Source organism: Periplaneta americana, chromosome 8 (genome assembly GCF_040183065.1).
Source record: "Periplaneta americana isolate PAMFEO1 chromosome 8, P.americana_PAMFEO1_priV1, whole genome shotgun sequence".
NCBI classification, from domain to species: domain Eukaryota; kingdom Metazoa; phylum Arthropoda; class Insecta; order Blattodea; family Blattidae; genus Periplaneta; species Periplaneta americana.
Window position 1 is genome coordinate 151,549,753 of NC_091124.1, and position 261,698 is coordinate 151,811,450.

The 261,698-nt window shown below is 35.5% G+C and overlaps 1 protein-coding gene across 1 annotated transcript; it reads left to right on the forward strand.

The window, feature by feature from the left end:
- Nucleotides 1–101,093: 101,093 nt before the first annotated feature.
- Nucleotides 101,094–217,904, forward strand: LOC138704254 (neuropeptides capa receptor-like). Its single transcript, XM_069832128.1, has 5 exons — nucleotides 101,094–101,227; nucleotides 146,773–146,972; nucleotides 159,454–159,684; nucleotides 206,606–206,915; nucleotides 212,947–217,904. Exons 1-5 carry the CDS (start codon nucleotides 101,094–101,096, stop codon nucleotides 213,281–213,283), a joined length of 1,212 nt encoding a protein of 403 aa, XP_069688229.1. The 3' UTR covers nucleotides 213,284–217,904.
- Nucleotides 217,905–261,698: the final 43,794 nt, after the last annotated feature.

The following is a 261,698-nucleotide window of genomic DNA, read 5'->3' on the forward strand; positions in this document are numbered from 1 at the left end:
AGAGAGGTTTAAATTAAATTAACTCTTCGGGGAGACATTCGGTCAAGTGATTACGGGTAAAATAACCATGAAAGAAGTGAAATTGAGAATATTATTATAATAATTATTATAATTAACATAATCATCATCACCGTCAGTCATCCTGGTTGGCGAAGTTGGTATAGCGCTGGCCTTCTATACCCGAGATTGCGGGTTCGATCCCGGGTCAGATCGATGGCATTTAAGTGTGCTTAAATACAACAGGCTTATGGCAATAGATTTACTGGCATGTAAAAGAACTCCTGCGGGACAAAATTCCGGACACAGGCGACGCTGATATAACCTCAGCAGTTGCGAGTGTCGTTAAATAAAACATAACATTAACATCATCACCGTTAGCGCTGCTCATCGGAGTGACTATTACCGCGGAAGAATCGGAGATTACAAATAAAGCTCTCCACCGGTGATCTCCGATACTATCGTAGGTGGAACAGGGGACACACGGAGGGATGCGGTGGTTCGGAGCGAAGCGAAGTTGGAGTACGTAGAGCTCAAGGACGACCGGCGCGTACGGACTGAAGATAGTTGTGAGTGGAATAAAATGGCATCAAATCGTATATCCGTCGCATGGAAATTCTTTAATTTAGTTAAAAATAATAATAAAGTCGCACGCTGTAAACTTTGTGGGCGAATTTACTCTAAGGGTGGTGGTACTTCGAATTTGTTAGACCATTTGAAGCGATCGCACAATCGCGAACTGTTCAAAACACTTTTGAACTCTTTTAAAAAGCGTGTTTACTTTGATTTATATATAAAAGTTCTAATAAATAATTTCGTGGTCTTGTGTGCAGACAGAGTAACATTGCGAATGAAAAACTGAAAAGCAAAAGAATTTCAGCAAAAAAGGATCCTCTAATAGATCCAGCATATTGTTACGAGATGAAACTCCAAACTTCAGTGATGAGCCGCTTACTTGAAAGGAAATATGAGTCGGTGATTGTGTATCCAGAAAAGCCAAACGCTCCTAAGACGCTAACAGGTCCGAATTTGGAAATCTCTATGGCGTGGACCAGGTTAGATAGATTCTCTGAGTAGGTCTAAATTTTAAAATGTAGATATGTAAGTGTTTAGGCTAACATTAAGAGCCGCGGTTATAGTACTCGTACTTGCTATCAAAAATAAATTATTACCATTCAGATACACATTGACGGTTGATTAGTGATATCATCGTTTTCGTAGTTTTAAATTACGCACAACATTTGATATGATTTTTTTAAACTGCTTTAGTGCTATTGTTCCAAAGGTCCACAGTCTAGAAAAAAAAGTCTTGAAATTTCTATAAAACGTAACTTTCGAGGCAATAAAAATCATACATAACTTATATGGAGTATTTAAAAGGCAACTTGAGTTATCAGATTAAAATATTGAGTTTCATTCTGAAACTAAAGAAACGTGTGGTAATAATATAATTACAATTATCTTTAAGTTGATATCCGCTTATATTTTTTTTATTACAGAGGAAGAGTGACGCGTTTTAGAAGAGACAGTTCAAATACTGACACCCTTTAACACAATGATCACAATCCTATCTGGTGAAGAATCTTAATAAATTATTTTGGACAGTAAACTTTAACCCATTGATACCACAAGTTTCTTTTGTTCCATTTTGAAACTCCCTTAATATATTTTACGTTAAACTAAACCGATTAGAATAATAACTGACAAAAACTGTTTGTGAATAAACAAGTGTTTCCAGGAAAATTATAAATGTTTACAATAGCTACTGAAAAGCTTTACTTCTGCGTTAGTTTTCAGTTAATTTTAATGTTATTAATTTGATCAATGACATAAAACTAATACGCCTTTCCACATATAATATGAATTTCAAAACTAAAAAAAAAAAAAAAAAAAAACCTGTCAGCTAACATAGTACTTCAAGCAAAACAAGAAAAAAAGAAGAGCCGAAGAAAGAGAGAGAGGGAGAGAGGGAGGGGTAAATAAAAAGAGAAAATAAACAACAAAAAATCACACGCTTATTTTAAAAGATACGCGGGACGTCAGCGGATTCCAATCACTACCTGATCCGATTAAAGGAAAGCTCAGCGGAAAATGTATGTCTGCGCCGCAGCACATATACAACCTGCGCGGCATCAATCAGAGGTAACCGGAGGTCTCCGATTGAAAGCGCACAAACAACCGCTCCGGAGAAAAACCTAATCATAAGCAGCACTAATCACCGTCATCCTGACCTCTCAGCGATATTTTAAACATTGTACATCTTGCCTTTTAGATATACATCGAGCCAGCTTATCAGCTCAGTTTTCGAGTTTGTTTACATTTAGTAACAAACGCTTATGATGTCTGCTGAAGAATGTTGCTCTAACCTAATTATAAATGTACGTATTAGTATGTTGCCACCATATCACATAGGACTGTGAGACGCAGAACTATGTTTTACCCTAGATCATATATGTAACAGATAGGTCATCGCCATGTTAAAGTCGTTTGCACTTTGAAGAGAACAACCGCCAGGAACGCCACCCGTCCGCCGTAAACGAACACGAGATGGCAGTACCTACAGTCGCTAATGCAATTCAAATGAGAATTATGACGTGACTCCTTATGTAACAACTATATGGCAGCGTAGTAAACCTGACAAAAGTTGTTAACGTCAAAGCCTATAAGGCCGACCTATTTGGGATATATATGATCTAGGGTTTTATTAAAGAAATGTAAAAGATAATTCATGAGCAGATATATTTTTGAAATTATTGCAGTATTACTTTTTATTAAGAAAACGCGTCATAGTCACATTAAATTTGTAAGCTAGAGATAATATTGTAGTTTTTGTTATATCACTCCTTGAACTCTAAAATACTCCGTGTCATCTACAATACACGCCACTGATGAGGCAAGCTTGCATCAGAGAGCGGGACTGTGGACTCACCTTGCAACCGTGGCAAGAACACACTCGTACGGGTAAAGCATGTTACGGTTCTGCACAGATCATGCATTATGTAACTGTACTCTATTTTAAAACACAAACATATGCAAATAATTATATTACATTAATAATTTTTCTACGTCTATATCAGGGTTGGCCAACTTAATACCTCTCGGGGACCAGATTTAATTTAGGAAACTTCATCAGGGGCCAGATCACGTCTCATATTTAGATTCATCCATGCGGAATGAAAAATAGAAGTTATAATGCATTTAGTTTAATAACCAAAGATCAGATGATTGGAAATTTGGCATTATTTAACACAAAATGGTCATAAGCTGTTTAATGATAACAACGTACACAAGTTGTTTAATGATAAAAATGTAGACAAGCTGTTTAATGATAACAATGTACACAAGCTGTTTAATCATAACAATGTACACAAGCTGTTTAATCATCACAATGTACACAAGCTGTTTAATAATAACAATGTACACAAGCTGTTTAATGATAACAATGTACACAAGCTGTTTAATAATAACAATGCACACAAGCTGTTTAATAATAATATACTCGAGCTGTTTTTTGATAACAATGTACACAAGCTGTTTAATGATAACAATATACACAAGCTGCTTAATAATAACAATGTGCACAAGCTGTTTAATAATAACAGTGCACACAAGCTGCTTAATAATAACAATGTACGCAGGCTGTTTAATAATAACAATGTACACAAGCTGTTTAATAATAACAATTTACACAAGCTGTTTATTAATAACAATGTACTCAAGCTGTTTAATAATATCTATGTACACAAGCTGTTTAATAATAACAATGTACACAAGCTGTTTAATAATAACAATGTACACAAGCTGTTTAATAATAACAATGTATTATTAATAACAATGTACACAAGCTGCTTAATAATAAAAATGTACACAAGCTGTTTAATAATAACAATGTACACAAGCTGCTTAATAATAACAATGTACACAAGCTGTTTAATAATAGCAATGTACGCAAGCTGTTAATAGTAACAATGTACACAAGCTGTTTAATAGTAACAATGTACACAAGCTGTTTAATAATAACAATGTATTATTAATAACAATGTACAGAAGCTGCTTAATAATAACAGTGTACACAAGCTGTTTAATAATAACAATGTACACAAGCTGTTTAATAATAACAATGTACACAAGCTGTTTAATAATAACAATGTACACAAGCTGTTTAATAATAACAATGTACGCAAGCTGTTTAATAATAACAATGTACACAAGCTGCTTAATAATAACAATGTACACAAGCTGTTTAATAATAACAATGTACACAAGCTGTTTAATAGTAACAATGTACACAAGCTGTTTAATGATAACAATGTACACAAGCTGTTTAATAATAACAATGCACACAAGCTGTTTAATAATAATATACTCGAGCTGTTTTTTGATAACAATGTACACAAGCTGTTTAATGATAACAATATACACAAGCTGCTTAATAATAACAATGTACACAAGCTGTTTAATAATAACAATGCACACAAGCTGCTTAATAATAACAATGTACGCAGGCTGTTTAATAATAACAATGTACACAAGCTGTTTAATAATAACAATGCACACAAGCTGCTTAATAATAACAATGTACGCAGGCTGTTTAATAATAACAATGTACACAAGCTGTTTAATAATAACAATTTACACAATCTGTTTATTAATAACAATGTACTCAAGCTGTTTAATAATAACTATGTACACAAGCTGTTTAATAATAACAATGTACACAAGCTGTTTAATAATAACAATGTACACAAGCTGTTTAATAATAACAATGTATTATTAATAACAATGTACACAAGCTGCTTAATAATAACAATGTACACAAGCTGTTTAATAATAACAATGCACACAAGCTGCTTAATAATAACAATGTACACAAGCTGTTTAATAATAACAATGTACACAAGCTGTTTAATAATAACAATGAACACAAGCTGCTTAATAATAACAATGTACACAAGCTGTTTAATAATAACAATGTACACAAGCTGCTTAATAATAACAATGTACACAAGCTGTTTAATAATAACAATGTACACAAGCTGTTTAATAATAACAATGTACACAAGCTGTTTAATAATAACAATGTACACAAGCTGTTTAATAATAACAATGCACACAAGCTGTTTAATAATAACAATGTATTATTAATAACAATGTACACAAGCTGCTTAATAATAACAATGTACACAAGCTGTTTAATAATAACAATGTACACAAGCTGCTTAATAATAACAATGTACGCAGGCTGTTTAATAATAACAATGTACACAAGCTGTTTAATAATAACAATGTACACAGGCTGTTTATTAATAACAATGTACTCAAGCAGTTTAATAATAACTATGTACACAAGCTGTTTAATAATAACAATGTACACAAGCTGTTTAATAATAACAATGTACACAAGCTGTTTAATAATAACAATGTAATATTAATAACAATGTACACAAGCTGCTTAATAATAACAATGTACACAAGCTGTTTAATAGTAACAATGTACACAAGCTGTTTAATAATAACAATGTATTATTAATAACAATGTACACAAGCTGCTTAATAATAACAATGTACACAAGCTGTTTAATAATAACAATGTACACAAGCTGTTTAATAATAGCAATGTACACAAGCTGTTTAATAATAACAATGTACACAAGCTGTTTAATAATAACAATGTACACAAGCTGTTTAATAATAACAATGTACACAAGCTGCTTAATAATAACAATGTACACAAGCTGTTTAATAATAACAATGTACACAAGCTGTTTAATAGTAACAATGTACACAAGCTGTTTAATAGTAACAATGTACACAAGCTGTTTAAAAATAACAATGTACACAAGCTGTTTAATAATAACAATGTACACAAGCTGCTTAATAATTACAATGTACACAAGCTGTTTAATAATAACAATGTACACAAGCTGCTTAATAAGAACAATGTACACAAGCTGTTTAATTATGACAATGTACACAAGCTGTTTAATAATAATGTACACAAGCTGTTTAATAATAACAATGTACACAAGCTGTTTAATAGTAACAATGTACACAAGCTGTTTAATAGTAACAATGTACACAAGCTGTTTAATAGTAACAATGTACACAAGCTGTTTAATAATAACAATGTATTATTAATAACAATGTACATAAGCTGCTTAATAATAACAATGTACACAAGCTGTTTAATAGTAACAATGTACACAAGCTGTTTAATAATAACAATGTACACAAGCTGTTTAATAATAACAATGTACACAAGCTGCTTAATAATAACAATGTACACAAGCTGTTTAATAATAACAATGTACACAAGCTGCTTAATAATAACAATGTACGCAGGCTGTTTAATAATAACAATGTACACAAGCTGTTTAATAATAACAATGTACACAACTGTTTATTAATAACAATGTACTCAAGCAGTTTAATAATAACTATGTACACAAGCTGTTTAATAATAACAATGTACACAAGCTGTTTAATAATAACAATGTACACAAGCTGTTTAATAATAACAATGTAATATTAATAACAATGTACACAAGCTGCTTAATAATAACAATGTACACAAGCTGTTTAATAATAACAATGTACACAAGCTGCTTAATAATAACAATGTACACAAGCTGTTTAATAATAACAATGTACACAAGCTGTTTAATAATAACAATGTACACAAGCTGTTTAATAATAACAATGTAATATTAATAACAATGTACACAAACTGCTTAATAATAACAATGTACACAAGCTGTTTTATAGTAACAATGTACACAAGCTGTTTAATAATAACAATGTATTATTAATAACAATGTACACAAGCTGCTTAATAATAACAATGTACACAAGCTGTTTAATAATAACAATGTACACAAGCTGTTTAATAATAGCAATGTACACAAGCTGTTTAATAATAACAATGTACACAAGCTGTTTAATAATAACAATGTACACAAGCTGTTTAATAATAACAATGTACACAAGCTGCTTAATAATAACAATGTACACAAGCTGTTTAATAATAACAATGTACACAAGCTGTTTAATAGTAACAATGTACACAAGCTGTTTAAAAATAACAATGTACACAAGCTGTTTAATAATAACAATGTACACAAGCTGCTTAATAATTACAATGTACACAAGCTGTTTAATAATAACAATGTACACAAGCTGCTTAATAAAAACAATGTACACAAGCTGTTTAATAATGACAATGTACACAAGCTGTTTAATAATAATGTACACAAGCTGTTTAATAATAACAATGTACACAAGCTGTTTAATAGTAACATTGTACACAAGCTGTTTAATAGTAACAATGTACACAAGCTGTTTAATAGTAACAATGTACACAAGCTGTTTAATAATAACAATGTATTATTAATAACAATGTACATAAGCTGCTTAATAATAACAATGTACACAAGCTGTTTAATAGTAACAATGTACACAAGCTGTTTAATAATAACAATGTACACAAGCTGTTGAATAATAACAATGTACACAAGCTGCTTAATAATAACAATGTACACAAGCTGTTTAATAATAACAATGTACACAAGCTGTTTAATAATAACAATGTACACAAGCTGTTTAATAATAACAATGTACACAAGCTGTTTAATAATAACAATGTACACAAGCTGTTTAATAATAACAATGTATTATTAATAACAATGTACACAAGCTGTTTAATAATAACAATGTACACAAGCTGTTTAATAATAACAATGTACACAAGCTGCTTAATAATAACAATGTACACAAGCTGTTTAATAATAGCAATGTACGCAAGCTGTTTAATAGTAACAATGTACACAAGCTGTTTAATAGTAACAATGTACACAAGCTTTTTAATAATAACAATGTATTATTAATAACAATGTACACAAGCTGCTTAATAATAACAATGTACACAAGCTGTTTAATAATAACAATGTACACAAGCTGTTTAATAATAACAATGTATTATTAATAACAATGTACACAAGCTGTTTAATAATAACAATGTACACAAGCTGCTTAATAATAACAATGTACACAAGCTGTTTAATAATAACAATGTACACAAGCTGTTTAATAATAACAATGTACACAAGCTGTTTAATAATAACAATGTATTATTAATAACAATGTACACAAGCTGCTTAATAATAACAATGTACACAAGCTGTTTAATAATAAGAATGTACACAAGCTGTTTAATAATAACAATGTATTATTAATAACAATGTACTCAAGCTGTTTAATAATAGCAATGTACGCAAGCTGTTTAATAGTAACAATGTACACAATCTGTTTAATAGTAACAATGTACACAAGCTGTATAATAATAGCAATGTACACAAGCTGTTTAATAATAACAATGTGGTTTCTGAATATATGGGAAACCAATTATTTAAAATCCACTTGTAATTGTGAGGATGCCACTCGAAGGAATGTCAGGTAATCTATGGCGAATCCTGGGCCTCATCTCGCAAAATAAAATTTCGCTGTCACCGATTCCATCGAGGCTAAATAACATTAGTATTAGATACAACGTCGTTCAATAGCCAATTAAAAATAAACAGTACTTGTAGACATACTAAGCACTATAATTTGTGGTCTTTATTCAATGTAAAAAAAAAATCCTTTACAAAAGCCAAGATGTTAAAATTAAGAAACAGTAAATACACCATCACCTGTGAGCCAACTTTCATGGAGCGATCACTATTATTTTGATGGTGTTATAAATTCTTCCTTCTTAACCATGTCGGTCTTATGTTTCAGTTTAATCAGTTCATTGCTCTTAGAATAGAGTTGTAGTGAGCTTATATTGGTCTTTGTGGAACTTAAAGCAACTCCCCGGGGCGGGAATAAATCACGTCGCGGTCCGGATGAGGCCCGCGGGCCGCCAGTTGGTCATCACTGGTCTATATCATTGTAACTTGCTATTTTTATTTAGAAAAGCCCCAAGGCTGCTTGCATTTTCATTCAACATGGTAGTAAGTTTCTTTAAGTATTAACACAAAGGCTACGTGACTGACTTGGATTTTATAAAAAAAAAAAAAAATTAATACTTGAAATATTTGAGGATAAACCTATTTCTTTAATTTTATGATAAAAAAAAGTCAGGTGCATGTACTAAACACTGTCGGTATGTCCTTGATGTCCGTCTGTTAACAGGTCCTGAGCGGCAGGCATAGCCACACTCCCGAGAATATGGTCCGCAGCGCAGCAATCAAAGTCAAGTTGAATTTTTAGTCATAATTTAATCCATTTTCAGAAGTCACGAAACTGCGCTTTCGTTCAACTTCGTGTTCTTGTATCGTATATTAACAGGTTACTACTTTATTTTACGAGCCTTAAGTTGCTTAAGTGTTTAGAGCCAATTTTCTTTAATGATACAACTAATTATGAAAACTAGAGACAACAAAAACTGAATCCCTTTTTCTCATACTCCATTGATTATAGACGTCGACAATGTGCTGCTTTCCAATAATATTCAACCACTGTTCCGTACTTTCAATAAATGAAATGAGAACGATGCATGAAGATAGGATTATTAGTGTCCGATTATGGCCAGATTTGACTCTCTCAGTCAGATTCTAATTTATAGGATAATCTAAAAAAATAAGATTTAATCTCCACACGTTGGAGGAACCTGAGAATATAAAGACAGGAAGGAGAAATCCATGCAAATATTCTTGAAATCGGTGCGATGGATATGACGAGAAACTACACCTTCTACGCCCCATAATCCTCCACGAAATACCGTCAATCGCCAATTATGCAATTGCTACTATCGGTTTCGGCACTGATTACAAGGGTTTCGGTCACACGTAAACGGTTTAGAATGGATGTGGCGGTAACAGGAGTATTAGCAGATTATTACTGTATATCATTGTACACTTCACTATATGTTTGTTAGAAGTAATGTGATTGTGACATGGACTGAACACTTCATTTCCACATTTTTCTTTTATCAAGAAGGATGTTGGCACTCCTTCATATGTTAAACCATAGGGTGACATATCAACGAACATATCCTACAGTTGAGCCGAACAGAATATTAGCTTATTTATAAAAAAAAATAACACCTGCTGAACTTGACTACACTTTTGAAATATTCACAGCAACACGAAACAATTAGTAATCGTAATAATATGAACAAAACAGCTGATAAACACACCGGAAAAAGAGATGAACTATGGGTAATTTCAGAGTACTGTATATTGGAGAGTACCGCATTCTTATGATCCGATAAATGCGGACGCGGCGGCCATATTTACTCCTTCAGAGACTCAATACACCGCAAGACTTGTGTAGGAACACAGGTTTCTAGGTGATATTCCATCGTTATCTTGAAGAATGCCATGTTGTTGTGCAGTTAATATGTAATCAATTGCCGCTGTACAAAATTAGCATTAACTCACAAACAAGAGGAGGAATATACTTCAATGATTAATTTTCTCAACGACAATATTTTCATTGCGGGATAAAGACAGGAGATGCACTATTACCTTTACTTATTAACTTTGCTCTAGAACATCCCATTAGGAAAATTCAGGATAACAGAGAGGGTTTGGAATTGAACGGATTACAGCTTATATCTATGCGAGTGACATGAATATATTAGGAGAAAATACACAAACTATTAGGGAAAACACGGGAACTTTACTTGAAGGAAGTAAAGCGATAGGTTTGGAAGTAAATCCCGAAAATGCAAAGTATAAGATTATGTCTCGTGACCAGAATATTATATGAAATGGAAATATAAAAATTAGAAATTTATGCTTCAAAGAGGTAGAAAAATTAATATAGGCCTAACTTGGAGGAACAGTAACAAATATAAATGACACTCGGGAGGAAATTAAACGCAGAAATAATATGGAAATGCTTGTTATTATTCGGTTGAGAAGATTTTGTCATCTGGTCTATAAAAAAATTTGAAAATTAGAATTTATAAAACAGTTATATTACCGGTTGTTCTGTATGGTTGTGAAACTTGGACTCTCACTTTGAGAGGGGAACAGAGGTTAAGAGTGTTTGGGAATAAGGTAATTAGGAAAATATTTGGGGCTAAGAGGGATGAAGTTACAGGAGAATGGAGAAAGTTACACAACGCAGAACTGCACGCATTATATTCTTCACCTGACATAATTAGGAATATTAAATCCAGACGTTTGAGATGGGCAGGGCATGTAGCACGTATGGGCGAATCTACAAATGCATATAGAATGTTGTTGGGAAGCCGGAGGGAAAAAGACCTTTTGGGAAGGCCGAGACGTAGATGGGAGAATAATATTAAAATGGATTTGAGGTAGGTCGAATATAATGGTAGTGACTGGATTAATCTTGCTGAAGATAGGGAACGATGGCGAGCTTATGTGAGGGCGTTAATGAAACTGCGGGTTCCTTAAAAGCTTTAAGTAAGTATAATTATATAATATTTACGAGTATAATTGAAAATATCAAGGTGGGCAAAAGCGGACGTTGGAAACTATTCCAAACTGGTAATACTGGTAATAAAAACAGTTCTTGATTTTCAAGAAAGTTGTCTTAATAAAGGGAACTTCAAATATCTTATGCTAGATAGATGCACTCAGGATGTGTTATAAAATTTATTTTCTACTGTCCGTTCCTTAAATTCAATCCCAGATGCAATAGAATTCAAACACTGCATTACGATTTATCAGTTTTCTTAAAAAAAAAAAAAAGCATGGAAATTATACAGTTTGCGATTCTGAACAATTAGTTCAGTTTCTAGATACAGATGTAAGTAAACCCGGAACAGAAAGGTCTAGTGAAGATGAATGTGAGCAAAAGAAATTTATATAGGCTAAATTGTAATTTAATTGAAACTAGAGATACAGACTTCAGTGAACAACAAGATCTTTACTATTTGTTGGGATCAGTTTTGTTCAAAATAAAACAAAATAAGTTATATAGTATTTTTGAAACTGTTTTTCATCTCTAATAACTGATAACAGGGATGAATCTATAAATTTTATTAGCACATTAGTGACTCTCAAGTCGTACAAGGAAATGTTACTTGTCTAACCCTTGTAAATTCGTGTTTGGTATAATTCTAAATGCAGGAAAATGTGAAACGTTGGTAGAAAATGAGTTGACAGTAAAGGATTTGAAGTCTTTATTCATTAACACTTCAACTCATACGTTCCCAAATTGTTATATTATTTTTGAAAAAGTCTTATCTCTATATTTTAGGACTAGAATGTATTTGTTAAGAAAATTGTCTGTTATAGCAAATGCACTACAACAATCTGCTAAATGTAGTAGTCGAAGTGTTGGTATGAGAATTGCAGTAGAAAATTGCTAATGTTATCCCTATTGAAATTGACATAACAATAAAATAGTAAAGTGTTATCTCTCATGAGTCATTTCACTATGACAATAATGTTTATTAATTCATGTCTCCTGTGTTCAATAAACCACAACAACATGTATGATATCGCCTTTAATCACCAATGTTCTAGCATTACTGCTTACGCTTCTGTGCCGAGCAAGGAGTAAATATGGCCGCCGCCGTCGAGAATGCGTTACTCTCTAATATACACTGCTCTGGGTAATTTTACGGCATACTAGTACATCTTTTTGGTTCCACAACCCGTTTCAAGCTTATGCTTCCTCCTTTCTTTCTATTCTCGAAGGGAGGAACTCACAAACAATATTCGAAGGGAGATAACATCCATATTAAACGATGAACCTACGATGTAGTAGTGTCAACAATACGTATTTACGTAGGTGTTACGACTATACACATTCAAATGAGGACATAAAGGAAATCATATTGTTGAGCGGTTGTTTGCTTTTAGAATTACACTTTCAAAGCAGTTAACGAATGATTTTCGTTGCATTATTGCGTTTCATTCTATAATAAATTAATCATTATTATCAATGGCTATGCATTCATCATAGGCGGAGTTATGGGGGGCATGGAGGGGCACTGCCCCCAAACTTGTCTGAACTCTTTTTTTTTTTTCTATTAACGTTAGAAAATGTTGACTTCAAAAGATCTCTTTTGATTTTGTTTATTATTAAGTTTTTGTGCTTAAATTGACGAATTAATGTCTTCAGATCATATATCTGGACTACAATATTTATTTTAAATTTCTGAATGTATCACAGTTTTTATACCTCATTTTGAGGAATGGAAGCACTGTAATGTTTCTTTTGTAACAGCCTGTACTCATGTGTTAGACGTCTGCAGGTGTTCAGGCCGCCACTTGGAGAAATATGAATAACATACTGCACAACAATGCAGAAAGAAAGAAAAGTGATCCCAGTATAGGCTAATGTGCACACTTAAAGACGAGATTAAATAAAACAGAGTTTGCATTTCATATGATATCTTCAGGAAGGTAAACTTTATATTATAAAAAAATTTCTGTTAGCACTGTTACGTAGTTTTATTGATGTATGCATGTATTTCTGTACGAGAGAGAAAAAGAGGGATATTGTTTTAAGTTATGCCCTATTATAATTTGTAGTAGACCTACAATTCAAGCCCTATACAACTCGGTCCAAAACATCGCGTATGTGGATGTAACACTGTAAGAAACATGCCCTCGAAAATACCTTTATTAAATAATCATATTCAGATATACTGTACCACGGTCAAGCTATAACGGGGGGAGGAGGTAAATGATGTCCCCCATAACCCCGTCATATAGGTTTTGCTTTGTCCCCCCCCTCCCCCTAAGGAAACGGTTCTCTCTCATATGGTATTCATTAATGTTACGTTGCAGGCATGCAGGAGTCCATGAATTCATTGCGCGACTACTTTCATCTGCTTGTTCTTTGCTTTACTTACCTGTTCTACCCTCGTGTAGCAGTCGGCGTTTTTAATGTGAACATACAGTGGTGTATTCTTAACACTATCACTCTGTGATTTAATTAATTTATGTTTTTTTATGTTAGTAGTTTATAATATAAAGCGAATATAACAGTACCACCAGTTACATAATTTCTCTCAAATTAATACAGTTATGGAAGTAAAAATTTTACGTTCACTCTCATTACTATAACATTTATACATAAATTTATTCAGAATTATTTCATAATTAATACTTATATATATATATATATATATATATATATATATATATATATAGCATGGATAAAGAAATCGATAGACGAATAGCATCAGCGTGGAAAAAGTTTTGGAGTCTGTCCTTCATACTAATGGACAAGAGCCAGAAATTGCAGAACAAGAGCCAGATCTTCAACAGCTGCATTGCACCTGCATTTCTATATGGGGCGCAATCCTGGTCACTCACCAAGAAACAGGCATTAAATTAGGAAGATATCAAAGAAGAATGGGAAGGAAAATACTCGGAATAATCCTGAAGGACAGAGTCAGAAACGAAGAAGTAGGGCGAAGAAGCGGCATAGAGGATGTGGTCACACTAGCTAATAGGATGAAATGGCGCTGTGGAGCACACGTGGTGCGAATGCATCCTACCAGATGGGCATACGCGGCGACATTGTGGAATCCAAGAATTGGCGGGAGAAAACCGTGGACGACCGAGAACCAGATGGGGGGACGAGTTCAAGTTGCAGCTAGAAGGACTGTGGACCAGAATAGGACGCCAAAGAACACGGTGGAGGGGCGCAGTCAACCACTTTGAGAGGCAGCAATAACCAATGCTAGTGAAATTGTGGGGGGGGGGGAACTAGGAATGTAAATAGACCATCAGGTCGGCTCTTCTGATGGTCAAGACTCGAGCCACCCCTGCCAAAGCAGGAGGCCTTACTGCAAATTGTTAAATTGTAAAACAAAACAACTATTTCTCAGTGTGATAAACCTAATTCTTGTTTTACTGCAGAATACCACTTGCACTGTGGCATTCTTTTCAAGCAATCTTGTGCAACTCAGGCTCCATCTTCGAACACGCAGTAAATAAACCAAGCATTTATAAGTAAATTTACTTCCTATAGCCTATAGTTTTCTGATAGCTTACTCTGTTCATAAGTTTAAGTAGAAACAAAAATGCAACAATGCGACTACGGCAACAGCGAAGTTATGGCACGGTAGAGATGTATTATTTTGGAGGTCACTTACCTCATACATACATGCATACATATGCGCATACACACATACATGATCATATACACAGAGACGCGCATACACATGCATATGCAAATACATATATGCATACGAGCATATCTGCATGCATACGCTCATACACACAAGCATAGGTGCATACACACATTCATACGCGCATACACACAGACATGCATATGCACATGGATATGCGTACACATACAGACGAGATACACACATGTATAGACGCATATACAGAGTGAAAGTGAAATAGTCTTGCAGATTTTCAGAGCGAATAGCTCATGTTGTAGCCTATGTAAAAAAAAAAAAACTATAAGCTTAATATCATATTGGTGGAAAGTTAATAGTTGTCATAATTTTTTTTTCTCAAATGTTTAACAACCTCTTATTCGATACCTATTGAGAATAGGATCGTGATTTCTGTCCCTATCGATAGGAAAATTGATAAAGAATAATTTACCCCTCTGGCGTATTTCAGTATTGTGAATGGTTTTTGTGAAAATTATGGTAACCACTTCATTAAGTAAATGCTTGTTTTTTGGTCTGATGAAACAAATTGTAAAAGGGCTAGATGTAGGTTCTGGCTCTTCTGTTCCTGCTGTTGTTGATCTTTCTGAAGATCTTCCCAACGTAAGGAGACAACAAAGTGTTAAAAAATAATTTTATATGCTGGTATTTAATTTTTAACAATTATTTCCTCATAAGAATTTAAAAAAATCGTTCCAATAAAACATTGTGGAGGGAGTTTAGATAAAATAATCAAAATAGGCTTATTTTATATATGGTGTACGATCCTCCAATCAAAAGTACGATAACTTGGAACCAATTGTGCGACCCAGTCAAGCGTCAGGGTTGGCAACGCTATTCCGAAAACTTCCTTTCCGCATAGTCACAGAACAGGTGGCAGCTACTGATTCCATCAATATTTGCTGTTGAGTGTAGTCTCTATATCGGAGCGCAGTCGAGTTGGTTTATAAACATGTCGCCGATAAAGATAGCTGTCCCGAGTAGTAATTTTGTATGTTGTCCAGTATGCGGGGAACTGTATGCTCATGCCACACGCGAAGCGAAAGTACATCCAATGCGCGCAAGCGGAAAAGCAGTAGAATGCAAACAACTGGTAGGTTGGTGTCAGTGCAGTGCTGAACAGTGCAGTGGTCTACGGTGGGCTTCGAAGCCCAGTGCGATGGGCTAGGAAGCTGTCTCGTCAGGCAATGTTGGTCTTGGGTGGGTTGGGCTGCTGACGCGTGCGGACTGACAGTGCTAAGCTCTGGGCTAGTGTGCATTACTCTCGCATACACACGCGCATAGACACACGTGATACGATACATGATACATACATGCATAATAGTCGGCCTGGTTAGCGCAGTTGGTATAGTGCTGCCCTTCTATGCCCGAGGTTGCGGATTCGATCCCGGACCAGGTCGATGGAATTTAACTGTGCTTAAATGCGACAGGCTCATGTCAGTAGATTTACTGACATGTAAAAGAACTCCTGCGGGACAAAATTCCGGCACACCGGCGACACTGATATAACCTCTGCAGCTGCGAGCGTCGTTAAATAAAACATAGGCCTATATGCATAATATGCACATTAGCGTCGTGTATTACAGGCGCTATGTTGGGTTCAAGTTTGTCGAGTTTGGCGAAGTTCGATATTCGCCGATGTTCGCTTTGTAGAAGGAGGCCTGTCGTGTTTGTTCTACTATCTTATAAAAATATTCGCTGCCCTTCACTCATGTTTTAACCGCATAAGAATTTTAGCACATACCTTGCGATTAGTTTTTCATATGAAATAAGGTGAAGTTTTTGATGTCTTGATTGCCTGTCTCATGTTCGAACATTGCAGAACACTAATAAGCATATACTTATGCACATAAAAATATACGCCATGCGAACATGCATACGCGAATACATAGATGCATGCATGCAGGCATAAATACACACGCGCAGAATCACAGACACGGATAGACATATGTATACGCACAGATACGCGCATACTGTACACATGAATAAGCACAAACTTCACACTTCCATATACGCATACACATTGACACGCATACATAAATTCGTACGCACAAACACACATACACATTTGCATTCACACAGACGCCCACACACGCATTCATTCAGCATGCACACAGACGCGTATAAAAGCATTCATACGCGCATATGTAGATACGATAAAAGAACTTAAATGGGAAACTTTGGAAAACAGACGTAGGAAAACTAGAATAACATCACTGTATAGAGCACATCTAGGTCAGAAAGCATGGGTAGACATAACGGCTCGGTTAGAAAAGCCAACGTACTATGGTAGGAACGATCATGATTTTAAAATCAAATGTAGGAAACAGAAAACGGATGTAGGTAAATTCTCATTTTTAAACAGAACTATAAATGATAGGAATGACCTACCTGCAGCGGTCTTTGAGGGCTGTCCTTCATTAAGGAGATTCAAGAATAATTTAAAGAGTTGTGTATAAAGTGAAAATTAAAATTAAGGTGACATTCAACATTTAATTTTTTAAGGTGACATGTATTTATCTAGCCTGACGAGTTTACTTCCTTGGTTTGAATTGTAAATTATTTAAAAATAGCGTGTAAGAGGGCCTCAGACTAGAAATGTTTAGTTTAAATGTAGTTCTGTTTATAAGTATGCATAAGAATGCAATTATTTGACTTATTTGAACTGTTGTATCAGTGAAGCGAGGTGAGTCAGTGAAGTTATGGTCTTACAGTACAGTGAACAGTTCCGATCAGTGATAATTTATAGCGTCAATGAAATGTGTTCTATAGTGTCAGTGAAATGTGTTACAGAGTGTCAGTGAAATGTATGCTAAAGTGTCAGTGAAATGCGTCATAGTGCCACTACAGGGAATGAGATGAGAGTAAAGTGAAAGACTATTGAAACTTATGTAGGACCTATACATAATTATGTGGGTTGTGTTGTAAAAGTAAGTGTTTTATTTTATGTTTTATTATTGTGTTAAATTGTATTGTGTATTCTTATTGTATTGTGTATAAAATTGTATATGTGTTGTAAATTGTATTATGTATTGTAAATTTTATTGTGTATTGCTTATCATTTTAACTGTGTATTGTTAACTTTTAACTGTGTATTGTTAATATTGTATATACCACTGTCACCGGGTGCTCTTGCCCACTTGCAGTGTAAATAAATACATACAATACGCGCAGACTCCTATACACGCATGCATTTGCGCATACCTACAATCATATAGGCACACATACACAGACCACACATACAAAGTGGAATTTAATTTTTGTAAACAAACTCGTTATTAAACTTTGATCGATTTCGTGAGCTCATTTTGTGAACTACGCCACTGACTATTCTGTTATTGCTTTCAGTCACTCTGATAGTCTTCCCCTTTCTCTGGTCGCTACGTACTGCGTGTACTCGTACCTATACTCGAAGCGTGCCTCGTGTTGTTTTTCTGCATTCTTGTTATATTGCTTCGCTGTTCCTTCTACACTTTCCTTTCTCCATGCACAGTCTTAAAATACATAGCGCCTGCTTTTATGTTTACTACTCTGTCTTCGATATTTGATGTAAACTGTGATTTATCCATAAAGATATAGGCCTACTCGTATTTACTTCAATTTGAAATCAGTATGTTTTATTGTTTTTCTTCATAAAGGTTTGCAATGTACAACATTCCACTCTTTTTGTATCCAAATTGTGATTTTTCTTTCATTATCTTCATCGTCATCAAAGTAATTCCTTGTATAATGGTTAGTGACTTACACCATACGTGTCCATTTTAATCAAGTGCTGACATTCTGGAAGTCAATTCAGGAAGGTTCTGTTTGATGACTGGTTACAAATGTATATTTTTTTTTTCCTCGCACCTGTTTGGAAACTAATTTCAAACAGTTCATGAAACTGTTGAATTCGATTAAATTAATGGGTACGGAAATGTTTTATTTCTAATTTTCCTAGGTCTATTATCTTGACTTTTACCCAATTATCTTATCCAATTCCATTAGCTAATTTCATTAACATAAATTTGCTTTATATTTATTCTAACTGGTAATGTTGTATTACCGGTAATTATAGTTATCTATTTATCTCTTTATTATACAGGATGGATCTGGCGCGAATTATTCATTTTTTTATTTCTCTTTTTCAGTTCATCTCATTGTATCAGTATCATTTTGAATTTTTTATTTGTCATTATCTTCTTCTGCTAGCTCACATTAATGGAGAAGGTAAAGGTAAAGAAAAGATATGCCTTATATACCACATGGAGGCTGTTTGGAGCAGGGAGGTAGACCTCTATGCTTTGTTGACTTCGGCAATAGAATTAGGTCGTATTTATGGTATAGAATATATTTCACGTATTTTTATTATTACTGTTATTACTAGGCCTCGAATTTTAATGACATCATCGTATTGCTGCATCATAGACAGTGTTGCTTGTACAGCGTCTTTCACGTACGAGTTGGCCGGTCGGTCGATCGACGTCCCGCGGCAGAGGGATGATCCGACTTGCCAGTCCGCGAACTTGACTTACTTTAGTTCGTTCCTCAGCAGTGTTGCCAACCGTACGATTTGGATTGTACAAATTCTATAATTTGGTGTCATGTACGATCCTATGATCCAACCCGCAGGTGTACGAATCTATCGACAAAGAAGGTAAAACTTGTCAAAAAAAGAGAGAAGATTTATACATTTATTACAATTTACGACATTTGAAATTTTATATATACATTCCTGCAGTAATATGGGTATATTTCACTTATACATTTAAAGTAGTTTCTGCACGTAGCACTTCTGTGTTACAAGTACTGTATAGTCAACTGTTGCTAAACATATATCTATAACATTGCTCGCCTGTGTCTCCAGAACCAGGCGACATGACAGCTTAATTTTGGTAAACATTATTATAGCGACAAGGAATCACGTAGTGTCCATTACTTGTGGCTATTAAAAAATGATGTTGACAATTTTCCTTTGCTTATTTCCAAATATCTCAGACAAATGGTCTCTCCAATCCTCTCAATACTCTAAATATAATTACTGTTCCCACATAAGCGTGAGAACCACACAACAGAAAAAGGAAATAAACATATTCAAAATATGGGTTTATTTTATACATGTTTCGTGGTAATGCCAGTGGCAGTAATAAAATCAGTTGTCATTGTGATAAGTTCTGACGTTGAAATAGTGGCAATGGAATCTAAAGAAAGTTATAGCGGTCCTAGTAGGTCCTACTCCAAAAAATCTACATCCGGTGTTTTTAAATATAAAGGACGGAAATAAAATTGTAGCAAATTATGGTTAAACAATTCCTAAATTTAAAGCTTGGTTTTTCTCTGATGAAACAAACTGTAAAAGGACTAGATGTAGGTTCTGGCTCTTCTGTTCCTTTAAAAGCCATATTGGAAATCCGATAAGCTGCTTTATTAAGTTAAACACAAGGTTCCCTCTCCTACCTTCTGCTGTCACTTAAAATCTGTAAAAGAGGCGCTCCAACTGTTGCCGTCTATCCAACGAAGATGTCGGAATCATCGCCATGACGTTCATTTTGTAAGTTTAATTTTACATTTCTGATACATCATTGAACCATCTTACATGTCTAATTCAGTTCGCACTTATATTAGTTTCATTCATACATATTTCAGATTCAAGACAGTAACTATTTCGTGTGCCCACGTCCACACTTCGCTTTGCGAAGACTTGTACCCAGATTTGTACTTCAGCCCACGTAACCATCATACTGTAATTATACACCACTTAATATTTTCCATATATTTCTGCTTAAAACATAATACATTGTACCATTGTATCTTGTAACTTCTAAATTTGTGCATTTTGACTTGATCTTATAAGATCGAAATCTTGAACTCTTCTATTCCTTCGTACCTGTCGTCTCGCTTCACTTACCTTTCTTCCCACCACAATCTGAACACACGCTCTCGCCATGAAACAATACTAACAATACCATCCCATCGCACCTCCTCATGCTCATCCTCTTTCACAATAGCCCTCTGGAATTCGTTACCTGCTAGTATCACGGACTGTCGAAATAAAATTGAATTCAAACGCAAACTTACTAGGCACTTGGTCAGTAATTGAGACTCGTTCAGACATGATTTCTTGTAAATGGTTCTCTTAATCTATCACAAAATATCTCAATATATGGTAATGCCATCACTATAGAAATTTGTTATTCTAGGTTTAATTTGTAATTCAGTAAATACAAAAATATTCTTTTTTCTTAACTTCTATGATAAATTGTCTAGTTTTCATTAATGAAATAATCTTGTCGTACTTTAATTTTTATTGTAATTGTAATTGTAAATTTAATATTAATTGTAATTTTATTCTTCATATTATAGTTGTAATCCCCTGGTAGAGGGGCAGAGAAGGCCTGAAGGCCTTATCTCTACCAGATTAACTAAAAAAAAATTGTTTATCCACATGACAACTGCATACATTTCTCATACAGTGTTTTTTATTGGAATTGTGTTCAATCTTCGTACAAGCAGCTATACTGGAATCTATGAATTTCCACGCTCTGTCACAGACTGTGCAACATATCGCAGTTTGTATTTCATTTTAATATTTTACTTACATAACAGCTTATACATGCATAATATTTTATCGATGTTTTTAAATTTTATATTTTAAAATTTAAATTTGTATTGACTCACAACAGATGCTTGCACTTTGTTTAATTTTATTATTGTTTGACATTGCATTGGATCACACACATGCACATTATATTTAAACAGATGTACTTATGTATTCATTGGTACAATTTCTGAAGATGACTCGGTTGAGTGGAAAACGTTAAATATTCATTAAACAAAATGTGTACAAATAACTTTTAGTTAATTGTTCCAAACAGATAACTTAATCTTCTGTTCCTGCTATTGTTGATCCCTCTGAGAATCCTCCCAAGGTAAGGAGACAACAAAATGTTTAAAAATCATTTTATGCGCTGATATTTAATTTTTAACAATTATTATTTTCTTCCAAGAATTAAAAAAAAATCGTTTAAATAAAACACTGTGGAGGGAGTTTAGGTAAAATAATCAAAATAGGCCTATTTTTTATTATGTGTACGATCTTTCTATCATAAGTACGATAATTTGGAACAAAATGTGCGATTCAGTCAAGCCTCTGCTTGGTTGCAGGTGAAAGATGCAGCTACTAGTGCAGGAACAACGGTACAGTTAAAATTCTTATTCCAGTCTGGTTGTAAGTGCTTCTTTGCGGATATATAAATGTATAACATTCATTTAGAGCATGTTTAGTATGCCAAAGATAGTCATCTAGAGGTACTCATTTGAGATAAACTGTTTCTGAATTCGGCGAGGATATTTTTTTCTACAGATGGGTGAAATTATTTCTGCAAAATACCCTATGAGGAATGAAAGTGCTAGGAGAGACAAAAAATGTATTGTTCGACAACATGCTGGTCGCGAATAATATCTACATGGTGTCCATAATATCAGTAAAAAGGAAACTTCCTAATTATATTCCTCTTTGGAAATTAGGTTTAAATTAAGAGATTTTTCCTGGAATATCATACCGGCTATTTTATTCCGCACGAGTGTACACTGAGAAAGAACTACTTTTTTTTTTTTTTTTTTTTTTTAGATATTTTGGACTTAAGGTTTGCATAACCGAATTCGGAATTCTTTCCCACCAGAGATCAGAGACTGTCGGACCCTAATGTCGTTTCAGAATAAGCCTAGGTATGGTCTGGCCAAAACTACTTCCGACCTACAAATGGCGCCTTTAGCATGTTACCATGGTAACCATTCAAATCAACCAACCACGAGAGACGCGTAACCATGGTAACGGGACGGTGTTGCAGTGTCTATGTATACAAGTTGCATGTGAATATCACGGCCTAGTGGTAAATACTAATGCCCGGAATGACCTTGAGTTGGCTGGTTAGCGCGTGCTTTGTGTGAGTTAAAAATATTATTTAGTTGTATTATTGTTTTAGTGCATTGATAATTATTGTGTTTAAATTATATTAGACGTATTATCTTCGTTGTTATTGGTGGACTGTGTGACTAGTGTGCGCTTTCTAGTTTCTGCGAAATGTTCTAAACAGGTGACTTGTGCAATGTCGAAAGGCAGGCGGTGAACAAAGAATATTGGACAAGGTGCCCCGTTAAACAGTCAAGCGCGAGAGATGGTGTGTAACGTAATTATTTTGGGAGGGAAAAAGATAATGGCGGGCCTCTTTTACCTGTGGCGCAAGTCGTAATGAGAATTGTTACTTGTGTTAAAATTAATAAGGCACTGTTATCGATATTGGGAAAAAAAAAAGGCCGTGCAGATTTTTAATCATAAATATTTTTACAGTTTACAACTTTTTCAGTGTCTTTCTAACAATATTACATTACTCATAAAAGTAAAGGCTTCCTATTAAATTTAAACCTGTTTTTACAGTTTATAATCCTTTCGACGCTTTTCTAACGGTATTACATTGAAGAATACCGGTACTACTACTTACTTATTATAGACTAATAAAAATAATAATGTAGGCTATACATATTTTAATGCCTAGTGTTCAACAAATTGGTTAGAAATGTAGGTATGCGTTCATGTCAGCCGTTCATTACTGCACTCTATCGGAGCTCGCTCGCTTACACGAAAAATGGCCAACATGACAACACTGCTCCCCCTTCTCTGTAAGCTGTCAAATCGGAAGTAGTTTTGGTCAAGGTAATAGTTATTAGATAGGAGATAAACATGTCTATTATACTTATGCCTGTGTGTAAGCTAGTGTTCCATATTAATTTAGTGTTTGTATTGTAAAGGTTTAGCTTAATATTTATTCTTATTTGTAATATTGTTTCAATAACTCTCTGTGCGATATTTTCCTGTATTACTGTATATTCTACATTACCAGTAGTGTTTGTTATCAACTTGTAAACTATGTTATATTATTAACATTTTTGGCATGTATCATTAGCTAATCCCATTTAATGTAATAATTTATTATAGGTATTATAGAAATTACTGTACTTTGTACCTCAGATTAATTTATGGCAAAGTGGAAAAGAAGGCCTGATGGCCTCAACTTCAACCTAATAAATAATTCTAATGCTGACCTTCTAATGACACCAGGCAGATATTCAGATACTTTGATTTTATGAATTGCAAATGTAAATTGTTTTCACATCATTATATATTAGAGATTACGTGGACAACGCACATTTTTACTGTTTAAACCAGTAAACATATTTCAGTTTCTTGGATAATTTCTTTAGTTTTCTGATCATTTTGTTGGGTTTTCCCTGTCATTTTATAAGCCAGTTTTAGGTCATACAAATCCTAACTCTGATTATTATTATTACCATTATCATCGTTATGAGATCTGCTGCTACAATCAATTGCAGTTCCACAAATTTCTCTGTTTTTTCCGCGTCATTCGTGAGTGCAGAAGATGCCACGAGCCTCGCAGTGTTTTATTTCAATGCTTTGCAAATAGAAATACGATCAGAGATTTGAAACTTTTCTCGTTCTCAACTTCACCGCGAGAGTGGTTCTGACGACGTACTAACGCGCCTGCATGTGCTGCTCTGCAAATATTTTACCATTATGAAGACAAACTGCTAGCTTAATGGGACGGATCCGTCTCTTTATTACATCTTGGTCTTTCCTACCTCTTAGTTTTACGCCTCGCCTTCAGGGCTTACCTTTAGTTTTTTTTTGTCCTTAGCCCTCATTCTTTCTCTTGCGTTGATGCATCTTCCTTCTTTTCCTCCTATTCCATGTACGCAGTTTAAATTTTGTCCTGCTACTTCTTTTCTTCATATTTAACGCTTTCTTTCACAATTCTCCTCTCCTCTCCTCTCCTTTCCTCTCCTCTCCTCTCCTCTCCTCTCCTCTCCTCTCCTCTCCTCTCCTCTCCTCTCCTCTCCTCTCCTCTCCTCTCATCTCCTCTTTCATTATGCTACATTTTTATCCTTGATAATTGTTTTCCCTGGAGCTTGATATAGGTGTTTCAAAACTTACTGTTACCGTATCCGAATCCATATCATAATAAATAAATGAGAATATTTCAGAACTGTAAGGGGTTTGGAGACCATTCAGTTATTGAAGTATCTTCTTCAGATTTCCAAAAATGTATACCTAATGGGGTTAACTATTTCATTACCAGGAGTTGTTGGACCGTTCTTCTTGAATGACACAATTTTATTACTATACAGCGCTAAATGCAGCATCTTAAAGACTTATTCCAGTCCTTTGTGCTATGGGAATAAACATGGAAGAAATATCAGATAATTGTAATATTTGGTATGTCGCTAAAATGCGTAAATAATAATAATAATAATAATAATAATAATAATAATAATAATAATAATAATAATGAACCCGAAACATAGAAAGATCATTTCGCCAGTGGAGAGAATTTTTGTAGTCGCAATATTATTATTATTATTATTATTATTATTATTATTATTATTATTACTACTACTACTATACTTCCTGATCGTGAAACGAGCGGGTCCGGGTTCACATCCTAGTTGGGACAAGTGACCTGATTGGGGTTTTCTCCGAGGTTTTCCCTCAACCACTCGAAGGAGAATTCTTGCGTAACTTTCGGCATGGATCTTCAGATTTCAGTTCGGCTGACTTTTGGTTGTGGCATTATCTTAAGGAACGAGTTTTCCTGTCACATCCAACAACCCTACTGCAACTGAAAGATGCCAATTCACAAGAAATTGCCAATATTCCATTATCTGCAAAATGCTGTACATAGTGTCGCAGACAGAATGCTGTATGTTGAACAAGAGAACGGCGAACATCTTCCCAATGTTTTGTAAACTCCGTTGTTTGCCCAACACTGTCATGTTTTCGTTCTTTCCCTATCTCAAATATTATAATAATTATATCGTTTTAATGTTTGAACTGACTTTTCAAATACCCTATATAATTATGATTTATGATTATTTATAAATTAACAATACTTCACTTCTTCTAAGGGAAAACAGTATTTACTGTACTTGAATTATATTGTGTCACGAAGCATTGAAAGGAAGAAACACATGAAATGAAATGAAATAGCCTTTGGATTTCCCGTGAAGGGCTATGGCCCCCTAAAAAGGGGAGCTCTTTAGAGATCATGCGGTGAGCTAATCCGCATGACGGTAGGTTCAGTTCTATATAAGTTTTGTTCATCGTTCGTGTGTGTACACTTGCACTCTCATTCGATACTTGCAAACTGTAGCGATCTCCATTCTTCTCGGTTCTTGGCTGTTCTGGACCACAGGGGTCCAGCTAGGCTCTTGCAGAAGTCCGCCCATCTGGTCCCAGGTCTTCCTCGGTTTCGCCTCCCGATGCGTGGGTCCCACGTGGTGGAAATATGCGCCCATCTGCAGCCTTGAAGTCTCGACACGTGGCCTCCCCATTTCCATTTCAGGCGCTCCCCTTGGAAATCTTGTCTCTGAGGGAGAGTCCTAGGATTTTCCTCTCCATTTTGCGCTGGCAGATCTGAATCTGCGTCTTCTGGTTCACGGTCAGTTTCCAGGTCTGACAGCCGTATAGTAAGGTTGGGAGGATACAGGATTGCAGCACCTCCAGCTTTAGTTTGCGGTTCAGTTTCTTGTCAAGGAGTACGAATTGCAGTGACCAGAAAGCTCTCCATGCTGATGCAATTCTTCTTTTTAGTTCTCTCGTCATGCAGCTTTTGAATCCGACCAATTGGCCCAGATAGATGTATTCCTCCACGTACTGTAATCTGGTTGCGTTGACTTGGATTGGTTGTGGTTGGCTACTGGTACTTAAATACATATACAAACTGAAAAATAAAAGGTACCGGTAGTTACTTTCTAAACTTTTATTTAATTGTTGATTTGTTGCAATTGCAATGTGAACTTACAATGTCGAAACAGATTTTTTTAAAATTACAAGTGTTTATTTTTCTCACTTGAAAGACTGATGCAGAAGTTTGAAGTTTATTTTTGGATATAACATTCTCTATATAAGGTAATATTACGTTAGCAGTTGCAATCCTTAAAACTGAACAAAAATTATTATCTGTCAGTCGACTCTTTAGTCTATATTTGTTAAGTTTTATGGAAGAAAAAAACTGCTTACATCTACACATACTGTTGAACATTGATATTATTTCTCAGATTTTTTTATTTCATTTTTTAAAATACAAAGTAAAAACTGAAGTAACTGAGGATATTGTGACGACTTCAATTGCTCTTTACTCTTTAACATGAGGTCGAGAGATACACTGCATTAAATTTGTACTCCTCTATGACATCTAGCGTAAGACTGCAGGTAGGAGAGAAGTGTCAGGGGAAGCAAGTTTGAACGCGTGCTGTCGCTGGAACGTAATTGAAGAACAACACGTAATAGAACGGGATGACATCGCTGCATTACAAGATTGAATTTAAATTTTTTTCCACGGTTAATATATTATTATGCATTCATTTTATCACATAATATAAAACAATACTAAAGATGCTAATGGCAATGTTAGTTTTCTCATTTTCCGTCAAAGCAATTGAAGAGTCCACTGCAAGGATGATGCATGTCACTTTCTTGTCGAAAATGAACCAAGACTATCAATGCATAGCTTAAGACATATAGAATGTACATACAGAGTTATATGGCATTAACACTGATAGTCATTATCCAGTAATGATCGGAAAATCACAGTTAAGCTTTGAGCGCTAAGCATTTCAAACTTTCAATTACTTCTCTTGCAAAATGTATTGCAAATGACATCCATCATTCTTGCAGTGGACTCTTCAATTATATTGAATCCACGAGACTGATTGGTAACATGAGTAAGCTGCAGACAGACTTCATTGATGAACACGCTTTGCGGAAGCTGCGTGACAACATATCGGTTTATCTCACGGAGTACATTTTTAATGCATTACTCTTCCAGGTTTTCCCTTCGTAAGTCTTATATGTTAATGACACATGGGTGCATATCCACTATCATCATCATCATCATCATCATCATCACCATCATCCTCATCGTCGTTGTCAAGGATTATAAATTTTGGTCTATTCCGTGTCAAGACTATTCATGCCACCTTTTCAAGGATCTGTCTGTGTTTCTTTTTCCTTCAGAACTGTAATGAAAGGCTGCCTTTTAGAAGAAAGTACGAGGAAAAGGAAGAAAGAAGCGACGAAGAAGAATGATGTGAAACTGGAGAAAAAAGGAAAAGCAAAAGAGTGGGATAGAAAAGGAGAACGAAAAAATGGAGAAAGAAAAGAAGATCTTTAATATAGTTTGTTGTGTAGACCAGTATTTCTCAATCTCGCTTTACTTCAGTGTGATCCTCTGACCTAACGTTTGGAATATAGAATAGAGTCGTGCATAATCGGTTACAAAAGATAGAAAAGACATGTTGCTACTGAACGCTGAACGCCGAACGCCTGGCGCTATAGACAGTATGTGAAGCTCTTGCGTCTCGCGGATTGGTCCAATGTTCGGTTTAACGACTGTCCGAGTCTCACTCGGGTGGACGGCTCTGGATCATGAAAGACGATAATATTGAGCCGTCCAGGAGTTCCAAGAATCGTTGAAAGGGTATGATTATTATCGTGTACCTTTCAATTAATATTTCCTCCCCTCTCCTCATTGGTTGAAGCACGCATCATGAAGCTGCAATCATTAGATTTAAGAGTGATTTTATTTTTGTTAATAACTTTTTATCTCCCTAAAAACGATTTATTAGAGAAATAATAATACATCCACTTAAAATAATTAAAATACATAGGCTGTATTAACAACTACTCTTTCAGAGGTAGCCTATGTATTTTGAGTTTAAAGTATGAACGTTACAATAATAAGTGTGTACATATTTGCTCTTCTATTTTGTAAGTAATTGTAATTTATTTTATTCTTGTATTTGTTTACATGTCAGATTTCATCTATGCATTACGCTTATTTCCTGTGTTGTTATCGGTGTCCCTTAGTTGATTTATATATTAGTTATGAAGATAAATGTACCAAAGTGTCCAATCAGTTATAATCCTATTTCAAGCTAACTTACTTCTTACTTATGGCTTTTAAGGAACTTTCAGGTTCATTGCCACCCCCACATAAGCCCGCCATCGGTCCCTACCTATGCAAGATTAATCCAGTCTCATCATATCCCACTTCCCTCAAATCCATTTTAATATTATCCTCCCATCTACGTCTTGGCCTCCTGAAAGGTCTTTTTCCATCCGGCCTTCCAACTAACACTCGATATGCATTTCAGGATTCGCCCATACGTGCTACATGACCTGCTCATCTCAAACGTCTGGATTTAATGTTCCTAATTATGCCAGGTGAAGAATAAAATGCGTGCAGTTCTCCATTCTCCTGTAACTTCATCCCTCTTAACCCCAAATATTTTCCTAAGAATTTCAAGCTAATACTTTTTGTAATTAGGAAAAGTACATTTCCTTCGATTGTTACTCCATTTGTGTAGTTACAAAATATCATCAGAGTTCCTTTATGATGAAATACGATTGGTATTCTGTCCTATATATCTGTGGTTCTGTCTAGCCAGGCGCAAACGCTTCACGGCCGGATATTCGAACGAATGTCCAACCTCGCCGGTTGATCTGCGACCGGTCGAATATAAACCGGTTCGAATATAAACCTGCTCTGCACTGTTCTCTGATATAGAACACAGTCATATGAAATTTGCTTTATTTTAAGAAATATTACGATAGTCAAGATGAATTAGGATCAGGTGATTAGTTTGTTGCTGTAAGTCTGTAGTAATTTCCAATGCATTTTAAATTGTTAATCATGCAAATAACAACTATATTTATTATTATTATTATTATTATTATTATTATTATTATCATCATCATCATCATCACCACCATCACCATCATCATTTTGTTCGCTGGCCCTTATTAGCAGGTCTTTGCCTCCACCCCCCTCCCCAGTTGATTTGGCGTTGTTGTGTTTACAGAAGTGACATGAAAAAGTAGTAATTCGTGGCTGCGGGACGAAGATGTGGATTTGTTTGTTAAGTATGTGACAATGGCAGAGAATTTTACAGTGTTCTGCTCAAAACACCTGGCATCCATGGAAATGAAATAGCTGATAAATTAGCTAAGCAAGCAACAGAAGAAGATCACATACCAGTAATCTACAATAAAATACCTAAGAGTACAATAATAGACGCAGAGAAAAAGAAAAGCACTGAAAAATGGCAAAGGATGTGGTCAAACACAACAAAAGGAGCACTAACGAAGAGATTTTTTCCTTCAGTGACGGATAGGATGAAAATCAACATACCAGCTACACCAAACCTTGCATCAATACTAACTGGTCACGGGAAACTCAGATCTTATTACTATAGATTCAGAATTTCGGAAAACCCAGGATGTCCTTGCGGAGCAGCTGACCAAACAGTCGATCATCTTCTGTGGGATTGCCAAATCTTGAACCAACAGCGCACTGTCTTCAAGGAAGCAACAAGGAGTGGAAGAAATTGGCCAATAAATTATAGGGACATCATAAAACAGCATTTGAGGTCATTTGTGCACTATATTAAAGCTATAAACTTTGAACAATTGTAAATATATGTCTCAGTTTCGTAACATGCGTAAACACACTCAATTAGCAATATATTATAAACACTATAGTTATAATTACTTAAAGTGTACATATGTAAATAGTGTAAATAGAATTAGTTTCAATAAGTGAAAGAAATGATAGTGAAGATATTAGTTTCATTAAGTGAAAGAGAGTGATAGTGAAGATCCAATTACCAAAAGTGTATATATATAAACAGCGTAAATAGAACAAGTATAATTAACTCAAAAATAGTGATAGTGATAGAAAACATTCAACAGTGAATAACATAAAATAATACAACACAATAATGAATATCAACAAAACCACGAAACAGTTAAGCAAAAGACAATGGGAAACCTATGAACACAAAATTGATAAACAAGTTTCAATAAACCATGTAATATGACTACGCGTCATGGGGCATGGTGATAATTAAACCGGAAAGAAAAAAAAAACCCTCCTCACTGATGTAGACAAATGTTTTGACATTACTACTTAAAGAAACGAACTGAACGCCTAACATGACGTACTAAAATGTTATCAAAGAGTTCTCACATATGTGAGGCTGGCACTTCATAGATAGAGCTGAAAGTTTCACACAGTGTCGACGCATTTTAACCAGACTTACAAGAGCTCTCAAGCTGTCGGTGTTGACCGAGATCCGGAACGTAAAGCGAATAACAAGTTGTAATGAATTGCCCTGAAAGTCTCCTCTCACTCGGTCGTCCGGGGGGGCTTATCACGGCCTGATTTATGTCCGTCTCGTCCGAAAAGACTTAAGACTCACGATCCTGCAGGGATTTCAAGTGACTCGACCGACAGAGAGAGGAAACAAGGCACTCTGCAACGTCGAAAGTAAGTATGGCTGACTGACCCATGCACTGTAGCAGCCATCGGCAAATTTGTACTCATGATCACATCGCTGGACGCAAGCCGCAATACATATGAGTTAATATCAATCGAGGAGCATAGAGCGCTCCGTCTGGATCCTAGAGTGGCTGATTCTCAACACAAGCATCTGACGTAGATTACACAATAATGGTTTATAGATGGACAATTATTATACTTTAGTTAGCTTTAATTTTTACTGTGCCACAACAAGCTAGGAAAATACGCCACAATTTGCCATTCTTAATACAACTTCTAAATTTTCGTGTGTTAGTCACGATCTTTGTTCAGATTTTATAAGTTTTCATTCAGAAAACAATTATTGTTCACAAATATCTTGTGCAGCAAATGCTGCAAACTAAATTCATTAGAAGTTCAAATAACAATTTTTCAGATTTATTTGAATGAAGAATACCAGTTATTTGCTTCCATATTAAAGAAACATACTCCTTCTGAATGGTGTTTTTTATGCGAAATACTTTTCCTTGAACCTATCAATCTTCAGTTCTTGAGTTTCAATGCGAAAATGCAAGTAACAATGTCAGGACGATCAGTGTATTTCTCACGTGAGAGTAACGCAGTAGCTATAAGTCATTGCGGATTGTAGGTGAGAGTTACGAAAATATCAGGTTTGCCATGCTTTCCAACAATAGACATAGAATCTTAGTATACCTCCTGCATGTTTCGTGAACTACCTTGAAATGTAGGGGACACCCGGGCAAAGAGAATAATGCCTATTTCTTAGAAACGCCAACAGGTAGCGCTTTCTGCTATGTTGGGGAAGAATCCCAACCAGATTTTGCTGTTGGAACTGCTAGTGAGAGAAAAAGTAAGCGTGTGTTTGAAGAAAAGTGACTGTTTTCTTAAAATATTTCAAGGTAAGAGAAACAAATGTACAACACACAATACTACAGAAACTTTTTGTTATGTGATAGTAATATATAGGCGATACGATTACTTCTAAAGTGCCGTACTTACGAAGAAGATTATTGATGCTTATGTTTGTATAACCTTAAATGAAAAGTGAAATGGCGTCTAAGGGCAAAGTGAATAGGGCAAAGTGGATAACTTATCCGCTTTGCCCTTTATTTGATTATATAAGTGTTAGCTGTATTTTTGTATGTATTTGTCTATTGTAATAAAGCGTGTTAGCCTGTGGCATTGCTTATTCTTAGCTTATCCGCTTTGTCCGGGTTTTCCCTAGAGGACAGAATGACTTTTTCATGCTAACAGATCTTGCTGAGATGATCGGGAGATTACAAAATCCTATACGCTTCTTATTTTGTCAGTAAGCAATATCTTTAGATCTTCCTTAAGAATTGTCATTTTTATGCTTCCTCCAAACAATATTGGTCTACCAAATATTGCTGGATTAACTTGTGTGACTAATGAATGTATGTTAGCATATTTTGAATCAATGACGTATAATTGGCCATAAGTTCGTAATAATTATTAATGGCGGGAAATCAGAGACATAAGTTATTTATGTATTATTCCATATATTTTCAGCAGTATAGGCTCTTGTGAGAAATCTAATGCTGAGATGCGGAAAATGAGGCAAATGCTATTTCAGAGTTGTAGAATCTTATATGAGCCCTAAATAAAATTGTTCATCGTAAATCATTAACAGTTTCAGTGTTTCATTCGTTGCTGGTTGCGGGAAATAAACTTACTCATCACGGCAGCAAGAAGTGAAATGACTTGCTATTCTCCCTACAACAAAATGATATACTTGACAGCGATCACAAATCTAACCGATTAAACAGAAAGAATATGAAATTAATTTTGATGTAGTTTAAAGTCGCAGCTAAAATAAGAAGCATAACTCAAATACTAATGACTCTCCACTACTACCTAGGAATATTAGAGAATCACGCATATAATTATCTACACCACACTGCCATTAAATATATCAAAAATAACCATATCACATGATTAATAATTATAAAAATATTTTAATAACAATATTATCTTACGTAAGATTTGAGTAACATACACTAGTATATAGCCATTACGCAGTAAATTATAGAAATGTAGGTCAAATTTAAGATGTTCTCTACGTCTACTTATACAGTATAATGCTAAAATGTTTCACTTTCATATCATCAATATAGCATTAATGTGTATAATTAGTAACAAATACTCACATTATGACATTAACTATAATAATATTTCATTTTAATGATAATAATGTCAACAAATATTCTTAAGTTTTGTAGTTTTTAATATCCAATACACAGCTGTACTCACGAAGTAGACCTGTAAATTCTTTTAATAAGTCTTGGAGTTTTTAATAATCAATATAGAAGAAAAAATTACACAATTGAAGGTCGACATATTGGCATTATGATGTCAGAGAATCTGAGCTCTAAATACAGTATGTTACCAAGCCTGCAGGTCACGGTCTTCGTGTGATATTGTTTTGTTTTGTTATGGAAAGCCATTATTTCTCAAAACCGACGACAGGTGGATTTTTGAAAATAGGAAAGTTATGTAGGAAAATTGTCATTTCACTGAAAACTACTATTTTTCCGCATATCTTTGGATTCCAAGCTTCAGAATGAGGAGTCATTCATTAAAATCCGTTCAGCCGTTTCCCCGTAATTTCCATTAGTCTACCAGTTCAAATTATATATATGTATATACACACATATAACCAAACATGGCAGCTATGTAGGGTAGCGGAAGGCGACCTAAGATAGACTATGTATTTTTTTCCATTGAGAACGTTTTAAATAAATCCAAGCTAGTCTGGTTACAATGGCAACAATTTATGTGACTTTACATTGAGATTGTCCTATTTGCACAAACTTCCTCTCATGAAAGTCATTACGAGGTTATAAGTGTTAAAATCTGTAAAACACATTAAAACATACAAATGAAAATCTATTACATCACTGGATAGTATATCTAAAGCATTCACTAAAAAAGTAGTAGAATAGGGTAATATTATTGCGCCCCGAATATATTATAAGAATGTTATGGCATATCATTGTCATGTGTGTTGTATAAATACGTTATGTTTTCAAATATTAGGCATTGTGATTAAACGTTACACCAATAAATTATAACTTCAAATCTACTTAAATAAAAACTGTTACAACAGTATGTCTTGGTAACATCAAAGCGTATTGTGCAGAATGAAGTTAAGTACATTGAAATGGCCTGTAGCCTACTGTCAGATGTGATATAAATTTGTGGAAGTTGAATTCTTATTTACAAGAATCTGAAAAATTGCCCGATCGTTCCATGTACTTGGGCTTAGAATCTGATGTATTATGTCGTGTACTGTAGTGCATCTGCTCAGTGAACGATCAGGTAATTCTTCAGATCCTTGTAAATAAGGATTCAACCTCCGCAAACTTATGTCACACCTAACAGTACATGTACTTCATTCTGCACAATACGCTCTGATGTACGAAGACATACTGCTTATAACAGTTTTTATTTAGATAGCTTTTAAGTTATAATTTATTTATTTATTTAAACCAATGGCGGTTACATTGAATAACAAAATCATCGTCCAACAAGGCTCATCATTTTAACTCGAGCTTCCCAATATCTCCTCTCTTCTGTAGGGCTGCGCAAGGCTCGGCTTGTCTGAAGGTGGTGTCTATCCATGTCCCGGGAATTGCACGATGGCACTGTTCCAAAGCGGTAGAGGTGTTTCCCAAGGCAGTCATGCCCGGTGCTGAGGCAGAATGTTGATACTGCTGTTTTCCTGGACCTATCTGTAATGTTATTGACGACGGTTTTTCCAGTGTTTCTGCTTATTTCTGTTTTCCAGTTCCTGTTTTGTATTAGGTCTGATTGTGTGTTTGACTAACAAATTTCGAGAGTTGTAATTTATTGATGTAACGTTTAATCATATTGCCTAATATTCTCGTAAATAAAATCTCGTGACTTCTACATTAGATCACAGATTTTATTTATTGGTTTACCAAATAATAATTGCTGGATCTGTCGACCATTCTCTCTACTTAACATTTCAGAACTTTTCAGTAAAGAAAATGTAGACGTATATTAATAAAATTATGAAAATGCTACAATGAACTAATTCAAGTTTAAAAATCAAGACATGATGATGATATAATATTGACAATCTTTCGTATTGTACTGTAATAATTCTTGAATATTTAATGTGATTAAATATGAATTCATTCACATATGTAATGTTTCAAATAAGTTAAAAACTCACGTATTACTCATATGTACGTGTGGGATGAGTGCAGCATTCATTCATATTGATACACTTTAAGGTACAGTGGAACTCCAAAAATAGACACAGCAATGGTCCGTGTGCGAGACGAGGTACGAACGCTGTCTTTCTAAGGAGTACTGCGGACATTGGTAAACATAGCCTAAGGGCTGTACAATGTTTTTTTATGGCTTGCGGACCGAAACATAATTAACGTATATAATTTTAAATATTATATATTGTAGTATATGCAAAATATATAACAAAACAAATCCGTGATTAAGTATAATACATACGTGATACATCTGAAACATAAAACAAACTTTTGGAGGGAAAACTCTCTAAATATATCTACCTACGGGGCTTTCATTTAAAAAATTCCCACTCTAAATAACTAGTTAATTAAATTGAATTCAATTTAAACCAAAAAACACGTAAATTTAGATATCAAGGGGGAAGTATTAAACAAGGCTTATTTACACTTTAGATTTAACCTCCCACCCCCAGCCACTCCCACTTTGAAATTTCAAATGGCAACCCTATATTTTTATACTTAAATATGAAAGAGCATTCAATTGTTTATACACCACATTCATTTGTTTTCGCATCTTTTCTTTTGTATCGTCGCCTGGCAACCTGCATTTTTGTTATTGTTGTTTAGAGCCGAAGAGAATAAAGCTGCAAAAACTTATTGAGCATTTCATGTAATAGTTGTGTTTGTGTACTAAATTATTTTAAAATGGTGTATACCCTTCAAGAGAGAACATAAATCATCCCTATTGATTAAATTTAGGAAATACACAAAATAAGCTTTGTTTTCATCCTACAATCAACTGATAATCAAAGCTCGGAACTTGGGGACTTGTGTCTTTGCACGTGACTAAGCGACAGGACTTCAATGTCAACAAACTCCCACTTCCAGCACGGAGGTACTGTCAGGTCTGCTACAAAACTGGTTTCTGGCTGCAACAACATATTGATAATATTATGGTAGGTTGAAACACGTAATTTCATAGCATATATATAATAAAAATAAACACGAGAAATATACCAAATTTACTGTTCTGCTGTGTACATTTTATTACAGTGTATGACTATCTACATTCGAAGATTTTTTCGGTAGCAGACTTAAAATACTGAATGTTTTCACTGTTACTGTTTTCTGTTCGATTTTCAGCAGTTGCTAGCTGATCTCGTATCTGAGAAAGATAAGTATATCCTAAATTTTTCTCGAAAATAGTTTTCAATCAGTGTGTCACTACTAGGGCAAGCCCCTCTACGTCTCAATCCATGGCTATGGACAGACTTTTCTACAGTTTGAGCGACTACAATGCCTTTCAATGAATTTCGTTTCCAGCCTCTAGTTTGTGTGTGGCACAACTTACAAAATATAAACTCTCCAATCCAAAAAAAATAATGTATCTCCTCCGAATTCTCCACGAAATTCTGTATCTTAAATTTAAAACAAAATGTATTTTCAAACTTCTATAATACCAATTCGAAATAACACGTATTTTCTATTTCCTCAAACAGACCGTTTACCTTTAATTCTCTGAATGTCATTGGCTTCGACATAACAGTTTCTTCGTCCGTCTTCCTGTCATTAGTTGTGGCCAATTTCTTAGTACACACGACTGTCCCTCAGCACTTTCAGCGTGAGCTTTGTGTAAGTTGTACCTGTAACCTTACTCATGCACACGACACAAGTCCCCCAGTTCAGAGCTTTGCTGATAATAACAACGCTTCTTATAATCACTACAGAATGCCTCGTAATTAGATGAATTTTGTTTTATCCTATGCACTGTTCTGATCGAAATGTCAAATTCTTGAGTGATGGCTCTGATTGATTCACCTTTTTTAACCGTTACAATATTTGTAACTTCTGCTTCAACATAAGTACACATTTTTTGTTCCCTGCCTTGCTGCCAACGTGTACGAGTATCTGCACACTACTGCACTAGTTCATCTGGTTAGCCCTGTGCAGTGCGGGACAGGATGCGTTGACTTACCTTGTATCGCGAAGTACAGTATACGAGAGTGAGCGTCTATTTGTGGAGTTCCACTGTATATCAATTTTGATGTTGGTCGTTTTGGATTCGTAATCACTGGAACGTACATATTAAAGGCATAATTGAACCAAAAGAATTGAATGTTCAAGGATATATTATGAATACAGAAGAATTAAGGTGAAAGTTCATTATATTTGATTTGAAAGGGGAAAATTTAAGGTGTATATTTACAATTCTGAATTTGGGTTAAAGTTGAAAACTTACATGTGTACATACGATGAACTTGTGTGAAGGTCGACTAATGTTAGTATCTGGAGAGATGAAAATCACTAAATTTATTCGAATACATGTATGTTACAGAAATCAAAAATCGCCTGATAAACAATCATATAGAAGATTTCGACAAAACAAATTGTATTGCATGTGAGACATACATTATTACAACATTTTAAATTTTAATTACAACATCAGTAATATTTGCATAATATCACGTTCGAATCTGTGTCACATAGGCGTAAAACAAACATTTTACTTTTTTTTATCAATTTTTAACACAGCACAAAATATGTAACATGAGTTCTATGTATTTTACATTTCTATTTTATATTTTTACTTTTTCGGCAAGTCGGCGAAACTATATACAAATCAGTCAAATTAAACACATTCTCACAACGATATCAGATTTGTATTACATATAACTCTTGATTAATTATTTAAATCATTGTTATGTTTATCACTGTGAATACCCTATTGCACTTACGTTTTAGATATCGTTATAACATTCGAATATCTGATGATGCCGTATAGGCGAAAATGTTCATATATTTGCTTCAGTAAGGTGTATTAGCAAATAATAATTTGCAACAAATGATAAATCATAAGATTGAGATACTTTAAATAAATGTATAATCTAATACCATGAACTAATTCAACACGAAATCAAATATAGGTCTATCAAACAAACCTCACTCCAAATGTTATTGTATGCAGATTATTTGGTTATTTTCTCTACATCAGATGATCTACAGAAAGGCGCATTTCAATTAAACAATTTCACCAAGAACAGCAGTAACGAAATTTGTGTTGAAAAAACTGAAGGTATGAGAATGTATGGAAAAAGTTAAGATGAGTCAAAGCAAAAGTGAACGGAAATACGAGAATTTATTTACCTTGGCCACCTATCTCCGACATAAAAATGATATACATTTAACATTATGTAATACAACAAAATAAATGGAATTATTAAGCGGCATTTTGAAAACATGTTCATATGAACAAAAATACGATTATATAACATGACAGAAAAATTCTCTTTGAAACACAGCAGTGGAAATTGGATCTTGAATTAAAATATATAAAGTCAAACTACAAGTAGCCCAAATGAAATTTTACGGCCACATTTCTGTTTAAGCAAAGGTGGACAGAAAAACGGAGAGAAATAAATAGGCTACATACATTCGGGAGAAAGTAAAAGTTCCTATTATGATAGATAGTATCTAGATATCAGTATAATTGGTTAAATCACCTACAGATAATTGAATCAACTCATTTACTGCAGAAAATTTTCCAATGCCAACCTAAAGGGCACCGAGACGGACGAAGACTTAAACAACGATGATAAAATCAAGAGCATCTTGTATCATTGTAAATGAATGAAAGTGTTTTTGGCTGTTCATTACGAAGCCAGGTACGAAATACTCTTACAACTCGACAAACATTTGAAAAACACAATGAAAAAATATCTGTATAATATTATAGATTCGCCCAATGAAGGAAATAGGATTTCAAAGAATTTCGTAGAAACGATAATGTGAGATGTGGGAAGTTCATTAACCAACAGCGTGCGGGTATGATTTCAACTCTAGGGGGAAAATCCTGTCAGCGCAAAATAAATTTATGATTGATGAATGTAATATGAGTACAGTGAGGGGAAAAATTCAAGCATTTTATACAGAGTGATTAACGAAGATTTACCGCCACTTATGGAGCTTATTTCCGAAGACATTCTGGGCAATAAATGTCATATAAACATGTGTCCGAATCTCAATATTTTCAGAGTTACATTAATTTGAAGTTGTTAGTAAAATACCTTTTCTCTTTAGCTTTAATGGTAAAAGAATATTACAAATAGATAATGAACTTTTCAGAAGTATAATTTCTTTGATTAGCTAGTATTCTGAAGCTAAAAATGTATTGTTAATTGCTTGTACAGATTTTGTTTTTCAATTTTTAAGTAAAAATTACATAATTCTTACGCAATTATCACAAAAACTGTTATAAATCATACGACTTTAGGAACTTAATTCTTTGCTGTTTAATTCTGCATCCTAAAGTCTTAAAGAATTTACAAGAGTGGCGTGATTTGTAACAATTGTTGTCATAAATACATAAGAAAAATATAAATTTGTAGTTAAAAATCGAAAAAAAAATCTGTACGAAGCAATTATGGAATTCACAACATATTTTTAGCTTCAGAATACTAGCTAATTAAAGAAATGATACTCCTGAATAGTTCATTCTTTACCATAATATTATTCTAAGTTACTCTTAAAACTAAAGAATAATGTTATTTTACAAGCAACTTCAAATTAATTTAACTCTGAAAATTTTTACTTCAGGACACATGTTTATATGACATTTTTTGTTCAAAATGTCTTCGGAAATAAACTCCGTGACGGTAAATCCTCGTGAATCGCCCTGTATAATAAAATCTGTTCCCAGAACCGGAACGTTTGAAGCGGATTTACAAGAAAGTGAAATTTCAGATTGTGGAAAACGTTCCTGAAGGTCTAATCAGAAAGTTTTAAGAGAAATATAAACGCGTCTAAAATATAGATTCTGAACTAGACAGAGAAATCATAGTCTAGTGTGCAAATATTTTGGTACTGTACGTTCCATCAGCGAAGGAGAATGAGGTGAACTATAATGTACCCCAATAAAAAATACATGTATTTCTACCTTGCGGTCATTGTCCAGCGAGGAGGATGGTAGCATTTACAATTATCCCTTTCATATCATCTTGAAACATTTATCCATACAATTTTAAACTGTAGTAGATTGACAGTACTGCTTGTCATATATGCGGAAAAAGCCACCTCAGAGAAAAATACTTTTGGCACGTGAATTGTTGTATTAGTTGAGCAGAAGTAACCCCATGGAAGAAACGCAAGCAACGAAAGGAGAAGAAAAAGAAGATTAAAAGGGAGGCATATTTCAGCCACAACAGAATATTTTTTCTTAAAACAACTATTGTCCACAGTTACCTGCGTTTACACATGTATTTCTATGAGGCTACTGTAAGTTGGCCTAGCAAGATCATTAACTGGATGCCCCCTGAAAAGCCGAGAAGAGGAAGACCATTGAAATAATGGAAAAAGAGCTTCAGGATGATAAGGTCACCAGGGTTTACAGATGGGTGACTGGTACAACCGGAAGTTGACAAGCGGGAGACGGCGACAGCCGTAAAATTACTCGCACTACTACTACTACTACTACTACTACTACTACTACTACTACTATTACTACTACTGCTATTACTACCACTATCACTACTACTACTGCTACTACTACTACTACTATTATTACTACCACTACCACTACTATTACTGCTGCTACTACTACTACTGCTGCTACTACTACTACTATTACTGCTGCTACTACTACTACTGCTATTACTACCACCACCACTACTATTACTGCTGCTAATACTACTACTGCTGCTGCTACTATTACTGTTGCTACTACTACTACTGCTATTACTACCACTACTACTACTACTGCTACTACTACTACTACTGCTACTGCTATTACTACTACTGCTACTACTACTACTGCTATTACCACCACTACCACTACTACTACTGCTACTACTACCGCTGCTACTACTACTACTACTGCTATTACTACCAATACCACTACTACTATTGCTATTACTACCACTACTACTACTGCTGCTGCTACTACTACTACCGCTACTACTACTACTACTGCTATTACTACTACTGTTATTATTAGCACTACCACTACTACTACTGCTATTACTACCACTACTACTACTACTACTACTACTACTACTGCTGCTGCTACTACTACTACCGCTACTACTACTACTACTGTTATTATTAGCACTACCACTACTACTACTGCTATTACTACCACTACTACTACTACTGCTATTACTACTACTGTTATTATTAGCACTACCACTACTACTACTGCTATTACTACCACTACTACTACTACCGCTACTACTACTACTACTACTGCTGCTACTACTGCTGCTGCTACTACTACTGCTGCTGCTACTACTACTACCGCTACTACTACTACTACTGCTATTACTACTACTGTTATTATTAGCATTACCACTACTACTACTGCTATTACTACCACTACTACTACTACCGCTACTACTACTACTACTACTACTACTGCTATTACTACTACTGCTACTACTACTACTGCTATTACCACCACTACCGCTGCTACTGCTACTACTACTACTACTACCGCTGCTGCTGCTACTACTACTACTACCAATACCACTACTACTATTGCTATTACTACCACTACTACTACTACTGCTGCTGCTACTACTACTGCTGCTGCTACTACTACTACCGCTACTACTACTACTACCGCTACTACTACTACTACTGCTATTACTACTACTGTTATTATTAGCACTACCACTACTACTACTGCTATTACTACCACTACTACTACTACCGCTACTACTACTACTACTACTGCTGCTACTACTGCTGCTGCTACTACTACTGCTGCTGCTACTACTACTACCGCTACTACTACTACTACTGCTATTACTACTACTGTTATTATTAGCATTACCACTACTACTACTGCTATTACTACCACTACTACTACTACCGCTACTACTACTACTACTACTACTACTGCTATTACTACTACTGCTACTACTACTACTGCTATTACCACCACTACCGCTGCTACTGCTACTACTACTACTACTACCGCTGCTGCTGCTACTACTACTACTACCAATACCACTACTACTATTGCTATTACTACCACTACTACTACTACTGCTGCTGCTACTACTACTGCTGCTGCTACTACTACTACCGCTACTACTACTACTACCGCTACTACTACTACTACTGCTATTACTACTACTGTTATTATTAGCACTACCACTACTACTACTGCTATTACTACCACTACTACTACTACTACTACTACTGCTGCTCCTGCTACTGCTGCTACTACTACTGCTGCTGCTACTACTACTACCGCTACTACTACTACTACTGCTATTACTACTACTGTTATTATTAGCACTACCACTACTACTACTGCTATTACTACCACTACTACTACTACTACTACTACTGCTGCTGCTGCTACTGCTGCTACTACTACTGCTGCTGCTACTACTACTACCGCTACTACTACTACTACTGCTATTACTACTACTGTTATTATTAGCACTACCACTACTACTACTGCTATTACTACCACTACTACTACTACTACTACTGCTGCTGCTACTGCTGCTACTACTACTGCTGCTGCTACTACTACTACCGCTACTACTACTACTACTGCTATTACTACTACTGTTATTATTAGCACTACCACTACTACTACTGCTATTACTACCACTACTACTACTACCGCTACTACTACTACTACTACTACTACTGCTATTACTACTACTGCTACTACTACTACTGCTATTACCACCACTACCACTACTACTGCTACTACTACTACTACCGCTGCTGCTGCTACTACTACTACTACTACTACCAATACCACTACTACTATTGCTATTACTACCACTACTACTACTACTGCTGCTGCTACTACTACTGCTGCTGCTACTACTACTACCGCTACTACTACTACTACTGCTATTACTACTACTGTTATTATTAGCACTACCACTACTACTACTGCTATTACTACCACTACTACTACTACTACTACTACTACTGCTGCTCCTGCTACTGCTGCTACTACTACTGCTGCTGCTACTACTACTACCGCTACTACTACTACTACTGCTATTACTACTACTGTTATTATTAGCACTACCACTACTACTACTGCTATTACTACCACTACTACTACTACTACTACTACTACTGCTGCTGCTGCTACTGCTGCTACTACTACTGCTGCTGCTACTACTACTACCGCTACTACTACTACTACTGCTATTACTACTACTGTTATTATTAGCACTACCACTACTACTACTGCTATTACTACCACTACTACTACTACTACTACTACTGCTGCTGCTGCTACTGCTGCTACTACTACTGCTGCTGCTACTACTACTACCGCTACTACTACTACTACTGCTATTACTACTACTGTTATTATTAGCACTACCACTACTACTACTGCTATTACTACCACTACTACTACTACCGCTACTACTACTACTACTACTGCTATTACTACTACTGCTACTACTACTACTGCTATTACCACCACTACCACTACTACTGCTACTACTACTACTACCGCTGCTGCTGCTACTACTACTACTACTACTACTACTACCAATACCACTACTACTATTGCTATTACTACCACTACTACTACTACTGCTGCTGCTACTACTACTGCTGCTGCTACTACTACTACCACCGCTACTACTACTACTACTGCTATTACTGCTACTGTTATTATTAGCACTACCACTACTACTACTGCTATTACTACCACTACTACTACTACTACTACTACTGCTGCTGCTGCTACTGCTGCTACTACTGCTGCTGCTACTACTACTACCGCTACTACTACTACTACTACTACTACTACTGCCATTACTACTACTGTTATTATTAGCACTACCACTACTACTACTGCTGCCGCTACTACTACTACTACTACTACTGCTGCTGCTGCTGCTGCTGCTGCTACTACTACTATTACGTACTACTGCTAGGCAATTTAAGTTATAAATGTACTTCAGTTTTTTCCAAGTTACTAGAACACCTTAAGAAATGGCATGATGAATTTCATAATTTAAGTGTCAACAACACCCATGTCAGATAGTTTTTTGTTTCTCTTGAAAATTTATATTCTTGGACTATGGTTTTATTCTTTTTTTTATTTTTAGCCTTCAATTAGAGGTTCTAGGGTTGCATGAATTGCCTCACAGTATCTCTCCCATATTGACTTCTTGGTGAGGGCTGTACAGGTTCGCAGGTGGATGGTGTCCATAGCAGATGGTTGATTGCAGAGTCTGCAATTCAGACTGTCCACCATACCATCGACGGGGAACAGCCTTTCTTAGAGAGCTTAGCCTCTCTCACTGAAATAAAATCTTGAAATTAACTAAAACACACATTCAAAAATACATAAATGAATACTTATAGACACTAATTGAATTAAGTTGTAATTATTTGTATTTTCTAAGTTAATGTAACTTTTGTGCAGATACAAAAATAAACTTTGGAGCTCCCTTACTATACACATTTCGTTTATAATACACTGCGCATGGGTAGTAAACAAGAGCCCCTATACATATATTACTTGTGGACAGGCGTGCGAAATTAGTGCTTACATACAGGTGGACTCCCATCAAGACTCGCTCCAAATTTTAATTCCTTATCTGTACAATTGAATGAAAGGAAACTCCTATTTTGAAAAATTTTTTGAACTATTTCCTTTCACTATAAGAAACGTTTCACTAGCTGTCGTATGCTATAGTACACAAGTTTATTTCGAAGATTTTGAGGAAGTTAGTACATGACAAAATATTGGAACTAAGTATTTTTTTTCGAAACAAATGCACAGCAATGAAAGAACTTGATATGTTGTTAATAGCAGGAAAATAAGTGTAAGTTCGCCAGGGTAAGGTAGGGTTTGGTTGCGGGTAAGCAATAAAATTATGTGGAGCTAGGCGGTCGGGTGTTTTCTCTGCTCAGGCGGCCGCTTTGATTGACCCACAGCGGAAATGAAGCTGCGACTTCAATTAGACGCGTCGCAATTAAACGCGTGCATTGTCCTCTGCAACAACTCCCCGGGGGAGTCTTTTATTGCATCGCGTCGGCTCCAAAATGTGTAAATAATCTTTAAAATTAATTAAAAATATTTAACTTCGATACTCACAACAACCTTCAAGTTTTAATTTGACGAATTCCCTCCCGGCTGATAATTACTTCCAATTCACGTCATCAGAGAGGCATTGAGAAGTCAAGCCGAGACAGAGAGGGAAATGGTGTAAGACAGGATCACTAAGAATTGCAAGGGGATATCGGTAGGTATGTGGGACTCATTTACGAACTGGTACGTTGAAAGAGAAGGGGAAATACAGATGATAATGTGAATAGAAGAGTGATATAAAAAGGAGAATAGAGAAATGAAGAAGCAAAGGAAACAAATAAGAGAAATACTATAGAAGACACTTGAAGCAGAAAAAAAGAAAGTCTATGTACAAATAAATAAGTAGATTGACTATAAAAATATATACAAAAAGAGAAAGAGTGAGAGAGAGAGAGAAAGAAGCAAAGAAAAAGAAAGAGAGAGACAAAGAAAAAAAGAAAGGAAGAGAAAGGCAGACGGTCAGACAGACTGCCAGACGGGCAGGCAGACAGATTATCTTATTTAACAATATTATGAGTTATTACATTTTAGTTATTTATTATTATATTTGCAAAATGGCCCAAGAAATACCAGTCAAGGTTTTTATTTATCCTAGGCTAAGTAAATACATATTTGTATTCGTGTCTGTTTATGTATTTATATATGCGTATGCATGTATGCGTGTATATATATATATATATATATATATGCATGGAAGTATGCTTGTAGGGAATTCAAGGCAACCGCTTATAAAGTGGAGAAGCCTTTAAAAAAAGTATGCGTGTATGCATGTGTGTACGCACGTATGCATTTATATGCATGCATGTGTGTATCTCGTTTGAGTGTATGGTTATATGAATATGTGTATGCGTGGCTGTGTATGTGGGAGTATGCATCTGTGTATGCGCATATGCATGTGTGTAACGCGTCTGTGGGTATGTGCGCTTATGCATGTATGTCTGCATGCATGTGTGTATGCGCGTATGAATGTGTGTATGCGCATATGCGTGTATGTATGTATGTATGCATATGTATGTATGTATGCAAGTGTATGCGTATATGTATATGTCTGTCCCTACCCTGTATGTATGGCTGTATGCATGTATGCCTTTGCACGTATTAATGCATGTCTGTGTTTATGCGCGTAGGGATGTGTGTATGCACTGATTCTTGAAGTGAGGTTATTAGTCGTGTGTCATGCTATATAAAATAGTTCACTTCGTTGCCAGATCATAATAATTCCACAGTTGTCATAAAGTGTCCTTCTCTTTCTGGAATCTCTGCTCTCTGTATTTAAGAGATAACGGCAGAAATTTTCGGGCCTCGACTAAGAGCCCGGACATAATTTTGTTGAGTTGAGGAAGGACGCATGCGAAATCAGTTAAATCTTTACTGGGTACACATCGGAGTGATTTTGTCTGGACATTTATATTATTGGTAATTTGATGTACGTTTACATTATATTAAAAACTTCAGGTGAAATTTGTTCAGTATTTCTTGACTTGAATTTAAACAACATTGCCGGACCAATTCAAACTACTAAGACGTGTTCTAATGTCTCATTATTACGTTTTATTATCATGTTGGTCATCGTGCAACATTTCAATGCAAAATGATGTAATACGAATTATGCAATTAGATAAAATTAAAATAAAAAAGTGAAAGGGAATTTATGAAATCCCTTTGATTGCGTCAAACGTCTTTTTTTTTTCTGTATAGTTTGGGTAAGGATGGGTTTAAGAATTAAATAAATACCGCCAAAGGTAGGATAAGTACACCCTATGTAATAATTAACGGAATTTCCCGATTCGCTCCTAAATGCGTAGCTGCATTCCCTCCAAAAAGAAGGTACAGCTTTTTTCGCTCCCATCAGAAATCAAATTAACGGAGGTCATGGACCAGTTTGCTCCGAATTTAAATTGTAGATACAGGTAATCCGCGCAATGGAAATATAACTTTCCGTTCCACTTATCTACTAGGAACTGATGTAAGTTCAAATTAATGTTACTTGTAGCAGGACGAATATTCTATTCGTCCTGCTTGTAGTAACTTACACCTACGGTATGGATTTATTTCGTTATATATAATCCATGGGCTTTCTTAAAATGTCTTCAACCGTTTTGTGTTTAGTAGTGTTTGTAATTATATCTCGGCTCAAATTATCGGAAAGTATGCATTCGTGATTGTGCTCAATATTTTGTATCACCAGTATTTTAGTATTAGAATCAGTTACAAGTTCTCTGGTATACATATCTAACTTTGCATACCTCCCTTCTTTTGAAAATTGTATTTAAAGCCTGTTTAACTTATATAAAATTAAATAATTGCTCCTCTCACTTAAAACTTTTACTAGTTCTTTGCAATAAATGATTTGTTGCCTATGTCGAATTGAAACTGTGTAGGTTACACGATATCGATTATACTACATTCTTGTGGCTGTCCATTATTATTGAGGCTGTATAGTTTACAATTATACCACAGTCTAGAGTCACGAGGCTCAATACGTAGTAAATATGCATCCATATATATTTGCTAACCACTAGGATCGCTACTATGCCTCATTACTGACAACGAGAAATAGTACCTGCACAGTCTATTGTTTCTAGTGCCTCATAACCTCAAACTCCGTGACTGTATAATATACTAGACTGTGATTATACCATCTCGAAGGGCAACAATAACAATACATGTGCTACGTATGAAACTGCTTTCTTACTTTTAGTGGATGATTTCCAAATTTAAGTTAAACTTTAATCCGTATGAAATTGTTGTGAGCTTTGAAATTCCTAACTGCAGGACAGCAGCGATAAAGTTGTGCTTCAACCGTATGAATATACATAACGTCTCAGCTTAAACGATGATAAATATGGATGATCCTAAAAAGCGGAAAGGTAACGCAAACTGCTGTGTTCTTGGGTGTCAGTAATGCTTATAGGAACACACCAACCGATATTGTTGTTATTCATTCCCAAAACAGAAAACTGAACCGAAACGACGCTAATTGTGGATGCAAGCAGTACGTAGACGAAAGTAAGCGCTACGCTGCGTGTAATAATAATATTATTATATAGTAATATAAAAAATAGAATGTATATATTATATTATGTTTATAAATAACCATTAAGTTATCAACGATAGGAATTTATAATTTAAATTTCAATGTTGTATGTGCTATTATATTTAAAAGTAAAAACATAGCACATAATTGTTGAGTTCTTTACATATATAGTATGTAGAATATTAATAACAATATATAATAATAATATATTTATTTTTAAATGTATTCATATCGATATTTAATTCTTGATTTCAAGTGCTGATATGGTTCACCATGGGAACCAACACTCGCAACAAGAACTTGCAGTATTCATTTTATTGGAAAACGAGATCAGAACGCCCCCAAAACCAGCATACCGTTCCCAGTATTTTTCTAAATGGTTAAGCTTACAAGAAAAAGGCTGTCTTATCTGAACTAGCTCCGGAAAGGTACAAAAGAGGCGCAAAAGAAGAATAAAAAAATGAAAATTTAAGTATTACGGAAGGTGAATACTCTACAAGTGTTATTTCGAAAAATGAAGTAGCCATACAGGCAGAAGTAAATGAAACCATTCTTAGTGATTTTGTTTTTTCTTTCACAATTGAATTGTGTGAATTGTCTACTCAAGTGTCTATTCCATTACATGCCGAACTGAAGTCACATAAGAAATGTTATGACAGGAGTTCAGGAACAAATTATATGTTTAATGAAATGCAAGGTTTCCGAGGTTATTTTTCAATAAAAGGTGAAACAGAACTACCAGACGTAATGGGAGTGACATTTGTGATTTTGAATAGGCTATAATATTAAAATTGCTGCCAATTGAAACATAATCATATAGTGAGATTATTAAAGAAAATCGTCTACTCATATTTTCAAATTAAAATGAAAACTGGATAGTCATATTCTGCTATGAGGGTGATGTTCAGAGTTCATCGTACAACTATAATAATAATAATAATAATAATAATAATAATAATAATAATAATAATAATGTATTTTACCCACCACTTTAATGTTGTTGACATCCATAATGGTTACTGTAATTTTGGGTTTTGGCCTAGGAGAGAAAGTTTTCAGGAAACAATGCCCGCAATATTGAAAAGAAAGTAGACTACCCAAAATGCAGAATGACAATTAATATTGTACAGAAGTTAAAGTGGAAAAGCCACTCAACGTGGATCAAATGGTGGCCTTCAAATCTAAATGCTACGGTGACAGATCGAGTGACACATGCATAACAAATGATTGCGGATTACTGTCTTTATTAGAAGATGGTGATGAAATCAGATTTTCCCGGAATAAAAACAAACCTCTCCGATAAAGGGATCATTGTTGTTACTCCACAGTATCTGCATGATGGTAAATTAACAGCTGAAGAAGTCGAAACTACTTACAGCGTTGCCAATGTTCGAATTCATGTCGCAAGATGCATTCCGTGAATTAAAATATAAATAACATTTTACACAAACTATCAATTGAACTGCTTCCGTATGTTGTTGTTGTTTAGTCAACTGTCCGAAGACAAGTCTGAAACTCACAAGTGATACCACAAGGCACCATTTATGAGGCAACTAAGCCAGGAGATCATGGGGTAGAGTGGCCAGTTCCTTTTCCCCTCCAATGCATACATCGCCGACTAGCTACATATTATAGCTACTAGTCAGACTTCAGATGCATACAAACAATATTGTTCTTCCTCTGACACATATCGTCAAGTGAGATGTACAGCCTGATAAATAATAGATGTACATATCAGTCAGAACCTCAATCAGAGGTAGTATGTTGATGATATTGTTCATATGAGTTGTGTTATAGCGAATTTGCAGTCGCCCATTATTCAGGAAGTGTAATTGATTACTCTTAGGATTAAATCACATTAAAATACGTAATATTTATAGCGACATTATACACATATAAATTATGACATCAAATATAAGTATATCAATGTTTTCGTAATATGACTGTTCTCCCTCATTCAATGGACTGAAATCTGATTTAAATATCAAACAACTGCACTGATATTACAGGAAATCTGTAGTTACATTTTTACACCCTTCTAGCAGTACTGAACTTTCCACTGCGTCTATTAAATAACTAAATAAATAAAGACTGGAGATTGCTGGATTTGCAGTGAAAGAACACTATGAATGAATGAACCCATTCTCACTAATATTACAACTTTTTATTTGCAGAAAGCCGCATGTAATTTCTATATCACACATGACTAGTGAATGACTGCGAGCCTGTAGTTAATTAGGAATTGAGACACTGCGCGGCGCCACCAGTACGATTTTCAGACCCATGCACGGTACCTATACACAGTGCAATAGCCTACAATCAATATTTCTGTATACTAATATATCTTCATGATTACTGGAATTGACCGGAAGAAAATACGGCTTTCGAATGGGAGAGAAGAGAGTTGTTTATATTTCTAAGTAAAATGTGACTGGGAGGGAATTAGGTTGGTATTATCTTTGGACCTTATTCGACAGGTAGGGAATGAGCCTATGAAAACTGACCCACATTCAATAATTAGATAATGGAACGAGATCGACAATGTCGAGTGACGAAATAAAACAAGGGCAAATGGGAGGAGAAATGAATGAAAGGTACGCCATCGCGCGTTTATTTGTATAAGTGGATTAGGGGTTGTAGGGAATAAACTATGCGAGCTCCAAGCATGTTGGTTACTTATCTCACTCCATTTTGCGTCTTTCAATTAAAGGAACTTAAGAGGAATTTGAAGAGGAAAAGTAACCTACCACGGGGAGAAACGTGTGAAAAATTTTGAAACGAAACGAAAATAACTAGAGGAGAAGCCTGGATGAAGGGTGATGGCCGGCAGAGTATTGTCCGTATATTTTCATGTAATGTGGAATCAGTACACTCACTTTTAAGAATTAAGCTTACTACTACTACATTACAATATGTAAGATAACAGAAATCACTCTTATGTTATACACCTCTAAAATCTTGAAATTTAAGTACAACACACAGTTAAATTTTCGGAAGGAAAATCTCCTCGCTTCCATTAATTCTGTCTAATAATTGAGTACCTCCGTGGAATAAGATTGCATGTCACATTTGAACATTTACATCCAAACTTTTTGCACGGAGGTACTCAATTGTGTGGCAGATTGATTATTTCCTATCGCCTATATCAATGCTATTAGCACTGATATTGAACAGTTTCTTGATCCATTGCCAGTTTTACACCTAATCACTTCATTGAAAATTCCCCCCCCCCCAGCACATTATTGACATTCGAATTCTTCGTTGAGATCTCACTTCTTCGGGCAATGACTTCGCCGTAGATCTTAACCACAATAAACCGGGATTGAAAACGAGAACGGAAATATTGTTAAAATAAATGTATTTAAATGTGAGCATTCACAATTAACGAGAAGCTTGCCGGAGCCCGGGAACAGGAACGTGAAAGTTATTTGTGAATGCTCACATTTAAATACATTTATTTTAACAATATTTTCGTTCTTGTTCTCGTTGTCGTTTTCGTTCCCGGTTTATTGTGGACCAGACTTTGATCTTGATGGCTTCCGAGCGGTCAACCCTCTCCAGGTTCGTACGAATATTCACAATGTAAACAAATTTTACTCAAAATTATAAACTCACAATGACCTTATTGCAGTAATAGACTACATGGATAATAGCAGTCTGCTCAGCACATGCTTTCTTTGATTAGTTACATCCCAGTTATAAAAATGTCTCTGTTTACATTAAAAAGTTAATAATTAACGCATAGGGAAATTAAATAAACTGCAAAACTCAGGGCTCTCTGCTTCAACACTGGGTACCTGGTTTTGACGAGTGCACTGATTCAAAATTGAGATGGAGGCATGAGATAATATCCAACTTGTCATCACATTTCACTCTGGTTCATCAGTATTTCATTAATTGATTTGATTTTATTGAGTGATTGGTTGCCTTGACTTGATTGACTGTTTGATTGGTTGATTGATTGATTGATTGATTATTTTATTCATTCATTGACTGACTGCACTGATTGGACTAATTGTCTGACTTACTGACTGCGCTGATTGCACTGATTGACTTACTGACTGATTGGACTGGTTAACTTACTAATTGAACGGAATTATTGATTGAACTGACTGACTTACTGATTGGACTGGTTAAATTAGTAAATTGAACTGACTTACTGATTGAACTGACTTACTTACTGATTGGACTGACTGACTGACTTACTGATTGGATTAATAGACTTACTGACTGAACTGACTGACTTACTGATTGAACTGACTGACTTACTGATTGGACTGACTGACTTACTGATTGGACTGACTGACTTACTGATTGAACTGACTGGCTGATTTACTGATTGGACTGACTGGCTGACTTACTGATTGGACTGACTGACTTACTGATTGGATTAATAGACTTACTGACTGAACTAACTGACTTACTGATTGAACTGACTGACTTACTGACTGGACTGACTGACTTACTGATTGGACTGATTGACGTACTGATTGGATTAATAGACTTACTGACTGAACAAACTGACTTACTGATTGAACTGACTGACTTACTGACTGGACTGACTGACTTACTGATTGGACTGACTGACTGATTTACTGATTGGACTGACTGACTTACTGATTGGACTGACTGACTGACTTACTGATTGAACTGACTGACTTCCTGATTGGACTGAATGACTTACTGATTGGACTGACTGACTTACTGATTGGACTGACTGGCTGACTTACTGATTGGACTGACTGACTTACTGATTGGATTAATAGACTTACTGACTAAACTAACTGACTTACTGATTGAACTGACTGACTTACTGATTGGACTGACTGACTTACTGATTGGGTTAATAGACTTACTGATTGAACTAACTGACTTACTGATTGAACTGACTGACTTACTGAATGGACTGACTGACTTACTGATTGGGTTAATAGACTTACTGATTGAACTATCTGACTTACTGATTGAACTGACTGACTTACTGATTTGACTGACTGACTGACTTACTGATTGGACTGACTGACTAACTTACTGATTGGACTGACTGACTAACTTACTGATTGGACTGACTGACTTACTGATTGGACTGACTTACTGATTGGAATGACTGACTGACTTACTGATTGGAATGACTGACTGACTTACTGATTGGACTGACTAACTGATTTGATTGGACTGATTGACTTACTGATTGGACTGACTGACTTACTAATTCGACTGATTGACTTACTGATTGGACTGATAGATTTACTGACTGAACTGACTGATTGGAATAATTTACTTAGTGACTAAACTGACTGACTGACTTACTAATTGAACTGATTGAGTTACTGATTGAACTGATTGACTTACTGATTGGAGTGACTGATTAATTGAATTGATAGACTTACTAACTGTACTCACTGACTGGAATGACTGACTTTACTGACTTCACTGATTGACTGACTCAATTGACTGACTGACTCGATTGACTGACTTGACTGGCTGACTTGACTGACTTACTGATGACTTGACTGACTGGACTGATTGACTTTACTGACTGACTCGATTGATTTGGCTAACTGATTGACTTTACTGACTCAACTTACTTACTTACTTGACTGACTCACTTGACCGGCGTGACTGAGTGATTGACTGACTTGACCGACTTCAGTGACTTTACTGGCTGATTCGATTGATTAATTGATTTCTTGGTTGATCGGTAGGTCGGTCGGTCGGTCGGTCTTCGACCGTTCTGGAGGTTTTAGTAACGAAGAACATTCTGTCACCATCTGGGATTAAACGTAGTACCTTCCAGTTCATAGCTAGTTGCTGTACCTGTATCTCAGTTATAGCTACCCGGCTGCTTGTATGAAACTACTTTCCTGCTAATGTGTAAATAATGTATTTATGTGGCATTAGGCCTATGTAATTTAATTCTAACAGTTACTACGAATTTTTATTTCATAATTTCTGTACAATGCACGTTTCACCAAAGTGCACCTATAGATATTCAAATTGCATGTTCCACAGTGTATAGCCTACAGTATATTACAGCCGAGTTGCTATGGGATTGCCGAGGGCAAGATTTAAAACTAATTCAGCTGGAAGGGACGGTGGTATGACTGTTGTTTTTTCTTTTGCCTCTAGTACCATTTGCATACCCCAAGGTTAATGAAAATATAATGCTAGCGTTGTCATCTCTATCAGCACTTCTAACACAATCGGGCTGTAACTTGGATTCTCACCGGAAGACTGCACACTTAGTGCTAGCAGCTCAAGCTAACCTGATTATTCACGTCTACTGCGCGATTAGATTTTATACCATGCCGGTCTTTGGATAAGGAATATGCCATGTATTTTGTAACAAATTTTATGAAGTCACCAGTTCTTTATATTTAACAATTTTTTCTATAAGCAATTCATTGTCAGTAAGAGAGTAGTCATTGATAAAGTCTAATTGAAGAGGTGAATTCCAAACTGGCCCAAGTCCAAATGACAAGTTACGAGAAAAATGACAAAAACTGATAAAATAAATTTGATGCTCTTAGTTTCTGCATGGTTTTTTCAAACGGATCTGAGACAAGACTTAGGAAAATCTGTTAAATAAACTTACAAGTTATATATATATATATATATATATATATATATATATATATATATATATATATATATATACTTGAAAAGTATAAATTAAAACGTGAATAACACAAGTTAACATTTAAGACACTTTGAAATCCATCTCTTCAATTATGTAACAGATATAGCCACAAAAATCAGAAATCTTTCTCCACAACAGCAATGTTCACTGTTCACTGTGGAGCTGGCGAATACAGAACCAAGACCCTCATTGTTAGGTGTCTGGCAACCACGGCTTCAGTTACATTATGCATATTACGTTTGTGTGAATCTATACAAATGAAACATTTGTTCCTGTAAGAAATTTAATCTTGTAGGGAACAAGGAATATTAATTACCAGCCTACAAGTCCGTTCCTGTACCATACCCACAGCTACATCATGCTCCAGACATCAGAAAGCAAAGCTCTGAATTATTCATAAAGTCGATGATAATTATTATTTGCGAAACAAAAGAATTGAATATGCATGGAGTTAGTCTGACTTCACCAGGCGAACATCCTGATTGTAGTGAATTACAATTTAATGGCATTGGAAACGTCATTACAGACAGGCATTTCAACTTCGGGGCTACTCAGATGAGCTCTTACTGTGACGCAGTTTTCGACTTCTTGTAAATGTTATTAAAGTATTGTCAGTAGTGAAAGGCTCGTATTGAAATGTAGTCGAATCTGAATATAATTTTTGGGTTATTTATTAAAAACACTCTTCTCTCTTTTTATTTATTAATTTGGTTTGTATTTAATTTTGTGATGGGTTAGGCCTATAGTCATTTGTTTAATGATAACGCATGTTTTCTTTTTATCCAATTATTTACGTACTTACATATTTCTTTAATTAATTAATTAGGTATCTAACATATGTGACCTATTATAATTTATTTTAAGTTGCTAGTTCTTTTACTTTTTTTTGTGGTTTATGTAGTTATTTGATTGATTTCGTACTTATACATTTATTTCATAATTATTTACTAACGTAATCAATTACATATTCATAAAATGATAAGTAATAATCTAGATTGTTTATTTACGAGGCTGGAGCATAGTCGTGGAAGTTATTTTTTTTTTTTAGTGTAGTTCTATGTGAATGCGGGCGCATTGCGAATACAAAGGGCGAATTCAACAAATACAAGTTATTTTTTTAACTTGGTTATTTAACGATGCAGTATCGACTACTATAGATTAACAACTGGCATAACTCCGCTGAAGGAGCTTACAACCTCACCGCTGCGCTGGAGAAGGAGTCTTCCTCCATTAATCTGAACCATTGTCGCTACTGATTCACAAATCATCTGATGCATCACTGCTATCACTAAAACTTCAAACGAAATTATTCTATCAGTTTCACTGTCTAATACATTAGCACTACAAAAATATTGTTCTTAGTTATTTTTAACCTAATCAACACATTTCTTCCACTTGTCTTTTCCATATTCTACGAAAAGGCGGTGACACAATCGTTCCTTTACGTTAAGTGGGAACTTACAAAAGTCCAATTGAAAAGTCTGAAGGCAACTGACTATACAGTTAAGTAAATGAAACCAATCAAAACAATAAATGCTTATTTTTTAAAGCACTGTTGGGTTTTGAAGATAATGTTTATGTACGCGCGGGCTACGTGACGGACCGCGAGCAGTCAGACATCTTGTAGACTCATTCTATTAACAAGGAGGTTTTTTCAACATAAAGTATAATATATTTAGACGATTTCATACACTGCAACTACACACTTATCTTTTCCATAAAAAAAGTTTATCGCTGATTGATTTTTCTGCTTCAAAAACATATTTTCCCACACTAAAATAGTATAAAACAAACTACAATTAAGAAGTCTTACATTTGTTATATTACGGTGACTCAGTCATCTTAAAAATCTGCAAACAATAGGCTACATTTCAACATGCTTTTTTCCTTATTAGAATCTGGCTACTGCTTTTTCAGTTATTATTAAATACCGGTATATGAAATATGAAAATATTCTGCTTCATTGAAAGTTTATGTAAGTAACGCCTTCTGTTATTATTGGCTGACAGGAAGGGGGAGTTGAATAATTTATTGTGTCACTCATTAAGATTGAAACATGCGCAGACCACGGAGTTTACTAAGTTGTTCCCCTATAGGTTATTTTGCGTCGATGGTATTTGTGATAGGTAGATGGCATTTGGCGAGATGAGGCCGAGGATTCACCATAGATAAGCCGACATTCGCCTTACGGTTGGAGAAAACTCGGAAGAAGCCAACCAGGTAATCACTCCAAGCGGGGATCGAACCCTCATCCTAGCGCAACTCTGGATCGGCAGGCAAGCGCCTTTAACCGACTGGACTACGCCGGTGGCATATTGCACATTTGAGGATAATACTTTCAAAATTATTTCATTCTGGCGAATTCAACAAAAGAAAGGACTTACACAGATTATGTACTTTTTCTTATAAAATAGGATTGATTAAAACAAAAATGCAACTGAATCATGTTTTGCTTTTTGTATTCCACATTCGTTAATATTTTCAAGGAATGAATGTTTTTAATGAACAAATTATGGAGCTACAACATTTTTCTCCCTCCAAAAATTATCTTCCATTACAAAAAATAAAATTGTGTTATTTATTCGTAGTCAGTGATGTCGTCACTGTCGTTATTCTCTTGTTTTCTTTTCTGCGTTCCGTGAGTCTGGTCGATGATGATGGCAACAAAAAATCTGCTGCATGATAAAGAAACATATGGCAATAATAGATGTAAGTCCTTTAGGTTTGCTTAAGTCAAGGAGATTGGACACTTTTTGCACATTTTCCTTAGCAAGAAAGAATTTTATAGGACTGTTATTTCTGACCATTCCTTATTTGAAGTTTAACTGGTGATTTTAATTCTACATTATATTCTTCGTTTATGTAGAATCCTTGTTTGTAATCCTGTGTGAAATAGGTTATTCCATCTTTAAATTTCGCTCCCGTGAAGTGAGCTATGGTGACTTGTTTTTGAAGGGCATGCTCAAATCCTTTGAGAAGCGGACGAGGCGAAAATATGTTTTAGTGCGACATTTTTCAATGGAGCTCGAAACATCACAAATGTTTACTTAAACGATAAGTCATCCTTCATACTCGCAGCCACGTCGCTCAAAATCTTTGCTCGGTTTTTTTAAATTCATATTAGCGAAAGGAAAAAAGTGTGAAATCAATGAACTTGTCTCACATTATTGTTCTCCATGGCTCATAATTCACGAAAATAAATAAGAATATTCGTCCGATGCTGAGCTGGCTCTTTATCTTCGCAATGCCTCATATGAAAATGAAAGGACATGATATGTGTAGGCTACTATAGGGTAGGGATCGAACATCCATTAACGACAAGGTGTCATGTTACTTCAAAGGGCAGGGTATGTGTATGTGCTACTTGAAAGGACAGTTACATGTACTAGGGGCAAGGTAGCGATCAGACATCCATAAACGGCATAGCATCATACTATTCATGTTTATTATTTGGTAGTTGGAATAACATATCACACATACCCTCTCTAAAAAAACCCATCGGGTGCCACTAGGGGCAAGGTAACGATCAGACATCCATAAACGGCATATCATTATACTGTTCATGCTTATTATTTGGTAGTTGGAATAACATAATATCACACATTCCCTCTCTAAAAAACCATCGGGTGCCACTCATTATGCACGGCGGTCGGCTCACAACTGAATTACGCATTACGTGTAACAATGCTGTCTGTGCAATAACCATATCACACTGTCATCCCAATAGTGATACTTGCACCATGGATGCACTCTACGGCGGTCAACTCACAACTGAATTCATATTGTTCTTTGAGCGATTACCATTTATCATCTAGTTACGCGACCACAAACAGTGGATGCCATACAACATACGACACCTCGTAATACCATCGCTTAACTTTGAAAAAAAATGTTATCATTGCTTATGTCTCAACATTCGTATATGGATGTAACTTTTATTCACATTTATTCATATATCATACTTACTGGCTATGGTTCGCCACCATATTGCTGTATATACGGCCTACACATAACCTTCTATTTTCAGTATTTACTGTGTTTTCTTATCTCAGACGTGTGCTTTCCCTATGTTTTCTTAATGCTATTTATAATATTATAATCATAATCTACAAAGGATTACACACTCTTCTGTCATATTCATACATTCAAGCTAACCTAATTTTAACAAAATTGTCCCTTCACTTCAGCACCTTCAACATTCACTTTAAAATCATCTATATAATTTTAAGCCATTCTTGCACTAATAGACATTACCTGCCCTCAACATTCATTCATTCATTCATTCATTCATTCATTCATTCATTCATTCATTCATTCATTCAGTTTTCTGCCCAAAGGCAGGTCTTCACTGCAAGCCCAGCATTCTCCAATCTTTCTTATTTACTGTCTTTCTCTTTTTCTCCTCATATGATCCATATATCTTAATGTCGTCTATCATCTGATACCTTCTTCTGCCACGAACTCTTCTCCCGTTCACCATTCCTTCCAGTGCATCCTTCAGTAAGCAGTTTTTTCTCAACCAATGACCCAACCAATTCCTTTTCCGCTTCCTGATCAGTTTCAGCATCATTCTTTCTTCACCCAGTATTTCCAACACAGCCTCATTTCTTATTCTGTCTGTCTACTTCACAGGTTTCATTCTTCTCAGTATCCACATTTCAAATTCTTCTATTCCCTTCTCTTCAGTTCGCCGTAATGTCCATGTTTCTGCCCCATACAATGTCACACTCCGCACAAAACACTTCACTAGTCTCTTCCTTGGTTCTTTTTCTAGAGGTCTGCACAAGATGCTCCTTTTTCTATTAAAAGCTTTCTTGGTCATTACTATCCTCCTTTTGACATTCTGGCAGCAACTCACGTTACTGCTTATAGTACACCCCAAGTATTTGAAGCTGTCCATTTGCTCTACTGCTTTAGAATTCGCAAGTTTACCTTCTTTATTCTTCTTCCTATGATCATGTCTTCGTCTTATTTACATTTATCTTCATTCCATACTGTTTACAGTTGTCATTTAGCTCCAGTAGCATATCGTTTAGTAGCATCTCCTCTTCTGCTAACAGCGCCATATCATCAGCATATCTTATGCATTTTTTCTTCTTTCTCCTACTATCACTCCTCCCGTGTTCTGAAAACAATTCTTCACTAAGTCCTTCAAGTAGATGTTGAACAATGTAGATGATAAAGAGCATTCTTGACGTACTCCTTTTTCAATTTCTCTTCCTTCTGACATTTGCTGTCCTATCCTGACTTTGACTCTTTGTTTCATATAGAGATTACTGAGCAGCCTTCTTTCTTTCCAATGCACACCTATTTCCTTTAGGGTCAGTTTATTCCAATTCACTCTGTCAAAAGCCTTTTCTAGGTCCACACACACACACACACACATACACACACACTAAGACATTCGATAAGTAATAGGCAGTGCTGTAAATCAGTGATCCTAACGGTGACCATTGAAATCTTGTACTATGTCATAGAGCAGATCTTGTTTCATAAATTTGCAATATTGAAAATCTCGAAGTAGGCGTATTTTGCGAATACAGTGGCTGTTTCGGATATGTAGTAAACAATAAAGCCCTAAAGGTATGAACAAAGGTGTTTCAAAAAATCCAAGTTGGAAGAGGAAAACTTAGCGCGTCTAGCCGCGAAACCAGGTGGCCCGGGTTCGATTCCCGGTCGGGGCAAGTTACCTGGTTGTGGTTTTTTCCGGGGTTTTCCCTCAACCCAACATGAGCAAATGCTGGGTAACTTTCGGTGTTGGACCTCGGACTCATTTCACCGGCATTATCACCTTCATCTCATTCAGACGCTAAATAACCTTAGATGTTGATAAAGCGTCGTAAAATAACCTACTAAAAAAAAAGAGGAAAACAGTGCTTTAGGGCATTACAAGAAGCCTGTAGGAGAGAAGTCCTACCATACTGAACTATTGCAAGTTGGGTGGAAGCGAGGCATTCGCTTTCAATCAAGAGTTGACATCCGAAGAGCTTTAGATTGATCAGTGCTAGAGACATCCAGAAATGCTGCTGCAGATGGAGTCCGCCGTCTTCCAAGAATTTGACAACGTATTGTTGACATGCCAGGAGATTATATTTGAATAATATAATGTCAAAAGTAATCTAAATAAATTTAGTGTGAAGCAGTAACTATGTTGTCATTACTTTTCGATGTCCTAGTAGATATATAGGAGGGAGAGTCGGGTAGTATCGGACATCGGGTAGTATCGAACAGTGCGTTTCTTTCATCTACCACCATATGGTAGTACCTGAATGACATGGTTAAGTTTCTCTATGCGACATCACAGAAACGTAACCATGCCAATCAGGTACTATCATCGTGTGGTAGATGAAAGAAACTCACTGTCCGATATTACCCGATGTCCGATACTACCCGACTCTCCCCTATATATATATATATATATATATATATATATATGGTATCGTTTTTAATGTATGTATTTTCGTTTATAATTTGAGAAGCACGGTATCGTATCTGGTTGAATGTGCCCTCTGTGAAGAAGAAAAAGCAATAGTGGCAACTTCTGAAAAACGTAAACGCTTAACATCAAACTTTAAATTGTATTTCATAATTTATTTCAGTATCTTATTTATTTTATTCTCACGTGTACTTATTCAATCCATTTATTTACAAATCTATTTCTTAACATACCTATTTACACATTCATTCATTTATCTAATTATTTATTTATATAATTATCAACTTAACCACCTATAGCCTATATTTATTCACAACATTTTTCCTTTCGATGTTAATTACCGCTGAAAATGGAAGTAGGTTTAGGAAATACTAATTTGGATCATATTATGAGAATATTTAATAATGTCTTTTCATTGCTCACACAATTCTCAAAAATTCAAATTGCCTTTGTTATCACGTTTCATTTTTCCATCACACGACCAGTTCGCACTCCCTAACTCCGCCCCCGCTAAACTGGTTCGTATTTCACGGGAATTCTCGCTAACGAGATATAGAGCAGTTTGGGAATTGAAGTGTTCGCAGGCCCGTCAAAACAGATTACATTCAAAGCGTATTGATCCGTTATTTGTAAATACGTAACCGATGCGGCGACACATGCTGATTGCATTGGCCATAGTGAGAGGAGATTAACGGACAAATTAGTATAATGAATTTTAAGGTATCAGCTCGGAATTTTATAATGTAAATGAGAATTCAAAAATCGCACAATCGTTATCAGATTTAAATTTAATCACTCTCTACAGTCGTTATCAGATTTACTTATTAATTATTCTCTCTGACACATCCGTCAGTGTATGCGAGCGAAGTTTCATCCCATTTGATTTCAGTAGTCAGATTTTATTTTTGTCAGGACTCTTTACTTATCTGTTTAAATGTTAAATATTTGTCCACTTATTCAGTTAGATATATTATATTTATTGTTCGGAAGTGAATGAAATATCATTTTTCTGAGATATCACAGACAATGCACGATGCAATATAAACTCGTTTTACTTCAACACTAACCAACCATTATAATCTACTTTTATTTTGCATTTATTTTTGCATTTCCGGTCTTGTTAACTATTGGTCATTTTTTAAGAAAATGTTCTATTTTTTTATACACTTTTTGCCCTTCGCAGCTTTTGAATGGAATATTTATCACGGTGTATTCGTAGTTTATATTCTAGAACTTACTTCAGATTGCTTACGCAATTCGAATGCGTCATACAGGAATTTTCCTTATGGTTTGCATCAGTCTTGACTCCTGATCACGTATGTTACCTGTTTTTTTAAGTTAGTCATTTTACGGCGCTTTATCAACTGATGTGGTTATCTAGCGTCTGATTGAGATGAAGGTGATAATGCTAGCGAGATGAGTCCAGGATCCATCGCCGAAAGTTACCCAGTATTTACTCTAAATGGGTTGAGTGAAAACTCAGGAAAAAACCCTCTACTAGGTAACTTGTTCCAACCAGTATTTGAATCCAGTCCCGCTAGTTCCCCGTAACTCTACAGTGGTGGACGTTACGTGCTTCCCCAATTTAACGCAACAGAACAAATACTGCAGTCAGTCGCAGTGCCTGTAGTCGGCATATTGTATCTCACAAGTGAAGACATAAAAATGTCTGTAGTAAAGCTACAGGGGATCCTTCAAACCCAAGACCCTAAGAATGACAATGGCTCTTTACTGCAATGCTGAATAAGAGTGTCTGGGAATTTCAGTTCCTCCTAATATTTAAATGTGCATTGGCGTGATTTCGAAGATATTTATCATTATTATTATTATTATTATTATTATTATTATTATTATTATTATTGTTACTATTATTATTGTTACTATTATTATAAACATTTTGTCTTTTTTTAAATTTTGGTGTCATATTTCCAGAAATTTAAAATTACGAAATCCATACAAAGTATCTTTAATTTCGTTCAGAAAACTTCACAGATATTTGTTGTTGTTATTTAGTCAACTGTCCGAAATCAGGTCTCAACCTCACAAGTGATAACAACAAGTCAACCAGGTCAGGAGATAATAGGGTAGGGAGTGGTCAGTTCCTTTTCCCCTCCATTGCATACATCGCCGACTAGCTACATATTACACTAATCAGACTTCAGATGTATACAAACAGTTTCTTCTTCCTCTGACACATATCGTCAAGTGAGATGTACTGCCTGATAATAGATGTACAGCTGTCAAATAAAAAAAAGTGGCCTCACTCGTGAACAGCGAATATTTTCAAAGTCCACTTCGGGTCGCGGCGATGTTACACGATGCATGTGCTTGTACAAGCAGTTCCCGAACTATGAAAGTGTTCCATGTCTGCGCCTCGTAGGCCAGCGGTAGAGTGCTTGTTTAATGATTCAAAGGTTGTGGGTTCGGGCCTTCTTCAAGTTTTCATTTTATTTTTTAATCGTTCTTTAGCGATGTAAATGCTATTCAAATTATCATTTATATTCAGTTATCGTTCTTTATGGATATCACGTTATTTATATTTTGTTATCGTTCTTTAGAGATATGAATAAAATTCAAGTCATCATTTGGATTCTGTTATCGTTTTATAACGATATGAATAACAATTATTAATATTGTATCTCCAATGGTGGTTAGCCCTATTTTACATATGTATGTTAGGGCTATAGTTTTATACACAAAAAAAAAAGCATAAAGAGAAATAGAAAAGAAAATTAAATTAGCTTACGCGATGTAAACAAAACACAAACAATCTGTAAATTAGGCACTGCGATTGCAAAATAAATATTAGTTATCAATTTGAAACATACAAAAACATTAACAACACACATACTTAACACTTCTATAACACAAATACGCAGCTTTCGTACCATACATCATAAATTAATACACAATAGTCACACAAACACAATCAAACTATAATTACGACATTACGACGACATCAAGCATCACATAACTGACTCACATACATAACAAATCAAGCATCCGTTACAACACATACACTTCAACATAGTAACCACACTTTTAAAAGTTACAAATTTGACTCCAAGATGAATAAATAGGACACTGTTACTAATTACTATTCTTCTACAATTTCTTAAATGCATCTGTAATAAATCTGTGAAATTCCGATATGAATAATATTCACGTTTATTATATTGTTATCGTTCTTTAGCGATTTAAACAATATTCAAGTTATCATTTATATTATGTTTTCCATCATTAGCATTATAAAACAATATTCAAGTTATTTATATTGTTATTGTTCTTTCGTAATATGAATAATCTGTATTTTATGTAGGTAATTATTATAACACAAATAACCATCTTTCTTTGTAAAATAGGTTATTTTTTTTTAGATAATTAAATAAGTGTTATATAATATCTGATATTAATTAAACAAACCGATGTTTATCATTTATATTCTGTTATTGTTCTTTAGTGATACCGTATAAATAACATTCAAGTTATTTATCTTGTAATCATTCTTTAGCGATATAAATAACATAAATTTAATATTAGGTTTGGAAAAATCCAGTTGCATAATACTGGTATTAGTTTTTCTTTTTGTATTATTACATTATACTATCTTGAACCACAATAAAATGAAAAGGAGTAACGAGGAATTGAACCTGAGACGTTGACATCTAAATTTCGACGTTCGTCCGCTGAGCTACGAGGGCAAAAGTGTGGAAACATTTTCGGAAAAATTGGCCCAATCACACTCTAAGATTTTCTGATGATTCGTAGAAGCTAGTCCAGGATGCGGGGGGCAAAGGCTAATTGAGATTTCCCGGTCTCTGATCGGGTCAAACATCCTGATAGAATTAATATTTAACCCTTACCGTGACTTTCGGTGAAGTCCGGAGGGCCCAATTAGTCAAATCCACTCTCCTCATCTCCACGCTTGGGTCCCCTGGAATTTAATAAGATGCGAAAGAGATAGTGGTGTGCGGAAAGCAACGGGATGTTACCGCATTTAGGCCTATCCTTCCCAAGAAGAACTGCAAACATGAACAAAGGAAGCTTTTAATAGAAGAAGAAGGAATATTCTGCGGACCTCTGGAAAAAGAACTAAGGAAGAGACTAGTGAAGTGCTTTGTGTGGAGTGTGGCATTGTATGGGGAAGGAACATGGACATTACGACGAAATGAAGAGAAACGAATTGAAGCATTTGAAATGTGGATGTGGTGAAGAACGGTGCGCGTGAAGTGGACAGACAAAATAAGAAATAAAATTGTGTTTGAAAAAGTGAGTGAAGAAAGAATGATGCTGAAACTGATTAGAAAGAGAAAAAGGAATTTGTTGGGTCTCTGGTTGAAAAGAATAATAGACGACATTAGGATATGTGGATCATATGCGGAGACTAAGAGGAAGGCAGAAAATAGGAAAGATTGGAGATTGCTGGGTTTGCAATGAAAGACCTGCCCATGGACAGAACACTTATGTATGTGGGTATGTTCAGAATGCCTGGAATATCGTGTCTAAATACAGTCGTTATTTGCAAAGACTAGTCAATTCCATGCCCACTCGACTGCAAGATGATCGAGATAAGAGGAAGATAGACTAAATATTGAATTGTGGCTTTTTGTTTTGTTTTTTGAACGCTTAATTGTTTGAATGTTTTAAGGCCGACGCCAGTAAATTTGTTCTGTTTATGCGAAGAAAGATATTTTTATTGAGAATAAAATCTTTTTTCTTTCCATTTGCAGCCACAATATCATAATGATAAAGTCATGGCATAATATATTAATGAATCTGATGTTAATTACTAAAATAATCGTAAAAGAGAAAGGAGCCATTATGTCTAGTTTGTCTCTCTCAAAAACAGAACAAAAAAGAACATAAAAAGCACGAGGTTGTAGTCGAACGCAGGACCTCATGAATAAGAGGCCTGAACGCTACCATTACGCTATCGAATCACAGAGAGAATACTTCAATTATAACTGTAGATATCAGGCAACGTGGTCCAACAACATGTAACATCGCCTGTCTCCGAATTATAGCGAAGATACCCGAAGGGACCTTTGTTTCAGGAGAGCGGCCACTTTTTCTTTTGACCGCTGTACAGCTGTCAAAAAAAAAAGTGGCCGCACTCGTGAACAGCGAATATTTTCAAAGTCCACTTCGGGTCGCGGCTATGTTACACGATGCATGTGCTTGTACAAGCAGTTCTGGAACTATGAAAGTGTTCCATATCTACTCCTCGCAGACCAGCGGTAGTGTGCTTGTTTAATGATTCAAAGGTTCTGGGTTCACGCCTTCTTCAAGTTTTCATTTTATTTTTTAATTGTTCTTTAGCGATGTAAATGATATTCAAATTATCATTTATATCCAGTTATCGTTCTTGATGGATATCACGTTATTTATATTTTGTTATCGTTCTTTAGAGATATGAATAAAATTCAAGTCATCATTTGGATTCTGTTATCGTTTTATAACGATATGAATAATAATTATTACTATTGTAGCTACAGTATCTCCAATGGGGGTTAGCCCAATTTTACATATGTATGTTAGGGCTGTAGTTTTATACACAAAAAGATAAGCATAAAGAGAAATGGAAAAGAAAATTAAATTAGCTTACGCGATGTAAACAAAACATAAACAATCTGTAAATTAGGCATTGCGATTGCAAAACAAATATCAGTTATCAATTTGAAACATACAAAAACATTAACAACACACATACGTAACACTTCTGTAACACAAGTATGCAGCTTCCCGTACCATACATAATAAATTAATACACAATAGTCACACAAACACAATCAAACTATAATTACGACATTGCGACGACATTAAGCATCCCGTAACTGACTCACATACATAACAAATCAAGCATCCGTTGCAACACATACACTTCAACATAGTAACCACACTTTTAAAAGTTACAAATTTGGCTCCAAGAAGAATAAATAGGACACTGTTACTAATTACTATTCTTCTACAATTTCTTAAATACATCTGTAATAAATCTGTGAAAATCCGATAGGAATAATATTCACGTTTTTTTATATTGTTATCGTTCTTTAGCGATATACATAATATTCAAGTTATCATTTATATTGTTTTCCTTCATTAGCATTATAAAATAATATTCAAGTTATTTATATTGTTATTGTTCTTTCGCAATATAAATAATCTGTATTTTATGTAGGTAATTATTATAACACAAATAACCATCTTTCTTTGTAAAATTGGTTATTTTATTTAGATAATTAAATAAGTGTTATATAATATCTTATATTAATTAAACAAACCGAAATTTATCATTTATATTGTGTTATCGTTCTTTAGTGATACTGTATAAATAATATTCTAGTTATTTATATTGTAATCGTTCTTTAGCGATATAAATAACATAAATTTAATATTAGGTTTGGAAAAATCCAGCTGCATAATACTGCTATTAATTTTTCTTTTTGTATTATTACATTATACTATCTTGAACCACAATAAAATGAAAAGGAGTAACGAGGAATTGAACCTGAGACGTTGACATCTAAATTCCGACGTTCGTCCGCTGAGCTACGAGGGCAAAAGTGTGGAAACATTTTCGGAAAAATTGGCCCAATCACACTCTAAGATTTTCTGATGATTCATAGAAGATAGTCCAGGATGCGGGAGGCAAAGGCTAATTGTGATTTCCCGATCTCTGATAGGGTCAAACATCCTGATATAATTAATATTTAGCCCTTGCCGTGACTTTCGGTGAAGTCCAGAGGGCCCAATTGGTCAAATCCACTCTCCTCATCTCCACGCTTGGGCCCCCTGGAATTTAATAAGATGCGAAAGAGATAGTGGTGTGCGGAAAGCAACGGCGTGTTACCGCATTTAGGCCTATCCTTCCCAAGAAAAACTGCAAACATGAACAAAGGAAGCTTTAAATAGAAGAAGAAGAAATATTCTGCGGACCTCTGGAAAAAGAACTAAGGAAGAGACTAGTGAAGTGCTTTGTGTGGAGTGTGGCATTGCATGGGGAAGGAACATGGACATTACGACGAATTGAAGAGAAACGAATTGAAGCATTTGAAATGTGGATGTGGAGAATAACGGTGCGCGTGAAGTGGACAGACAAAATAAGAAATAAAATTGTGTTTGAAAAAATGAGTGAAGAAAGAATGATGCTGAAACTGATTAGAAAGATAAAAAGTAACTGGTTGGGTCTCTGGTTGAAAAGAATAATAGACGACATTAGGTTATGTGGATCATATGCGGAGACTAAGAGGAAGGCAGAAAATAGGAAAGATTGGAGATTGCTGGGTTTGCAATGAAAGACCTGCCCATGGACAGAACACTTATGTATGTGGGTATGTTCAGAATGCCTGGAATATCGTGTCTAAACACAGTCGCTATTTGCAAAGACTAGTCAATTCCATGCCCACTCGACTGCAAGATGATCGAGATAAGAGGAAGATAGACTAAATATTGAATTGTGGCTTTTTGTTTTGTTTTTTGAACGCTTAATTGTTTGAATGTTTTAAGGCCGACGCCAGTAAATTTGTTCTGTTTATGCGAAGAAAGATATTTTTATTGAGAATAAAATCTTTTTTCTTTCCATTTGCAGCCACAATATCATAATGATAAAGTCATGGCATAATATATTAATGAATCTGATGTTAATTACTAAAATAATCGTAAAAGAGAAAGGAGCCATTATGTATAGTTTGTCTCTCTCAAAAACAGAACAAAAAAGAACATAAAAAGCACGAGGTTGTAGTCGAACGCAGGACCTCATGAATAAGAGGCCTGAACGCTACCATTACGCTATAGAATCACAGAGAGAATACTTCAATTATAACTGTAGATATCAGGCAACGTGGTCCAACAACATGTAACATCGCCTGTCTCCGAATTATAGCGAAGATACCCGAAGGGAACTTTGTTTCAGGAGAGCGGCCACTTTTTCTTTTGACAGCTGTACATCTCAGTCAGAACCTCAATCAGAAGCACACGGATATTTTCCAAATAGAAAAACCAAAAGACGATATTTGCCCCCTTCACGGCTGACGGACTTTTTTTTTTCCCCCTCCGTAATGCAATACTTAACGTTACGAAATCTCTGTTGTGTTTGTGGTGACAGAATAATTTACCACTGAAATGCCAAAAAATATCTGAAACCGTAACACTATTTCCTTTTTCACTACTAGAATTCTACAGGAAGTAATAACGCAGCTATCTCTCATAGGTAGGTACTATAATCGTCTGCAGAAACGTAATGTAATAAGTCAGAGATAAGTTACGTGGTGACAACTTGGCCATCTTACAGTTTCATGTTTATTGAAATAGCAGTTCTTGTGGAAATCATTTTCTGGCAACCTTCCTGTACATATATGATTTATTTGTTGTTTTAGCGAACACGTACGGAATTCCAGGCAAGGAAAATGGAAAGCCGTCTCAAGCGGCATACTTAACCCTTACTCACAGCGTAACTAAGCACAGTAGTTTCCTGCTGAATATCTGGTATTTATGCTTTATTACGTTTAATATCGTTACTAAACGATGTAAAAGCATTGGTACACTATCATTATTTTTATTTTACTAATATATTCATTTTATAACTTACAGCTGCTACTCATCTCAAACTTTTTCCTACAAATTTCAACCTCAGTGCATTAGTGTATAAACTAGCAATGTTATGTTTACACACTAACGCACTGATAGTGCGAAATGTTTCACTTTGAGTTGATAAGAAATGGCCGATTTGTTCATGCTGTATCTGTTGTTGGTGTTGTTTTGAAATACATTTCAAGAAGAATTTAACGTCACACATATTATGTATATTATACATATTATCGGTTGGCACTAGAAACCTACGACGACATAATCGCAATTCTGAGTTTATCTTGGAAAGAAAAGAAAATTTCAAAATAAGTAGCTGAATAAATGGGTGAAATGGAAGTTGGAGTGACCAGTAATAGTACAGTATCAAACTGGTTTAAGTGATTTAACGATAGAGGCGTTAGTTTTGAATATAAACTTTGCTCAGAAAGACCACTTATGTTAGAAAAGGGAGATATATCTACCCAAATGAAATAGCAGCCACTCGGTAGTTGCAGTGGATTGTCAGCAAGTCTTCGCGTTTCTAAGGGCACAGTTTATCGCCATTTTCAACAAATTGGTGGGATTGTATCTAAACGGCGAAGATTGGTTCCGAATGAACTGACAGAAGCATAATTATTGTAGGAAAAAACTTTCGACACGACCTAATATTTTATTATCGGAATTCAGATAGAAAGTGAAGCTTGTGCATTATTTCAGTTAATATGATAATACAGAAATGGTTACATGAGGCAAGGGAGAAGGCAAAAATCAAACCACTTACATTCCCTCTCGTGTTGTTTTATTAAAAGAATAAGTAATCTCTACTGAGCACAATGCAGTAATCGTTGTCGTTTCCGCCTTGTGTTAGGAACATTCGGAGTTAGATACCAGGGGCTCAGCTATATTGACTTGCAGAAGTCTTAATTTACGTCATGAACACGAAAAGTAATGTATATTTTTAAACTTTCTTTACATTAAAAGCAAATGGCATCCAATTTTTCGTTGAAATATTTGGTAGGCCTACAGACTGAAACTTTTTTTACTTTTTATTTTTATACAGAGTTGTTTCCGATCTCTGATAAGGAATTTGAATGACGTCATGTGCGTCAGGAATCACACCGACAGCTGAATTGCGGCGAGAGGTGACAGACCAGTAGTGAGTGATTTCATAATCAAAGTGCACGATGTATTACAGTATCAATGCCCAAGAAAATCGAGCCTTTTTGGGAGAAGTACATAACAACTCTTTCGGATGCTAAGTACAGCTACGTGGTTACAGCGCTTGCGTTCACAGTGACTCTCAGTCAGCAGTAATATCAATTAATGATAAATATAACACATTATAGCCTCAGAGATAAGAACTTTAGTAATGCAAAGTGCTGTCCATATTTGATAATTTGGGTCAGAGGGCATACTGGGATAGTTGGAAATGAGAGAGCCGATGAATTGGCAAAGACGACAGCCAACTTATGTCCGATATCATATATCAAAAAAGCAGCCAAAGAACATTATATGCAAGAGTGGAACGAAAGATGGGTCAATAGTGATAAGGGAATTCTTACAAAAGAGCTGTATTTTCCAGCGGTCTATGATCGAAATAAATGTAAAGTAATAACGCCAAATTTCATACTGACACAATTTTTGACTGGGTATGGAAAATTCGGGGAATACTTAAATAGATTCCATATTAAAGATTATGCAACTTGCATTTCTGGGGAGGAATCTCAAGATGTCAAACCATGTATTATATGATTGTCCAGTGTTTTGCCGTGAAAGATACGAGTTTGAGTTGTTACTGAACACTTTAAATTATACATTTACAAAACCGTTAACCAATATACTTACCAACTCTAAATCATATAAGTATTTCATGTCCTTCTTGAATAGAATATTCGTGAAACTGTAAAATGTTAAATTATTCCGGGAAAAAAATCGTATTAGTTCTAATCAACTATAATGAAACTGTAAGTCATCAATTCCGCATACTATAATATTGTACTATTGGTTTTAATTTTTATTTTAATTAGGTATTTGATTTCTAATTTTGAGCCATTTCTTGTAATACCTTCTTATTGCCAATTTTTGTTACTAAATAATGTAATTTTAAGCCATCTCGTAGTATAGTTATTTATTGCTTTTAAAATAATTCGTTTAATAGCTATTTTATTTTATTTATATATATTTCTTCCTATAACCATTACAGGTTGTCATTGACAAAGAGTACCATGATACAATAAATATGAAAAATGCCTTGAGGCTTTATGAAACATATTTTTGTTGTTACAGTGGAAAATAACAAATTGAAATAGATTGAAACACAAAATAATATACGAAGTAACGTCAAGAAGATGTAAATTAAAGACATGGTCCATGTATATAATGTCTGAAAATAGCTATTGATCCTATGCGTGTTTGTTTTTAAAATAATGTGTTTAATCAGTATATATTATATATCTTTGTTGTTACCTATTGCTTTAAAAAGAATGTGTTTAACTTGTAATTTTAAGCCAATTTTTCTACTATTCCTTTACTGTTTACATTTGTTTTTAAATCTTTCGTATTGCCCCTACTATTATATATTGCCCTTCAAGAATTTCGTTATTCGTTAGTTATAAGTCATTACTTGTGTTATTATTTTAATCATTGTACTTGTTCCTGAATCACGTATTTAACTTGTAACCGTAAATAATTGCTTGTAATATCCTTTTATTACTCTTAACTGTTCCATTGTTCATAAATTAAGTATTAATTTGAAAGTGAAAGTCGAACTTTGTTATATTAATGTATTATTGATTATATTTTTAAGGTCGTGTATTTACTCTGAAACGGTTAGACATTCTTGTATATCTTTTGCATTGATTATTCCTCGAACATCTCATTAATCTTTAACAGGATCCATTCTTTCATTAAGGTGCATTCTTCTAGATAATTCATGTGAATTGTAACTGTGACCACAATTTTATATTATAATTTTACTATAGTTTTTTGGTTATAAAATATGTATTTTGATACCAACTATAACCCTAATATACCTCAGGGTGAAATAGGGTTTATTAAATTGGATAATAAAAAAAAAGTACAGCTACGTGAAAATCATAGGAGTCTGAAAAACATGTGGTTTCGTTATTTCCAAGAAAGGCATCTTGTGTGTACCTAATAAGACTGGCAAAGTTCGGATGGGATTAATTCCAGAGTGGAAAAAGGAAGCACATCCACCCCTGCCATAAGTCGCCGCACCCCACGAGATGATACAAATTAATTCCATTCGAGCTTTACCCATCTTATTAAGTACACAGAAGATGCCTTTCTTGGAAATAACGAAACCTCGTTTATTGCAAGCTTCTTTTATTTTCACTCAACTTTATTGGAAAGGGTCGTAATGTACTCCTCCCAAAAATTTCTGTGGGGGAATTTCTGCTGTGAGTCGCCGTGCACTCTGACTATGAAATCACTCACTACAGGTCTGTCACCTCGCTTCACAGTTCAGCTGTAGTGTGACTCCTGACGCACATGATGTCATTCAAATTCGTTATCAGAGATTGGAAACAACACTGTACACGTTGAGACTGACTAAAAATACTTTTTCCTATCAGTTATAATTTTACTACTCCTTGGAAACATTACTTTCGGCCTCTATGAACATAAAAGCGGGATTTTAACGTACTTCAACGAGTATTTTTACCGCAAAAGAGGGAATTTAACTGTGTCAAACTCCAGGCAATGAATATTCGCAAGCCATTTTTATTCTACAGTACTTGGTAGGTTTAACAGTTGATTACCAAAGTGAAGTGATATTGTGAAGATGGGGTGAAAAACAGAAATAAGTGCGTCTTCTGGTATGGTGGAGTACCATAGTCATGGGTTTTATTTAAGTGATAATGATAATTATTGTTACAGGAAAAATATCTTCAATAAAATCGGAAAATATTGAAACTTGTATGTTGCAATTTGTCCATTTACTCATTTGGGGTTAACAGTGAGTTGAAGTAGACCTAATAGTTGTGTTAAAATTAATTTCATTACATCTTACATCAATAAAGTCCTTCAAGTACATAATATATATCGTATTATAATCATCTTACGTTAAATCCGCTGGGCAATAATAATAATAATAATAATAATAATAATAATAATAATATTAATACTAATAATATTATTAATAATAATAATAATAATAATAATAATAATGTTATACAAATATATAATTGGTAAATTATATAGTTATGTAACCGTTTAAATTGATTTTCGCTTTTAAGCAAATTTTAGTAGAGGAGATGTGGTAGGTTATTATACGATGACAGACTATTATTTTACTGCAACATTATCGCGAAAATGTTATACTTTATTGAACACCAAAAAAAAAACGAAATTTTAGAAATATCACACGAAATTTTAAGAAAATTACCACCATAAAAATACGGCTTTGGCTGTCTGACACATTATTTGCTTCTTGTTAGGCATATAGGTATCTTTAGCAAGAGTAGCCTAATGCATCCAGAGAAGACGATGCAAACCATTCTTTTGAGTTTGTATCTGAAGGAATCCGGAAAGATGAAATTTAAGTTCACTTATAATCTTAAAATTTTGATGACGATTATACCATTAGGTGTGCTGCTTGAATCTATAAATATCGATCAGGCTTTATTTCCGGAAGCTCGGAAGTACACCTTCATGAATGTATATAGTTCATGCATTTTGTCAAGACGCGATGTGCATTACGGGAACAACGTTTCTGTGGAGGGGGGATAGGAGTAGAAGGGAAGATCGGGCGTGTGTCTGCCGAGTTCAAGGCAAAGAATAACCCATTCCCCTATAGTTCGTTAAGTAGACTCATCCGATCTCGTGCGCAGCTTTATAGGAAGAGTGAGGAAGTGTCTTGACAAAATGCATGAGTTGTACGTATTTGTGTCTCTACTGTACTTACATACTTACATAAATACCATTCTCTTATTTAAATTCTTCCTGTTTCTTATATAGTTATTGAAACATGGTGGTATTAAACATAGTTGAAAAGTACCTATTGGACAATCGATCAATTATTTAGATGAAGTGTACAGCTGGCACATGTTTGTATTTGAAGTACTCATAAATCCTGTTACAGAAATAAACGCCATTCGGCCTAAACAAACAATATCACAGTTGAATTAAAATTTGAAAATACAGAGAGATATTTATGATGTAATGCAAATGGAATCAGTAATGAAGCATTCATCCTGAATCATAATGATTTCACACCGATGTCACACTAATATTATTACGCCAAAGATAGTGTAGGGAGTTTTGCGTCTGCGCACGGAGTGGACTCAAAAATATGAAGTTTTTAAAAATATCATCAATTTGCGGGAGTACGTCCTGGAACCGAAAGCTTTCGGATATTGATATTCATTAAATTCTCACACGTCGATAACTGAACAGTCTCTCCTTGCCACATTGATACTCAGCACTTTAAATATGGATGATGACCGTCCCATTTTTGTATGAACAGCCTCTTTTCTCGCACATCATTGCTGTGAATATATGGACATAACCTGACCTTTCGTTATTTGCGTACGCACTGATATTGACAACGAATGACGCTTAAAAAATCGTATTTTTAATATAATTTAGTTGAGACCTTATCTCGCTTTCTATAGGATAGCTACAAAATACAGCTGTTAATCAGATCTTTCCAAACATTCTATGCAAAATTTAATTTCAATGATCATTTTATCTGACGAATGATAGAGCACTTTCTTTCTACTACTGTTTAGCCCAATTCAACTGCAAAGGAACATACATACATACATACATACATACATACATACATACATACATACATACATACATACTTAAGTGTTCTGCCCATGGGCAGGTGTTTCACTGCAAACTCAACATTCTCCAATCTTTCATAATTTCTACCGTCCTCTTAGTCTCCGCATATCATCCATATATCATAATGTCGTCTATCGTCTGATTTCTTCTGCCACGAACTCTTCACCCGTTCACCATTCCTTTCAGTACATCCTTCAGTAGGTAGTTTCTTCTCATCCAGTGACCCAATCAATTCCTTTTTCTCTTTCTGACCAGTTTCAGCACCATTCTTTCTTCACCCACTCTTTCCAACACAACTTTATTTCACATTCAGTCTGTCCATTTCACACTCTCAATTCTTCTCCATAGCCACATTTCGAATGCTTCTATTAGCTTCTTTTCACCTCGTCGTAATGTCCATGTTTCTGCCCCATATAGTGTCACACTCCACACAAAGCACTTCATTAGTCTCTTCCTTAGTCATTTTTCCAGACTTCCGCAAGAGATGCTCCTTTTTCTATTAAAAGTTTCCTTTGCCATTGTTATTCTCCTTCATTACTTCCTGGCTGCAGTTCATGTTATTATTTATAGTACATCCCAAGTATTTGAAGCTGTTCACTTGCTCTACTGCCTCATGTAGAATTCGCAAGTTTACTTTTCTTATTTTTCTTGCGATAACCATGGTCTTTGTTTTTTTTGCATCTATCTTCATCCCATACTGGTCACAGCTGTCATTTAGCTCCAGTAGCATATCACTTAGTATCGTCTCCTCTTCTGCTAACAACGACATGTCAGCAAATCTTGTGCACTTTATTCTTCTTCCTCCTACTTTTACCCCTGTGATGTAGTTTATGCTGTGGGCAATTTTATTGTTTATGGTGGCTCTACTGTTTGGTTTATTTTTCCTGAACGCACCCTGATCTTCTCCGCTCATTGGAGGAATGACACGCATCGCCGGCCTCGGCTGGCAGACCGGGCTAACGTTCAGTTGGTGAGAGAACTCGACGCAGTTACGACCTCAAGAGAGAAACGGGCAGTCTCCCGTCTCGGCTGAGATAGTCGTCAACTCATCGTATTACGTGCTTGCGGGGGTCGGGTGACCCCGTTGATTTGGATAGCTAGGACTTTCGTCTGTGTGGTATAATTCATTGGTGGAACATCGTTTGGATATCATCGCTTTACAGACTAAGGGATGGCTTGTTTCATTGTTAACGACGGGCTGGCCAGCATTCCTAATTTTCATATTCTACACTACGAGGGATTATTTACGTCCATAAAACCACAGGAAAGTTTTCTGACGTCGCTACGCCATTTATGTACATAGCGGCTCACTTTGTTATGGTGTGCTTCCCAAGGATATGAATTTTAATTCAGCTGAAGGTTGGAGACTACAACTTTATATGACTTATTAGAGCCCGAGTCTATCCGGACTGTATTTTCCGTGAGTGTTTAATTTACTCTGTGATACATCGCCATTCTTACATTCATTTTGATGGTAGACATTAACTTTCTTTCTTTCATTATCTCACTGCTTTATATTGTTATTAGATTTATAATTCTTTGCTTTTGTATTCTTACATTAATTTATCTCTCTCAGTTTGTCAATATTACATTGTTACAATTATCATGGATTTTACTTTATACTATTTGTGAAAGGCAGCCAAAAATACATAAAGTTACGATCCTTTTTCCTTTCCTGGGTTTTACTCAGACACGCTGATACAACACCCCTCCCATGTTCTGAAAACAAATCTTCACAAAATCCTCCAAGTAGATGTTGAACAGGGCATCCTTGTCGTATTTCTCTCCCTACTTCATTTCCTTCAGACGTTTCTTCTTCTATCCTGACTTTGACTCGTATCATATATAGGTTACTGAGCAGCCTCCTGTCTTTTCAATCCACACTTATTTTCTTCAGGATGTCCATCAGTTTGTTCCAATCTATTCTGTCAAACTCCTTTTCTAGGTCCACAAATACTACATACACTCTTTCTTCTTCTCTAGGTATCTTTCGCCGATTGTTCGTAGCAGTCCCATTGCATCCCTTGTACTGTTTCCTTTTCTGAAGCCAAACTGCTCTTCTTCCAACTGTCCTTCCATCTTAGAATATAAATGTCGATTCAGTATTCACAGAAGAATCTTCGCGAGTGCGATATCAGGCTGAGAGTCCTGAACTCCTTACATTTTTTTGGCATTATTTTTCGTCGGTATTGGCGCAACGCCGTCTCCATAAAATCTGCATAGGAAAAGCAATGAAATTAGGTTAAGGCTTTTGTATATACAAAGTTTGTAATTATAAAATCATTTCTGAATGAGGGGAATCTAGGTATAATTTACTTGTCATTTCTTGCATATGCATACTAGTTAACAATCTTATCTATGATTCTATTATTTTAGTAATTAATTCTTTCTTAGAGATGTCCCGAGTAATTATCTACGTGTGATTCGGACACTTTAAATACGCGTTTTTTATATCTTTACTGTTACTACTGGACAAGTAGATTATTCGCTTGGCTTATACGAAACGAAACTTGACTGCAGATGCGCTCCAACGCGCCGGATACTAAGAGAAAGTATTATCGGTGCTTTGGTAGGCTAATTCTAAAAAAAAATAATTATATATTATTAATTATAAACAAATTATAAACAATTAAAAAGTCATCTACTTACTCACGAAAATGTATTCTGAAATTATATGTTCATTTAATCTAGAGGCGCCCAAACTTTTTTCTATAGCCAATAGCTACAAGGCTGTTCGGTCGAGGATCAGATTAACACTAAGGAAAATTCTTCGAAATAAAAATTATACATACAATAGTTTTCAGTCAATATTTCGCTGGGAAGAGCTATTATCGTGCATTTAATTGTATTTCTGATACTTGTTAAATTTGCAAATTTCGTATAATAGTACATGCATAATTACCTAACGAGAGTGTGGAACTAGCTTTTTCGAGGTATTGGATTGTTGATGTCTGATTTCTGTTCAGTGGTGCTGGTAGTAGCAAGTAGTCTTAAAAAGGTGTTTGTCAGTCAATGTCCATCTCAATTTTTTATTTTTAAGGGAAGACTCCACTGAAAATCATGAAAATTTTTCCAAATTTTTTTTAGCTATTTCACTTATTCAGAACTTATATTTTCTTACCCCAAATGAATTCAGCTCAATTCTGATTACAAATACTCTTATGTTTACACTTTTTAAATTAAGGCTGGAAGGGGGCGTGGAATTTAAAGAGCTGTCAAAATTGTTTTTCATCGAAGAATTCTTTTTTAAAATTTCTGATTACAAATCTAGTAACTTTTTGTTTGCTCCCTGAAGTTACTAGATGAATGTAGCGGAGGAGAATATTAATTTACATAAATATTCATTTTATTTTCAAATTTATTTTTCTGTGTTCATTTTTGTTGATTCAACACCAACTTTCTTATGCCAAATATTAATCAATCTGGATGAAATTTTTACTGTAAGTATTTATGAGGTAGCTGCATGTTTCTATGCATTTATTTTGTGAGAAATGCTGCTAGTTTATTTTATTAATATATTTCTTAAGCAGCATTAAGAAAAATATTAATAAAATAAACTAGCAGCATTAAGAAAAACATTAATAAAATAAACTAGCAGCATTTCTCACAAAATAAATGCATAGAAACATGCAGCTACCTCATAAATACTTACAGTAAAAATTTCATCCAGATTGATTAATATTTGGCATAAGAAAGTTGGTGTTGAATCAACAAAAATGAACACAAAAAAATAGATTTGAAAATAAAATGAATATTTATGTAAATTAATATTCTCCTCCGCTACATTCATCTAGTAACTTCAGGGAGCCAACAAAAAGTTACTAGATTTGTAATCAGAAATTTTAAAAAAGAATTCTTCGATGAAAAACAATTTTGACAGCTCTTTAAATTCCACGCCCCCTTCCAGCCTTAATTTAAAAAGTGTAAACATACGAGTATTTGTAATCAGAATTGAACTGAATCCATTTGGGGTATGAAAATATAAATTCTGAATAAGTGAAATAGCTAAAAAAATTTGGAAAAATGTTCATGGTTTTCAGTGGAGTCTTCCCTTAAATTCTTCTTCTCGAAAATTTTTGTTCAACATATATATGTCGATGAAAACATGAGCTTAATTCTTCAAAGCTGGATACATTTAATCTAGTATTATTTTATAGAATGTTATCAGATTTTTAAGATTGAAGAGAGCCCTTTCACTGCATAATCATCATCACAATAATAATCATCATCATCATCAACAACAGGGCATGGGCCTATCGACCCGTTCCGTCCCCAATTAGAACTGTTGCCTCCATCGAAGTCTCGGACGACCTACATCTCTTCTTCCTTTTGAACAATACTGGAAAGCTAGCTTCGGGAAGCGCTCTTCCACCATTCTATCTAGGTGATGCATCCATTTACTTTGATAATCCTTAACTAGTTGATTTAATTCTTCTATCTGGAGTTCATTTCTTATACTGTACCTGTGGTCTGCTAGTCTTAGTTTTGGCGGTCCTGAATTTTAATTTGAACGACCAAGCGTTGATTGGCATTGGCAATTAGTGGGTGGGATGGGATTATACCTAATCATGAAGCCCAATTAGGTTTTTTGTGCATCATATCATCACATTTCAAATCTAGTTGTTCTTATTGCAGTTGTACCAGTGCACTGTCAAAATCACAGAAAAATAGAAACGGATACAAAGAAATTTCATAATTCATTTTCATAAAATCTACAAATATCTTAACAAATTGTTATTCAATACGTCCAATGACATTCACAAAATAATTGTTCTGAAATATGTTTCGAGATATGGTTTTAAGATCACTGGCTACTGGAAATTGTTCCCAATTTTTTACAGAAATTTGTCGTTTGAATAATTTTAACTGAATGATTTCACTGTATTTTATGCACCATTGATTAGTTTATGTTCGCCTTCAGTACGGTGTTCAAATTATTGAAATATTTTGTTACATAAACAAAAAATTCTGAGTGGCATAACCAACCGGGATAATTTAAAAACTGAAATGGGAGAGTTTTTCCTTCAATAAATTTGCGAAAAACACCTTGCCAATGTATGTCCGTGTCTCAGTCGCCTTACTTTTACGTCCAGGTTTCGTTGTCGATGCGTGCTCAAGCATTCGCATTGAGAAAATATAACTTTAAAATCGCTAATAATTTAAAATACGTCTTTTAAAGTTTTTGCAAGAACAAAGACGGGTCACATAAAAAGCCATGCTGGCCGGATGTGGCCTGCGGGCCTTAGTTTGGCGGCCCCGAATTTTAATCTGAGCGACCTATTGGCATTGACATTGGCAATTAGTGGATGCGATGGGATTATCCCTGAGCATTGAAGCCCAATTAGATTTTTTGTGTAAGCGTTATGTACTATGTTTCCTGCCGATTGTTGTGTTTGGCTAAAGCTGATTGTCGATGTCCAGCGAAGAGGAATACAAATTCAAGTGACTCCATGAAGTCGACCACACTTGACTTCTGACTTCAAAGAATAAATCATAGTAGTACGTACCTCTATTCAAGATTGCCCACAGAGTAAGTTTGAAAGTGAAAGATTGACTTATTTTATGGTCTATTTCAATTTAAAGAGTTTCACAAACGTTTTCACTGCTGATACATAAACAGAGTTGAAAGGTCAGGTTCGAATATTTTCAGATACAAGATGATTCATGAATAAGTTAAAAAATTGTATGGGTGTAATTTAGAAGCAAAAAAGTACCAAAACGCCCCATTATATGTTTAAGGGGAATTTGAATAGCCTATCCTGCTAATGTTATATTTGTTAACTTCGTGACTCATTTAATAATAATAATAATAATAATAATAATAATAATAATAATAATAATAATGATTTATTTTAGCTGGCAGAGTTAAGGCCGTAAGGCCTTCTCTTCCACTCAACCAGCAAAAAGTATACATCCATATGTATCAACTTACAAAGAATTCAACAGAATTCATTTACTCAAGAACTAATACGTGAAAATTAATGAAACTTTTTCAGCTCATTTATAACATAATTCTTATTCTATACCTCTAGCATGGTACAGATAGCTTATGTATTTGAAGTTGAATGCACAAAAAAATTGAAAAAAAAAATGTAAAAAAATATATATATACACTGTATATACCACTGAAAAAAATTCTATCCTAACTCTCAGCATATGCAGTTCAATAAAGTGGAGGAGTAAGTTCATAAAGCATATATAAGTTACCTGCAAAAGTTTCATTAAGTTATATAGATTTGTTTTTGAGTTCGAAGTTAGCAAATTTAACATTAGTGGTATATATCATTCATTTTCCACAGTGCTATTTCAAATGTATGCCAAAATGAACGTTTATAATGTATTACATAATGTATCCAAAATGAACGTTTATAATGTATTACATAATGTATCTCCTTGTTAGGCATAAATAACGTGAGGCTAGGTATAATTCACGAGAAGTGTCGTGTCCTTCGATGCATAAAATACGTGTTATTTCCAAGCCTCAAAATTTAGTCAACAATATCTTTTTAAATGTGCTAAGTGCCAATTCTTTAAATTTCACATTACTCAATCTAAGGGAGAAACATCCATATGGGAATTTTATCTGTATGAAAACAGCTATATTTTTGGAAAGGTGCTGCACCTTAAAATCTTTTCCCTTGTAATGACTTTTGAATGAACGCAGTATATTTTTCAACAAGCCTAAAGAACTTAGAAGATGAGTGGCAACCTAAAATATTATGGGTACAATATTAAAGTAGTAACAGCAAAAATCTGCCGGCCTAGAAAATTTTATATATTTTTAGATTTTATATAATAATAACATATACATAAAAACGTTACATTAAAATACCCCGAAAGAGCAAAGCTCGTGTTCGGGGACAGTTCCGTTTCATAGATATACATACTTTGTAGGCAAAATACTTAAGAAAAAAGCTCACATAAAGATGATAATAAAATTAGTAAATAATAATGATAGTAATAACTGAATGAAAAAAGAGACGATGTTGAGATTGATGGAAAAATGGAGAAGAGTAATAATTTTGGAATTAACACGCTTAGATGCTTGAGGAAAATGTGACGCGCGGAAGAAACCGTCTATTTTTTAGAAGATGTAGCTATTTGTTTTAAACTTCAATCACGATAGAAGTGATTTGGAAGCATTGATATAAAACGATTCAGAGAGAGAGGTTGTTACGTACCGCATGCAACGCGTGATATGATTGAGATTAAGTTTATTTTACAAGCGTCTGAAAAGTTTACGTATCGCAGAATCTCAGAATTAATGTTGCACTAGCTTCAGCTTTCAAGTCCTCTCAGCACCAGATGACTAATGGACTGCTTCATGCTCCAGAATCTTCAAGATGAATAGCATTTTACTAAATTCCTTTAATAAGTTACCCAACTCATTGTAAGTTCTTCTGCTTCGCTGATATTGATCTTACAGTTGGCTTCACAAATTTACGAACAATGGCAATACAATCCTCTATAAACAATGCATAATCAGCTGGGAACACTAGTAGTGCGTTATCCTTTAACCTTCTCATCACAATAAAATCCACGCTTATCGCAGTGTGCATGCGAGTTGGTTTGTAATATCATTTCGTGTCTCCCTCAGGACTCACAAATGTCGGTTAATTTCTCACTTTAGTGCTCGTTGACTAAAACTCTGCATATTAATAAATTAAAATAATCAGTGTTATTAATATGGCATAAACTGTCATATGTTCAAAGTGTATCGCAGTACCCTAATTCATTTTCTTATCTTTGATATTTATAATCCTGTTTGTGCTTCAATTTACTCAACTAACTGATGGTTATCCAGAAAAAAATAGGTGTGGATTGAAAAGAGGGGAGGCTGTTCAGTGATCTTTATTTGAAACAGAGAGTCAAAGCCGGGATAGGAGAAGAAATGTCTGAAGGATGTGAAATTGGGAGAAGAGTAGGTCAAGGATGTCCTTTATCACCTACTTTGTTCAACATCTACTTGGACGATTTAGTGAAGAATTGCTTTCAGAACATGGGAGGGGGTGATAGTAGAAGGAAGAACAATAAAGTGCATAAGATTTGCTAATGATATAGCGTTGTTAGCAGAAGAGACGACGATACTAAGAAATATGCTACTGGAGCTGAATGGCAGCTGTGAGCAGTATGGGATGAAGATAAATGCAAATAAGACGAAGACCATGGTTCTCGGAAGAAAAATAAAGAATGTAAACGTGCGAATACTAAATGAGGCAGTAGAGCAAGTGAACAACTTCAAATACTTGGGATGTACTATAAGCAGTAACATGAGCTGAGCCAGGAAGTTAAAAGAAGGTTAGCAATGGCAATGGAAGCTTTTAATAGAAAAAGGAGCGTCTTGTGCGGGCCTCAGGAAAAAAAATTAACGAGGAGAATAATTAAGTGCTTTGTATGGAGTGTAGCATTGTATGGGGCAGAAACATGGACATTACGACGAAGGGAAGAGAAACGACTAGAAGCATTTTAAATGTGGATATGGAGAAAAATGGAGCGTGTGAAATGGACAGACAGAATAAGGAATGAAACTGTGCTGGAAAGAGTGGGTGAAACTATCAGGAAGAGAAAAAAGAATTGGTTGGGTCACTGGCTGAGAAGGAACTGCCTAATGAAGGATGCACTGGAAGAAACGGTGAAAGGGAGAAGAGTTCGGGCAGAAGAAGATATCAGATTGTAGATGACATTAAGATATATGGATCATATGGGGAGACAAAGAGGAAGGCAGAAATTAGAAAAGATTGGATAATGCTGGATTTACAGTGAAACACCAGCCCTGTGGCAGAAAACACACACACACAGATATACATACAGTTACATCATTTTATTACTACTAACATTTCTAATATTAACCATGCTATACCTTCGGATTAACGGGCGAGAATTGGTAACGCCGTTTGCTACCCCTTTCCACGACTGGAGTTCAATGATAGAGTACTGGCGTAAAATACAAGAAAATCACTTTACTACGTATAGGAGGGAAGAAAAGTAGTTCATCCATTTACGTAAATGGAACTATCGCGATTTTGAGTTTGATAATTTTCATTTGGTTTTTATTTAATCATAATGGAGTTCTGTATTAACAATAAGTGTTTTTACTCAGGAACTGAGCTATCCATTCGGACGTATTCATTATGCAGTGTACATTATACTGTCTACAGCACATTAGCTTACAATATAGAGAATGAAGTTAAATTGAAAAATAATCATAATATGGATATTTAAACACAATTTTCAAAATGGTGGCCGTTCATTTCCATACAGGCTTCAGTTATTTTTTGCATATTATAGCACTATAGACTATTGTAACTAATTCCAATTACCAATTTCGTCGTTCGTACTAGTAACTCATGTTGAAATAATTCTGTACCTACTCTATAAAAGAGTACCTTACGTACTGTAAATTCAATCTTCATTTCTGAAAAGAAAAATTACTCAGACATGCTATCTATTGTCCGTCCAAGTGGTTTTGTCGCAGGGTTGTAGAAAGGAGGGAAATCACGTGACAGTTAATTAATTAACCTTTTATTTAAGTTATTTTAAACAGTTGTATAATATTACGTAGATGTCCAATTCCTAACAGAAATTAATGTTTTCAGAAAAGAGCTAAGACAGCCCAGTCACTAGCCTTTACAGAGAGGCGAGCATAAGCGGGTGGGGGAAACAGGTACTGACATCCGTTTGTCCTTGTCGTATCCCTGTGTGAAAATACGATTCAATATCGAAAGCTCTTTCGTCACTGAAAAACGCGAACATATTTCTGGAACGTACTATACTCACTAACTCAGTATTGTTCGTGTTTACTATGATCCTAAGGCGACTTTGAGTGTATAACACTTGGTTCTGTGTGGAGAACAGTTGGAAGTTTACTAGTAGTGGGTGGGAGTGAAGTATATTCAAAAACTCAGGTACAATAAAAATTGAAGTAAAAATAAAATGATGTCCCTATGTATGTATGTATGTATGTATGTATGTATGTATGTATGTATGTATGTATGTATGTATGTATGTATGTATGTATTCACACTGCAAATGGGTATATACCCGGTGGCAGTGGTAACTAATTACACTCAATAATGACAATTAATAATAAACACAACTAATAAAAAACAATTATTAATAATAATGATAAATGATGATGATGATAATAATAATAATAATAATAATAATAATAACAAGCAGCATCCTAAATTAAATGAAGCGTGATCATTTAAAATAACATTTAAAGTAAATCTAATTTGTATCTTAACCCTAAGTTCGATGTAAGACCTACGAGTGTGACAGGTTTATACCTACACAAGTACCTTTCGGCACTACACTTATTTCGCTCTCAACTCACTCACTGCACTAATTCTATCCTGATTTCACTAACACTTCAAAACCATTTCACTGTTCAAATACTTTGCACAGCCACTTCACTGACACAAACACACTTCACTTACACAATAGACTTCACTGACACGACACACTTCACTGACACAATACACTTCAAATAACAAGATATCAATTACACCCTTTAAATAGTGTGTATAATATATTACCGTCTATTAGTAAAGCCCTTAGGCCTATTTTTAAATAAATTTTTGTTTATTGGTAAAGCCTTTAGTAAGTCTGCAGGTAAAGCATTCCACTCTCTGAGATATATATATAATATATATATGTATATATATATATATATGTACACACACACACACACACACACACACTAGTGTCCAAAAGTTAAGCATAATTCGTAAAGCGGAGAAATGAAAGGGAAAACGGTGAGCAATCGCTATAAAACTTTATTACAGTGTGTGCCGCATCGTACATGTGCTTTATGCATAGGGAGGGGGTACCCCAACCTCCGCTTCCACTCCGAATAAACACGTGTTAGGTAAGCAAACAGACCCAGTGCGACTCATTTGTTCGTGTTCTCTCATTGTGAACAGAAGGTAGTTTCTTATCACAGTATATACAGGACAGCACCAACATGCTACAGAGACGCCAACTGGACCCTGTTTTGAAGGGTAGAATAATCGGACGTCTGGAAGGAGGTCAGACTCAGACCGAAGTCTCTCGAGCCATGAATGTGGCACAAAGTGTCATCTCCAGGCTTTGGCGACGGTTCGAAGACACAGGTGATGTTCGTCGTATGCCTGTACAAGGTCGCCCATGGGTCACAACGCCGCAAGAGGACCGATATTTGACCTTAACAACACGACGTAATCGGACGATGCCTGCAAGACAACTGTCTTCTGAACTTGCAGCTGCCTCAGACGTTCGAGTTTCCAGACAAACTGTATACCAGAGACTCAGGGCAGGCGGTCTCTGTGCCAGACGACCAGTAATGTGTGTCCAGCTCACTCGAGTACACCAAAGGAACCGTTTACAGTGGAGTCGGCAACATCAACTTTGGACCTTGAATGAATGGAGGAACATGCTGTTTACAGACAAGTCCAGATTCAGTTTGACCAATGATTCCCGTCGCACAATAATCTGGAGGGAACGTGGAACCAGGTTTCATCCCACAAAAATCGTGGAAAAACGCCCATTTTGTGGTGGTGGCGTACTCGTGCGGGCAGGCATAATGTTCAATGGACGTACAGATCTGCACATCTTCGCAGCTGGTTCTGTGAATGCCCAGAGGTACAGAGACGAGGTATTGGAACGACATGTACGACTTTTCAGAGGTGCAGTTGGTCCACACTTCATCTTTATGGACGACAATGCATGTCCGCATAGAGCCAACTGGTGGACGAGTATCATGAGGGGGGGGAAGATATCCGGCGCTTGGACTGACCAGCGATGTCCCCGGATCAAAACTCTATAGCACATATATATTATTTTAATGTACCGAAGTACATACGATATTTCCATGCAGATATTCTGCGTCATCATACGATGTAAGAGTAATGGAACGGAGAAAAATTCTCTTCGGCGTCGAGATTTGAACCCGGGTTTTCAGCTCTACGTGCTGATGCTTTATCCACTAAGCCACACCGGATACCACCCCGGCGTCGGACAGAATCGTCTCAGATTAAGCTCCAACTCTTGGGTTCCCTCTAGTGGCCGCCCTCTGCACTACGTCATAGATGTCTATGAACGTAGGACTGAAGCCCACACATGTGGGTCCTACGTTCATAGACTTCTATGACGTAGTGCAGAGGGCGGCCACTAGAGGGAACCCAAGAGTTGGAGCTTAATCTGAGACGATTCTGTCCGACGCCGGGGTGGTATCCGGTGTGGCTTAGTGGATAAAGCATCAGCACGTAGAGCTGAAAACCCGGGTTCAAATCCCGGCGCCGGAGAGAATTTTTCTCCGTTCCATTACTCTTACATCGTCTATAGAGCATGCCTGGGATGCATTAGGAAGACGAGTTGCAGCCCACCAGCCTTCACCGAGGACACTTTCAACCCTCCGCAATGCTCTTTGTCAGGAATGGAAACAGCCATAGACAAATAAATAGAAAGACCCCCAACTCAATGCATTACCTTCGACACACTATTGACGCGACGTCGAGACACTTGGCGGCAAAACATCGGAACTACATCTCGTTACACATAGCGGCAGAATGCCGAACTAACATCCCATGTTACACGTCCCGATCGGTATTACAGGTATCCGTTATGCCAACATTGGAGCCCGATCGGTACTGCAGATACCTATTATACCAACACATACTAGTATTTTTCATATCGCCAAAGGAGTGTGTAATGGTTTATCAGTTTAAATAACATGTTTAACCACAATATTTATATCACATTATTGTTTTAACATGTGAATATAAATATAATGGTTGAACATGAAACTGAAAAACCATTAACACACTCCCTCTTTTAACACCGTCATTTAACCCTTTTATTAAATTAATTTATCAAAGTTGACTAATAAAAGTTTTTGCATCTTCTAGATAAAATATGTAATTGAGATACTGGATGCGAATAGGATAGGATACTTCTCTCCAAAACACCTTAAGCACTATTTTTAAATAATGTTATGCATCATGTATTGGAAGATAAAAACAAAGATTGAGTATGGAATATTGACTTCGAAGTTATTATTGGTCAGTTATATAATTATAATTCGCTCTTAATTTTTTTATGTCAAACATTAGCTTAAAAATAGTCATAAGATGTTTTGCTGTGACATAGTACAACGCACGTTCATAAACATTTATAAAACACCACTTTATTTGTTTTACACCGTCAGAGCTGAACATCTATTTTTAAAACTGCCATTAGTTTAATATATGGATATTAAAAATCTAAGTAATCAATAATCAATAATCACCATTGATAAAGAATACAAAGAAAACTATTTATCTACAATAGACATAAAATCAACTTAGACTTTCAATAATAACACCATTAAGAGATACAAATAATTTTTTTTTTCATTCCCTGATGTATAGTTGATTCAAAACATTGAACATATTAGAAAAAGTGCAATACAATTTATTAGCGATAAGTCGATACTTCGCAACATTTCCTAATTTTGAGCTTTGATACTGAGAGTGTTTGATTTGGTTGTGGCCCCGTTCCTCAAAATATTGTACCATATTTACTCTTTTCTTAGCTGATGTTATACAACCAGCATTCCATTATAAGAAGTTTAGTTGCTTCTGTACCATTAAAGTAGTCCCGGGCCGGAGATCCGACTGAGGGACTATTTTGCTGCATAGAATTGGAATATATCAGTCCCCTAACTGTCCAGTGTGCAACTCAAACCAAGAAATGGATTTGGAACACCTCAAAATCTGTGCTTCAGTGGCTGACCATGACAATAATTTTGAAAAATATTGGAGTGCAAGAGATGAAATGACTTTATTGTCAAATGCCTGGCATTAGAAAACAACATATCTACTCTCTAAAAATTCTACATAATGCACCCAAATCTGGTGAAAATGCTCCCCAGTTCGTCGTCAACAACGCAAAGATTTTGAGGAAAGAAAAAAATTGATGAGAATCAATGTTATTTTGAGAGATATGACATCCCATCACGTTATGTTTTTTAATCAGTTCACTGACAAGTTCTCTGTAATCTTCTGATTTGTGATTCCTTTTAACTAGTGTAGTAAAATTCAAAGTTAACTAATCACAAATGCAACAAAAATTTTATGCAAATTATACAATATTTCGAGGTATTCCATGTTGAATCTTGCGTACATTACTTTTAACACTTGGATATAATTAAGAACACATTAAAGCAATAACCAGAGGACACAATACATCTACATATGCCGATCACATAACCAATGCTAACCATACATACAATAACATAAATACAGACATGGAAATCCTACACATACAACCCAAGAACCAAAAACTAAACACACTAGAACAATACGAAATATACAAACACACCCCGATCAAATAGAAGTTACAGCGTTGTTCAATTCATACACAGTTCAGAATCAGGTACAGCTTACACATGTTGCCAAATTTTAACCTTACTCTTATCCTGCCTTTTAGTTCGGAGGTGCCTATTGTTCCTATTGAACCTTCGACACCACCAAGGGATTGAAATGGCACATATGCCCTTAATAATGCCATTGATTATGGGTACTTCATGATCCACACATTTTCCCCTAATCCAAGTAAAATCAACATTTTCCTTGATAGCACCTGCAACACGCTTACACACCCCAGGATAGTGAGCAATTTCTGGCATCAAATTTTCTAAAAGAGTTGCTCCAGCTCCAACTGCCTTACATAATTCTTCAGTGGGGTATGAAAGGCGGTTGGTATCTGAATGCTCTTGAAGAGAAATTCCTGAATGAAAGTACTGCACTGATTCTGTTGTGAGGCAAGCTTTACAGTGAATGCAGGTGTTACCGTTAAGAAATCTTCTGGCTATATACCCAGAGACATAGGCAACAGAGTCAGATATTACCCCCTCATACGGGACATCGTGAGTAGGAGGCACCTCCTCAATGGTAGAGCTGGGTTCCTGACCACTAGGAGGTTCTGGCTCTGCATCTAGAAAACAACGCAGCTTGTTCAGCCAGTCGCCAGGTTCATCCTCCTGCTCACAATTACCACCTTTCAGCGCCTTGAAAGCGAGGCCATTAACAATGGCTGTTTTCAAGGCAGCCTGAAACTGAACCACTGTTGGGTTATTATTAGAACCGCAATTAGCTCTAATACAACCAAACAAGTGTTCCAGCGGATCTTGATTGAGTGACCTTGTCTGCAGCTATCTGAATCCCTTCTCCTTTAAACTAAACCAAAGATGCTTCACACCACGTACAGAGGCAAGCCAGCCATCCTGTGAACGTGGTCGAAGAATCTTAGATTTGGTTGTTGGAGAAGTAGTTTCACTTCTCACAGCCGAAGACTTCTTCAGAAACTGCCAACTATCTACTTCTTTAATGGCACAATCCCAAAAAGCAAGATGGCGGTTCTCTTTCTTGGCATGTATATAACGTTTCAATCCATCTGGACCTTGCTCACAGGCTGATGAGGCATTAAGGCTGTCAAATAACTTATCTATGTAAGATACCATATGAGCTGTTGCCTCTGCTCCGGGTATTAAACCTGAAAACAAAGAACATATGTCTAAGTAACTAAGGCAAACATTGATCTATTAAAGTCATATTGTAATTATAATTATAATTGTAATTGTAAGTCATATTAAAGTCATATTATTAGTCCTACTTTTCACGTGCGATATTATTCTTCTCTAGTGTTAATATTATATTATATAATTCCATTGCCGCTGTAATTATATTTTAGTTCCTATTTTATTTTACTTATTTATTTATATTATTATTTTTTATTTTAATATTATATCTGAACTGCGACCGAGCACGAGCGCTGCTCATTCGGTCTCAAATTTTGTTAATACTACTGTATCTTCATTTTATATTGCTTGTATTATTTTATTTGTATTTCTCTTTGTTTGTTTTGTAATCATATTTCTTTATTCTGTATATTTGAATTTAAATAAAATTAAAAATTAAAATTAAATGGATTTTCTATTATAACATGCTATTAACTATGACAGAAGTAGGATAAGAACTTACATGAGCATAAGATTTAAGTTACAATTAGATTTCAGTATTCGTCTAATAAAATGTTCTCATATGCAATACGACAGCAAGTAATAAATAACATTGAAACGTAATTATATTTTGTTAATTTGAAATTGAATATGATACTCACCTTTAACAGCCTGTGCATGAAGGTTTGCTGCCATTTTGTTGCTCATCACTTGGGCAGCAAGGGATACTTTCATTTTCTTGAAAGCGTTAGGGTCCAGATGGTCGTTCGTTATTTTGTACAATGCCTGGTAAGGTTCTTTCCTATCAAGCTTGACAGCTTCCCGGATATGATCCCAAGAAGCTGTCAAGACACGCAGTGTCCCATTACTATTCTTTACATTTAACTGCACATCATGCTTGTAAAGCATGTTACGAGTGCACTTCAAGAGGTGGGGTGGATCATAGATAGTCACCACTTCTTGATTATTAAATGTAAAGAATGGTTTCTCAAAAGAAGCCCCCATATCCTGTAGGGCTCTTACATTATTGCCACCCATGTCACAAACAGTGGTAACAATAATCAACCCAGCTTCCCTACAGGCTTGGAGAACTTCTCTCAAGAGCATCGCCAAGGAACTCCCACACATCCCACCACGATGGAAGTAATATCCCACAGGCTGTTTCCACTTTCGCCGCAGACCCTTGGCCATGAACACCAAGACTTGGTTGGCTACTTTCTTACTGGGTTGTGCACAACCACCCAGGTCTTCATAACCAAGGATTCTGTCTGATCGGGGGTCATATTGTATATGTTCCATAATATCCATATCATCGAACATGAGAGAACATATACGATCAGGCGGCGCAAGTTCTGAAACAGACTTTGCAAGAGACTCAAAAATCTGACTGTTAATTCCAGTTGCAAATGGAACACGGTTCAGCAGATTCATGAGGGTACTCTTGCAGGGAAGGGTGAATATGGATCTGAGGAAGGTATAACATTTTGGGGATCGTTTATAGATGGATAATGCCATGCATTTTTCTTCAGTCGACCATCTATGACCCTTTGGCGCCCGTTGTGAATGGCCCACTTGTGAAGCTAAGAGCTTAGCGGCTGTCAAAGACATTGACTTTGAAAGTGCCCCAACAACAGAACTGTGCCCATTTTTCATATCATTACTTAAGCGTTTCAAAGCCAATGTCTTTTTTCTATACTTCTTTTGTAGTCTTTGTAAGTCTACCACTTTATCTTTCAAACGGCCGAAAAGGAATTTCTTTCTGGGTGTCAACTGACTTATCCTTGATACATTAATTTTGGAAAGTACCAAACTCCTTCGCTTTCTCTTAGCTATAGGTGTTGTTGCAAAACTGTCAACTGCAATATCTGCAACAACACTGTCACTCATGGAACCATAACTCTCCAGCGGGGTAGCCAAACAATCAGAGTTTGATTCAGAAAAATGACTGACATCAGGACTGGGTGCAAACAACTGGATAGGTTGGAATGGTTTTGGAGTTGAGGTAGCAGGTAGAGCGGGATCTGGTGGGGAAGGGGATGGAGGAGGTAGATCAGATGGTGAAATGAATGAAGCGGTTAGGTTAGGTGGTGAAGTGGACAAAGTAGGTAGGACTGGTGATGTAGGACTGGATGGTAGTTCAAAGGATGGTGTGATGTCTGTAGTTCCCGAGTAGAGATACCAAGCGTCTCTTGATGGAATGGCCCCTCTTAGTAAGCTGTACCTGAAGGGATCCTTGAACTGGTTTTTGTGGAAATGTTTCTCACAAAGATAGGCCCTTTTTTTAGGGAACTGGTTTTCGGCCACATCAGCCCATATCTGGTACCTGTAACAATCAAGGTTCTGTTATTAGTTTCGAAAAATAACGCAAACCAGAGTTGGTACTAATTTAAGTCATTGAAATAATTTCCATTATTTCCATCATATATTTCCATTATTTCCATCATATAATTTCATTACTTAAATCACAGGTTCAAATTATATGCAGCTAACATGGTTGAGATGAGAACAACTTTTTAAAGAAGAAAATATAAACGTCTTTACATATGGCTGGCTATTCTGCTCACTTCTTAAATCTATTCCTAAGAGAGACAACAGAACACATGGCGCAAGTAGTCAAGTAGGATCTACTTTCGGAATTACAACCAAATTCAAGTATGGTATAATGCTGGGGGCTGAAACGAATAGCTGTAGCTCTTAACAATATTCAAAGTAACAGTTGCACAAATGCTATATTGGTTATGTATTTATTAAAAAAAAAAAAAAACACAGTGAAAAGCTCTTCTCATAAATTTATTGCAATAACATTAGTTCATGTAAATTGGATATTAATACTTTTCTATAGAATAACAATTTAACTTCGAATGATATCTTACCCAAGTCTAAGCTAATATAATTAAGTGTAAATTATTAGTGATGTAACTGTTTGTGTATTTTAAATTAAGCCTATGTGTTAACATAACAAAGACAGATTTTAATATAATGTTATTAGTACTTAAAATAGCATATTCAGAAACATAATACCATGAAAGAATTAATGCATAAATGTACTTCAAATTAATTACATTGGGAGGCAAAAAGTAATTTAAAGAAACAAATCTGATTTCAACGGAAAATCTCATTTAAATATAAGAATCACTACAGTTTACCAAATAGGCCCAAAGGCTATAAATGATTGAAGCTTATGTCTAACGTCAATAAAAAGTATTATTATTATTATTATTATTATTATTATTATTAACGCCATTATTACTTCTATTTCCTTACCTTTTACGCTGTGCTGCATTACTTGGCACTGGAAATCGGAATAGCCGTGTCTTCCCATCACTGCCAGATTTCTGGCAATAAACTGCAGCACATTTACGGCGTAAAAGGTCTGCCATCTGCTTTCAATTAACTGAAACAAACAAGAAGTAGACTAGTATAATTTAATGCATTAATGATACATTTCATAAAACAATAATTACAGGAAATTGGCTAAACTAGCGCAGAGGTAGTTCCCTTCGTCCTCCGCTTATACACCTTGCATATACGAATCTCTGACAGGTTAGGTCTGGTTAGTTGAGGCTATTGTTATGTATTGTATATAGATCAACTCCATCCTCACAAAAAATTCCTTATTAATTCAATGTTTTTCGCTTTCAAAATCACCAGAACTACCTGTACGCTAATTACCACTGGTAACACGAAACTTTTTTTTATCAAATTATTTAAGTAACGGTACTACTGCAAACTGTAAATTCAAATTTTCTAAATATCTGGTTTCCGGGAATAATATATTCATTCAATTCAGATTCTATCTCAAGAATTTTAAGACGTCTGAACAACCTAACCCAACTGTATATAAAAAAAAAATTAGATATTCCTTCAACTCAGGATGTGTATTAACTCGATTGGCTTACCTCTCAGTCTCTTCGTGATATTGTATTTAGGCCTACAGAATCTTGAAATTCGGCACACGAGAAGCAGTTCATTCACCACGTGGCCTAGGTGAACTGAAATAAAGAGGAAGGGTAGTGTCACGCATTAATATCTGAAAAAGTACATTACATTTTTTAAAACAATTAAACGATCTCAGTATATCACATGTTTAAGAAATGATGAACATTTAAAAATTAGATAGGTAATTCTAGTAAACTCAAACCTAATTCTTTCTTACCTTTGCCGTTGCGAATTACTCCTTCTTGCAAAAACCACTATAAAAAAAACTTTGGTCACTGCAAAACCCACTCGTGAACCTGGGTCCACGTAGAAATTTTTTAAATACTTAATTTTATTTTAAATCTTTGCTTCGAATTCACTTCGATATAACAACTCTATTTATTTGTCTATGATAACAACAGTCGTTCAAAATGTCGTCCTTTTTTTCCAGATCCACACGAAACAGAGCTGCCAACATCCACACATTGATCAACTGAACAAATATGACTACATTAGAAATAGAAATATCGAATTTATCGCTGCTTTGTCTCCGACGAAAGATGAAAATCGGCTATACAAAAATTATATAATATAAAAATAATAACAATAATATTTTCCGTGTTATAAAACTGACACATCCTGTAAATAATGGATATCTGTTAAAAAACTGTCATATTGGCAAAACTTATAACCAAAGAACTTTCGAAACCAAAGACTTTGTGTTACCCTAGATCATACAAATTCTGTGATTGAAATACAGCTAGCGCTGTCCTGACCACATGCGGCAAACTAAGGAACATCTATGAGCATCCAACTTCTCTCATTTGAGTTAAACCCCCCTGGAAACAGCTGTCTGCAGAGCTCTTAAACCCATTGATAGAGGGCATGCCACGGCGCTGCGACGCCTATGTAGCCATGAGGGGTAACCACACCCCATATTAACCGCTCTGCACCATCATTGTTGTGGAAGTGATAGTCAGATTTTGTACCGTAATTGTGTAAAATGTGTCCCTACGCTACAATAAAACAAAATTTGCTGATATGTGTTACTCTGCTGCATACCAGATCCTGTGTGATTCATTTGTACAAGTTTCGTGCCATTCTGATAGGTTGGGAACAAAATATTGAATTATGCTTAACTTTTGAACACTAGTGTATATATATATATATATATATATATATATATATATATATATATATATATATATATAGAAAGACTGTACACCTAAATAGGATGATGTATTTTCAATTACTGGACGTTCCTGTGGTTGATATGTCCCTTAGGCACTCAGCTTGTCACGCAGACGGTCCGGATTTGAGTCCCGGTTAGATTTTGTATTTATCATAAAAAACCATAAGATGACAGTTGGGATTCTTCTCGGGATTCTCCGGTATTCTCTTGTTATTCATCAACATCATTTCATCCGAGCTCTATTCCATTTTCCAGTTTACTGATGTGGGTTTGGATTGAGTTTATCTGTGCAGTAGAGCTGGTCTGAAAATTCAATCATTGATTTTTATATCACTCTTTTTGCAGAAATTTTTACACTCAATGCAGCTATGAATTAGCGTAAAAATAGGAACTTCAGCCTGCCTTACTAAGAAAATAAAACAAAAAATCTGAAAACTCGTTTTTGTCCCTCAGATTCTGTGATATAGCTACCATTATACGAGTAGATAGCAATGCGATCTACAGTGGCAGGTGCTTCGTGAAGTCGTATCATTCGATGATAAATTATATCACATAGCCCAGTACCTTTTTTAATTTATTTATTTAATTTACTCAGTATTTTACAAGCAATATTGAAATTATAGGCCTATTAAAAGAAAATAATAGAATTGAAAAACTATGTAATACTTTGAAGACTATTAAGTACATTAAACAATACTGAACATATTAAATATTAAACCATGACATTAAGTCAAGGAGAGTGGATAGTGATGTCTGTGGGCTTAAAGAATTTCAGTACAAAAGTTTAATTCAGAATTTCTAGGCTTCTAGTGAAATGAAATTTTCCAGAGTTATACAACAAAAAATCATTCTGAATTTAGTGGTATAAATGACATCTAAATGGTTTATTATCCAAGTATAAACGAAAGACCCTAATTGAGAACCTGTTTTCTCAATTTGCTAAATGTGCCTGAAACTTCGGGTGGATATGACTTGCTACAATCTTCACTCATAAACTTGTATTTTTTTTAAGTTATCAAGTAATGTACTATGTGACACAGAAGTCAATTGGCAAATGGAAAACGTTACTAATTGTAAAACTGAAATAATTATTGTACAAAGTAACAAAATGAGTGTTCCCTCCAAGATGTCCATAATCTGAGTGACCTCTTTTATTTGTACTGTTAGGTTGGCAGTACATATTCCCCTTTTATACCACTACAATTCTTCACCTTTCGTCCAAAATCTACTACTGTCAGATAGCAGTCAATAAACGCAACTGCGAAGATGACGCCCAGCCCTAAAATGTCAGTGTGCTATGTGGCTAGAGAAAGTATCAGTAGAGAATCTGCTCGCAGAGTATTGAAATCTGCACGTTTTCACCCCTACAAATTACAGCATTTAATAATAATAATAATAATAATAATAATAATAATAATAATAATAATAATAATAATGGTTTATTTAACCTCACAGTTAAGGCATACGGCCTTCTCTAACACTCAACCAAGAGTGATACTGTGATTCAAAATATCATTACAAATTTAAAAGTAAAGTACACTAAAATTTTACACACAAAACTGAAGTAATCGTAATATAGTGTAAACAACAAGTCAGTGGAAATCAGACATAATATATAACATACAGAAAGAAAGGAAAATGCATAATAAAATGTGAACAGTAGGTCAAAATAAATGAGATATACAAAGTATAAAAATATAAGACAATAGTAATATTGATAATAATAATTATTATTATAATTATAATTATAACAATTATAATAATAGTAGTGGTGGTGGTAGTAGTAGTACTTATAATAATAATAATAATAATAATAATAATAATAATAATAATAATAAATAGCGAAGTGCAAAGCATGCAATGAACACAATATTTTTAGGTACAAACAGTAAGGAAAATAATGATTATATATAGCTCAAGCTATCACATTATACATATACCATTATCGGGAAAAATGGAAACAAAAAGATAAAATAAGTGAAATATCACTAGAATATAAAAAAAATGTAGTTAATACTTGGAAACATGCAACACTTGTCATAACAGTGAGTTAGTTTGGCAACTCGTCATAAGATAATTTTCTAACTTAGATTTGAAAAATTTCAAGGTTCGGCAGCCCTTGACTTCAGGCGGCAGAGAGTTCCAGTGACGAGAGGTAGCAACACACCATGCAAGAAGAGGATACACTCAAGAGGCGAAGATATTGCAACTGTAGGCCTATCACACAGCGTTTGCGTACTGATCGATCCTTCCTTCAGCATGTTCTGTTCAGTGACGAATGCTTATTCTTTCTGGATGGGCACGCTTACAAAAAATGCACGATATTGGTCCAAAGAAAACCCAAGATAGATGCGTGAAGCTAACAAGCCTGGTGCTCCAAAAATTATGGTGTGGTGTAGAATAATAATAGGTGATATGGTTGTGAGGTGGTATTACTTTGATGAAAATGTAAACCAACAGCACTGTAATGAAGTTCCTGTATAATTTGCTACTGAACGAAGAGATAAGAATGAGGTTTAAACAAGTTGGGGCCATAGCACATTATGCTCTAACAGTTCGCCATAAACTAAATGAGATGTTCGGTGTGACGAGGTGGACCTCAGTCATGGCCTCCAAGGTCACCAGACCTCACATCCCTTGATTTCTTTCTATGGGAATTTGTGAAACAGCAACGTTTTTCACACAGAGCTACATGTATAGATGATTTGAAACAAAGGAGCATGTTATTTAGCACAGTCCACCTGCAACACAATTAATCGTGACAGAAGGATGTCATAATCGAGCGAGGCACTTGTCTTCAAGTAAATGGGGCACATTTTGAACATTTGCGGTAGTGAACATACTGTATGAAACTATATTTACAATTACAGTAATATTTCCCATTTGTCAACTGAAGTCTGTGTCACACGGTATGTTGTAAATTCTAAAGCAAAATTTAGTTAAATATTTCACCCTTAGTGAAACAGAAAAAAAAATATATTAAACTTAGATTAACAATTTTTTTTTCATTTTTTTTCCTCGTGTTGTGTGTCCGATATTCATAAACCTGTTGACCTACTCTGTAGAACACAGACTGCAGAAAACACTGTAATAGTTCATGTAAATAGATTCAGTAGTTTGATAAAAATGCACTTAAGTTTGAAAAATATCAACTTAGGGAAAACTGGATTAAAAAAGTGTAGCCCTATGAATTAAATGTGCCGCCATATTTAAAGAGGTCAATTAAAGGGCTTATCTGCAGACATACTCCACACAATATATACATATACGAGTATATAAAGAGCAAGTTTTCTACTTTTTTAATACCAAATAAAAATTCTGATTTTTCACCCCTCATCATTTCCCAGTCCCTAAAGCGACTGTATGCATTAACTCCATATGAGTAAGGCTCGTGTTGTCCACCGCTGTGAAGTAATGGTCAGCACATCTGGCTATGAAACGAACGGGCCCAGGTTCAAATCGTGTTTGGAATAAATTATCTCGTTGGGGGTTTTTCCGGGATTTTCCCTCAACCAAGTGAAGCAGAATTGCTGGACAATTTTCGGTGTTGGACCTCGGACTCATTTCGCCATCATTAATTCACATATCATCATCCATACAATAGCCCGGGTTAAGTTCATGGTGCGGCGTGCTGTACTTGTACAAGAGCGCGGTCGTTCGGCTATCCAATCATTCATAAGAATAGGAGTAGTAGGCATAAAAAGTTTCAGACTGCAGTGTAAGCCTTTGGATCCCTCCTCCGTACAAGAGAAAAAAAAAAGGCTCGTGTTCGTGTGGTTCAGTATTGCATTACAAAGGCAGGAAGAAAAAATAATACATAAACAATAAATTTAAGTAATGGAAGAAAGTAATTTAGATTACAAACAATATGTGATAATATAAGTAATTACAATTGAAACATTTCATAATTAATATTTATAAATGAATAAAATTAATAATTAGCAATTTATTATCTAGAGCTAAGTTAATGTTTCTTAACACTTTCTTCAACTGCAAGCTTACATTTCATGTTATACATATTTTCTAAATCATATTATTGAGAAATGAAATTTTTATGTACGGTACGAGTAGTTTTAAGTCATAGTTGAGGCCCTGTTCCATGCCAACAGCCGTTAATTATTTAGTTTACCGACTGTGAAAAAAATAGAGCGTAATTCAGTTTCTCTATTCTGTTACGATGTGATGCTCTTACGACTGTTTCCTTATAAATGTCTTTTCATTACAGGTTTGCCTAACGAGCTGGGAGTGTTTTGGCAGCAGTACCCCTGGGTCCTGGGAGAAACAGTGTGCAAGCTACGGGCGCTGCTGTCTGAGATGTGAGTAAGATGCACGAGTGAACCGTGCTAATGTTATTCTACGTAGCCTTGGCAGCTCCCTGTTCCATGTCAGAGTAAATGATCGTATCACATATCCAAGCATGGTAGTTACTGGAACTCTAAGCTGACCTGTGCTTTCCGTCAAAACAATTACTTGGGCATAACCGTACCCATTTCAGATAATAATACAAATAATATTTCACTCACCCGCTTTGGTTTACACGGCAGTTTTTTCCGACAAAAATCTGAGGGATTCGATTTTGATTTCCAGCAAGGAAATGTAAATTTTTCATCCATTTTGATTGTGCAAAGTAGGCTTTACACCACTAATAAAAATGTTGTAAACACTTTCATTATGCAACTAGTTAGGTAATGATATTTCTATCATGCGACTAGTTAGGTAATAGTACTGCTATTACGTAACTGGTTGCGTACATCAGGCCTGCCCAGACTTCGAGACCCATGCGCGCTACTCAACTGCACCAGTGCGCCAACAATCACTGCACGCGCCGAGGTCCCACCACGCGACTATCAGAGTAGTAGTGGGGACAACACAAACTCGCCCTCCGAAAATGGCTTGGCTGATTTGGCGATTTTTAAGGATATTTTGTAGCTTGCACGGAGAGACGGACTCTTCGCTTCAGGTTCCTGCAAAAGCAAACCCACTAGGAGCAGTCAAGCTGCTAAGAAGGTGATTGCACATTCAAATTGAACACAATTTAAAACCACCTACTTCTATGTGTGTTGTCAACTGTAACGCCTGCTTAAGTTCACTCAACTTCATTTCACGATCGACGCCTACCAGCGCCGTAACTATCCTTATATTTTCGATTTTGTAGCGTTCCAAGAATATTTCTTTAAATTTAAAAGCACAAGGTCACATGCAGAAATGCATAAATAGGCTATCTCGCACTCCTGTTTGAAGATCGACGACTCTCCGTTTCTTTTCACGACTCGCCATAGTTATAGTTTACCTTTAAACGGTACCATCAAGCTCACACGTGTCATTGCATCTCCCTCCCCCCCGTATGTGGTACCTAAGGAGTTCTGTCCATATTCAGCTTATCCCCTTCAAAATTTTTAGGGCTCCTTCAGTGGAGCAGCGTAACCCAGAGTGAGACAAGTAGTCAACAGGCTTGGAGCTGACATACTCAGTTTCTCTCAGCCCGAACTCCATTTGCAAGGACGCGTTTTCGCGTACCTTTTCAATTTCTCCTCCCATTTCCCCTCTCTTTCAAATCAATTAAATTAATTCAATACACGTATAACTTATAGTCTATACGTACATCAAGCGCGGAGCAAATGCGACGGACTCTACGCAGCCTGGCGGGGTAAGCGAGAGGGGTGCTAGACTGACCCGTCGGTTGTGCGCGCCGGTGTACTGTCTGGAGCGTGACTGGCGCGCTGCTGCGCCGGAAGCGTTGTTTGGACAGGCCTAGCGTACACACTGTCTACATTTTTCTTGGAAGGCTGCTATTGCCTATCAAAGTTCTTTGACAAAGAATATGGTAAAATATTTTATCAAATATCTTTTATAAAAGATAGGATTTGGGGTATATTACACTACATAAAATCTTTTATAAAGTATTTTACCAAAGATAACGAACATTAGGAACAAAACCTCCCAACACTTGTTCAACAACAGTTAACACGTGTTCCGAGGATTTGTTGATAGCTACTAATATTTACGCGTTAAGTTTATGATTTGTTGATACTAATATTTACGCGTTAAGTTTATAACACCATGAATGAAGAACAGTATTGTGCTTGTTTAGCTACATTTAGTTCAATTATTACATAAGAATTTTACTGAAAAAGGAACAGAAAAAGAAACGCCTGTGGATTAAACCGTGGATTGCAAAACGTGATAAGAGAGGTATCCATCAGAACTTATTGGAAGAGCTATAATGTGAGGACTTGAAAAATTATACAAATTATTATAAAATATTATTATTATTATTATTATTATCATTATTATTATTATTATTATTATTATGTAATATATTATATTATACAAATTATTTATTTACAACATTTAATTTCCTTCACACTCTGATATTAGAATTTCTGTGGTAGCAACAGTCCAGTTATATTTGCGTTCCGCCATATTTGTTTCAAGGTATAGAAATCTTTTATCAAATATAACAAGATGCACTTATTTTATAAAAGATCTTTTATCAAGGAAACACTTATAAAAGAAAACCCATTACACTGTCATATATTTTATAAAAGATCTTTGTCAAAAATGTTGATAATGTAATAGCAGCCGAACATTAATCTTTAAATTTTTTATGCTCGACCATGCCGAAACGTAGTAATTATACACCTGGTAGCAGACCTTTAATGCATGTCATTAAAGTACACCTAATCATTAAAGGTCAGCTCTTTCAGCCAATGACGACTCAGGTTACAACTGTTCAGCCAATGACAGGTCAGCTTTCTACCGTTATAAAACCGCAAGTATCAATTATTCTCGGATATGCAATCGAAAGAGAATTAGCGAAAAGTCACGGAGGCTGGAGATCCAATACTGTCGCAGAAGGTTACGTTCTGTTACTATAATAATTAGCGTTAATTGTAAATAATATTCAAATAAATTCAATTTGTCACCTCGTTTTTCAATGTATAATTTAATTTCAATGTTATCTCTGTACGTTCTTATAGCCTAGCAAGGTTAATGTGGACATCTGTTCCTAGGAAAAAATCAATACTTTCGCGTCTGCGCACATTTCACAACATACGGAACATTACTGAAGGTCAGATACAATTAAAATTAATAATATCAAGTTAGAAATATGGTCGAGCATAAATGTCGTATGAAAGTCGCCTATAATGGTAATTAAGAAGCTCGTATGAAAATTATGAAACTCGCTTGCGCTCGTTTCATAAATATCCATACTCACTTCTTAATTACCTTCATTATAGACTCGTTGCATAATGTACTATTATATTCCACTTCATACCTCACGCAGGATTTCGATGGTACTAATGCAGAATTTGCAGAATTTTCAATATGTGAATCCTCGTTTGAATTCATTTTAACAATGTTTGTTTAATTCACCTTGTACTGCTGTTCCCAGACATACATCACTCAATGATATCATTAAAAGATCTCTGACTTCTTGTGGCATCCCGTCTCTTTTGGAACCACCAGGTGTTAGTCGCGCGGATGGTAAACGACCCGATGGTCTCACCTTAATTTCATGGTCTAGAGGAAAATATTTAATTTGGGACTCCACTTGCGTTGACATTTTAGCTCCATCTCACTTGCCGAATGCCTCCAGACGCGCAGCATCTGCTGCTGAATTAGCTGTGAAGAAAAAAGTCAATAAATGTGTTCATCTTTTAGACAATTATATCTTTGTTCCCTTTGCTGTGGAGATCTTCGGTCCTTGGAGTCATGACGCTAAAGTTTTGGTATCTCAAATCGGCCAAATTTTTATCTCCATTACTGGTGATCGTCGTTGCACTACTTATTTGCGTCAGCGTTTAAGTATTGCTATTCAACGCGGAAATGCAATGAGCGTTTTGGGTACTCTTCCCGAATCCAGCCCTTTGGACGAACTCTTTCTTCTGTAAAATTTAGTAAGTATTCTGTGTGTAAATATTTGTATTTAGTTTACTGCATGTGTAATACAATGTATATTAGTTTATATAACTCCATCATATACACTGTAAATCTTATGTCACAAAGCACATTCATGCGATTTTTCTATTAACTTTTATACTTTTAAGGTAGCTATGGATCATTAATGAACTAATATTGTATATATAAAACAAATATAGAAGAATCGCCTGTCGCAGAAAGAAACTAATAATAATAAAGTCACCTCTCCACAAAAGACATGTTCAAAACTAATAAAAATAATAAAATAACTTTTATAAAAAAATGTATATTTTTATTAAAGTGGATAAAACGTTCTACAATATACTTACCGTAACTTCACATTACAATGCAACTTTCCAGTCTCGTATTGTAATATGAAACTTTACGATACTCATATCGTAAATAACTATTCCCTTTCTTCAGAACTGGATATATGTGACATTCATATTGTGTTTGTAACATTTTTCATCTTAAAATGCAGCCTTGCACCATGTATCATGCCATTACATAATCAAGAATTTGTTGGACATTTAATGTTCTTTTGTGCGAGATCGTTCGTATTTGCTTGCTTTCCGCACAAAACCAATACGCGGTAAGTGTGAAATACCACATTCAGTATTCCCAACGTAACACACATAACAATTTCCCTATTCTTACCGCTTAAGCGTCATATTCATTTTACTGCTTTAGGCTTTTAACATATTATTTTTAAAGACGTTTAACATAGTAATAATTATAAATTGGAAACTTACCACTGCAATTTCATCTAAATTGCACTGTTAATTATTGTTTTTAAATATTTGCAAAAATTAAGTAAACTCTACTACTCCACTAAAGTTATTGCATTCGTGATGCAAGTAACATTAAGGAAGCCGTGAAAAAATCAACAAGATTCCACATGCCGATGTTATTACTGCAATATGTTATATAAATAATATTGTTAAAATATTAAAATGAAAAATAAATAAAAACATAGCCTTATCGTTTGTTTTAAGTTCGCGTTTATAAACTGGGGGAAAAAAGACAGACGTATATCACGGCCTGCTGCAATATAGTAAACACAGAAAACATTTTATAGCAACAATGTTGAAGAGAGATATTTTTGTTTTCCAAAATTGCCGTCATTGAACAGAAACCAAAACGAAGGTTTCATTGCAACTAATTAGAAATTCCTCTTTTAGGTATGTAATAAACGATCTTCGCACAAAATAATGTACGATACACGAGCGGTATGTTTGTTTTCATGTTCTCAGAAATTAAAAAAGCTCAACTACGTTTCGCTTTTTCAATCTTTTCCTCGAACATGAAAACATCAACATACCGCTCTTGTAAGGCATATTACTATTATAACCCTTAAGGAAATGTAGATCAGTTACTCACGAAATATTTATATGCGTTTCAGGCCTAATTCTGATCACAAAATATTCTTAAGTTCACGGGATGCCACAATGTCCTGTTGTGGATTCATAGCTGGTCTTTTCGGTACTTCCAATGCCTCGTGTTCGTTTTGTTTTATATTGAAATATTATTCTGGATAGTCTCATATCTCATTCTATTCAAGCGCTGAAATCAGTTGTCACGATGTTGCTCTATTTTATCAATAAAATTTTAAAGTAGCAATTCTTTTCTGATGCTTTCATTCCATATTCGATCCAGTCTTGTACATCCTTGCTATTCTTAGAAAAATTATTTGAGGCATTTAGTTGTAAAATCAGATACATCACTGAAACATAATTATCAGTATGAAGGAAAAACGTTTGCAAGAAAACAAGGATTTGCAACCAATATTATTTTTATCATACAAATCCATATGATGGATCTGGAGCACTGTTATAGTGCTATAGCAGTTGTAGAATCATATGAAGATATGAAATATAACAGTAACTCATTTCGAAAAAAAAAAAAAGTGATGTACAGTGGAAGCTCTTAAGTTCGACAGAAATCAAGTTAGACATGCTATAGTTCGACTACTTACGTAGGAGAATTAGACACGTCCCTATACGGGCACTAAGAAAGGGCTTGCCATTTGAATGGGAATTGGTCCTGTGTCTTGCAGTGAAACTTTTGTTAAAGGAAAACAATATTTTATTGATTAGAACATCCATATTGATCACTGATTTTAAATTAATGAACTCCGCTTTATCTATTTGACAATTGTACCGTTTGTGAGACAGAACTGTCGAAACCCACTGTGGTACTAGAAGCGCATACACAAGTCTCGGGGCGGGCAGGAAATGCAAGTACAGTACTGTATTCGTTGATGGATCACCAATAAGAATTTGTATTCATTTCACCTGCCACACCCACTACCCATATTGGACTGAACTTTCAATTCTGTTCTGTCGAACTTAGGAGAGTTCACTGTATCTGATTTTGCAACTACATGCCTCATTTCACCATCATCATCATCATCATCATCGTCATCATCATCCTGAATGGGAAGGCGAACTCTAGCACTGGGATTATCGAGAACTATTACTCTTATCCCCAGCTAGTCGCATTCCCAACTCTTACCAGCTGACTACATTAAGGTTCGATGAGTATGCAATGTATTTCAAGCCAAGAACTCCGCTCGTCCCTAGACCAAAGCCAGACGACGAGTTCATAAATTCAACGAAAAATAATCCGATGAATTCGATACATGTATGGTCATGACTAGGAAACGGATTTCCAGGTGCTAAAAGGAGACATTTAGGACTTTATGAAATACAATTTAAGACTTTTATGAGATTACGTGAAATTAACAAGAATTTTAAATTTAATAAATGTTCCATTTCAGTTGGAATTTATGTACGAAGACAATGAGTGCTACTGAACTGAAGACTCAAATTCTGTCAGCGAAAGAGATTGATTGTTGGTTGGCCTGTTGCATTTCCCATAACGGGGATGTATTGACGCGAAAAATAATTTGTAAACTCTCGCCTAATCCCTTTTATGCTAGGATGGACTCGGCTCCAGGAAATTTGATAAAATCTTCTTCCCCCCCCCTTCTAAGACCATTATGGGACGAATTTCTCAGACCTGCGAGATAATTTTTTACATTTTAAATGGCATTTTTTCTTTGAATTTTGTCATTTTTGCATTTTACATGTATTTTTATTTTAAATATCAAAATACTATCTATCCGAATAACATACGTCTAGGACGTAGCAAACAAAATAGGTACGGAACTATAACTCCGTTTCCTAGTCATGACGTTAGCAAATAATAAGATGGATTAGCATTTTTCGTTTAATTGGCGAACGATTCGATTGCTTGACTGTAGTTAACTGTAGTTAATAGTATTCACAACATTGTTGAGGTAATTTTGTGTTTTGACGTGACTTCCTTTATAGCCTAATCTGCATTTATCATCAATAAATTTGTGTCTGTCACTCTCACTACTTGACTCTGAAGATGACTATATTGCTTTTTGCACCGAAATATATTCCATTTTAATCTAACCTGAAATAACTTCATCAAACTATTCATCAAAAACATCGGCCTCGTAACTGGAAGGATTCGATGTCAAACGATTTTTTTTTCCGTCTAAGATCTATCAGGAATTAAAAGAGAGCTTGATGAATTTATGACGTATTCCATCTTTCGTTCATGAACTTTTGCTGAATATACGATACTATCGATGGCTTTATGTACGAATTTACGAGCTCGCCAAAATTCTGTAGAATAAGGATGAATTTGAGGGTGGGAAAAAGGGAGAACTCAGAGAGAAACCCCAGGCTGATCGGAACTCGAACCCGGACCGCCTAATTGACACGTCGATAGCCCAGATCATGCAGCAACAGCAGGGAACAAACAAACTCATCGTCATCATAATTTTTACGATGAAGCATCATCTTCAAGACGTAGGCCCCATGGCTGTTCCGATTCAATAGTCCATTGCTTTCTTGGACTGCCAGGGTCTCGTCTGTCTCGTGGTCTGAATGTCCAAGCCTGATTCGGAAAATCTGTTGCTATCCATTCTCTGCAATTGTTCAGGTCATTACTTTTTATTATTACAGTATTGTAAATTTGCTGTCTTACTAATAAACCGTGCATAGTTTTGATACGAGACTTATGCAAAGTTGAGACAGAAAACGTGACTAATAAACCATGCATCAGCGATGGATGTATAAACAGCCTGTAACTATACATGGGAATTACTTTGCAGTAGTTATAGACACGAAACCCCTTGTTTAAGCATTGTACATACAGAAAAAATGGCCGCCCCTCTAACAGCTGTACATATCGATTGCCATTTTATGATGGTAGCCTTGTAACCAACGAGCTAGAAGTAGAATATGGAGTGGCGTTCACGTCTGTATCAGCGCTCTTTGTGGTACTAGCTTGAACTACCGGCCGCCATGTTTTAACTAGTATCTCGCTGTAGCAGAAGTAGACGTATAAGCACGTGAAGATTTTTAAATTTTCCATTAAGATGCCTCCTGTGTGCTCGTCTTACAACTGTAGCAACCGAAGCGACAAAACAAAGAATATTTCATATTTCAAATAAGTAGTCTGCCATAATTTGGTATTACTATTAATATAATAACAGTTATAACTGTTATTATAAATTGATAGAAAGATTCTGTAACATGTGCATTGTTTTTACAGATTCCCACTGAAAAATTATTTGTTGACTAAGCAGTGGGTTTCACAAATGAAGAGAGACAAATTATAGTTTCCCAAAGTACATAGTGTTTTGTGTTCTGCACATTTCGATACAAAATACATGTAGCCTATTTTGTGAACGAAGGGAGACGTTTGTTGCCCAATGCTATAGCAACTATATTCAAGTTTCCAGCTCATTTGAAAAAAAAAAAGACTTCTAGGCCTCCACCAAAGAAGCGAAGTTTCGAAGAAGCTTTTTCTTCTGTGGCAGAGGAAAATTCAATAGAACACCTCGAGAATCCAGGTTTGTATAACATACTGACATGAATAGGCCTACGACTTCAAGCAGTCTATGTCTGTCCGACGAAACTGGAGCTTACATGTCTTCCACTGAAAGCGTGTAAAAATCAACAGGAATGTTCCATGGGCTACTTTTCCACTGGGCCCCTCAATTGTAGCTTGCTGTGTATTACATTTATTTTTTAGTTTACCTCATGGATTTTTTATGCCTGTAAACTGAATAATAATCTCCTTCATATGTATTATCTATTTTTGTATATCTCAGTTGATTGAATTGTTAATGGTTTAAATTTAATTAATCGGCTTGCTGTGTATTCTATATTTTTGTATAGCTCAACTGCTTTCAAACTGAATTAATCTGCTTGCTGTCCATTGTATGTTTTTGTATAGTTCAACTGCTTGCTGTGTATTGTATATTTTTATAGACCCATCAACATAGCTCAGTCGGCAGACTCACTTGTCTGGTGATCTGGAGCTGTGCTTCGGCTGATTATCTGGTTGGGTTATTTCAGAGGTTTTCTCTAACCGTATGGCAAATGTCAGGTAATCTATGGCGAATCCTCGGCCTCATCTCATCTCGCCAAAAAATTGTGTAACTCTAGTTCCACATCTAAAAGATTTAATGTTAATCTAGCTAACCTAAGATGTATGGAATAAAATGTTTCTTTATGGGTTTACTGATGACTATTAAAAATAAAATGTTAGTAAAAATGAGATATACGAGTTATTGCCATATAAAATAAGATTCATAAGTTGCAACTATCTTGGACTACCCTTTCCGTTTCATCCTAGAGAAACCACGCCCACTTCTGTACATGTTCCACATCTTAAAACTTCAATGTCAATGAGAGATGTGTAGAAGAAAATATTGCCTGGCTTTTCCTTCCCACTGGTAAAAATGGGATATGTGAGTTATTGCAATATAAAATAATATTAACAAGATGCAATATTCTAAACATTCTCTTTCAGCCTCGTCCTGTAGGCACCATGCCCATTTGTATCCACATCTTTAAGCTTCGATGTTCACGTGAGGTGAATGGATTAAATCGTTGCTGCATTGGTTTTCTGACAGCTGTTAAAATAAAGAAGTGTTAGTAAAATGGAATATAATTATAGGTTAATGCGATATAAAATAAGATTCGTGAGTTGCAACATGTTCTATACAGTCACTTTCTGTATTATGCTAAAGGAACCACGCTCACTTCTTGACTAGTTAATACATGGCGGACATAGGTTCAAAAGTTTCAAAGATGGCGGCGCGATCGCCACTCTATATTCTACTTCTAGCTCGTTGCTTGTAACCATAGAAAAACAAACCAAAGAGCACAGAATAATTAGACTGATATTGCTATAGCTTGTAGGCTACTCTTTGACCAAAATATAGTATGGTAATCGATCAGAGACAGTTGTATTATCGATACTTAACACGCCACACTAGAGCGCTCTACCGGATGCAATAGAGAACCTCAGATATTCTATTACCAAAGAGTGTGTAATACTTACTAGAGACACATACCCGTGAGTGGCAGGCAAGAAAAATGTCACAAATTGAACCGGCTAGCATCCGCCATTAAAGGGAGTGTTTGCGGCGCGAAATTCGAAAACAGTACCACAATACATTGATGTAGCCTGGTGATAGACACTGTTTTAAACATCTTTTACAAAGGATGAGTCGTGATGAAATAAACATGAATGCAGAGGAGCCCTATATTTATTAAAGTATTATAATGATTCATCTTTGGCAATATTCTAAAAAATAAATTAAATCACCCATATACACTCGGGATAAGTATGTGAAATATTGAATAATGGCAATGTCAACATTAATTTTCAGTATTACTAGTATTGTTTTAAGGACACAATAATGGATATTTACTGTAATATTTAAAGTGATCTATATTTCAGTCCTTTCATGCAAAGAAAGAGGAAGGTATATGGTGCTTTGAAAATATTTAGTGGTGAAATATGAGATCATAAAAATTCTGGAAACTGATTTAAAATATAATGAGAATAAATTTTATCATAAAACAATCTATTCATTTTGTAGTTAATGATCACCAGGTTTGAGGTCAGAACAGACGTTTTAATACAATTAGTACCGGTAATAGTAGGCCTAGTAGTAGTGATAATAGTAGACCTAGTATTAGTGGTAATAATAGGCCTAGTAGTAATGGTAATAATAGGCATAGTAGTAATGGTAATAGGCCTAGTAGTAATGGTAAGAGGAGGCCTAGTTTTGGTAATATTACTAGGCGTAGTAGTAGTGTAATAGTAGGCCTAGTAGTAGTGGTAATAATAGGCCTAGTACTTACTTACAAATGGCTTTTAAGGAACCCGAAGGTTCATTGCCGCCCTCACATAAGCCCGCCAGCGGTCCCTATTCTGTGCAAGATTAATCCAGTCTCTATCATCATACCCAACCTCCCTCAAATCCATTTTAATATTATCCTCCCATCTACGTCTCGGCCTCCCTAAAGGTCTTTTTCCCTCCGGTCTCACAACTAACACTCTATATGCATTTCTGGATTCGCCCATACGTGCTACATGCCCTGCCCATCTCAAACGTCTGGATTTAATGTTCCTAATTATGTCAGGTGAAGAATACAATGCGTGCAGTTCTGTGTTGTGTAACTTTCTCCATTCTCCTGTAACTTCATCCCGCTTAGCCCCAAATATTTTCCTAAGCACCTTATTCTCAAACACCCTGAACCTATGTTCCTCTCTCAGAGTGAGAGTCCAAGTTTCACACCCATACAGAAGAACCGGTAATATAACTGTTTTATAAATTCTAACTTTCAGATTTTTGGACAGCAGACTGGATGATAAGAGCTTCTCAACCGAATAATAACACGCATTTCCCATATTTATTCTGCGTTTAATTTCCTCCCGAGTGTCATTTATATTTGTTACTGTTGCTCCAAGATATTTGAATTTTTCCACCTCTTCGAAGGATAAATCTCCAATTTTTATATTTCCATTTCGTACAATATTCTGGTCACGTGACATAATCATATACTTTGTCTTTTCGGGATTTACTTCCAAACCGATCGCTCTACTTGCTTCAAGTAAAATTTCCGTGTTTTCCCTAATCGTTTGTGTATTTTCTCCTAACATATTCACGTCATCCACATAGACAAGAAGCTGATGTAACCCGTTCAATTCCAAACCGTGCCTGTTATCCTGAACTTTCCTAATGGCATATTCAAGCGCGAAGTTAAAAAGTAAAGGTGATAGTGCATCTCCCTGCTTTAGCCCGCAGTGAATTGGAAAAGCATCAGATAGAAACTGACCTACACGGACTCTGCTGTATGTTTCACTGAGACACATTTTAATTAATCGAACTAGTTTCTTGGGAATACCAAATTCAATAAGAATATCATATAATACTTCCCTCTTAACCGAGTCATATGCCTTTTTAAAATCTATGAATAACTGATGTACTGTACCCTTATACTCCCATTTTTTCTCCATTATCTGTCGAATACAAAAAATCTGATCAATAGTCGATCTATTACGCCGAAAACCGCACTGATGATCCCCAATAATTTCATCTACGTACGGAGTTAATCTTCTCAAAAGAATATTGGACAAAATTTTGTACGACGTCAACAAAAGTGATATTCCTCGAAAGTTACCACAGTTGGTTTTGTCCCCCTTTTTAAAAATAGGTACAATTATGGACTCCTTCCATTGTTCTGGTACAATTTCCTTTTCCCAAATAGCAAGTACAAGTTTATAAATTTCGCTATATAATGCACTTCCACCCTCTTGTATTAATTCTGCTGGAATTTGATCGATACCTGGAGACTTGTACTTTTTCAGATTCTCTATCGCAATTTCGACTTCTGAAAGTGTGGGTTCGGGTATAAATGGCTCAGCAGTTTGTATTTCAATTTCGTCCCGATCATTTCTATTTGGCCTATGTACATTTAGTAATTGCGCAAAATAGTTTTTCCATCTGTTTAGGACTGATGGAGAGTCTGCAAGCAAGTCACCATTCTCATCCTTGATCACGTTTACCGTTGGCTGATATCCGTTCTTAAATTCCTTTATACCCTTATATAAATCTCGAATGTTTTTATTCTTACTATTTGTTTCTACCTCATTCAGTTTTTCCTTCAAGTAACCTCTCTTTTTATTCCTAAGTGTACGACTTGCTTCCCGTCTTTCATTGAAATAATTATCTCTCTTCTCCTCAACTGGATCCTGTAAGAATTTCAATTTTGCCTGTTTCCTTCTTTCTACTACCATGCAACAATCTTCATCAAACCACGGTTTCTTTTTCTTAGTTTCATAATAACCTATGCTCTGCTCAGCTGCAATTGTGATACTATCTCTGATATTTTCCCACACGCTATTAACATCTAATTCTTTCTCAACTTCGTCTGAACTTTCTAAAGTGGCAAACCTATTCGAAATTTCGACCTGATAATTTTGCTTAGCTTCCTCGTCCTTTAATTTCAAAATATTGAATTTAGTGATATTAACTTGCTGCTCTACTCGCTTGGCTACTGATAATCTTTCTCTTAATTCTCCAATCACCAAATAATGGTCAGAATTACAGTCTGCACCCCTGAAAGTTCGAATATCTACTATACTAGTATGTCTCCGTTTATCTATCAAGATGTGATCTATTTGGTTGTGTGTCAATCCATCTGGAGAAGTCCAAGTATATTTATGTATATCCTTATGGGGGAATGTTGTACTTTTGACAATTAAATTTTTCGATGTGGCAAAGTTGACTAATCTAACTCCATTGTCACTACTAATTGCGTGTAGGCTCTCTTTTCCAATAGTTGGTCTAAAAATATCCTCCCGTCCTACTTTAGCATTGAAATCCCCCAATAAAATTTTCATGTGATATCTAGGGAACTGATCAAAAGTATGTTCCAATTCCTCATAGAAGCTATTCTTTATATGGTCGTCCTTCTCTTCTGTAGGGGCGTGAGCATTTATAACTATGATGTCGCACCATCTACCCTTAAGTACTAAATATGATAACCTGTCACTGATAAATTCGACCTTTTTTACTGCTGATTTTATTCTTTTAGTAGTGGTAATAATAGGCCTAGTAGTAGTGGTAATAATAGGCCTAGTAATAGTGGTAATAATAGGCCTAGTAACTTAGTAGTGGTAATAGTAGGCGTAGTAGTAGTGGTAATAGTAGGAGTAGTAGTAGTGGTAATAGTAGGTGTAATAGTAGTGGTAGTAGTAGGCCTAGTAGTAGTGGTAGTAGTAGGCCTAGTAGTAGTGGTAATAGTAGGCCTAGTAGTAGTGGTAATAGTAGGCCTAGTAGTAGTAGTAGTAGTAGTAGTAGTGGTAGTAGTAGGCTTGATTTTTGTAGTAATAGTAGGCCTAATAGTAGTGGTAATAGTAGGCCTAGTATTTGTAGTAGTAGTAGTAGTAGTAGTAGTAGTAGTCCTAGTCCTAGTTTTAGTTTTTGTAGTAATAGTAGGCCTAGTAGTAGTGGTAATAGTAGGCCTAGTTTTGGTGGAATTAGTGGGCCTAGTAGTAGTGAGACCTAGTTAGTAATAGTGGTAATAATAGGCCTAAGTAGGCCATCAGCTATATTTTCACTAATTTCTTTGCATATAATACAACCAAAAACTAGAAGTACATACTGTACAAAAAGGAAATTACATGATTAATTCATTTATTGTGAAACAAAACAGTTTTAGACAGATATAGTGTAAGGATTTTCTTATGCACTCTGTTATTATAATCCACTGTAATATGATGGCACCTAACCCTTACATACATTGTTGAAACCAACCTTATAAACCTGATTAATGTGTTTCTGGAAAAACTTTATCCAAGAAATATTCCGACAATCTGTAAACACATTCAAAGGAGGAACTGCATTTGGAACATTCTTCCAGATATTAAGATATGAATGCTTTCCTGAGCATCCTATAATAGTAGCTATGTTCGAACAATTATTTGCAACGCAGTATTTCACCATTTTCTTATTATTTCCCTCCAAGTGTACTTATATTTATTCGTACTCCTCAATAAGCATGAACTGCTCGCACTCCCGGCGAAGCATCAACTCCCTTTAATGGCGGCCGAACAGCGGTTCAATTTTGTACGCGAAACTAGCGCCGTTGGTGTCTCTAGTTATATATTACAAACTCTTTGTCTATTACCTTTCGTAATGAAGTAATGGCGAAACTATGATGTAGTTGTGTAACAGTTATACTGTTATACGCGACGTATGTAGTGATTATTAGTAAGGAATTTACACACGACTTATAAACGAGCTACTCATTGTATAAGATAATTAAACGTCTGTATATAGAATTTTTATTAGTAAGACATGGGCAGGGCATGTAGCAAGTATGGGCGAATCCAGAAATGCATGTATAGTGTTAGTTGGGAGACGGGATGGAAAAAGACCTTGAGACCTTTAGGGAGGCCGAGACGTAGATGGGAAGATAATATTAAAATGGATTTGAGGGAGGTGGGATATGATGATAGAGAATGGATTAATCTTGCTCAGGATAGGGACCAATGGTGGGCTTATGTGAGGGCGGCAATGAACCTCCGGGTTCCCTAAAAGCCAGTAAGTAAGTAAGTAAGTAAGTAAGTAAGTAAGTAAGTAAGTAAGTAAGTAAGTAAGTAAGTAAGACCGTTGGCGTATAATTGGTATTATTCTTAACTCGTTCCTTATATGATCTCCTCTTGCACATCCCTTAATCGTTCGAAAAGTTTCATTTCTGTTGAATAAATATTAATAATTTCTTTCTGTCTTAGAACCCAGCTCTTACTGCCATACAAGGGAGTAGAAACAGCCACAGTCTTATAAAATTTCAACTGTGTTTCTTTTCTCGTTTTGTTCCTCTGTGTTCTCCGAATTGTGCTGCAATTATTTTTACTAAATGCTCAAGTGAAATGTGTTTTGAAGTTGAAATATTGTGAAATTCATAGAATAAGAAACAACACACAAAGCAGAGTTATAAATCTTTTATAATAAAATATGACAGTCATTAAGACCAAAAATTCATTCAATTTCAGAAGAAATGGGGCAAGAATTAGAGGCATATATCGGTTTACAGCTCAAAGGACATTTTTGTCAACACACTCTGAAGCTGCAGCGCTTATTTTTAATTTACGGCTCTATAGGGACATAACGCTACATCATGGTCCGCTTCCTATTACGGTGCTACTGTCTTCGTTGTTTTAAAAATGATTCGCTTTTTGTTTTATTTTTATAACGTTCAATAATTTATATGCGACCCTTTTCACAAAATAATGCTTATAGTGTCGTTTAATTACAAATGCTTCATTTACATCATTTGTATATGTATATCGTTCTAAAAGTAACGGTTGTACCATTTTCGTTAACATATGTTGGTATGAAACCTCTGATTCGCTCTTGTGTTTAAAAATGTATACAGCCAAGTGTTCTTCTAATAACTGTTCTATTCTAAATGAATCTCCTCAAGTTAAGTATCTCGGAATAATAACTGACCAATGCAATAGATTAAGAAAAATTATTCACTATTTTGTTATCCTACGAAATTACTTTACTGTCCATACTTTATGACTGATTTACCTCGCATTAGTACAAGCTATATTACAGTATGGTATTATAGGCTGGGTAGTGCTTATATTACCTCCCTCATGTCAATAACTCTGCTACAGAAAATAATAATAAACATGTCTTAATAAACCTCCTGATCGTCCTTCAGACTTATTGTATTCAGAATTTAAAGTATTTGATATGGATCAAATTTATAACAATGTCTTACTGAATTTCGTACATAAAAACCTAAATATAATGTAGGTACCACAACTCTAGCATATAATCACAGTAGCAACTTCAGTACAAGGCTTTATAACAAGATAATAGCTAAATTCCCAAACATACACATTGCTGATGGTCCTTATTTAAAAAAAAAATCAATTAAAATTACTGTTTAGAGAGAAAATTTAAAGTTCCAATTTTTATGATATCTGTGCATTTTCTTATTCTCTTTGCTTTTTATTCTATTATTTAATAAAATGTCTTAAAATTATGTGGAATGCCCCCTGAGCACGGGTATGTAACTTACTATTTCTGGGGGTTTTAGAGTGATTATTATATTTAAAAAAGTGCGTATGTGTTCTAGCAATTAAGTATTATTATATAACGGTTTTAGGGCAGTACATACATCGATTAGTGAAACATAAACTTAACAAAGTTGGTACATAGTTTCTCATTGGCTACACAGTGTAGAACAATTCAATTCCCTTATATTATATACGATACTAATATTTATAGTTCTTTTACTGTTACTCAAATCATTTAAATATATACCAGAATAGAATATGAACTTCCATTTTCTGCATTGTACACAAAATGCGTTCTTTATATTCTCAAATGTAAAGCATGTAACATAATGTGTGCATACGATTCATCTGCAATACTCGTAAATTTGATCAAATAACACCTTCCCTCCAATTACTTTCATGGCCGCGTCTGAAGGAACGAAGAACAATACATTCACTGTCTCTTCTGTTTAGAATCATGCATACGTCTACTCCGAATTATCTGTTATCGCGCTTTCAATTTCTTACAACTCTTCGAAACCGACATCAAGCACTTCTTTCTATTCCTCATCATAGAACGTCTTTATACTCATCTTCCTATACTGTTGAAATACCTCGCCTCTGGAATTCGTTACCTAACGATGTCAGGGACTGCCGGACTTTATCACAATTCAAAATTAAATAGGAAAATTTTGTCTTAGTTAATGTTTTTTAGGTAATGCTAGAAGTATTGATTTGTGTTTTTTTTTTCTTTTTATTTTTTAATCTAGATTAAAATTGCAAGTTTCTTGTTTAAGTTAGAAAATTAGTTGGGATAGAATTAATTATGATACTTTATCACTCATTTAAAGTTTGTGTGACTGCAACCTGTGTATATTTTTGTGTGGTTTTACTTTGTTTATAGTGGTTTTTTTCTCTCTCTCTTTATTTCTTGTGTAGCTTTACTTTGTATATAGTGTATTTTTTTCTGTTTATTTCTATTATTGTATTTGTATTCCTGGTGTTGTGGAAGAGAAGGCCTGATGGCCTTAACTACACCAGAATAAATAAATAAATAAATAAATAAATAATTTATAAGCGCTTACACGTCCATTATATGGTTTTAAGTAGATATATGTAATATACCGTGAGATCCACCGAGTGGTGGAGTTCCCAGTCGCGCGCTCAATGTCACGTATGTTCTTGGAAGTTGTGGTGGGTAATCCCACTAGAAATCAGCAGCGCAGTTCGGTGAAGTGTGGATCTACTGACCACGTGTTGCGTTCATTTTGACATTATTTATGAGTGTATCCGAAGGTGCGAAAAGTGTTTAGTAGCCGAGAAGTGGTCACTTTGAGTAAGCCTAATACATTTAAATTTGCTAAGTAAGCTTAATTTATTATTTATTCGTTTCGTATATTCCTTCATTATTCATTAATTTAATTTATTATACATAATTTCACATAGATATTAATTTAATAGAATATTATATACAGGGTGAACACTAAATGCCGTCTTCGAAAACGAGGACGTAATAGACTACACCAAAACATGCATAAATAAGATAGAAACCAATACTCTATCTTGCAATTTTTCTCAAATGTCAATAATAATAATAATAATAATAATAATAATAATGTATTTATTCTGACGAAGTTAAGGCCATCAGGCCTTCTCTTCCACTTAGCCAGAAACAAAAGAAACTGATACAATTTTACTAATATTTAAAGAACACTAATAAAACATTTATACAGTTTATAAGTACAAATTGAGTAAATTAATACAAACATACTAAATAATAATTACAAAATAATAGAAGGCTATAAGTTACATTCAATGAAAATTATGCAAGCGGTAAGTGAACCAATATTACAAATTACAAGAATAATAAATTCAAAGTAAATTGGAATATATATATATATATATATATATATATATAGATACAGTAAGTATACATACATACATACATACATACATACAAAGTAGAATTAAACTGAATTCTGGTGACGTATTTAAACAATTTACTTTTAAATTGTAATATCGTTCGACAGTTCCTGAAGGAGCTGGGGAAGGGGCCAAGTATTATTTCCGTATGCACGGGTTTAAGCTCAGACTGTAACTCCCACATGTTCTCGTCGAACATTCTGTATTTCCAAATTACACTTTCGTCACCCCAAGCATTGCGCAGGTTCGCTGGAGTAGGATTTAGTTCAACGCCGGACGAGTGGGTCGCGCAGCACGCTTTGAAAACTGGCGCCTTCTTGTAAACGTAATGTAAACCTCACGTGCGTACCTTTCTTTTCAATGCGAAACAGATACGTATTGTAACATCAGTTTGAACTGGGACATTGCACAGAGAACTTACAGTACAGTACTTGAAAATAAACCAGCTACAGTTATTTTCTTCGCAGTTCTTGCGCTGAAACCTATAAATACGACCATTTCAGGGACAGGTACATGTCGCTTATATCACATCGTTGTTGTGATCTTGACATTTAACTCCAATTACTACGTGCTATGGATCAAGAGTAACTATTACCCCATTTGACTGCTGGGTATTGCCTCTAATATCTCCATAATTAATCATCATACAATGACGGTTCTTATCTCGAATTTCATCGTCACAATATCCTCTATCACGCTCTGATCTTCGAAGACGGCATATAGTATTCACTCTGTATATACTATTATATGATTTATAATATGCATATTATATAGGACGAACAGTGGCAAAACTGGACGGCTGACTGCAGTCTCCTCTTTTTTTTTATTGGATCTTTGTATATTCATATTTCACCAAATTTAAGCAAAGTAGCTGAGTATAATATAGTAAAAATTAGAATATTTTTTTATTAGGAAAGTCGACATTTAAAACGCTGAAAATATTCAATTATAGCTACTAGAACTTGCGTCAGTGAATATTTTGCTCTTACTTGTAACAGATTTGTTTCAGCGATCGTAATCGTTTGACAATGAGTCGCTCTCCGCTCTCTCCGTTCTGATCGTCTGAGGATTCAAAACTGTCAATAGCGGTCAAAGCAATAATTATATCAACCTCATCGTCAGAAGACATCTTGAGAAATGAGAAATAAGTAAACTAAAACATTTGCCACTGCCAGCTGCCACTTTGGCCTTAAACCTTCAGGCCAATTGAAGAGTTCAGAGCCATAGTGGGCCAAGCGCCATTTATTAAAAACGGAGAAAGCAAGGTTTAAAGTTAACTGAATACCACAGTTTAATTAAGATTGACATTTCATTTAATTTTAATGTGCATACTTTATGTTATTTGCTATATGTTTCATTAAATTATGGTAATCACTTAATTTTAGCTCTTGTTTCTTCGTTTTTAATATATGGCGCTTGGCCCACTATGGCTCTGAACCCTTCAATTGTCACTTGCCTTTTGTCATCTTTTACTTGCCTTTTGATATGAAAGTTCCGTTAGTGTCTTTGATTTCAAATAAAATATTGTTATTTTTATCAAAGTGATTATATAGATCAGAATAAATTGATTCTTACATACTGAATACCAGTGATGTCAAAACAAGCGCATTTTTCTGACCTTGACGTTGTGCGCGGGCATCAAGCGCTACGTATGGAAGGAGAAAGGATTAGGTATGTGAATAAACAACCTGTTGGATTAAGAAAACAGTGGTGCACAAACTTCAAACGGAACGTGAAATTTTGTGTCGTTATTTTTACATAGCTTCTTTCTGTTTGATATTATCTATATTGTGTGTAAAACAAAAGTACTACACCAATTTCTTAATATTGCAGTTGTGTTTCAAATGTTAATAACATAATAAAGAGTTAGGAAGGAATATTCACATTAAAATTCAATGGTAGTACAACTATACTGTACTAAGTGAATGAAGGACATCATTCATAAAGAAAGCGATATCCCAAAGAAAGAGATGGAGTACGACATGGTGATTAGGAATTGATATTGATGGTATCTTTAGTCTTATAAAATTAATCAATAAACTAATCAAAACAATATTATAGTACAAAGCAAAGTTGCCTAGGTAAATGTTTTAATTGTAACTAATATTACATTAAAAACTCTTATCGCATTATGCTTTTAAGGTGATATTGATGCGCAACTTGCTGTCATCACAATAGGCCTATTAAATTATTTTCTCTAAATCTGCTGAAGCTATAGAGCTGACGTTTTTACAACACATGGACACATATATTTTGTTTATGATGTAACAATAGTTGCTTTGTTAATTATTCATTTCCTCACAAACATTTTCCATGCGAAAATTTTAAATACTGTCAATACCCTATCGTCATTAACACGTATTTAAGATACAGGCCTTACGAAAACATAGTTTCAGTACGTAAATTCTGTAAAAAAAGATGAGAAAATATTCATTTTGAATAAAAGCTCTTGTGAAAAATGAGTTTTAAAATTAAAATTTACATTCTTATAATCCACTTATAGTACTCAGAAAAATATAAAAATCAACATGGATACAGTTTTAGTAAGTTCTCCTCCCTGTATCCATTGAATCAATGCTTGTCATCTCTGTGTAGAGCTCGACCAAGCGGTATATATTACCTCTTTCCTTTCCTCTAAAGCGCTCAGGCTCTCCTGAGCTCTAAAGCGCGCGCTTGCGTCTATGGGCAGCAGTTGACATGACTGCTGAATACGAACGAATCACGATCAGTACTTTAGGATAAATCACTGTACACAGACGGATACAAAGATGGTAAGGTGGAAGTCACTTTTCGGTATAAGGGATGCTGAGAACATAATATATATTTTTTCGTTAAAATCTCTGAATCTATTCTTTAATCATCACAACATTACCTCTTTATTGTTTAATTATAAAGTGAAAATAAAAAGTAGTGATTCGACTTGAGTACATTTTCGGCTTACTGCACCATCTGTAATTTGTTTGACGTTAACTCCGGATTTTGCCTGTAATATTCCTCTCAGAAGGACAGCCAATGTATCAGTTCGCATGTCAATGTTGTAGTTTATGTGAACTGTATGAATTAAAGAGTAGTTTTTGTGGAAGTAATTTTCAAAGTGTGCACATCTGAATAAGTTTAAATTGGTAGTCTGCTCTATTTGACAGCTTTCTATGACAGCGGAATCGAAGCATTACTAAATGGAAGCCTTGAATTTACCTATATGCATTTCGACTCATGAAATTCATATGTAATGAAGGTTGTCAAGCGAGAAGCATTGAATTTAAAATGGATAGAAACCTGGAAACGGGTGAAGTTGTCACGATGCCATATGTTGATGTCATCAATGGAAATGACTGTATCTTGACAAATTTCACAAAATTGTTGTACATCTAGAAGAATCAATACTAACATTTCTGTCATGCAAACCCCTGACAGCACTTTCCCTCTCAAACCCACTTAACAGACACTAAAGTAAAGCAAAGAGAGAAGATGTACACTCACCCAACAAGCTGTTCTGCTTCGGAATTGTAATAGAATATTTTGTAATTATTATTGGGTTATAAAAATGGTTTCGAAAATAAAATAACGTAGGCTATAACTGATATTTATTTCTTTATTTTAATATGCTGCATTTTGCCATCACTTCTTCTAGGGTAGGATACGAGACTACTTTCAGTATGGGTATAGAGAGAAGATACGGAGATTTCTTTAAGAAGGATTAACACAAATAGTATAGTGAGTATTTTTTTTTCAAGATGGGTTATTTCAAATTTCTTTAAGAAGAATTAAGGCAAATAGTATAGTGAGTATTTTTTTCAAGATGGTTTATTTCAAATATGTACTTTAAATAATATAAAGAGATTGAACTTGCAATACTGTACATCTTAGAATAAATTTAAATTATATAAACGTTATAGTAAGTTTTTATGCATACCATGAATGTATTCATTCATAGTTTTGTGCCCAAGGGCAGATCTTTCACTGCAAATCCAGCATTTTCAATCTTCTCTATTTTCAGCCTTCCTCTTAGCCTCTGAAAATCATCCATAAGGTTATTTGACATCTTACAATTTCTTCTGCCCCGAACTTTCCTCCCTCCTTTCTTCTTAGCCAGTGACCCAGCCAATTTCTTTTTTTCTTCCTTATCGCATTCTACATCATTCTTTCTTCACTTACTCTCCCTTGCACAGCTTCATTTCTTATTCTGTCTGTCCATTTCACACGCTTCATACTTCTACATATTCATATTTCAAAAGCATCCAATCGTTTCTCTTTACTTAGTCGTAATGATATCCATGTTTCTGCCCCATACAGTACCACACTCCACATGAAGCACTTATCTAGTCTCTTCCTTAGTTACGTTTCCAGAGGTCCGCAGAATATGTTCTTTTTTCTATCAAAAGCTTCCTTTGCCATTGCTATACTTCGTTTGACTTCCTGGCATCAGTTCATGTTACTGCTTATAGCACACACCAAGTACTGGTATTTGAAGCTGTCCACTTGCTCTGCTGCCTCATTTCGAATTCACAAGTTTACTTTCTTTATTTTTCTTCTCATAATCATGGTTTTCGTCTCATTTCCATTTATCTTCATCCATACAGCTGTAATTTAGCTCCTGTAGCATATCCCTAAAGGTACTTACAAGAAGGAGCCTGGTTCGTTGGTTACCGAGTTGGTCGCTCGTAATCTAGTTGGTCGTTGGGCAGAAAGTCGGGGTGTACAAGACGGAGTCTGGCTGGTTACTACCGTGTTGGTCGCTCGTAAGCTAGCTGGTGGCTGGGCAGAAGGTCGGGGTGATGCGCCTGCCTGTCAGTGTAGCGGAACTTACTCTGATTTTCCAAAATTGTCTTTAAAAAAACAACAACAATTTATAAAAGTGCCAGGATGGATTGTATTGCTCTTCAAGTTCTCCTAAACTACCTTAGATATCTGGGCATTTTCAGTACGGAAATAACAACGTAAATAATTCCACTTTTCTGGAAAGCGTCATAATAAAACTCCTTCATTAAATCCCATATAGTTCATTTTGATAAACATAGAGCATTGATAAAATAATATGTGTTAATTACCAAAAGGTCAGTTTCGGTATTTATATTGTTTCTAAAATCGTCACTTTCTGCAAAATATCAATTATTCATTTACAAAGTTACTTATTGTTGGTATCCATTTCACACCACCTCTTTCTAGTGCCGAGATCAAGAAAGCATGGGGTTGTATCTCCATGCCCCCGAAGTGCCTTTATGGCATGTGGAGGAGCTGCCTTTATCTTTATTAGTATCCATTTCAACTCTCCTTCATCTCACAATTTCATAATAAGATATAGGCTTTGGTGGTCGGGTTGAGCCTGATTTCAAAATTTGTAAACATTGATTATCATACCGAAAATTTTTTTTTAGTTAGAATTTAAAGCTTTGAAAATACATCAAATTTACAGCAATGAATTATTAAATTTGATACATAAAACTCACACATATTTCAGATTATATATTCACAAACAAAACAAAAAGCATGAATACAATACGTTTGTTGGAACCCAAATGTGTTTAACGAACACTGCTTTCAACCAAAGTACTAATATCTGCCCTGGAATTTATAATAAATTAATAAAGAAATACGCACACATATTAACCTCCAACAATTTGAAATTTAAAAAAATGTATGTAAGGAATTTGTTATAAGTAATGATTAATTTTTAGATGTTATTATATTGTAATTTATGCGTCTACATTTATTATGTATCGAATCCTCCCCTGAGCACGGGAACACTCTCTTTTAGGAGAGTGCTAGAATGTGGTAAATTTACAATGTCTTTGTATTATATTTTTCTGGCAATAAACATTTTTTAACGCGTCGAAATGACGAGCGTAGGCGTTTAGCACGTGGGGAAGTTCTACAGACTCGCAGGACGCATGCGGAGTAAAGACATTTAGGTCGCTGGTAGCTGGCAAAATGAGGTGATTCATTGTACAATACGAGTTACCAACGGGCTAACCAGGCCTCGTCTTGCACGTCTCCATTGCTTGACGTTCGGGTATTCCTTCCGACTGGGTAACCGGTCAGGCTACCAACTACCAACCAGGCTCAGTCTTGCACGTACCCTTAGTATTGTCTTCTCTTCTGCTAACGACATATAATCAGCAAATCTTATATGTTACACGTTATTCTTCTTCACCCTGTTATCATCCCTCCGTTGTTATGAAAACAGTTTAAATGCGTAAAAATAAATTCAGGGTCTTGTGTCCCTATAATGGGAAGTATAACCTTGAAATATATGAGTAATATTATATCAGTTTGCTCGCTATGATCCTTTAATCAAAACGAGATGAATTTTATGTTTTCAATCATAACTTCGTACATCATGAAGGAACATTCTATGGAATTTATCAATTACTTAGACATATCTCAGTATTTGTGCATTATTTTTTAACTACTTACCAAGGATGTGCTACTTACAGTTTAACTTGCCTTATTTCAGTCTATAACCCAATATGGAATATTAGGATGGGGTAGTACTTATAAAACTAATCTTAATTCCTGTATATATTACAGAGAAGAATGATTAAAATATGTCTAAAAATTCTATTGATTATCCTACCGAAAAATAGTTCTTCAAATACATCAAATTTATATCAATCCGTTATTAAATTTTATACGTAAAAGTCACACATTTCTGATCACATACTCATACACACAAAACCAAAGATATGCATGCAATACGTTTCTTTGAACCCAAGTGTTTAACGAGCACTGCTTTCAACCATAGTACTAATATCGACTCTAGAATTTATAACAAATTAATAAAGAAATATCCACATCTATTTACCTCCAACAATTGAAATTTAAGAATGTATGTAAGCAATTTGTTATGAGTAATAATTAATTTTGAAATGTTATTTTTTGTTCCAGCAGAATTAATGCAAAAGGGGGGGAAGGGCATTATCTAGCGAAATTTATAAACCTGTACTTGCAATTTGGGAAAAGGAAATTGTACCAGAACAATGGAAGGAGTCCATAATCGTACCTATTTTTAAGAAGGGGGACAAGACTAACTGTAGTAACTTTCGAGGAATATCACTTTTGTTGACGTCGTACAAAATTTTGTCGAATATCCTTTTGAGAAGATTAACTCCATATGTAGAAGAAAATATTGGGGATCATCAGTGTGATTTTAGGCGTAATTGATCGACTATTGATCAGATTTTTTGTATTCGACAGATATTGGAGAAAAAATGGGAGTATAAGGGTACAGTACATCAGTTATTTATAGATTTCAAAAAGGCGTATGACTCGGTTAAGAGAGACGTTGTATATAATATTCTTATTGAATTTGGTATTCCTAAGAAACTAGTTCGATTAATTAAAATGTGTCTTAGTGAAACTTACAGCAGAGTCCGTATAGGCCAGTTTCTATCTGATGCTTTTCCAATTCACTGCGGGCTAAAGCAGGGAGATGCACTAACACCTTTACTTTTTAACTTCGCTCTAGAATATGTCATTAGGAAAGTTCAGGATAATAGACAGGCTTTGGAGTTGAATGGGTTACATCAGCTTCTTGTATATGCGGATGACGTGAATTTGCTAGGAGAAAATCCACAAACGATTAGGGAAAACGCGGAAATTCTAGTTGAAGCAAGTAAAGCGGCTGGGTTGGAAGTAAATCCCGAAAAGACTAAGTATATGATTATGTCTCGTGACCAGAATATAGTACGAAATGGAACTATAAAAATTGGAGATTTATCCTTCGAAGAGGTGGAAAAATTCAAATATCTTGGAGCAACAGTAACAAACATAAATGACACTCGGGAGGAAATTAAACGCAGAATAAATATGGGAAATGCGTGTTATTATTCGGTTGAGAAGTTTTTGTAATCTAGTCTTCTGTCAAAAAATCTGAAAGTTAGAATTTATAAAACAGTTATATTACCGGTTGTTCTGTATGGTTGTGAAACTTGGACTCTCACTTTGAGAGAGGAACAGAGATTACGGATGTTTGAGAATAAGGTTCTTAGGAAAATATTTGGGGTTAAGAGGGATGAAGTTACAGGAGATTGGAGAAAGTTACACAACACAGAGCTGCACGGATTGTATACTTCACCTGACACAATTAGGACCATAAAATCCAGACGTTTGAGATGGGCAGGACATGTAGCACGTATGGGCGAATCCAGAAATGCATATAGAGTGTTAGTTGTGAGGCCGGAGGGCAAAAGATCTTTGGGGAGGCTGAGACGTAGATGGGAGGATAATATTAAAATGGATTTGAGGGAGGTAGGATATGATGGTAGAGACTGGATTAATCTTGCTCAGGGTAGGGACCAATGGCGGGCTTATGTGAGGGCGGCAATGAACCTCCGGGTTCCTTAAAAGCCAGTAAGTAAGTAAGTAAGTAAGTAAGTATGTCATTTTTTGTGCAATTTTTTCATGTAAATTTATTATGTATCGAATCCTGAGCACGAGAACACTCTCTTTCAGGGGAATGCTGGAATTTTGTTAATTTACAATTCTTTGCATTGTTGTTTTTGTCAATGCAAAATATTATTATTATTATTATTATTATTATTATTATTATTATTATTATTATTATTATTATTATCACCACAGTTGGTGACAGGATTTTTTCTCGTTGGCAAACTCTCAAAACGGCCCTGATGTTCACTCGCCTCCTATAAAATTGAGTAGCGGATCTTTCCCGGGGGTAAAAGGCAGTCAGAGCGTGGTGCCGACCACACCACCTCATTCTAGTGCCGAGGACATGGAAAGCATGGGACTCTACCTCCATGCCCCCCAAGTGCCTTCATGGCATTTGACGGGAATACCTTTACTTTTTATTATTATTATTATTATTATTATTATTATTATTATTATTATTATTATTATTATTATTATTATTAAACTGCCTCTAAATACGTATCCTTCTAGAAATCTGGATACAAGCCAAAACGAGATTAAGTCGAAAAGAAAATGACAGCGTTAGTTATCCCATCAATTTTCGTGTTGCTGGCACCACACAATATGGTTCCTTCATTTCCATGCCTAATATCTGAAAATCTTAATTATCGAGGGGCATAAAGTTCTCTTTCCTATAATCTATATTTCACAGTCTTTACCATATGAGCATTTTGCAAGGCTTTTCTGAATGTGGCAGCTGTCGAACTTTTTCCTCTTAAAGTACAAGGTGAGGCAGAAATATCTCCCCATTTTCAGCTGCACATAAAATGGAAAATATTGACGTCAAATACAAAACAGTAATATACATTTATTCTTTATGGTATGTCATTTTATTCTTCAGTTCAGTTCCGCACACACTTTCAGATTCCACGTCAAGGACGTGTTCCTAGGCCAAGACTATAAAATTTTGGATTACGTCATTTCGGAATACACCTTAAGCACTAAAACGGAAACCACCATTTTCACTTTCAAAAAGGTATGGGCCAATAATCCCGAACTGTACGACACCACACAAGACAGTGACGCGTTCACTATGAAGCGGTCGCATGTTGATATCTTTTGGATTTTCCCCTGCCCAGTACCACTTCCGGACAAATGAAAATGTGCTTTGTCTTACATTAACAGATCAATATTGTTGGACAGGATTTCAAGAAACTGTTTAGCAAATCTCAGACGATTTCTCATATCACAAAGTTTAAGTTCGTGGACAACTACCATTTTGTATGGATGAAAGTTGAGATCCTGTTGCAAAATTCTCCTAAGGCTGCGATTACGTATTTGCAAAGCTGCTGCATGTTTTCTCGCCGAACGTTGTAGGCTCCTTACGAAGCATAACGCACAATTGCAATGTCTTGTGAAGCTATCACTGACCTTATTCGCCCTGTTTTAATACTGAAGCCGTAGTCTGAAGTGACGCAATCCACAATTTTATGGTTTTGCGGCTAGGAACACGTCCTTGACGTAGAATCTGAAAGAGTGTGAGGAACTGAACTGAAAGATAAAATGGCATACCGTAAGGAATAAATTTATATTACTGTTTGATATTTGACTTCATTATTTTCCATTTTATGTGCTGTTGAAAATGGGGAGATATTTCTGCCTCTCCTTATACTTAGACACAGAAATCTATACTGAGTGGCAGTTTTAACCGTTGGTTTGGATGTCGTTTTTCTGGACTCCAAAATTCCTGACAGCGAGTCCACAGTTGGGATTATCTGACTTCTCGCCACGTGTTCACAACCATAGCGTCATCAGCTACTATTCCACAACTTTTAATTATGTCAATGGTTGAACATGTCATCGCGACGCAAATGTACATTACAGAGAATCCCGAGGAAACATCAAATGCTTCCTGGCTCGCCACGATTATCATATGGATTTGTAAGTGTAAAATCCTCTTCCTACAGATACTTGAGCCTGTATCGCCTGCATAGGCCCAGTAGTTACTAGTTTTTCACTAGATGCACACAGTTTTATGTGTATTAGTGTCGTGCATTTCATACTTTATGTTCGGTTCACGTTTGTCGAGCATGGCAAAAACCGGTCTGGTTTGAAGAAGCGGATCTGTCTCGCTCGCTCGGTCTTACCCCTTGTATTTTTATTTTATTGGGTTATTTTACAACGCTGTATCAACATCTTAGATTATTTAGCGTCTGAATGAAATGAAGATGATAATGCCGGTGAAATGAGTCCGGAACTCAGCACCGAAGTTACCCAGCATTTGCTCGTATTGGGTTGAGAGAAAACCTCGGAAAGAACTTGAACGACATAACTTGCCCCGACCGGGATTCGAACCCGGGCCACCTGGTTTCACGGCCAGAGGCGCTGACCGTTACTCCACAGGTGTGGACTGCCCCTTGTATGATCTGTGCCTTTCAAGTTTGCTGGTCTCTCCTACACTCCTCTCTCAACCCTTCATGCTTTTAGCTGAGTAAGGATTTTAGAACAAATCTTGTGAAGTTTCATTTAGATCTAAGGACAGGTAATTATTTTTATTTAAAAATATGATTAAACTTCGACAGAAATAGGTTATACGTATATATAGGTACATCACATTATATTTTTAAAATACGTTACATTTGTTATTATACCAATTATCGAAAAAAATAGCTGTAATTACATTCTTCACAAAATATTCAAATAAATCACAGCTGTTCGGTAACAATATTTGTGTGACTACACGGTTAGTGGAAGCATTACAGGCACTAAGTTCGATTAAAGTTAGTCGAGTATGACGAAGTTCGACATTGGTCGATGTTCGCTCTGCAGAAGAAGGCCTGTCGTGTTTGTTCCAGTTTGTTATAAAATATTCGCTGTCCTCCACTCCCACCCCTTCATGTTTTAGCATAGACCTTGTGATTAGTTTTCATATAAAATAAGACGAAGGTTGTAATTTCTGGTTGCCTCTCTCATGTTCTAGATTGCAGGACACTATTTTAAACCGCTTAAGGATTTTAGCACATATCTTGCAATTAGTTTTTTCATGTGGAATAAGACGAAGTTTGCAATGTTTTATTTTCCTCTCTCATGTTTGAACTTTGCACATACTAGTCGGTACTTTGAACATATGCGTTTTGTAAATATATTTTGATTTGTTTATATGTATATTTATGTGAATGTTCAGTCATATTAATAACAAGAAAAATTAACTATACTCATTATTATGCATAACTTCGCAAGATATGTGTCTGATATCCTTATGCAGCTAAAGCGTAAAGGCGCAGGGAGAGGAGAAACTAAGAAGTAAGGCACCGAACATCAGGGGAAAGATTTAACAAACGCAAAGGGAGCTTCAGTTCTACAAAGACTCGGCAAACTTGAACCGAACATAAGGCCTCTCACGGGTTTTCCATGGACTCTGTTATTTCAGTTTACATGTTTCACTTCCACGTACTGCTGGATGCCTATGGAGTAGGGCGAAGTTTGTAGTATCTTGATATCCCCTCTCATGTTCTAACATTGTACGACACTAGTATGTATGAAGTTCATTTATGACGCCGTACACATTTTCTAATGGCGAGAACTACGTATGGATTTTGCGAAATCCTACGTCAACTATACCATTCATGTAACTAGAGTGAGTACTTGTAAGTGCAGAGGTACAACATGCCGCCGTCATATAGTGCTAGCAGATAACAGCTGTTTTGCAGATCACTGTTTTTGTGATGAGAGGTTTATTAAATTTGTTAAATAAACAACTTTTCTTATTAATTGAAAGTATTATAGTAATTTACCCTAGTTAATGACAAGTTTCGGCTTGATGTTAGTCTTGTTTCCGTGTCCTTTTCTGGTTGGTTTTTGCATGTAGTTTACATGTTAAAATAAAAGATAAATATTCTACAATACTTCCAAGCACTGCTGAGTTGCAAGGTGGCGAAATAGCTGAACTTTAGGTGCCAACCAAACAACTCTGTATGGGAACAATAATTCATTTCAGAATTAAGGTGTAAATAAATAGTATTTCACGAAAACAGCGGGATGTACTTTAATGAAGCATAAAATAAATGAAGATGTAGCACAAGAACTAGAAATGACACCAATTCTATAAAAAAAGTACAAAACAAATTGGATAAAGCATAATATATCATGAATGGCTGAAGACATTCCCGCACATAATTCTTCAATACCAACCGAGAAGAAGAAGAAGATTTGGCAGGCCCTGGAAACGAATAACAGGCGAAATTCATTTGTAACCATAGATCGAAACAAGTCACTTGGTCTAAACTCATCATAAGATACGATTATAGTGAAAGGAAGGCTGTTTTTCTCGGTACACAAGCTGCTCTAGAATTTCATGCTGCTTATCTGAGTTCTTTTTTTTACCCCAAGCATACGCCTATTTCTTCTTGTAAATAATTACGAAATTTTACAGGTGTATACATAAGGAAGTCCAAAGTTTTTTTGCACCTACAATTACTCATTATGTTTAAACAATGAATCAATTAATTATTTTTATTATTGTAGTTGCAGACTATTTATTTTGTGTCTTTGTTTCTATTTTTAAATTATGAGAAACACTTTCACTTACCTTGAACTAAAACACAAAAAGGAAATGTAATCCACTAACATATAACAATAAAATTAGAAATGTGTTAATGTCTTCAATTTGATTAAATAAATTTAGAGCCTATTTATGTGTATGAATTAATCAGCCTATATTATATTTGAATTCTATAATTTCGGAATATATATTTTTTCATAAATTGTCCTACTTTATTCACGTACGATATTATTTTTCTCTGTGTTAATATTATATTATATAATTTCATTGTAGCTGTAATTTTAATTTTAGGTCCTATTTTATTTTATTTTCTTTATTCCTCTTATATTAATATATTATATTATATAATTTCACTGTAGCTGTGATTTTAATTTCAGTTCCTATTTTATTTTATTTTTTGTATTCCTCTTATATTAATAATATATCCGAACTGCGACCGAACACGAGCGCTGCTCATTCGGTCCTCAAATTTTTGTTAATATGATTGTATCCTCTTTTTTGTATTGATTGTATTATTTTATTTCTATTGATGTAATTATTTTCTGTATTCTGTATAATTAAATAATAATAAGTCACAACTAAAATCATAAAAAATATATTATTGCATCAAATGTCAATTATTGTGTTTAGGCAATTTATTTATTTATTCTCATCACCTGCTGCAGTAAAAAGTACAAAAACCTTATTTTACAAATACAAGCGATTACTCTTGAACTTATGAACTTTCACCCATGGCAGACTATTTATGCTGTATTTGGCTTTATTTCTATCAGTAACTGTTATAAGTAAAAGTTTAAATACAAAATAAAGACGTGTTCTATAGCTAGGGCCATCCACGATCCCAAGGAATAAATATGAAAAGAATAATCAGTATATAATTATGAAATAGTACTTTTAATTGTGAAGGAAACTAAAATAATCAAGGATGGTATATCTATCTTACTGGAACGTTTCGGTGTATATGAATGTAGACTTTAACAATAAAATATGGTGTAGGGAAAAAAAAGACTCTAGGTAAGTGTAGATGGTTAAGGAATTATTTCAACGTTATTTAACCAAACAAACGGACAGATCATAGAAGATCAGTTGATTGGTACGTAAGACCACAGAATTTGAACCTCCTTGAACTTCTTCGTGTTACATGTCATGAAATATTAATGCATTTCAAAAGCGTTTCGTATTCTGTAGAATAGGCCTATAACTTCAGTGAAAAATTAACATGACTGCAAAACTATTCTATATTAGTTGAAAAGACTATGCGGTATTCCAAATATCACTGAAATGAAGAGTCTACGGAAGTAATTTTGAACCTTCATTATGAAAATTGTAGTACATTTTCATTTTAATCTTTGAGAAAAACTTACTTTCACTCTGAGATGTCCATAATTTTTTGTTTGGACTAACATAGATTTATTTTATTTTATTGGGTTATTTTACGACGCTGTATCAACATCTCAGGTTATTTAGCGTCTGAATGAATTGAAGGTGATAATGCCGGTGAAATGAGTCCGGGGTCCAGCACCGAAAGTTACCCAGCATTTGCTCGTATTGGGTTGAGGGAAAACCCCGGAAAAAACCTCAACCAGGTAACTTGTCCCGACCGGGATTCGAACCCGGGCCACCTGGTTTCGCGGCCAGATGCGCTGACCGTTACTCCACAGGTGTGGCCTGACTAACATAGAAATAAACGGAAATAAATTATTCTTAGATAAAGTATGCCTATCATACTTCAGTCTTATTTTCATTCCACGTTACATCCCTAATGTTTTGCACTTAGGCTATTTACTGAGCATTTTGTGCACGCAGTTTTAAAACTGCATGTTCATGAATTAGAATTCCCTCTGAAGGATGAATGCTTATTCGCTTTCTGTCCCAAGTCCACCGTTGTCTTGATGAAGACCAGTCGTCGTGTTCACATCTAAGCTATGAATCCTACTATGCATCCCTCTGAAAAAAGTTCCATAACTGGTAAATAGAAAACTTCCCGATGTAAATGACATCGGACACCGATATCGGAGTGTAGAGCGATAGAAAATGGAAACATATGTGCATGATGTGAAATGACATCCTATAAATTTTCATAACAATAAAATTAATTTAATAGTTATTTGTATTTTCTCTGTATTGTTTGTAATATTGTGCATAATTACTTCTACTTATGGACACATGTACTGTTTTCTAATGAAAACAATTATTGGACAATATGGATATATTAATGACGTCACTCAACTCCGACATGCTGTCTGCACATGAAATCTAGCCTGTAATTTACGCGTTTATAGGTGTTCTGACAATATCCGTGAAATACGATGGCAAGAACCTGTCAAATCCAGAATACAGAAAACTGATATGCTGGCAACATAATTACAAAATTCTTGACATGCTATGCTGTTATCAGAAAACACAATCCTGTATAAAACGAAACTGACAGGCTATCAGAGAGATCATCATAGACTCAGTCAAAAATTACAGTAGTTGTGTTGCGAAATAATTAAATACTTATAAAAATATTATTTTCAGTTACGTTGTCGACACTGAACAATCAAGCCGGTCTACTTTCCTTGTTGGAGATCCGGGCGTAAAGTCTGCCCAGTTTAAATGAAGTTTGTGGCAAATGAATGAAGTGATATAGCAGACTTGCTCGGAGTACTGCAGTTTCCCCTGGCATATTATACCGTCACCAACATTGTTATACCGTTCTCATTTCAAATTGACGCATAAATAACTTTTGTGCGAGATCGTGCGTATTTGCTTGTTTTCCGCACAGAACCAATACGCGGTAAGTGTGAAATACCACATTCAGTATTCCCAACGTAACACACATAAGCTTAACAATTTCCCTTTTCTTACCGCTTAAGCACGACATTCATTTTACTGCTTTAGGCTTTTAACATATTATTTTTAGAGACGTTTAACATAGTAATAATTATACATTGGAAACTTACCACTGCAATTTCACCTAAATTGCAATGTTAATTATTGTTTTTAAATATTTGCAAAAATTAAGTAAAGTCTACTACTCCACGAAACTTATTGCATTCCTGATACAAGTAACATTAAGGAAGCCATGAAAAAATCAACGAGATTCCAGATGCCGATGTTATTACTGCAATATTTTATATAAATAATATTGTTAAAATATTAAAATGAAAAATAAATCATTACATAACCTTAGCGTTTGTTTTAAGTTCGCATTTATAGACTGGGGGAAAAAAAGACAGACGTATATCACGGCCTGCTGGAGTATAGTAAACACAGAAAACATTTTACAGCAACACTGTGGAAGAAAGATATTTTGGTGTTCCGAAGTTGGCGTCATTAAACAGAAACCAAGATGGAGATTTCATTGCAACTAATTAGAAATTCGTCTTTCAGGTATGTAATAAACGATCTTCGCACAAAATAATGTACGATACACGAGCGGTATGTTTGTTTTCATGTTCTCGGAAATTAAAAAAGCTCAACTACGTTTCGCTTTTTCAATCTTTTCCTCGAACATGAAAACGTCAACATACCGCTCTTGTAACGTATATTACTATTAATTTATTTGGTTGTTTTATTAATTGAGTGTGTTTTGGTTGGTTTTCTTATTTCTGTTGCTTTGATGGTTTTTGTTAGTTGATTATTTTGTTTTATTTAATTGTTTCGATTGGTTTGATTGTTTAGATTGGTTACTTCTGTTATTTTTGTTGGTTTTTTGGTCATTCTGATTAAGTGGTTCTGGTCTGGTCTGGTCTGGTCTGGTCTGGTCTGGTCTGGTCTGGTCTGGTCTGGTCTGGTCTGGTCTGGTCTGGTCTGGTCCGGTCTGGTCTGGTCTGGTCTTAGTCCAAGTCAGAATCTTGATCTGATTGTATTGTTTAGTTCATTTGATTGCTTTGTTTGTTTGATGTTTATTACTTGGTTGAGTGATTGCTCGGTTCATTGGTTATTGTGATTGGTTACTTGGTTGGTTGATTGTCGGACGATTGGTTGTTTTGATTAGTAACTTGGTTGGTTGGTTGAACGAGCGATTGGTTATTTTGATCAGTTACTTTGTTAGTTGACCGATCGATTCGTTATTTTGATTGGTTACTTCGTTGATAGATTGATCGGTCGCTTGGTTATTTTGATTTGTTATTGGTTTGCTTGGCTGGCTGGCTGGTTGGGTAGGTACGTGGGTGGGTTGATGGTCTACACGATTTAAATACGTATACAGTCCTTTCGTAATTCGAATTATTTTGAATGAAAATTCATCGACACTAAACAAGGAGAGATTACAACCAGTGACTATTAACCGTTGAATAATGAAGTACTCTTGGAAATTGTGTAGTCATCTAGTAGTTGAAGGAGTAAAATCTTAGTTTAAAATCTCAGTTAAAATTAGAAATAATTTTGCATAATTGTTACAATTAAATTCTCATAGGAAATCACGTATACTCCCTATCTACTGTATCATAATACAAAGAATTAACGAAAAATACCGTTGGATTTTGTTTTCAATAAATCGCTATAGAGTTCTGTTTTCAAGTAAAGATCAAATAATTCAGTAGTAATAATAATAATAATAATAATAATAATAATAATAATAATAATAATAGTCTACATCATATATTCATTTTGTATCAGGTCTCGCCCACCTCAATGAATATTACACGACTACTATGAAGTAGCCAATATGTATTATTACTACTTAATACGAGAAAAATTCCTACCGGCACCGGGAATCGAACCCAGAACCTCTCAGCTGCTCGCATTACGAGAGGGGTTCGGCCGTCGCCGTGGGTCGTGTCCCGGCATAGCTCAGTTGGAAAGAGCTTTCAGCGCGCAGAGCTGAGAGGTCCTGGGTTCGATTCCCGGTGCCGGTACGAATTTTTCTCGTATTAAATAATAATAATAATAATAATTATTATTATTATTATTATTATTATTATTATTATTGTTATTATTATTATTATTATTATTAACTCTTGAATACCGAACATGAACAAAATTCCAAAATCCGTCCAAAATTTCTTCACCATTAGGGATTCTGAACGCGCTCATTCCCGTGAAAATTTCAAAATTGAATTTTGTATCTTACTATATCACGTACCATATACTGTACGAAGAATAAATGACAATAGATTTCCACTACAAGTTTTTAAAATTAGGAAGATCTCGAATAATTTCAAGTGAAAAATTGTTCCGTGGCCGGGTATCGAACCCGGAACCTTTGACTGAGCGCTCCAACGTTCTACCGACTGAGCTGCCCAGAAACTGTATCAGTCGCGGTCTCAAGTATTCATATTTTTATCCACATACCACAAATGGGTTAACAAAGACATTAGGGACCCAACAATCAGCATTGAGTGCACGCTTTCTGTGTGACTTAGATTTGTAGTTTCCCGTTAACGAACAGTGACGTGTATTATACAAATCTGGCTTTCAGGTACTACACTCTGTGAAGCTGATTTGAATAATTTCAAGGGAGAGCGTTGGCGCGCTCAGTCAAAGGTCCTGGGTTCGATACCCGGCCCTTGAAATTATTCAAGTCAGCTTCACAGGGAGGTATACCTGAAAGCCAGATTTGTATAGGAAGATTTCGTTTGACGATTTCATATTGTATACCGAAACGGACCACTTGGTCCATAATGTTGAAGGATGATGATGATGATGATGATGATGATGATGATGATGATGATGACAGTATTACTCTCTCTTTTTACATCTCGTATAATAAAAACTACCGGTATATGAATTTGTTCTTATACATGCATTCTGACTTTTCAACGGTGTCTAAAGAAGTAGAGGTGTTTTGACTATGGAAAGTGATTTATATCTTATTGAGGCATTTTAAAATTCGACCAAGTATTTCTGAGATTTATAGTTCACTATCATTCTTATTATCAGCGCAGAAAATATATCTGATATGAGACTCCTACATCCTATCATATCTAACACAATTTCAAAGGAATTTACAACCGTTAAAAAACCTGAAATTTGTTCTAACGCAGTTATAGGATAACGTTGATATTGAAGTGTAATGTTAAGTACTGTTAAGTACAGTAAAATGTTTTTCTATATAGGCGCGGAAACCTACAACTTTTATGGCCATTTAGCAGAAATATGTTTCCTCAAGAGAGACAATAGTTCTTGTGGCAGAATTTATTTTCCAAGATCAATAGAATGGCCTCAAGGAATGCCCATCTTCAATACAAAAAGCAGTGATAAAAAAACTTCATCCTCTATGGATATTGAAGTACAGAGCAACAGGCGAAATACAAGGGACATCCAAAGCCATCAGGTGAGGTCTTTGGGAATTTTCGCTGGTGTTTTTCACCCTTATTTATGACAAAATTTTAGAGCCAATATACCCATACATATTCGAAAGAAACCTTATCCATTTATTTACAGAGACGAATCGTTGAAACAACACAAACGAAATTCTTGGTATTTCGTTGCTTTGTTTTCGGTATTCGAAAAAAAAAAATACTCTTTGAACTGACTTTAATAACCCATATCAAGAAAACTACTTACAGGACTTTTACTTTGAGTTTGCATTTTAATGTTGGACATTCTGATAACAAATCCACCGTGCTTGATATATTAACTTACTTTTTGTTTTTATTTAATGAATTTAGTTGTAACTATAGCCTATATAAAAGAGATTAATGTTACTTAGGAAGTGATTAATAGAAAACATTGAAAATATAACATTTTTAAGTACGTTATTTATTCACTTATTTATTTTCAATTTACTTTTTTCATTAATTTTATCTGTCTGTCTGTCTGTCTGCCTGCCTGTCTGTCTGTATGTCTGTCTGTCTGTCCGTCTGTCCGTCTGTCCGTCCGTCCGTCCATCCGTCCGTCCGTCCATCCGTCCGCCCATCCATCTGCGTCATTTGCTTTGGTTGCTTGCTTATCATTTTATTTATTTTTTAGTTATTTATTTTCGAGTAAAGAACACTTCAATTTGATTTATTTGTTACTAAGTTCTCTTAGACCACTCTACATGTTATCTATCATCTAGGCCTACTATTTCTTGAAAAAACCTGAAGTAAACACGGAATAAAAAACGGATCCAAATCTTGTGAAAGTTAAACTTCCATTTCTCATGCCGGAAATCAAACGCACGATCAGCAGATTAACAATTCTGAAGTGCCAATGATATTCACTGGACGATAATTAAAGTGTCGCTATCATTTAGTGGGCTATTAGAGGACGGTTAACTTGCATTCGAGTGGGACAGCAATTCAGTTGAACAACACATCAATAGGATTGCGGTTTGGTTCCCTACTTCAGAGTCAGTGCACATACATAGAGATGAACGAATTAATAGTGACATTGATATCAGTTTCAGCAGATCGTGTTTCAAAGGTAGAGCTAAACATTTTGGCCAATTCAAGTCAGATTGCTATACTAAATTGTTGATAAGGCGACTACGGTACTTGGGATGCGTTGCAACACCATAGACATTGAGCGTATTCCGAATCTCACCGGTGAGCAATCCGATGGCATCACGGTGTTCCGAATTCCGCCGATGACGTCATTGATGCTCCACCGTTGTCGCACCGGTGCCATCAACTTGCAGAGGTGGTGGCAGTCTCCATCAGCCGCCATCAGTGAATCTGATTGGTTCTTGTATAGGGCGGGAATTAGCAGACGAATAACATCGTGCACTGTTGTGTCATGGCGGTGTGTTCTGCTTTAGTTCTGCTGTATTGTTTGTAATGAGCACAACGTAAATACAATATGTTAATGGCTTATGAGCGAACATGTCAATGGACCCATTATTACTACTGGTTCAAGAAATAAAATGTTTATGCTATCTTTTCTTTGAACGAGATGGGAGTACGAAAATTTCGCAAAATTTTGCTAGCGTAGCACAGACAACAACTTGTACAGTCGCCATAACAGCCATCGATCCTTCCAGCAGTTTTGTTCCTTATTTCGCTGCAACGTGACGTCATTGATGCCACCGGACCGGTAAGATTCGGAATACGCTGATTACAAAGTTTAGAAAAGAATACACCAGCGTCAATTTTACATATAGCATATTTGTGGAGCTTGACTCCAAAAGGTACCAAATCCATTTTCAGAATTTTTTTTAGGAAACAATAAAAACTAACTGCTACTACCTTAACTATATATTTTTTTCTGACGGTGATGCAAACCGGTTCTATACTGATTCCATAACTCCCACACCAAATATTTCTATTTAGTGACAATTACTTTGTCTAATTTGAGTAAATTTCTAACGAATTTGATATGGTACGTTTTGGAATAAAATAAGGATAACATAGTTAATACCGTATATTGTTTTTTTTCAAAACATTTTATTTATATTCTCTGTTTCATGTTATTTTAGCAGACTTACCATAGAATTTTATATCAAGAGAAACTTGTTCTTAACAATATATTTTAAGATTGCAGGACATTTTTATAAAATAGCAAATCCTGCACATTGTATCCTATTGTAATGGGCAAAGCTTAAAAACCTTTTTTCTTTGCTTCCTGCGCATGGCTGATCCTTGGAATCTCTTTTAATTAAAATAAAATATTTTCATATTTTAATTATTTTTAAGTAGTCTATGCTCCACACTGGATCTAATGCATTGGCGGAATTGAGTCCTACTAAAGCAGATTTAGGTCTTGTTGTCAACCTTTCACTTACTTACTGGCTTTTAAGGAACCCGCAGGTTCATTGCCGCCCTCACATAAGCCCGCCATTGGTCCCTAACCTGAGCAAGATTAATCCAGTCTCTACCTTAATATCCCACCTCCCTCAAATCCATTTTAATATTATCTTCCCATCTACGTCTCGGCCTCCCGAAAGGTCTTTTTCCCTCCGGCCTCCCAACTAACACTCTATATGCATTTCTGGATTCGCCCATACGTGCTACATGCCCTGCCCATCTCAAATGTCTGAATTTAATGTTCCTAATCATGTCAGGTGAAGAATACAATGCGTGCACCTCTGCGTTGTGTAACTTTCTCCATTCTCCTGTAACTTTAGCCCCAAATATTTTCCTAAGAACCTTACTCTCAAACACCCTTAATCTCTGTTCCTTTCTCAAAGTGAGAATCCAAGTATCACAACCATACAGAACAACGGGTAATATAACTGTTTTATAAATTCTAACTTTCAGATTTTTTGACAGCAGACTAGATGACAAAAGCTTCTCAACTGAATAATAACAGGCATTTCCCATATTTATTCTGCGTTTAATTTCCTCCCGAGTGTCATTTATATTTGTTACTGTTGCTTCAAGATATCTGAATTTTTCCACCTCTTCGAAGGATAAATCTCCAATTTTTATAGTTCCATTTCGTACATTTTCCTTCCCCATAATACAAGTAATCGCCTATTTGTGATATGCCATTCCCTTCTAAGCTAACATCTTGTACTCCCACGAAGTCTATTGTATATCTAGCTAGTTCTTTTGCTACTAATGTTACCCCTCCTGTTCTATAAAGACTAGTTACGTTCCATGTACCAAATCTTATAACCTTATTCCTTTGCTGTGGTCGTGCCGGAGAATCAGCCCCATTCCGAGGCTTATTGTTAGGTTTCGTAACAAGCTGTTTTTTTACGGCGATGGGTTGTTAGCCCTTCGCCCACCCCCAAGCTGGAGGACCACCCCTTATCGGCTGTCCTCGACTACTTATTCAATATATTCACAGCTACCCTCCATATCTGGAGGCCGTCTCCTCTATCCGCAACCTGAGGACGCGCTATGCCGTGGTGATAGGGACCCACAATACATGGTGTCAACCTTTTAGCATCACTAATTTTAAACTTCTTCACATTTGGCACACACTTTTGTGACGCTTCCTGCCAGTTGACTCATTTGAAATCAGAATCTAAACCGTGTAACGTGCCTACTTCAGAAAACATAGTTTCGATAACTTCATCATGCAGTTTCTTCATTATCTCACAGATTCTTGCCACACCCTACTGCATGCTCAACCTACTAATATTGAAAATGCTCAGAAAGTTGGATTTGCATACCGGTATTTTATCATTTTCATTCCGGGCATAATAGGATATGCTTTTATCCTTGGAATTGCCTTGTTGTTTCCCTTGATTTGATTTTCTCCTTTCCGGAATGGAAACATCAATCAAGCATATTATATAGTTTCTTTCACTTGCTGAATTTTTATTAGCCCAGTAATTTACATGAAGGCTCTTTACATCTTCATCAGAAAGCATAGCTGCTTTGCAAAGACTAGCATTATGCTTGCAAGGTATGGCAGGCACTTTAGCCGCATCGGAGAGTCGCTTTTGTTTATTTAGGTTTTTCTGCCACATACTTTCATTTCTTGGTCGTTTTCTTGAGACACCAATGATTACGGGTTCTTCTGAATATTCATCGGATATATCAGAGACAATTTTCATTATAGGTACCACTATATATTATAACAATCTCAGAACAGCAAAAATGAAAGAAAATAGATAGCACAAAATATCACTTAAACTGCTAGGAACTAAAATCAGACAGCTATGACAGATTTCAAACAGTCGCATGTCTAAAAATAGCCACGTAATTGGTCAAATGGATTTTGTACGTCTTGGCACCAACGTGAAGATGGATGTGGTACTTATTGAGGAAAAATGTGAATCTTGAGAGCCTCTATAGCCGAGATTTGGTACTTTATGCCCAAAATTCTTTTATATGCAGCTTGTAACAACTGGAATGGAAGTGCTGCTATCTGTAACTCATTTTTCAATATTTTGGATTTGGTACCTTTCGGAATCAAGCTCCACATTTGAAGATGTGACTTGTACAGAGTGGCCACAAAGTTCCGTTACCCTCTATAAATACTTCAAATATACACACTATTTATGTAATTCCGGTCATAATGCAGACATACATTCACTTTACACTAACTGTGTGCCCTAAGTGTCCAAAGGATTTGTATGTCCCTCTTCACTCTCTTCACACAAAATAATGCGTCGCCTCAGTATTACTGTTGTAATGTGTTGGAAAACGCGTCGCACGGCGTCCTTCAATTCATCAATGATGTAGCCTACCATTCCTGTGTACCAATGCTCTTGATGAAACCTCACAGCGCATTGTCACAGGTTCTGATGTCAGGGCTGCGAGGTGGCCCGTCGAGAGGAGCTGGTAATCCAATCCAGCGTTGTGAAAACCTGTGACAATGCGCTGTAGGGTTTCAACAAGAGCATTGTTGCACAGGAACGGTACGACATCATTGATGAATTGAAGGACGCCGTGCGACGCGATTTCCAACAGATTACACCAACAGTACTGAGGCGAATGCCACACCGAATTAGACGACGCATTATTTTGTGTGAGAAGAATAATGGGGGACATATTGATCCTTTGTAAACTTAGGACACACAGTCAGTGTAAAGTGGATGCATGTCTGCATTATGACCGGAATTACATAAATAATGTCTATATTTGAGGTATTTATAGGGAGTAACGGGACTTTGTATCCACCTCGTACAATTGAAAACCAGGACTGCTATTATAGACATGAACTGGTGCTCCTGTCTAACACACCTATGGAGTAACGGTTAGCACATCTGACCGCGAAACCAGGTGGCCCGAGTTCGAATCACGGTCGGGGAAAGTTACCCGGTTGAGGTTTCTCCAGGGTTTTCCCTCAACCAAATATGAGCAGATGCTGGGTAACTATTGGTGCTGAACCCCGCACTCATTTCACCAGCATTATCACCTTGATTCCATTATGACGATAAATAACCTGAGATGTTGATACGGCGTCGTAAAATAACCTACAAAAAATATATATATCAACCTGAAGAGAAATTGTTTCTAAAGTGCTACACTGAAGATCGTTATACATTACCATCTTTCGAGAACGTAGTGTGAACTGCACTACACGCCTCTCTTGTATGTGTGTCATGAATAGGGAACGGATTTCTAGGTGTTAAAAAAGAAATATTTAGGACTTCATAAATTCAAATTTATGACTTTTAGGATATTATATGAAATTAACATTTAATAGTTTTAATTTTAGTAAACATTCCATTTTAGGCGGAATTTATGTACAAAGAACTGGTGCTGACAATGTGTACTATTGAACTGAAGGCTAAAATTCCATCATTGAAAGAGACTGATTGCTTATTGGTCAGTTTTATTTCGCATAACGGAGGTACATTGAAGCGAAAATTAATTTGTAAGCTCTCGCATAACCTAAACAACCTACCACTCCTTTTATGCTAGGATGAACATTTCAAAACGAACTTCGGTTCCGGGAAATTAGGTAAAATCTTCTTCCCTCCCTTTCTAATACCAATATGGAACGAACTCGACGAACCAGTGTTTGTCTGTAAGGGATTTGTTTGCGATTTAAATAGAATTTGTTATAGCTTTTTGAGCATTTTTTCATCTTTAGTACTGGTATTTCTATTTTTAATATTGACAAAAAAAAAAAAAAAAAAAAAAAAACACTTTTCAGACACATATAATTTTTAGGCATTCATAGGAATTTATGTTTCATTTAGACACTTTAGGTCCTGTATAATTTTAATAGGGTTATATTTGATCTTTTCCACTAATTTTCCCTTTCACTTGCTGTAAAAGATTTGAATAGTAATCTCCGTTTATAGTTCTCCTTTGCAAGATAATTAATCATGATTATCCTCTTAAAAGCCACAAAACTGATGCCATGACATTACCAACCGATTGAAGAATCTTTGTTATCGTTGGAGGTGAACAGTGAAGAGTCACCGTGTTTCCACAATTTCGACTGCTCTTTCGTCTCTTAGTAGCTACTATACATAGTGATGGATCTAAGTTTCATCTGTAGTCACACGCCTCTCTAGAAAATTGAATCCATTATTCTCAAATCGAAGCAGACAATCTTCCAAAATTTGACATCGGACGTGATTTTCTTCCGGTGATAAACGTGGCTCCCACCTTCAAAAGATTTTGAACATATCCAATATAAAATTTGGCACACCCGGTCATTTGAAGTACATATTGCCTCACTAATTTTATGTATTGTTAGTCGACAACATTTCAGCACCATATCATGCATTTGGCGAAGTTTTCCTCACTAGTTGCTTTTATTGACAATCCACTATGAGGGTCGTCTTCCACGCGCACTCTCGGACATGTTAAATAGAACTGTCCATGTATTCAAAGTCGAAAACGAAGGAGGTGCTTCTCCAAATGTCGTATACATGCCTGATTTAATTTCTATGGGATTCGTCCCCTTTTTTGCGAAATATTTAATGAGGCACGATGCTTGATTTTTTTTCCATTTTTAACAATCTGCTCGGCGCATTACTATAAAAATAGAAAAATTAAATTACACAAAAAGTATTCAGCAGATAATTATAATTTTTCGTGCATGATCAAATGAAAGACAAACGCTAACAATGGTGGTATTGTTGACGCGATACCATCTATATATCAAGCTATGAACTTTTCAAACAGCTCTTAATTATTCCGCTCATGGATGTCTGTTGTCCTTCATGTATTCAAATCTGAGAAATTGTATAGTTCTGTAAGCAAGATAATTTATACATCTGAGCTAAGTAACTGATTCAGTCTTCCGTTTTTGTTGAGACTTACATCCTTATGTAAGTTGTCAGTTCAGCGACCATGGAACTCTATCTAACTTTATGTCCCTCTGCATTTGAACTGTTTTTCGAAAAGATGTGGTCCATATATTCTTTGTGTTTCACTATCACAAGGATACCTAGAATAAGGCATAGTTCGTCATCACATACTTCTTCGTTCTCTTTCTTGGCCTCGGGTCCAATTTAATGCTCTATTATATAGCCAGCTACTTCTCTAATATAAAACTATATTCTGTAGTTTACTGAATAAGGAGTACCGAAATACCGCACTCACAGGTGACTAACTAATTTCAAAAAAGTAAGTGAGTAATGGACGATAAAAGATAATAATGAACACGTCTGCACTTCGCGAAGATATACCGATGAGTGGGAAGGGCAACATTGTCATCACATACGAAAAATAGAGGCTAGAATCCGAAAAGATTATATTACGTATTTCCCGTGTAACCACTTTATCTATCACAGATGTCACAGTATATGTAGGGAATTTCATCCACGGGTTGAATAGTATGTTCCCAATTAAAGCTAATACTGTACTATATTTACCTCATCGGCCGTAGCCACATCTATTATCTTGATATCTTCACTCCCTGCCACTAGGTTTTCATCATTGCTATTGTCATTTCCAGGTCCTCGTACTCGTCAGTGTTGACGATAGTGGCCTTCTCGACGGAGCGCTACCTCGCCATTTGCCAACCAATACATTCGTACACCACCTCCAGTCCACGCATAGCCCTGCGTGTCATCGCCATCTTGTGGTGCATAGCTCTGCTCAGCGCCACGCCTTTTGCCGTCTTTACAAAGGTCAATTACGTGGACTTTCCCCCAGGTAAGAACTCATCACACTATTTTGTTAATAGTAATTTATGATGACGCAGATTAAGAGAGTCCCTGCAATTATTCAGGGTGATTCAAAATATAAGGTCAACCGGCGAGGTGGATCAGAGCGATGTTTAGAGCAGAATTGATCTGTCATTTTTTTATTTGCAATCGTTTCACGGTTATAACAGGTCAAATATTTAATTCACAATTAAGGTGATCTAGTGTCAACGTCTGGGCTGGAATAGTTGGTGGCAGTTTCATTAGTCCATGCGTACTGGTAGACAGAATAAGAGGCGCACATTATCTCTCTTAGCTTCAGGAAATACTGCATTCCTAGATGACGTATCTCTCAATACGCGTTAGCACACGTGGTAGCAGCTGGAATGAAACACTATCCAGGTCGGTATATAGGGAGAGGATGGAACAGTGCTGGAGCCGACTTCTTCGTCCTCGTCGTCGTTTCCGTCATTTCAACTAAAAAAATAAAATAAATTACAACATGGATACAGCAACTGATAACTACCAACTGATTGATTGAAATGGCTTAGACGAAAGTATGACAACAGCGTTTAGTTCTTTCGGAAAATCCCAAGTCTTAATGGGGGTTTTGCATTTCGCTTCAGTAGGGCTGGAAGTAGGCCGTTCTTGAGAAACAATGTTCTCTTTCTAACATGAACCAAAGCAGCATAATCATTCAATACAATCATTCAATAACTGTCTAGACAGTCCATGAGATCAGGATGTCCCAGGTGGTCTAGCGGTTACTTTGCTATTGTTGGATCCAAAATTCGTTGGCTGAAATCCAGCAAAGACGATGGGATTTAAGGGACAATAAAGTCAACAGCATGACTGTATCCAAGATGTAAATGAAGCTGTAAGGATCATGCTGTAATTTCAGAGCACGTAAAAACACTCTGTCCCTGGAGGACTCCACGAAAAATTGTTCGACCATTTCTCGCCTATACAGTCAACTCTGGATATAGTGAACTCGGTTATAATGAACATTCGGCTACAGTGAACCTAAATCGTTAGTCCGACCCGCATACATTAAAAAGTACATTAATATTTCCGTTTATAGTGAACTCTCGCTTCGGTTATAGTGAACCTAAAACTAGAACTTCCCCAAGAAAAAGTAATTTTAAATTGGCCAAAATGGTTATTTAGGAATGCCTTTCTCCTACAAACTTCCGAGAATATGTTCAGAACAAATCTCAAACCTTCTACTCCTTAAGTGCATTAAAAGACAAAGGATTCATTCAGCTTCCTGGACAGCTTGAAACATGTTAAAGAGAATACGCAGTGAGGGATAAAGGAAGGATTAGTTCTGATTCCTTTAAAAGAGGTTATTAGAAGAATAGGAAGAGAAAGTGTTTTCTTTTGTAAAAGGGAGTAGAGTGATGACCAAACGGTAAATACAAGAAAGATTACAATATAATGGTCCTCAACCCTTTCTCCATTATTTTTGTAAAAGTGAAGCCAAAAAAATTCCAAGGCCGAGTACAAAGTAGCATATCTCTAGTGCAGCGGTGACCAAAGCGGGTGTCGTGATTACATCGTGTAATCGCAGACATTCAAACGGGTACGAGGATTTTCCTGTACATTGCTGTGTGTTTCATTCACATACTGAAGGCAAGCAGTGGCAGTATCATGTCACTCTACAAACTCTGTCTCTACAAGCAGTAAGAAGTGGTTTTGTAAAAAATGAGAAGGAGAACTTTTTTGTTGTTCTGTCGGACAAAATGTAATATGTTTACTTTGCTCAACTGTTCAATTAGGAGTATATAGAAACACCCTGAATAGTGTATTATTATTATTATTATTATTATTATTATTATTATTATTATTATTACTAATACTGACCACTAAGTATTTATTTCTGTTCTTCTATACGTGCATAAATATTGATATTTTTAGATCTTCTCCCTAGAAGAATAAAATTATTAGGTTTTATCTCAATTTTTATCAACAGTAATCTCACTAGACGTTTTGATTTATCTAGAGAAAATCAAAACTCGAGTGGGATTTAATTGACTATTACACGATTAGAAGAAAGTATATAAAAATTAGAAGTAACGAAGTACTCCAATACAATAAAATATTAATTGACTTACGAAAATACAACTGTCTTCAAATGTATTATTGTACCATCTCAACATTACAAATATTACGCTAGATGCATGCTAGATGGCAGTAGTGTCTTTATACAGACACACTAATGATTACTATTCAATAAATCTTAATATTAAACAATCTCTGACACGTGACTATCCATAATATCATATAGCAGAAGTTCTTTTTATCCTCTCAGAGCAGAAGCTATAACATAACCTAACTAATATACACAAGTGTTAGAAAAGTTTTAATTAACGACGATGACATAAAAAATAAACATGAATAATTTTAAAAGGAATAATTATTGCATGTACAATTTTCAAATGTGAATGTGGTTGTGGTTCAGTTGATGTTATATTGGATGTGTGCGTAATAGAAGTGGAACTCGTTGATTTAGGCCTACATGGTGTATTCAACTTATTCAGCATTTCCGAATGGTGCTCTTCATTTATTTGTAAATCGGATTTCAGAAGATGCATAGGTATGATCAGTGATTTTTATTAATTCTTGTTCTTGAATGCCAATGCGAGTCATATTTGAAACTGCTGTGCATCGACTGGAGTGGTTTGTAATTTTATATATATTTTTGACGTCCAGACCAGCGCAGTTTCAAATGTTGGCAAACAAAGAAACAAATGCTAGGGACGCGATAAAATTAAACAAATGCTAGGGACGCGATAAAATTGTGCGATAAGCAGCCATGATTGGTTGAAATACGTCCTTTCGTACCGTTTTATTGGTCAAAAGTAGTATGACGTAGTAAGAGTGTAATAGTCTTCTTAATCTTTGGATGAGAGAAGGCCCTAACTGTTTATTAGTTATTCATTTAATAATAATATTGTGAAATACTGATTCAATATTACGTCACAAACGAACTGTTAAACCCCAGGAATTGATATGTCTTAAATCATAACCAGGAAGAGCTACCTAATGGAGTTTGAAGTATCTCGTGCTCCAAAGTCTTTTAGCAGAACAGAATTTCTCAAAAGAGTAACGATTAAAATAGCTTAAATAACTTTCCCATAAGAATTTTTAATTTTGAAAAACTGCGAATTTCTCGACCAAGTATCGAGAGAAGAATTTAGAAAATACCTGATTATATTCAAGAGGAAGGTTAAACAAAGAAGCAAGAAAAATCGTGCATTATTCACTGGCTCTTGATGACAGCAGTGACATTACTGATACAGCAAAGCTTGAGATTTTTATCCCCGGGATTGATCAAGATGTTAGTACAGGAACAACCACTGGTTGTAGTTTTCATGCCAAGTACCTTCCTCCGTCTCCTTACTTCATCGGCTGTCTGTCGCATGTAATCACTGTAGCTCGAGTTTTGGTCACAGCTGCTCTAGTGGGAAGAGGTGCGAAATCGGTCAGTGCCTACTACCTACATGGCCAGATTAAATTCAAGTTTCGAACTGTGAACATCAGGATGTCGAAGAATAAAGTGTTTAAGTTGGAAGATACAGCGAACATTAGTACTGATATTGAACGTGGTGTGTCCCAAACGGGCATTAATACCGTATGTATAGCAACGTCAGTAGTATAAAAACAGACACTTCGGTTTTAGTGAACCTCGGATATAGTGAACGAAATATGCTGGTCCGCAGAGGTTCACTATAACCGACGTTGACTGTATTTAATTTCTACGCTAAATAATATCTGTAATTTAAAACATCGCTAATAAATACTGCTACTACTAACACTACAGTACATAGGTACAGTGTGTTTCAAAATGGTTGCTTCGATTTTAATATGGTTCATTTCCGAGAGTATGTAGCTGTAGGAACGCAGTTACAATTCTTTTACTACCCTATATCTCTGCCGGTGAGTGATCTTACTCGTGGGCGTCAGAGCATAAATAGAAGTAAAGATATAATACAAGATCTGTAGTCTCAATAGTCAGCTAATATCTACTTTATTAAGCGTGTGGCTATTTTTGTAAAATGTTGATGTTAGAAAGTGGCGTTTTCGGAACCATAGGCAACTCCATGTATACGATCGAGAGATTATTGAAATTCTAAGCGAATGTTATTGCACTAGTGGCAAAAGTCGGAACTAGACCTAGCCTTACATCTCGTATTACACAGCCCGATCGGTATTACATGTACCCATGACGTTATTTTTAATATTACTTCCCCAAAGGTAGGGCGTGCAATTATTTGTCCGTTTAATGTTTAACCATAATATGCACACCACATAAGGTTCTTGGTTTAACATATGCATATGAATGTAATGGTTGAACATTAAACTCAAAATGATTGACAGCACAGTCCTTCTGCTACTCGATCTGTTTACATCAACGATCTGTATCTTTAATAACAGTATCGCCAACATCTGATCACTGATCAGCTGAACATAAATGACTAAAATTCTAATATGGCTACTTTGTCTCCGACTAAAATTCTAAGTCACTGGTTCAAAAATACGACTTTATACTTTGATAATAATAATAATAATAATAATAATAATAATAATAATAATAATGGCACGACCGATGCTCAGCTATGGCAGCGAAGCATGGACACTGAGGAAAGCAGATAAAAGCAGAATAACGGCTTGTGAAATGAGATTCATGCGAAGAACAGCGGACTATACTAAGTGGGATCTGAAAAGAAATTGTGAAATTTTAAAGGAACTAAAAACTCAACCAGTTTTATTACATTGTTCAATATCAGTCTAATTGGAAACATCATTTGGAAGGAATGAGTAATAGTAGACTCCCAAAGGCAATTTATGATTATGTACCACATGGCCAAAGATCTGTGGGTCGTTCTGCTAAGAGATGGCGTGAAAATTTTATGTGAGACCGTAACAGGCCTTGTGGGCTAACACTTGTCAGGCAGAAGAAGAGGAAGAAGAAGATAATAATAATAATAATAATAATAATAATATCAATGATGTTGTGGTTGTGCCACTTCTAGCACCAAATTGTTGTCGTGCCTCTTTGTTGTTGGGCACAACTATGTTGTGGCCGATGCTATCGATCACGGTTATGTTATGATTTAATTCTGACATCAAATTATTATGTTGTAGTTCTGCCGTACCGATCATTACTTTTGTCAAGGTATTTCTGACACCAGTTTATTTTAGTTTACGTCAGGATATTTCAGGATGGTAATGGTCGAGCTATTACCTTAACTAGGTACTGCGTATTCAAGAACAGGATCACAGGTTGGATCAGGCTCGAAGAATATTAACTTAATCAAATCAAATAAGTCATTTCACTGGTTATACTACAATGTATTGTAAACTTTCTTATATACATGCTGTTATACATTTAGCTATTCAGCTATTATGAAAAGTTGCAGAATGTTTAACTGGTCTAGTGAGTTATGAATGTTTCTTGTTATTTCACTTTACTTTACTTTACTTTACTTTACTTAAGCAATAAAAGAGAATCTAGGATATACCTACTTGGTATACCTACCCAGTTACATGAGTTTAAATGAAAACAAAATGGTAAAATAAATCATTGATTATATTAGAATGCAATTGATTAAACAATGAAATAATATGGAAACTTCAGTGCGTCAACTTGGTTACGTAAGGTGCAATTAGTCGAACAAACTTCGTAAAACAATGTAAAATCATTTAAAGAATTTACCTACAAAGACGTTTGTTGAATCAGGTGCCATTCGGCTTGGATTACCGAATACTGATAATAATATTGTCCATCAAAATATCTCGTGAGGTAGTATCATTCAAAAACCTCGGAAAAACCCATTACGTCTTAAATAAATGCGTTCCAAGTAGAACTTGGAAGTATACACAGTTCACTGAATTTCAAGCACTGATATTTCCTTATTATATTCTATGTGGTATATTACTCGGACACTAGTAACATTTAGTATATCTCTCGACACTAGTAGCAATTGGTATGTGATGAAATATTATAACTTACAGTACACAAAACGAAAGTAGTGTTGACGATGGCGGACGCCATGGTCCCGGCTTCTATTGGTTGACTTACATGCTTCTCACCGTCTTCTGACTTGCGGTCACAAAACTGACTCATCTGTTCGAAGTGAGCACTCGAAAGAGGAAGGGGCCGAATGAGCCTTTGGTATTTATGAGTTCGGTCGCGTCATGACGCTATCCCGGCCGCGTGAGGAAAGTATGGCTACTACTGAGATGAAGTGTATTTCGTATACACCAGTCTTACTCTCAACGCAAACGCTGGGTTTGCGTTAACTTAACATACAGAAAATCATGGGATTTCCTGCGACCAGCTGGTCTTAATGTGGGTCTCAAAGCAAGAGAGGGCTATGGAACAATCTAATCCCGCACGCGTCCTAGCGCGTGGAGGATAAAGCTATGGGAAATGCTGATACCGCGTTCTCCTCGACAATGCGAGTCCACATGTTTGCGTCATGTATGCAAACGTGTACAGTTCGTGAAGGGCTTGTGCATACATGGTGCTGTCCGTAAAACTTGCTATGAAGTGCATGACAGTTGCTATGTTTGACCACCGTAATTTATCCCTTAAATTAGCGGGGCATAACAATGACATAAAATTGGAAATTTTAAAAAATTAGGCTATTTGTAACACATGTTTCAAATTGTCAGATTAGCAACACTTAGACTATAACCAGTTTTTCCCCCATCATTCCTATTGAAACAGAATTAACAACACTTCGACCCCAGTGCTGCAAACCGACGAACTTTAATGAAGATACACACCTTGAATCATAAGAGTTAAACCTCCCCTGATAGAAACCTCAGGGAGTTTTGTGTTATTTTTTGTAGCCTGAATTTCGGTGATCATCGTTCTGCTGTGACTGCAGGAAGAGTGAGAGAAGTTAATTTCTCAGAAAGATGATTTACGATCTCACTTTCACTATCATGTGTGCGAGAGCCTCAACGCTCATCTCTCTTAACGTTGAATTGGCCGTTGCACTGTCGAAGACAAAAATTGATTATGTAGCCTTCGTACTCACCTGACCTAATACCCTGCGATATTTCTCTGTGGGGTACGTAATGGATAATATTTACTCTTTTCCCATGGGAGGAGTTACGCCTTGGATCACAGCTCGTGTTAATGCAATAGATGGTGACATGGTGCACAGATTGTGGGAGGAATTGCAATATCGCCTAGATTTGTGCCGTGGGACTAGAGGTTCATATATCGAGAACTTATAATGTATCTAAACTTTGAGAGATTGCCTGTCTATTAGTAATTGTGTTGCTGTATCATTGATACTTACAGAATTATGAAATCGGAGCAATCATTTTGGGACACGTTATATGAACATGACCAGTGAGGAAAAAACCTCTGTTTTTCCCCGTGGCATATCTCGATTTAAAAAAAGGCATACCCCCTCCTTTACAACATATACAAACATGATGTATCCAATAAATTGCTTCGTGCAGTCAGTAACGCGAATCTTTTAAGCTTAAGCAACATATTAAAGTTCTTAATAAAATAATTTCAAGTAACTTCATTTATTTATTATATTATTTTACAATGTACATTGAGAGTTATCATTTAAAATAATGTTAAGGCTTCTAAGTCTCTTAATTAATTATTAATAAAAAGTGCGACAACAAAATGACACAGTCGCTAAATTGGCAACAATGGCCACCTTAAGCCATTATGTATACTACTACTACTGAAATACTACTCTTTTAAGCATTCCAAGGGTTGACTTATCAAATAAACGTTTCTAAATACACTTTGAATACAGTTCCAGAAGGCTGTGGTTTAGATTTACGAAGCAAAAAGATAGTACTCTTTGCTGTGAAGAAATGTATAAACAATTTTTTACGTATCACATTTTTTTCAGTGACGGTATGTCATTTTTCACTAACGATACGTTTTCTGGCCATAGAAACCAGTGGCAGTATTTCATACAGGCGCATACCGCCTCACTTCCCTCACTGTACATGACCGTCGCAGAATCACTCTAAATCGAACTTCCAGCATATCTGATAATGACTATAAGCATAAAGCAGTGAATTTAAGAAGTATGGACTAGCTAATGTAGAATTAATCATTATTGATTCTTGACAGAATAAGTCAACATTGTTAATCTTGACGGCCGGATAGTTTTGGGCTATTGATACTTTCAACAATATCCTGAACAGCAAGAAAAGAAAACCAGTTGGCTACAACTGAAATATTATACATATATGTACACGCCCCTGTAAACACTAAATACAATAAACAGTGTGAATTTTTTCATGCGTTCAGTAATAAGACTAATAACAAATTTTCTAGACGAAATAACAGTGCTCTACACAATAGAAGGAAGTAAAGTCAAAGGCAAAAGATCAAAAGATGAAATCCAAAATAAGCTGAACCTACTTAGGCGAGGAATTACATCGACTACACAAACTCAGAAGCAATACAAAGTCATTGTGTAACAGATACTGCAGAATAGAAAAATTTGTACACGTACTGGATGAGTTTACGAATCTTGAAATTTTTCTTAAGAAGTCTCATCGGTTGACGAAAATTTTAGACTATCAATTTCCAGTCTATTTAAATACACCCTGATGCAATGTTGACAGCATATCAAACTGGAATCATAATCATAATCGGACATGGAAATTTTATATTGTTCGTAAATTTTCGAAGTATTGCTTGTGATCTATGCTGTCTTCTAATCAGCTGAGGATGGTGTGCATTGCAGTGCCTGTGATATGCGTAGTGCAATGCAAGACTGATCAGTGTAATAGATGTCTGTAATTACGAGTAAATCATGCGTGCTTATATTACGCGTAAACACAATTTACTAAACTGCCTATTAGCACATATTAAGCTATGTTGCGTTTATGTAGTATATACACGTTTGGCTTGACTCGACTTGGCTTATGAGGGCTCAGTCTGAGACGGGTTCATACACTTGGGCTTACATCAGATCATTGTGTGCCATATATATGCGATGATTTTTTTTTCCAAGACCGACAGAAATAATGACATGTAATAACAAATACTTAAAATGTCCTCCAGATGTAGAGATTGCGGTGAGAAATAATGATATACAACAAATATTTCAAATTTTATCCAGAGGTAGAAGCCTGGTTAGAAACAGTGACGCGTAACAGAAAAATATTTAAATTACTTCTCAGATGTAGACAGTCTGAACTGAATTAATGACATGTTACAACAAATATTTAAAATATCCTCCATATGTAGAGAGTCCGGTTACAAATAATAATAATAATATGTGACAACAAATACTTAAAATATCCTCCAGATGTAGAGAGTACGGTTACAAATAATAATATGTAACAACAAATATTTAAAATATCCTCCAAATGTAGACAGTTCGGTAACAAATAATAATATGCAACAACAAATATTTAAAATATCCTCCAGATGTATAGAGTCCGGTTACAAATAATAATATGTAATAACAAATATTTAAAATATCCTCCAAATGTAGACAGTCCGGTAACAAATAATAATATGCAACAACAAATATTTAAAATATCTTCCAGATGTATAGAGTCCGGTAACAAATAATAATATGTAACAACAAATATTTAAAATATCCTCCGTATGTAAAGAGTTCGGTTACAAATAATATGTAACAACAAATACTTAAAATATCCTCCAGATGTAGAGAGTACGGTTACAAATAATAATATGTAACAACAAATATTTAAAATATCCTCCATATGTAGAGAGTCCGGTTACAAATAATAATATGTAACAACAAATACTTAAAATATCCTCCAGATGTAGAGAGTACGGTTACAAATAATAATATGTAACAACAAATATTTAAAATACCCTCCATATGTAGACAGTCCGGTTACAAATAATAACATGTAACAACAAATACTTAAAATATCATCCAGATGTAGAGAGTACGGTTACAAATAATAATATGTAACAACAAATATTTAAAATATCCTCCAGATGTAGAGAGTCCGGTTACAAATAATAATATGTAACAGAAAATATTTAAAATAACCTCCAGTGTTAGACAGCCCGGTTAAAATAATAATATGTAACAACAAATACTTAAAATATCCTCCAGATGTAGACAGTCCGCTTACTAATAATAATATGTAACAACAAATAGGCTACTTAACATATCCTCCAGATTTAGAGAGTCTGGTTACAAACAATAATACGTAACAACAAATATTTAAAATGTTCTCCAGATATAGACAGTGCGGTTACTAATAATAATATGTAACAAAAATATTTAAAATATTCTCCAGATGTAGAAAGTCTAGTTCAAATAATAATATGTAATAACAGATACTTAAAATATCCTGCAGATGTAGAAAGTCCGGTTACAAATAATAATATGTAACAGCAAATATTTAAAATATCCTCCAGATGTAGAGAGTCTGGTTACAAATAATAAGTGACAACAAGTGTTTAGTATGACCTGTTGTGTGTGATCTGCAGTAAAATGTGTTAACTTGTGAAATCCATTAACATTTTACTGAGCTATACTTACTTCTTATGACTTTTAAGCAACGCGGAGGATCATTGCCGCCCTCAATTATGCCCGCCATCTGTCGCTATCCTGAGCAAGATTAATGCAGTATCTATCATCATATCCCATCTCTCTCAAATCCATTTAAATATTATCCTCCCATCTACGCCTGGTCCTTCCCAAAGGTATTTTCCCTCCAGTCTCCCAACTAACACTCTATATGCATTTCTGGATTCGCCCATACGTGCTACATGCCCTGCCCATCTCAAACGTCTGGATTTAATGCTCCTAATTATGTCAGGTGAAGAATACAACGCGTGCAGTTCTGCGTTGTGTAACTTTCTCCGTTCTCCTGTAACTTCATCCCTCTTAGCCCCAAATATTTTCCTAAGAACGTTATTCTCAAATACCCGTAATCTCTGTTCTCTCAAAGTGAGAGTCCAAGTTTCACAACCATAAAGAACAACCGGTAATATAACTGTTTCATAAATTCTAACTTTCAGATTTTTTTGGCAGCAGACTAGATAACAAAAGCTTCTCAACCGAATAATAACAGGCATTTTCCATATTCATTCTGCGTTTAATTTCCTCCCGAGTGCCATTTATATTTGTTACTGTTGTTCCAATATATTTGAATTTTTCCATCTCTTCGAAGAATATACCTCCAATTATTATATTTCCATTTCGTGCAATATTCTGGTCACGAGACAAAATCATATACTTTGTCTTTTCGGGATTTACTTCCAAACCTATCTCTTTACTTGCTTCAAGTATAATTTTCATGTTTTCCCTAATATTTGTGGATTTTCTTCTAACATATTCACATCATCCGCATACACAAGAAACTGATGTAACCCTTTCAATTCCAAACCTTCTCTGTTATCGTGGACTTTCCTAATGCCATATTCTAGAGCGAAGTTCAAAGTAAAGGTGATAGTGCATCTCCTTGCTTTGGCTTTAGCCCACAGTGAATTAGAAAAGCATCAGATAGAAAATGGCCTATATGGACTCTGTTGTACGTTCATTAACACATTTTAATTAATACAACTAGTTTCTTGGGAATACCAAATTCAATAAGAATATTACATAAACTTCTCTCTTAACCGAGTCATATGTCTTTTTTAAATCCATGAATAACTGATGTACTGTATTCATATACTCCCATTTTTCTCCAATATCTGTCGAATATTTTATGGGGGCAGTTTCTTTCCTTTTCTTTCTCTCTTTTTATATATATTTTTTCCTCTCCGAAATTCCTCTACACGTTCATTGCTTTCCAGTATCGTGAAATTTAAATCTAATTTTCCTTGAAACGTCTTTAATTCTGCCAAAAATTTTTCTTTTCCTCGATGATGCAGGCCTTCGTACGCCTTGGCCATGAGCCGATTCATTTTGTAGACGCTCTAAACTGTTTACAGTGTTAAACAAACATCTACAATCACACAAAACGCTGTAAAATGTAACAGTAACTGGAATTTTGCTTAACAGTGGCAATAAAAGCAAAATAATCACTCTTAAAAGTCACGGGTACGGCAATAGTCCACAGAATATTCACATCAACTCACCAAATTTGAAACACAATACCAGTTGTAGTCAATGTATGACAAGAAAACTAGGCGCTTTTCGTGGACTTACCAATTTCTTACTTTGCTGTACCTGGACTTATCAAGTTATTTCCATGTACAGTCATTTTTCAAATCCCTATATATTCTGACTTGTCAGTTTTTCCCCAGTTCAATTACGCCACCTAAAAGTACTCACATTGAGCCATCGAATGGCATCATAATTCAAAAATTAACAAAATTGGACTTACCATGTTTGTTCCCTGTGGTCTTTAAATGTAAACGATTATGTAATTACACTTTTTATATTTTCCACCTAACGAACCCAATTTCTACCAAAAGTAAAACGCTTGTTCCTCATTGTTATTTCTATATACCCATTACAATATTATTTATGTGTGTGATTTATTTGTAGGATCGAACAACCGCCTTCCAGAGTCAGCGTACTGTGGCATGTTGGATCACAACGTGCCGTCTAAGTGGCTGCTCTGCGAACTGAGCGCCTTCCTCTTCTTCCTGGGACCCATGCTGATCATCGTGGTGTTGTACGTGCGCATGGGCCTTACTATTCGCAGCCGTATGATTAAGTTTCCCGGTGAGACCAAACACCTCGACTCCAGGACAAAACCCATCATCAGAATGTTGGGTACGTATAGAAACTTGAGTCTTAAACAAAACGATACACAGAGTGTGTCTAAACTACACGAAGACGATCTTTTTAAAAACACTTTTTGTTAAGGAAAAAATGGGCTGCGACATTTCGTTTCAGTGCAAAATGAGTTTGTCATTAGTTGGGCGATCTTACAAGACAAGATTGAGGGAATAAGTTATTAGAAAATTAATTAATTTAATAAATAAATCATTAATGTTACAGGTATTCATTTGACCCAAAAATATAGAAATACTCAAACAAAGCAAACAAAAAGAAATGGGAAAACATTTATTGCAGTAGCAGTCTGAACCCAATACACTGCGGTCAAGAAATTCTCTCATTTCATGAGCTGTGCAGGTTATGTGTGCTGCAAGATCTTCTACGGAATCCAAATGAGTGCCATACGAGTAAACTGGGAACTTCATGTGGCCCCACAAAAATAAATGAAGTGAAGTCAGGTGAACGCGTCGGCCAGGTAACGGGCCCACCTCGACATATCTAGTGATTGCCGTATTCAGCTGTAAGATGACACCGTACTTCATTCCTTAAGTGGACTGGGGCTGGGGTGGGAGCGTGATACTGAGCTGAGAGAGTAAACAAACTGGGTGGAAACATTAATGACATAAAACCTTGTTGCATTGAAACGAAACGTCGCAGACTATTTTTCCTTAAAACGAAGTGATTTAATAAAGGTTAGCTATCTGAGTCCAAAGTCTGTCGGTCTAATTTAGATACATTCTGTATAATCTGTTGATAAGTTTCAGATCTTAGTTACATTTAATCCTTAAATGATCTTATAATATTTTTATAAAATTACTCATCTAATAGTCACGCATTGTATCAATAAGTTTTAACTCTCTCATAATATGTATAAATTTTCATTTAACAACTCTGAAATTAATTGTTGCTCATCCGTCAATGAGTTTCCAATATTTCACAATACCAAAAAATTGTACATGATCACTCTGGAATAAAATGAATCGTTACCCATTCTGTCAATAGTTTAAACTCTTTCATAGTAACTACAAATATTATGCAATCACTCAAGAATTAATCGTCACATACTCTGTCAACTGGTTCCAATTCTTTCATAATATCCATAAATGTTCACGTAGTCTCTGAAATTAATCGTTGTACACTGTCAACAATTTTCAACTCTTTCGTTGGTGGCCATACATTTTCAAGTATCTCTGGACTTAATCGTCGAACATTATCAACAAGTTCAGAATCTTTCACAATGCCTATTCATAATGACCCTGGAATTGATCGTCAGATACTCTCAACATGTTAAAAATGTTTCACAGGAACCATAAACTGTCATGCAATAGCTTAAAAATTAAACATTACAGACTCTGTCAATAACTTTAAACTCTTTCACAGTCTCAAATACAATATAATTACTCTGAAATTAAACGTAACACATTCTGTGAACAAGTTTCAATTCTTTCACAGTGCTCATAAATATTAATGTAATCACGCTGGAATTAACCTCACACACTTATCAACAAGTGTCCTTTCTTTCATAGCACCAGTAAATGTTTGTGTAATATCTCTGGAATTAACCTCACACGCCTTATCAACAAGTTTCAATTCTTTCACAGTACCATAAATGTTAATGTAATCACTCTGGGATTAGCCTCACATACATCAACAAGTTTCAGTTCTTTCACAGTGCCTACCCATAATTGTTCATATAAGCATTCTGGAATTAATAGTTACATACCCTTTCAAAACTTTTCAACTCTTTCACGATGTCCATAAATTATTATGTAATGACTTTGGACTTAATCGTTAAAAATAATCTGCCGACAAGTTCTAAATCTTTCACGGCATCTATAAATGTCCATGTTATTTATGTGTTTATGTAACTTATGTATATATTAAACAGGATATATCAAGAAGTAAGGTAACTAGTACAACTTGAGTAGAACAAGTAATGATTATAAATTTTGTCTTATATTTTCTATGATTCAGTGCATACAGCGCTTCATAACTTGGTTAGATAATGACATTTACTTCTGAAAAATAAGCATAGAATACAACATATACATATTTTATAAAGTTCATCTAAATGCGTTGACATTATCGACTGTAACTATGATGAACTTTCTTCTTAAATCTATCTTCCACAGACCCACTAAACTGGGCATAAGATATGCGTAATATTATGATTCAATTGTGTTTGCTTCGTCTATACCTGGTGTCGTCATCCTTTTATGTCTGGTACAGAAAATAATGATTTAAACTTTCTCGATGCAATATTACCCATAACACAGGAACACATATGCAATTAGATAGCACTCCATCGCATTTCATACGTCCATATCCATATACCAGCACGATGATTTGAAAGAGAAGACTTATGTCGTGGTCATCATAGTCTCCTGATTTCATGTCCTTTGCAGCTTTATGAAGAAAATAGTTTAGAGCTTCACTGTGGAAGATAGGGATCATCTTGTGTAAAGGATTCATAGAGCTGCAGCAGACATACGACAGCGCAGGTTATGTGACATTTTGCAAAATAAAGTTCGACTGCGTACTGAACCACGCTTGTGCGAGAGAGGATCAATATTTTGAACGTGTAATCTAGTAATCGCACAAAAATAGTTTGTAAGTACATTAGCTATTACACTGAACCCCAACTTCACCTCCTAGTTAGTTAATCCTATATTTGATAGACCATGAATATGAATTTGTATAATATTAAAATGCTGCAATAAATAATAATTTCAAGATATTCCGGGAAATACGCGTTTTCAACATCTCTGATTCCGAAGAAAGTTTGTCGTCTGTGTGTACAGCGATTTCTGCTAAACTACTTGACAGATTGTTTTAAATTTGGTACTTACGAGCCAATCCAATCGGTAATGACGCAAATAAAATATAATTAGTTGTACAAAACTTTATACATAATTTTTATTGAAAAGATACAAAATGAAAATTTATTTGAAATTAATGTTAATAATGTTTTCCTTTCTTGCATAAATGACATGGTATAGACTGTATGTTCGAAAAATGTTTTTGTCAGAGTAATTAGCTCTGTAGGACTACAAAATTACATATCTAATCTAAAACCTCTTCAGACAGAGAATAAACGATCAAACATATACGTACGGATGACTTTGAAATAGTGATATAAATCTAGCCATTACGAAAATAAAGCAAAAGAAATGTTTTATTTGCAAAATTAGTGGATATACGTATAGCTGATATGGAATTATTGCTCCAATTCAAAACTTCTTTAGATAAGCATTTTTTATCTTAAAGATAGTTAAAAAAGTTATTTTGTAAATTATCTAGGAGAAAAAAGATATAGGCTTAGAACATAAAATAATTGAATTCAATCATTATTGTGGAACTTTAAAAACAACCATGAAAATGTAAACAAGAAAATATTTCTTATAAAACAGTAACTGTTCTTTAATTTTGATGTAATGGCAACTTGGATAATGAAAAATATGGATGAAAGTAGATTACAGGCGGCAGAGAGAATATTCTTGAGATTTGTAGAAGAAATTACGAGAGATGATAGAATAAGAAATGTAAATATGAAACAAAAATTAAAGGCTAATGATATTAGTAGTATATTATAAGTTAGAGGAATATAAAAGTATCTGAACTATGTGCACTGCACATGATACCACCAAAAGAAATAATTTGCGGACGTAAAAATGTGCGACGTCCATATAAAATATCGCATGATTAATTTGAAGGCACAGTGTGTTGAGGCTCATCACATGAAGAAGAAGAAGAAGAAGAAGAAGAGGAAGAATGAGGAGAGTAAGAAGAAGAGGAATAAAAGAAGATGATAATTAATGTGAAAATTTCAGCTCTTAAAATAGGTAGGAAGAAGGACTCCATCGTTCGGTACAAATTTCACTTTTCTTCCAAGTATACAGCAAGAATAAAATTTCTTCCTAATCACAAATAATAATTGAAAGATACATAGTTCTATTCGAGTTGGTCGCGTTTTTAGGAAAAGAATTGGCTGTTCTTCATATTCAGTTGTAAATACCACTTTTGTAGTTGGAGGATATAAAATCTTGTCCTCTTAACTGTTTACTTTGATAGTGCTGTTTATTCTCAACGTGTATAAAATATAGTTATAATCTCCTTATAAATCAATAATATCCTTCCGCATGGCTATCAATTTTAAACAAAGACCTACCTTTATTTAAATAGAATAATAACATTATTATTATTATTATTATTATTATTATTATTATTATTATTATTATTATTACTACTACTACAATCTAGTACAATATTCGAAGACCTGTTGCTAGTTAGTTAAAAAGGGCGCGTCAGCATCTATGGCTATTTGCGCCCTTATCTAAAATTCTTTACACAACAGAAACTATACAATAATCAGAATGCTTAAAGAACTAAAAAACGTTGTCACGATTAAAACGAGGTACACAAATGCAGTTTCAACAGGGTGATGCATAAAACATTAGAAAAAACTGACCTTAACTAATATTTAAAAAGAGATAAAATAACAATACAAATGCTACCATAAATAAATTATCTGGCGTATTTCTAAAATACTCGGATGCAAAAGGTCCGAATGTCAAGTTTGTTAAAAAACTTATATACTAAATAACAAGTGTAACCTCCGGATGTAAAGGGTCCGGAGGATAATTAAAACGGGTCAAAAACTAAATCACCCTGTCAAGTCCAGTACTCGATAAAAATCTCAGGACTGCATTTGTACAATTAAAATCATTTCCAAGAGCGTCACGAAGAGTCGGCCGAATTCCATATTGCCGACGGACACGGTCATATTTTCTACAATGTAATAAAAAATGTTCCACCGTAAGTGGAACATGGCATAGATCACACTCCGGCTGAAGCTCGCCACGTAGCAGATGGCCATGTGTCAGATAACAGTGGCCAATCCTCAACCGGGTGAGTAAAACTTCTTCGTGTCGTGAAAGACCTGTTGCAGGCACCATCAAAATGTATAGGCAAAATAGAAATAGACAATCATGCCTAGCACTAGCAATACAGAATGAGGGCTAATTCTAGTCTTCAGTAAGAAAAAAATCTCTATCTCTAATGAAATTTCGACCTGTGTATGAGATCAGTGTCAACTGCACATCTTCATGAATTTTGAGTGCTACAGTGAGTAGCGAAATCTTGTTTAGTAAGCTAGTTATAACGGGTAGAGTGATAATCTTGCTGTCCACACGTTATACTCATGCTGGTTAGATGATCGTTTACCTTTGCTGAGGCACGTGGACGTGAGACCAGCAGTTGGTTGGTAGGTCTTGGCCAGCCATGGGCTGTTGCGTCACGGATTTAACTAATTTAATTTATATTTGTCTTGTAAATAATAGTTCAGGAAAACAAATTAAAATCAAGAACATCATTTTTTTTGTAATAAGCCTATAATAAAGAACTCATTTGTTACGAAATGTGTGAAACGTACAATAGAATATACGTGACTGTTGGAGTACTTTTAGTTGGTTATTTAACGACGTTGCAGAGTGTGCAATTTTCCCAATCTAGGTAGACAAAAATCAAATTTCGAGCTGTTAAACTACGTATAGATGAATATGAATTCATATTCTTTAAAATTTGAAGAATGCTGTGAGAAATAGCTTTCACTATTTTATCAGGAGCAAGCTGTGTTTAGAAGGGTATGAACAACGAGTTCTTTCTAACATATCTCGCTGTGGTTCACTCGTATATAGGCTTATTATGTGGGTGAATAAGTGCCAATTGATAGTGATTTATTGTGATTTGAGACATGTAGTCTGTTCAGATAGGTAGCTTACGTTTATACTAATGTAACTGCAATTTAAATTTTGGGAAGTATTTTTCTTCTTACATTACAGTTTAAATATTACAATTGAAAAATATAGCCTATTTTTTAAAGTTCTCCAAATATAATGTGAGTTATAGTATAGTGGGTCACGTTCGGTTACAACAATTCTTTTACCATTTAATACAGCATCATTTAGAGTGTTAAATCCTTGTTTTAAAGTTTGCACGTTCTTGCGCATTTTTCAGTAATTATTTTTTTTTTCAGTGATAGGGTATACGGTAACGCGGCGAAACTGTTTCACTTTTGGCTTAACAGCATAAAATAATAATGGAATAATGAAGTTTTTAATCACTGTGCGAGTCTTTAACCCTGCAAAACTATTCACATGATATCGAACATCAGGTTAAAAATACATTAGACACATGTTTATCTAACCTTAACAAATTCACCGTGGATCAGCACGCAAATCTAGTAGTTGAACAGAATTAATAACATCTCTGCATTCTAACAGATTTTTATAAAACTTTATACAGCCTTACAAGTGGCACATATTTTTGTGTACAAACTTTCATTACGTTTGCACAAGGAAAACTACCCCTTTATAGCAGGTGCATTTACACAAAATTAATAACTTTTCTCCTATCTAACAGACTTTTATGAAACTTTATACAGACGTTAGAGGTAGCACATACTTTTTGTCTGCGAAGTCTGATTATTTTTCTACAAGAGGAACTGCCCCTTTATAGTGGTGAATTCCTTTATAGTGGTGAATTTAGACAAAATATCTTCTCGTATATAATATATTTTTACGAAACTTTGTACAACAATTAGGCGTACAGGTAGCAACAGATGTAATCAGAGTTTGTACAAAAAATATAGGACTATGCTACCTGTAACTTGTGTACAAAGTTTCCTAAAAATCTGTTAAGTAGGAGAAATGTTAATTTTGTGTGAATGCATCCCCTGTGAAGAGGTAGTTCTTCTTATGGAACCGAAAATATATTTCGTACACAAACAATATATGCTACCTATAACTTCTATACAATGTTTCATAAAAATCTGTTAAATAGGAGAGAAGTTATTAATTTTGTCTAAAATTACCCAGTATAAAGGGGTAGTTCCTCTTACTCAAACACAATCAGAGTTTGTACAAAAAAAGTATGTGCTACCTATAAGCTCTGTACAAATTTTCATAAGAATCCGTCGAAATCTAAAGAAGTTATTAATTTTGTATAAAATCACCGCTATAAAGAATAGTTCCTCTTACTCAAACGTAGAGTGTGTACACAAATAATATGTGCAATCTATAAGATCTGTACAAAGTTTTATAAGAGTCCTATGATGAAGGATGAGTGGAACAGAGAAAAATTCTCTCCGGCACCGAGATTTGAACCCTGATTTTCAGCTCTACGTGCTGACGCTCTAGCCACTAAGCCACACCGGATTCCCATCCCGATGTCGGATTGAATCCTCTCAGTTTAAGTTCCACTCTTGGGTTCCCTCTGGTGGCCTGCCCTCATGCACTGCGTCATAGATGTATGACAGTGGCACAATGTCCATACATGCGCAAAGGTGCACTCGTTATGAGTGACTAAGTGGCCGGGATCCGATGGAGTAAGCGCCGTCTTAAATCACTAAGTGATTATTTTTCGCATATCATATATTATTACGATGTACCGAAGTACATATAATATTTCCGTGGAGAAATTCTGCATCATCATATGATGAAGGATGAGTGGAACAGAGAAAATCCGGGTTCAAATCCCGGTGCCGTCGAGAATTTTTCTCTGTTCCACTCACCCTTCATCATATGATGACGCAGAATTTCTGCACGGAAATATCATATGTAATTCGGTACATCGCAATAATATTTATAAGAATCTGTTGAAATCCAGAGAAGTTATTAATTTTGTCCATCTAGATTAGCGTTTTTGCACACTGTGTGCTGTATCAACTACTAGGTTATTTACCGTCGATGAGATTGTTGATAAGGAGATGGTATTTGGCGAGATGAGGCCGAGAATTCGTCATAGATTACCTGAAATTCGCCTTACGGTTGGGGAAAACCTCAGAAAAAAGCCAATTACGTAAGCAGCCCAAGTGGGAATCGAACCCGCTGCCGAGCGCAACTCCGGATAGACGGGAAAGCGTCTCGGCCGATATTGGAGTTATTAGAACTTGTTTTTGTATCATATGCTTACTTTGCTGTTACTTTATTTTCGTTTCTTCTCCTCTTATTGTAGGACACCAATTCCTGTAGGGGAAGGGACGATTCTGTGAACACACTCACACACACACACACACACACACACACACACACACACACACTAGACAGTGACACATTTTTGGAACTCCTCTAGCCAAGGGACAGCGGAGCGTAGGGATCTCTCCGCAGAGACACACACAGGACAGAATATTAACAGGGGACATCTATCCATACCCGAGGCGGGATTCGAACTCTCTAATCTTCGGACCGCTCCCCATAAGGAAAGCACGCCTTAGACCGCGTACTGTACTACACTGCCCGGAAATTTCCTATTATAAGGGATGCAAATCAATTAAAACGATTATAATGAAATACACAATGTTGGTAATAACTATTTTAATTCGGTAGAGAATACATCTCTATTAACCGAAAGGGTTCAGCGTCGGCTTTCTATGCTGGAGTCCTGGATTCAAATTCCAATGGGTCCGAGTGGAATTTGTGGTATCTCAACTGGCATTCCACCATTGATCCATTAATCAATATCATTCTTCTCACCTTAGCAACGCAACGGGAAAATAATCTAAAATGTTGCTTTTCCTCAGGACATGATTGTGGCGATAGAAATTCACTACATTGATAAACAATGTCAAGATCACTGCATATAGTACTTGAAATAGTACGAGTAGGGTAAAGTTGCCTATTTTCGTGATACCCCTATTCCCGTGATACTTTTTTAAAATTGAATGTCAGTCAAAACTTTGCCGTTCAACAATAGAGCCAGACATCTTTCTCGAAAGAGGGCATCTTTCGCCTACTTTTGAGACATCGGTGAACTTCCTAGCAAGATACCCAATCCCGTGACATTCAGTGAAAAAAGCATATCACGGAATTAGGGATATCACGGAATTCGACAACTTTGCCCTATATTACGATACAAAGGTTGGGAAGTTCTTTTTACAAAATCGAAGAAAGGTTTGAAAAACAAGCAGAGCACTTCACAAACTTGTATTGTACAACATTTTTTGTACGATAATATTTTTTAAAATTGCAAATATAATATACCTATTTTGCATTGGAAATGTAGAACAATATTATTCCAAAGCCTTCGCAAAACTGCATTGTAGTGGTAACTAAGTAAGAATAAGTACACTGTAATGGGTCTATTTCAGTAGAGTTTTATGTGATGAACAATGGTTTCCCTAGCAACAAGTTTCTGTGTGAGAATTCTAACATTCAACGCCTAACACAATAGCAGTAAATAGAGCAAAAACACTATCGTGCAAAAAGAATACAGACACTATACCTTTTAGTTACTTTCATAAAGTAAGGAACCGTAGAAGCATTGGGAGGCAAATGAAGAGATGGGCACGAACAAAAAGTGTGTAATTCACAGGTGAAATAAAAGGAAGTCGGTAACAATATTACGAAACTAAAAACAAATTCATTTTGGGATTATAAAACCAATTTAAAAAGCAAGCTGGTACAGGAAGAGTGGCATGTTGCGACAGATACAAACCGCCACGAGCAGAAATTGACACACGAGTAAACAAATCACGCCCTATTCACACTGCACTCGCGATATAAAAAGCAAAGTTTAATTACAGCTTGACGAGAGTCCATCGATCTACTGAATGCTCATTTCGGACTTTTCAAAACAAGCGTACCGTTTGAATAAATTCCACTATACTGTGCATTATTCAGTAGATTACATTCCTGTTCAACTCCCGTCTAATAGTCAGACAATAAATTTAATGAAACCAATTAGTGACCATCTCAGCTAATAAAGCATAATAATTATATGATGAAGGAGAAGAACCCATATGCTGCAAAATGGCAGTTAGCGGAAAAAATATAACGGAATAAATGGATACATCCAAATGCAATATCAGAAACTAAAACAAATACGTATTCTAAAATTTAATAATTTCAATAAAATAACAATAAATATGTTTAAGACTACACAGAATGGCATGAAACCCAACACCATTCTATGTTTCCAAATCTTTCTCTGTAAAATAAAAATGATGTCAGGATTATCCCTTTATATATTTCACATATTTCTTTATTAAAGTATACATTTTATGTGTTCCTTCATCAAATTATACACATTACGTGTTTCTTCATCAAAGTTTTAAATTTCACTTGTTTATTCATCAAAATTTTACTTTCCATTTGCTTCTTCATCAAATTACATATTTACATGTTTCTTTATCACATTTACAGTTTACTGTACATGTTTTTTCATCATCTTATAAATTTTAAGTGATCCTTCATTAAATTATAAATTTTACATGTTTCTTCATCGAAATAATAGCCTACACATTTTACATATTTCTTCGTAAAATTACACATTTCACGTGTTTCTTGATCAAATTGTGTGCTTCTTCGTTAAATGAAAGATGTTACGTGTTTCTTCGTCAAATTACACGTTTTTGGCGTTTCTTTATTAAATTGCACATTTATCATGAATCTTCATTAAATTACACACTTTCCATGTTTCCTTATCAAAGTACATATTTCTCATGTTTCTTCATGAAATTATACATTTGAAATGTTTCTTCATCAAATTATACATACACCTGTGGAGTAACGGTTAGCGCGTCTAGCCGCGAAACCAGGTGGCCCGGGTTGAATTCCTGGTCGGGACAAGTTACCTGGTTGAGATTTTTTCCGGGGTTTTCCCTCAACCCAACATGAGCAAATGCCGGGTAACTATCGGTGCTGGACCCTGAACTCATTTCACCGGCATTATCACCTTCATCTCATTCGGGACGCTAAATAACATGAGATGTTGATAAAGCAGCGTAAAATAACCTACTAAAAATTATACATATCGCGTGTTTCTTCATAACATTACATGTTATTATAGGCCTATCTGTTTCTTGATCAAATTACACATTTTACGTCTTTCTTTGTTAAAGACATTTGACTATTTTCGTTTTCATCTGTCTATTCGCTTGTTGATTTATTTAAGCATTTATCTTATATTTATTTGTTATTTATCCATTCATTCATCTACTTATTTCCCTATTTACTTTAATATTTTTTGTACTGAATTCGAAGGTTAGCACTACAATCTCTAGAGGACTTATTGTGCCTTAAAAGCTCCTATAGCCGTGATTTTGTAGATATTGTCATTCAGCTTTGTGGTGCCATCTGTCGATTCAGCCTACACGTCTTAAAGTTCCCATGAAATCATGCTACGAGTACAGTGCTCTTCCATTCGCAGAAACCATATTACACCTTATACTGCTGCCATCTGTACGTCAGTCACAGTACTACATCACACCGCACATTTCTGAGTTAATACTATTGGAATAATGATAATGATGAATTGATGGTGAATGTTAAAATAGAAACTGACAGTAGAATGATAGAGGGAAAGAAAGAAATTCAGAGAAGATCCCTCAAGAACCTCCGCCTTGTGCATAACAACTGTGACTCTGCCATCGCGGGTTTCGAACCCTTACTCGTAGTTATTGTAAGCCAGTGAACTGCGAACTGAGGTACAAAGACTCAAATTTGTATTTATTTATTTATTGACTTATTTATTTACTTATTTATTTATTTACTTATTTATTTACTTATTTATTTATTTATTTATTTATTTATTTATTTATTTATTTATTTATTTATTTATTTTTGTTCGTTATAACGTATAAGCTCTATTATTCCTGATTACAAACGTATTGGTTGCCATCACATAATATGTTACAGCCTTTCCCACCAAACAGCAACGATTTTCTCATGTTACATTTAATTTCATCCCTTCGTTGATATGGAGATACTACGGTATACTACAGTACAACGGCTCGTGTGCCACTAGCATCGGCATGTACTGGTGCGCTTCTGTATTTTCACAGCCTCCGCCGGGCCCTAATAGAAAACAAGTAATGATTGCCTGATATAAAACCACTATTTCATTGCACATGCTCCCTGCCAAGCACAGTTATTGCATTGCATCAACACAGTGCGTGCCAGATCTATTACTGTATTTCTGTTTCTTTAGCTTAATGTTCAAACCACGGAAATGCTGAAACACTGTTAACTGTCAGACGCAGGAAATTTTGACAGCTGCTTCGTATATTAGTTTCCGATACCACTGGCTTTATACTTTATTTTTACTCCGCCCTCAACTGCAACTTGAAAAAAGAATTAAAGAACTGTTTCGGAATAAAGTATTGGCGATATAAATCTGAAATGTACGCCGGTGCCTTATATAGGCGTACAATTTAGTTCTTACAGTTTGAAATACTATGTTGTCACATACAGGAGTATTGTTTTTAAGTTATTTTTCAATATAAACTTAACTTTTTCTTCTGTTCAGTAAGCTGAAAAATGAGCTCTTTGCGGAGTTCTGCAACCTGGCCTTTTAAAAGTATTGTTTGAATTCTTTTCTTGTTCTTCCCATTGTGTTGTAACGAGAAAGTGTAGCAATAATGAAGAGGTTTATAGGATTATTCAAAAGTAGTAAAAATTATTTTATTTTCACAGGAACTTCTGTTTCAATTCAATAAAAAGCAATAAAGGTTTTTTTTTTTTTTTTGCAAATTGTATCAGAAAACTGCAAACCCATTTTTTTACAATTTATCCTATTTTCTGCCTTCTTCTTAGTCTTTGAATATTATCCATATAGCTTACAGGTAATGTCTTCTATGAAGGCAGTCAAATGGAAACGGGACAGATTTCAAAAAGTAATCTCAAAAACTGTTTATACATTTATCCCACTGCGAGACAAGAAAAGCTTGTCGGCTGTCTACCAAACCAGTTCTTTACTCAGTCACACGCTTCTTCGTCCGATGCAAAACAAAGTCCACGAATGTCTTTTTTCAACTCTCCAAAAATGTAAAAATCATATGGGGAGAGATCTGGGCTGTAGGGGGAGGTGTTGAAGCGTTTCCCAAACAAATCTCTGAATCATATTCCTCACGGAGTTGGCTGTATGTGGGCGGACATTATCATGAAGAAGAATAACTCCGTTCGATAGCATTCCCAAGTTTTTTGACTTAATGGCTCGTAATGTAAAGTTTCTTCATAAGGCTTTACATAGATTGTGCCCCATGCTCGAGAAATGCAACAAGCAGAGGACCCCTAGAATCGAAGAGTAATGTCAACATAACTTTACTGGAACTTGTGTGTATTGCTTTGGACTTTTTCGGTGGGAGAGAATCCATGTGTTTCCATTGTTGACTCTGTCGTTTACTCTCCGATTCAAAATGATGACACCATGATTCGTCCCCAGTGACAATACGGGACAGAAATGCATCGTGGTATCGTTGCAAGTGACCCAGTGAAGCAGCCATTCTGTTTGTTTTTTGTTCCTTCGTCAACTGATGTGGAACCCACTGCTCGCAGATTTCTCGGTAATGCAGTTGCTTCGTCCCAAAGATGTGTACGGAAATGTGACTTATTTCCACCAAATGACGAAGTTCTTCCACAGTGATCCGTCGATTTCCCCGTATAAGACCATCAACCTCAGCAACAACAGCAGGAGTGATGGCACGATGAGCCTGTTCTGGGCAAGCATCGTATTGTAGTGACACGCATCCTTCTCGGAATCTCTTGTGCCATTTCAGTACACGCGAACATGACATGCTGTGTTCGCTGTATACAGCAGACATATGACGATGGATTTATCGTCCTCCTACTCCTTCAGCAGTAAAAAATCGCACTACACCTAGCTATTCTTCTTTAACTGCCTCCATTAGTGATGTTGGACGAACACACGTATCTCTAACCTCACTTCCAGCACAATAAACAAACGACTAGTGTATAAGCAGAGGTTGTAACTGTGCTTTCGCGAGTCGCCACCAGATATCAGTTCAGCAATCAAATTCCAGTGGTACCAACTTGCCCACTGTGAGATATACGCACTAGTGGCCTGTTTTCATTTGACTACCCCTTTCATTATCCGATAACTTCTTCTGCCTCGAACTCTCTCCCTTCACCATTCCTTCCAGTGCATCCTTCAGAATGCAGTTTCTTCTCAGCCAGTAATTCAACCAATTCCTTTTTCTATTTCTGATCATTTTCAACATCATTCTTTCTTCACCCACTCTTTCCAACACTGCTTCATTTCTTATTCTGTCTGTCCATTTCACATGCTCCATTCTTCACCATATCCATATTTCAAATGCGTATATTCGCTAAAAAAAAAATAATGGTTTTGCTCCTACAAATGCGAATTGGCCTTATTGAGTGTTACTATGAATACAATAGAGATTTTCTAGCGCTGTGAGAAGATTCAGAACTCTAAATGGATTTGAGGTATGAACCCTGCAATTGGTAGTCATTGTGGAATCTTGTAAAAAATTAGAAGTTACTCCGCAAGATTTTCTACTGAATGCTGTTCATTTCCTACAAGGGAAGCTACTAATAATATATTGTGAGAAAAGTAGCGACCATTTCTGAATATTTTGAATTAGATTAGCAGACTACCTGAATAAGCCCCATTTTTTTTTTCGAAAAATAAAATGGATGATTATTTTTCTATAAACTTACTTCTTAGTAAAGAAGATTCTCAGATATCTTTTATAAGCCTATATATTTTTAATTTTTATGGTAAATACACTTTATGAGATTCTAGACAGGTTTCAGCTTGTTTCAGATTGATCTGTGTGATCTGTGAGTGAGCATTTGATAGAATTTTTTATTAATGGTAATTCTAATAACAGTCAAGACATAATACTCCTCCTTGATCCATATTGAATATCTAGCCCACCTTCTATGGGAAAACCAACTTCTTTGTGTTATTTAGTTTCCTATGTTTTCAGACGTTACTAGTCTCAGTCTTGCAGTTTTCTTACTCTTTTGCCACCAGATGAAGTGTTAGCAGCGGAACTGGCAACAGTTTTTCAAAGAAAGTATCAGTATGTGAGGAATTAAGTAAGTCTAAATGTCTTTGTGCAGATGGTGTCTGTGGTGTTTTTGGGGAGAGACAACGCGAATTTCACATCAATTTTCGGCTAGAACAGATCGTACTAAAAAATGTTATTCTTCAGTACGTAAGGATGTCAGTTCTCTCACGTCGTTTATTGTTAATTGATATACTCGTATACTTTAGACTCAAGGCGAAGGATATGTCGAACTAATTGAACTTCCATGTTTGTAACGAGAGTTGTGTCTTTTCCTATTTGTCCGATATCAATGAAAATCAAAATACAGTATAAAGTTTAATTAAGAATCGTTCAGTGGAAGATGGAGTACATAGCTTTATACATGCAGGCAGACACACAGAAAAAAAACAGACAGACGAACAAAATGACACTAAAAACTCTATGAAGGATTGCGAACTCTCCTAAGACCAAAAAGAAATTTTTGATAGAGACAGCCCCTCTATGGACCACAAGCGAAATCAGGGAGAACTCGAAACATGTCGAGATCTTTCCAAAACACATTCTTGAAATTTCCCCGAGTTACACCTTCATTCAAACGATAACAGCACAATCGAAACAAAGGTAATTGTTTGTGGGTATTCGCTTTGGCGCCTTTACGAACCTATGAAATATATATACAATAATTTATGCTTCTCTAATATCACCTACATCCAGTCAAAATACAATAAACTAAAGGTGGAATATTATATTTCATGACCGAAAAGAAAAGTGAAACTAACATTCATTGTCTTTATTGCTTTCTGTGAACGTAAAACAAACTTTGAAGCCACGAGATTCAATTTATACAGAGATTAAAAACACAGTCAACACAGATCTCATGTAGTTAAACTTTTTTCAAGAGGAACAATGTTCTCTATGGCTACTTTTCTTAAAAGTATCGAGATCTCCCAAAATGATCCTATGATACGTATATTACCAAGAAATCGTACAAAAGGCTTCGTGCTACATTTTTAAGAATATATCTTGGAGTGTGATTCAACAATTCAGAAATTAGTAAAAGAAAAGCGAAACTGGCTGATCTTTAAATATACAAGGCGCATGTCACGCTCTAACTGAAGGAAAACTCGATGACATAGGCTTCCACAGTCTCCCATGAAATCGTTAAGAAAGGAAGATCCACACGCAAGTGTATCAAAAATAGCAACTTGATAAGTGACGAAATTCTTAAAATTAAAGTTTTGTAAAGCAACACCGTTCATAAATTGAATGAAAGAGACCATGTGCCTATGGGTAGAGAGAACGGTCAAAAGTTCCAGCGCTTCACTCATTCATAGTTTTCTGGCCAAGGGCAGGTCTTTCACTGCAAATCCAACATTCTCCAATCTTTCTCGTTTTCTGCCTTCTTCTTAGTCTCCGCATATGATCCATATTTCTTAATGTCGTTTATAATCTGATATCTTCTTTCACCACGAATCTTTCTCCAGTTCACCATTCGTTCCAGTGCACTCTTCAGTAGGCAGTTTCTTATCTGTCAGTGATTTTAAATACCTCTGGGTAACGATTAGAGGTGGGATAAACTGTTATTTTTAAGAAACAGTTTCGACTGTAACTGTTTCATGAACGAAACTATTCCAAAATAACAGTTTAAAAGAAACAGTTTCATAATAATATGTTTACAACATCAGTGCCAACCGTTCCAATTGTTTCAACCTCTCATCTGCTTCGGGAACATGTTTCAAAGCCCTTGAATAGTCCTTAAATCACCTGTTTAGTGTATTATGACAACGAAAGATAGTTTTCGTAGGTTACTATTAAGGGTACAGTAAATAACTACAATTCAAAATAAACCATTTTTAGTAAAAATAACGCATATACTGTAACCCTAGGAGAGTTTAATAACGATGACATTAGCTGATGATATTTTTCGCGGTACATTAATAATTAACACTATGTCAGGGCACCATGAACATATTATCCATCCATGAACAGCGAATAATTAGGATATTTATTAGGGAATTTGATTCGTACAATTAAATTGCGCGATCCTACATAGGCTACTGTTGCACAAAGGCCGTGTGGAACATGAATATTATATCTACTTTTGATTGGAGGTCAATGATAGCGCTACACATGGCCTTAGCAGACAACAAAGAAGAGGAAAACTGTTTAGAAACTGAACTGTTTATCTGTTGGAACCATGTGGAACGTTGAAGTTATCACTGGAGCAGTGCAACACTCTTTGGAACAGTTGGAACAGGTTATATCACGAAAGTGTTTCGATACGAAACAGTTTCAATTGTGAAACAGTTGCATATAAACTGTTACAGCTTTTTTTACCCATCTCTAGTAACGATACAGACGACAGCAAAATCCTTTAAATTCCACACTCAAGAACGAGCAACGGCCGCAGTAATAGCTGTCCACGACATAACAAACATTACCCAACTAGCACTCTCAACAGCCATGCAGCTTTTCTATGCCAAGATACTCCCTATACTGTCATATGGACTGGACATCACGTGGACCCGGCTAAACTACAATGACCTCAAGACCATGGAGAACGTCAAAGCAAGGTTCTTAAAATCAGCACTGGGAACCTCAAAGTATGCTCCCTCCAGAATGGAGTATGAACTCGCGCGAGAACTTTTCCTCATAAGGTGCGTACACACTTAGCGAACGAACAACGAACGAATGATGAAGCGAAATTTCGTTGTTCGTTCGCTATTTGGAGCAACGTACAAATGATCAGCAAATGGTCAGAAAACATTCACGTTCGCTGATTATCCGCAATAATGGCAGACGAAAATACAATTATAGCAAGTGCAACCGTTGTTATTATAGGCAGTTTAATAAAAAGAAAGTTAATAACCAAAAGGCAATGGTGGCAGACACCACTCTACGAAAGTCGCAATCAATATAGAGGCACTGACTTGCTTCATGATTTACGTCGAATGGAATCGGAACAGCTTCACAGCTTCTGTCACATTTCAGAAACAGACTTCGAAATATAACTGTGCAATATAGGGCCAAAAATTTCCAAGAAAGACACAGGCTGACGAGAAGCAATAGGCCTACCTATTCAGGAAAGTCTAGCATTAACACTTCGATATCTTGCTACAGGAGATTCGTATACAAGTTTAATGTATTTATTCAAAGCAGGGCCGCCAACAGAATTTATGGGCCCTTATGCAATACTGTAGGCCTACTCGGACCCCCGCGGGGGCCCCGTTGAAAAAAGTAACAATTACAAGTTACCAGTTATTCTAGCCATAATAATTATTTGCAAAATAAATAAAAGATAACCCCATACACAGGTACGAACTTAAAATTATACACTTTTATTACATTGGAAACTTTTAGCAAAACTTCACATTAGCACAATATATTATATTCATAAAACATTATTCTTAAACACCTGTATTTTCTAACTTGAATCCAACATCAGCAAACAACTCTCCTTGACTTCATTGATGTAAATTCATCAATTATGTTATCAAAATTTAAAGACCTAGCAAGATCGCCCTCCAGACTAAGAAGCCAAGGTTACTCAGTCGTTCTTGACACATTGTTTATCTGAATACATTTTTTATTTCCTTCATTTTGCTGAAGGATCTTTCAGCATCAACAACTGTCATAGGAATTGTATAGAATATTCGGATTCTAATGGTTAGGGTAAACTAGGGTCTGTTGGACAGTCGGGCATGTTGGACACTCTGTACTTTAACGTGTTACCTCGCCACTTGTGGTCACCACATTCTGCTAGAAGTCAATGACGCAAGTAGCCACGAGTGGGGCTACTTCCATCATTGATTCCTAGCAGAATGTGGTGCGAGGTAACACGTTAAAGTACAGAGTGTCCAACATGCCCGACTGTCCAACAGACCCTAGTTTACCCTATACAAATATTTGGAAATAAAGTATCCAGTTTTAATTCTCTCAGACTATTTAGGAGATTCATAGGTTTCAGTGGGGTTGGCCCTAAATTAGAGGCATGAATTGATTTTAAATATTTCGGCTCATCACTGATCTCTTTATTAATATCTTCATAATATTTTTCACGCAGTCTAGCACCCATATTACTATCTTTAAATTTTTTCTGTCTCTCCTTGTGCTTCTTAGCTCCCGACTTATGCCTGTACTTGTTCATTGTGCAGTTAAACTATAACCAGTAACACTAATGAACAGAATTTACTAGACAAGCGACAACGAAAAGACGAAAGTTTCGACACGAAACATATAATGTACTGAAAAAGAAACGTATCCTGCGACTTCGGTTTGAGAGAGTCCACCAGCATATTGTGGTGGGCCAGTGAGGGTTTGGTAGTTAAGAAGGACAAGCCAATAAATAATTGAATGTGTTCAGTACAAGCGACGGGAACATAGTTCAGGCAAATGCCGGGGGCCTCAATTGTCGTGTCGGTGAACGTTAATACAGGAAACCAATATTCTATTATATAAAGTCAAATATTTACATATGAAGTGGTAATTTGTATTAATTCTACTATTGTTGAGTTAATATGTCAAATATATGTAACAAATATTCTTACAAAATTTTATAGTACCCGTATGTATCTACAAATAATTATTCATGATAATGAAAGATAATCAGACTCACTTAATCTGACAGGCCCTTATTGCTCACGGGCCCATATGTACTCACCCCCTTTGCCCCCCTCTTCTCGACGGCCCCGATTCAAAGTGTCCAAACAGCTGATTACCTGTTCCAGAAGTATGTACAGCTATAATTGAGGAACTGAAAGATTTTATTAAGGTATGACTGCAAGACAGGGGAAAGTTTCAATATACGGATACCTCACTGACAATAATTATCTTAAAGTACTAAAAAGAGAGATTTGTCTGTGTTTGTCGAATGCTCATCATGCTAATTTATTTTGTGTGCACAAGGTTGGAGCTTTGTTTTTTTCTGGGCGTCAGTTTGTCCAAAAGGAACGACATATGTTTATACGTGAACCAAGTTGACTCGTACACTTCATCATCCCCATTTCAGATCTTTTCGTGGACTTCTGTCTTTCCCTCCGGAATGATGTCAGTAGGGACTCAATTTTCTTTTTAACTTCTGCTCCCTACAATAAACAAAAAATATGTATTCACAGAAAATAAATAAACAAAAATAATTTTCAAATTTGCACGTGTTTTGCAGCTGAACGACTTTCCAATAGCTTCCCAAACATCATGTGTCCTTACTTTATTGTGGTAAGTAGGATGCTTCGGATTCCATAAAGTTTCCTGCTCCCTATATGCATTAATAAGATTTATAACAGCGTCTTGCGTCCACTCCAGTTTCGACATCCTGTTGGTGAAATTGAACCTACGAGCTAGACTTCCAGCTCGTTGAATTGAACTAAGCGCTGCGTTCTGCTACGAACTACAAGCTAGTGGCAAATCCCGTCCACAACGAATACCAACTTCCTTTGATGTACCGATAAGCGACGGATCATTTCCGAAGGCAAACCAAACGATCGGTTTGCCTTTGCTGCGACGTACACACGTTCCGATTTCAATCAGCGATTGCATTCGTTTGTCGTTCGTTCGTTCGCTAAGTGTGTACGCACCTATAAGGTGCGTACACACTTAGCGAACGAACAACGAACGAATGATGAAGCAAAACTTCGTTGTTCGTTCGCTGTTTGAAGCGACGTACAAATCATCAGCAAATTGTCAGAAAACATTCACATTCGCTGATTATCCGCTATAAAGGCAGACGAAAATATAATTATAGCAAGTGCAGGCCTGTTTCATAAACACAGTAATAATATTAATTAATAGTATTGCAGTCATGAAAACAATTTTATTAACCGACTAAATTCTGTTTCATAAACGTTTTGCACGAGTCATAAAATACGTACAGTAGCCAGATGATTTGAGGTTAAGGCTGACAAACATAACCAAGTTGGTCTGCACTCTACAGCTATTTATATTATTCTCTCTGTTAACAGTTGTTGAATGAAATAAGTTTTGAAGTACTATCTTTAATAGCAACAACAGAGTAAATCGTAATATGTGTGAAGGTTTGGGAGACAATTTATTTCAGATAAGATTGTAAATCACTGCAACTCGAAGTTATTGTTTCTGTTATTTGATTCAGTTGATTTACGAGTAAAAGAAACAATATGATAAATCTAAAATATTGTGAACAGATATTTATCATTCCTAATTGTTCACGTCTCTGCTGTTGTAAAGTTTGCAATTCCAAAAACAGTGTATCAGTGACAGAAGCGTGTGTGTGCGCGCGCGTGTGTAAAACTTGGACCTCGTTATCTAAAGAAGTACCATATGAAAATGTTAAGCAGTGAAAACTTTTGATGACAATATTGTACCAGCCTTAAGGACAGTGTTAACGACAGGGTTAGTGGACCCTGCAAAGCGTCTTATGTAAGATATTTCAAGTTCCGTTATAATTCGGAATACTGCGCAAGTACTTATATAAAAATACTTAAAAATTATTGGTGCAAGCGTAAATAAATACACATAAAAATTACTCTTTTACCAAAAATAAATAAGTAATGCAATAACGACATAAGTACTTACGCGGTGAAGTCGTTCCTAGAAAATATAGTGTTTGAGTTTGAAGGTGTGGATGTTATAGAAGATTAATGTTATGACGAAATTAATAAAAATACTGAAATTGTCTTAATGGGTTTTTATTGCTGATTATGTTGTAAGTAGTATTTTCAAGAAGTTACCTGACTATACAAAGTGCAAATACATATGTTCTAATTAGAGATTGTGATGTGGAATTGTGGATACGGTACCTATAAATCTCGTAAGTTAATTTTAGTTTATGCCCTCAATAGGGGTGGTTTAAAGTAGTCCACATATTTTGTAATAGATCGACTTGATATATGTCTGCAAACGATTTTGGCTCACCAAGATCTTCACAATGTTAATTAGTGAAGAGTATATAGATTCAGGTTTCACAAGTATACACTGAAAAAACATTTCAATAGGTACAGAAAATATTAATATTACTGTATTTTGTGATGTAGATGTCCCATAGGCATATATTTCTGAACAATTATTATAATTTAAAAAATGACGAGAAAGGAGGGAAAAACGTTAAGTTCAATCATTCAAATAACATAAAATAATGTAAAATATACAGTAATTACTTTCTAACAGTTCTATACTGTAATTGAATTTAATTTAGGTTTCATCCTTTCAAATTGTTCCTCTTTTACAATTAGATAAGATAGTTTTCAATTTCAGCCTGGTCCACCTACATTGGCGCCTATGACAGTTTGTAAGTATGGAGAGGGACTTTGTTAGTCATTTATTTTGTCTCTTATGCTTTTTAAAATGGGGAAAAGACGTGAAAATAACTTGAAGGAACAGAGTTTTTTGCGAAAAGTTCTCGAATTGAAAGGTCAACTATTTCATTATATTCGTAACTTTCTTGCATATGGTTGTAGGATATTCGTTGTCTAAAATTTCTTGGACGTCGGACAAACACTCCCTCTTCATCACTATTTGAGTCAGAATTATCCATTTCAAATGGTTTCATGGTTTTATCTTCAAAATCTAACCCTACATTGGCATTTACTTTTTACAAATTATTAAACTATTACTTAAAATACAGTCATGGAACTAACGTTAATATTATTAATAAATTTAATTATCTTTGCTGCTTTATGAAACACTTTAGTAATATTATTATTTATTTTAGTAATAATATGAGCGTTTACAGTAATAAATAATATTATTAAATATTACTTTTATGAAACAGAACAGTAATAATATTACTTAATGTTATTACTAGACATCGGATTTTTAGGCACTAAAAATTGCAGTTTTAGGCGCCTAAAATAAGCACAAAATTTGTAAAATTAGGCTCTATTTTAATGAAAATAGGCATTTTAGGCACATCAAGGTATCATACTTATTTCTTTCGCTGAAATTTTTAGTTATACACTAAAATACGCACAAAAAAGTATGTTTAAACATTAAAAAAGAATACTATATTATATTTATAAACAGAGCTGCACAAATTTAATATATTGAAACTAATGAAATAATGATTATTGATATCAAGATTACTCATGTTAAGTTATTGAAATTCAGTTCCATGCTCAGACTTTATTATAACTATCTGCACAGTACACCACCAGAATTTTTTCTAAATTCTCCACAGTTAACCTTTGCCTTTTGTCACTGAGAATCATTTTGAAAGCAGAAAAACTTCTTTCAACCGAAACTGATGTGAGAGGCGCAAATTTTAAATTAGGTACAATAGAAACATCAATACTTACTGGAACATTTACACTTTCCCCCGATATCACTCTTGATACTTTTTCCAACAATGAAAATCCTACATTCTTATTTAATACGTTGTCCCACTTATTTTTAACTTTTTTCCCAGTTTCGTCCAAAGCAGAATGTATGTTCACTTGAGCTTCCTTTACTATTGCTATTTGGCTACAAAGAGATTGTTTTTCACTTTCTAATTGTTCAATGCTTGCAGGTATGAAAGAAAAGTTTGATGTTATGTAGGCAATATCGTTTTTCACTCGTGAGTCATTCAGACAATCTTTCACTGCTTTCACACACGCTGCACTATCAGTTTCAGGTAATTTATCAATAACTGTGACCACTTCTTTAAAATACTTAGAATAATACACCACTGACTGAATCCAGGTTCCCCATCGTGTAACAACCGGCTGAGGTGGGAGTGGGATATCTGGAAAGTTCTCTCTGAATATTGAAATCCTGGATGGGGCTTTACAAAAACATTTTTTTGTATTAGAAATAAACGAATTGACAAGAGGAAATTCATTCCGGATTGTTTCAGAAACCCTGTGAAGGCCATGTGCTAGACAGGTTACATGCGTGAGGTTAGGATAAAATGTTTTAAGAAGTGGAGCTGCAGCAACCATGTATGAGGCAGCATCAGTACAAAACAACAGAACTTTAGAATCGTCTATATTACCTGAGTATAAAGACTGTAGGCCTTTATTTACAAAATAAGCAATGGCTTGGCTATTCACTTTCGAAAGTTCCTTAACACATACGAGGTGTGGAATCGAAGGTCCATAAGGACTAAGTTTTCCTACTACCATATTTGCTATATACCTATTCATAGGATCTGAGGTTTCATCCACAGAGACCCATATGTAAGAATCACCTATATCCTCCCGAATGGAAGCTAAAGTTTCATTGTATATTCTGTCTAAGAAATTTTTTCTTAGGGTCGACTCAGATGGGATATTTTGTTTGCAGTATTTTTGTAAAAACTGACTTAAAACCGGATTTTCAATTGCATTCCAGGGAATGTTAGCAGCAACAAACGCTCTGGTTAAATCAGCATAGAAATTGCTGCTGAGATTGGATGAAGTAGGCTGTGTTAGTAAAGTTTGTTGCAGTTGATTTTTCTGCTGAGCTTTAGCCTTATGAGCCGCACCTTGCACATGCTGCTTTAGGTGGCACTTCTTTTCTTGCGAAATCTAAAAATGCAAAGTAAACTGAATTAAAATAAAATCCTAATTGTTGTATTGCCGTATTTCTATCACAAAGTTAGTGGGTTCGAACAATCAAAATTTTAATGACCTGCAAATACTTTAACTATCGGAATTTAAAAGGTTAAAGTGTAGTGGTCTTAAAAAGAATTATACCTCAGGATAGCTCAGTCAATGTATAAATATTATAGGCCTACTCAATAAAATTAATAGAATTTATATATTTCAACTATTGTTACATACCTGTTTGCTACAAATCTTGCAGAATATTATTTTTCCATCATAAGTGAATTCTGAATATTCTGTTAGCCATTGCCGGATCAATGTAGATTTTGCACTTATATTTTTCGGCATTATCGCGTTAAACTTCACAGGAAAACGCCCTACCGCTCAAAACTTCTCAACACAAATAAGGTGAGGGAAAGAGCAACTGTTAACGAGCATTCAAATGAACCGTTGTTATTGAGATTCAATTGGACAAAAATACAAAGTTCCACTTATTGTTGCATTTCCTTGTAGTGTTAACACTAGGAGGGCCATTCTTTTAAATATTTTGTAACGGTTTACCCTACTAATTCGCAGTTTTACGACTTTTCATAAATATTTCAAAAACAGTCTTTCTCCAAAAATTGTGATTTTATGACACTCTGAAGGGCAGTACAGCTAATCGGTTTCAGACCGAAAACAGTCATTTTTATAGTATAGTATATCTCTGAATCGGTAGCAGCACATGTTGTGATTGTTGCCTGCTTCAAAACTAAGGTTGGTTCTTTGTCGGCATTTATGCCTCCAAACATGTTAAATTCGGTGAAATCTATTGCGAGTGTCGTGAGATTCAAAACATTTTGTTTCCTTTATCAATGGTTTCATGGCCGGTGTGAAGCAAACTTTCCACTTTTTAAATGCCTTAAATTTCGCAGTGAATGCATGTATAAATTATAAAAAGTAAGAGTAAAATGCGAAACTTTACAGTGAGTTAGGCATTTTTAGGCGAATATTAACAAATTAGGCTCTAATAACCGTTTTAGGGAATTTTAGGGCACTATAAAACTCTTTGAATACCTTTCAATTTCCATGAAACACAAATATTAATAATTATTTTTACTTTTCTCCTAAAGAAACAAAATAGGCATTTGCCCTAGAATCCGATGTCTGGTTATTACCTTTTTAGTAATGGTATTAAATTATTACTTTTATGAAATAGGCCCCAGGAGAAAGTTTCAGTACACGGATACCTCACTGACAATAATTATCTTAAAATATTAAAAAGAGAGATTTGTCTGTGTTTGTCGTATGCGCATCATGCTTACGAAAAGACACTTTTCAATGCCAATAATTTATTTTGTGTGCACAAGGTTGGAACTTTGTTTTTCCTGGGCGTGAATTTGTCCAAAAGGAACGACATATGTTTATACGCGAACCAAGGTGACTCGTACACTTCATCACTCCCCATTCCAGAACTTTTTATGGAATTCTGTCTTTCACTCCAGAATGATGTCAGTAGGGATTCAATTTTCAATTTTCTTTTTGACTTCTGCTCCCTACAATAAACAAAAAACATATATCCACTGAAAATAAATAAACAAAAATAATTTTCAAATTTTGCGCGTGTTTGACTCGCCTATATTTCAGCTAAACATCTTTCCAATAGGTTCCCAAACATCATGTTTTCTTATTTTATTGTGGTAAGTAGGATACTTGGGATTCCATGAAGTTTCCTGCTCCCTATATGCATTAATAAGATTTATAACAGCGTCTTCCGTCCACTCCAGTTTCGACATCCTGTTAGTGAAATTGAACTAAGCTCTGCGTTCTGCTACGAACTACAAGCTAGTGGCAAATCCCGTCCACAACGAATACCAACTTCCTTTGATGTACCGACAAGCGACGGATCACTTCCGAAGGCAAACCAAACGATCGGTTTGCCTTTGCTGCGACGTACACATGTACCGATTTCAATCAACGAATGCAATCGTTTGTCGTTCGTTCGTTGTTCGTTCGCTAAGTGTGTACGCACCTATAGAGGAACTACGAAGCAGGCTCATGCTGCCATCTACCGCAGTAGAAATCTGACTACGAACGGTCATGCAAGAGAAGAATACGGAAATAGAAAGTGAATTTATGGAACGGACGCGATAATCAACCGCAACTGGACAGGGCCGAACAACAAGTTACCGAAGCGCTATAACAAGGCTAGCAGTTCACGGTTTTCATCACAAACTATGAATAAGATCAGAGCACCACGAACCTTCCCCCGAATGTGTGTGCAAACTGTGCAACGAAGCGTGTCCAAAATATCACTTTAGTAAATGTGCGAATAGAACGAAGTCACTGGTGGAATATAGTAAAGAGAAATAACTCATACCGAACTAATTGCACGTTTGTGCGCACTTCTTTCTTATTAGGCCTATCTGTCAGTGACCCAGCCTCCTTTTACTATTCCTGATCAGTTTCAGTATTATTCTTTCTTCACCCACTCGGTGCTCCGTTCAAACCTTCCACATTTTAATTAATCATTGCTAACAAATGTATGTCAAATTATGGAATGCGAGTGGTACTAAAAGAAAGATAAACTCAAAGAATTTTTATTTAATGTTTATGCAGATACAAAATCAATCATTACAGTGCAAAAAACTTACGAGAGAGAATATGAAGGAGATACATCTGCTGAAAAAAAATGCTAAACTGCCGGGATGCTTGGGAATTGAATTACGCTGGTTTCTCTGATATCCCGCTCGAATTTATTTCACCTTTTCTTCTGAAACACGTCGACGAGAACCTCCGGATTGTTTCTTTAACACTTCCAGTCGCCAGAAACTTCTCACACCATGTCTTCTTAATGGTTTTCCCATCATGTGCATCTCCTCCATTTTATCTCTGGTAATTTATTTGTACTGTAATGATAGATTTTGTCTCTGCATATCATAATACAGATTGTGCGCACTGCTGCGGAGTCTCAATTTAGTTTATGCGATTGTGGTTCAACATAGTGAGTGAACAATCAACTTAAAATTCATTAATTAAAAATTCTTTGAGTTTCTCTTTATTTTACTACCACTCACATCCCATAATTTGGTACACCTTGTTAGCAATGATTAATTAAAATGTGGGAGGTTTGAACGGAACACCGTGTATTATACAGATTCCTTTTAAATTCGTCAATATTTATTATTCATTTATTAAAGAAACTATGAGGGGGGAAATGTACAGAAGCACATTCTGCAATATAATTTACAATGTCGAATCCACAATAATTCAAACAATACAACATAAAACTCACGATAAAAATGAATGCACATTTGTATTCTTCTCACTTTCACCTCATATTAATGCTAGAATGCTTTCTTCATTTATTCTGCCTTGTGTAACTTCTATTTGCTTATCACTGTGGCATTTTTCCGCCTTCCAACTTTTCAGAAAACAAAACTTTTTATGACCGTCCTATGCTTTTCTACACAGCTATTCTGAAGTTTCGGGGCCGACGTGGAAGCACGCGCCATGAAAAACAAATGAGCTTCTGCTAAACCGAACTTTAGGAGATGTGTCATATATCAACACGGTATTTCGATGCATTTCACTGAGTTGACCCAAATGTTTCGAAACAGTAAAATGAATCACTTTCTCCAAGCCTCATATGAATGCCTACATTTAAAATTCAACAACAATAAAGGCATAATAAAGGTTGAAATGTAATGCAAAGTGGAAATGTAGCAAATCAAATATGCCGCCATATTTATAATGATGTCATCAGCAAGCGATTCAAATTTGTCGCACGCTATAACTGTCATAGTGAACATGACAGTATAATTGGAGTCGTTTGTTCAAAACTGGTGTAATTACAAAATCGCTAATTCGCAAAACGTCACCGAGAAAATTATTACAATAAATTGAGACTGTTGTGAGTTATTGTATGAAGCACCGGTGGAAATGTTGAAAATGTTATTGATATCTTCATAGCAGTCCAATTAAACACATTCGTCCAAAATTAAGAATGCTACTTTGATTTATAAACATATATCAGAAATAGCTTAATTTAATAGATAAAAGGTAGTAAATTTACATATCCTGATGCGTATACCGGTATTCCGAAGGTAATTTAATATTGGCAATATTGGAGAAGGGAAAGAGAATATTCAAAATAAAATCAGAAATTCTTTGCAATATGAATTCTGATTTGTTTGCAAAAACAAAATAAAATCGCTATAAGATTATAAAATTGGTTATAATAAAGTCATTTTAGTTCCATTATGATGTAAAACACAAGAGTTTTGTATCATTGTTTTTTTACGGACAGAAGAAGTCAGATTTTCACTTAGCAGCGAATGAATAAACAAAACGCGTTTACTGCAAGGCAACTAGGGAAATATAATAATTATTATTTATTTATTTACTTTTTTACTTACTTACTTAGTTACTTAATTATTTACTTGCTTATTTAATGATTTATTTATTTATTTACCTACTTATTTATTTATTTATGTATTTATTTATTTATGTACTTATTTACTTATTTATTTATTTATTTATTTATTTATTTATTTATTTATTTATTTATTTATTTATTTATTTATTTAATCTGGCAGATCTAAGGCCAGTAGGCCTTCTCTTCCGCCCAGCCAGAACTCTTGTTGCGGTCTGCATAATTTGATAGTATGACGTCGTTTTAACCATGTGTACGAAGTTCAGAGAGCTCAGAATGTTAGTGGATAAAGTTATGGTACCGCACGTCGAAAGAGAGTGCGGTTTTTATTGAATTTAGTGCTGCTCATCGGAGTGACTACTACCGCGGAGGAATCGGAGATTATGAATAAAGCTCTCCACCGGTGATCTCCGGTACTATCGTAGGTGGAACAGGGAACATACGGGCCCTCCGTGCGGTGGTTCGGAGCGAAGCGAAGTTGGAGGACGTAGAGCTCAGGGACAACCGATGCGTACGGACTGAGGGTAGTTGTGAGTGGAATAAAATGACACCAAATCGTATATCCGTAGCATGGAAATTCTTTAATTTAGTTGGAGATAATAATAAAGTCGCACGCTGTTAACTTTGTCGGCGAATTTACTCTAAGGGTGGTGGTATTTCGAATTTGTTAGACCATTTGAAGCAATCGCACAATCGCGAACTTGAAGAAACTAAGAAAGTAAATTTAACTATTCAAAACACTTTTGAACTCTCTTAAAAAGCGTGTTTACTTTGATTTATATATAAAAGTTCTAATAAATAATTTCGTAGTTTTGTGTGCAGACAGAGTAACATTGCGAATGAAAAACTGAAAAGCAGAAGAATTTCAGCAAAAAAGGACCCTCTAAGATTGATCCACCATATTGTTACGAGATGAAACTCCAAACTTCAGTGATGGGCCTCTTACTTGAAATGAAATATGAGTTGGTGCTTGCGTTGCCAGAAAAGCCAAACGCTCCTAGGACGCTGACAGGTCCGTATTTGGAAATCTCTATGGCGTGGACCAGGTTAGATAGATTCGCTGAGTAGATCTAAATTTTAAAATGTGCGTATGTAAATGTTTAGGCTAACATTAAGAGCCGCAGTTGTGGTACTCGTACTTGCTGTCAAAAATAAATTATCATCATTCAGATACACATTGACGGTTAATTAGTGATATCATCGTTTTCGTAGTTTTAAAATTACGCAAAACATTTGATACGATTTTTTAAACTGCTTTAATGCTATTGTTCCAAAGGTTCACAGTCTAGAAAAAAAGTCTTGAAATTTCTATAAAACGTAGACTCTCGAGGCAATAAAAATCATACAGAACTTATATGGAATATTTAAAAGGCAACTTGAGTTATTAGATTAAAATATTGAGTTTCATTCTGAAACTAAAGAAACGTGTGATAATAATATAATTACAATTATCCTTAAGTTGATATCCGCTTATATTTTTTATTGCAGAGGAAGAGTGACGCGTTTTAGAAGAGACAGTTCAAATACTGACACCCTTTAACACAATGATCACAATCCTGTCGGGTGAAGAATCTTAATAAATTATTTTGGACAGTAGGCCTAAACTTTAACCCATTGATACCACACGTTTCTTTTGTTCCATTCTGAAACTCCCTTAATATATTTTACGTTAAACTAAACCGATTAGAATAATAATTGACAAAAACTGTTTGTGAATAAATGAGTATTTCCAGGAAAATTATAAATGTTTACATTAGCTAGTGAAAAGCTTTACTTCTGCGTTAGTTTTCAGTTAATTTTAATGTTATTAATTTGATCAATGACATAAAACTAATACGCCTTTCCACATATACTATGAATTTCAAAACTAGAAAAAAAAAATCTGTCAGCTAACATAGTACTTCAGGCAAAACAAGAAAAAAAGAAGAGCCGAAGAAAAAAAGAGCGAGAGAGAGAGGTAAATAAAAAAGAGAAAATAAACAACAAAAATTACACTTATTCTGAAAGATACGCGGACGTCAGCGGACTCCAATCACTACCTGATTCGATTAAAGGAATGCTCAGCGGAAAATGTATGTCTGCGCCACAGCACATAGGCCTATACAACCTGCGCTGCATCAATCGGAGGTAACCGGAGGTCTCCGATTGAAAGCCCACAAACAACCGCTCCGGAGAAAAACCTAATCATAAGCAGCACTAATTGAATTATCGGCTTCTATTTTTGTGTGATTCGTACTTGATTCTAACAACATTAATAGGCCTATGTATTCTACTATGTTTATTTTTATTTTATGAGGTAAATTTTTATGTAACTACCTCTTTTGATCTCATTATGTACCTAAATCGTATCAGTATGTAATTACTTAAATCCGATCCAATTGTATGTTCAACTACGTAAGCAAGTTTTAGTCCTGGTTGAGTGTAAGAGAAGGCCTTATGGCCTTAACTCTGCCAGGTTAAATAAAACCATTATTGTTGTTGTTATTATTATTATTATTATTATTATTATTATTATTATTATTATTATTATTATTATTATTATTATTATTATTAATTGATGGCCATAGGCGTGTTAGCGTCTATGACAATAAGTCCCAAGAAGAGTCTTACGCCATTATTCATAGTCGAGTTAAGTCATACTTGTGTCTAAGATGAACTTTAATCTCGTCTTTATAGCATATTTCCGCTCAAAAAAATCGAGCTTAATGATGATTCTGTGATATTGACTTCACAAAATCTGACTTCATGAAATTATTGAACTTTTGCATTTCATAATCATTCAAGTATTACTTAAATGAGCCGTTCAGAGCTGAAGTGGTGTAAGTCAAATTTGAGTAATTAGGTTTAAAGTAAAAATTCTGTAAAATACAGCGCAAAGTAGCAATTAATATGTCCTTCGTACTATCCATTGACTACTAATATTTTAAATAAATTGAATATTAATTGCTACTTTGCGCTATATTTTACAGAATGTTTACTTTAACCCTCATTACCCATTTTTTACTTACATCACTTCTGCTCTGAACGGCTCAAATGATGAAATAAGTTGAATTTCATCGAGCCAAGAGCAACCCTGAATTATTTCAGTTTTAACCTAAAAATGTGTAACTGGCTGAGAAGATATTGAAATGCTGAGAATTCACGTCCCAAAATGTTACTTACGAGACGTTATGGATTCCTTTGAATTTTATAATGATCTTGAATTTAATAGGAGGTTTCGTTTTCACAAAAGATGGTTTCGAGGACAGTACTTCCAAAAGTGAAATGAACTCTTACAAAACCGAACCAGCGAGGTTTGCCATTTCCTTCCAGTATTAAAACTTCTTGTTTACTTGAGTTTTATGCCACTGGAAGTTTCCAGGCAAGTTTCACGTTATTAAAATGAAGCAATAATTGTAATATTATGTGAGATATTCAATATATCGGCAGTGTTAGATTTCTTTTATATGCATCAAATTTGAGTATTAATAGGTTAAATTTCCTGATTCTGCTCATTTAAATTAAAATATTAAGCATTGATAAAATGAACGGGAAACAAAGCTTACTTTTCTTATTTTCTTCCATTTCAACAATAATTTAATCGTACAGAAACTATGCACAAAAATTTGAAGACAAAGAAAAAGACTGACTGATTCATATTATTATGAATATGACAATGAACTTGCAGTTTCACATGCTGTGAAGTTCGACTTTGTTGTATACAGATAAGTAATACGACTTCATATCCGACTATGAATACCATTTAAATTAACATGTTCCAATATTCATTGTTCTTTGTTTACTTCAAACTTGTCCAAACTATAAAATTTTCTAAAATTAAACGTTAAAAATGTTTAAAAAATATTAAAGAGATACGAGTAATATACCTTACTGACAGACGAGCTCGTGTGTCAATAAGATATATTACGTTTTAAATTAATTTTTATCACTTAAGTAGGCCTACAACTTAAAGAAGTCATCCTTGTTAAACAAGTCACCGACTATAAATACAGGTCTTAACAACTGTCCGCAGAAATGGCTATACCATACATAACCTGTCAACGCTACCTGAAACTTTACCGCATGCAACGTGTTCAGGCATTACGCGATGCGGATCTCCAGAAACGGATCACATTTAATTTTAATGCCACAGCTGCAACAGGAAAACGACTTGGGTAAGGTGTTGCAACAGTGTAGCTCACCACCTCGTTGAACAAAAGAAGTTCGTGAATAACCTTCGACGTCAACTCAGTGCTGCTCATAGGAGTGACTATTACCGCGGAGGAATCGGCGATTACGAATAAAGCTCTCCACCGGTGATCTTCGGTACTACCGTAGGTGGAACAGGGGACATACGGAGGGATGCGGTGGTTAGGAGCGAAGCGACAGTTAGCTCGAGGACGACCGACGCGTGCAGACTGACAGTAGTTGTGAGTGGAATAAAATAGCACCAAATCGGATATGCGTCGCATGGAAATTCTTTAATTCAGTTGAAGGTAATAATAAAGTCGTAAGCTGTAAACTTTGTGGGCGAATTTACTCTAAGAATGGTGGAACTTCGAATTTGTTAGACCATTTGAAGCGATCGCACAATCGCGAACTTGAAAGCGCCGACGAAAACAATTACACAAAACATTTGATCGATAGATTTCTTTTTAAATTGTTTTATTGCTATATTTCCAAAATGCCCACAATATAGAAAAAAAGTCTTGAAATTCTCTAAAAACGTAATTTTCGAGGCACTAAAAACATATAAAACATTTAAAAGACAACTTGAGTTATATTTTACTGTTTAGATTAAAATATTGAGTTTCTGAATGAAATTAAAGAAACGTGTGATAATAATATAATAATTACAATTATCCTTAAGTTGATATCAGCTTATATTTTATTATAGAGAAAGAGTGGCGCGTTTTAGAAGAGGCAGTTCAAATACTGACACCTTTTAACACAATGATCACAATCCTGTCCGGTGAAGAATCTGAATAAATTATTTTGGACAGTAAACTTTAACTCATTGACAGCACAAGTTTCTTTTGTTCCATTCTGAAACCCCCTTAATATATTTTATGTTAAATTAAACCGATTAGAGTAATAATTGACAAAAACTGTTTACGAATAAACGAGTGTTTCCAGAAGAACTATAGTATAAATGTTTAAATTAGCTACTGAAAAGCTTTACTTCTGCGTTAGTTTTGCAGTTAGATTTAATGTTATAAATTTGATCAATGACATAAAACTAATAAGCCTTTCCACACATACTATGGATTTCAAAACTAGAAAAAAAATCTGTCAGCTAACGCAGCACTTCAAGCCATACAAGAAAAAAAAGAGCCGAAGAAAGAGAGAGAGATTAACATAAAAGAGAGAATAAACAACAACAAATTACAACTTATTTTAAAAGATACGCGGATTTCAGCGGACTCGAATCACTACCTGATCCGATTAAGGAATGCTCAGAGGAAAGTGTCTGTCTGCTCCACAGCACATATACAACCTGCGCTGCATCAATCGGAGGTAATCGGAGGACTCCGAATGAAAGCACGCAAACAACTGCTCCGGAGAAAACCTAATCATAAGCAGCACTACGTCAACTTGTGAGGTCGTGGTGGCCAATTTCATCGCGTCCAAATTCTCCACACCTAATACCACCCGATTTCTTTCTTTGGGATTTGTGAAGAATGATGTCTATGTACAGCGACTCGGCGATATTGATGATATCGAAACAAAGATTGCCTCAGCTTTATAATAAAACTAACCTTGAGATGTTACATCACACGTGGGATAAATAAGCCTGATGATAATAATTATGAATTATGTAATTTTTGGACGATCATATCTTTTTTCCCTACTTACCATTGTTGTTTACATCTTTCGTAAGTTGACAATACCGCACGTTCTCTAGTTGCTATGCAAACAAAAGAAATCACAGTTTTTTATTTAGAATAATGCCTACAACTTCCATATCTTCTTTTACACTTTTCCGGTATTAATTTAGCGCAACCGAATCTCTATGCTTCTTTAATCTCTTCATCCATTCCTCAACCAATGTTTTTGCTGTAATCATTAAAAATGATTACAAAATTGTAATTAAACTCATATATTGATCATATTGATACAAATTTCATTATCAGAAACAAAAATTACTGTTTACACAAACAAAATAACCTACATACTGCCTTGGCAACGACGTTTAAATTTTCTTATATAGGATAAATTTTTACTTATCAAACAAATTCATGCAATATTCAAAATTAAAAATAAACAAATTTATTTAAATGACGATCGTCCAAAAGAAAATAGTGCGCGATACACATGCGTTAAGTGTGTACCAGAATCTCGGGGGGGGGGGGACTCTGCTTTGCCTCGTTTTTTCAAACTGTTTTCTCGATTATGTTGTAATGCATTTATTACACTTGAATGGCACCAGGCTATACTATCACCCAATAGTGGTACGTTGAGATCCAATGTGACAAAAAAAAAAAACTCTCATTCTTCTAAAATATATTTACAGATTACTAAAAATTAGCATCAGTTCTCATGTTACAACAATTTTATGTTATCTCTTCTCAAACGTATAATCCGGTTTAATGTTTCTGTCTGTCTGCCGATCCGTTCGTCTGTTTCCTCATCTATCTATCTATCTATCTATCTATCTATCTATCTATCTATCTATCTATCTATCTATCTATCTATCTATCTATCTATCTATCTATCTATCTATCTATCTATCTATCTATCTATCTATCTGTCTGTCTGTCTGTCTGTCTGTCTGTCTGTCTGTCTGTCTGTCTGTCTATGCTATGCTGTCCTATTATGCTTATATACACAGCCATCTTAGTTATGGTTTTCTGCTTTGGGGTAATCATAATTCGTCTAAAAACTTTTTATTTTGCAGAAGAGAGCTATGAGGATTATCTGTGGTGTTTCTCCTCCTATCCATTGTAGATCATTATTTTCCAAGCTTAGTGTATTAACATTGACGTCATTATATGGCTTGAGTTGCCTTATTTATATTAAGAATAATTTGTCGAAATACATTTTTGGATTTAATTTACATAATTATCCAATACGAAATTGTTCAAAAATTTTTCTTAGTAAAAACAAATTCAATATTACTCAAAATAGTTTTGAAACAGTATCAGTCAAACTTTTTAATAGTTTACCTATTCATGTAAGGGAATTACCCATCAATCCTTTTAAACGCATGCTCAAGACATAATTGATTTTAAACCCTTTATATAGTCTTGATGAATTTTGTAATATTAATTTTTATACATCTTGATTACACAACTTTTAACACTGTATCACTTCGGAATATGTATTATATGAACTTTCTTGTGTTAAATTTCATCGTACCTGGTTTACATGTTTCGACTTATTATGGGTCATCCTCAGAACTCTAAGGATGACCCATACATGTAAATCAGGTACGATGAAATTTAACACAAGAAAGTTCATATAATACATATTCCGAATTAATTTATAATGTTTTTATTTTTCTTATTGACGTTGCTATGCATTATTTGTAATGTCCTCAGCTTAATAAAGTATCTATCTAGCTGTCTGCCTATCTATCTATCTGTCTGTCTGTCTGTCGGTCCGTCTATCTATCTATCTATCTATCTATCTATCTATCTATCTATCTATCTATCTATCTATCTATCTATCTATCTATCTATCTATCTATCTATCTATCTATCTATCTATCTATCTATCTATCTATCTCTGTTTGTCTGTCTATTGCAATATTAAATTTCGATAATTTGAGTAATTTCATTGTACATCATTATATGGTTTGGTATGTTTATTGTGAATGACTTCTTTACTGTAGGGCCGTTTGTAAACTACGCAATACTCTGCCAGCAGGTCGCGTATCGGCAACGACCCGTGTTCCACCCACGAAACATGATTCGGCATACATTTGGGTAATAAAATAGGTATACATGCATCATAAACAGTAAGAAAAATCAATGTGTTGTTTTGCCACGTGCGTTTCCAATTCAGGTAAACAATGTTTTGTGTCACTCGAGTGTGAAAAACATGTTGCTTAGCTCCTCACAATCAGATGGATATGTTTATAAAGTACGAAACGCGTTATAACAGTGATACTATTGTGGAAACTGAGGCTTTCATACAACTCGATATTGTCGTTTCGAACAGCATCACTACATACAGAATTGTAATTCAAACAAAAACCAGCTGGTCTATTTCAGACAATGAAACGGTAAAGACTAGAGTTGGGCAACACGATTCTTTTTCAGAAGTCGATTCCAACGATTCAATCACACATTACGAATCGATTCTAACGATTCGTTCACGATTCTTCTCAGTCTGCGATTCCAACTATTCTTTTGAATCGTCAACGAGTTCACGATTCTTCCCAGTCTGCGATTCCAACTATTCTTTTGAATCGTCGCAAGACACTTTCCTTTGCAAACCACGCGTAGAACAAAAACGTTCTACATCTCTCTCATAGATGGCATAAGAGGCGAGACATTGGATTGTCTCTTTCTCATTGGCTGGAACCATTCAGTATTACCTCCATTAGTCTACAAAATTACCCAAGATAATGTCTCTAAATTATAATTTATCAACTGAACCTTATTATGAAGTACATTTTTTGCATTACATCTCTATTTAACTATGCAAATTTCAGGTTTGTGTTCATTATTTTCCATACTTAACAAATGCAGTACATATTTTGATTTCACTCTCACTCGGGAGCATTCGGCACGGTTCGGAAATGTCCGTTGACAGGTTACATCAAACAACGAATAGAATCGTGGGTTACGATACCATGCCGATTCCTTAATATTCTTTTGAATGACGATTCGTTACGATTCTTTTGAACGACGATTCGTTACGATTCTTTTGAACGACGATTCGTTGATACCACGAATCGATTCTTACGATTCTTTATTATTAGTCGTTCGAATGAACGATTCGTTCACGAATCGACCCAACTCTAGTAAAGACGACATCGTGAGCTAATAGGAGAGAAGTTGCATGACACTGAAAATCCCTTTTACAATCTCATATCGTGTTATTTGTGTATGTCGAGAACATTTAATCTGTTGTTTAACAACTCAGTATGAATTACACAATTATTATCTAGTATCGATGGTACGAGATTAGTGATATCGGGGCACTAGTCTCGTTCGCTAATCCCTAAACTACATCAGTGGTCCGGAAAATCTAAATTATGACGTGTATGGCTATTGTATGAGTTTGACATTGTAGAAGAACTAAAGCCAATATTATGAAGGAAATTTCTCATGTAGTCCACAAAAACTACTTCATATACATTCGAACTAAATTTTGACTCGTCCATGACGGAGTGGTTAGACTTTCTGCCATGGCGAACCGAGTTCGAGACCTGTCTGGGTCATAAAGGAATTTGTGATGTACAAAGCGAGCGTGAGAGTTTTTCTTGGTATTCTCCCGTTTCCGCTCACCATTATCATAATCATTCCACCAATATACACAATCACCCTCACTCCACAAAATCCCGAGCCGAGCCTCCAGAACAAACAATAAAATCAATGATGAACTGTTAAGTTATTTGAATAAATAATTACTTCACTGTGTTAACATTATGAATTCTGGTGTTATGTTACCTGATTTACTAGTTTCGATGTTGTTTTCATCATATATGATGTATTATTGGTGTCACATATGAGGTTTCAACCAGTCTTAGGATTGTTCACTTAAAACAAACCCGAACATTTGCTGGAAGATCATTTACTGTATACCTACATATAGGCAAGGGGTATACATTAAGTCACGTGTCCTTCAGCAAACACCCTGCTAACAAAAACTCTCTCGAATAATTTCGAGGTAAAAATTATTCCGGAGCCGGGTATCGAACCCGGGACCTTTGGTTTAACGTACCAACGCTCTACCACTGAGCTACCCGGGAACTCTAACCGACACCGATCCAATTTTTCCCTCTATATCCACAGACCTCAAAGTGGGCTGACAACCGTCAAGCAACCAACTTCGAGTGCACACTAACTCCGTGTGACTTAAATTGTGCACAATTTAAGTCACACGGAGTTAGTGTGCACTCTAATGTTGGTTGCTTGAGGTCTGTGGATATAGAGGGAAAAATTGGATCGGTGTCGGGTAGAGTTCCCGGGTAGCTCAGAGGGAGAGCGTTGGTACGTTTAACCAAAGATCCCGGGTTCGATACCCGGCCCCGGAACAATTTTTCCCTCGAAATTATTCAAATTAACTTTACAGGGAGTTATTCCTGAAATCTTGATTTGCATAATACACGTCACTGTTCGTTAACAGAAAACCACAATTTAAGTCACACGGAGTTAGTGTGCACTCGAAGTTGGTTGCTTGACGGTTGTCAGCCCACTTTGAGGTCTGTGGATATAGAGGGAAAAATTGGATCGGTGTCGGTTAGAGTTCCCGGGTAGCTCAGTGGTAGAGCGTTGGTACGTTAAACCAAAGGTCCCGGGTTCGATACCCGGCTCCGGAACAATTTTTCCCTCGAAATTATTCAAATCAACTTTACAGGGAGTTATACCTGAAATCTTGATTTGCATAATACACGTCACTGTTCGTTAACAGAAAACCACAATTTAAGTCACACGGAGTTAGTGTGCACTCGAAGTTGGTTGCTTGACGGTTGTCAGCCCACTTTGAGGTCTGTGGATATAGAGGGAAAAATTGGATCTGTGTCGGTTAGAGTTCCCGGGTAGCTCAGTGGTAGAGCGTTGGTACGTTAAACCAAAGGTCCCGGGTTCGATACCCGGCTCCGGAACAATTTTTCCTTCGAAATTATTCAAATCAACTTTACAGGGAGTTATACCTGAAATCTTGATTTGCATAATACACGTCACTGTTCGTTAACAGAAAACCACAATTTAAGTCACACGGAGTTAGTGTGCACTCGAAGTTGGTTGCTTGACGGTTGTCAGCCCACTTTGAGGTCTGTGGATATAGAGGGAAAAATTGGATCGGTGTCGGTTAGAGTTCCCGGGTAGCTCAGTGGTAGAGCGTTGGTACGTTAAACCAAAGGTCCCGGGTTTGATACCCGGCTCCGGAACAATTTTTCCCTCGAAATGATTCAAATCAACTTTACAGGGAGTTATACCTGAAATCTTTATTTGCAAAAACTCTGTCTGTCTCTCTCTCTCTCTCTCTCTCTCTCTCTCTCTCTCTCTCTCTTGTACGGAAGAAGTACCCGAAGGTTTGCACTGCAGCCTGAGGCTTATTGTGCTTTCACTCCTATTCTGTGAATAATTAGGTAGCCGAACGGCCGCTCTCTTGTACAAGTACATCACGCCACAAGTGAACTTAACCCGGGCTATTGTATGGAAGAAAATGCTATGTTTTATTTAACGACGCTTGCATCTACCGAGGTTATATCAGCGTCACCCGTGTGCAGGAATTTTGTCTCGCAGGAGTTCTTTACATGCCTGTAAATCTACTGACATGAGCCTCTCGCATTTAAGCACATTTAAGTAGCCTACCATCGACCTGCCCCGAGATCAAAACCGCAACCTCGGGCATAGGAGGCTAGCGCTACACCAACTGCGCCAACCAGGCCGACTATTGTATGGATGATGATGATGATGATGATGATGATGATGATGATGATGATGATAGGTGAATTAATGATGACGAAATGAGTCCGGTCCAACACCGAAAGTTACTCAGCAATTCTGGTTCAATTGGTTGAGGGAAAACCTCGGGAAAAGAACCCAACCAGGTAACTTGTCCCAACCAGGATTTAAATCCAGGCTCGTTCGTTTCACGGTCAGACGTGCTAACCATTATTCCACAGCGGCGGACTAAACAAGTTCCTTACACCTAAACAAGTACAGTATACTTCAAGTTAGCAATATTATGATATTATGCACTACTAGTTGAAATAAAAGTGCCTGAAACAAGTGTTCGAAAGTACAGAAGTGGGTGGGGGAATTCGGAAGACAGTAAGTCTGTGTAAGTTGCGACATAATTGACGAAGACCACAGGGAAAAACGAGGTAAGTCACCTTTTCTGCGAAATTGAGATATTGCGTTCATTGTGTTATCCAAGGCCTAATTCATCGTTCCATAGCAAGTACATGTTGAAAATGAGATTAGTCATTTGTAAAATTGACATTAAGAAAACAGTGTACAGGAAAAGAATGGGGTAAGTCATATTAGAACCTAAGAAGGATGAGGTAAGTCAATACAATGGATTCTGTAACGACGTGTTATTAGTTATTATGGTGTGCACCTGCAGCAATGAACTAGTAGCACTGTTGGCAATTCTCTTAACAGAATATCGTTGTTGATAATGCTATAATTATGTGGAACTCCGTCAACCTAATTTTGTTTTAAACATTAGTTTATGAGAGTCAGAAGGCAAAATATCGACACACTTAAGGAGAAAGAGGAAATCATACGGAAGAATAGAGAATGTAAACAAGAAATTAAGAGCACAGAGCCATGAACCAGATGAAAATTACAGGTGTAAAAGGTTACAGAGTGATTACTGAAGATGAAAGATTTACTTCAATAAAGGATTTCAACTTATTGTAATCGTGGGATGGACAAAGTTCTTATCTTACAGGGTTAATAACTATGTTACCCATTAAAAGAGATGTGAAGATGAAGCTAATTTGCGTGACTCTTCTTTCCAATATAAAGTTCGCATAAAAAGACTTAGGTAACTGAAAACATTCCAGTGTCATCAGTGTAAGAAGTAGGCCTATTATTAATTTTATAAAAGAATCTAATTTTTATGGCTTTCTTTCAATCTCAGATCTGCTACCTATTTCGAAAGATAATATAATGGTCTTCAAAATCTCAAGAGATTTGTATAATCTGAGACTCAACAGTATTAGTCTCTCCTTCCAATGAAGACATAAATTATTATGTTTGAAGTACATACAGTAGGTTGAAAAATAATGTTTCATTATCTAAATTTTGTGAATACTGAAGACCAAATTAATAAGTTTGAAGGACAGCGGGTTGAAACGTAATAAAAATTTCTTAGACTAATTTTATGTATACTGTTAATTTTAGAAAATTTCATTAATGTTGCATTTATAAAAAAAGGTAACCAACATTATTAAAAACGAAAGAATGAAGGATATTGAAATGTAGTAATATTAAGATGTAATATATAATTTAAGATTTACAGAAAGGATATTGGATTTCATTTATGTATTTACCTCATTCTTCCCGTGTACAGAGAAGCACAACAATGCTCATATTTTTATTTCTCAACAATGGTGCGATTATAAGACTTGAAATTTTCCAGTTTATTTCATTTAGAATATATATATATATATATATATATATATATATATATATATATATATATATATATATATATATATATAAATTTTCACAAATATATCATTAACAAATTTGAGTTATTGGATTTCAAACTTTAAAATTGCTCTCCTGAAAATTGTAATAAAAGTGACTTACCTCGTTCTTCCCCGGTGGTCTTTTTATGTAAGACTAACATAATCTGTTCTAAAAGATGGTATTTACAACACCACTGTAATTAAAAATCATACCTATAAATCATTTGAAATTGATATGACTCTGACGATCTACCTTCAACTAGTAACTCAGTGCCAGCGGACGAATTACATAGATCTGTACGAAATGATGGTGCATATCAACATTCCTTTCGACAAAGTTAAAGACAAGTACTTTAAAAGGGCATTACCTATGTTAGAGTAGTAACGGTATTTTAAGTTAAATTTTACAGTAAAGATTATTGTAATATAGGCTTAAACATTACATTTAGGCCAGTATACCTGTGTTACAGTTGTACCGGTGTTTTAAGTTAAAATTTTACAACAAAGATTATTGTATATGGGCTTAAACATTGCATTAAGAGCGGTGCCTATGTCACAATTAACATTTTAAGTTAAACTGTTTCATCAAAGATTATTGTAATATAGGCTTAAGCTTAAACATGTTTAGTGTAATGTCTCTGATACAGTAAAGTTAAAATTTTACGTCAGAGATTGTTGTAATATAAGCTTAAACATTTCATTAAGAGCAATGTCTGTGAAACAGTAACATTTTAGTTAAAAGTTTGTAGCAAAGACTATGTTTGTAATACACAACACAGCCCTACTCTTGAAATCATTCTTCGTCAAGTCATTTGAAGGGTACACGGGAAAAACGATCAAGGTCCATCAAAAATCGAAATTGAGTTAATGCTATCTTATAGTGGAAAGAAAGTACTATCATGTGGTCTAGCCAGTAATAAGAAATCATCATTCTTGACATTCCACTACGCCAATTTCTATTAAATACACACATAACTAAGTATTAAGCGCTTAAACTTTAAAATTCGTTTTTCTCGAAACTTTCTAAAATGGTTAATAAGTATTTAATGAATTTCAATCTTAAGGCATATAAACTTGCAAATGTTTATTTGCTATTTAATAACAATATATGAACGTTTTCGCCGTTTAGGGCATCTTCAGATATAACAAAACATATTATCTGGACCTATGATAACATATTATGCAAATAACAAGGAAAATAGAGAACAATATATATGGTACATGAAATTCATGAGCTTTATGTAGATATAACATGAAACAGGATGAATATTGAGATAATCTTTGAATTTGAACTTCGACTGGACGAATGTTTTATTTTATACATATAGCTCATGTTACAATTAATATACAATGTTTAAAATTTGTCAATGTGAAAATTTAAAATGATGATAATAAAATATTTAAAGTAATCATGGCTGAAAGTTGTCGTAAGTTACAAGATAGTATGCGTAGTTAATGTTCTTGTGTTTTGTAACTATTTCGCTTAGAGAGGCCGTTGGCATTTCAGTGGATGTTGTTTTACGTTGATGACTACTTTACAGTTGATATACAGTGATTAAATTAGCCAAAGTTAAAATTTTATAATGAAGATAATAAAATATTTAGAGTAATCATGGCTGGGAATTGTCGTAAGTTCAAGATAGTTTTCGTAGTTGATGTTGTGTGTTTTGTAATTGTTTCGCCTGAAAATAGAGATTAAGAGATAATAATAAATGCAAATATAGACAAGTTATTATATAGAGACGCAGATAATTATTATTGTTATAAGATTACTCGTTAAAAGTTTATATGCCTTAAGATTGAAATTCATTAAATACTTATTAATAATTTACCAGGCATATTGATATAGAAAAATGAATTGTAAATTTCTAAAATGGACCTTGATCATTATTCCCGTGTACCCTTCATTTGGCTCAATGCACAAACTCCGTACTCACTTATCTTCAAAGAGTAGTAGCTAAGATCTGGTCTCTACAAAGGACATTTTCAGCAAAAGATAAGAAGTTGGTGAGAACTGTTGTCAATGTATTAATAAAAAAATATGTTTTAGCTCATTTTCTGTAGAAAGTTTTGATTCTTGTTTCTCGCGCGGAGCGATTTTCGTTTCTGATACGCGGCCTGGTTGCTTGCTCTTATACAGTATACAGTAGTTTAAAATGGCACTGTACGCCGTAGTAAATAGCTAGACAGTATTATAGCATCTGTTTAATACAAACTTTCGTGCCCTTGGTGAAGAGCTGTCAGCAGACCAGTCTACTATTGGATCCCAATGATTTTAGAATAAGTCTCTTAGTTCTCGAATGCTGTAACGAATTTACGAATTATTATGATAATCCCACGCGAACGTATCTCAGCCAAAGAACGAGCTCCTTTACGCTAGATTGACCAATGAGAATCGAATTACATTGATAGTTAAAAGTATGCTGCTGAAAATTAATAAGCGATAGTTTTTCCTCCTACGTTCATTTGTTTTATTTGTATCGTCTCTGTTTCGATGTATTAGCAATCAAGCAATTACGTGAAACTCGCAGTCTCAACGTGCAGCAATAATAATTTAATTACAATAATTTCACAATTGACTAATATAAGTAAAAATGTTTACAATGAAATTAAACATGTTAAAAATTATAGATAAGCAATGATAAAAGAGTTCAGAATAAAGTGTTGTTATAACCTCAAACGTTCAGTTGTTTTTATTCCAAGGAGCCTTTTATTCATATTATCTCTGCTTCGATTCGACTGTTTTACTGTATCTTATTATTAAGTTTGTTCGCACAGCAGTTCCAAACTGGTTTGAGCAGTTTCGATCATGCGCACGTGGATTTTACTGTTCGCACAGCAAACTTCAAACTCAAACTGTTTCTGACTAATAGTCACGCGTTCGTACAGAATGTCAAATTGTCACAAACAGTTTGAATTGATTGTGCGTATTAAGATATTTTTTTCCATTGTTTTCTGCACGTTATTTACAACATAACCTATACAAGTATGACCAAAATAAATAATCAATTTTAGTGTATTTTAGTATTGTTGTCTTCGTATAATTGCCATTTTTCAGGAAGGTAATTTACTATATAAATAAGCGCATTATTCTAACGTTTTACCGCATAAGTTATAAGCGTGCTATTATTTTTATTCAATAACTCTAACATATAATAAGCCTCGGAATAGGACTGATTCTCTGGCACGACCACAAAACAGTCTGCTGTCCAAAAATCTGAAAGTTAGAATTTATAAAACAGTTACATTACCGGTTGTTCTGTATGGTTGTGAAACTTGGACTCTCACTCTGAGAGAGGAACATAGGTTCAGGGTGTTTGAGAATAAGGTGCTTAGGAAAATATTTGGGGCTAAGCGGGATGAAGTTACAGGAGAATGGAGAAAGTTACACAACACAGAACTGCACGCATTGTATTCTTCACCTGACATAATTAGGAACATTAAATCCAGACGTTTGAGATGGGCAGGGCATGTAGCACGTATGGGCGAATCCAGAAATGCATATAGAGTGTTAGTTGGGAGACCGGAGGGAAAAAGACCTTTAGGGAGGCCGAGACGTAGATGGGAGGATAATATTAAAATGGATTTGAGGGAGGTGGGGTATGATGATAGAGACTGGATTAATCTTGCACAGGATAGGGACCGCTGGCGGGCTTATGTGAGGGCGGCAATGAACCTTCGGGTTCCTTAAAAGCCATTTGTAAGTAAGTATAACTCTAACATTTAATTCTCTGCATATGTCATGTCAAGCTATGTTTATTTAATTTATAAAATATATAGCGTAGACAAAGTTAATGTTTTTATTTTAGTTCACTTCTAAAACAAAATCCACAGTTTGAAATTATGAGTATGCTCGTGATAAAGATTAACGCTATACTTCAGAACACTGCGTAAGTAGCATACTTACGTACAATGACTGTGTCAATTAAAATAACGCTGTACTTCAGGATACCGCGTAAATAGTACTTATGTAGCAAAACTGCGGAAATTGAAAATAATTAAAAACATGTTTTTTATTGATGGTACAAGAGCAGATATATAAATAAGTGCATAAAAAAGAGATGTCTCTTGCACCCATTATGAAATAACGGCATGTAAATACTTGCGCGGTATTATTTTCAAGTCGTTTTCAGATTAATTGTAATAAAATTATTTTCCGGAAGTGTTTTAAATTAGAAGTAGGGCTAATTTATACCTGTAATATTTTTTTTTCAGATGTCTAATTCAAACACTTCTAGTGATAACGATATAAAATATATATCCAGTGGGGATGAGTTAGGCTTGCTGGAAATATTTTATGAAAGAGACAAGCCCAAAAATGAAACTTATTTTCAACATAACAGCGAATTTATTATTTCCGTGTAACCCACCATGTAGCAGAGAATCTCTCTCAACAATTTTAATTATCACAATATTTATTTAATTTATTCTGCTGTCGTAAATTCAAACACTTATCTAGACGGCAGTGGTTTCAACCAGTTTGAAAATTTGTTCGTACAGCTAAAATCACAGATGGTTCGAACATGCGCAATAGGTGTGGTTGGAACAGTTTGCAGTTCTCAAACCATCCCAGATTTGCTGTACGAACAAACCTATTATAACCACAAATGTTTAGTTGTTCAGAATTGTTCGCGTTTGGATTATCTTACTGAATACAATTCGTGATAATAGTTATCCTCAGACAATTTAATTTCGCTTTTTAAACTCATGTTTTCTATCATTAGATAATAAAATTATTTCTCGACCTCAGGTATGGAAATAATTATCATGACAGCAAATAAGTTCTGTTAATCTCAATAAAATTACTGGAAAACTATCAGCACTCGTATTATAGAAGATAGTCTATAAGCCTAATGAATCCATTATTAATTCGTGGACATGGACAAGAACTAACGTTGTATTATGATTTGTAGCGGCGGTGGTGGTGGCTTTCTTTCTCTGCTGGGCGCCGTTTCACATGCAGCGTCTATTCTACATCTACGGCAAGAGACTGCCAGAGATGACATTCCAATACATCAACGAGCTGGCCTACTACATCACTGGCTGCTTCTACTTCTTCTCGTGCACAGTGAACCCGGTGCTCTACAACGTGATGTCCGCCAAGTACCGGCTGGCCTTCCGAAAGACTCTGTGCTGCCGCTCGGGAGATGGCGCCAACCGGGAGGCGTCAACTTTCAGAGACACCACTGTTGTGTACGTCAACTCAGATCTGGAGCGATGCAGGTACGTACAGATGGCTTCTTTCAAACGAAAATTCTTTATAAATATTACTGGACTTGAGAAAATATACACCTTGACGAGGCCTTCCTCTTCACCGCACCGATATTCTGTAGGGTACGGTAATGTAATGTGAAGATTTTCATAGCCTTCTTGTAGGACACAGTAAAATTATAAGAAAGCACTTATTCAGGAAAAAATAGCAGTACAATACTATTAAAATTTATCAATCTATACTTATTACAATTACATTCTTTAAATTACCTCTATATTTTGCCTACCAATTTTAAACTACAATAGTTAATTCTTCGTTCTTGAATACACTCTTTTCAACACTTATATAATCAGAATCACTGATGTATTGCTGTTATTTCAATAAATAAATAACGACTTCACTGTGTTGACATAAATTTTTGGTCCAATGTTACCCGACTACTTTCAATGACTATTAAGATTCAGAGAATGATGCAAGCAATATCGAAACTAGTCAATCAGGTAACACAACACCAAATATTCATAATGTTAACACAGTGAAGTCCATAGCGGAGAGAGAACCGTTTCCTTGGGGGTGGGGGGGGGGCAAAGCAAAACCATATAATCCCCTATAACAGGGTTATGGAGGACATCATTTACCTTCTCCCCCCGTTATAGCTTGACCGTGGTACAGTATATAGGAATATGATCATTTAATAAAGATATTTTCAGGGGCATGTTTCTTACAGTGTTACATCCATATCCGCGATTTTTCGGACCGAGTTGTATAGGGATTGAACTATAGGTCTGCTACAAATTATTATAATAGGGCATAAATTAAAACAATCTCCCTCTTTTTCTCTCTCGTACAGAAACACATGCATATATCAATAACACTATGTAACAATGTTAACAGGAACTTTTTATATGAAGTATACCTTCCTGAAGATATCTTATGAAATGTAAACTCTGTTTTATTTAATCTCGTCTTTAAGTTTACATATTATACCGGGATCACCTTTCTTTTCTCTGCATTGTTGTGCAATGTTTATACATCTAAGTGGCGGCCTGGACACTTGCAGACATCTAACACATGAGTACAGGCTGTTGAAAAAGGAACATTACAATGTTTCCATAAGATATAGCAGCTCTTAAACATTCAAAATTTAAAATAAATGTTATAGTCCAACATGATCTGAAGACATTAATTCATCAATTTAAGCATAGAAACTTAATCATAAACAAAAGCAAAAGGATCTTTTGAATTCAATATTTTCTAACGTTAATAGAAAAAAAAAGAGTTGAGACAAGTTTGGGGTGGGCAGTGCCCCCTCCCCCATGCCCTCCCACAACTCCGCCTATGGTGAAGTCGATACTTATTTATTGAAATAACTTAACAGTACATCATTGTTCAGATATTTATCGATTTTCGTTCAAGGGCGCAAAATAAATATACAGCGCGTTCGTAGCTCGACCGAGGCCTTGGACTGGGTGAAGATTGGCGCGCCTGCCGCTAGAGTAGCGCTGTAGCTACCGCTGACACGCCAGTCAGGTCCGGCCGAACTACGAACGCAATATAGTTGCTGGCGCTCTAGTTTCATAGGCTATGCGCGGCCTATTACGATACACTTTGATTTTTAAGTACCTCCATAGGTAGTATTCGGATCATAGGGGTGCCATCAGATCAGGAGATCGAGACGGTCAATCGAAAACTCGAAGTCATGAAATGTTGAATCCAGGAAACAGGGTTTACAGACAGCTTTTAAACGCAATAATTTGTCTTTTTTTTTTCAATAAAATAATAGTAGGAGTTGCATAACTTGAAGTTCACACAGACAACAATATACTTCACAAGACGTCGTAAAATAAATCAATAAAAAAGAAAACAACGCTTCCTTTCCCATACAAAAACGTTACAAATAGCTGCATTCTGAAAACAGTCACATTGCATTGCCGGACTCGATATTTTCGGCCGTGTTGTCATAGATGTTAGGTACTTTGTACTGTATACTGTTTGTGAAACCGAAGTAGTGCTTTTGGTGGATAGTTGTGTTGTGAAAATTTATTTATTTTAGTACGAGGTTATTTTACGACGCTTTATCAACATCTTAGGTTATATAGCGTCTGCGTTGTGTTGTGAAAATAAGGTACAAATTATTATTATTATTATTATTATTATTATTATTATTATTATTAGTAATACTTTTTGTTAGTCCGAAGTAATGCTATCGATGGATAATTGTGTTGTGAGAATAAGATACAGCGTAATAATCATAATAATCATAATATAAGTTAATAATATAATAATAAGTTAATAATAATAATAATAATATTATTATTATTATTATTATTATTATTATTTTCCTCAACCCAATTTGAGCAAATGCTGGGTAACTATCGGTGCTGGACACCGGTATTATCACATTCGTTTCATTCAGACGCTAAATAACCTGAGATGTTAATACAGCGTAGTAAAATAACCTACTAAAAATATTAAAAATATGATTAATATTATATCAGTGCTTAAATATCAGTAAGCCAAACAATATGGCTAATAAGCAAACATTCTGATGGGGACAGATATAAAAGTTAAATTTTTTTCTTCCACCATATTAATAACGTCAAAAGAAGTGCTTATATAAATTTTGGCCACTCGACTGCAATTACGAGGCCGTCCAGAAATTTATTTACCGTGGGGCCGTTAACAGAAAAAAGCAAAATTGCATGGAAAGATTTATTGAATTAGATACTGCAATAGTTGAGTTATTTGTTAGTATATCCCACATTGGAATTGAGACATTTGTCACACCATGGGATCAATTTTTGTATCCTTGTGTCGCAGAAGTCAGCCGCCTGGGATCGAAACCAGCGTTTGACAGCCGTTTGCACCTCTCTGTCGATCTCATGACATGACAAATGTCTCAATTTCGGTGGGGAATATGTTGAAAAATAGCCGTGTCTGTTCCTATAAATTTTTCCAATGAAATTGTGTTTTCTTTCTGTTAACGGCCCCTGACGAAATTATTTTACGGCCATAGTAATTGCGGTCGAGTGGCCAAAATTTGTGTAAGCAGTTCTTTTGACATTATTAACATGGTGAAAGAAAAAAAAATAATGTTTTTATCAGCCCTCATCAGAATGTTTGCTTGTAAGACTTTTATAATGCCGGAAGGTACTTGCCTTTATTCCTCTTCAACTTAATTGAGTGAATGGGAGAATCATTTATGCATTCCAAGAACTGTAAAAGTTTGAGTTAATAATCAAACTGTCTGCTTTGTAGGTATAAGTTTGCAGGAATGAAAGATGTTGACCGAAGCTGCCTTACTTGATTTGGAAAATGACGAAAGAGAGGAAGAAATATGTCGTTCTATCTCTCAATAGATCTCTTCATTTGTTGGGCGAACAGCACGTACATGGACAAATATGCACCATGTAGTTTTTATGGAAATTTTGCAAGGTGGTAAGTTGCTATGCCAGCTAACCTGTCACAGTTATAAGTACTATTAATGTCGGGCAAGGTCGCATTTAGGATTTTTCTCTGTGGTTCTTCCGTTTCTCCGCATTAGATATTAAAATTATTCGTCCGAGCTCCATTTCATTACCACTTTATAACATTTCCCGTCTGGCGTCGTCGTGCAGAAGAGGCTGATTTGGAGACGACAGAGTTGCCTGTTTTTCTAGACCTAGGTACACAGCGAGATCTATTAAGGAATAGAACGACATATTTCTCCCTCTCTTTCGTCTTTTTCCAAATCAAGTAAGGCAGCTTCGGTCAACATCTTTCATTCCTGCATACTTATACCTACAAAGCAGACAGTTTGATTCAGTACTGTTCGCCCAACAAATACGTGAGAATCTTTCAAAACTATCACTTTGCAAGTCGACCGCTTACCGGCGAGACCCTTCGCATCCGACGACAAATTCTTCCGTGAACTCGTAGCGCCACAACACTTCATCGGCATTCCTCTACATTCCCTTCCGTAAAGTTACGACGTAGTTTCTATATCAAATTGTGAGCAAATCAGTCGTGTGTCACACTTCATTCGGGGGGCAGTGAAGCAGTGTGTTTTTGTTGTGCAATGGTTAGGTATTCACTGCGTCATCGCTTATACATTTTGAAGACGTACATAAAGTGCAATAAATCGTGCGTAGAACAAGGCAAATATTTAGATGTAAATTCCCTAACAGCCAAAGTAAAGTAAAGTGTATGCAACTAATTCTAGATGAACTGAAAGGAAACATTCGAAGAGATATTAGGTCTGCTAGTGCAGAGGAACTGACGCGTGTAAATGATAGATTCTTAAGGAGATGTAGAATCCATCGCTGAGTAGTAACAGTTAACATATCTTACTGTGAAATGTGTGGGCTCGGGTTCAGATCCTGGTTGGGGGTTTTTCAAGGTTTTCTCCCTCAACCAAATGAAGTAGAATTGCTGGATAACTTTCAGCGTTGAACCTCGGACTTATTTCGCTTCATTAAATTCAACCTCATCTATCATCTTCCAATAGTTTTAGGTCGATCGAGAATGCAGCAGGATGTAATAACGCGATTTGCATGCAGATGGTGTCTATCTGAGGAGGCTGCAAAACTTTCAAGGAGCGAAAAGATGTTCATCGCGGACATGTGTAGCTGAATCTATAGATGGCACCAAATAATGAATCACGATACCTACAGTAACGCGATCTTCAAGTCAATATAGAATGAGGCAGGATGTAGTAACGTGACTTGCATACAGATGACATCTGAACAGGCTACAAAACTCTCATGGGGACGGAGAGGCGTTCTTCGGGAACTCCGTCGAATCGGGTACTCTGTGATTAAATCGATAGATGACATCAAACAGTGAATCAAGTTACAGAATGCGATCCTGCGCAATTTAATCAATCATCCCTTCTAAGGAGGTCAGCACAATAAGCCTCAGGTTGCGATATAAGTCTTCAGGCTCTCCTTTGTAACAGAGGGAGAAGAAAATGCAGATTGTGCATCACTCAAAATGGGCAATACTTTCAATGCCTTCTGTAAGAAGGGGGAGTACAGAATTAATTAATTAATTTAATGTGTAGTAGTCCTACCTTTACGGAGGAGAATGTAGGGGAATGTTGATGAAGTGTTGTGGCGCCGTGGGTTTATGAAAGAATATGCCGGCAATTACGAGGAATTCGCACAGGTAATCGGCCGACTTGCTAACCGGTAATGTTAAAAGATTCTCACTGTAGGTCTAGTGAGGACTTCGGCTGTTTGAGAGGGCAAACCAGCTGTTGCGAAAAAATTGTAGAAAGCAGTAGCCTACAGAGAGAATAAATTCGAGTACCGGTAACGGAAGATTATACTTTAAAATAATGAACTCAAAACTGGCTAGACTAGACGGCATTTCGGAAGGCGGTTAGCTTCTATATGCGCCGTAGCATTTCTGGTATGTGACGTCACAAGCTTGTACAGTAGAACCAATCAGAATCAGTCTATAACAAGCACTTCCCGAGTTCGTTTGTTCACGTGCGAGTGTTTCAATACATTGAATAAGTAAAACTAACATTTACTGTGTGTATGAAAGGTAAATAAATGGAAGAAGAGGCTGTAAAAAGACAAGTATTACACAAGCAGGCGCGGAAAATAGTGTTTAATGTGTATAATTATTTTAAAAACGTTAACGAGCAGAACGCTGCCGGCCATCTTGACGCTGGAAGCAACGTTGCCAACATACAAGAAACGATTGCAGAAGCATGTGATGTGGGATTCAGAACTGTGCAAAGAATATTGTTAGTGAAGGAAAGAGGGTTTGTTTGGTGTCATGCTTACAGTAATCAACGGCTAAAGTCATTATTGTCTTTTGAGAATATTTAAATTCTCTCCTGCGCTATTTGTATTGCACGTGCTCGTGAAATACGATGTGGCAATGTTGTACGCTGCTTTGCTCTCTCTATCTGTCTCTCTCGACGCAAACGCTAGCAGACAACCGCCTTCCGAATTTCCGTCGACTCTAGTAGACTTGATGCAATCTCTGACCGACTGAGCTTCATATTGTGAAGTATGTATAAATAAATTGTAATGCTTTCGTTTTCCGTAGATCCATCAACAACCACGGAGAAGTACGGCGCCTGCGGTCGATCAGCAGGTACTCGAAGAACAGCGATGTGCCCAACAACATGGTGGAGAAGACGACACACAACATTCTGCAAAACTCGCCACAGGGAGGGGAGAAGGGACTCAAGTGGGGTAGCGACGAGGTGTCGGACATGATCGTCATGGTGAAGCCGTCCTCCAGTGCCAAGACGTGGTCCAAGGCGCTCATCAGGGCACCCAAGAAGACAACGCCAGAGCAGCACAACGGCCTCGCGGAAGCATCGGAGCCTTGCCTGCAGAAAGATCAGGACAATGCCGCCCAAGAGGAGACGCCGATCTAAGCGTTGCAGTGCAGAGAAGCGGAAAATGCCATTTTGCAGTTAAAAATATATATGATGTTTATTATATGACGTTGAAAATTTAGTAAACCCACATTTCCATTAAATACTTTCAAATATGCTGTACATTTACATAACAATTACAAACTGATTTTTTTCTTCATTTATTCATCCATACAATGAAAATTATCCCACAATTATATTTCATTTTTCATTGTTTCAGGGTTGTATTGCACCGGTATGTTTGACCTCTTTTTTTCAGATTTAAAAAGATCTTTTCTTTTTTCAAGACATCTTCATTTCTGAAATTCTTTATCCATAAGTTTTTTGCCTATTTATTTTTGCAACGCTCGGCTTAGAGAAGAGTTTATTCTTGATTTCGTTTCTTTCGTAAGCAATCCTACATATCCAGATATAATATAATCATTTTTTTTAAGTATTTTAAAAACCTATTTGCCCAAAATGCTATATTTTAACACATTAAACAAGGAGATTTTTCCATATTAAATTCATTATTCTTATTGTGCAACTTCTTTTACTACTACTACTCCTACTACTATTATAACTACTACTACTATTACTACTACTACTACTCCTACTACTATGATTACTACTACTACTACTACTATTACTACTACTACTACTGCTACTATTACTACTACTACTACTACTACTACTAATAATAATAATAATAATAATAATAATAATAATAACAATAATAGCAAAATTACTTATTTTACTAATAGGCCTAAGGTTATTTCTATTAATATAGAGCTAACAAAGTTTGGACATAACATAGCGGCTTGCGCCCTTGACATTGTCACAATAAGCACCATGATAGTGCATATAAGGAATGAACAAGCACTTGAGTTTGTACAGTCTTGTGTATGTGTATTCGCATTTAATCAGAGTAAATTTAACAAAATTTAAGTGTCATATTAGTCTAATGATGAAACCTCTCCTTCCATGGACACGAGGTTGCCTACGCTTCAACCATACGGTGTGGGTGTCTCTGAACTCTGCACAGCGGTCAGATGTGAACAAGAGCAGGTTTCAGACATACAAAGTATACTTCGATGGAACATACACATTGCGCACATTTTTTATTTTAGTTGGTTATTTAACGACGCTGTATCAATTACTAAGTTATTTAGCGCCGATAAGATTGGTGATAGCGAGATGATATTTGCCGAGATGAGGCCGAGGATCCGCCATTGATTACTTGGTATTCACCTTACGGTTGGGGAAAACCTCGGAAAAAACCCAACCAGGTAATCAGCCCAAGCGGGAATCGAACCCGCGCCCGAGCGCACCTTGAGACCGGCAGGCAAACGCCTTAACCGACTGAGCCACGCCGGTGGCTCGTTGCTCACTACCTGTTGAGAACATTTGAAGTTAATATAACCAATGTAAAGTTGCTACTCTTGGTAGTCCTCTATTGCGTGTAAAATTCAACTAAAGTCTACATATACAGTATTAGAATGACTTAATATACAGAGACATCATTTTATTTTTACTTTAATTTTTATTGTACCTGAGTTTTTGAATGTACTTCACTCCCACCCCTTGTACTAATGAAGTTCCAACTGTCCTCTACACACAGATCCAAGACCGCATATAGTAAACAGCACTGAGTTAGTGAGTATAGTACGTTCCAGAAATATGTTCGCGTTTTCCAGTGACGAAAGAGCTTTCAATATTGAATCATATTTTCGCACAGGTACTGTCCGTTTGCCTACGTCGCACCCCTATTTCCTCCACCTGCTTCTGTTTGCCCCTCTGTAAAGGCTATTGGCTGGGCTGTCTTAGCTCTTTTCTGAAAACATTAATTTCTGTTAGGAATTGGACGTTTACGTAATATAATACAACTGTTTAAAATAACTTAAGTAATTAACTGTCATGTGATTTCCCTCCTTTTTACGATCCTGCGGCATAACCACTTGGACGGACAGTGGATAGCATGTCTGAGTAATTTTATCTGTGCGGCTAGGGCAGAAGTGAAGATTGAATTTACAGTACGTAAAGTACTCTTTTATAGGCTAGGTACAAAATTATTTCAACATGAGTTACTAGTACGAAGGACGAAACTGGAAATTGGAATTAGATGCAATAGTCTATAGTGCGATAATATGCACAAAAGAACTGAAGCCTGTATCGAAATGAACAGCCACCATTTTCAAAAATGTGTTTAAATATCCATATTATGATTATTTTTCAATTTAACTTCATTCTCTATATTGTACGCTAATGTGCTGTAGACAGTATAATATACATTGCATAATGAATACGTTCGCATGGCTAACTCAGTTCGTGAGTAAAAACACTTATTCTTAATACAGTACAGATTAAACAAAAACCTAATGAAAATTATAGAACTCAAAATCGCGATATTTCCTAGTTTACGTAAATGGATGAGCTACTTTTCTTCCCTCCTATATCTAGTAGAGTGATTTGTTTGTGTTTTACGCCAGTATCATCGAACTACAGTCGTAGAAGGGGGTAGCAATCGTCTTTCCGGTTCTCTAAAGGTATAGCCAGGTTAATATTAAAAATGATAGTAAAAAAAAAAAAATGTCCCTGTATAAAGTAATGACAATAACACTGCACTACAGGATAGAAATCGACTCGCTCACTTACTACCGCACTGGACACGTAGCACCACAGTTCAGCACTGTTGCTGTGATCAGACTGTACAGAAAACAATTCTAAACCCCTTCCCTCTGACGTCATGTGCAATACCCGAGTCAAACGCTAGTATCGTGTTTACGAAGGAATTGTTTCATCTCTTCATATTACACGAAAAATGTACAATTTATTCACAAGCATCAACAGTGTTAGCCCGTGGTTTTAAGAGTTTTTAAGAAAGGTTCTCTGGTACTAACGTTCAAAGTCCCAAAATGACCCATTACTTGGCGAATGGATACATTTAGCGAGGCAGGAATTACTAAAAAAATAATAAGAAGAAATACTGATAATAGCGTTGACAGAATTTTCCAAGATGCTGTGTAGGCCTATAGCGTACAAAATTCCCTAAACAATCATTTCTTCGTCTTTTACAGGAAACAGGTATTATCTTACATTTCTGTGTTAAATAATTGAAGCTAAAACCGTCAAAATTGCTTCATAAGTAGAATGCATACAATAAATTCACATACCCTGGAAATAAATTTAAAATCATATCATTCATATCATCTGCATTTCTCAAATTGCAAAGTGTGCTGAGTGATTTCGTGAGAAGATGCCAGAATTATTTGTAGAACGAAGGCAGATAGTTTCAGTCTCTATACTTGCCTGATTTTGATGATTAAATAATATTTATTTTATGTAATAATAATTGATGTATGATTTATTCGCAAAATTCGTATCACATCGCTGTTCTAATGTGCACTGCATTGCCACGAACTAAACTGACCTGATTGAATGGAAGTCAGCTGTGTACTAATACTGTAACATTGACGTACTTTTAGCCTTGTTATTTCCAATACTACACAACACAAAACTTCCCCACTCTTGATCCAGAGGAAATGTGCACACTGTTTCATCGGCAATTGCGTTCGATTTTTATCGGTACAAGGTTGATGATATATTCCTGAGCGAAACCTGTTTTCTGGCGAATGCTCTGTACTGTTACTGCTATTCTCCGTTAAGGTTTCCCCTGTTAGTTTAGATCAATTGTAACTATATTTTCGTCGTTCTAAAAATTTTCCAATACCGTAAATCTATTTACTTCATTTCTTTCTTATAACCTCTTCTTCGCAAAACAGTATGAACTGTAATACCTTGTTCTGTTCTTCTAATCTGCTGATTTCATACTTGTTTCTCGCTCTGAATAAATAATTTATAACATTCATGTTTAAAATGACTTAAGTTACATAGTTCTAAATTTTCTAGGTGGAAAACTTTGTGCTTTATCTATAATTTCTCTACAATTTCTGTACAAAAGTAACTAAATGTAAGATTTTTTTTTATATTTCATGTTTTTAATTTGAAAATGCAAGATGACATTTTGCGCTTCATGTAAAAGTATGTCTCCACAATCACAAGATAACACCAGGAGAAACTCACGGAACTCTGGAAAGGTGTTTGTTTGAAAGAGGCCACACATGTTAACAACTAAAAGTGTATTAATAAAGAAAGAAATATTTTTGTATGAAGTGTTCGACAGTGTAGTTTTTCGGTACTTAAGTGATACTCAAATAGATCGCCGAGATTTCATCATGTTGATGTCAGAATATCTCGTGATGAAGTAAATGAAGTGATCACATTCGAAATAAACGTTGAATGAACACAAGTAAAATGACGTACAAGTTACAACAAAATAACAAGCCAATTACCGGTACTTGAATTATGACGCTGAATTACATTTTAGCGATCACTAGCAAGAACTGCGGTTGCAGACAGTCCTGTATCGGTTCAGTGTCATTACATGTTAACCATTTTTGTATGAAAAGTGGTATGGCAACAAACTCCAATGATTGTGTTGCTCGTGATTGTTTCTTGTTGGAAGAAAAAGTGGAAATCTCAATTCGGCAGTGTGTGCTTTAACTCAGTGATCAAGAATTGATTTTATTCAATTTTAAGTATATTGATGCAAATAATGTTCGAATAAAATAGGCCTATGTATTAGCCTTGTTTTCTGATTGGATTCCACTCAATTAAATGAGGTCTAATCAAAATGTTTCAAGACTGAGAGAGAAGAAATGTTTATAAATTTAATATTTATGCCTACTATTAACATAATGAAACAAATTCATGCCAATACAATAGATTAACGACAGACCTACGAGTAATAATGAATTATTATTTATTTATGAAGAAGACGTGTCTGTGAATACCATTCTTAAGTATTGAAATTTTTGTGGTGGGTTACTAATATTCCTAAGTATTTCGGAAGTATGACTAAAAATACTCTTCAGTCCTACGAACTAAATGTTTTGTTTTGCTTCAAGATGATATCATGATTTTATAATATCCACTTCATCTGCTCTTCATAAATTCTGTTTACGAAGCTAAATAAAAATCTGTATTAGTTTTGTTCGAAAATTTCAAACTGAATTTTAACACACTAAGTTTCATAAGTTTCTTCGAGTATTTCAAACGTTGCTGCAGAAATTTTTGCAATCCTAAACTTCAGACAAAAAAAGGCACATGACTCGGTTAAGAGAGAAACTTCATATAATATTCCTATTGAATATGATATTCCCAAGAAACTAGTTCGATTAATTAAAATGTGTCTTAGTGAAACTTACAGCAGAGTTCGTATAGGCCAGTTTCTGTCATATGCGTTTCCAATTCACTGTGGGCTAAAGCAAGGAGATGTACTATCACCTTCACTTTTTAACCCTTAACTACTATTGTCCTTTTGTGGAACATAAGTACTATCATCGGGTCAAATTTGACCCGAAAACATTTTTCTATATATTGCGAGACTGAGGAAAGTTTTGAACTTTCTATTAAAGCACACAGTATTTTGGAGGTTTTAAAGACCGTGTTCATAACATTCATTGAAATTATTCAATTTACCTTCTCTAATACATCATGTTTAAATGTTAATCAAATTTTCATCATACATTTTCAATGATTTGTAAATACATACAAAACATGTATATTTAATAATTTATTCACTATACATATACATTATTACTGTTATTGAAGCATTAAACAACAAAACTGTCAAGGAAATTGGTGAAAATATAATTTCTTTAAACAAAATTGCAAGCAACTAATATACTTGTATAACAAAAGCTGTGAATGAAAAAGAAAGAAAATCAGAATTATCATTTTCATTATTTGGCCATTACATCAAATAAAAAATGTTCCTACGATAAAAAATCACTGAATACATGAAAGAATAGCTAAGAGACATATGAATAATCCATGACCAGTGTCACCAGGTACTACAATATTCATCTTCATTGACACTTTTACTCATCATTATCAGTGCTATGTGTCTATTCACTGCAAGGATTACAGATGATCTTAACAGTGCAATACTTCTTGCAAACAGTGCTATTGCATTCACTGCAGACTGTGGAATGCTTGTTGTCAACAGAAGATGGGCAAACATAACGCGTCTTCTTTTCGTAGGTGGCTCCTCTCTTCTGTGAGGTTTATCCTTCTCTCCAACAATTTTCTTCATGGTTGATCGTAATGTTCTAGGAAGTCTAGATTCAAGCATCTTTCGTTGAATATATGGGCTAACTAAAGCTTTCCCTAAATTTACACCGAAATCTATACGACTTATGTTTGCATGTATGTCTTTCGATGTGAAAAGCACATGAGCATTGACAGAAGCAATGTCCATTAATGCCATGAAAATTGCAAGTGGCCATCTTCTCTTTCTTCTCTGAACAGTGAAGTTTGCACACTTTTGGTCCAATGAATCTACCTCTCCTTTCATTCTGTTGTAATCTTCAATAATTTCTGGCTTTCCATTTTCGACAATGTTGCTGTGATGCATTGAAGAAAAAAGACAAGCAGGATCATCAAACCGTATTGAAATCAATAGAAACAGAAATCGATCTAAACTCATTGTAGCTCTGAAAATATCTCTGCCGGCACCGTCAGCATTCCACAAACCCTTTGCGTCCTCATTGCCAGACTTGAAAACTCTACTCAAATACAGTAGCCCCAGAAAATCATTCAGTTCCACAGTACCGATGTGATTAGTGAATGAAGCTGTTTTACCATAGTTTGCAGAAAGTTCTGTTATTTTTGCATTTGTATTAGTAACAATCAAATTCGGAATTTTATCGTCAAAAAGTAACTTCCAAAACTCAATTGGTTCATTAGAATGAATCGTTCTTCTTGCACCTCTGAGTTGAGGCAATTTTATCCTAACTATATTATGTTGTCTGGTCGTCGAACTGTGGAAAGGTGCAGTAAACCACTTGTATCTATTTTTTCCATAACACTTTCTCCACTTCCTGTATATTATGTTTGAAATATCTCTGGTTCACACTATCCCACTGCACATACCCCTAGTTCACGTTCTGTTAATGTAGATGCCTCTGGTTCTTGAGTTAGTCATATAGTTATAGCTGGTTCCCGTTGTAGAAATTCAGATGAATCCTCTTCACGAGCCGCCACTAATCCTGCTTCACGAGCCGCTACTAATTCTGTTTCACGAGACGCCACTGTTAATGTGTATGACTTACCATCCGGCACAGCAGATATCTCTGGTTGATCTAGTTCACTTGAATTTTCTGTTGAGGAATGTAATATTTCCCTGAGATCTTCATCTGGAATTTCTTCCTCACTCTGTTTATCATGATCACTTACTATAGTTTCTGCGTCACTTAAATCATTGTCAGACACTTCGTCTAACCAAGCAGTAATTTTCTTCTCACTCATGGTGGAATTATTCACAAAAGAAAATACAATATAAAAACACTTATCGCAAAGAAAGTTGCATTAACTACTATCGTCGGGTCACTGCTGACCCGACTTCCTCCTCCTGAGCAAGGTACAACTTTTTCTGACGACAATCAAGCTTTAACTGATGCAGAACACCGCCGTGGAAGAATACAGAAAGCCACAACAATGAATTATTAAAACTCGCACAGAATTCTAAGAAATTAAAGTGACTGGGTCATTATTGACCCGACGATAGTAGTTAAGGGTTAACTTTGCTTTAGAGTATGCCATTAGGAAAGTCCAGGATAACGGAGAGGGTTTGGAATTGAACGGGTTACATCAGCTGCTTGTCTATGCGGATGACGTGAATATGTTAGGACAAAATCCACAAACGATTAGGTAAAACACGGAAAGTTTATTTGAAGCAAGTAAAGCGATAGGTTTGGAAGTAAATCCCAAAAACATAAAGTATATGATTATGTTTCGTGACCAGAATATTGTACGAAATGAAAAACATAAAAATTTGGAGATTTATCCTTCGAAGAGGTGGAAAAATTCAAATATCTTGGCGCAACAGTAACAAATACAGGGTGCGTCAGAAAGAACGGATGAATTTCACAGGGCAAGAAATTTGTAAGGATTTATCAAATAAAAAATTTATTGTTATCAACAGACCCACCAATATATGCAGTTTATTTATGGAATACAACATCATCTATATGATGTCCTTGGCTTTCGATACAGGCATCGAGGCGTTTTCTGAATTTCGCCATCACTTTCACAGTCATAGCTGGTCGGTTTGCCGCGATTTCTTCACGAATCGCCGTCTTCAGTTTGTCCATTGTATGTGGTCGATGTTTATAAATTTCCGCCTTCAAATGGCCCCAAAGAAAGAAGTCGCAGGGGGCGAGATCTGGCGAACATGCAGCCAAGGAATGTCGCCATGATGCGAAATGATATGCCCCGGAAAGAGCTCTTGCAGGAGATTTATTGTTTGACGCGCGGAGTGAGCAGTAGTCCCATTTTGTTGAAACCAAATGTCCTCAGCATCAACAGCAAGATTGTTCAACCTCGGTTGCAGGATAGTTTGTAACATTTGAACGTAACGAGCACCTGTAATGCTTACTGCACGGCCGTTGTCATCTTAAAAAAGTAAGACCCTCAAATACCAAATTCTGCTACAACACAACAGACCGTTGTGTTGTAGCGAAGAGGTTTCTCGTGGAATTCATTAGGATTGGTTCCTGCCCAATAACGCACATTCTGTTTATTAACACAGCCGGAGAGGTGAAAATGGGCTTCATCACTGATCAACAGAACGGTGGTAAGAGCCACGTTCATGATAATACGCCGACAATAATCAACACGGTTCTCCCAATCTCTTGCATTAAGTTGTTGCACAATTGCCATCTTGTATGGGTGGATTTGAATGTCTAAATGAAAAATGCGTCTTACCGTAGCTTCGGACAATCTCAGTGCAATAGCATATTTGTTGGCTGATCGTTGAGGTAACCGGACAACCGATTGTCTCCACATTTGCAAGTGTACACGCGCTTTGTGGTCGCCCACGTGATTTATTCTTCAATGTTGAACCTGTGGTACGAAATGAAGCCATCCAGTGCAAAACTGTATTCCGTGTTGGAATCCTAGCGTGACGTCCGATCGCGAAATGAGTCCTAACTGGCGAGCACAGACTCTTCATTTTTCAAAAATGTCTCTACGATGAATGCACGTTGTACGCCGGACCACTACATGTTTTCAACTGAAACTGCATTCTCTCGCTGACCCAACAGTCATGGTCCCCCTCATTGTATCCCTCCCCCCGCTGCGTATCGATAGTTTGAAATCCATCCGTTCTTTCTGACGCATCCTTTATAAATGACACTCGGGAGGAAATTAAACACAGAATAAATATGGCAAATGCCTGTTATTATTCGGTTGAGAAGTTTTTGTCATCTAGTCTGCTGTCAAAAAATCTGAAAGTTAGAATTTATAAAACAGTTATATTACCTGTTGTTCTGTATGGTTGTGAAACTTGGACTCTCACTTTGAGAGGGGAACAGAGATTAAAGATGTTTGAGAATAAGGTTCTTAGGAAAATATTTGGGGCTAAGAGGAATGAAGTTACAGGAGAATGGATAAAGTTAAAGTAAACTTGAGACAAATATACAGGTTCATTATCAACATTACTATGATGGCAAGAAATTTTAAAGCTTATGAATGTACAGTAGTTTGTTACTACTGCCTAACTAGGAAGACGAGAAAAATACTATTTCTTCATAAAAATATGTTCAACAAAAAAATTACATTAATCCATTCCACAATGAGAATGGAAAGAACATTACAGGACTTTTCTAAACCCTAAGGGTATTCTGTACTTTTTCTTTGTGCCCGAGCAGCAAATAAATTAAAATTATATCTGTGCCGCTGGGCTACACCTCTATGCCTATAAAGTTTGCCCATTATCATTCCTCATATCTGTTAATTTGACTTTTAAAATCTCGGCTTTAAATTTTTTAATTAATATTCTTACGAAACTATAGCCTTTAACAATACTGAAAAATTACGAAACCTCATTACAAATACTCCGAAAATCTGACTGATACCAACAGACTTCTAGAAGAAAGTATAGAGGAAGTTTTTACTTCTGGTTCACATGTGTCATCAAAATTCCCCTTCTACGATTTTCTAGGAAAAAAGATGTTCGAGACACATATAACACGACTGCTATGAATGAGTGAGTGAGTGAGTGAGTGAGTGAGTGAGTGAGTGAGTGAGTGAGTGAGTGAGTGAGTGAGTGAGTTAAATAAATGGATTAGAAAACAAATATAAACGAGTTAAATATAAAAACAAATAAAAAATATACAGTTTGTATCTATATATGTGTCCATAAATGTGTGGGCGTATTCCTGACAGCAAACCATAACAAAAAGTTCATATGAACATGGGTCCTCAGACCCTTCGTTAGGGAGTTATGGGTTTATTGGTAATGGTACATGTGATACATTTAACAACACACATTTACAAAAGTTGCCCAAAATGACCTCCTCCTGCTTCGATGCCTGCCCTGAGCCTACGTTCCATGCTTCGCCGTGCTCTGTGCAAATGCCCTGGGGTGTTACGAATTTGATCGAATCCATTTTGGATACGCTCCCTCAGAACATCGATATTAGGTAAGTTTTCCCACAAAGTAAGTGCCTCCCAGGGTACCTTTCTGCATAAAGTTGACGTGCTGCTACCGTATTCCCATCTGCTAGGCAATAAATGTAGCGCATATCCGTCATTTCTCTCACTGAATTCATTTTGTGAAGTGATTAATGTTACTGTGAATAACACAAAACAGAACAAAAGGTAATCAGACAAAACAAAACAAAATGTCATGAACAACTGAAATGAAGAAAGTGGGATAAAATGCAAGATTGAGGTGAATTACATAATCAGGGGTCACTACAAGAAATTCCTTTCATAACTCCCTAACGAAGGGTTTGCGGACCCATGTTCATATGAACATTTTGTTATGTTTTGATGTCAGAAATACGTCCCCATATTTATGGACAAATACATAGACACACCCGTATAAGAATCGTATTTCCTATTACCGAATGAACCACACATTTTATAGCCCACTTATAACTCGGTTAGCTGGCAGATTCTCACCAAAGGGAGCTTAGAATTAGTTCTCCAAATGCTTTGTATATCATATTTATTGTAAACAGAGCGGTTATATCCACGTTTTCTCCTAGTATTTCAGTTTTCCCTTTACATTTGTTCCATAATTGTCTCATTATCTCTTAATGATATCTACAATTTAAGATGAGTATTTTTCTCCGTCTATGTCTCATATCTGAACATTTTGATCAGAGTTCAAATATGATAATTGTACCATCGTTGCGCCAAAGGAATTTCAAACTACCTATCATGAACCCGATATTGAGTTTTCTCTGGCATCTGGGACCATATGCACTGTGTTTGCAAGATTTATTTCTATTTTGAACTTGTACAGTACATTACATCGAATTCACGCCATTTGAGTGTCTATTGATTAATTTTTCAAAGGATATTTTATTAAGTCAACACATAAGAAAATTGATCAGAAAGTAAGAAGCAAGAGACCTCTCATTTTCTTTTGAATCAGTTCAACTTTTTAACTTTTGCCTGAACTTGCCGATGTTCTGAGCTGAATATTTTTATTTATACAATCTGATGTTTATGCAACACTTTAAAAATGCCTCCAGGTTTCCGGCCTCGTTTTCGAAAAGAAACAAAATGCCAATTGAGTTCTATGTGCAGTAAAGCATCTCTATTACTGCGCCACTGCGCAGCCCATCATAGAGGGAACATTGAATTAGGTTCTTCATTGTAGAGACTTTATTTTATGGCTTTATGAAAGCATTAACTACAAAACTTTAAAATCACATTTCCGTAAGTGCAGGTCTCATTTTCTCGTTCGAAGTACTTTGCATTTTGCTTCACATATGATGATAGTCTGAGTACCTGTGGCGTTGTTCTTGACCAGGAATATTCCAACAGTTATCCTTCTGATAGCGTACTGACTTGGAATCAGTTTCTAATAAAATTATCATTGATACTTATTGAAATATCCCTCATCCACTCTAGGACAGTGATACTCAACCGGGGGACCGCGAACAAAGTAATAGTAATAATAATAATAATAATAATAGTACTAATAATAATAATTTTAAAAGCTTTTCTATGAAAATGTAAACATACGATTATTTTGCATTAAATAAAGACATGATTTAATTGTCTTCTTTTTAAATTGATTGAATTTAATATTACCCTCTTATACAGAGTGTCCACATGAAACCTTTACAACATCAGATGCAAATAGCAAATTATTGAGACAAGGTATTTGGATGCGGTTTTCTGCAAGTTAATAACAAACTGTCAAAGTTTTTATGGGAATTTTGTTGGATTGCTGAAATGCGTTTTTTCGTTGCAGGTATGAATTTTGTTGAAATCTGAAATCTGACGGTGAGAAAGATGTGGGTACCTCAGGTGATGGCACAATGTATAATCTTATCAGGTGCGATTTAGTGTCAATATGTGGTGTGCCAAATAGCTTAAGGAGAGAAAATTACATGAACTTTTTTAAAACATGCAGTACGCGCAAGAACATGGTTCCAGCATGACGGAGTTCCTGCGGCAAGATAAGAGCTGACGGCAACATTTGGTGACGGATTTATTATCAAGGTCCCGTCCCATGGCCAGCAACATCACCAATCTTAAACCACTTGACTTCTGGTGGGGACATCTGAAGATCTTAGTGTATGCCACACCTGTAGACCATGTCTATGATCTTCTTCCACGGATTGTCGACGCCTGTAACATCATACAGTACATACTACACCTGGAATATTTGAATAGGTGCGGCAGTCAATGCTTCGACGATGTCAGTATTGTTTACAAGAAAGGAGGCGTCAGTTCTAAACTCTTCTATAATACACAAGTTGTCAAGCGTCATTGTTTGTTATTTTTTTATTGAAATTTTAGTCATCAAAGAGTCAAGTCACTGGGCTTTGAATGAATGATTGCCTACCAGCTACAACAATGAAACACGTGTATCGCGAATCGGTGAGAGATAGAAAACCCATTGCTGAATAAAAAATGTTTGTTTTAGTATACCCTCTATCTACTGTATTCTTCTGTAACATAAGTTCTGAATCACTCTCTATATATTTTTTGGAAATTCACGTCCATATTACGTTCTAAAACGGCAGCCGTAACACTCTTTTAACTCGACTAGCCACAACACGCAGCAAACCTTCTTCTGACATGTCGAAATTATTTACTGAGCTTCTCCAATATCACCAGCTGATGCATGCCCTTGAGCGGAATATGGATTACACTTTGAAAGATACTCTTTGCGATGGCGCAAACCGGAAATTTGTATAATAAGTACTTTCTAAGAATATATTTTTACGTAGAATTACGCCTTTCTCCACACTAAGTATGGAGCGGTTGGTTTAACTTGGAAATTCTCCGTCAAATTAAAATACAACTACTTCTCTTGTGCTCCTTATATTCCCGTTGTTCTCCTTATGTTTCCTTTTTTTCCTTGTATTTCCATTGTTCTCCGTATATTCCCCTTGTTGTCCCCTTGTGTTTTTCGCGTTCACCTTGTCTTCCCCTTGTTCTCCTCGTTTTCCCCTTGTTCTCCTTGTCTTTTTCTTCACTTTGCTCTCCTTATATACCTCTTGTTTTAATGTCTTTCCCGTGTTCTCCTTGTCTTCCCCTTGTTCTCCTTACCTTCCCCTTGTTCGTCTTGCATATTCCTTATTATCCTTGCCTTTCCCTTACTCTCCTTGTATTTTCCTTGTTTCGTTCCTCGCATCACGTACTCTTAGTTCTGCGTAAAGATATAGAGCATACCGTCACAAGGTTTTAAAGACTATTTCCTTACGTTTGTCTTAGGAAATGCGCGAATGGCACAAAGTCACCCCTCGCGACGGTAGTAAAGTTAAGCTGCTGTCGAAGGGTGATCGCACCCACACGCATTTCTACGTAAATATATGCAGTAAATTAGGCTTAAAGTTATGCACCTGTCAATTATTTTATGTAATTTTTGGATAACTGCCATCTGAACTTCCAGTATTTGCAGGCACACATGTATGTAGGCCTATATGTTTTTAAATACCAGCTTTTAATATTTTTATTTGATTTATTTTACGTCGCTCTGTCAACTAGGATGATAAACTAGCATCTGAATGAAATTAAAATGATAATCACAGCGAAATGAGTCCAGGATTCAGTGCCTTTGCCTTGAGGGAAAACCTCGTAAAAAACTTCAACCAGGTAACTTGTCCCAAATATTATTTGAACCCGGGACTGCTCGTTTCACGTTCACGCATGCTAATCGTTACTCCACAGCGGTGGACTTTTAATATTTGTACTCGTAGGCCTATATAGTATTTTCGACTTAGTGTATTACATTGGTGAGAAACTGCAGAGCAATCTTAGTATACCCGAATATCCAACGTCTTCTTAGACCTACATACGATGATCTTGTTTTAAGAAGTATTTTTTATAAAGATGTCTTTTTGGCCACGCTCATGAAATATGCTTTTTAAACTCTACAAGTTGGTATGAATTAATGTAATACCACGTTTCTATGTAGCGACCCTTCTTTATGATAAACGTTGTGTACGTTACTTTAATGAAAAGCCATTAGATGGCGACACGATACAACTCGAGCCAATAAATTCACCCAGAGCTTTTATTAGTTTTCAAGGTTATGGAACAGTGTCATCGCTCTTAGCATGTGGCCGATCTTATATCGAAAACTAACAAACCAAACGCTAAGTGGTCGGTATTTTTAGCTACACAATTTCAAACCAGTCCGTGTAAGACTTACATTACACACATTCTCTCTTCATGATTAGAATGCGACTGTTGAAGATCTGTACCAATATTTATCTCGGAAAGAGCAACAAAGTCAAATATTTTCAACGTTTAGACATGAGAATGGTTAAATGTCTCGAATATGTACGGCGTCACTTCTTGTTACTTTCTGATCCACGAATCCATGTAAATCTTGTAGGCTTACTTTAGTGTTACTGTTATAAATTGTGTATTTGAAACTTTGTGTTTTAAATTAAATATTCGATTCTCAATTAAAATATAATGTGCTAGCTTGTTATTATTACGACTTTTCATAAACTTAGGCACAACTGTAATTATGAAAGTACCAAAAGGTGAGTATCTTGAAGAGCATAAAGTAACACGTGGAAGTAATATTATTTTCAGTATCTTTAGAGCACTAAAACATGTCAAATTTGGAAGTGTAGTATTTTAAGTAAATATCAATCTGCAAAACATAACCAAGCAGCATAACATCGTGACTAGTAACAAGGTTATACGTATTACAATTTGAGAAAATAAGGAAAATATTTCAGAGTATTTTACGAAAAATTCCTATAAAACAGAATTCTGCAAAAAAGAAAAGAATAAAGTATGGGTCCTAAATATATAGTGGACTGATAGAACAAACAGACATAATTGATAGTTTTATTATTTTTTTCCTTTCCTCAGGGTATTATAATTTTTATATGGCGTCTTACGAATATTCTAAAATAAAAATGATTCTTCAAAGTTGTAAGCATTGTACCAAGAGTGCAAGTTTCCTACTTTCAGGATTGTTTGATTCCGAGGACTTATTCAAAACTATCTCGCTTTAGTTATCGCGAAATGTTATTTTCTCCTACTAGAATGTGCTTTAAAATCACAAACAATAAAATATGAAATAAGACCCCTTCCATTACTTTCAAGAAACAAATTCTCACAAATTATTTTGTGACAACAGAAAGCTATTCTCATTTATATTAGTGATACGACGAAGAATAATTTACCATTAACATCTATGATTTCCATAACATTCATAAGAAAGACCTGACTATGACAGAATCTTTAACAGAAGGAAACTTGTCAATACGGAAGAAAAATCTCAGAAAGAAAAGATTTTTATATGTGAAAGTGACCACTGTAAGTTGGAAACCTCCCTTATCGCGAGAACGGAATGATTTTTAAAGAACCACTAATTTATTTTTACCCGACTAAGACTAAAATGGTATATGCACATTTAAATTTCCGTGGAAATTCGATTGTAGTTTTACAGCATCACTGTAATTATTTGTGTTTATACTTCGTACAATGAGAAAGTAAAAATCAATAACTTGTACATTTCACATATAGTAAAGCATAAAATCAGTTCGTCCTGTTTTCTCGTTTTAATTCAGCATAAAATAATTTGGTTAAATATAGGTACATCACACAATATGGCAATAACATAACAAGTTTGAATTTTCTTGTACACTGTAATCGATCATTTATTCTAGATTTGATGCAGGAGATATTAAAAGAAACTGGTATTCCTTTTTTGTCTTCCGATGTACAGAGTGACTATTAAATGCCGTTTTCGAAGATCGGAGTATGATAGAGGATATTGTGGCGATGAAATTCGAGATAGGAACCGTCATGGTATGATGATTAGCAAGGCAAGGGATTTGGAGCACTAAAACTAGGCCTAATGGTGAAATATTGTACAGTGACATCAAAAACGTTTTCCTTGCATTTTTATTGTACCTTTTTTTTTACTATACTTTGCTTAATCGTAAGTTTTAATTGCCATGGCAATATTTTTCTCTGCATTGATTCTTCGTCTGTCAGTCACCTTATACTTCGCAAATTAAGCTTTCAGGAATAACTCCCTGTAGAGTTAATTTGAATAATTTCGAGGGAAAAATTGTTCCGGGGCCGGGTATCGAACCCGGCACCTTTGGTTACACGTACCAACGCTCTCCCACTGAGCTACCCGGGAACTCTACCCGACAGCGATCAGTGGGAGAGCGTTGGTACGTTTAACCAAAGGTCCCGGGTTCGATACCCGGCCCCGGAACAATTTTTCCCTCGAAATTATTCAAATTAACTTTACAGGGAGTTATTCCTGAAAGCTTAATTTGCATAATACACGTCACTGTACGTAACAGAAAACCACAATTTAAAGTCACACAGAGTTAGTGTGCACTCAAATGTTGGTTGCTTGACTGTTGTCAGCCCACTTTGAGGTCTGTGGATATAGAGGGAAAAATTGGATCGGTGTCGGGTAGAGTTCCCGGGTAGCTCAGTGGGAGAGCGTTGGTACGTTTAACCAAAGGTCCCGGGTTCGATATCAGGCCCCGGAACAATTTTTCCCTCGAAATTATTCAAATTATTCACCTTATACTTCATTTGAATTTGTCCTGTAGTATAGAAATAAAATTAGACGGTACAAAACTCGTCTGAAAATGTGTCGGTCGACGTTCTGGGATCGCATCCTAGTACTGGACTAGCTTCCAGACATATTCACGTCAACACAGTGGATATAGCACACTTAGTGAAATTTCAAATGTGTTATTGAACACATATATAATGACGTCATTGAAGATGTACATTTAAGTGACGTGCCTAATTTCAAGTACGCTGCAACTGTGCCACCCAACGTGGAAAGCATTTTTTTTCATTTGTAGGCCTAAGTTCTTTTCTTCCATGTAAGAGGGTGTCGTTCTCAATGGAAAATTTTAAAATGATTTGTAACATTTGCGATGTCGAGAAAGTATAGGCTATGTATCTCTGTCACTTTTTTAATTGCATCAGTCAATTGATGTAAATTTTGGGAAAACAACAAAAAACTACTGAATGTTAAGAGGTTTAAAAAAAATGTTTTTTTTTTCATGGTTAATAATGCACCTATGTGATATTTTGAAAGCAGGCTAATATATTAATGCTTTATTTTTTAAGAATTTCCTTAATTTTCACACGATGGAAATTAGTGTCATGTCCTTAAAAAAAAACAAGCAAATGTATTCAAATATTTAGTTCGAAATGAAATGTATATTATTATATTTATGTAGGCCAATATATTTCTTTAAACTATGTAATACATTCATTTGTTCTCAAATAATTTTAGAATATGTTGCGTGTAATTTTCGATGACTGAACTGTAGTTCTCCTTTGTCAATGCAGTAGCTCGGTTCCAGTTTATTAAACCTTGGGCTATACTCGTATATACTACGTTTTAGCATTATCTTATAGTGCTCCAAATCCCTTGCCCTGATCAGTTATAGAGATATTAGAAGACAAATGGGGTCATAATTACTGTTTATCCATAGCACGTTGTAATTAGAGTTAAATTTCAAGAACACAACAACGATGTGATGTGTGCGACATGTTCCTGATCCTGAAATGGACGAATTTCTTGGTTTCAGCACAAGAACTGCGAAGAAAATAAGATAATTGTAACGGGTTTGTTTTCAAGTACTGTATTGTGAGTTCTCTGTGCAATGTCACAGTTTAAACCGATGTTACAATACGCAGTATCTGTTTCCCATTGTAAAGTAAGCTAAGTAAGTAATGTTAACAAATGTAACCAAGCATTGTTGTCCGGCATTGAACTAAATCCTAGCAAATCTGTGTGCGCGATCCTTGGAGTGACAAAAGTGCAATTCGGAAGTGCGGAATGTTCGACGAGGACATGTGGGAATTAAAGTCCAAGCTTAAACCTGTGCATGCCCCACGGAAATAATGCTTTTCTCATTAGACATTTATTTTGGAAAAAATTGCAAGATAGAGTATTGTTACTATCTTATTTATGCAGGTTTTGATGTTGTCTATTACGCCCTGGTCTTCGAAGACGGCATTTAGCATTCACTCTGTATTTTGCCTCTGCATGGTGCACATGTCTTTCCGTCTTTTCCAGGTCTATCCTGTTGTTGCTTACCATCTGAGAAATAGCTTATATAAAAATCTAGGCGACTTTTTATAAGACGGGAACCTCCCAAGAAGGGAAAAGTTTCTTGAGAACCGCTACGTTCCGTCAAAAACGGGCTTTTCAGAAATAATTAACCAAATAGACCAACCGTCATATTAATTTAAAGGTTTACTTGATACCTATTACATTATTCCGTAATTAAAAAGTGTAATTCCAAAACTCGCTTAGTCTATTTAGCCATTTTTTATTATTTATACATAAATATTATGATTAAGTTTGAGACCTCTATCATTAAATTTCAAGGTTGCTTTCTTCCAAACCAATGCCAATCGTGGTCTAAAAGTTTGTGTTACTGTGCATGTCACTTGAAAACTCGCTCAGTCCATAGACCGTTGGATAAAGAAACTAGTCCAGTTCTTTCATAAAAATGGACTTAATGTGTTTTGGTATCACACTCTTCAATGTTATTAAATTAATAACAGTATCGGTAGTGTATACTAACTGGAATTGTAACTAAACCCATTTCTCAAAAGCATGATTGACAGGTATGCACGCACAAAATTTCGAACTCTATAATAAATTGTTATAGTCCTTTCCTTCAAGTGTACAAATTCATAAACAAAAAGTCTTTAAAATGAAATTTAGTCATTATTATGCCCTGAGCAGAGAATTGATTTCACTCATCAGTCCAAACAGAATTCATGAATGAAAAACCCCTTTTTGATGATTCATTTATTCCAAGTATCCATCAAACAAAACAATTTGATCAAGTTCTTAAAACTAACGTCTTCATTTTTCATTATTTCAAATGTTTCAGTCCACCTCTCACAGCACATTTGTTTCAGTATTCTACAGTAATTGCGCTGTTCATAAATTCCTTACATGATTCACTTCAGTGAACAGAAGTTCATCTGTCACTTCAAATATATTTCTATCAATTTTCACAATAGTTTGAAGATACTTTCATACATCACGTCAAGATTCAAAGGTATAATTTAATAATGCCCACTTAAAATTATGTAGTTCGTCAAAAGGTTTGGTCCAGATTTCCAGGTGTTCCAGGAAGAAGGTGTCATAAAAAAAGCCATTGTTCACGACATCGAAAGAATCAATTTCTTTGAGGATACAATTTCCAGAGTTCGTTATTTAATTCCAGGACAACATATGTTAAAAATTGTTGCTTCTTTCTAATGAAAATCTTTTCTTTTAGCAGTCTCAGTTATGCTGTTACGGTACTTTAGTGCCATAAAATATATTCTTCCATCTTTTTAATGTCATTAATGCACAGTTTAAGTTGGGTATGAAATAATTTTAAATAAAGAACGGGCAGCGGATTGTTGAAAAATTCCTTAACGATTTTGGGACTTTCATCTTTGGAAGGAAAGTTTGAAGTACGTTGCCACCTAGTAGAAAATATAAAAACTATTTAGCTATCTGCCCGAGGAATTGAAAACTCACAAGCGATATAATTTTTGGAATGCATTTGAAAGGTTTTAAGAAGTTTCAGTATAACGAGATTCCAAATACAAATTATTTTTTGAGACAAATAGGAAAATGGACACCATTTGAGGAAAGATAGGACATTTGGCGTCCCTATTACACTTCTATCGAGATGTGGGACAAGAGGCCGATGGAAAGACAATCCCGTTAAAAACGTGACGTCTGTTCACACCACTTTGGAACAAAGAGTGTTTGTGTGCAAGACACGCAACACGTTTATTACATCTTAAACCTCGTTATCACTGTAACCCAGTGCATGCTCTAAAACAGCGATGTCAAAGCAAGCTCATTTTTCTGACCTTGACTTCGTGCGCCGGTATTAAGCGCTAGGTATTGAAGGAGGAAGGATTATGTATATGAATAAGCAGCCTGTTGGATTAAGATAACAGTGGTGTACAAACTTCAAACGGAACGTGAAATTTTATGTCGTTATTTTTATACGACTTCTTTCTGTTGTATATGTTCTACATTGTCTGTAAAGCAAAAGTACTAGCACCAATTTTTATTTCTTAATATTGCAGATGCGCTTTAAACGTTAATAACATAATAAAGAGTTAAGAAGGAATATTCACATAAATTCCATAGCAGCATAATTATACCGTAGTAAGTGAACGAAACACATTATTCATAAAAAAGTGATATTTCAAAGAAAGAGATTGAATATGACATGGTAAGTTGGAATTGATATTCATGATATCTTTAGCTCTATAAAAGTAATCAATAAACTAATCAAAACAATACTATAGTACAAAGCAAAGTGACCTAGGTATATGTTTTAACTGTAACTAATATTACATAACAAAACTCTTATCGCTTTATGCTTTCTCTTTCCTTTTCTCTGTAAAGCGCTCAGACTCTCCTGAGCTCTAAAGCGCGTGATTGTGCCTATGGGCATCAGTTGACATGACTGCTCTAAAAGGTGACCATGTTTGCGAGTGAATTATTGCAATTGGTTTTCAAACTCTATTGAAGGTGAGTGTTATAAGAATTTCAGTTGGGGAGAATGATCGAGAACAAATTTACAGATATTCCACTTGTGTGGTAGAAAAGGGTCGACATTTTCAGCATCTACATATTATAAGGTAAGTGCGTTGCAGTTTTATTGTACTGTCATGGTACTAATTATGGCTTATTAGCCCTTCTCCGCCTACTCAAAACTCTGGATGCCGATGTTCTTAAAAAAAGAGCACGATTGCTCTGAGGGATGACGTTTCATAGGATTGATGCTGCCGGACACTGCATTAATCTTGTTGTAAGTGTTATGACATGACTTAAAAATCGTATTATATAAAATAATGTAAGTAAACAATACAAATATTAGCAGTAAGAATTGTTATCTACGAAGCAGAGTATTAGACAGGGAAGAATAGAATCTTTTAACCTCTGCACAAAAAAAAAAAAAAAAAAAACATTAAACACCGAGCCAGAGAAAATCTCTAACGAGAGGAAAAATTCCTTAAAATCCCCTCCCATTAATTTGAATTTTGTATGCCATAATAATGTGCAAGTACCATAACGTGGTCATATGTTCGCTGTTGTTTTTCATTCAAAGGTCGAGAAATAATTAATTGTAACACTTTATTAAATTTTGTTCGCCGAAACGTGTACACCAATACTGTACACTGACTTAAACTGGATGAAGTCAACGCTAGCGGTTTCATCTCTCTTAAAGGCCGGACATAGACTAATACAGCAAAGCTGCTTTTGTCAAAAGATCGCACTGAAACGTGCTCGAACATGTTTCCGTGTGGTTTACATATGACTGACGGACACCAATCGAGCAAAAATCTAAAGTACTATCCAGTACGATTTGGCACGATTATGTGAAAAGGTTTTTTTATTGTGACACATGGCCAGATCATTGCTCTGTGGTAAAGCATTTTGTTGTGCGCATGTGCCCTTGATCTTTAAGTTATTGTCCATTTATTTTATAATTTAACAAATTATTGTGATTGTGATTCATTTACCTGTTTGAACCGGAAATTGATGCAGAAAAGTTCATTGTTCTTGTAGGACAGAGATTTGCACTTACTTACTTACTTACTTACAAATGGCTTTTAAGGAACCCGAAGGTTCATTGCCGCCCTCACATAAGCCCGCCAGCGGTCCCTATCCTGTGCAAGAGTAATCGAGTCTCTATCATCATACCCCACCTCCCTCAAATCCATTTCAATATTATCCTCCTCTCTACGTCTCGGCCTCCCTAAAGGTCTTTTTCCCTCCGGTCTCCCAACTAACACTCTATATGCATTTCTGGATTCGCCCATACATGCTACATGCCCTGTCCATCTCAAACGTCTGGATTTAATGTTCCTAATTATGTCAGGTGAAGAATACAATGCGTGCAGTTCTGTGTTGTGTAACTTTCTCCATTCTCCTGTAACTTCATCCCGCTTAGCCCCAAATATTTTCCTAAGCACCTTATTCTCAAACACCCTTAACCTATGTTCCTCTCTCAGAGTGAGTGTCCAAGTTTCACAGCCATACAGAAGAACCGGTAATATAACTGTTTTATAAACTCTAACTTTCAGATTTTTGGACAGCAGACTGGATGATAAGAGCTTCTCAAGCGAATAATAACACGCATTTCCCATATTTATTTCGCGTTTAATTTCCTCCCGAGTGTCATTTATATTTGTTACTGTTGCTCCAAGATATTTGAATTTTTCCACCCCTTCGAAGGATAAATCTCCAGTTTTTATATTTCCATTTCGTACAATATTCTGGTCACGAGACATAATCATATACTTTGTCTTTTCGGGATTTACTTCCAAACCGATCGCTTTACTTGCTTCAAGTAAAATTTCCGTGTTTTCCCTAATCGTTTGTGTATTTTCTCCTAACATATTCACGTCATCCGCATAGACAAGAAGCTGATGTAACCCGTTCAATTCCAAACCCTGCCTGTTATCCTGAACTTTCCTAATGGCATATTCAAGCGCGAAGTTAAAAAGTAAAGGTGATAGTGCATCTCCCTGCTTTAGCCCGCAGTGAATTGGAAGAGCATCAGATAGAAACTGACCTATACGGACTCTGCTGTATGTTTCACTGAGACACATTTTAATTAATCGAACTAGTTTCTTGGGAATACCAAATTCAATAAGAATATCATATAATACTTCCCTCTTAACCGAGTCATATGCCTTTTTGAAATCTATGAATAACTGATGCACTGTACCCTTATACTCCCATTTTTTCTCCATTATTTGTCGAATACGAAAAATCTGATCAATAGTCGATCTATTACGACGAAAACCGCACTGATGATCCCCAATAATTTCATCTACGTACGGAGTTAATCTTCTCAAAATAATATTGGACAAAATTTTGTACGACGTCAACAAAAGTGATATTCCTCGAAAGTTACCACAGTTTGTTTTGTCCCCCTTTTTAAAAATAGGTACAATTATGGACTCCTTCTATTGTTCTGGTACAATTTCCTTTTCCCAAATAGCAAGTACAAGGTTATAAATTTCGCTATATAATGCACCACCCTCTTGTATTAATTCTGCTGGAATTTGATCGATACCTGGAGACTTGTACTTTTTCAGATTTTCTATCGCAATTTCGACTTCTGAAAGCGTGGGTTCGGGTATAAATGGCTCAGCAGTTTGTATTTCAATTTCGTCCCGATCATTTCTATTTGGCCGATGTACATTTAGTAGTTGCGCAAAATAGTTTTTCCATCTGTTTAGGATTGATGGAGAGTCTGCAAGCAAGTCACCATTCTCATCCTTGATCACGTTTACCCTTGGCTGATATCCGTTCTTAAATTCCTTTATACCCTTATATAAATCTGGAATGTTTTTATTCTTACTATTTGTTTCTACCTCATTCAGTTTTTCCTTCAAGTAACCTCCCTTTTTATTCCTAAGTGTACGACTTGCTTCCCGTCTTTCATTGAAATAATTATCTCTCTTCTCCTCAACTGGATCCTGTAAGAATTTCAATTTTGCCTGTTTCCTTCTTTCTACTACCATGCAACAATCTTCATCAAACCACGGTTTCTTTTTCTTAGTTTCATAATAACCTATGCTCTGCTCAGCTGCAATTTTGATAATATCTCTGATATTTTCCCACACGCTATTAACATCTAATTCTTTCTCAACTTCGTCGGGAAAAATTAAAAGTATAAAGAGATAATTTTGTGAAATTTCGAAATTTCTTTTCATCACATCGCAATTCTTGGAGAAAATTCTGCAGTCTATTTTCCTTTTCCTTTTTTTCATTAATTGGATGCAATCAAAAATGATTATATTCTATAGAGTAATCGGGGGTAAAGATCCTATCTTAAATATTTTGGTTTCCTGAATCCCCAAGTGACTGCATTGTTGAGGTAACAACTGCCACCTTAGAACAGTGTTTATACAAAATTTGGTGTTTCTTCATGTAACATACTGGAAATAATTATATATTTTCAATTATTTACTATTCTGATATAATATTAGACTTTTATATTAGTAGTAATAGATCCTAAAATATTAATAGCAACTACATTTCTTTGTTCATGCTTTATTTCATTGTCTATGACAAACATCATGTATAGTTTGTGGTTCCGCAATTTCTTTCCTAAACGGTAGTACTTTCTTTGAGTTCATTAGTCTGCCGTGTATGGTAAAGATCCGCATGATAAATGGGCAAAAATTCGAAAGCGAAACTTTGCCCCATAGGTCGTATAGCAATATTTAGTGTGTTGCTATAATAAAATAGTACCGGTAACTTCGATAGTAGATCTGCTTTTTGAACAATTACTATAAACGCTAAAATATTTTTCAGAAATTCCTAGAGAAAAATGGATTCTAAGCCATTAATATACGAGTATATGATGGAACAAGTAAGCCAATTTTTCGATGAGGGTATATTGAAAAGAAAATTGGCCAAGATGTCAAATGTAGAAGAATTCACCTCGAGAAAAGTTTCAAAAAGAATTCGGTGTCTCTTCACTTGGTTCCTTCAGGTGTACATTTAATGACAGAAAATGGCGGTTAGTGCTTCAAAATTTTGTTCGTTTACTTTCTTACTATAAAATATTAGACCTATCACGCTACAGTCGTAAAAATTTACAAAACTCACCTATTTATTTCCACAACGTTTTCCCAGAAGAGTCTCTTCGTAGTGTCATTACAGCGTAACCGTTCATAAATGAAAGGCATATTCGCACTGAACTTTCATTTATTTATGGCACTTACGAGTTCAGAAACATTTCAGGCCATGGAATTTTTCAGAAACACAATTTACGTTCAACCTTCTGCAAGTGTACAAAATTACAAGAAATTTTACTAACAATCCCTATGACAACTTCAGAGGCTGAGAGGTGTTTTCCTACTCTCCTCCGAACAAAACACAAGGAAAACAGGACAAAGATTTTCTTCTTTCATAGCCACATAACCACTGTAACTTCTCAAACGCGTCAGAATTGAATTTTCTGTTAAACGACCTGGTTTTGGTTTTCACGCACTGCGAAATTTCAAGGTTCGGAATCGATCTATCAAGACGCTTAATCTCACACTTCTCTTCTAAGCTGTGCGATGAAAATGGATGTTCTATTAAAGATTGAATTATATTAATCTTAACTAGGGTCTATTTAATATAGTAGAATAACACAAACAATACAATTTATTAAAAAAAGCTTCTTACGCGCCACCACGTGCTCTCAACCAACTCGACTCAAGTAACTGCGGTGAAACGGAAAGCAAAAATACCAATAAAATACAAGCTCGCCCTCTACCCTAAAAAAAAAAGCTTGTTTTCGCGCCTAACTGCAGTCGCAGGGCGGGGATGTTCTGTCTCTGTCTCATTCATTGTCAATCATCAGTAGAGCTACTGCCATCTGTTTTCATTTTCAAAGCTCGTTTACCTCCCTGTTCGTTTACCAACTTAAAATCTACACTGGACAATACTTCTCTCATCCCCTCGTCCCGAAGAGATACCAAAGATCAAGCCAGTCTCCATAAGAAGTACGGTCGTTTACTTTGGCAAGTCAACGATGAGGCTCCTACAAACGATTTAAAGTTGGATTAGAAACTTACTACAGCTGATCATACCAATCGTGTACTTAGACCACATTAATTTAACTTGTATTTTAAACCAAAATATTTGTAAAATTTTTAGGCGTAGCGCAAACTTGCTACAACCTTAAGGAGCCGCGCCTGATGACAGATAAGAAAATGAATTGACAGAATATTGCAGAAATTTAGATTTGTGATATTATGGCCTGAAGCTTGAAACACTCGTAAGTCTGCACATCAGTACGAGTTCCAATAAAATATAATTTGTTTCAAGCAATTTTACAAGTTTCTGCAGCATGTTTTATATTGATTTATATTGTGACATTCTTTAAAGTTAATTACAAAATATTTCTTCCACATGTCCCATGTAATTCTATCAGTTTATGCAGTAAGTTTTGCATTAATTTCCATTCTGACAATCGTATTTTGTTATCTAGAAATATTTATTTTTCATACATAAAGCAATTATGAAAGTTTATGTATTAAATATAGTGTTGATTTGTTTTGGGATCTTTGCCCCTTGTTTCGCGGATCTTTACCTGAATAGCTGGGGTATAGATCCAAATTGTTGTATCTGATTTAAATTACTATGAATCTATAAAAATAACAAATATAATTTCCACAATTTTATAAAAGTTAAAGAAAATTATGATACATTCAATAATCAAAACCAGTTTAAATTATGAATAATGTGATCAGAAGAACAATAATCATAAAACTTGCGGATCTTTACCCCCTGTTAGCCTACTCTAATTTATCTATATGATTTCTCCAAGCAGTATCGCCTACGACGCTAGGAGTGGGGTAAAACAAGCGAAAATATTTACGAAAAGTGAGATATTGCAAATTGCTTTCATTACAAGCAAGAATGCTTTTGATCCGAGTAAAAGAGCTTTTGACGAAAGCAGCTTTGCTATGTCGGTCTGTGCCCAGCAGTAAGACGGTGAGTGCCTTTTCCATGTACTGGAGTCCACTCTGAGTTCGTCTATTGGTAAGTAGAGAAAACATTCAAAACGAGAAATAGACTTTCAAAACGCTGTACGAGACAGTATTGATAGGTTTTTAGCCTAGCGTGGAAAAAGTTACTGTATCCTAAAACAAATTTTATATCGTATGAAATTTATTCATCACAAGAATGGAGCGTGTGAAATGCACAGGCAAAATACTGTAGCTAGGAAGAGTGGATGAAAGATAGACTAATGCTAAAATGATTAGGAAGAGAAAAATAAATTGGCTAAGAAGAAACTGCCTACTGAAGAATGCACTGGAAGGAATGGTAAACGGGAGAAAAAGTCCGAGGCAGAATAAGACATCAGATAACAGACATATATAGGATAGTATGCGGAAACTAAAAGGCGGAAAATGGAGAGTTTGAGAATGGTGGGTTTACTGTGAAGGACCCGCCATTGAGAAGAAAATGAATGAATGAATGAATGAATGAATGAATGAATGAATGAATTAATTAATTAATTAATTAATGAGTGAATGAATGAATGAATGAAGGAACGAACGAACGAATGAATGAATGAATGAATGAATGAATGAATGAATGAATGAATGAATCGCATTTTAAGTTTATATATATAACACAATGGTCATAAATTTATTCTAAGCCTTCAAAAAAGTTGTTTGACTAAGGCCCGGTTGCAGAAACGCAAATCAAATCAATCCCTGATCGCCAATCAGTCGATGTCTGATTTATTTGATTGTTCATTGCGTTGCGCCATTTAGCAACCACAACCAATTTGATGCTCTTTAAAAGTCGCGATATGAATGCATCAAGTGGGCGGTGACTAGGAAAACAAGTGAATGCTTTACTGTATTGTTGCTTTTTGTAGAAAGGAAACAGGTGGATTCTATTTGAATATAGACTACAATATAGTGGGGGAGGGGGAAAAAAACGTGAGCGAGCTTCTGTTGTGGGATTTGCTAGGGAAGTCTACAAGAAATTTGAACATGCATAGCGTCTCTTTGTTTACAAATTGAGCTCGTAACCTACTCATTAAAAACATTGTGTTGTCATGTCTAGAACCCTGTCAACGGGTTACAATATTTCAGAATTTCAATGATGGTGTAGGCTACATATTGCCTGTACATTCACAGAAAAGAAATCTTTTCTATTTCGATAAAGTTCGGCATCATTTCAACCAGGTGATTGGATGGGTATGTCAGCAGTCTATACAACCAATTACTCTTGGAAATCCTAACATGGCTGAAAATTCTCTCTGGATTTCAAATCGTTCCCTGTCTGAGGTTGGGGCCTTTATGAGATCCTGCGATAAAAAGGAATCTCATACGTAACATTCCTAACTACACGGCAAATAGTTGATTTGTGGACCCCAACAAGATCACCCAAGATGGCCTGAAAAATTCCGGCAGCATAAACTCTCAGCATTATTAGAACTCGTTCATAAGAGAAAGTGGAAGGTTTTGATTTGTCTGTCTGCATATATTTGTTTCAATTTTTTAAAGTAACAAAACACGCGAATCCTTGCTTAACCTAAATCTTTGGTCAAATTCTCTGTCATTGTACATAAAAACAATTCATGTCTATCACGGAAATGCCTTCTTCTTAATAATATTTTTTTCATTCTAAAATTTCTTCATCAGAAGAATCCATTACGGTATGTCGAAAACAATATTGCTACGCTCTAACTATTTACTATATAAATTACAGCATAAATACTTCATCAATGATCAGTCACTTAACCAGCAAAAATCTGTTGATCAAATCTGATGGAAGACTGATCTCCGATCAAATACTGATTGCTCTTCTGCAACAGAAATAGAACTGATGGCCAATCAAACCCTCCTTGATCGCCATCATATTTGATCGGTGTTTCTGCAACCGGGCCTAAGTCTATAAACCACTCCCACACAGTAGTTATTATTGCTCCATTCGAGAAAAAGTCTTTCCTTTAAACGTTGTTTTCTTTTTTAGTTTCGCAAATAAGTGATAGTCTGAGAGGACTAAATCTGGCAAAAATGGTGGATTTATTTGCTAATAAAGGAGAAAAATTCGCTCTGCCGCCGGGGATCGAACCCGGGACTCCAAGTTCTACGCACTGTGTGCTCAACCATTTAGCTACGTCGAGCTCAATCCACAGAATCCTATCAAACCCTTCTCCTTTTTTTTTTTTTTTTTTTTTCCTTTGTGACCTGAGCTACGCCGAGCTCAATCCACAGCACCGGATCAAATCCTTCTCCTTTGGTTTTTTCTCTTTGTGGCCTTACTCCATGTTTGACATATATTATGTCATCATACAAGAAGCGCGCTCATATGAGTGACTTGTGAGGCCGAGACCAGGAGCGGCTACTCAGGTGAAGTCGGTGAAGTACCTCATCACCTATTTATGTGTAAAACACAATTTTATCTCGTATTAATAATTAATTCCAGTTATTACCGGTATCGTATTTCTATAATAAAAAAGTTTTCTTTTCAGTCTTTTTGAACAATATTTAGTTGTATAAATAGTACCTGTAACCGTTTGCTGAATAGAATAATTTCAACTGTTACGAGCGCCGAGCGGTGTCTATTGGAACTTACAATACTGTAGAGGTGAAATTATTTGGGCTCCCATTCTCATGCAGCACTTGGTTTCCACGGTAACGTGACATCACGCACTGAAGATAGATTGTATGAGTGAAGTGCGTTTCTGAGTCTTTCAGTTACGGAGAACTGTCAGACTTCTTGTAGGTGGAGTAACTAGTTTGCAGATCTAACGGTACTAATAATAGAGAAGGGTTGAAGCCAAGAGGACTCCTCTTGGTTGAAGCTGATCTCCAAGGCTGTTGTTTAAGGGCTGTGAAATTTTACAGTATGTACTACCTGACTCGAGAATAGTATTCTTATTCCTTGCATCCAAGCAGCCCTGCAGAGGTAAATTGGCTGACTCTATGTTATTTTATCAGGAATATACCCTACATACATTCGCAAAGTTTAAAAGTGTTTTCCGCGGCTTGTATTATTTCTTCTTATGAGCTCATGAGCTTGCCAGTTTTGTTCCAGCTCTTGTATTTGAAAGTTTAACGCGTGTGTAAATGTACACATGTAATTTAATAGTGTGTACGTATATATTAACTTATTATTTAATGTATCTAGATTGTATTAGTGATAAGTGTATAAAGTGTATTAGTCCTACATCATAGTGTATAAGTGCTATTATGCAAAAACTTAAGTACAAATACACAGCAAATATTGATAAATGAGTGCGAAATATGTATCCCGAAAATGACACGGTTTGTAATTTATTAGAAATGCCGTTTTGTAGACTTAAATATGAGGATAAAAAAATTTTTAAATTCTGGACGACCTACAGTTCCATTTGTTCTTTTGTTTTAAAACGTGCTAAAATAGAAAAGTTGTATAAAATAACTTTAAAAAAATTCTTCCGAAGAAAGAAGCTTTTCTGCTTGAAAATATTGAACATTTCACTCGAAATGCTACATCACTAAAAGATAGGAGGTTTGACTTGTTATGCAAGAAATTGGGCGAGTCTTGAAATAAATTAATTTTCTTGTTTGCTTGTATTCTAGAACTAGTAAAATTGTACGTAGTTTAGGAATGGTAGCCCCACTCATTATATTGGTAAAACTTTCATGCATTTGGTATGTTAACAGCACTTCATCTATTTTTTTACGGCGAGCCGCTACTGACCGAGACTCCCCAGTTTATATGCACTGATAGGCGAATGAATTCTATGTTAAGATTATTAATCTTTCGGTCCTACAGCATTATCTGTTATAGTTATTATTTGCTATGCTATGCTGTGCTGTGCATTAAGCCTCGGCGTAGCTCAGTGGTAGAGCACCCAGTGCGAAGGACTGGGGGACCCTGGTTCGATCTCCGGCACCAGAGCGAGTTTTTCTCAGTTATTAACAAATAATAGCCATAACAGATAATTCTGTAGGATCAAAAAATTAATAATCTTAACATAGAATATGGTGGATGATCAATCTAAACCAACTTTATCAATTGTTCTGCAACGCAATAAGGGATTTGTGAGCGGGTTCATTGTTTTGCAACAACAACACACTTTTGGAAATTCTTCCACGTTGTTTCTACATATTTTTTCCAGAAGCTTACAATTAGTTAGTTAACATTGAAGAGCAATGCGCTCCCGGGTCCCCATGAGTGAATTTTGAAGAAAATCTCTCAAAAATCACAATTTTGTTTTTTGACATTATAAAATGCTACATACCTTCCTCTATTTAAAAATAGCAACAGATGTACGGTACCGCCATTTTTAAAGTCCATACGCCAATTTAAAAGTCTCGTGGTGCTTTAAATTTCTGCTGCGACAAGCCCAGTTTTGTATAGTACACGGCAATTCGGATTTATTTGCATTTTCATTGACTCTGTTTTAATATACCGCCATGGATAAATATATAATAGGATGCGAAACTGCGGTCAGCACCATCTGGATTTGGGGGTTTGAAATAAAGTGATCAGCGCCCAACGTCGTAGGTGGTGAATATTAGAACTACGTGTTGGGTACATTACCGAGAGTTCTCTATTTATCCGTTCGAGATATTGCTGTACGGGAGAGTCGAAGATGAAGATGGCGGACTGAAACTTGCTAATATGTGAACATAAAGTGATACGTGTGTGTATAAGCAGTGTATGTTAAACAGTGATGTTTATGGAGCTTTATTTTTTGTCTCTGTCTGGTTATATTTTAATCGGGTATTGTAAAACACATCGTCTCTTTTATCTTCCTGTTGGCTCCGGTAAGAATTTTCAGTAGAATATGGTGTGAGGAATAAAACCGTAAATGTTTTATTTTAAATTGGGTTAGTTTTGAATATCGATGAGGGTGGGAGGGAATATTTTATGCACAGTTAAACATTTTCGTCACCAGGTGCGCTGCTAAATGCATGGAGTAATTACTCTTTTCGCTACTTGGTGCGCTGCTAGATGTAATAACGCCCCTCCCAGATATAGAGGCAGCAAGATCAATTTCTACAATAGCGCCTCTAGTATGTGTTACGGGAAACTCATTAAGTTTCGCACGGCCCACTTGATGTTCCCTTCGCTTTTTTGTATACGGCCTTGACAATAGTAATATTTTCTTGAAATTGGATAATTTCTCAATTCCACCATGAGGCGCTGTCTGCCAAGCTCTGGTGTCCACAGAACAAATACTCAATATGAATTAAGATAAATGATTAAAGAGTAATAATAACACCTATAAATAATAAATAAGAAAATAATAGTATTATTATGTTTAGTTCTGTTAATTATGGTAAAAGCGCAAGTTTAAAAGCAGGGAAGGTACCACATAGTAACCTGTTCAGTTTAAGTAACATGATGATAGCGTAATTTTGTATTTCATTCGCTGAGTAGCACCCCTAGGCTAAACTGTGATGTTTCAAAGTAATCACTTGGGTAATTATTTACCATAACTTGTACTGTGTTTTATAATTTCACTCACTGCACAGATACATTCCACTTGATATTGCAGATTCAAGAATCGTAGTTTCAAGATTTTGCGACTCAGTGGATTATAAGCCTAATTTTTCGAAGGAACAAGCTTTTCAGTTAAAGCTGCTGCAATGTTATCTAGAAGCGGCCTAACAAATTTCACAGTAATGATATTAGCAAGTCCGTTTTGGCCGTGTTCATCACAAATTTCCATTGCAAGAGAGGGCATCTACATAGTAACGGCTCATTTTCTGAATACAAATTTTCTAATATATTCTTGTTTGGTATTCTCTTTCGATGATTAAGCTGCTGATCTAGAATCAAGTTTGCATGATTACTGCCTTCATCGGCCTCTTTCTTTACATTTTCTTGTTCTTTATGTGACGGATCTCTTTCAATTAGTTGGAGTTTTTCGGTTGTTTTCGTTATTTCATCTTGCTTCTCTTGTAACACCTGATTAAGTTGTGTAATTTTCACATGCAATCTGTTAATTATTTCTTTTTAGCTCCACAAAGTTGACAACGTCTATTTGCGTCGCTTTATGGACATTTTCAACTGGCAAGAAGGGAATGTCATTAACTGATGCTGAGCCACTCGGAACATCTTGTTCAAATAGTGAAAAATCAAAATTACTAAATGATTGCGTTTCTTGGGTGGAGGGAGATCAGTTTTAGTATTTGTTCGTCATGATCTTCTGATATCTGTCACTTATACTTAGGATAATGAGGGAATATTGTTGGCACAGCATTTGATTTTAATAGTCTAAATTTCCCATTATTAGAATAATCGTCTTCCCTGAAATGTAAACTACAAACGACTGAAGATGGGGAGTTGCTTTAGGAACAAAGTCTCGGCGTGAAATCATTTTAGACCATTTTCGTATCTTTCCCTTACTTACTTACTTATGGCTTTTAAGGAACACGGAGGTTCATTGCCGTCCTCACACAAGCCCGCCATTGGTCCCTATCCTGTGCAAGATTAATACAGTTCCTATCATCATATCCCACCGCCCTCAAATCCATTTTAATATTATCCTCCTATCTACGTCTCGGTCTCCCCAAAGGTCTTATTTTCTCTGGCCTAACTAACACTCTATGTGCATATCTGAATTCGCCCATACATACTACATGCTCTGTCCATCTCAAACGTCTGGATTTAATGTTCCTAATTATGTCAGGTGAAGAATACAATGCGTGCAGTTCTGCGTTATGTTACTTCCTCCATTCTCCTCTAATTCCATCGTTCTTAGCCCCAAATATTTTTCTAAGAACCTTATTCTGAAACACCCTGAATGTCTGTTCCTCTCTCAAAATGAGAGTCCAAGTTTCACAACCATACAGATTAACCGGTAATATAACTGTTTTTATAGATTCTAACTTTCCGATGTTTTGACAGCAGACTAGATGACAAAAGCTTCTGAACCGAATAATAAGAGGCATTCCCATATTTATTCTGCGTTTAATTTTCTCCCGAGTGTCATTTATATTTGTCATGTTGCTCCAAGATATTTGAATTTTTGTCCACACCTGTGGAGTAACAGTTAGCGCGTCTATCCGCGAAACCAGGTGGCCCGGGTTCGATTCCCGGTCGGGGCAAGTTACCTGGTTGAGGTTTATTCCGGGGTTTTCCCTCAACCCAATATGAGCAAATGCTGGGTAACTTTCGTTGTTGGACCTTGGACTCACTTCACCGGCATTATCACCTTCATCTCATTCAGACGCTAAATAGCCTAAGATGTTGATAAAGCGTCGTAAAATAACCTACTAAAATAAAATAAAATATTTGAATTTTTTCACCTCTTCTAAGGATACAACTCCAATTTTTATATTTCGATTTCGTACAATATTATGGTCATGAAATATAATAATCTTTCCCTGTCAGTCGGAAATTCGTGAAATGATATTGCTCCTTCACTCTTTTTTTTCTATTCGTAGTACACAATAGTACACAACAATACGTCATTTTGAATCATATCACAATAAGCTCACATACCAGTAGAAAGAAGCGCAATAATACTAATTATAATTGTACAAGAAACCATACACACATTCCTCAGTGAACCTTGGGAGTCAGTGCCATCTAGGTGGAATTTCATATTTTCTCGATTATAGCTTTAACACAGGGATCAAAATGAATTTATTGTCAAGGCCGGTAAAGGAGAAGCGAAGCGAGCACATCAATTCGGCCGTGAGTTTCGCATCCTATTATATTTATCCATGATACCGCGCTATTTTGATTGTTAGATGTTTCCATAGGTTCACTGGTGTTTGTCTCTAAAATTTCTCATAGTATACAACTACTGTTTGAGTCATAGTACACAATATTTATAAAACAAAATTATTACCTATAATGTTTTAGTCCAACGCAGAGACATTACAATACTTAGAATAAATATTATTTTATTCGTATGTAGTTCTATGAAGTCTGTGAATATTATTTTAGTACATTATTATTTATGTTGACCTATTATGTTCCTGTTTCCCAAAACGGAGTTTGTTTTGGTTTTTTGTACATACACGTGTTTGATGTGTACATGTGTCTGGTTATAAAACGTGTTATTAGTGAGTGAAAGTAGGCTTCTCTGTATTCTATACCAGTTGTTTTAGTCAATTCTATTAGTGTAATATAGGCCTATAGTTATTATTCACCATGAAAATGTTAAAATCTCCAAGAACTAGTTATAGAATTCCAAAAAAGCGTGTTTCTAAGAAGACAAAAGCAGGCAAGTTGAATTATTATAAAACCAGGGAAAAACAATGTGAATTGCCTGGAAATCCTATCGTAGTAAGTGTCTCTACTGAACCTGATAGCTCAAATCAAAGTGATTATTTTTCTACAGTGTGACATAGGCTTACGGCAAGAGAAAGAAAATTGTATGCATTTACTCAGAAAGAAAATGTTCATGACAGTGAAAATAATATTCCTAAGCCAAGGTGCAGTGCTGCTTACACACTTGTACATAGTAGTGTTTGGAAACAATTAGGCCTATTTCAGGGTTTATTATGTGGTCTTTGTAAATCACACAATATGTTGTTGTTTTCTAATGCCAAGCGTTTGACAATAAAGTCATTTGACCTCTTGCACTCCAATATTTTTCAAAGATATTATCATGACCAGCCACTGAAGCACAGATTTTGAGGTGTTCCGAATCCATTTCTTGGTTTGAGTTGCACAATGGGCAGTTAGGGGACTGATATATTCCAATTCTATGCAGGTGTTTGGCCAAACAGTCATGGCCTGTTGCCAATCTAAATGCAGCTACAGACGATTTTCGTGGTAAATCGGGAATTAACTGTGGATTTTGATGCAGAGAGTTCCATTTTTTCCCTTGGGATTGAGTTATAAAATTTTGTTTGTTGAAGTCTAAGTATGTAGATTTAATAAATCTCTTCACAGAGTAATACGTAGATTTAGTAACAGGTCTGTAAGTAGCAGTGCTGCCCAGTGCTTCTTTGCTAAAGCATCCGCATTCTCGTTTCCCAGGATTCCACAATGGGATGGTATCCATTGGAATACAATTCTTTTATTGAGTGATATTAATTGAGAGAGCATTTTAGTTATTTCTGCTGTTTGAGATGAAGGTGTGTGTTTAGAGACGATTGATAGAATAGCTGCTTTGGAGTCTGACAACATAACTGCATTCCTAAATTTATTGATGTGGCATAGAAGATTCCTGAGACATTCACTTATTGCAATGATTTCACCATCAAAACTTGTTGTTCCATATCCAAGAGATCTATAAAGTGAGAAGAGACAGCACGTAACACCTGCACCGGCACCTTGTTCTCTGGAGATCAAGGATCCGTCAGTGTATAAATGAAGCCGTTTTGTGGGTTGTACCTAATATTAATTGTCTCTAAAGACAATTGTTTCAGTATTTCAGTGTTTAAGTTACTTCTGATTTCAGTATTTCTTCTGTTAAATTTAGATTATATTCCATATTTAATAGAGTTAAAGGGTTTGGTTTAATTTGTAAGTTTTCTTTTAAATTCGGGATATTGATTTTCTGTTTAAATTCTTGAACAATGGATATGAAACTTAAATCACACAATATAAATGTTGATATAACTGAAAATTTAGGTTTTTGTTCAAAATTAGTTGTGAAATGTGATGCTTGTGAGATATACACATCACCAAGGATAAGAAATGATGGTTCTCAAAGGGCTCCTTTTGATGTGAATAAAAGGATGGTAGATTCTTTTTTAGCTATGGGAAAGGGGCACGCTGCCATGCAAACATTTTCAATGAATATGGGAATGAATGCAATGGGTTCAAGACCATATTCAGAACTGGTTAGTTCAAGATGGACAGGTTCTAAAAACAGAACTCTTTACTCTAAGTAGTGAAGTTGTACGGACTGCTTACATAGAGTTTGATCCTTCATTGAAAGACAAAGATGTAATTGATATTTCTGTTTCATATGATGGCACTTTCCATAAACGTGGACACACCTCAAACTATGGAATAGGCATAGTCATAGATGTTATGATAGGTATCGTATTAGACTATGAAATACTTTCCAAGTTTTGTGGGATGTGTGTTTCTGCTATAGACAGCTTAGGGGCTAATACACAGGAATATAGAAAATGGTATGAAGATCATCAGAAAAAGGACATTGTCAGAAAAATTACAATGGATCTTCAAATGCAATGGAGAAAGATGCAGCAGAAATTTTGTGGCGAAGATCGGTCCAAAACAGAAAATTTAGATATACAGAAATGTTGTCAGATGGAGATGCCAAGACTCATACACATCTAAATCAAATTAAAGTTTATGGATCTGACATGTCTGTTCTGAAACAAGAATGTATTAACAATGTATCGAAACGTTTAGGGACTGCTCTTCGCAATCTTGTGAAAGAATGGAGATGTATAGGTGTTACTTTAGGAGGGAAAAAAAGAGTTTAAAGGAAACAATGATCAAGAAACTCACTAGTTACTATAGGAAGACAATATAAATGATGTGGAAAACAAGAAAAATGCCATTTATGCCACACTTAGGCATTACATTTCCACCGATGACAAACCACAGCATACGACATGTCCAAAAGGAATTGATTCATGGTGCTGGTACAACAGGCAGGTTGTGGAGGGATGTGTAGATACACATTCCAAGAGAAAAGTCAAATTGTCTGAAAGTATTGCTGCAAAAATAATGCCCATTTATCAGAGACTGGCCACTACAACATTACTGGAGAGGTGTGCTAAGGGAAAAACTCAAAATGCCAACAAGTGTCTCCATCATGTAATTTGGAATAAATGCCCTAAAGAGGTATTTGTTTCTAAAAACAAATTGGATTTGGCAGTGACTAGAGCTATCAGTGAATTCAACATGGGGAGTGTCAAATCACTTGAACTTCAGCAAGAGCTGAGAGGTGATATAGTAGTGGACTGTGCAAAAAAAATTTCTGTACAACGCGATACCAATCATATCATCCAGAGTAAGAAGCGAAGCTGTACAGATGAAAAGGAGCAGCTGAAGAAGAGGAAGATGAAAAAAATTGCAGAAGAAGAAGAAGAAGAAGAAGAAATCTGAGGGTCCAACCTATGAGCCAGGAGGATTTTAATGTCAGTAATGTATTCAAATCTTTCATTGCAGTTTTCTCACATTTTAAAATTTCAGCATTTTCATTCCTATAAAATGCTCCTTGCGATGCAGATTTTGTGATAGACAGTTGAAACTTGGTATTTAAGATCACAGATACGTAATGAATAAAAATTGCTCTGGGTTTTATTGTGAACAGAATTTTTTTTCAATTTCCTATTATTTTTTTTTTTTTTATTTTTAAGAAAAAAAATATACAATATTAAAAAAATTCTAGAGGCTTAACTAATGAATCTACATTGAAACCCAGAGCAATATGAAGAAGTATATGTGTGGTGAACCTATTTACAAAATATGAGACCGAAAAAAATTAAATTGTTACGCAAGGGACTTTTTTTGAGTTACACGCCCCCCCCCCCCAAATGTAAATTTGCCCATAACTTGTGAACAATGATAGCTACAAGGACACAATTTTGTGAGTTCTTTAGTTGTATTAGTGTACACCTATGGTATAAATTTGAAAAATCTAGCTATTATAGTTTAGAATTTCGTAATTTCACTCATGGTTACCCTTAGCTTGTTCTAAGTAGTCAGTCATAACTACTGTATTTCGTTTATATCCCAAAAAACCGATGCAAGGACTTTCTCTGCCCATTTTTCAACGCGAAATTTCTTTGGACAGGGAGAGCCAAAGTGTTTCCAATCTTTTGCTTGTTCTTTTGTTTCTACATCATGGTCATGAATCCATGTTTCGTCTATACAATCCAAAAAGTTAGAATAATCCTCTTGCTGCTAAGCGACTTGGAAATATTGCCACACTGAGTCGTTTCTGATCTGTGTTCAGGCAATTAGGGATCCATTTGACAGATAATTTTCTTATACCCAAATTATAAAGTACGAGATAAGTTGAGTAGCCGGGGAAGGGGAACTTAGTCATATCTTCTTGTCTTTTATTTGCTTCAATCAGGATAAAGACATCAACCTTGTTGGTATCGAGTATTTTAAGAAACTCTGTTCTTTCACTTTGTGTTAGTCCTCCACAATTCCATTGTGCTATTTTGAGGACGTCGTCCCTAGAAGGACAGTTTCTATGCTTCGTATTGTTGGTTGCCATTTCCTGCAGGCATGGTAAACTACTTAGCCGCTCTTTTTGCGTTTCCAGGGTGCACCATGAAGAGGTGAGTTTACCATTGCACCCCACGGGTCACAGATAGAAAGAGATGGCACTGCTGGAGGTGGCATATACTGTAGGCTCTTCTCAACATATCTATCTCTGGGCAGAGACCACATTGCCTTTGATGGAGAAGTGAGAGCCATAAAAACTGCTCTCACACAATTATTGCCTCGGTTATCAACATTTTCAAATGCTGTAATTCTGTGTGACTCCCAAGCTGCAATATCTGCCATCACCAACAACTCTAACTCTCCACCTTGTCCTGATATACACGAATGCAGCAAAATAATTAGGAACCTTACTGAGCAAAACAAAAAAACGGTCCTGCAGTGGATACCATCCCATTGTGGTATCCCCGGGAATGAAATAGCTGATTATCTTGCAAAAAAAGGCACTAAAATTCTGCCCTATGTTTGTGAAGTACCCTACAGTTGAGCATCAACCATCATACGACATAAGGTAAAGGAAACTTACAAACAATGTGTGCAAGATAACATAAGCACCTCTGAATGAAAAGACAATGTTACTTAGGTACCGGATTGGCCAAGGAGAGAAGCATTTGCCAAATTCCGATTAGCAACTGGACATGATTGCTTGGGTAAACATCTATGCCGCATTGGTTTACTCCAGAATCCTAACTGCCCACTCTGCAACCAGAACATCGTAATGGACTCAGACCATCTAATGGATTGTTCCAATCTGTCCTCCACAACACTGGTAGAGAAGTACTGGGAAGCAAGAGAGAAGATGATGGCCATCCAAATATAAATATATTCCATTATTCTTGCTGAGATGAACTATTTTTGTACTCTTCTTAATGTTTGTTTATTTATTTGTATATTTGTTTACTTGTCTCACACTATTGCATGTTGCCATTATCATGGCTAAAGATAAACTCTACAGCCCTGCATTAAATAAAGTACGATAATATTAAATATACGTTCTTGGGAAATTTTCAGTCTTTGATATATGCTTGAGCCCAATTCAACGATCCTCCAAAATCATGTCACTTACGGCATCGATATATTCTGGAGTGATCATAGAAATAGGTCTTCCAACATGATGTTCGTCTTCTATTCCTGTTCTTCCTCTTATAAATTCCGCAACTCACCTTTTATGGTGCTTACAAAGGACAATGGTCTTTTAATTTCACCCACAATATTCGCAAAAGCTTCCTTGATGAACAACACTTCAAAATGTTGGTACTTTATCACCACTCAATTTTAACAAAATTAAATTTTTTCTGATAAAATTACTTCAGAAATTGACAAAATACAATCGGCTAACATTTTAATACCGAACATGGGGTAACTATTTATCAATCTACTGAAAAATGCTGGGTTTGCAGTGAAAGACCTGCCGTTGGGCAGAAAAATATGAATGTGTTCAAATGGTTTTACTTCCACAATAACACATAGGCTAGTTGGAGTATGTGTGAAACTCTTCGACACACATGAAGACACGGCTGGCGATCATAAGCGCAAATTTTTGGGGGGAGATATGGCATAAACACCAATGGAAGGAATCGCATATGTATTACCACGGCCGACATGGTGCTCCCTTCGCTTCTCTGTATACGGCCCTGACAATAGTAACCTTATTCTGAAATTGGTTAATTTCTCAATTTCACTACGAGGCACTGTCTACCAAGCATTGGTGTCCACAGAAGAAATATTCAATATGAATTAAGATAAATGATTGAAGAGTAATTAATCATAACACTTTTAAATAATAAATAAGAATATAATAATAAGTATTATTATGTTTAGTTCTGTTAATTATGGTAAAAGCGTGAGTTTAAAAGCAGGGAAGATAACACACAGTAACCTGTTCAATTTAAGTAACACGATGACAAAGGCGTAATTTTGTAGTTCATTCGCTAAGTAGCAACCCCAGGCTAAACTGCGATGTTTCAAAGTAATCACTTATTTACCATAACTTGCACATAGTTTTATAATTTCACTCACTGCACTGATACATTCCACTTGATATTGCAGATTCAAGAATCACAGTTTCAAGATTGTGTGACTCAGTGGATTATAAGCCGCATTCTTCGAAGGAACAAGCTTTTCAGTTAAAGCTGCTTCAATGTTATTTAGAAGTGGCCTAACAAATTTCGCAGTAATGATATTAGCAAGTCGTTTTTGGCCGTCTTCATCACAAATTGGCATTGCAAGAGAGGGCCTCTGTACAGTAACAGCTCAATTTCCGAACACAAATTTTCTAATATATTCTTGTTTGGTATTCTCTTTCTATGATTAAGCAGCCGATCTAGAATAAATTTTGCATGAATACTGCCTTCATCGGCCTCTTTCTTTACATTTTCCAGTCCTTTGTGTAACGGATCTCTTTCAATTAGTTGGAGTTTTTCGGTTGTTTTTGTTATCTCATCTTGCTTCTCTTGTAATACCTGATTAAGTCGTGTAATTTTCACATGCAATCTGTTAATATTTCGTTTTGGCTCGTCAATGTTGACAACTTCTGTCTACGTCGATTTATGGTCATTTTCAACTGACAAGAAGGAAATGTCGTTAACTGATGCTGAGCCACTCGGAACATCTTGTTCAAATAGTGAAAAACCAATATTAGCCTACTAAAAGATTTGCGTTTCTTGGGTGAAGTGAGATCAGTTTTAGTAATAATTGTTCGTCACAGTCTTTTGATATCTGTCACTTTATACCTAGGATAATGAGGGAATATTATTGGCACAGCATTTGGTTTTAATAGTATAAATTTCCCATTATTAGAATAATCTTCTTTCCTGAAATGTAAGCTACAAACGACTGAAGATGGGGAGTTGCTTTTGAAACAAAGTCTTCGCGTGAAATCACTTTAAGCCATTTTTCGCATCTTTCCCTTACTTATTTACTTACTTACTTACTTACTACAGTTAGCGCGTCTAGCCGTGAAACCAGGTGGCCCGGATTCGATTCCCTTTCGGGGCAAGTTACCTGGTTGAGGTTTTTTCTGGGGTTTCCCCTCAACCCAATATGAGCAAATGCTAGGTAACTTTCTGTGCTGGACCCCGGACTCATTTCACTGGCATTATCACCTTCATCTCATTCAGACGCTAAATAACCTAAGATGTTGATAAAGCGTCGTAAAATAACCTACTAAAATAAAAAATACTTACTTACTTACCTACTTACCTACTTACTTACTTACTTATGGCTTTTAAGCAACCCGGAGGTTCATTGCTGCCCTCACATAAGTCTGCCATTGGTCCCTATCCTGAGCAAGATTAATCCAGTCCCTACCATCATATCCCACCTCCCTCAAATCCATTTTAATAGTATCCTCCTATCTACGTCTCGGCTTTCCCAAAAGTCTTATTCCCTCCAGTCTCCCAACTAATGCATTTCTTGATTCGCCCATACATGCTACATGATCTGCCCATCTCAAACGTCTGGATTTAATGTTCCTAATTATGTCAGGTGAAGAATACAATGCGTGCAGTTCCGCGTTGTGTAACTTTCTCCATTCTCCTGTAACTTCATCCCTCTTAGTACCAAACATTCTCCTAAGAACCTTATTCTTAAACACCCTTATGCCCGGTTGCTTCAATCTTGTTTAAAATGGTTTAATAGTTAACCGTGGTAATATCGTTATCACGTTTAAGGAGGTAATCTGTTGCACCATTACTTACCAAGATTTCTTTACCGTAGTTACTTGGCGGGCGGTTATCTTTCTGTTATTCGTATTCGCAACAATTGAAACGTAATATTCTAGTGGCAGTGATTGCAGGCGTTATTCTTTTGTCTGCCGAATTTATAAATAATTCAATCTTCCTCAACTTGGTGAGGTTGCCAAAGACAAAGAATGTTAAACAGTAACATTTAAAATTACATTAAAAATGTCTTACAAGAAACTAAAATTTGCAGTAGATAATATTTCACGTAATGAAAATTTATAAAAAAAATACAGATAAAAAATAGACTGAGAAAATTCAACTGTAATTTGAATTGAAATACAAATGTCGCCGTAAAATCTGCAGAGAACCCTTCGAAGCTATAATAGAAATTTCCTTAATTGTTGTTGTTGGGACTCCATTTAATTCAATGCTATGAGTTAATAGTTATTTATGGTACTTGTGAGGTAAGTGCATCTTTATTGCGCGAGTGGAAAGATTTAAGCACTAATTGCAGCGAATGGGTAAATAATTATTAGGAAATTTCATGACTACTATTTTTTTTATTTTTTATAATAAAAAATTCTAGTAGGCCTAATTTACTGATTAATTTTACAGAAAAACCTTATAGTAAGCTTTGATTCCATGTATGTAAGAATCCATATATTAAGTGAAAATCACCTAAGAATGATGTCAATTTTAGTGCAAACGACTTTTTATATAAAGCAGTTCAATATTAATAAAATAATTAATAAAATGCAAACCACGTGTCATGGGCAGATACAATTTTGTACACTTGTCACTATTAAGCAGATATAGGCCTACCAGTGATCAAAATTTGGTGAATCTAGCTTCGTAAGTATGGTAGTTATTGATTTCACTGTTGTGAACTCTTAAAACTAATGAACTTCGAGAAATTTCAGTATAGTGTTCCCTTATATGCGGAAGCCGGAGAGTTTGCACGAGGAATGCAGTTGGAAATGTTTAGATTTATTGTTACTTTATTTGCAACATTGTTGTTTTCATTTGTTGTAATTTATTAAGTTCTTGTTGCTGTAATACCTATAACTGTGACGTTTATGAAGGAGTGTATTGAACACTTAAATGTATCTTTATGCTGTAATAATTATTAAATGAAGTTTTCATACAGCAAGAAAAGAAATGAACAGCTTGCTGTGAGGAACTACACACGTAAACTTGACACATTATTGTCATAGAACACATACTGTACTCGTACAGTACGATCATAACAGCCATCTAAATATACTCTAATAACGAGATTTATCATTAACAAGTGACCTGCCTCGAATCATAGAACATGCTTCGATAATTCTAGTAATGTGTGTTGCCTATGGAAATGGCGTAATCATCGAGAACACGTTCTAACCTTAGCGATTGTTATAAACTGGAAAATACTTATTACAACTGCGACACTAATTTCATTCTTGAATGGCAACACTGCTAGTCATAGTCATCATTTCGTAATTTACCCCATACACTACGCATCTAAAACCCGGTAAAACTAGCGGAAAATCCACTAATTTCGAAACATTTGGGCTGGCGGCTGTGTCGTACTTGTGTACAGCCTTAACGGTGTATTCTACGCTAAAAATTCAAGCACATTAGATTGAACTAACAAGTTTCTTCTGTTTTCATTTTTCGCTTTTGGCACTAAAAACAGAGTTTGTCTATGTTGAGTGACATTTGAATCACCCTGTATTGCTGAATAAATCCATGTATCTACTCTACTTTTTCTCCTAATATAATTCGCTTGAAAACTCCTTGAAAGGGGAAGGTGAACACCTAAATCTACTATTACACCAACCCCTGCCGAGGCGCATTTTCACCAACACCAGGGGCCTGTTTCTCAAAACTCATGGACTAGTAATACTAGTCTGTACAGTAGTAATATTAGTTTATTTCAAAAGTCTGTGTTTCTAGAAACTACAAGGGTAAAGTAGTAGTTACCAGTTCACAGACTAGTGATATTGGTCAATTTCACCAGTTCATAAGTGATTCTGTTTCTCAAAATGTTAATCTAGTTGATTATACTGGTATTCAACAGGAATATTCCTACAAGACTCTAAAGACTGGTGATTTCCATATTATAAGTTACCACTGACAACCTTTCTCAGATAATCAAAAGTTATTTTTTTTAATATATGTGGTTTAGTGATTACGATTGAAGCGATGAAGTTATGAGAAGAGCTAAAACTATATGGAGAAGGAACAATAATTATTACTGTATTCCTTTAGGGGAGCATTGTTTAAATAAAATGAACAGTTTAGGTAAAGTGCTGAAAAGCTTGGAGAGTTGTTAAATATAGTGAGAACTGTCATATCAAGACCGACATTAATTATCAGCAAAGCTTTAAATACAAATTGCTGTACAAATCGGGATGTTGATTATTTTCAATGCCATGTCTCTCTGTTCTAGACCAGCAACACTTCAGAATATTTTCCTAATAAACCAGTACCAATTCATCAACTACAGTAATTTTTGCTGGCTTTCCTCCTCCACTGCCAGTTCTTCTGGCATTGTCAACTTCAGCCTACAAATTAAGTATAAAAGGTCATTAATTTATGAATAGATCAAATGTAAAACTGATAAAAAAATTAGCGAATTTTTCATCAAGTCATATGTGGCATTCATGTCGGCAGTACACTCACTAACTACATAATATGTTCATATTATGATACTGTGAACTTAAATTGGTACTTATCGAAGTTGCTTTCTTAATGTTGGGCCAGTAAGTGTCCCTAATGTATGCATAATCTTTGTTCTGAGGTATCAGTTCCATAACCTCACACATTACGAAATTATTTATCCATTCGTTTACTTTATCATTTTTGTTTATATGCTTGGAAAAGCACCGAATAAATATCGTCTGATTCAGTAATCATATTGAATATAGTTAATTTGCTTTCAATTGATAGAATTTCAACCGAAAAGAGAAATCAAAACCAAAACACATCTTAGCCTTCTAATCTCAAATAACAATACCAATGACTATAAATAAACGAAATCAATCAGCTGACTAGTGAAACAGATCATATGACTAGTGAAAAATTGTCACAAGTTACTAGACTGGTAAAATAGTTTGAGAAACAGAATCTACTAGAGCTGGTGAAATATACTCTGGTAACTAGTAACTGGTGAACTACTAAATTAGTATTTTTGAGAAACAGGCCCCAGTTGACTACGCTAAGGTTAGCAGCGTATAGATATACTGGTTGAAAGTCCGCAGTCCAGCCGGCCTTCTCTATATGTCAGTGATCAAAGAAGTGTTATGAATATGATAACGGCCTATAGGGCGGCCAGAATAATATTAATGCCTAACACGGGGAAACGAAAGAATATTGAGAAGAACCCTAATTGGGACCTTGCCTGCCTCAAGTGTCACTATGAATTTTTGAATGAAAAATCTCAGAATTACCGAGACTCAAACCAAGATCACCTGAACACAGACTGATGTTCTATATTACGCAGCCATCGCAGGAAGAAAGGCACATTTAACCTTTGAAAAGACGTGTTGTATATTTTGGTCAGCATTCGAAAAAATCCAATCTGTGTTCATCTGTAAATAGTATAATGCACTGTTCAAGATGAACTTGTATATAAACTGTAGATTACTGAGTAACAGTATTCGTTCAATAACACCTAAGAATTGCCTTTTCACAAAGAGGAACACAGGAACACAGACAGAGATATTATTCGTTCAAAAACCACTACTTTCCGTCAATTATGCAAAAATAAACAGTTTAGTCGAACTGGAAATCTATATTTTTGTAGTAATGCAGTTGCAGTTGTAGTAATAAACATCCATTCAAAGTATCCAATACTGAATTAACCTATTTGTATTGCATTAATATTTGAAAACGTTCTGACAGAAATTTCTAATTTATATTTTCTATCAGTACGGTACGTTACTTATCACATGACTGACAAAATGTAGTAAGTTGAAAAACGGTGAAATTTCAATTGTCTACTTTCACTTACTGCAGAGAAAATGGGGACACATGCAAAGAAATGTAATTTTTTTTAAAAAGCAAATACACACATGAACGTGGGAAGAACTACGTTTCCTTAACTGCACAGTCGCAACATTAAGGTTCACCTCCTATTACGAAAACGCATCCAACATAGTATAGAATGAAGTTTCAGTTAGAAAATTAATAAAAAGAAGAAGAAAAAGAAGATCTATAAGCCAAAGAGTTTTGAAATTAATATTCTCAGAAAAAATAGAGATTTGTGATTTTTATACAGATAAAAATGTACGTTAATCAATTTCTTCAGAAAACTTAAAAAATACGATTTAAATATAACAAATGAAAACGACAATATTTAAATTCTCTTGCGCCAGTTGACTACATTTAAAATCAGATCAAAAGTTCTCAACCCAAGCAGTATTAATTTTCTTATCTACAGCTTCTACTCATTGACGCTAGTTCCATTTTTTCATTCTCTATGGAATTCGCGTTCATTGCTCCATGTGTAACAATGCCGTCTTCAACAATGCAAATGACATATTGACAGCCATGGTGAGTTTCGATTTCAATTAAAGCAAGCAAAAATAGCGCCTTATGGAGAGTACATGCATTGAGGAGCTCGGTTCGATTTCCATGGGACAACTAGGATAAACCTCTTCCCACTGAGGTAAGGTTTCTAAGTTATATTACGAATTATTCTTGAAAATTGCAACAATAAGTAGGGAATAAAAACATTTACGTTTTGTGGTCTCAATGGCGATTCTAAGATTAAATGTGTGTATTGGGAGCTGATTATTTAGCTATGACTGGGCAGGCATATTTTTTTGCAATTCTGTGAATCGTAAATTGTATTTAAATAGTATCTTAAATTTAGAGAATACTGGGAATGTATACAAAGTCACGAAAAAACGAATCAATGAAAGCATGAAACATCACCTATGCCAACAGAACAATTGTTAAGTACTAGATTTTATATAATTACGTGTATTACTTATTAAATGATATAAAAGTATAATAACATTCGCATCGTAAGGATTATTTTGTTTTCATCTATTCTTTTAGAGATAGGCACGACTTCAGAATACCTCATAGGCCTAAGTACATAGCTATGTCGGTTTTGCTTATTGAAACAGTTAGTTTTGGTCCAGGGGACATATATGTTTTTACGTATTTATTCAATTGTTTATTTTCTCTTGTGCCATCAATAGTAAACATGTGTTTTAATTATTTTTAATTTGAACAGTCTTTGTACATAAGTACTTACGCGGTATTGCGAAGTACAGCTAAAGTTCTTATAAAAGGTCATAGTAGGCCGACAGCGAATGTGCACCTTGAACTAAATTCAAAATGCAAGTTTTTGACAATGTAGCCTTTGGGCATTATTAACATTGTTTAAATTCTACAGTTAAACTCACTTCAATAAATGTGTAATAATAATAATAATAATAATAATAACAACAACAACAGTAATAATAATCGTAATTTTGCAATTGTTGTGAAAGATGGGTATTTTCCCTGAACCAAAACA

Excerpts from the sequence above, each read along its gene's own strand:
- LOC138704254 (XM_069832128.1), top strand. The coding sequence starts at position 101,094 with ATGCTCTTACGACTGTTTCCTTATAAATGTCTTTTCATTACAGGTTTG. Across the intron at positions 101,228-146,772 it reads CGGGCGCTGCTGTCTGAGAT|GTCCTCGTACTCGTCAGTGT; the intron begins GTGAGTAAGATG and ends TGTCATTTCCAG. Across the intron at positions 146,973-159,453 it reads TTACGTGGACTTTCCCCCAG|GATCGAACAACCGCCTTCCA; the intron begins GTAAGAACTCAT and ends ATTTATTTGTAG.